General features: G+C 52.4%; 10 protein-coding genes and 1 long non-coding RNA gene across 35 annotated transcripts; 4 read left to right on the top strand and 7 right to left on the bottom strand.

Annotated features, from left to right (window-relative positions):
* Positions 1-12853: 12853 nt before the first annotated feature.
* C20H19orf47 (chromosome 20 C19orf47 homolog) lies at positions 12854-34752 on the bottom strand. 11 transcript variants are annotated; one of them, XM_070450866.1, is made up of 11 exons: positions 34596-34682; positions 32400-32580; positions 29356-29407; positions 25420-25507; positions 25204-25318; positions 23313-23394; positions 20371-20508; positions 18693-18845; positions 17281-17351; positions 15172-15523; positions 12854-14511 (listed from the first exon to the last, which is right to left on the bottom strand). In XM_070450866.1, the coding sequence occupies exons 3-11, from the start codon at positions 29372-29374 to the stop codon at positions 14414-14416; spliced, it is 1116 nt and encodes a 371-aa protein (XP_070306967.1). In that variant the 5' UTR covers positions 29375-29407; positions 32400-32580; positions 34596-34682; the 3' UTR covers positions 12854-14413. The 11 variants fall into 11 exon arrangements, with proteins under 11 accessions (XP_070306967.1, XP_070306968.1, XP_020768632.2 ...); XM_070450867.1 differs by having other exon boundaries at positions 18693-18842; XM_020912973.2 differs by adding an exon at positions 32205-32226 and having other exon boundaries at positions 14419-15523.
* A 146-nt stretch (positions 34753-34898) lies between these two features.
* On the top strand, positions 34899-53938 carry PLD3 (phospholipase D family member 3). 4 transcript variants are annotated; one of them, XM_020912876.2, is made up of 12 exons: positions 34899-34998; positions 45092-45224; positions 45325-45399; positions 45493-45635; positions 46075-46258; positions 47827-47947; positions 48028-48155; positions 49531-49731; positions 51408-51547; positions 52146-52311; positions 53209-53308; positions 53415-53938. In XM_020912876.2, the coding sequence occupies exons 2-12, from the start codon at positions 45198-45200 to the stop codon at positions 53600-53602; spliced, it is 1473 nt and encodes a 490-aa protein (XP_020768535.2). In that variant the 5' UTR covers positions 34899-34998; positions 45092-45197; the 3' UTR covers positions 53603-53938. The 4 variants fall into 4 exon arrangements, with proteins under 4 accessions (XP_020768535.2, XP_020768527.2, XP_070306962.1 ...); XM_020912868.2 differs by lacking the exon at positions 34899-34998 and adding an exon at positions 42138-42204; XM_070450861.1 differs by lacking the exon at positions 34899-34998 and adding an exon at positions 44346-44539.
* A 749-nt stretch (positions 53939-54687) lies between these two features.
* HIPK4 (homeodomain interacting protein kinase 4) lies at positions 54688-63757 on the bottom strand. The gene is made up of 4 exons (XM_070450869.1): positions 62028-63757; positions 57419-57775; positions 55744-56592; positions 54688-55161 (listed from the first exon to the last, which is right to left on the bottom strand). Exons 1-4 carry the CDS (start codon positions 62490-62492, stop codon positions 54982-54984), a joined length of 1851 nt encoding a protein of 616 aa, XP_070306970.1. The 5' UTR covers positions 62493-63757; the 3' UTR covers positions 54688-54981.
* A 2028-nt stretch (positions 63758-65785) lies between these two features.
* Positions 65786-81005, bottom strand: PRX (periaxin). Of its 2 annotated transcripts, XM_020869945.2 has the most exons (7): positions 80947-81005; positions 76681-76724; positions 76499-76597; positions 76234-76362; positions 73782-73938; positions 70361-70557; positions 65786-69755 (listed from the first exon to the last, which is right to left on the bottom strand). In XM_020869945.2, exons 4-7 carry the CDS (start codon positions 76258-76260, stop codon positions 65997-65999), a joined length of 4140 nt encoding a protein of 1379 aa, XP_020725604.2. In that variant the 5' UTR covers positions 76261-76362; positions 76499-76597; positions 76681-76724; positions 80947-81005; the 3' UTR covers positions 65786-65996. The 2 variants fall into 2 exon arrangements, with proteins under 2 accessions (XP_020725604.2, XP_070306960.1); XM_070450859.1 differs by lacking the exons at positions 76234-76362; positions 76499-76597; positions 76681-76724; positions 80947-81005 and adding an exon at positions 75796-76201.
* Positions 81006-85973: 4968 nt separating this feature from the next.
* On the bottom strand, positions 85974-88980 carry LOC139030037 (uncharacterized). The gene is made up of 3 exons (XR_011482359.1): positions 88689-88980; positions 86455-86604; positions 85974-86043 (listed from the first exon to the last, which is right to left on the bottom strand). It is a non-coding gene; the product is annotated as an uncharacterized lncRNA (long non-coding RNA).
* A 601-nt stretch (positions 88981-89581) lies between these two features.
* Positions 89582-92514, bottom strand: SERTAD1 (SERTA domain containing 1). The gene is made up of 2 exons (XM_020869939.2): positions 92365-92514; positions 89582-90640 (listed from the first exon to the last, which is right to left on the bottom strand). The coding sequence occupies exon 2, from the start codon at positions 90638-90640 to the stop codon at positions 89921-89923; it is 720 nt and encodes a 239-aa protein (XP_020725598.1). The 5' UTR covers positions 92365-92514; the 3' UTR covers positions 89582-89920.
* A 6953-nt stretch (positions 92515-99467) lies between these two features.
* Positions 99468-102838, bottom strand: SERTAD3 (SERTA domain containing 3). Its single transcript, XM_020869943.2, has 2 exons — positions 102698-102838; positions 99468-100723 (listed from the first exon to the last, which is right to left on the bottom strand). The coding sequence occupies exon 2, from the start codon at positions 100715-100717 to the stop codon at positions 100121-100123; it is 597 nt and encodes a 198-aa protein (XP_020725602.1). The 5' UTR covers positions 100718-100723; positions 102698-102838; the 3' UTR covers positions 99468-100120.
* A 2641-nt stretch (positions 102839-105479) lies between these two features.
* BLVRB (biliverdin reductase B) lies at positions 105480-120553 on the bottom strand. The gene is made up of 5 exons (XM_070450858.1): positions 120380-120553; positions 111526-111690; positions 111300-111389; positions 109912-110040; positions 105480-105745 (listed from the first exon to the last, which is right to left on the bottom strand). The coding sequence occupies exons 1-5, from the start codon at positions 120456-120458 to the stop codon at positions 105588-105590; spliced, it is 621 nt and encodes a 206-aa protein (XP_070306959.1). The 5' UTR covers positions 120459-120553; the 3' UTR covers positions 105480-105587.
* Positions 120554-121852: 1299 nt separating this feature from the next.
* SPTBN4 (spectrin beta, non-erythrocytic 4) lies at positions 121853-200309 on the top strand. 3 transcript variants are annotated; one of them, XM_070450855.1, is made up of 36 exons: positions 121874-122072; positions 124542-124722; positions 134857-135008; positions 136109-136282; positions 137416-137507; positions 138562-138642; positions 140156-140271; positions 142986-143098; positions 143197-143384; positions 143459-143576; positions 144025-144183; positions 144921-145223; positions 146008-146158; positions 149880-150819; positions 152329-152466; positions 155648-156398; positions 157619-157821; positions 161518-161608; positions 165348-165494; positions 167053-167316; positions 180971-181195; positions 182096-182185; positions 184273-184551; positions 184654-184784; positions 185642-185846; positions 186624-187004; positions 188289-188533; positions 192070-192208; positions 192301-192385; positions 192708-192904; positions 193486-194111; positions 195175-195244; positions 195871-196163; positions 197346-197519; positions 197674-197716; positions 199288-200309. In XM_070450855.1, the coding sequence occupies exons 1-36, from the start codon at positions 121935-121937 to the stop codon at positions 199444-199446; spliced, it is 7842 nt and encodes a 2613-aa protein (XP_070306956.1). In that variant the 5' UTR covers positions 121874-121934; the 3' UTR covers positions 199447-200309. The 3 variants fall into 3 exon arrangements, with proteins under 3 accessions (XP_070306957.1, XP_070306956.1, XP_070306958.1); XM_070450856.1 differs by lacking the exons at positions 195871-196163; positions 197674-197716; positions 199288-200309 and having other exon boundaries at positions 121853-122072; positions 197346-197501; XM_070450857.1 differs by lacking the exons at positions 121874-122072; positions 124542-124722; positions 134857-135008; ... (13 more) ...; positions 157619-157821; positions 161518-161608 and adding an exon at positions 162977-163106.
* A 380-nt stretch (positions 200310-200689) lies between these two features.
* Positions 200690-213353, top strand: SHKBP1 (SH3KBP1 binding protein 1). Of its 2 annotated transcripts, none has more exons than XM_020903841.2 (18): positions 200690-200817; positions 201063-201116; positions 201233-201278; positions 201385-201458; positions 201759-201817; positions 202046-202126; positions 203095-203256; positions 203335-203425; positions 203522-203712; positions 205064-205179; positions 206205-206292; positions 206411-206527; positions 208893-209063; positions 210223-210378; positions 210797-210893; positions 211946-212124; positions 212735-212846; positions 212949-213353. In XM_020903841.2, exons 1-18 carry the CDS (start codon positions 200732-200734, stop codon positions 213178-213180), a joined length of 2112 nt encoding a protein of 703 aa, XP_020759500.1. In that variant the 5' UTR covers positions 200690-200731; the 3' UTR covers positions 213181-213353. The 2 variants fall into 2 exon arrangements, with proteins under 2 accessions (XP_020759500.1, XP_020759499.1); XM_020903840.2 differs by having other exon boundaries at positions 212732-212846.
* A 2121-nt stretch (positions 213354-215474) lies between these two features.
* On the top strand, positions 215475-244391 carry LTBP4 (latent transforming growth factor beta binding protein 4). Of its 8 annotated transcripts, none has more exons than XM_070450850.1 (33): positions 215475-215557; positions 219776-219834; positions 219978-220135; positions 220635-220744; positions 225625-225816; positions 225971-226218; positions 226295-226397; positions 226752-226826; positions 226922-227044; positions 227573-227737; positions 228909-229058; positions 229184-229291; positions 229864-229995; positions 230081-230206; positions 230980-231105; positions 231610-231852; positions 232534-232659; positions 232748-232867; positions 233745-233873; positions 234094-234219; positions 234500-234622; positions 234851-234982; positions 236148-236279; positions 236359-236484; positions 237686-237832; positions 238621-238887; positions 239184-239255; positions 239504-239632; positions 239839-239985; positions 240954-241106; positions 242069-242449; positions 242822-242974; positions 243980-244391. In XM_070450850.1, the coding sequence occupies exons 1-33, from the start codon at positions 215500-215502 to the stop codon at positions 244132-244134; spliced, it is 4794 nt and encodes a 1597-aa protein (XP_070306951.1). In that variant the 5' UTR covers positions 215475-215499; the 3' UTR covers positions 244135-244391. The 8 variants fall into 8 exon arrangements, with proteins under 8 accessions (XP_070306951.1, XP_070306950.1, XP_070306949.1 ...); XM_070450849.1 differs by having other exon boundaries at positions 233730-233873; XM_070450848.1 differs by lacking the exon at positions 215475-215557 and adding an exon at positions 217807-217970 and having other exon boundaries at positions 219997-220135.
* The last annotated feature ends 2764 nt before the right edge of the window (positions 244392-247155 follow it).

The following is a 247155-nucleotide window of genomic DNA, read 5'->3' as shown; positions in this document are numbered from 1 at the left end:
GGATGTGCCTCGCGCAGGCGCCAAACGCAGAAAAAGAAAAAAAAAAAAAAAAAAAAAGAATTGCGCAGGCTCAGTAGGATTCTGACGCCTACTGTCCCTAGAGGCTGGCTGGCAGCTGTGATATTGCCCGGCATCCCCTGTCCTTATTTACATACGCTTTGATCTCGCTTTACTCCTTCCTCGTCTTTGGTCCAGGTTCCTAAGCTCTTAAAGAGCCCGGGAGCGGGCGTTAGGCAGGGTTTCCTTTCCAGTACATCTCCTCGTGGTTGAGCACAGGCTCTGAAGCCGCACAAACCCAGCTTTGCATTTCCTTGCTGGTGGCTGTGGGCAGAAGGCTTGACCGTTTTCTGTGCCTCAGTAGCCACAGATGCAAAATGGAAACAATCATAGTTGCGTCACTGGGCTACTGGACTGTTTTACGTAAACAGAACGGTTTATATCAATTAAGACTTGCTATGACTCCAAAATATTAATCCTGTCTGCCCATCATATACATCAATGAAATATGGGAATGTAACTTTTTTTACGGGGTAACTTGGGCCTCCAAAGGCGTTAAAATCGCCCTGTAAAAATAAAACTGCACAGATCCTGGCCCTCTATTAACTAGACTAGTAGACAGCCATGACACATCTGGCACCCGGGCCCCTGCTCTCTCATAGGTTGGGTGGGGCTTCCTACCTTCTGAGGTTGGGTTCCAGTAATGCCACATAGCTTCGCAAGTATGCATTGGTTAGTGCATACTTCTAGAAAGTCTGGCTGGGAGTTGAAAAATCCTGGGTCTACCTAAGTCTGTGAGAGTGTTTCAGGCAAAGTCCTGCTCGTGTGTGTGTGTGTGTGTATTCAGTCGTGTCTTTGTGGCCCCGGGTGTGTGTGTGTGTGCAGTCGTGTGTGACTCTTTGTGACCTCATGGACTGTAGCCCACCAGGCTCCTCTTGTCCATGGGATTTCCTAGGCAAGAATACTGGAGTGGATTGCCCTTCCCTACTCCAGGAATGGAACCTGCGTCTTCTGGGCCTCCAGCATTGGCAGGTGAATTATCACCATGCCTCCTGGGAAGCCCCGGCTTCCCCAGAGGTAAACCGAATGCTGGAACCAGCCCTTACTTATGGGTCTCCAGCTTGGAACTCGCTGCTCTGTGTTCCTCCTAATTCCTGGCCTTCCCCCATCACACCCTGACCAATGCTTCCCCCTAAACAGCCCTGACCATTTTAGTCTCTCACTGTGTGGTGACAGATCTGTCTCCTCCACTGCCCAGAAGGCCCCAGGAGGGAGAAGTCTAGGACTAACGTAGTCATCACTGTGTACCTAACACTGCCCACCAAAGGGCCTGGCACAGAATGGGCTCTTGAGGAGTATTTGTTTCAAGAAGTAGTCCTGGGATTTCCCTGGACAGGAAGTGGTTAAGAATCTACTTTCCAATGCAGGGGACTCAGGTTCAGTCTCCGGTCTGGGAACTAACATTCCACCGCCATGAAACACCTAAGCTCACGTGCCACAACTAGAGAGAGGCCCACAGGCCAAAATGAAGAGCCTGAGTGCCTGAAGGGAAGGTCCAAGATCCCATATGCCACAAGGAAGACCCAACAGGGCCAAATAAATACATAAATATTTTTAAAAAGAAAGAAAAAGCTAATACATTTAAAAATTTTTTTAAAAGTAGCTCTTCTGCTCTGCTCTAGACTCAAGGCTGCTGTGGCCTACCCTCTTTACTCCTCTCCATGATGAACAGCGCATAGCCCATTCCCCTACCTCTAAGTCTTCCTGGATTAACCCGAATCCTGTCCCTCCTGGGACACAGGGTGGATCACAATGCACAGAGACCTCCCTCAAAGCTCCCACGTGCTTGTGTCTGAACTTGTTCGGGCACTGGTAGTCAAGGGTGTGTGTGTGTGTGTGTGTGTGTGTGTGTCTAGTTAGCTGTGTCCAACTGTTTGGGACCCCATGGGCTGTACCCTGCCTCTGTCCTTGGAATTCTTCAGGCAAGAATACTGAAGTGGGTTACCATGCCCTCCTCCAGGGGATCTTCCCAACCAAGGAATCAAACCCAAGTCTCTTGTGTCTCTTGCATTGATAGGCTGGTTCTTTACCACTAGTGCCCCTTGGGATGCCCAGTAGTCGAGGGTAATGCGTTTCAAACTATTTTAATAGGAATTCCCTGGGGGTCCAGTGGTTAGGATTCAGTGCTTTCACCACTGAAGTGCAAGTTCAGTCCCTTTTTGGGGAACTAAGATCCTGCAAGTCATGGTACACCCAAAGAAACCCTAGTGGACAAAGGTGTATACCTATAATCTCATGAGACAAAAGTGTCACCAAATACTATTTACCCTTATGTATAATGCACTCTAGGGCTTCCCCAGTGGCTCAAGCGATAAACAATCTGCCTGCAGTGCAGGAGACACAGGGAACACGGGTTCAATCCCTTGGTGGGGAAGATCCCCTGGAGGAGGAAATGGCAACCCACTTCGGTATTCTTGCCTGGAAAATCCCATGAACTGAGGAGCCTGGTGGGTCACAGTCCATGAGGTCACAAAGAGTGGGACACGACTGAGCAAGCACGCATTTATGATGCACTGCTGCTGCTGCTGCTAAGTTGCTTCGGTCGTGTCCGACTCTGTGCGACCCCATAGACGGCAGCCCACCAGGCTCCCCCGTCCCTGGGATTCTCCAGGCAAGAACACTGGAGTGGGTTGCCATTTCCTTCTCCAATGCATGAAAGTGAAAAGTGAAAGTGAAGTTGCTCAATCGTGTCCAACTCTTAGCGTCCCCATGGACTACAGCCCACCAGGCTCCTCCATCCATGGGATTTTCCAGGCAAGAGTACTGGAGTGGGGTGCCATTGCCTTCTCTGTGATGATGCACTCTGGTATTTAATTTTTATTCTCAGTGCCATTTGAGCCCCTGCTGAACCGATTTTCTGACCCACTGTTGGCTTGTGCCTTGCAGTTTGAAACAAACTAGCCTGGGGGTGAACAATATGCATTGGCTTTGGAAATAGACAGGCCCTAGTTCCAATCATGCCTCTCCTGTGTCCTTGCCAGAATCCCTTCATTTCTCTGAGCCTGCCTTTCCTCATCGCAAAATAGTAGCAATAGAACTTACTCAGCAGTCATTACAGGCTAGGTTCTAGGGGCGGGAGTTGGGGGGGGTTGTCTTTTTAAACTTTTTAATTTATTCAGCTGCACTGGGTCTCAGTTGCGGCACTCAGATCTTCCATCTTCCTTGGGGCATGCAAACTCCTAGTTGCAGCATATGGGATCTAGTCCCTGACCAGGGATGGAACCCAGGCCCCCTGAATTGGGAGCATGGAGTCTTAGCCACTGGACCACCGGGGATGTCCCCTGGGTTTGGTTCTTGACACAACCCCCCCCAATGCTATCCTGTTGCTGTCAACACAGTCTTGGAGGTTTAAGTACCATGGGCTTGCTCAGGGTCCCAGGACAAGTTAGGGGTTAAGGTGGGATTTGAACCCAGGCAGTCTGATACAAGAGCCTGTGCTTTGAACTCATGAAAAATGGAAAGTAATGGCCCTACTTCTGTCCCTAGTGTATTCTTTGGCAAACCACTTAATTACTGTTTGAGGGCCTCAGTCTCTCAATTTCCACATCAAGGGTGATTGAGGAGAAAATTTCCTAAAACCCCAAATTGTTCTCTACCCTCTAATCTATTCTGTAAACTTCCCGCCTATGACTATAAATATGGGCTGCACAGGCAACTTTTCTGGGGAGAAGGGCCTGGAGCGTCTCATCTGAAGCCTGCTCAAAGGCCTGTTGATTCAGAAAAAACGATGAAGAACCTTGCCCTGAGGGATGAAGAAGGCATCTCCTCAAAATCCCCTCCTGTCCCCAGATAGTAGAACTCAGTCCCTCAAGTCCATTTCAACCCTTCTCAGAGACGGGGCTTCAGATGGTGATGGGGCAGGCTGCCTGGGCCAGCCATAAAGAACCTCCTGGTAAGGACTTCCCTGGTGGCCAGTGGTTAAAAATCTGCCTTCCAATGTAGGGGACGTGGGTTCAATCCCTGGTCCAGGAACTAAGATGCCATATGCTGTGGGGTAATGAGGCCCACCACATGCTGCAACACAGCCTGCACACCACAAGTAGAGAGTCCATGCACGGAAACAAAAGATCCTGCATGATACAGTGAACAGCCCAACAAATAAATATTTTTTAAAAAAACAACCTCCTGGTAGCCCCCAGTGGGGTGGCTTCCACTCCACCCCATAAGATCTGGGGGGGGGGGTGTCTATGCTTGGCAGTGGTGGAAATGACCACTGGCAGGTGTACCCTCCTTGCTACGTGAGTAATCAGGGGACACAGGCAGGAAGACTTAAGATTTCCCCCTTTCTTCATCCTAAGCAGAGCATTTTCAGAGAAGAAAGTCCATAGTATTGATCAAATTCTCAAAGAAGTCTGGAACTGTTAAAAAAAAAAAAGTTTTTTATTTAAAAGACTTTCCCATGTTATACAGAAATGTTGAAATAATATCTTTGACTCCTCAGCCAGAAGTTACCAAGCCCCACCCTAGGTGCTACTGTGTTGGAAAGATCCTTTTAGAGTCATTTTAAGTGTTTGGCAGTAGCACAGATAAGCCTCAGGGCTTCTGTAAATATTGGTTACAATTTCTTTTTTATAAAATGTTTTATCTTCAAAAACTCTAATGGAAGATACCATGAACCATGCACATTCAACTTTTGTTTTGTTTTGTTTTGACCGCACCGCACAGCATGTGGGATCTTAGTTTCCTGACCAGGGATCAAACCCGAGTCCCCAGCAATAGAAGTGCAGAGTCTTAATCACTAGACCTCCAGGGAAGTCCCGACATTCAATTTGTTAACGCATCAGAGATTTCCCAAACTTTTGAAGTGAGGCTGAATGTGCTTTTGTGCAGACCTTGGGATGAAACTTTCTCTACTTTCAGTAAGGCTGAACGCCTTATTGGTCTGCTCTGACACACACATGGCTTTTCATCCTGTGTGAAATAAAAGCTGAAGACCTCACCATTGTCTTCAGAGACCTGTGTGAGCTCCCCCTGGCTGTCTGCTTAACTTGATTTCAAGCTTCTCTTGCCCTTGACCACTATATCCTAGACACACTAACCTTTTCTCTGCCCCACCAGAAAGACAAGCGTGTTCCCACCTCAGGGCCTTTGCACTTGCTGTTCCTTTTACCTGGACTGGTCACCCTCCCTGATCCTGATCTTTGCAGAACTGACTTCTTTCTTTCAGAACTCAGTTCAAATCTCACCTCTTTAGAGAGGCTTTCCCTGGTCACTCTGAATTCAAAAGAGCTTTGCTGTCCCTTCTTTTCAGCATATTTGAATTCTCTACCTAGTGCTTAACACTAAAGAAAAAAAAATTTCTTTTAATTTTGTAACTAAATTTTATTTTGTAACTGTCTTCCCCCAACATAAACTTGCCCATGAGGGCAAAGGCTTTGTCTTGGGCTGTATTCCCAGAGTCTAGAACATTGCCTACCCACTGGTTGAGACCCAGGGAATCAATAAATATTTGTTGACTGAATGTGGTTTTGATTAGGAAGGTTAAAGCTCTGTACTGGGGTGAATTTTACTTCAGGTCTGAGCTTGTCCGCTCACAAAAACAATTTTGAACAAATAATAATAATCCATTAACCTTTATGGAAGAATTCTTATATATATCAGGCACATGCTGGAAACCATATCCATGACCTGAATATGTTCCTGTGGGTAGAACTCTCTGTAAGGCCTATTTTGCAGAAGTAAACATAGGCCCAGAGAGGGAAAGACTCTGGAAAAATACCACGTAGCCAGAATGTCGTGATGCCCAGATCCCTTCCCAAAGATGTCTCAGGCCGAGACCACACTTTTACCCATAGCACTGGACTTTACCTGCATGGGTCCAGATTTGAGAGATGGCAAAATCTCATTTTCAATGCTAATTAAAGTATGTGGATTTGAATTACATAAGTATTTAAAACAATTTCTCATATTATTAAGAAAAATTAAGATGATGTGAATATCACTGGATTTCCTTTTAGGTCATCAGGAAGGGACTCATCTCACAGCAGCCCAACAGCATGATTTATAAAACGCTATTCACACTGCTGCCACAAGATGGCACCACACGAGCCGGCCATCCCCGACGGATCCCAGCTGTCTGGCAGGCATCAGGCCTTCCAGGAGAAAGTTGGGCCTTCAGGCTGTTATGGAAACATTCACTGTTTGAAAGGAAACTGACATGACACCTAAACGCAACACGTGATTGGAACTAGATTCTGAGCCAGGGGAAAAACATGGCAATAACGAACATTACTGGGACGGCTGATGAAACTGGAATATGAACTAGGATTTAGATAAGAAGAGCATTGTATCCTTGTTAAATTTCTTGGTTTCGATAGTTGTACTGTGCTTATGAAAGAAAATGTTCTTGTTCTTAGGAAATACACACTGAAGTATTGTGAGGTAAAGGGACATGATGTTCAAGTGAACTCTCAAATTGTTCAGAACCACTGTGTGTGTGTGTGTGTGCATGTGTGTGTGTGTGTGTGTGTGTGAGTGACACGCTTATGGAGATGGGGAGGGGAGAAGAGAGAACGGAGCAAACAGTTGGCAAGTCTGGCTGAAGAGTATATAGGAAGCACTTGTTCTATTCCTGCTACTTTGTTATAAATTTATAATTAAAATAAAATAAAGAGTAATCCCTAAAGCTCTTTTTTGTAGTCAGTGAGAATGTCATTAAAGGGCTCTTTAGGTGGTGGTGCTAACGGCTCATGCTGAAAATCTTCCCTGAAAATCATCAATTTCAGAGACAGGTGAGAAAACCACACTGTGCCAGGCACTGTTTAAGCCCCGCACATGAACTGACTCATTTAGTCCTCACATTAAATGCTACTATTACTCTCAGCTTAGTGAAGAGGAAACTAAAGCTCAGAGAGGTTGAGTAACTTGCCCAAGATCACACAGTTGCTCTTAATCGAAACAGCTCAAGCTCTTAATCATAACAGACGGTAAAGAAGGCCAAACAAGGGGACTTCCCTGGTGGTCCACTGGCAAAGACTTTGGGCTTCCAATTCAGGGGGCTGCTGGTTCAATCCCTATTCGAGGAACTAAGATCCCACATGACTCGGTGCAGCTGATAAGTAAAAAGAAAACAAAAAAGAAGGCCACCCAACGACTGACAGGATATGCTATGCTGGTGATTTAGGAACAAGCACTGAATTAAATATGAGGGAGCAGAAAAGGCAGCTCTAGGGGAAAACCTTGGGACAACGAATTGTAGGTTTATGTGTTCATGGACCTCCGCCTCAACCTGACATTCAAATCTATGTAAAAGTCAGCCATGAATTACGCTAGGTTTAGCCAAAGTAAAACAGGGAAATAAAATGGCTGCTTGTTCTGATGTGCCTAAATCTGTTAGTTAGTAACACTGGAGGAGAAATTAAGAGTGTTCCTCAAACAAATCTGATTATATTTAATATTTACTTTTAAATACACAAATGGAATTTAGAAAGATGGTAACGATAACCCTATATGCAAAACAGAAAAAGAGACTCAGATGTATAGAACAGACTTGTGGACTCTGGGAGAAGGCGAGGGTGGGATGTTTCAAGAGAACAGCATTGAAACATGTATATTATCTAGGGTGAAACAGATCACCAGCCCAGGTTGGGTGCATGAGACAAGTGCTCGGGCCTGGTGCACTGGGAAGACCCAGAGGATCGGGTGGCGAGGGAGGTGGGAGGGGGGACCGGGATGGGGAATACATGTAAATCCATGGCTAATTCATTTCAATGTATGACAAAAACCACTGCAATGATGTAAAGTAATTAGCCTCCAACTAATAAAAATAAATGGAAAAAAAAAAGATTAAAAAAAAAAACTTTTTAAAAAGAAATCAAAAAAATAAATACACAAATGGCATAAATTCAAACTTATAAGACATAGGTGCATTCCGCTTGCCCTTGCAATTTAGCACCTAGATATTGATGCTCTGGATATGTTCACATATGAGCAAACTGTGGTGTGCATAAGAGCTACTGTCTGTGATAGAAAAAGACTCGGAAACCACCTAAACGTTCACGATAAGGGATTGGTTTCAAAGGTTCATCCACACAAGGGAATGCTATGCAGTTAGTTTAAAAGGAACCCTCTTTCCAATAAGGACATTAAAACATGTTTAAATCATTAGCCATCAGGGAAGTGCAAACCAAAAACCACAGTAATAAGATATCATTTGATACCCACTAGGATGGCAATGCAGGAGCCACAGGAGACATGAGTTGGATCCCTGAGTCAGAAGATCCCCTGGAGGAAGGCATGGCAACCCACCCCAGTATTCTTGCCTGGAGAATCCCAAGGACAGAAGAGCCTGGAGGGCTACAGTCCATGGGGTCGCAAAGAATCAGACACGACTGAAGCAACTTAGCATGCATACACACAGGATGGCAATAATCGAGAAGACAGATAATAAAGTGTTGGCAAGGATGCGGAAAAACTGGATCTCTCATACACAACTAGTAGAAAAGTAAAATGGTACAGCCACTTTAAACAGTCCAGCAGTTCCTAAAATGGTTAAAAATAGAATTAACTTATGATCCAACAATTCTATTCCTAGGTATATACCCAAAAGAATTGAAAACATACATCCACACAAAATCTCTACATAAATGCTCACAGCAGCATTATTCCTAATAGCCACAAGGTAGAAACAACCATCAACTGGACAAACAAAATGTGTTACATCCGTACAATGCAATATTATTCATCAATAAAAAGAAACAAAGTACTGCAACATGGATGACCCCTGAAAACACTCTAAGTGAGAGAAATTAGACACAAAAAGCTACATATTGTATGACCCCATTTCTATAAAATGCCCCCAAAAGGCAAATCTCTGTAGACAGCAAATTAGTAGTTGCCAAGGGCTTGGAGCAGTGGCAGGTGGGGCAGAGCATGGTAGGACTCGGGGATTGATGCTTAAGGAGTGTTGGTGTTTCTTTTCAGGATAATGAAAATACTCTAAAATTATGGTGTGTGCGTGCATGCTCAGTAACTTCAGTCTGATTCTTTGCGACCCTATGACTGTAGCACCCCAGGCTCCTCTGTTCATGGGATTCTCCAGGCAAGAATACTGGAGTGGGTGGCTGTTCCCTTCTCCAGGGGATACTCTCAACCCAGGGATGGAACCCACATCTCCTACATCTCTTGCACTGGCTGGCCAATTGTTTACCACTGAGTCACCCAGGAAACCCAAAATTATGGTGATGGACGCACAGTTCTGTGAATAAGAGTCACTGAAACATGAGCTTTAAATGGGTGAATTGTCTCATATGTAAATTATATCTCAATAAAATGTTTTTTTTAAGTTCGTTATGTACTGATATGCAATGATCTCCAGGATATAAAGTATTAATAATCATTTAAAAAAAACAAAATATAAAACTATCATATATGCTACCATCTGAGTGGGAAAAAAATATAGTTACATTTGTAAATGAAATGTTTCTGGAAGGACACATAAGACCCCAGTAATACTGATGGCTTCTGGAGAGGAAAACTCCATGGCTGAGGGATCTAGAGTAGGGGAGAGAATTGTTATTTTTAAATTGCTATCAGGTACCCAGAGAGTATTAACACAATGACCACCTGGGTGCCCACAGGTTTAAAACCACTACCATACTGTTGGACCCCATGTGCACCCCTCCAATCACATTCCATCCCACCGCAGGAGGGATCTACTATCCTTCACTTGGGATTTATCATCCCCATGCATTGGATACATTTACTACACTCTTAAGTATCTGTAACCAACACGCATTATTTTGCTTTTTTGGTTGTTGTTGGCTGTGCAGCCTGTGGGATCTCAGTTCCTTGACCAGAGACTGAACCCGGGCCACAGCAGTGAAAGCCCAGAAATCCTAACCACTAAGCCACCAGTGAACGCCCTATTCCGCGTATCTTTACACTGCACATATTCTTCTGTAGTTTGCTTTTACCACTCAGTGTTTTGCTTTATTCATATTGATATGCACAACTTTAGTTTTCATCTAATATCAACACTCAATACATCATACAACCAGGGTTGACGTCTAATTTTTCAAGATGATCTCTCATCCCTCTTACAACGAGAAACTGACTTTCCTTCCTTGAGAGCCACGGCTTGTGGTCCCTCTTGAATATGGGCAGGCTAGTGACTGTGGGAGAAATGAAGCAAGGTGACTTCCAATGCTGGGTTGGAAAAGGTGATATACTTTTCCCTGACTCTCTTGAGAAGAGCGCACTTTGAATCCAGCCACCACGTTGTAACGAAGCCCAGGTCACATGGAGGAGCCGTATGTAGGCATCCTGGCTAATAGCCCACGCTGAGGTTTTATCTCAGTACCAGTACTGGTTAACCACCAGACACCTGAGGAGGTTTTCAAGAGGACACCAGCCCCAGACAAGATCTTACACCAAGCACATGAGCGCCCCAAGTTACAACAGTCTAATTGAGCATAGTCAACCCCCCAGAACCACAGGAAATGATTACTGATTTAAGCCACTAAATTTTGAGGTGATCCACTATGCATTAGGTAACTAGAATATCTATGCTACAACCTGCCCACTCTCCAGCTGAATGGATATCTGGGTTGTTTCTAAGTTTATGCTATTACAACAGTGATCTTACAAACATTCTGATACCTGCCCTGGATGCATGTGTAAATTTCTCCAGAATGGTAACTGGTGGATTGGCGAATATGTCATCTTCAATTATGCTACAACATATCAAACTGTTTTCCAAACTGCTGATGCCAGCTTACATTCCAACAGCAGTCTACACACTACTACTATCCCACATCTTCCCCAACACTTGAGACTTTAATCTTTTCGCCAGTCCACTGGGCACAAAAGTCTTATTGTATACATCCTTTTGTACCTTTGAATTTTGTGTTGTTTGCATGAATTAATGCAAAATAATCAGATAAATGTATGCTAATAAATGACTGCTTTTCTCTTTTAAACATGTTTTATATATTGGGGTTCCATACGAAGATTACTTTGTTTTTTGGCCACGCCACATATCTCTCATGCAGCTCCCTAGCCCAGGCTCATTTCCACAGTGGTGGATGCAGGGTTCCCAGAAGCAGCATAAACAGGCAGGCTCCACATGTGCAAAGACCTCTTAAGTCTAATTAACTTAGTAAAGCACATACTTTGTACTTCCTGGCACCTGGGTGGCGGTCCGCATTATTTCTGCACATCCCCTGATCCTCTTCCTGCAGTGGCCTCCAATTAGACAGGTCTAACTGCTCTTAATTCCTCTCTGGAATGGGGTGATACATGTATAAGTAAATCAACTGAAGAATGCCAAGACTTTTGGGGGAGAACCTCATTGGGATGTGCTGTTGACCCAACATCAGTGTTTGCACTGAAGTGGTGTCACTGAAGTTCTTCTAATTCACCCCTGAACCAAACCCACCTTTCCCCACAGCAGCACTACCTGTAATAACAAGGAACTGGAAACAACGTGAATTCCCTTTCCTAAAGGACTGGTTGAGTAAGCCAGGTCATTAACATGCGTGTGCACATCTGTGTGTATTGTGTTCCTCTGGCTATATGTATGCATGCACATATGTGTGTGTGTGTGTATACACACACACACACACACACAGACACATCTCTGGAAGGGTGATCCAAGACACTCGCAACACTGGTGGCCTCTGAGGAGGGGGCTGGGAAGCTAGGAGACTTGGGAAGAACTTTTCACTGTGAAGCCTTTGTATCTTGGCATTTTGTACTGGGTGTACGTAGTCTTTGGGGTGACCAAAAATTTCGTTCAGGTTTTTCTGTGAGATGTTTATGGAAAAGCCAAATGAACTTTTTGGCCAACCCAATACTTACTCTCGAAAATGTTTCAGAGAACCAGAGGAAGAAATAATACACCCCTGTGGGCCACAGCTGTTGGGGCTGGCTTGGGAGAATTGCCGAATCAAATGGGTGGGATGCTGGGGCGGCTGGGAGGCTGAGGGGTCCGGCTCCACTCTGTCAGGCAGGCGGTGGCAGGGTGGGCACGGCCCTCAAGGCCCATGGCCTTCCAGAGCTCCAAGTGCTCCCTGGGGTAGGTGACGGGGTAGCGTGTACACTCAACTCGAGGACACCCAAAACCACTCTCCCAGGACCCTGCCCTCCCCTTTACAAAAAGGGGCCCTGTTTCCGATCTGCAGGTGAGGCAGCACAGGGCCGGGGCTGAGGGGCGAGGCGCCTGCTCACCTCCCAACGTCACACCCAGTGCCGCCACCCGCCGGCTGTCTGCCCCCTCCGAGCCTCTGTAAGGAGCAACAGTGCCTCGACTTACCTCACGGCAGGTAAGCTTGTCGTGATAAGTGAGCTACACATTTTTATGTCATTTTAGTTCCTATTATGCATTAAGAAATTACCCTGTGCTCTTAAATTTAGTAACTGGAACCCTTCCAGGCAACCCTGGCAGTTGATGAAATTATCTATGAAGTGGAACTCAAGGAAGTCACTAGGAGGGTTTTTAAAGAAAAAAAAGAAGAGGTGAAGAACCACATGGAAAGTGCCTCTGTGTGTGAGCGCCTCCCTGTGGCCCTGACACAAACGGGCGGCCTCTGGGATCTTGACATCACCATCCTTTGCTGTCCTTCTGAGGTCAGCAACCTCAACCAGCCCCACGATGGTCTGGCCTGGACCCTCACCAGGAGAAGGGGACTACGGCTGCTCTATCACTGCCCCTCATACTGAAGTCCGGCCCCTCACACCACAGGCCCAGTGCGTGGGACTCTGCCTGACGAGCAGTAGCCTCCCAGTATGACGTCGCCGACAAACTAAAAATAGGTGGATGATTATTTATGGAGACAAAAACAGGTCTGGAGATGGATGACGGTTATACAACAGTATGAATATACTTAGTGCCACTGAAGAGGACACGTAAGAACGGTTCAAATGGTCGGTGTTGTGTTGAAATGGAAAATGGAAAAAAAAAAGGATGCAGTCTAACCTCACCTTCACCTGCTCTCAGTTCTCCTCCTAACTCCCTGACCACTCCTTGGTAATCTCCTTGTCAGAGACTATTCTCCAGGTGAGAACAGCACCCCCACTCCCTTCTGGGTCCCCTCCTCTCTCTGTGCTCTCCTGTAGCTGGTATCACCAGGCCCGCCGCTGCAAACATGGCTGGGCCCTGAGCATTCCCCACAGACTGCTCACCTCTCAGTCAACCCGGTGAAACCTGAGCGCCCTCCCGCCCCATCCAGGGCTACGAAACAGCATGTTTCTCTGGATGCTCAAGTGCCCCATCCAGGCGTGATCCAGCCCCTTTTCTTTTCCCAAATTCCAACCATCCGCAGGGAGAATCCTGCTGCCCCTCTCGAGGCACCCCAAAGTCCACCTCTGCCTCTCCTCCCCAGCCCACCACTCCCCCTCCAGGCTGCCTCCCTGCCTCCATCCCACCCTCCCGACAACTTCTCCTCCTCACAGTGGCCCCAGCAACCTTCACACAAGGCAACTCAGATCACCACTTGTTTGCCTCAAACCCTGCCAAACTCAACGCTCTCGGGAAGAGGTTCAAATTCCTTAGGCCCGTCACTCACTCACTCGGTCACCAGCCACGCTGGTCTCCTCCGTGTCCCCCCGGCCCCACCTCAGGGCCTGGCCTTGCCTGTTTACCCTGCCTGAGCACTCTGCTCCTGAACTTCACGTAAACCACCCTACAGGTCACCTCCTCTGAAAGGCTTTCTTACCCCAAACATCTAGAGACCCTGATCACGGGCGCTCATCCTTCCTTCCGACTCTGAGTAGCGTCATCACTTTACCGCTTGTCTCTCTGGCTGGCAAGGTCAGCCACGCAGACAGGGACAGGTCTGTCTGGCTCATGGATGGAGCCCCAGCCCCTAGAGTGGGCCTGGCAGACAGCAGATACCATACAGCAGGGAGCGGGTGAACAACCCAGTCCACAGGCACCCACAGCCTCACCGTGGAGCTGTGATCTGGAAAACCATTCACAGGCAGATTGGCAGAAATGGGGGAAACCTATGAAGAGGAGGGCAGACGGACAGAACCCCTGCGGGTTGCCCAGAGGAGGAGGAGGTGGCCCAAGTGGATGTTGACCATGACTGTTACTCCCTTCACCCCAGAGCTGGCAGCAAAATCACGGCCTACAGGTGTGAGGGAGCTGGCCCAACTCTCCATGGGCGCCAAGCCTACCCTGTGCCTCGTGTAAAAAACAATCCTGCAACTCACCCTGAAGGAGGGGAGGGAAACAGTCTGAAAGTCACAAAAATATATTAAAATAGCTGTTTTCTTCTCTCGGTGTTGGCTTCCCATCTCAGTGCCCCTTACCCGCCACCCGCCACAGACTTTCAGGGAGAAAAGAGGCCCAGACGGGTGCCCTGGCCGCAGCCCGGGGTCTGGGGAGGTCCCTCCAGCCTGGGAGTGAGGGCGGCTAACAGTCTCTACTGGCTCGACGCCACCGCCGACGAGGGCGCCGCTGGGAGGCCGGAGGTGCAGGAGGGTCAGGCAGGACGCAGCGGACAGTCGGGCCTTGCCACGGGGACAGAAAACAGAAAAGAAACGAACAGAGTGAAGATCGGGAGAGAGCGGGGGAGGGCAAAGCAGTGGGGGGTGGGCAGAGGCAGGCGGGCAAGGAAGTCACGGGTGGGGGACACAGAGGCCTCTCGGGGTGCACCCACTCTGGGGGACAGGGAGGCCGCAGAACGGGGATTTGAGGCAGCAGATGCTGCTGGGAGAGAGGAAGGGCATGGAGGGAGGAGAAGGGTCCTTGGCACTGGGAGAGGTAAAAGGGGGGGGTCCTGCCAAGGCCACAGTCAAGAGGAGAGAACAGAGGACGGGAGAGAAGGGAAGTCCCAGAGCGGCAAGGCCGGCCACGGCGACCCTTTCGGACTCAGAACACCCAGGTGGCTCCCCGGAAAGCTCAGGCCGGCAGAACACCTGAGGGCGACTAGTCGTCCCAAAGCCGGCGGGGAGGGGTAACACGCCCTCGCTGAAGACTGACGGAGCCGGGAGTCAGGAGAGGGGCCTGCGCCCCGCCCTTGGGCTAGAAGGTCCTCCGGCCCAGTCTTTTGAATACGCTCACGGTGCCCGCGTGGTCCATCTGGGCACCCAGGCCCTCGCTGGAGCTGCTCCCCCGGGGCCCCACCAGAGTCCTCTTAATGGTGACCTTGACCTCAGCGGAGGACTTACTCTTGGTGCTGGTGACCTGGCTGTCCTGGGCCTCGGGCACGAGGGCGGGCTTGCCCAGTCTCTGGATGATGCTGACTTTGGACAGGGCCTCCGGCTTCCTCTCGGGCGCCGGGCGCGAGGAGAGGGCCAGGCGCCGCAGCGTGGGGGTGGCAGCGGCTGGCGCCGAGCTCGTTGCCTTGGCTTTGACAGGCAGTGCGGGTTGCGGGCTGGCCTTGGCGGGGGCATGGCCCAGCTTCTTCAGGACCCCGGCGTACTGTAGGACAGAGCTGCTGCTGCTGTCGTTGTCACTGTCCCAGGCCAGGTCATCGTCTGTCTCGGGGGTGGCCCCCAGGCGGCTGAAGACTCCGGTGGGCTGTGGGGGTCACAGACAGGGCAGGTGAGCCACTGAGCCACTCAAACTGTAACCGCGGAGCTGCCTCACCCGTGCCGGGCCTCCTGGGGCTCGCAATTGGGAAGCGCACCCCTCACTGACATACTCGATAGTGATGAGAGCCAGGAGAGACCCAGTCCAGGGAACGGGGGGAGCCCAGAGGAGACCCCTCCCTGCCGAAGTTAGGGGAAGGCACCCTGGGGAAGGGAAACCTAGGATGAGATCTGAGAGCTGAGTGGACGTGAGTCAAATAAAGAGCAGGAGGGAGAGGGGAGGTGAAAGGGAAACCTGTCTGCGAAGGTCTACAGAGGACGACAGAGAAAAGGCGAATTTGGTCAATCACCCCACAAATAATCTCTGAGTCCCAACTCAACATCTGGCCCTGTATTGGGCACTGCTGGTGACTCAGTGCTGACCAAGACGGGCCCTGCCCCGCTCACAGGGGGCTTACAGTCCAGCGGGGAAGACAGAGCCGGCATCGGATCTCACACAAGTAATTCTCCAGTGACGATAGGACTGTGTGCTTGGGAGGGTGGGGGGCAGTGGAGAGCTGCAGACAGGGAAGCCTCGTCTCCTCGCTGAGTTCAGGGATGCTTTCTCTGAGGCTTCAGTGTTTAAGCAGAGTAAAGCGTGCCATCAAAGTCCCCCAGGCATGAGTAAGAATCATATTTATGGGGTACTTGCTATGTGCTCAGCTCTTTCCATGGCGGCATCTTTATGCCAGGTGATCCTGAGCATTACAATCACGCTCACGATAAGATTTAGGAAATGAGAAAAAAGCCAGAGTGGGTGAGCCCTGGTGAGCAGGAAGGAAAGGCAGCTGGCAAACTTGACCAGCGTGAATCTTAGGTGCCATTTCAAGACACTCACCAGGGACTTCCCCGGCGGTCCAGCAGTTAAGACTGTGCTTCCACTGCCGAGGGTGTTGGTTCGAGCCCTGGTAGGGAAAGTTCCATGTGCCGCTCAGTGTGGCCAAAAAAAAAATAGATGCCGACCAGACAGACAGACCCCGCCACACAGGTACACCTCATGAGTCCTCACGACCACCCTGTGAGGCAGGAACTATACAGAGGAGGAAACTGAGGTGAAATGGTCAAGGCCACGAAGCCAGACAATGGCAGAGCAGGATTCAGGCCAGGCGACGGGCTCAGGCTGCGTCTCCTAACTGCATGCCGAGCCTGGAGCCTGCGGGACTGCAAGTGGAGGCGAGAAAATCGGGCTGCATCCTGGGCTGGTGAAAAGCCTCTGAAGGGTTTACAGTGGGCGAGGAGGGCAGAAGGGGCCTGTCCTGTGGGTTGTAGGCGCTGCTGCTGTGGGAGGGGCTGGAGGGCTTTCTCTGGAGCTGCACAGACACCAGCTAAGAGGCCGCTGCCCATCCCGACGGGACGAGGCAGCAGACAGGAGGAGACAGATGGTGCCCTCAGACTCGAGACTGCCTGGAAGGGGGGCATGGAGCCCCCGAGACAAGAGGAGGATGTACTTTGGAGCAAGATTTGACGCTAGTTAGGGGACACGGTGGTGGGAGGGGTCCCAGGGCACTGTCCAGGGGTCCGCCGGAGCCCTGGAGCTAGAAATCGGGAGAGAGATCGGGGTAGCAGACAGACAGGGAGTACAGACGAGGGCACCGGCCTGGAAAGGTACATGAGACAGGGTGAGGTGTATGCAGGAAGTGCCAGGAATGACACTCAGGGAAGACAAAGCTTTGAGAGTCCCCAGGGGCTCCCCCACTTCCCACTCACTTTATTCCCCATTGTGGTGTCTGCCTTGGTCTCAGCGCCGAGGCGGTCAAACACAGATGTCCTGTGGAGACCTGGGAGGGAAGTAAGGTCATTAGCCAATGCCTGGGGGGTGGCCCCTGCAGGCCTACGCCCGGCTGAGCACCAAGCAGACGGGCAGGAGTCATCACGGCCAGCCTAGACCCCAGGCAGCTCTGGTCCAAGCAGGCACACGCTGGACCGAGTCAGGTTTTATGTCTATGTTGTCCGCTAACACTGACCTTAACCCCCACACTTCTGGTGAATGTCAAATGTGAGAAGGATCAATTAAAAGGGACACTTCCGGTCCTTACCCCTTGGTACCAATTCTTGAACTGTATGTGCGGGTAGAGTTCTAAAGCCCTACTGCTTCTGTCCCCTCTTTTGCGGGCCTTGGGCCTCTGAGAGAATCTGATGAATGGTAATACCCTCCCTAGATAACAGTTTGAAGAGCCATCAACAGAATGTTTACTAGATTACAATACAGAAGTACTATGGAAACACTGAACAGCCATTAGAAAGAATGAAGCAGATCCACATGCATTAATGTGAAAAGAGCTCAATAAAACCTTATACAACAATACATACAGGATGAGACTATTTGTGCTTAAAAAGAAAAAAAAAGCCAAAATGTATGTAAACACACAAACAGATGCACTTAAGTTCACAGATGCTGTTCTGGAAAGGTTCACAGTACGTGTGGGATACAGGAGCCAGAGTTTGTTTTTACTGCCTCTGCATCCACTGAATGTTTTCCCATGAGAACATGCACAATGTTCTCAAAGAACGCAGGGCTTCAGCAGGAATAAAAATCCACCTGCTGATACAGGAGACATAAGACACGAGGGTTCAATCCCTGGGTTGGGAAGATCCCCAGAGAAGGAAATGACAATCAGCTCCAGTATTCTTGCCTGGACAATTTCATGGACAGAGGAGCCTGGTGGGCCACAGTCCGTGGGGTTGCAAGGAGTAGCCACAACTGAGCACAAAAGGATGGCTGTAAAGAAGAGCATCTTCATACCACCAGATAAACTCCAGCTCTGGATGGAATCTCAACCTGACCCCTCTGGCTCATCACGATGGTTCCTACTGTTTGGAGCACTGTCAGCCAGGCACGGTCACTCACTTAGCAGGCAGGCCAGCACTGGATCCGTGCCACTGTCCCCCAGGGAAGAGACGCCAGCTGAGGCACTGAGGAGCTCTGCTATGCTAACTGCAGGACAAGAGGGCAGAGGTAGATAGATCCTATCTACTATGGTCACCATTGCTGTCTCCTTGGTCCAAGGCCCCCTGGATCCCCATCAGAGCCTGCTTCTGGGCCAACATCTGTAGAACGTGACCAACCCTGCAAGACGCAGCACAAGGGAAACAGTCTCTGCCCCTCCCCAGGCGGGTACCTTTCGCTGCCTGCTGCTGCTCCAGGATCTTCCGGGTCCGGGGGGTGGTGCCTTTGGGCATGTTGATAATGTACTTCCCCTCCATCTCGGCCGTGACCCGGCGCCGCTTGGTGGGAACACTCAGGCTCTCCTCCTCTCGGCGTGCCAGGGCTGCTGGGGGAGGGGGTGGTGGTGAGCATCATCTGGGAGGGAATGTCCACTCGGGGTGGGGGGCTGGACGCCCTGCAAAGGGCACACACGTGGCCTTTAGCTCCATGTGTTCCCATGACCAGACTCCCCTCTCTTCCCAACCTCCCCCATGGTCACTGACTGAACCATTGACAAAGTCAGGGGGTCTGGGCCCAGTGGAGTTGCAGAAGGCTGTGGCTGGCCTCCTGGGCTCTCTGTGGCTCTGACCCTGCCCCAGAAGGCTCGCCTCCCAGGCCAGCCAGAATACACTCAGATGGGAAACTGCTGGGTGGTGGACAGGCCATCAAGGTAATGGCTTCACAGGTATGATCACTTGTTAAAAATCATTCAAGCTATGTACTTACAACATGTGCATTGTGCAAAAGTAAATTATACCTCAACTTACAAAAATAAACTGAATCTCCTCCACTGTGCTGAGGGGTAGAGAACCATCCATCCCAGGCCCCTCATCTTTTCACTACTTTAGGAATGAATCTTAACTTTCTCGCTCATGGCCCACAAACCGAATGAGGAGGAGGCGCTTCCAGACACATGTGGCCGAAAGGGAGCACCTGTGATGGAGGTGGATGGGGTGCGATGGGGCTGGGCACCAGAATAGCCACACTGCCTCCCTGGGCCTTGCTTTCCACGTGGGCCAAGATCCCTGGGCTGTGGGGATGGACTCAACAAAGGCAGAAGCGCATGACAGACAGAAGGCGGGCTTGGAAGCCCAAAGGCCAGTGCCCCATTCCCAGGTCACAAGCTGAGACCTGGAAGAGCAGCGGCCAAGCATAAAAGAGTCCATGGAGGAAGAGCGCCCTGGGAGAAGGGGATGTTGGGGCCAAGGCCCCACGATGGGAAGGAGCCTGGAGGGGAACGGAGGCAGCAGGCAAGACCTGAACCCACAGGGCCCAGTAAGGCCATGTGGGAAGATGACTTTACTAATGCAACAATGGGAAGCCCTGGAGAGTTCTAGACAAGGGTGGGAAAGGATCAGATGAAAAGTTTTAAAGGATCCCTCTGGTGGCTAAGAGGAAAGATAGCTTCTTTACCTTTGACCCCAGGCATCAAGCACAGGGCCGGGCACCAGTGCGGGGCTCAGTGACCATCTGTTAAAAAAAGACTGAACCACCCATAGTCAACAACACTGTACTGTACACTTAAAGTTTCACGAAGTAGGTAGATCTCATGTTAAGTGTTCTTACCACAATAAAATAAAAATGACACAGACTGAACTGGCCCCTGCGTGAGGACTGCAATGGGAGCATGATGCTCACAGACACCATCTCAAGTGCTTCCAACCGTCTGCAGAGGAGGGTGGCACCAGCCCCCTTTGACAGACGTGAAGGCGAGGCCCCCAGCGGGGCCGTGACCTGACCGAGTCTGAACACTGTGGACACCCCATGGCCTGCACAGCACTTTGCAGCGTCAAGGAACACATCCCCCTGATGCCGTCTGCCAACCCGCAGTGGCCTCCAGTTCCTGCCACCCCCTGCCCGCGTCTCCTCACCGGCAGCCTTGGCACTCTTTGCTGCCATCTTGTTGGACACGGTGACAGAGATCTTGGAGGTGCTGGTGTCTGGCCGCCTGGGGGGAGTGCCGGGTGGAGAGTCTCGGTTCAGGCTGTTGGTGATCATTCGGGAGGCAGCTGGCAGGAGGAGGAAAGAGGAGAGTCCAGTGAGATGGGGTCCCGGGAAGGGGGGGCAGGATGGGGAAGGCCACCTCGGGACTGAATGGGCTGTACTGTCAAGACGGGGAGGCCTGGGGAGGGCCTGTCTTCCAGGGACTAGTCCAGCCCAAGGGGGTGCCTTTCTTGAAGCCCAGACCAGATGAGTTCCAAGCAACCTTCACCCATCAGTCACCCAGCCCTGTGCTGAGTTCTTCCCTCCCCCTCCCCCAAAGCCTTGCTTTCCTCCAGGACCTTCCTCCTCCAGAAAGCACACACCTTCTCAGGGTGCCTGCTATCTGTCTGGCTGCTGTCTGGCTGGCTCACAGCTCCCCCAGTACCAATGGTACTCTGTCCATTCATTGTCCCTTCATTCATATCTCCTCTCAGACTCAGTCTCCTCAGAGAAAACTTCCCTGACGGCTCTCTCAACCGCTACCACTTGTAGCCTACACTATTCTTTCTTCATAGTCCGTATTATTGCTGGATGTGCGTGCATGCTCAGTCACTTCAGCTGTGTCTGACTCTATGCGACGCTATGGACTATAGCCTGCCAGGCTCCTCAGTCCATGGGATTCTCCAGGCAAGAATACTGGAGTGGGAAGCCATGTCCTCCTCCAGGGGATCTTCCCAACCCAGGGATTGAACCCACATCTCCTGCGAGTCCTGCATTATAGGTGGGTTCTTTACCCGCTGAGCCACCAAGGAAGCCCATTACAGCTGGACATTCAAATACATTTATCTGTCTACTGGCAGACTCTCCCATGAGCCTGCAAGCCTCGGGAGGAGACACTGTTTGTTGCTGTGTCCCCAGTGCTTCACGGTCTTCAATAATAAATATCTACTGAAAAGATGAACAGGGTCACTGAACCTCCCATCAACCCTAGCAGGCAGGCTCTGCTGCAAACCAACTTTAAGGATGAGGAAACTGGGGGGACCCTGGGAGGAGGGTCACTCAGCAGGGGCCCTGGGCAATGAGTGTGGCTCCAGTTGGGCTGGGACAAGAAAAAAGGTGACCTCCCTCTGAGGTGGGGAGCAGTCTCGGGCACCCCCTGTCTCCTGTGGAGCAGGAGAAGGGGTGTTCCAGGTTGCGAGATGGGCTACAGAGAGCAGACTGGAGGGCCAGCTCTAGCCTGGGAAGGAAAGGGGTCGTGTCTCCAGGAGCAGCTGCTGCTAGCTTCAGGGGTGGGTTTCCTGAGCTCCTAGGGGAGCCCTGCAGGGGAGGGGGCGGGGGGGTGTCTTCATGCTACCACTGCTTGCTCAGTAGGCCTAGGAATACCCCCCACAATGGCTTTCAGACTTTCCTACTTTGTCCTACCTAACCCCCTCAAAAGTTCTCTCTTCCTGCAATGTGCTACCTCTCAAAGCCTCCTGAACTCCTCCATGATGACCCTCAACACAAGATTATAATTTCCTATTGCTTGGTTGTTTTTAACTATAACTACAGTATACAGAAAAATACACCAAAGTTATATAGTCCATTTAACATCAATTCCCCTAAACCAGGACTTTCCTAGTGGTCCAGTGGTTAAGAATGGCTTCCACTGTAGGGGTCATGGGTTTGATCCCTTGTCAGGGAACTAAGGGTGGGTGGGTGAGTGTGTGCGTGCGCGTGTGTGTGTAACTTAAATGAATTACTTTGCTGCATACCTGAAACTAACACAACAGTGTAAATCAAGTATATTTCAACAAAAATTCTTTAAAAACCTTGGGTCAGAAGATCAATTCCTCATTATCAATAAGTGCACAAGTATGATTTGAAGTACTAAAATGCAAAAGTGTTAAAAATAAAATAAATTTTGCAAAAGGTGACGTCTTACTCTGAAAAGAAATCAACTACTTTGAAATAAATTTTTTTTTTTAAATGCATGTTTATATCAGTTTGGGGGAAGCCTGTAAAGCAGCAAAGGCTAATCAATATGTATGTATGTATGTCAAATTTTTCAAGTGTCACACTGCTAAAAAATCAGAAGTATAAATACAGTTGATTCTTACCATTCAGATTCTGTATTTATAAATTGGCAGATTTACAAATTTATTCAACCTCAAAACCAATACTTGTGGGGCTCTGTGGTCATTTATAGACAGGCACAGGGAGACAAAAAACCTGAGTTGTCTAACGCACGTTCCCAACTGAGGTCAAACAAGGTGATGTTCTGCCTTCCTGCCATAGCTCTCACATAGTAAACAAGTTTATTTAGTGGTACCATCTGCCATCTGTTTACAGTCTCCTCAGTGTTATTTTCATATCTTTATGTTTTTGTTAGTGATTCTGCTGTTTAAAATGGTCCCCAAGCCTGGCGATAAGATGCTGTCTAGTGTCCTAAGTTCAAGAAGGCTGGGATGTGCTTTATGGAAAAAATATGTGCGTTGGATAAGCTTCATTCAGGCATGAGTTTTAGTGCTGTGGGCTGTGAGTTCACTGTCAATGAATCAACAATATATATTAAAGAAGGTGTTTTAAAACAGAAACACACATAAAATAAGGTTGTACATTGGTCAGATGATGAAGATGTTGTGACCAGAAGCTTACAGGAACCTGACCCCACATTTCTCTGGGAGCAGTGACTCAGTAGTCACTGACTCAATGCTCCCAGTGGCTTTGCAGAGTGGAACGACCATGAACGAAAATCGATCGTGTGCACAGTCACTCACTACCCCATTTACTTCCCCTGAGAGAAGAGAGCCCCGGATGGCTTTGCTTCTGCCTCTGCAAAGTCCAGGTGTGTCCCCTTCACTACAGAGTGTAGGAATGAAGGAGAGAGGCCTGAACAGACAGGACTCACCGCTAGAGGCACCTCGACGAATCTCGCCTGGGAGGGGGCTGGGACTGCAGGGCACCGACTCAGTGGCAGCTTTACACATGTCCTGTAAAGAAAACAGGTGCCTGGGGTTACCATGGGGGTGGGACGTGAGGTGGAGGAAAAGGGGACCCAGATATCTGAGTAAAACTTGGGGGGATCAGAGCCTGAGCTGTTAGAGAAGAGATTTCAAAACATTTCACTCTTACTTACAAGTTTTAAGTCGCTTTAGTCATGTCTGACTCTTTGTGACCCTATGGACTGTAGCCCACTAGGGTCCTAATTTCATGGGAATTCTCCAGGCAAGAATACTGGAATGAGTTGCCATGCCCTTGTCCAGGGGATCTTCCTGACCCAGGGATTGAATCCATGTCTCTTTCATCTCCTGCATTGGCAGGCAGGTTCTCTACCACTAGCACCACCTGGGAAGCCCAACTTATAACAAAGTACCAGACAAACCCAAACTGAGGGACATGCTACTGGACACCTGAGCAGTACTCTACAAAACTGTGAAGGTCATCTAAAACTTGGGAAGATTAGGAACCTGTCCCAAATCAAAAGAGACTAAGGAGACATAAGAAGTAAATGCCATGTGGTATCCCAGAGGAGAAAAAGGACATTAGTGGAAAAACGGATGAAACCCAGGTAGTCCGTAGCTTAGTTAATAACAGCATGTGCATATGCTGTCACTCAGTCATGTCTGACTCTCTGCGACCCCATGGACTGTAGCCTGACAGGCTCCTCTGTCCTTGGAATCTTCCAGGCAAGAACAATGGAGTGGGTTGCTATTTCCTTCTCCAGGGGATCTTCCTGACCCAGAGATCGAATTCACGTCTCCTGCACTGGCAGGTGGGTTCTTTGTCAACTGTACCATCCGGGAAGCCCAATAATAGCATGGTAAAGTTTCTTTCTCAGTTTTGACAAATATTAGGGGAAGCTGGGTGAAAGAAATACAGTGTACTACTGTTGCAACTTTTCTACAAATCCAAAATCAGTCTCAAATTTAAAAGTTTAAAGAAAAGAACACATTTTGCTCTATGACCTCTGGGATAACTCAGACAGCATCGCTGGCTTGAGAAAGCCCTCGCTGCAGGGTCCTGTGCAGGATGATGGGCAGATGAAAGCCTGGCCCTGGAATGCAGAAAGCCTCTAAAAATTAATGAGAATGAGCACTTGAGAGAACAGCTCTGCAGCAAGCCTCTCTCTCGGTCAAGTGGAGGGAGGAGTCAATAAGCTGGTAACATGCGTAAGGGATGAAGACAGGGACCGGCAGGCCATGGCAAGAGCCTGGGAAGTGCTAATGATCATAGCTAAAGCAGCTCTTCACTCCAGGCCTGGCCCTTGGTGCCATTTACACTATCTGGGGGACGGCCACAGAGACCCCATTCAGAAAGGCTGAGTGAAAGGCCTGTTTCAGGGACTGGGGGAGGTGAAATCACTAGTCCAAGGTCACTGTTAACAGAAGGCCCAAGAATGGAACCACCATGTCCTGGGCCAAGTCATCAACTGTGTCCCACCTCGGAAGCGCCTGTTTTTCGGACAGAGAAGAGTCACAGTCAGAATAACTATGATGAGGAAAGGAAAAACGAGTAGTAATAATGATAATAATACTTACGAGAGCCCTTAACGAGGCTCTGCTGTGTACACTGTGCTAGGGCTTTATGTAATTTAATACTTACAATCCCCCTGCAAAATAGGTTTGCTTATGTGTATTCTACAAGTGGAGAAAGTAAGGTTCAGAGGGGTTAGGCAATGTGCCCACGTCACACAGCAAGCAGTGGAACCAACCGTGGAATCCAAGCCTCCAGTCGATTCTACCACTGCCCCTTCATCCCACCCTAAACTCAGAAACAGAGGCATCGAGCAGAGCACCCACCTGGCGGTGCACCACCTTGGCATGCTTGAGGATGGCAATGATGTCGCCCACCACGGTCACGCCCAGCTCGTTCATGATCTCCTTGTTGAGGTCTAGCAGCATGCTCTTCTGGATTCTGCAGGGAAGGGCCACAAGTGAGTCGGGGATGGTGGGCCGGCCTGCTCTCTAACTCCCCTCCTTTCCCCAAGGTCAGCCCTGTCCCCTCAACAGCCTTACCTATTATCCACAAACATCACGGCATAATTGACAGCAGGTCCTGGAGGAATGCCAGCTTCCTTAAAGAACTGGATCCACTCAGAAGTGGCTGGGGGCGTGGAGGTGTAGACAGGGCTCATTATTTACATGATTCTCCTTAGAGAACAGCAGCAGTAAAACCACAACAGCAGCAGCTCCCACAAATTAAATGCTTATCAAATGCCAGGCCCTGAGCACTCCACACAGATGACGGAACTAAGCCGGGCCAGCTCTGTGAATTAGCAGCACTGACACCTCCACTTGGCCGACGAGGAAACTGAGGCAGGGAGAGGCTGGCCACACTGCTAACAAGCAGACTCCGCGAGCTCCTGTGCTCCTGGACTGCCCTTCTCCTCACAACTCTGCCCTGCCTGGAGCATGACCACCAGTGACCACTGTCCCCCAGGCTTGGCCAATGACTGGGGGCGGGGTGGGGGGGTGGGCAGTCGGGACTCTGGATTCTCCACCCAGGTCTCCATCAGCAGGTGCAAGCCCAGAGGGTGACAGGATCCACAGGTGGGTGGAAAAAAGGTTTGCACAGCTGGCCTCTGGGTGTCAGCAAGCATCTCTGCTACAACACACACACAGGAGCAGCCTGGCCTCAGAAAGGAGGTCATGAGCACAGGCTTTGGAGTGTGGGTTTGAATCCTGGCTTGGCCATCTCCTAGAAGAAGGACTCAGAGGACGGTAGCGCTTGGTGCTCAGTCTCCTCTGGGGTCAGACATTCCACAAGCGTGTACTGAGCAGTTGGTGCACACTGGATCCGCTCTCGGCGCTGGGGATACTACAGGGCCCAGAGTCCCTTCCCTCAGGGCGTGGACACTCCAGTAGTAAGAGCACTGGCGTCCTGGGTCATCATGCAGACTAAAGAGAAAGGGCACCGAAAGGGCTCGAAATGGCATAAGGCCCAGAGGATGTCCTCCCCTACGGCAGCAGTGATGGTGACGGTGATGGTGATGATGCCACCACTGCGCATGGAGCCTAGACCAGGCAGACTCCATCCATGCAACTTCACTGTTTCCGAAGTTCTTTCTTGGCCTCTTGGGTGGCCTCTTCAAAATGATGCTGACCACTCAGGCCAGGTGTCAGAGAAGATCATTGGTTCCAAGTAGAATTTTTTTCTCACATTTTAGTATCTCAGAAACTAGGATTTACCTCACAATTGATGATGTGCCACAACTTAATTAGCAACATTTTTTTTTAAGTCTTTCTCATGGTATATAATGGTATATCCAAAACTCCCCGCTATTTTTTAAACAGGAGAAATTTGGTGTTACTATGCCCATTTTGCTGATAAGACAACTGAGGCTCAGAGCAGGGCAAGTGACACAGTCTGGATGAGATGCTGTGTGGGGGGCGGTGGGGATCTCAGGCACATCCTCCCCTGAGGAGGCCCCCACCCACCCAGCACAGGCCACTCTCTCCAGGCTGGCGGCAAGTGAGGCGCTCACAGCCTTCTTCTACCAGGACTTCTACCAGCCTTGAGGAAAGGATGGACTTTTTTCTTCTTTGCACAAGCACTTTCCATCTGTCAAGACATGGGGGGGCCTGGGTTCCTTTAGCCAAAAGCAGGCAGCTTTGTCTAAGTATCAAAAACTACCACATAATAGTTCCATTTATGTGAAATGTCCAGAAGTGGTAAATCTATGGCGATCTATAGGGACAGAAAATAGAAGAGCAGCTGCCAGGGACTGGAGCGGGAGAGCAGGGGGGAGGGGAGAGTGACTGCTAATGGGTGTTTGGGAACTGGGGGGAGTGAGGAAAATATTTTGAAATTGCTTGTGGTGATGGATGCACAACTCTACAAACACAGAATTTAAAAACCACTGGACTTCCCTAGTGGTCCAGTGGTTAAGAATCCGCCTGTCAATGCAGGGGACACCTATTCGATCCCTGGCCTGGGAAGATTCCACATGCCATGGAGAACCGAAGCCCGTGGACCCCAACTACTGAGCCTGTGAACCGCAACTACTGAAGGTGTGTGCCCTGGAGCCTGTTCTCCGCAACAAGAGAGCAGCCCCCACTCGCAGCAACTGGAGAAAACCCACAAGACCCAGCACAGCCAAAAAGGGGAAAAAAAACAAATCAATGAGTTGTATGAAATGTGAACCGTATCACAACTAAGCTGTTATTGGCGGAAAGGAAACACCACACAGGTTGGAGGTAGCCAGCTGCCTGACGCAAAGTCCAGGAACTGTGAGAGCCCCTGCATCCAGCATTCATCATCATGTTGTGTCCTATGAAGGAGGAAGACCTGCTGCCAGTTAAATGGTCATCAGCACCAGCTGTAAGATGCACCCCCATTTCAGAAATGTTAATACAGGCCACAATGCATGTCTGGGACTCAAATGGGTGGCTTGCTGTTCACACCAGAAGACAGGCACTAGAATATTCCTAGCAGCGAGTCTCACAATCTAGAAACAGAATCCACTAACAGCAGCACTGACAAAGAAATGACAGTCGATCACTCACACGGTCAATACTACAGAGCAGTGTAAAGCAAGAACTACAGGGAATGCCCCGGCAGTCCAGGAATTGAGACTTCCCCCTTCCACTGCAGGGGATGTAAGACCTACCCCTGATCAGGGAGCTAGGTTCCCACCAGTCTCCTGGCCAAAAAAAGAAAACATTAAAACAGAAGCAATATTGTAACAAATTCAATAAGAACTTAAAAAAAAAAAAGGCAAGAACTACAGCTACACACAGCACCAGAGATGAGGCTCCAGCATTGTGCAGAGCCAACAGTAGCCAGATACCAAAGAACACAAGGCTGGCAGGATTTCCTTCATGTAAATCCAAAACCAAGTCTGTAGGAACATTTTCATTAGTGGTACAACTACAAAGAAAGGTAAGAAGAGATGATCACAAAGAGAAGATTGTGGTAGATTCCATCTGAAGGAGGGAGGTGGTGTGACTGGGGTGGAGCCTCAAGGTAGGCAGGCAATATTCTAGTTCTCGACCTGGATGGTTAGATGCGTGCAGGCTTTTTTAAAACCTTTCTTACTAAACTATAACATACACTCACAAAAGTGCACACAAGTCGATAGAGTTTCATAAACCAACACACCCATGTAACCAGTACCCAGATCAAGAAGTAAAACATTTCCAACATTCTATAAGCATTCCCCTGGCCCCCCATTCCCTAGGGAGTCACTTCTCTCTGCCTCCCAAGGGCAATCAACACCTTCTAGCAGCATAGACTGATTGTGCCTGCTTCTTCATTTTATTACTTTATTTTGACCATGTTGTGCAGCATGTGGGAATTTTAGTTCCCTGAACAGGGATCAAACCCATGCTCCCTGAATTGAAAGTGCAGTCTTAACCACTGGACCACCAGGGAAGTTCCCTCCTGTGCTTTATGTCAATGGAATCAAAAAGGACGTACTCAGACGTTTTCTTTCTAATTGCTCTCATGATCACACAAATATGTTTTACATACTTCTCTATAAGTTCAAATGTCCAAAAATTTAAAAGCGACTGGCTAATAATCTCTGTGTTTTGGCAATCCCCAAGTACAAAGTTTAAAGAGAATGTTGATAAAGCTCATGAGAATAGTAACAGCTAACATTTGCTGAGAACTAGGCCCAAGGCTTTACACGTAATCACCTCCTTAATACTTAACGTCCCAGGATGTTATGGTCTCCGTTTTGCAGGTGAGAAAATCAAGGCTCTGAGGGGTCATGTGGGTGACCTGCTGGACTCCAGAACCCAAGTTCTTTACGGCCATAGTACGTTGTCAGGAGGCCAGGATATCAGAGAGGAGGCAGTCAGCCCTGAGCAGGCCTGGCCCTGCCTCCAGGTTCCTCAGAGCACAGCTGCTCCTGCCAGTGACCGGCCCTCCCTCCCCCAACCGCGCCCCCCCAAGGTCTCACCTCAAAAAGGGGGAGCGGGGAGGGGGGCCCTTGAGAGAAGACTCACCCATAGTCACTGAGACCATTGTCTCGCAGGCCTTCACGCCGCTCCCTGGAGCCTGAAAGAGAGGACAAGGGGAGAGTGCTCAGGAGACGCCGGCAGCTAAGTGTCTGTCCGTCTCTTGCCGCCTGTCTGTCTGCCTGCCAGAAGAGAGTTCCTGGGCTGGGGGCTCACAGCCCAGGAATAGCCCGGACAGCTGGCAGGAAGTCAGCCTGGGGCAGAGCTGTCACTGCACAGATCACTCCTGCCTGGGACAAGGCCCAGGGACAGCAAATGTCCACAGCTCCGTCCCCACACGCCTCCCAAGTTTCTGGCTGGAAAAGAGAGGGACGGAAAAAAGACCCTCCCTGGCCCAAGACCTTAACCATAAATACCCATTCATTCATTCGAAACTCTCTCCTGAAAACCTACTGGGTATGAGGTACTGTTCTAGGGGTCGGGAATACAGAGGTGAACAAAAACCAGGAGCCTGGCCTCTACATGGTGACACGATTAAGAGACAGAAAATAACAAGCAAACCAGCTGACAGTGTCGTGTGTCAGAAAGCCTTCGGTATCATGGAGAAAACAGGGAGGGCCCAGGAAGGGATGGCTTACAATTCTAAATAGGTGGTCAGGGAAGGGCTCTGTTTTTTTTTTTTTTTTTTTTTTAGTTTCTTAAAAAAACTTTTTGGCCCCACCACGCAGCATGCGAGATCTTAGTTTCCGGACCAGGGATCAAACCCATGCCCCCCGAAGTGGAAGCGCAAAGTCTTATCCACTGGACTGCTAGGGAAGTCCCCAGGAGGAGCTCTCCAAAGTGACATTTACGAGACTGAAGGAGGTGGAGAAGTGAGCCATGCAGTTTTAGAGAGGAAGAGTGTTCCAGGAGAAGGTACAGCAAGTTCAGTGCCCTGAGCCAGAAGCCCATCGGGCATGTCCGTGGGGCAGCCAGGAGCCCGCAGGGACCATAGAGGGAGCGAGGAGGTGAGTGACAGCAGCCAGGGACTAGGAGGCGGGGCTCCACTCAGGAGGGGCCCCAGGGCAGAAACGCAAAACCAGTTTTCTCTTGGATAAGGTCAGCGGGTGCCAGAAAGACACATGACATATGAGCACCAATGGAGACCTTCTCCTGCACGTGAACGGCAGTGCTGAAACAGAACTAAAAGAAATAATCTCCTCACCTGATCTGCCACTACCTGACTCCAGGACCCCCCGTGTCCCACGCTGCCCTGCCCTGGCCGTCCTCCTTTCTGTCCCTGCCCTCTCCCCCTACACTGCTCCCCTGCACTCATGCCAACCCCCAGTTCTGACTCGTGTCCCCCACCCCTCCACTACCTACAGGGTGCAGAAGGCCCACTGTCCAGCTCCTTTCAGTGGACCATCACCTACCACCTGCCTCTTCCCACCCACTATTTTGATGGTATCACAGTGACGGTACTCTTGGGGACTTCCCTAAGTCCCCAAGATCTAGTGGGGAGCCCACATCCCCACCTTCCAAAGCAGGGGATGTGGGCTCAATCCCTGGTCGAGGAACAAAGATCTCACATGCTGCAGGGCAACTAAACCCAAGTGCCAGGAGCAACTAACCCGGAGCACCACAACTAGAGGCCTACACAGCATAAGGAAGAGCCCGCGCAGCCAAAAAAAAGGTGGGGGAGAGGGTGCTTCCCTGGTAGCTCAGTAGTAAAGAATCCGCCTGCCAATGCAGGAGACATGGGTTTGATCCCTGATCCAGGAAGATCCCACATGCCACGGAACAACTAATGCCATGCACCACAACTATTCAGCCTGTGCTCTGGAGCCCAGAAACCACAGCTACAGCGCCCACGCGCCCTAGACCCTGTGCTCCGCAACAAGAGAAGGCACTACAAAGAGAAGCCAGTGTGCCACAGCTAAAGTTGCTCATCGCAGCTAGAAAAAGCCTTGTGCAGCAGCAAAGACCCAGCATGGCCGAAACCCAAAATACATAAATAAATAAAATTATTTTAAAAAGTAAGGACTCTGGAACCAGACTTGCAGGGTTCAAATCTGGCTCTACCACTTACTAGCTGTGTGACCTTGCCAAGCAACTTCACCAGTCGGGCCTCAGTGTCCCCAGCTGTACACCAGGATGGTACACACATGACTTACCCCAGAGGACTGCTGTGGGGCCAGATGAGTTTCTATGCATAAAGCACCTAAGAGTGCCTGGTGCATGCTAAGTACTCTAGAAGTGCTGGCTCTTCTTGTCCCCCAGGCCTCCCACTCCAGCCTTCCCGCCAACACCCAAGGGCTTTGCCGGCCACCCATTCTTCACACAGAATGTCACCTGTGCCTTGCATGCTTGCTTCACCTGTCCTCCTAGCAAGCTCTCCATCACTCTGCATGGCTGCCACCTGCTTTGTGATGTCTTCCCAAAGTCTCCAGGGTGATGCTCTCTCCTCCACCCTCAACTAGGATGAGCAACATGACCACAGGCATCACTTGATCCCGTACTTGGCTCCTAAAATGCCCTTTTCCTTCGGGATATTACCACTGGACAAGGACACCACAACCAGCATCTCTCGAAGGGCAAGGCCTGAAGGAGGCTTCAGTTAGCCAGACAGAACAACAACACTGCACATACCAAGCACTAACTATGCACCAGGAATGGTGCCAGGTATCACGCTGACGCCTCACAACCTCCTCATGAGTAAGGACTATCATTAGCCACATTTTAATCAATGGAAAAAAAAAAACAAAACTGACTCATTGTGGTGCAGTCATTTGCCAAATGCCACATCAAGCCAGAGCTTTACTGGGATTCAAAAACAAAAACAAGTTCTCCCTGATTCCAGTGCCCATGCAGCAGCTCCTGATGAGCGTTCATGTGCCTGGCATTGCTTATGAACACACCTCAGTGCCTCGTCACCACCACCTGCGGGAGAAAGTAAAAACAATCTCTAAGTTACAGGGGACAGTGGCAGGCCTGAGGTCACACAGCAAGCAACTGAGGGGCCAGGATGTGAACCCAAGTCAGTCCACTGGTCAAGGGATTACTATGAGCTGGACACTGAGGTCTGTCTCAGCAAAGTTTCAGTTAATACTTACTAGAAGCCTTTAGGTACTGGTATCCTCCCTGGGGGCTCAGTGGTAAAGACTCTGCCTGCAGTGCAGGAGATTCGGGTTCGATCCCTGGGTCTGGAAGAGCCTCTGGAGGAGGAAATGGCAACCCACTCTAGTATTCTTGCTTGGGAAATCCCATGGACAGAGGAGCTTGGCAGGCTACAGTCTGTGGGGTCACAAAAGAGTCAGACACGACTGAGCAACTGAACAATAGCGACATCCTCCCACTACAGCTGCAGAATTCCTGCTAGACTCAATTTTCTCTCTCCACCATTAAAAACCCATCTCCCACGCTGACTTTCTGAACAGGGAAAATTATATAACATTAACAATAATAGAAAAATGACAGCTCTCCAAAATTCAAGTAATTACCATGCACCAGACTCCCTATGTTCAACCCTTAGAAGGCTTGCCTCCAAAGCTTGATCTTACCACTTCCTAACCCTGACTCTAAGGCAAGTGGTTTAACCTCTCTGGATCGCAATTCCTTCAACTGCAAAATAAGAATGATAGGAGTTATTGTACATCAACTATACTCAAATTAAAAAAAAAAAAAGGATAGGCATATCTATTTTTAAAGTGCTTAGTGGGGTTAAGAGTTCCTAAATGCCAAGCTGTTAGAACGATGCTCAGTAGATTTTGTATATGTGCATAAAATAAAAGGGTAGGACAATCACTAAGCCAAGTGATTGTCATCATATGCCAAGTGTGAGCTGAATACAGAGTATAACTTGACAGGATCCATGAGACCTGACAGCATGGAATCACAAAAATAGAAGTAATTCCTTTTTCAATTCTTTCCTTTTCTATCTACAATGTAATAAACCATTCTGTTTCCACTGGAGTTCAGGCTAAGTTCTCCTTTCCACAGCCAAGCAATGCTAGTTTTCCATTAGAAAAGCAATACAAATTTTCCTTCTCAAATGAACTGACCGGAGAAAAATGAACCAGTGGTTTCAAAGAAAAAGGAAAGCCTAATACTACGGGACTCAGCAAAATAAGACAAAATAGGTGGCAGGATGTCGATTTGCCTAGCTGCAGATTCAAAGTCTTTCCTATCACGAAGGAAAAGTGAAGGAAAGCTGAAGTCTCTGAGTTTCTTCCTCTTCTCTACTTGCTAGTCTCATCTACACCGATGACTCCTGGAATCATTATGTAGTTATTGTTTAGTCACTAAGCCATGTCCAACTCTCTGCAACCCCACAGACATCAGTGCACCAGGCTTCCCTGTTCTTCACTATCACCTGTAGTTTGCTCAGATTCATGTGCATTGAGTTGGTGATGCTATCAAACTACCTCATCTTCTGCCGCCCTCTCTTCCTTTTGCCTTCAATCTTTCCCAGCATCAGAGTCTTTTTCAATGAATTGGCTCTTCACATCAGGTGGCCAAAGTATTGGAGCTTCAGCTTTAGCATCAGTCCTTCCAATGAATAATCAGGGCTGATTTCCTTGCAGTCCAAGGGACTCTCAAGAGTTTTCTCCAGCACCACAACTGGAAGGTATCATTCTTCAGCGCTCAGCCTCCTTTATGATCCAACACTCACATCCATATATATGGCTACTGAAAAAACCATAGCTTTGACTATAGGGACCTAAACACCTAATGGGTGTCTGCTATGACCAGTATTAGTATTATAGTCCGGATCTATTTATTGAGCTCCTGCTCTACAACCGTCAGGCCCTATGCTGAGGACTTTACACGCACATTTCATCAGCATGCTCACAATAACTCTATGATATGATGAAGGGATTATTAGCCTTCATGCTACAGACGAGGAAAACGAGGTTCAGATAAGGGAAGGCACAAGTCCGCTACCACAAAGTGTAGCTTAGGACTTGAATTGAAATCTATTGGCTCCCAGTTTCACGCTCCCACACCCTGATCTTCCGTATCAAACACAAACATCATCAACAATAGAAACAATAATAGCATGGCAAAGAAGTGTGCAGTGTGGAGCTAGGGCTCCGACAAGCACGAGCTGACTTCTCACTCCAACCTAGAAAGAGGATGCTATAGTCACATTGTGACCCCCATTCTACAGAGCAGGAAACTGAGATCCAGAGAAAGAAATCGCTTGTCCAGAGTCGCACGGCGGCGCCAGGACTGACTCCGGAATCCCGGGGCGCCATTCGTATCCTCCGCATCCAACCCAGATCAACCACCCCTGGCCCGCGCCTCACCTGGCCCTCTGGGCCCGCGCCCACTCGCGCCGCCCGCCCTCCCGGCGGCGCCAACTGTCAGACCCACCTCCCTCGGCCCGGCTGCCCGCCCCGGAAGCACCGTTCTCGCCGCCGGAAGTCGGACTTACCCGCCCGCGGCCGCTCTAGCCCACGGGAGAGCCACCAGCGAGAGCGCAGGAGCAATTGTCACGTGACCACCTGCAGTCTCCCAGGCGCTTCCCCCGCCCGGCGCTAGCGAGGAGCACGGCCAATGAGAAAAGCAGTTGCTTGGCCCCCGCGGGTCCGCAGTCCAGCCGGAGTGCGCCTGCGCGCGGCGGGGTTTGGGTCGGGGGGGGGCGCTCGGGGTTCCAGCCTAGAAGGTACGAGCGGGGCTGGGTCCCGGAGTGGGAAACGTGGAGTGCAGGTAATGTGCGATCTGGGGGCGCGGCGCCTCGGCTGCCTTCATGTTGTCCTTCCTTTATCATGCATTTCTCCTCTCATATCGTCCTCTGTGTCTTTATGTCTCCGTTCCTCCCGTTATGTTGCATCCTGCTTAAATCGTTATCACTCCCTTGTGTTTCCACCACTCTCCTAATGTCGCCATCAGTCCCCTTAACAAGATTTCGTTCTTTTTAAGTTCCATGGCCACCAAATGTCTCTCCTGTCATGTCGCCTTCTCCTGTCGCCTACACATCTCTTTTGTTGCTGCTACTCCTTTACAATGTCCTTCTCATAAATCGTCATCATACCCCCTTGTCACCTTCGCACGCCTCCTGTCCCCTTCGTAAACCACACTTACGTTTCCCTTCTGTCTTTCTCATCCTTTATGTCTCCGTCAATCCCCTGTCACCTTTACTTCTCTGACAGCCACTGTCCGTGCCTAATGCTTCTAGTGTTTCCCCATTAGGAGTTTTTGTTTGTTTTTTTTTTTTCTTCTCTTCATGTCTCTGTCATTTTCCCCATGTCACCTCTCACATACCAGGTACTAGAGCCCATTATTCTGGCTCCATCGCTAAACCTCTGGGTAACCTTGACCATCTCATCACACCTTTGCAACTTAGCTTCCTCATTTGTAAAATCCACACAGGGACGCCTATGTCAGGGATGAGAGTGAGGGTCCTGCGAGTTTATTCTGGTGACATGCCCAGCTCGATGTGGCTAACACAGTTAATCATCTCACCCTTGCCCTCATCCAGTCACCTTCATCCCCTCCTCATTGTCACTCTCCCCCACCCCCCAGCTACCCTCATCATTCCCGAGGTGTCACACTCTCTATATCCTGACAAGTTCTGCTGCAGCAGCCAACCCCTGCTGTCCCACGTCACAGTCTCCAAGCTGTCCTCCCCTCTGCCACGTCACCACACCTGGGAGGGTGGCCCATCAGCCATTAAGAGCCTTGCTCATGTCAATATTAATCCCTCCCTCTTTACCTTGGTGGACAGACTGATTTCCCACCCTCAAATTGAGAGCACTTAGCCCATAGCAGGGGTCGGGCAGGGCTTGGTGGGGGGAAGACTCTAGGTAGCTTAGACCCAACCCTCCCTTGACTCATAAAATCAGGGGTACAGAGAGATGAGGCAGGTCTCACCACACCATCAAACCTCAGCAACCCTAAATCCCCAGGTGAAGAGGCAAATATCTTAGTCACTCAGCTTGCCTTAGCATGGCTGAGGAGGACAGTCATTACAGTGTGTGCCGGGGACTGGAACCCCTCAGGTGCCAATCTTGGTTTTAGCATTTAGTACTTAAATAGCTACATGAACTTGGGCGGGTGGCTTAGGGTCCCAGTGCCTCAGTTACTACATCTGTAATATGGGAATGCAAATACAAGTTATTCATTCAATCGATATTTGTTAAGCATGTTCTACATGCCCAAGATTGTGCTAGGCATGGGGACACATGAGTGAACAAAACAGATTCCCTGGCCTCATGGAGTTTACATTCTGTTAATAGCAATGGCAAGAGATAATACACAAATGGGTAAGTAGATGATATGATATATTGGGGGGTGGGTAGGGAATGCAGAGATTGTAGTTTTAAGTAGGGTGACCTAGTGACATTTGAACAAAGACTTGAAGAGGGGGAGAGAGTGACATGGCTCTCTGGGGGAAGAGCAGCATTCTAGGCAGAAAGTAAAAGTGTTAGTCGCTCAGCTGTGTCCCACTCTGTGACCCCATGGACTGTAGCCGGCCAGGCGCCTCTGTCCATGGAATTCTCCAAGGAAGAATACTGGAGTGGGTAGCCATGCCCTTCTCCAGGGGATCTTCCCAACCCAAGGATTGAACCCAGGTCTCCCACCTTGCAGGCAGATTCTTTACCGCCTGAAACACCAGGGTAGCCCCATTCTAGGCAGAGGGAATGGCACGTGCAAAGGCCCTGAGGTAGGAGCCTGCATGGCTTCCCTAAGGGGTAGCGAGGAGGCCAGTGAGGGAGGAGAGGGATGAGGGATGAAGTCAGCGAGGTGATGGGGGAAGGTCCCCTGGGGTCTCACGTGCCGTGGAAGAGACTGGCTTTACCCTGAGTGAGGCTGGTTTGGAAGAGAGGAGGGATGTGATCTGATGTGACATGAAGCCACAGCAGCAGCTGAGAACTTCTACCAAGGATGGACTGGCAAGAGCAGCCTGGCTGGAAGAACAACTGAAGTCCTCTTTTAAAGCTGCACTCATATCCTTTATGCTTGGAGAGTTTCCAATGTCCTTCTCAAAGATTGAAGGGAGGGAGAAGGGGATGTCGGTAGAGGTTTTGAGAGGCTATTCAGGAGGGAGGGAGGAAACCACAGGTCTACAGATATTAGATAGCAGGAGAGGGGGCTGTCTATACCCAGCACCCTAGGGAGCTTGGGCTCGAATCCTGGCTTCCTGGTTTTGTCCCTTTATGCCAATGGCTTAACCACCCTAGGTCTTTAGTTCCCTTATCTGTTTGTTGTTGTTGAGCCCCTCAGTTGTATCTGACTCTTTGCAACCCCATGGACTGTAGCCCACCAGGCTCCTCTGTCCATGGGATCTCCCAGGCAAGAATATTGGAGTGGGTTCCCATTTCCTATTCCAGGGCATCTTTCCAACCCAGGGATGGAACCTGCATCTCCTGTGTCTCCTGCATTGGTAGGTGGATTCTTTACCAGAGAGTCACCTGGGGGAAGTTAGGCTAAAACAAAATAAAAACACTGTTGTGAGAATTGAATATATAAAGTGTTTTGAGCAGTGCCTGGTTCAATAAACATAAGGATCCCCACTGTCTCTCCCATATCCTACCCTTGCACAGCCACAGACCTCCTGGAGGGTAGCAAGGAAAAGACACTCCACCTTATTTTGTGTTTGTGAGTTGGTTTGACAATATAGTGTCTTGGAACAGAACTGAGTTCTGGGATCAGATTCCCAGCCGACAGACCAACCCTGTGTGACATGGGCAGTGATTTCCCTGAGCCCTGTCTCATCTGAAAAACAGGGATAATAATGCTTTTTCCCCCAGATGTGGTGGTTTTTTTTTTCATTTGTTTGATTTGAGGGGAGGGTTTTGGGGCCACAGCCTGTGGGATATTCGTTCCCCGACCAAGGATTGAACCTGTGCCCCTGTGTTGGAAGTATGGCATCTCAACCATGGGAAGTCCCTGTTGTTATTTTTGAATGGCGACATCAACCACTTTCACTGTGATGCCACAGCACCCCTCCCTTGTCCCTTTTTCTCCCAGGTACACGGTGTACGATTCACTCATTGATCTATTGTCTCACTCCCTCAAAAGAATTTCTTCCTTCCTAGGGATTTTTTTTTTTTTCTGTTTTTCTGTGCTGCATCTCCAATTTCTAGATAGGGCTTGTCAGCAGTAGTTGAATAAATACTAGTTGAATGAATAGATGGATGAACTGGCCACTAAGCATCTGCAATGAACTGTCCCTGTGCTGGGTGACATGGGGGATACAGCAGTGACAGCCAGCCCGGCCCTCCCCTCATGGATTCCGGACCCATCATCAGGTAGTGACAGTCCAGTGGTCAGAGCCAGGTTGGGAGAGGCATAGGCAGAGGGGTCCGGGCTAGGATTGATAAGTCCAGGGGACTGCCAATCCCATGGAGGATGTCTGGACCAGCCAAGGAGTCAGGGATGGCTTCCTAGAGGAGGTGGTACATAAGCTGATAGAAGTGAGCAACATGAAGAGAGAAAGGTATGCCAGGCAGGAGGAGCAGCTGTGGGCAGGTTTGGTGGTAAATGTGTGGTTTCAGTTCGAGGAACTGAAAGATATTAAATATGACTAGGCCATGGAGAATGGTACGAGCATAAGCCCAAAAGGTTATTAAGGAAAGGGCTCTGGGAGCCACAGTGAGAAGCTGAGACCTTTTCCTATGCACACTGAGGGCCACAGAGTATTTGAGCAGGGGAGGGGCAAGCCAGACTCAGATGGGAATTAGAAGTGTTTGCGTGGAGGCTGGGAGCCACAGGAGGCAGGTGGAATGGGGACCCAGGTGAGGGAGGCCAGTTCATGGCCTTGGAGGAGAGGGGAAAGGGGTGGGTGGGAGACACTCTTGCGAGGCCAAGTGGATAAGTTGTGGGGGACCCAGGACTCTGGGGGCATCAGGGCTTTCTGGGGAAGGTAGAACACAGGCTGAGACCTGAAGGGTGGGTAGGACAGCTGTCCTGGGAATGGGGACCCAGGGGAGGGGCAGGTTTAGGAGAGATGCTAAGGACAATTGGAGACATGGGTATAAGGGGCTTAGGGACACCTGGGTGGAGGTATCTAGAAGGCCATGGGACTTGCAGAGCTGAAGTTCAGAGAGGAGATATGAGTCAGAAACAGCTTTGGAGTCAGAGGAACCAAAACTGTCAGATGGGGAAGGTCCACAGGCGCTGTCCATGGAGAGCCCAGGAGGGCATCATAAGACAGTTGCACTTTGTCCCAAAGGCAGTGGGCAGCCACAGAGGGGGTTTGAGTAGGGATGGGACAGCTTTTGAGTTCCAGTTCCCAAGTATGCACCATTCATGACGGGATGGGGGGATTCGTGTGCGCCTTTTTTGCTCTTTTTTTTTTTACTTGTTTTTCAGACCAAGCATCTTCTGTCCCTAGAAGGGGCACCTTCTGGGGTCCTTTGAAATAAAAGATCTGCTGCTAAAAACAAAACAAAAACATTTACAAAACCAGTGCTCTGTACTGTTTTCTGTAGACTTGACCACAGATGATTGTGCAGTCAGTCCAAAGGGGTCTGCATAATCAAATGAAAATTGGCCCCTTTAAACCCAAGAGCAGGTCTGTTTTGAAGGTCCCTAGGTTTGTAAATGTTTCCTAAGGTATGGCCTGTCCAGTGCTTCATATATGCTTCAGCAGCTAAGTGGCCCACCCTGAATTTTACCATCCGGCTGAAGCGCCACTATCTACACTATTGCCCCAGGCTCAGAACTCAAGGTGCTGAACCAGTGTCACTGAATCTTAAGTGACATCTAAGAAAGTCTTTTCTCCCTTCTACTGCTCTTTTCTTCTGTTTTCAGAAGGAAAACAAACATTTATTGAGTGGTTACAACGTGCTAGGCACTCGGTGGGTAGGAATAAATCAGACATAGACTTAGCTTTTCAAGGGACACATATATAAGTTTATCTGTGATAAACAGTGTGTTCAGGGTACTAGGGGACACAACTCACCAGCCAGCTTGTATCTGTGTGAACTGACTGCTGTGGATGATCATTGACTCTGCCCAGCAAATGTCATGTTGGTATATTAGTCTCCTCGCTGTTCTGAGAATGCAAGTGAGGCTCAGAAAAGGTGGCCTCTTCTCCAGGTAAAGCACAGAGCTGAGATATGAACCAAGGGCACTTTTTTTTTTTTTTTTTTTTACCATGCCACATGGTATACGGGACCTTAGTTTCCCAACTGGGGATCAAACCTGCACACCATACAGTGGAAGCAGAGTCTTTACTGAATCACCAAGGAAGTCCCAATCCTCTTTTTATGAATGAGGCCAGCAGGGCTCAGAGAAATAAAGCCCTGTGCCCAATGTCACTGAATATGAAAGTGACAGAGGGCTTCTGGCTGTTCAGTGGCTAAGATTCCACGCTCCCAAAGCAGGGAGGACCCGATTCAAGCCCTGATCAGGGAACTAGATCCCACATGCCACGGCTACAGATACCACGTGCTGCAGCTAAGACCGGGTGCAGCCACATATGTATTAGAAAATTTCTTAAAAAGTGACAGAGGTGGGATTTGAACCCTAGATTCATCAATCCAAAGCACTGCTATGGAAGGGGGATCAAGTCTCCCACCCTCACCGGGGGTGGGGGTGTTCAGGGAACTGTGACCCAACACAGGTGGGTTTTGCTTCCTTCTTGTCCCTGGGCTATGGTGTCACACCCAGGGTCAGGCAAGGCACATGCCAAGGGGACAGGGAGTTATTCAATGGGCTGGTGAAATTACAATTCAGTCCTACAGGCTGGGACTCAAAACACAGCCAAAATCCAAACTGGGACTGAAACCCACTTTCTTTTCATCTAAATCACACACCTGGTCTCAGGATTTAATGAAGCTTAGGTTCTTTATGTCTCAGCACAGAAAGAATTCAGTGAGGGACAAAGTGATAGATGAAAAGTGGACTTATTTAGAGAGAGACACATTCCATAGACAGGATGTGGTTCATCTCAAGAAGCAAGAACTGGCCCTGGGAGAAACACATTCCACAGAGTGTGGGCCATCTCAGAAGGCAAGAGTCCCCGAAATAGGGAGTGGTTGGTTTTTATGGGCTGAGTAATTTCTTTCCTTTTCTTTTTTTGGCTGCACTGGGCAGCATGAAGAATCTTAGTTCCCCCATCAGGGATCAAACCCATGCTCCCTGCAGTGGAAGTGCTGAGTCTAATTGATTACTGGACCAGCAGGGAAGTCCCTGGGCTGTGTAATTTCATAGGCTAATGAGTAGGAGGATTGTTCTAACTCTCTTGGAGAAAGGGTGGGGAGATTTCCAGGAACTGGGCCACCATCCACTTTTGGCCCTTTAATGGCCAGCCTTGGAATTGTCATGGCGCCTCTGAGTGTGTCATATGCTAATGTATGTAATGAGACTCCAGGTCCATTGAATAAGGTCACATTCACAAGTTCCAAGAGTGATGACCACATCCAACTTATCAATTTTGAGGCCACCATTCAACTCACTACAACCCCCAAAGGAGATCATATTTCCTCTGCCCAGAACCTACCCTTGGCCCCATTCTTGCCACAGTCCAGCTAGCTCTACATAATCTGGTCCTGTGACCTCTGATTCACCTCCCCTCCCTCCCCTCACTGCCATTCCCCTACCAGATACATGCCTCTTCTCTATCCCCACAGGCACACTGCTGCCTCAGGGCCTTTGCATTGGCCGTTCTCTGTGCTTAGAATACTGTTCTGTAGCTCTCTTCCTTTCCTCCTTGAAGTTTTTTCCTCAGGTATCCCTTTCCCTGTGCGGCCTTCCCTGTCCTCCTTATTTTCAAATGCAAGTAACCCCACCCCCACCCCAACCCCATCCCTCTTCCCTGAGTCTCTATAGCATATAATTTACTTTTTTTTTTTTTTTGTCTGTCTTTATTCAAGTCTGTTTTGTTCACAGTGATGTCCCCGGTGCTTAAAACAATGCCTGGTGCACAATAAAGCTGTGCAAAATTAACGAACAGCCTTGTGAAAAGTAGGTGGTATTTTTACTTTGCCCATTTTGCAGATGGGGACACTAAGGCACAGATGCGTTGTCAGTTCTCTGAAATCAAATAATCGCATACATACTGAGGTTCATATTAAGATCAGGCATCTGGCTCTGGATGCCACAAGTGTTAACTGCCTCACCAATCTAACTCAACCTACACCACCTCTCCAGTACTGGTTTTCTTTGTAAGTATGTTAGGTGCGTTTGCTTTGATAAAAATATAGCAAGTCAAAACTCAACCCATCAGTAAAGATTTGTCATCACGGCACAATTTGAAAGCCAAAAGATTGCTAACAAACTGAATAAAATGCATCTTCAGTTGAGTTGCTCAGTCACATCAAACTCTTTGCGACCCCACCGACTGCAGCATGCCAGGCTTCCCTGTCCATCACCAACTCCCAGAGCTTGCTCAAACTCATGTCCATTGAGTTTAGTTTCTTCCTATTTTTGATTTATCAGCGGCCACCCTAGTTCCCCTGCCTCACTGTGCTGTGCGCCATCCCTCACATCTTCCAGCCCTACCTTTCCCCAGTTTTGTTTCTGTTGATCTTAGCTTCCCTCCTGGAGAAGGGAATGGCAACCCACTCCAGTATTCTTGCCTGGAGAATCCCATGAACAGAGAAGCCTGGAGGGCTACAGTCCGTGGGGTCGCAAAGAGTCGGACCCAAATGAGCAACTAATACTACTACTAGCGTCCCTAATTTCATCTCACCTTCTGTTCCAACCACATAGTCTCAAATAAAGCATTTCTCACCAAGGGCTTTGCAAATAAATAAAAGGCAAACTTGTTTCCTGCGCCATGCCTCCCCTCCCCCACCCTTCCAGCCTGCGGTCAGCCTTATCGAAAACTGTTACCTTCTGCTTCTCCTGGTGACCTACCCGGAGATCAGATAAGCTTGTGTTGCCATCCCTCGCTGGATCCATCCCCTCTTTGGCTGGCTGCCTGTGATGGGGTGGGGGTGGGGGAATACTTAACTTGTGCTCTTCTGCGTTTAACCAAACTGGGATCAGACGTTGAAGGGGAAGGGGTTTTCAAATTATCCTTTCAGATCTAGGCTGGTTCTTGTGGTGAGGGGCGAACCGAACTCCCTTTCAAATTTACTTTTTTTTTTAATCACATTAGTGCGTGGAATGAATTTTTTAAAACGTGAGAAAACCTGGGACGCGGCAACACCTGTGTTCGCTTTATAATTATTTTTTTAACCCGCACAGATATTTTTCTTTTCTGTAAGTCGCTCATATGTCACGATTTTAGAAAAGAAAATAGGCGTAGGATAAAAAGCAATCCTGACGCACCCCCAAATCCTGTTGTCAAGGCAACCACTTCTGACGCTGTTGCTTCTTTCAATAATAACCCTTCTCTACTTTTGTGCACTTCCTGCCTGGGTAGGGGAAAGGGGGTCCTGCCCCTCTTTCATTGAGAAAGGTGGGTGGGAAAGGGGGAATCCCTTCAATTTATTTCTCCAGCTGTGGCCTTAAATTCTGCTTTGGAGATATGAGATGGTAAATGGGAAACCCTCCTTGTCCCTTCAGCTGGAGCCTGGATTTTTTTTTTTTTTTTAAACACCAAAAACATTTTGTATTGGGATATAGCCAATTAACCATGTTGTGGTAGTTTTAGGTGAACAGGGAAGGGACTGGGTCACACGTATACATGTATCCATTCCCCCCCAACCTCCGCCCCCAAACTGGTAAGAAACGTTTAAAAAATCCCTATCAAAATATCAGTTGGCCTTTTTTTTTTTTAATCAAATACAGACTGCAATACAGATTACAACAGAAACCCACCATCCCCTTATATCCCACACCGCGTGCTCTTCCCCTCCCATAGCGTGGGCTGTGTCTTGATTTTATGGCTACATCCCTAAATCATGTTGTTCAGCCTTGATCATTCCATTTTATTTTATAATTTTAAAAATCATTAGTCTTATTTACGTATTTATTTTTGACTAGGTAATACATTCCCGCGGTACAAATATTCACAGGTTTTATAGCCGAGAAAAGATGGGGGGGGGGGCTCTTTTTTCTCTTCACCTGAGTCCTCCCTAACCCATACTGGGGGGGCTCCAGGATGGAGCGTAGCGAAGCCAGCGCTCAGACCGGTGCTCTTTCTCCACCCCCGCCAGGTTGGCTAGACCGTATCTGGGGGGCCGGCCCCCCCTCTCCCTGCGGTGAGCCCGGACCGGCGAGCTCACTGCGCAGACTCCCCGCTGCAGTGGGCGGAGCCCCTTGGGCCCCGCCCCCTCCTTCCTCCCGCCCCTGCTCAGCCTGTTGGGGCAGAAGCTGGGGCCCCGTGGAGGTAGCAGCAGCTGTCTGCCGAGTAAGGCCGAGGCTCCTCTGGGGTACGGTAGGGGAGGATGATTGGGGGGATGGGATGGGAGCTGACAGGGAGGCCCCGATGGTCTTGGGCTCTTGGCCTGAGCTGTCTAGTGGTTACCTGAGTGTGAGGTTAAAGGAGCTACCTGGAAAATGACTTCAGGGTAAATCCCAGGGCTGGGAAAAGCCAGGCACAAAAATATTTAGGGCTCTGCTGACCCAATCCGGAGCTGTCATTTTGGGAGTGTGTAGGATAGGGCTCAGAGAAGGGAAGGTGCTAAATGGGGAGCAGTGCAAGTGCTGATGACAGGCAGGGTGGGCGCTCAGGGGGGCATGGTGGGCACTAAAGCGAGGCAGGGAGGGCACTCCAGAGGGATAGGAGGAAGGCAGAGGGGTTGGACTTTGAGGGATTTCGAAATCCCTACTGACCAGCAGTCAGCTTCCTCCTTTAGGGGTGGCGGGCGCAGTGCCAGTAGCCCCCGTGATCACAGGCAAGGCTACCCAGTGAGTCCCGTGAGCCCGAGGCTGATCCGTTTTCTGTAATGTCCCCCCAAAGCCTAGAACACCCCACACAGTGCCAGCTTCTGGTCCCCGCAGTTTGGAGACCCTGACACACCCACTTTGGCACCTGGGATCTGCATAACCCCTGACTGCCGGGCACGATGAAGCCTAAACTGATGTACCAGGAGGTAGGTGGATGGGGGACCCAGGGAGGAGGGGCCGGATCAGGAGAGGGTGGGGGCCTTGCTGAGCTGACCTGTCACCACCATCCCCATCCGTGTGCCCCAGCTGAAGGTGCCTGCAGAGGAACCTGCCAATGAACTGCCCATGAATGAGATCGAGGCATGGAAAGCTGCAGAAAAGGTAGGTGCCCCTCGCCACCCTCAGACTGTCTCTGGAGGCTGTGAGCTGGGCTGCTCTCCTTGGGCTGACTGCTCGCCTCCTCCTCCCCCGCAGAAAGCCCGTTGGGTCCTTCTAGTCCTTATCCTGGCGGTTGTGGGCTTCGGTGCCCTGATGACTCAGCTGTTTCTATGGGAATACGGCGACTTGCATCTCTTTGGGCCCAATCAGCGCCCAGCCCCCTGCTATGACCCTTGCGAGTAAGTGGAGGGGGGCGTGGGTGCCTGGGACGGTGGGGGGGAAGGGCCCTGCCAGGCCAGGGACACTTCAACACGCACTATGCAGGGCCTGCACCTAGTGGTCAAGACAGAATAAGGGGGTTGCAGAGACTCCCAAGTGGACCGTCACATTTCTTCCTTCTGTACCCACCCGCTTCACCCACACTGTTGCCATGGCAACCACAGCGTCATCTTCTATGCCTCTGAGAACAGACGGGCACACATAGACACACATGGCATCTTCCATCCACATCCATGGACAGACACACACACACACAACCTTCCACAAATCTAGAGAGACAAATGCAGACACACACGAATACATATAGTCTTCCATCCTCCGTGGGCAGACAAGTGAGCACTCACAGTCTAGCCCACCATAGCTGATTCTGCCTCCCTCCCTCCCTGCCTCCCCACCCAGAGCAGTGCTGGTAGAGAGCATTCCCGAGGGCCTGGACTTTCCCAATGCCTCCACGAGCAACCCGTCCACCAGCCAGGCCTGGCTGGGCCTGCTCGCTGGTGCCCACAGCAGCCTGGACATTGCCTCCTTCTACTGGACTCTCACCAACAATGACACCCACACTCAGGAACCCTCTGCTCAGCAGGTACCTGGCAACCTGGGCCCTGGCTGGCAGCAGGGGTGGTGGGAGGCATCAGAGACAGGGAGATGAAAGGGGTTTCCCTCCAGCCCAGGAGACAGACTGGCATGTCTCATGTAGTGGGTTGGACAAAAGTGTTTGGAAGCAACTGTCTTCACATGGCCCGCTGGACTGGGGGCGTTTTGTCATGGTCATCTGGAGGCCTCTGAATGTCAGGGCATGGGTTTCATTACGAGGGATTAGGCTAGCAGATACAGCTTATCCACAAGCTGCCCTGAGCCTGTCACACAAAGAAATGGAAACATGGAATGAGTACCAGCCCAGCCTCAAGCCAGGCTTCTGCTTCCCAGCTCTGTGACCTCAGGCAGGTCACCTCATCTCGCAGTCTTCCGTTTCTTCATCTGTAGAATGGGGCCATTATCTAGAGTTCACCTGTTATGAAGATGAAACGGGCTGATCCCAGCCAATGACAGCAGTGCCTGACAAGAGTCAGCCCTTTTTAAGCATTTACTATGATAGCCTTGTTAGGGTCTTCAGACAAACTTAAAAAGCATAAAACTTCAAGATTTGAAAAGGAACAGCCTAGGTGGCTAAGCCCTTCTTTGAAAGACGTAGTGAATTTGTCCCTCTTCTTTTCCCTGCTGCACTTTAAATGTATTAAAGTTGTGGGGATCATTAAACAGTGCCTGGAAAAAATGCACAACAGTTAAAAATTATATGAGCTGGAAATTCCCTGGTCGTCCAGTGGTTAGGACTCCAAGCGTTCACTGCCAAGGTGCGGGTTCGATCCCTGATCAAGGAACTAAGATCCTTCAACCTTAAAAAAAAAGGTACGAGCTTCCATGCCCTGCTGGTTCCTACTGGAGTGATTCAAAGCACAAAGCACAGACATAGAAGGCAGACGGTCTGAGTTCAAATCCTGCTTTCCTGTTGATTTCTAAAACACTCAGTTTCTTCATCTGCACTTGGGGATAAACTCAGACTTGCCTTATCAATAACAGCTGTGAGAATTCAGAGTTTGGGTGTAAAGGGGCTTAGAAGGGGCCTGGCTCACAGTAGAAACAAGGGAATCACTGGCTGTTACTCTTACTGTTATTGGCATCATCAAGCTTTACTCCGGTCTTCCCAGACTCCCAAGTCTGTGCTGTGCCTTCAACATCCTGCAAGGTGCCTAGAGACCCCTGCTGTGTCAGACAGGTCAGGGTCTTGGGAAGGACCTGTGAAGAGCAGGAGTGGCAGGGAGACCCTAACAGGGCTCAGAGCAGCGAAGTATTAAAATACATAAAGAGACTTCCCTGTTGGTCCAGTGGTTAAGACTCCATGTTCTGAATATAGGGGGCATGGGTTTGATCCCTGGTTGGGGAACTAAGCTCCCTCATGCCCCACAGCACAGCCAAAAAAATAAAACAGATAAATTAAGGTTTTAACTTCTTAACCTGTAAAGCCTTTCCTAACTGTATTAATGTAAAGCCTGATCAGATCTAGAAGCCTAATCTCAAAACAATTCCCTGGGGTGCTCCGTGGGGCTCAAGAACCAGCTGATCCATCCCCTCAAAGCTGTCTCCTCCCTCCAGGGTGAGGAGGTCCTCCGGCAGCTGCAGACTCTGGCACCCCGAGGTGTGAAGGTCCGCATTGCTGTGAGCAAGCCCAATGGGCCCCAGCCCCAGGCAGACCTGCAGGCCCTGCTGCAAAGTGGTGAGCTAGGGGGCCACTGGGGGTGGGCTGGGTCTGGGGCTCCCCAAGCCAGCTCCTGACCTCCACCTCTGTCGGTACAGGTGCCCAGGTCCGCATGGTGGACATGCAGAAGCTGACCCATGGTGTCCTGCACACCAAGTTCTGGGTGGTGGACCAGACTCACTTCTACCTTGGCAGTGCCAACATGGATTGGCGCTCCCTGACCCAGGTCTGCCTGCGCCCTGCCCACTGCCCTTCTAGGTCACTCCCTGCCTCACGGGGCACCCAGCCTCCAACCGTACCCCCACCTCCTGCTACCAGACCTCCAGAAGCATCCCCCAATCCAGCCCTCCATCACCCTCCCCTTGCTCATGGAAGCCCCTTTATACGGCATCCAAGGCCCTGTCCACCCACTTGACCTTCACTACTCACTTCCTGAGAGCCTGCTCTAAGCCCAGCCCTGTTCTGATGCTGAGAACGTGATGGCAACAGGTAGACCTCTTGGAACTCGTGGTCCAGGGCGGAGATGGGCCTGTCACCAGGCAGTGTCAACCCAAAAGGGTCAAGGCTGAGATGGGAGATGGGGAGAAACACAAGTAGATGGTCAGGATGGGGGACCCAACCTGGGGTATCAAGGAAAATCTCCCAAAGGAGGTGACAGTTAATCTGCTACCTGGAGGAGCTGCAGGAATGAGCAAGAGATGGGAAAGGGGTACAGCTGAGGCAGTGATCATGTCTTCAACAAATAGATATTGTGCAAGCCCCTAATTGGGCTTCACTGGTAACTCAGCTGCTAAAGAATCTGCCTGCAATGCAGGAGACCCCGGTTCGATTCCTGAGTTGGAAAGATCCCCTGGAGAAGGGAGAGGCTCCAAACACCAGTATTCTTGGGCTTCCCTGGTGGCTAAGTCAGTAAAGAATCTTCCTGCAATGCAGGAGACCGAGGTTTAATTCCTGTGTTGGGAAGATCCCCTGGAGGAGGACATGGCAACCCACTTGCCTGTAGAGTCCCCATGGACAGAGGAGCCTGGTGGGCTACAGTCCATGGGGTTGCAAAGAGTTGGACACAACTGAGTGACTAGGCTGAAGCCCCTAATCCCACCGACTCTGTGGAAAAACACAGACATCCCTCGTGCAAGTCCTCCCAGTCCAATGGGGAGACAGGTTTGTCACCAGGGAAAGTGATGAGGGAGGCCCAAGGGACCTTGAGAGCCTAAGGAATGCTTGACACAGGCTGGGCAGTCAAGGCAGGATTCCTGGAGGAGGAAACCCTCAGTGGAGACCTAAGACTGAGCAGGAGCTCAGTAGAAGGTAGAAGCCGCAAAGGTTCAGGAAACCGGAGCTTTGGAGTAACTGACTTTCGCCAAAACTTCAGATTTTAGTCTTGAGTCAAGATCATGTCCATCTCAGGGCTTTAGCTGGGGGAAGGAGGACTGGGGCTAAGGGGCAGAAAGAGGGGGGAGGTAGGGGCAGAAAGAGAGGGAGACAGAAGGGCAAAGGGCAGGAAGGAGGACTTGTTGGAGGCAGGAGGAGGGGCTGCAGGGGTCCATGTCACCTGCCGGCACCAGGCCACCACCCTGGGGCTCAGCACTGTGCTCCCGCAGGTCAAGGAGCTGGGCGTGGTCATGTACAACTGCAGCTGCCTAGCTCGAGACCTGACCAAGATCTTCGAAGCCTACTGGTTCCTGGGCCAGGCGGGCAGCTCCATCCCGTCAACCTGGCCCCGGCCTTATGACACCCGCTACAATCAAGAGACTCCAATGGAAATCTGCCTCAATGGAACCCCTGCTCTGGCCTACCTGGCGGTGAGTCCAAGGAAAGAGGGGCCTGCCACATGCCCTCCCTGGGCCTCCTCCATGCACCCCTGCCCAGTGATTTGATGGGGATGAGGGAATCCTGACCACTAGCTGTCACTTCTGCTCACTCAGGGGCCTGGGCCATGTCCCAACCTCCCTAGGCTTTGGTTTCATCTAGAAATCTTATGATTGCATCATAATATTTGCAATCTCTTAGGGCTAATGCATTGGAGAAGGAAATGGCAATCCACTCCAGTATTCTTGCCTGGAGAATCCCAGGGATGGGGAAGCCTGGTGGGTCCCCGTCTATGGGGTCGCACAGAGTCAGACACGACTGAAGCAACTTAGCGGCAGCTGCAGCAGGGCTAATGAGGCGGCACGGCTGGGTTCATTGAGGCCAGTCCCTGGTTGAACTGTCCACTATGGCCGAGTGTCACATTTTTAATCAATTAAGATGAAATGCAGTTAAAAAGTCAGTTCTTCAGTCACACTAGCCCCCTTTCAAGGGCTCAGCAGCCACACCTAGCAAGTGGTTGCCATATTGAACAGTGTAGATACAGAACATTTTCATCTCTGTGGAATGTTCTGTTGGACTGTACCCACTCCCGACAAGGCACTGCTGTTTTCAGCTGTTGATGTTTTCACTAGTTGGGGTGGCCAACCTGGGACCCCCCAAGCAAGTCACCTGGCCAGGCCCAGCGTCATCATGAAGTGCCACACTAAGGCATGGATGAAGGGACATAACTCACTGGGGTCCTTTGCTCCAGTGACCTCCCACTGGGGAGTAAAGTTTCCCTCATCACCGCTTCCCCTTTCAGAACTTAAGTTTGCTCACCTGTTGGGAGGGTGGAGGGAGCTGGGTGGTGAAGCTCCTGGGGTGGGTGGGAACATGAGGAATGCCATGGAGGTGGGCTGTGAGCCAGTCAGGGACAAAAGTGATTAGAGGGCTTCACTGGTGGTTCAGCTGGTAAAGAATCTACCTGCCAATGCAGGAGATGCAGTTTCCATCCCTGGGTTGGGAAGATCTCCTGGAGGAGGGCATGGCAACCCACTCCAGTCCTCTTGCCTGGAGAATCTCCATGGACAGAAGAGCCTGGCGGGCTACAGTCCATGGGATCACAAAAAGAGTCGGACACGACTTAGCAACTAAACAGCCGCGGCAGCAGCAGCAGAAGAAACTGGTACAACAGTGTAAAGCAACTATACGCTAATAAAAAAAAATTTTAAGCGATTAAAGCAGAGGTCCTCAAGCCTGAGCATGCACTAGAATTACCAGAAGGGCTTGTTAAAACCAGATCCCTGGGCTCCATCCTAACAGCTTGATGCTGTGTGCCCTGTGCTGTGAGGCCCAGGAATTTGCATTTCTACCAAGTTGCCAGGTGATGCTGCTGCTGCGTGACCAGGCACCTCATGTGAAGAACCACAGGGTTAGAGCTTAAGTTCTAGAACCACACTGCCTAGGTTCAAACCCTGGCTCTGTTCCTCAGCTCTGTGGCCTTAGGCAAATCACTTATCCTCTCTGAGCATCTATTTGCTCACCTGTGAGCTGGGATGTGGTCATTCTCTCTCCCCTTCACGGAGGCTGAGCATTCAGTGAGATACACAGGGACCTGACTCCTGACGGGCTGTCCGCAGCTGGGGGCCACTGTGAAGGATGTGTCTTGACTGTCCCCTTCTCCCCCCAGAGTGCACCCCCACCGCTGTGTCCAAGTGGCCGCACCCCAGACTTGAAGGCCCTGCTCAACGTGGTGGACAACGCCCGGAGTTTCATCTACATCGCGGTCATGAACTACCTGCCCACCATGGAGTTCTCCCACCCACGCCGGTACTGCTGGGCACGTGGACAGGGCTCAGGGCCGGAAGCCACTCGAGTAAAAGAGGAGACGGGAGAGGGAGTGATGGGGCCCAGAAAGCAGGCAGGGGGCCAAGGCCAGGGGACAGAGAGAGGGGATGCCACCGGGCGAGACAGAGGTGACAGGGAGAGTGGTCTGGATGCTCGAGACAAGGGAAGGGGGACAGAGAAAAGGAAGTGAATATTGGGAAAGGAGTATGGAGATGGGGGGACTGGAGGCTTGAGGCAGAGGATGTGGGGTTTCTGGAGGTAGGAAGCAGGGAGTGTGGGCGGGATATGGGGTGAGGGGCTTGAGAGGTGGAACTGAGCATATTCAGGTTTGGGGTGGCACAGTTGGGGTTTGAGATCTTGGATAGGAAGGGGGGATGATTGGATCTGGGCGCTCAGAGCAGGTAGTCTGGGGGCCGCAGACAAGACAATGTGTGGATTGGGTGGGGGTGGGCAGGAGCGGGAGCCAGAGATGTGGTGATCTTGGGAAATGGGGGCTCTCTGAAACTGCAGCGGGACCCAGGCCTGGCGCCCTAAAGGTGAGGGGAGGCCTCCCTCCATACCCTGCACCCCCCACCCCCAGGTTCTGGCCTGCCATTGACGACGGGCTGCGGCGGGCTGCCTATGAGCGGGGCGTCAAGGTACGCCTGCTGATCAGCTGCTGGGGACACTCTGACCCCTCGATGCGGGCCTTCCTGCTCTCCCTGGCTGCCCTGCGTGACAATCATACCCACTCCGACATCCAGGTGGTAAGCACCTGCCGAGACCCGCCCCTCAACTCCTGTGCAGGGCAGTGCGGGGACACAGCTCCTGTGGTGCTCACCTGTCATCTGATGGATGACCCAGAGCGGGCTGTGCCCTGATTGGGGCGGAGGAGGGGTGACCACAGGTCAGGGTTGGAATCAAGGGCGTGGGCAGAGGGGTCAGGGCCAGGATGAGGGAGCCCTGAGGAAGCTCCTGCTACAGCCTGAAGGGTCACAGAAGACTTTCAGGAAAGGGGGACATCTGAGGTAAGACCTCAGGGATGATGGTGAATAATCTGCCTGGAGTGCAAGAGACCCAATTCGATCCCTGGGTCAGAAAGATTCCCCTGGAGGAGGAAATGGCAACCCACTCCAGTATCTTTTTTTTTTCACTCCAGTATTCTTGCCTGGAATATTCCATGGACAGAGGAGCCTGGTGGGCAACAGTTCATGGGGTTGCAAAGAGTCACACACAACTGAGTGACTAACACTTTTAACACTAGAGGGAACAGGTGGCGTGTTTAGAGGACCAGTCTTTAGAGGACCCACTCCTCTGAAGGGCTTCGCATACTGTGCTAGTGGTAAAGAACCCACCTGCCAATGCAGGAGACATAAGAGACATGGGTTCGATCTCTGGGTTGGGAAGATGCCCTGGAGGAGGGCATGGCAACCTACTCTAGTATTCTTGCCTAGAGAATCCCAAGGACAGAGGAGCCTGGTGGTCTATGGTCCATAGGGTTGCAAAGAGTTGGACACGACTGAAACGACTTTGCACGCACACGTGCACTTCTCTGGGCCCTGTTCTGATCCCCAGGGTCCCCAATCTCAAAGACCTGGTTCCACTCCCCACCCCCAATCCAGGGGCTTCTCTGTCCTCACCCTGCATCTCCCCACCCCTCTCAGAAACTCTTTGTGGTCCCTGCGGACGATGCCCAGGCCCGAATCCCTTATGCCCGCGTCAACCACAACAAGTACATGGTGACCGAACGGGCCACCTACATCGGTGAGTGTTCCAGGAGCACCATCATCAGGGGGCAGGGCGAAGGGGTCGGAAGGGGGTCCAGGTGCTGCCCTGGGCCCTGACTCTCTGGACCCCCCACCCCCCATAGGAACCTCCAACTGGTCTGGTAGCTACTTCACCGAGACGGCGGGCACCTCGCTGCTGGTGACGCAGAACGGGCGGGGTGGCCTGCGGAGCCAGCTGGAGGCCGTGTTCCTGAGGGACTGGGACTCCCCTTACAGCCATGACCTTGACGCTGCCGCCGACAGTGTGGGCAACGCCTGTCGCCTGCTCTGAGGCCCGGTCCGATGGCCAGGCCAGGCCTGCAAGGCCCCTGCAGGCTCAGGTGTTCCGGGTCTCCATCCCCTGTCCCCGTGCCCCCCCGCTTCTGTCTGACCCACTGTGGCTCCAACAGGCTCCCCTTTGCAACCACCCCGACCCCGGCCTCCCATCTCTACCTCCGCCCCCACTGGCCTGATGCTGTGGCCCCAGAGGACCCAGCTGAGCTGCAGGAGGGCTCAGCCCCCAAAGGAGAAGTGGGGGTGCATGCTGGGCCCAGCCCCCCTGGCCCACCCCACTTCCCAGGGCAAAGAGGGCCCAAGGTCATAATAAGAAGTAAATAACTTGTCTGTACAGCCTGTGCCTGACTGAGTGGTGTGAGGTGGGGTGTCGGGTAGGGGCAGCTGGCATGAGCCTCTGGGGGGACATCTTTGTGGGTCCTGGGCCCTCGGCATGTGGCCAGTGTGGTTTGGTGTGCACTGGATGCTCAGCACGTGTCTGGGGTGTGCTGAGCCCTCAGTGGGTGACCAGCATGGGCCAGCGTGTGCTGAACGCTCGGCGTATGATGCACGCGAGCTGGTGTGTGCTGAGCATGGGTGTGTGACCTCGTGGGCAGGCATGAACAGAGCCTCCTGGAGCCAGCATGGGGCCACGTGTGCTGCACACTCAGCGTGACCCGAGCCCCATGAGCACGTGCCAAGCCACTGCCCTGTCCGTGAGGGTGGACTCGCACGTCTGGACACTGGCCTGGATACCGAGCGTGAACTTAATACTTCGCATGTCCCGAGCATGGATACGTGCATGCCAAGCCTGTCACCTGTGGCAAGGACAGGTCAACAGGCAATGAGAACTGAGCATCTGGCCAGCTCAGATCGGCACCTACTGAACGCTGAGCATGTTCTGATGGTGAATTCTTGCATGCCAGGTGCCGAGCGTGTTTAAGGGAGGGGGCAGTGTGCCGAGCACAGGCTGCAGTCTGAGCCTGCAGCTCGGGTGGTGTGGGTGGACTGGGTGCAGCACTGGAGAGCAGAGCCTGGGTCCCCTGCACCTTGCCGCCCGTGCCAGTTCAGGCCTCAGGCAAGGAGCACAGGCATGGGGCGGTACTGCTGAACAGTTCTTTATTGAAATAAACAGAGGCAGCAGGGCCAAGGGCATGCTCAGGGCCAGTGGGGTGCAGCCCCCCCTTCTTGCATCCCTCTGGCCCAGGAGGCCACAAACCCTTCTGTTTGGGGTGTGTATGCAGACATGCACCGTGGGCAGAGGGGGAGGGAATGGGGAATTTCTGGATAACTATCTTTCTATAAGAATAATCTGTCGGTTCAGGGGATGGCTCTGAGGAGGGGGTTGCCAGCCCCATCAGCGCAGCCCCCAGCGATGGGCAGGGGTGGGGTCACCCATCAGTGGTGCCCGCCAACGTGCTGCAGAAAGCTGGTGGCCCGGGGTGGACCATGTGGGTGGGTGTGGCGTGGGGGGAGCCCCTGAGCCCGCGGCCCCCTGAGGCCCTCCAGGGTCCAGTCTGGCTCACTCAGCCATTCCCCAGGACAGCTGTTGGGGTCGAAGAGCTCAGGGCCTGGACTCTGTCGGGGAGGAGCAGAGATGGGCATCACCCAGGAAGCCCCCTCCCATGTCCCACCTCCGCCCTGGAAACAGCCAGCCTGCCCGCTCGTGGACTCCTTTGGTCCCAACTGCTTCCTTGTGACTTCCTGAGGACAATTTTGTACATTCTGAACCCTCTCGACATTTTGGAGGCTTAAATGGTGTGTGCTGAGACCTTAATGTGTCCTGAAGGAGTGTTTGCTGAGACCTTAATGTGTCCTGAAGGAGTGTTTGCTGAGCCTCTGTTCCATCTTTCTGCGGGTGGGTGAGCTGCACTACGGTCTTGTTCAGGGTCCTGGGCCTTTATCAGTTCCCACATGTGGATTATGATGTTCTGAGTCTTTACACGGCCTGAATATGGGTTCGTGTTTGCTGAACCTTGTCACATGAGTGTCTTAGTGTTTGCTGAGCCTCATCACATCCCGAGGATGGGCTAGTAGTGTGTGCTGGATCCTGAGCCAACTACAGGCCACTCAGATGTGTGGGAGGCCAGGCTGGTTCCCTGTGCCCCAACCCCAGGACCACCTGCACCCTGGCCGCCCCCCACCCACCCCCCAGCTCACCTCAGCATCCATGGTCATGTCTTTGATGTCTGGCCCATCCCCGTCGCGCTGCGGGATGACAGGCGGCTCGGCAGAGGCCCCAAGGCGCTCTCCTTCCGCCCAGCCACTGGCCCTGTGTGGGGTGTCATCCTCAGGTGAGGTCTGGCTCAGCCGGATCAGGTTGCTGAAGTTGGAGTCAGACTTGGAGCCTGCAGGTGGTTTGCGGATCTTGTGGCGGCCCACCAGGCGGCTGCCGTAGAAGGCCAGAATGGGCTCGGGGCTGGACTCGGGCAGCCGGCGGCCCATGGCGGCAGCCTTGAGCGGGGCCAGCGCGTCGGGGATCACGTCGGCCCGGGTCTCGCCCCAGAGCCCACGCCCCGCCTCCTGCAGGCTCAGGTCGTCCAGCTGATCGATGGCCCTCTGCATGCCGGGGGCCTTCTCCTCTCGGAAGAAGGGCCCACTGCCCCCTGTGCTGCCCAGGCCCATGGCCGCCTCCTCCTCGGCCAGACGGTAGTAGGGGGGCCCGTCTTCCACGGCGGCCAAGACCGACATGGGTGCCTTTCCCTCCACCTGCAGGGACAAGCGGCAGCTGCGCAGAGAGAGCTGGTAATAGCGGGTGGTCTCGTGGGCACTGCGCAGCTGCTGCATGGACACAAAGGGGTGGCACAGGGCGGCGCTGGGGCTGATCCGTTCATGCGACTCCCAGGTCAGCATGCGCTTGATCAGCTCCACCATGCTCTTGAGATCGGTGTGCTCCGCCAGCACCTCTCGGTCCGGGAAGGTCAGCCGACTGGCCACCCCGACACCGTTCACCGTCTCAATCTGGTCCAGCGACTTAAGCATGTACTTACGGCGCTCCAGTGGGCGCACCTGGTGGACACAGGGTGGGGCAGGGTGGGCATGGAGTTCCGGCCCCAGCCACTCCTGCTGCGGGGCCCACATCGGACCCCCCACCCTAGTTTCCAGTCAGCCCTCCAGTCTGGCCCAGAGCTCCCTCGTGGCTATGAAGTCTGCACACGGGAACCCTGACTTCCAGTCCTGCCCAGGATTTGACCTGGTGCTCTTTACTGCTGGGAAGGTCACACCTGCTCCCTACCATGAGGCCCCTTCGAATCTCATCCAGATCCCGCCTGCTGACCATGACCTCTGGTCCTCCTGTTTAACCCAGGACTCTCACTGACCCGAGCTGGCTCTCACCCCAGCCCTCCAGTCCTTCCCTGAGTCATGGGTGCAGCTCCTGCCAGCAGCGAGCAGAAGGGCTGCCTCCTTTGGAATCAAATGCTGACCCCTCTGGCTGCCACAGCAGATCTCCACGTCTGATCCCAGCCCTCAGGCCTCCAACGAGTCAAGCCCAGACCATTCTCCCAGGGGTTATTAAGGTCTGCCGGGTACTTCAGTCCCACCTTTGGTCTCACCCAGGCCCCTCTCTTGCTGTGACAGCTCCCACGCCTGGCCCAGACTTCCAGTCCTCTCTGCTGTCTCATCCAGACTGTTGCCTCACAACTCTGAAGAGCCTAGCTGCAGAGGTGGCTGCCCTGACTTCCAGTCCCACCCGGGGTCTCACTCAGATCCATCTTGCTGTAACAACTCCCAAGCTTCCAGTCCTCTCTGAGATCTAATCTAGATTTTTTTTCCTTCTGGGTGCAGCAGCCCCCCCTCCACACTGACTGCCCTCGTCCCCACCTGCCCCCCCTACCTTGGTCTCAGCCAGGTAGTCAGCTGAGGATTTCAACTGCCAGGGGTTGGCGGCGTCGGGGTGTGGGTTGCGCTTGAAGAAGTGGTGGGCCTTGCGGGCGGCATGCAGCAGGTGGGGCTTGGGCAGGCCCTGCGTCTCACAGATGTAACGCACCTGGTCATACTCGTTGTTGCCTGGGTAGAGGGGCCAGCCCAGGTGCAGCTCAGCCATGATGCAGCCCAGGGACCACATGTCCACCTTCTCGCAGAAGGGCAGCCCCAGCAGAATCTCGGGGGCCCGGTAGAAGCGGGACTGGATGTAGGGTTCCTTGACGTAACGCACCTCGCTGAATATGCTGGCCGAGCCAAAGTCGATCACCTGGCGGGAGGAGGCAGGTGGGCAGGGGCAGCCCGTATGAGCCTCCCCTGGCGTCTCTCGGTGGGGTCCTTCTGCATCTGCCATGTGACTGCCTGCTGCTGCAGCTCTGAATCTATGTCCCTGTCTCCTCCAGCCCGTGTTTCTGGCTTGTGTGCTGGTCTCGATCTCGTTTCTCTCCACTAGAGAAGAGAACCCCCACTGCCCCTGGGGGTTCACCTCTGTCTCTTTCTCTCTCCCCCATGCCTTGTCCATTAGCAAATCTTCCTGACCCCACCCACTTTCTGTTCTGCTCACTCTGCGTCCCATTCTCAGCCCCCACCCTGGTCCTGTCTTCCTTCATCCCCCACCTAGGCTACTGTAGAAGAAAATGGAGAAGGAAGTGGCAACCTACTCCAGTATTGCATGGAGAATTCCATGGACAGAGGAACCTGACGGGTGACAGCCCGTGGGGTCGCAAAAAAATCGGACACAACTGAGCGACTAACACAGGAGACTAACATTAGGACCTCCTTGCTGGCCTCCCTGTTCCTCCCCTGCCCACCCCCGCCCTGCCCCGCCAGCCCTCCAACCTGATTCTCCCAGGCAGCCGCAAGGATCCTGTGACCACCTGAGTCAGATCACATCACTCTCCTACTCAGAATCTTCCTGGCGGCTTTACCACATCCTGTGGTAAGAGCCGAAGCCTTCACCCCTTGCCCTCAAGACTCCAACAATCTGCCTCGTCCCCTCCCCGTGGTCGCGCAGCACCAGCCACACCAGCCTCTTGCAATCCTTGCACAACTCAGATGCACTCACGGCTCAGGGCCTTTACACTGGCTGTTCCCTCGGCCTGGATCGCTCTTCCTCTGGATGTCCGCGTGGCTGCCTCCCTCACCTCAAGTCTTTATTTAAATGTCACCTTCTCAGGGAGCCCTCTGCTGACCATCCTATCAAAAACAGCACACCGCACCCTTCTCACCCACCTCCCTGTGTGTGTGCTAAGTCGCTCAGTCATGTCTGACTCTCTGCGACTCCCATGGTCTGTAGCGTGCCAGGCTCCTCTGTCCGTGGGATTCTCCAGGCAAGAATGCTGGAGTGGGCTGCCATGCCCTCCTCCAGGGGATCTTCCCAACCTAAGAAATGAACTCTAATCTCATGTCTCCTGCATTGGCAGGAGAGTTCTTTACCACTAGCCCCACCTTGGAAGCCACAATCACCTCCCTAACCCTCTGTTTTTCTCCATAACCCTTTTTTGGGGGGATGCTGAATCAGGTCTTAGTTGCAGCACAGGAAGTCTTTTAGTTGTGGCATGTGAGATCTAGTTCCCTGACCAGGAGTCTTAGCCACTGGACCACCAGGGAAGTCCCTCTCCAGTAGCTCTTAACACCATTTCACATACCATGTATTTTACTTTTGTATGGAGTTCATTGCTTTTCTATCCAACGAGGACATCAGTCCTGCGAGGGCAAGGATTTTATCTATTCACTGCCACATCCCTAGATGGCTGGAACAGTGCCTGACACACGGTAGGGGCTCGGGAGAGACTGAATGAATGTATGAATTGACTTTTTTATCCCTGTCATTCTTTCTGTCTCTTGTTGGGTTGGTGTCTCTCTCTTTTCTTTGCCTCCTAATTGCTTGTCTGTATCTCTCATCTCTGTCTCTCTCTGGCCTACTAGAAGGATACCACCTTGAAACCCAGGTCCCTTCTGTCACCATCAAGCATTGCTGACACCCCACACCGGCCCTTGGTTCATACAGGTGCTCAATGAACACCTGTCTAAGTCACGTTATGAATGACTGAAAATGCTCGTGTCTTGCCATGCCTCTGGGGGAGCCGTCTGCCATTTTTACTCTGAATCTCTGAGACTGTATCTCAGTTTCTCCCTCAGTTTCCCTCCCTGAGTTACTCTGCTTTTCATTCAGCCATCCCTTACCTTCTATCTGCAGAAGGCACTGTTACCAAATGGTTATTGATCTGGACTCTGAACACAGACTGCTAAGGCCTGAATCCCAGAAAGTCTGGATGACCCCGATCATTCAGTCAGCCTTCATGGAGTTCATTCATTCATTCACTCATTCCACAAATGAGGCAGGGGCGCCAACACAGACCAGGTGTTGTGGCTCTGTCCTGTTTGTCTCCTGCTGAATCTGTGGGAATCTCTCCTCCTTTGGGTCTCTCTCCCTCCATCTGTTGGGGCAGAACGATCTCCCTTTTCCTGTCTCTATATCTCCCTGTGTCTCTGACGTTCATTTAGCACTGACTCCACAAAGGTGCTATGCTGTAGATGCTGAAGACACAGAAGTGACCAAAATGCCCCTGGCCCTGCCCTCACAAGGCTCTTAGTTCAGACCCATCATCAGAGAGTAACAAACCTGTAATCAGACAGAAGAGTCAGAATGGGGATGGGGGAGTCCAAGGACCTGTGACAGTTCAGAGGAGGTACCTGTGTGCCCAGCACAGGGTCAGGCCCAGAGCAGGCACTCAGAAAATGTTTGCTGATGAACAAAGTCACGATGAAGGATCCTGCCACTGTCCTTCCAGTCACTCAGGCCAACAGGCTTTCAGCCTTCCTCACTTCCTCTCTCACACATCGCATCAGATTTACCAGCAAGTCCTGTTCTAAAATCTTTTTTTTAATAATGTTTTTAATTGGTGGAAAACTGCTTTACAATGTTGTGTTGGTTTCTGTCATACAATAACCTGTTCTAAAATCTACCCAGAGGAAAAAATAAAATAAAATGTACCCAGAGGGACTTCCCTAGTGGTCCAGTGGTTAGGACTCTCTGCTTTCAGGGCCGAGCCCAAGTTCAATCCCTGGTCAGGGAACTAAGATTCCTGCCAGCTGAGCCCAAAGAAACAAAATCGACCCGGAACTCCACCCCCCCACCCCCCTCCCCGCACACAGCTCTTCCTCCCACGAGCCCACCCACCTGGACCGGGGGGCAGTCACACCCTCTCTCTTTCTGCTCCAGCACCTCAGTCAGTTCCCCTCCTGCAGCCAGAGGGAGCTGGTGAGCACCTGCGGTAGACTACACCCCTCCTCAGCCCCCAGGATCCTCTGGTGCTTCCACCTAAGCCTTAATCGGAATAAAACCCGAGTCCTCCTTGAGGCCCACAAGGCCCTGTATGCCCCTGCCCCATCCCCTCCCTGGTTTTGTTTCCTCTGTCTTCCCCTCAGTCACTCTGCTCCAGCCACGCTGGCCTCCCCACTGCTCCTCAAACACACATACTTTTGTACATGTGCATTTATATATAAGATGGTAAATCATCTGCCTGCAATGCAAGAGACCTGGGTTCAATCCCTGGGTTGGGAAGATCCCCTGGAGAAGGGTATGGCAACCCACTCCAGTATTCTTGCCCGAAAATATCCCATGGACAAGGGAGATTGGCAGGCCACGGTCCATGGGGTCACAAAGAGTCAGACATGACTGAGCGACTAACACTTTGACACTTGATCTTAGCCAAAAGGCTGAGAAGCGATAAACACCTTCAGTTTCACACTTTCATATACTTACTCCTGCCTCAAGGCCTTTGCACTGGCTGCTCCTTCTACCCAGATGCTTTCCCCCAGATGTCAACACAGCTCCCTCCTTCTTTCAAAACATCCCTCAAATGTCACCTACTCAGGGAGGCCTCCCTAACCACAGAACCTAGAGTTTCACTCATCACCACCCCACATCCTCCTCCTCCCAATTTCATCTTGTCTCCTTCTCATTCACATATCTTATTCTGCTCATTTGTCTTGGAGACTCTATCTCCCCCGGTAGAATTCAGATGGGAAAGAATCTGCCTGCAATGCAGGAGACCCAGATTCAATCCCTGGGTTGGGAAGATCCTCTGGAGAAGGAAATGGCAACCCACTCCAGTATTCTTGCCTGGAAAACCCTATGGACAGAGGAGCCTGGCAGGCTACAGTCCATGGGGTCGCAAAGAGTCGGACATGACTGAGTGACTAAAACTTTCACTTTCACTGTCTCCCTCACTAGAACATCGCAGGGATGGGACCAGGCCAGAGGAGCTGAGCTAAGAATGGAGCAAGGATGGGGAGACCTCAGGACTGTCAGGGAGACAGTGTCAGGACTGGGATGGGGGAGAGAGGAATTTCAGAGCCAGGAGGCGGGGAGAACCATCGTGGACAAGGAGGGAGAGACCTCAGGGTGGGAGGTGGGACCCAGGGAGAACTCAAGAGTCAAGCAGAGACCCAGGGCTGGGGGAAGCCAGGTGAGAACCGGAGCAGGGGGCCTGCTGCCCAGGGATGGCCACACTCACCTTGACCCTGAAGGGACAGCGGGTCTGGTCCACCAGCATGATGTTCTCGGGCTTGAGATCAGCGTGGATGATGGCGAGTTCCTTGAGCCTGGCCAGGGCCCGGAGTACCTGCAGGGTGACCGTGCGGATGTGGCGGGCAGGGAGGGGCGCGAAGTTGTTCTCCTTCTGGAATTCGAAAAGGTTTTGCTCCAGCAGCTCGAAGACCAGGTAGAACTTGAGGGCGTCGTGGAAGAACTCGAGGAAGCGGATGACGTGGGCCTCCTCGGGGTCCAGGCCCCGCATGCAGCGCAGCAGCTTCAGCTCATTCTTGATGATCCGGTTGCGGTAGGCGTCGTTCTTCAGGATCTTGATGGCCACCATCTCGCCCGTGCTTCGCCGCCAGCCCTTGGCCACCTCCCCGAAGGTGCCCTTGCCCAGCACCTCGATGATGTCGTAGCAGTCAGTCTCCGACTGGATGGTGGCCATGGTGCTCCTGCCTCCGGATGCCACGCTGCTGCCACCCCCGTTCTGCGGGCTCTGCCTCTAAGGCCTCCTGCCCCCACACTGGCCCTGAGGCCCCCCCAGTGGGGGAAAGAGGACCGCACTCGTGCCTTGCCCTGCAAGGTTCTCCCCCACCTCCCTGGCAACCCCCAGACCCCTGGGCCACACGACGAGTCTACCAGGGGCTGCACCCCTCCCCCAAAGCCCTCCCGGCTTGGGACGAGGGGCCCCAGGCCCTCCCGAATGGGTTCCAGCGTTGCTGAGTGGCTCCGGTTCTGTTGTTGGAGACCTGAGCCCTGGCTGGAATGGGGGGGTGGGGTGGCAGGTAGGGCCCCCCTCCCCCGCCCAGGGGCGGAACCCTGGAGCGGCTGGAGAGGTGAAGGGTCGACGGAGATGGGAGCCTGAACGTGGGCCTTGGGTAGAGAGCGATGGGACGTTCCTAAACAGAGGACCTGCAGGCTTCCCAACCTGGGGGATGTGTGTGTCTGTGCTCAGAAAAATCTGCTCCTGCCTGTGGCTGCCCCAGGGAGGGGGCAGCGTGAATAAACGAGGCCAGGTTGCAAAGGATCTTGAGTACCAGGCTAAGGAGTCTGGACCTTGTTCTGAGAGCACTGCGCTTCCCCGGTGGCTCTGGTAAATAATCCACCTGCCAATGCAAGAGAAGTGGGTTCAACCCCTGGGTTGGGAAGATCCCCTGGACAAAGGAATGGCAACCCACTCTAGCATTCTTGCCTGGGAAATCCCATGAACAGAGGAGCCTGGTGGGCTACAGTCCATGTGATCACAGAAGAGTCAGACATGACTTGGCGACTAGATAACAACAACTGAAGACCCTGGGGAGCCACATAAGGACTTTGAATGAGGAAGGCAGGTTGAAAATTTTATTTATTTAGTTACTTATTTTTAAATTTTGGCCTCGCAGCTTGTAGGATCTCAGTTCCCCGACCAGGGATCAGACCCAGGCCACAGCAGTGACAGACAAATCCTAACCACTAGGCCATCAGGGAACTCCCCAGGGTCAGATTTTGAGTGTCAGAAAGCTACTGTGTGAAGAAGAGTGGATTGGAGGGGGCAAGAGTGGAAGCCCCCAGCCTGCAGCAGAGTCCAGGTGGCAGAGGAGGGGGAGGCAGGTGGATGGGACACTCAGGAGGCCGGGAGGACAGGCCATGGGACTGGGCGGTTATGGGCAAAGGAGGGAGCCATGCGGGACAGGGCCTAGGGCTGTGGGGGGGATAACAATGGGACAGAAACATGGACTGGCAGTCTGGGGGGAGCGGACATTAGGAAATTTAACACTGAAACATTAAAACACATGCTGAATGCTTTAGAAGCCTTATCTGATCCTTACACTATATATATATGTATATATATATTTATATATATATACATATATATGTGTGTGTGTGTTTTGTCATGCTGCCTGGCTTATGGGATCTCAACTCCCTAACCAGAGACTGAACTCGGGGCACAGCAATGAAAGCCCAGAACCCTCATCTCTAGGCCACCATGGAATTTCCCACAATATGCATCTTTTTTAAAATTTATTTGGCTACACTGAATCTTAGCTGTGACATGCAGGAGCTTGTTCCTTGAGCAGGGATCGAACCCAGGCCCCTGCATTGGGAGTGCAGAGTCTTAACCACTGGACTACCAGGGAAGTCCCTCCAGTATGCAACTTAATACCTCCATTTTGTAGAAGAAAAAATAGAGGCCAAAAGAAGTTTAAAAAACACCCAAGGTCACCCAGGTGGATGCCAGTGGCAGGCTTTGACCTTGAGCAGTCTGCTCTAGAGCCAAGCTCCGAACCACCAGACACTGCCTCCTAATGTCCAAGAGACGCCCAGGAAGGTGTGCAGAGATGCAGACAGGCACCGAAGGCCCATGTGGACCCAGGAGAGACTTTGGGAACTGTCAGCAAAGAGGTGAGGAGTGGAAGCCGGGGGAAGGGTAACGGGGCCCAGGGAGGGTGAGGAGGTGGATGAGCGCCTGGGAGGAGCCCTGAGGACCCAAGGGGCCTGAGGGAGACAGAGGAGGTAGGAGGGAGAAGAGAGCATTCAGGAAGGAGGAAGGAATCCTGAGAAGTCAGGACACAGAAGACAGAGGAAGCCCCGCAAGTGGCCATGGACTGAGGACACTGACAGTCGACAGTGGCGGGAGGAGAGCCCCCAGATGCTAGGGGGCTGGGCAAGGGGTGTGCACCAGGAACAGAGCTATCTCCTGCCACGTTTGGTGGGAATGAAGAGGAAGCATGTGATGGGGTGTCAGCTTGAAGGAAGTAGGTGATGGCTTACGTGAAGAGACTGGGACAGCCCAGGGTTTCCCAGGTGGCACTAGCAGTTAAGAATCCACTTGCCAATGCAGGAGACACTGGTTTGACCCCTGGGTCGGGAAGATCCCCTGGAGGAGGAAATGGCAACTTGCTCCAGTATACTTGCCTGGAGAATCCCACGGACAGAGGAGCGTGGTGGGCTACAGTCCATGGGTTTGCAAAGGGTCGGACACGACCGAGTGACAGCAGGCACGCACGCACCCTCACTGGGACAACTCAAAGGCACAGCCCTTCTTCCTCTAGAATGGGAGGGTGGAGATGTGACAAGAGTGGGATGGCGGTTATAGCGGCATCATCAGCAGAGTTGCACCTGGACGGCTTACCTGGGGCATCCCAGTGAAATGGGGACCCTGGTTGGGGGCTTAGATCCTGAGTGGGGAGGGGTCCCTAGGAGCCGAGGCCCAGCCCCACTAGGGGCTGATAGTCCTGGGACTTAGTCCTAAGGTGTCTTGGGGTGGAGGCTCTGAACCCGGGAGCTTGGAGAGGGGACAGGGAGAGGCCTTCCTGGGTAGGGCAGGGGTGGACCAGGTAGTCAAACCAGCCGGACCGGAAAGGGAGAGCAAGGGTGCAGGAGTGCTCTTGGAGGCGGGGAGGCTGCCCGCAGAGGGCAGGGGGTAGCAAGCGTTTTCTGCCCTTAGGGCTCCTGGGGTTGTCCTGGCAGGAGTGGCCCCCGCAGGACACGCGGAGTCTCCAGCACAGGGGTCCCTGGGCTCTGCTGGGGCACCTTCCCAGCTCAGAGGCCCCTGGGAATTTTGAAGGACTAGGACAGCCCCCCTCCCACCAGGCCCACACCAAGGCCTTCCGGACTCTGGGCTGTCTCCTTGCACGCAGGACCCCTTCAGGCCAGACCTCAAGGGACTCCTTTCTCTGTACCACACCACCCCACCCCACCCCACCCCCGCACTCCGCCCCCGCAACGCAAGCACACAGAGGAGACCGCACACAGAGCCACCTCTGGATTATTTTATTCACATGGCTTGGCAAGGCATGGGCACTCCTGCCAAAGGGCCGGGCACGGCCACCCCGGCCCTGCCCTGGTCAGCCGCCCACCTCCCAGCCTTCTGAGGGTTAGTGCTAGTCATCTCACACACAGAACAGGGGTGGGGGATGGGAAAGATGAGATGGGGCGGGGGCGGGGGTCTCCCTCTGCTCAGGGGCTTTCAGATGACAGCAGCCTGAGCCCCCTCCATCCTCGTGGGGCCTGGAGGGCCCGTCTCGGAAAACCCCACACTGGGCAGCCGCACCCGGAATCCACCCTCATCCTGGTCCCCGCTCCCGCCCCGAGCCTTGGGGCTTAGGGACACCCGGGGGAAGCGGAACTTGGGTGACTTCTCCCCACTGGGAGACTTGGGCGCCGCCTCACCCTCCTGCCCCCGGGAGGCCTTGGAAGGGGCAGCCAGGCCCACACGGGGCAAGCGGACTCGGACACGACCTCGGCGCCCGGAGGCCCCTTCCCCGCCGCCTTCCGCGTCCTCCTCCTCGGGGCTGGGGGAGCCTTCTCCACTGACCGCCTCGCTCTGGCTGAAGCCCACGCGGGGCAGCTTGAGTTTTGGGCTCTTGGCCTTCTCACCTTCCTCAGCCCCCTCCTTGGCCCGTGCCAGGCCAAACCGGGGCAGCCGCACCTTGAGCTTGTGTCCGGCATCTCCCTCACCCTCTGCCACCTGGTACTCAGCGTGGGTGCCCACGGCGGGCGGGGAGAGCTCCACGTCGGGCAGGGAGAGGTGGAAGGTGCGCTCTGCCCCTGCAGACTGGTCGCTTGGCCCCTCAGCCCCGGCCCCAGCTCTAGCCCCCAGTGTAGGCACCTTCAGCTTCAGCCCACCCTCACCGGTGGTGGCCTCCCCGTCCTGCACCTCTCGGCTCAGCCCCACGTCCAGCTCAAGCTGGGGCACTGTCACAGCGGGCATCTTGAAGACACCTTCGCCCACGAACAGCTCGCCACCCGCCGCCTGGGCTCCAGGTAGAGCCAAGGTCACTTGAGGCATGTGGACCCTGTAGCCTGCTGTGCCCTCTGCTGGAGGGGCCGAACTCTCAGCCTGCTGGCCCGGGGTGGCCTCCCTAAAGCCGGTGAGCTCCACCTGGGGCAGGGAGATGCCCAGTGGCATCCTCAGCCCCCCGTCCTGGGCCTCAGTGCCCACCTGCTTGGCTGGGGACACTTGCAGGCCTGTGAGCCGTCCTCGGCCGCCGGCTGCCTCCTCCTCTACCCGCCCCTCCTCCTGGGCCCCCAGAGCAACCAATTCCACCTCGGGGATCTTAAGCTGCACAGCTGTGGACTCTGACTTTTCCCCGGGGCTGACTCGCCCACCCGAGATGTCTGCTTCCTTCCCTCGAGCCAGCCCAAAGGAGGGCATCTTCAGCTTGGGCATCTTCACCTTCCCATCCCAGCCCTTGTTCTTGCCCTCCAGCTCAGCCATCCCTGGCACTAGTTCTCCCGCCTCAGTGTCCCGGCCCCTGACCCCAAACTTGGGCAGGCCAAACCTGGGCCCCTTGAGCTTGATATCGGCCCCAGCAACCTCTGCCTTGCCTGTGGGCAGATGGGAATCCAGGCTTAGCTGCGGGATGGACAGGTCGAGGGCGGGCAGCAGACCTGCCTCCTCCATACCCTTGGCCTCCACCTCGGTCCCCACCCGAGCCCTGGGGAGTGAGATGGCGAACTTGGACACCTTCAGCTTGGCAGCTCGTCCGGCCCCCTCAGCCTCTGCCTTGGTCACCTTTGGCCCCGAGAGTCCAAACTTGGGCAGGGAGAACTTGGAGGAGGGCTTGACTTTCGCCTCTGTCACCTCTGCCTGCCCTTCCTCCAGTGTGGGAAGCTGTGGGGTGACGATCTCCACGGAAGGCAACCGGAAGGCCACTTCCCCGACCCCAGCTGCTTCTGCCTGCTCCCCTTTGCCCACTTTGGCAGCAGCCTGCCCCTCAAGGCCGAGAGCCCCTGGCAGGTCTAGCTCCACCGAGGGCAGTGTGAGAGAGGGGACACCCACACGAGCCTCACTGCCCACCTCTGGCTGCAGACAGGGAAGTGTCACCAGCTTCCCCGAGACCTCAGCGCCTGCCTCACCCGGCTTGCCCCGAGCTGGGGACTCCGCCCTCCCTAGCTTGGGCAAGGTCATCTTGGGCATCTTGAAGCCAAAGTCCATGCCCTCTGCCTCCTCTACCCTGGCAGCTTTTAGCTGTACCTCCGGAGCCTTGGGCAGCTTCACCTCTGGTGCCTTCGGCAGATGCACCTCCGGGACCTTGGGAGCCTGCACTTCTGGCAGCCGCATCTCCGACACTTTTGGCAGATGTACTTCCGGGAGGTGGACGTCGGGCACGACCATTTCCGGCACCTTGGGGAGTTTTATCTCCGGGAGCTTCACCTCAGGGAGTTTGACGTCAGGGACCTTCATCTCCGAGACTTTCGGCAGCTGCACCTCTGGGAGACGCACTTCCGGCACGGCCATCTCAGGCACCTTCGGGAGCTTCACCTCAGGGAGTTTCACCTCAGGGAGTTTCACCTCGGGGACTTTCGGCAGCTGCACCTCTGGGAGTCGCACTTCCGGCACGGCCATCTCTGGCACCTTCGGGAGTTTCATTTCCGGGCATATCACCTCGGGCACCTTCGGCAGCTTCATCTCCGGGCATATCACCTCGGGCACCTTCGGCAGCTTCATCTCCGGGACTTTCGGCAGCTGCACTTCTGGGAGACGCACTTCCGGCACGGCCATCTCTGGCACCTTCGGGAGCTTCACCTCGGGGAGTTTCATCTCCGGGACTTTCGGCAGCTGCACTTCTGGGAGACGCACTTCGGGCACGGCCATCTCCGGCACCTTTGGCAGCTTCATCTCTGGGACTTTTGGCAGCTGCACCTCTGGAAGTCTCACCTCGGGCACGGCCACCTCTGGCACCTTCGGAAGCTTCATCTCTGACACCTTCGGGAGCTCCACCTCTGGGAGTCGCACCTCTGGAAGCACTGGCTCGGGCATTTTGGGGAGCTTGACCTCTGGGACCTTGGGGAGCTTCACCTCAGGCCCCTTGGGCACCTTGACCTCCGGCGGCGAGACCCCGATGCCAAAGGAGGGCATCTTGATGGTGGGCAGCTTCAGCTTGCTCTCGGGGGCTTCGGGGGCAGCAGGCCGGGGCTCCAGGATAGAGAGCCCGAAAGTGGGCATTCGAAGCTTGGGCCCCTTCACCTTGACTTCAGCAGCTTCCTTTGCTCGGGCCCCAAAGCGGGGGAAACTGAGGCGGGGCATCTTCAGGGCCACCTCGGGCACCTCGCCTCGGGGTTCCACCTCTGCACCGGGCAAGGCCAGGTCCACCCCCACTGTAGGCGCTGCTACGTCCAGGGTGGGCACCGTCACTGCCACAGCCCCTTCCCGGGTCTCCAGGCAGGGAAGTGTGGGCAGAGCAGGTAGCGAGGGCAAGGAGGGCAGCTCCACTTGGGGGATCTGGATCCCTACAGCCGCAGGCTCCACGGCAGGGGCAGCTGGGGCTCCCAGCCCAAGGGTTGGCAGGTGGAGGGCAAAGCCGCTGACGGCCTCTGCTGCAGGGGCTGCCTCCCCCTTGGGGGCTGGGACTTGGGGGACACCCACCTCGGCACCTGGCAGCCGGGGCCCAACCAGCTCCACCTGGGGAGCCGTGAAACGGGGTCCTGCTGCCACCTCGGCCTCTGCTTTGGCCTTCCGGGGGGGAGGAGCGGCGGCGGCCAGCCTGGCTACTTGGGCCTCTTCGGCCACTTCTCGGACCCGCAGCCGAGGCAGCTGGAGGCGCCGGCGGGTGGGGGCAGCTGGGACAGGACCCTCAACAGCCTCGGCTTTGAGGCCTCGACGCAGACGGGAGAACTTGGGAAAGGAGAATTCGACGTCAACAGGGGCCAAGTCTGCAGGGGCCCCCAGGGCCCCAGGCATCACCATCTTCTTCTTCTTCACAGGGGACAGACTCTGGATGTTCTGGGGAGAGAGGAGAGAGGCAGGAGGCGGTGGGACAGTGGGAGGCCTGGGGTGGACAGGGGGAAGCCCCATGCAGTCATTTTACCAGGATGGGTACGTGTTGGATGGAGCATCTTGTCTCCAAAGCACCATCCCCACTTCTGCCTATCGTGTCACCATGACTGCCCAGGAGGGCAAAAACTTTAATTTGGACTCTTACAGTGCATCACCAGGAGTGTATAAACTGTGACCCAAGACTTCTGGCTCCTCATCTACCATCTTCCCCAATACCCTCACTTTAGAGATGGGGAAACTGAGGCCCAAGGAGGTAAAGAAGTTCCTCCAGGGTCACCCAGCAGTAAGCAAACCACCCTTAGGCTTGACTGAACCTGGCCTCTCTGGTTCAGGACCCCTGGTGGGTGAGGATCCTGGTTTGGGTGGGTGGGTCCCCCTCCCCAGGGAGAAGTTTAGGGGCAGAGAACAGGAGGCAGTGGATGGGATTAGCACTGGGTTAGTGACGAGACAGAGGGCAAGTCTGGCCCATGGGTGTAGGGCAGTGGGGCTCACGGCGCAGAGACAGGATCGCTGGGGCAGTCCAGGGCCGGGGCCGGGCTAAGCACGCGTACCAGCTTGGCCACCTTGGCCCGCGGGCCCTTGATCTCGTAGCCGGCCACGGTCCCGGGCCGTAGCGCCAGGTCCCCGGTGGGTACAGTGCGCTTCAGGCAGAAGGAGACCTTGTAAGGCTCGGCGCATTGCAGCAGACGGAGCGCGTCCTCGTACTTGAAGTTCTCGAAGAACACTCTGGCACTCAGCAGCTGGTCCCCTGTAGGCCAGGTGGAGGTGGGCAGGGCGTGGGCATCTTCCCGCCCCGCCCAGGCCTGGTCCCGCCCACTTCCCTGGAGCCGGGCGCCGCCCAAACTTTTAGCCCCGCCTATACCCGCGTGCAGTGCATGCTAGATCACTTCAGTTGTGTCTGACTCTCTACGACGCTACAGACTGTAGCCCGCCAGGCTCCTCTGTCCATGGGATTCTCCAGGCAAGAATGCTGGAGTGGGTTGCCATGCCCTTCTCCAAGAGCACAGGATACTGAAATGCAAAGTTCCTCCGTGTTTGAGGCTCTGACACTTAGAGAAAGCCATGGCCTAGGCTTTAGCCCTGCCTCCCTCAGAGCAAATCCAAGCCCATTTGCAGCACCTCTCCCCTTTCTACGCCCCTCCCCGAACCTCACACTTCAAACACTGATTTTGCTTTCTTTTACTGAGAAACAGAGTCAGAAGAAAACGTTCAGAAGCCCGCACCCAATTACTCACCCCCCTCCCTGGTCCTGTGGCGATTTTCTCTACTCTCCATCTGTCCTAGGGATAAACCAACCCCACTCCTAGCTCGGGTCAATCTCTCCACCACCTTTTCAGGGACACACTCCAGCAATTCTCCCCTTGCTCCCTATGTCATCATCAATTTGTCCTTCTACATTATTGTCATCAGCAAAGAACATATCACTCTTTCTCCCATAAGAAAGGTTGTCTTGGACTTCCCTGGTGGCTCAGTGGGTAAGGATTGGTCTGCCAATGCAGGGGACACGGGTTCGATCCCTGGTCCAGGAAGATTCCACAAGGCTCGGAACAACTAAGCCCCTGTGCCACAACTACTGAGTCCATGTGCTGCAACTACTGAAGTCCTTGAGCCTACGTCCTGTGCTTTGCAACAGAAGCCACTGCAACTAGAGGCCCACATACCACAATGAAGAGTAGCCCACAGTTGCCACAACTATAAAGAAAGCCCTCAAAAAGCAACGAAGACTCAGCACAGCCAAAAATAATTTTTTTTTTTTTTTAAGGAATGTTGTCTTGACCTCACTCTTTCTGGAACTTCTGTCCCACTTAGCTGTTCACTTTAACGGCACAATTCATGGAGTTGTCTGACTGCGTTATTTTCACTTCTCCAATCACACTTTTGACACCCCCCTCCCAGAGCCTCAAACTGGTCTCTCAAGGTCTCACACAGTGACCTCTGTGTAGCTAAGTCCAGCAGTAAAGTCCCAGACTTCATCCACTTAAACCCCTGCTTGAGATCCAGCTTCACTCTCTCTCTTTCATCCACTTGCCTGACTTGGCTTCCAGGGTGCCCAACCCTCTGGAACCTCGCTGAGGGCTTCTTCTCAGCCTCCAGGGATGATTCCTCCCATCTCCCAGATCTCTTAAAAATACAGAGTCCCAGAGAGCCAGCTCAGGCCTTGGACCTCTCCTCTTCTCCATACTACTTATCCCTTAGGGAAGCTCACCCAGATTCAGGAGTTTAAAGGTCATAAATATACTGACAACTCCCAACTGTGTCTCTCCAGCCCAACACTTCCCACATCCATCCTAGATTCACATATCCCTTCACATCTCCGCCTTGGTGTCCAGCTCTCATTTGACAGGTCCAAACTGTACTGCCGGTCTTTCTCCAAACGAGCTCCAGCCCCAGGGTTTCCCATTTGTGGGACTACCAACTCCATTCTCAGGTCAAGAATTCCTAGACACATCCTTGACCCCTCTCTTTCCAACAACCCCATATTCAGTCCGGAAGACTCTTCCTTCAGATTATATCCAGAATCCAAACCCTGTCTTCACCTCCAATATCACTGTTTTGGCCCCAAGTATCACCAATCCCTGTCCTCCACTAACTCCCAGAGTTTGCTTGAATCCATGTCCATTGAGTTAGTGATGCTGTCTAACCATCTCATCCTCTGCTGTCCCCTTCTCCTTTTACCTTCAATCTTCCCCAGCATCAGGGTCTTTTCCAATGAGTCGGCTCTCACATCCATGGGGTCACAAAGAGTCAGTTCCCTGTACTATAAAGTCGGTCCTTTTTTGTTATCTATTAATATTTTAAGTATAGCACTGTGTACATGTTGATTCCAAACTCCCTGTTTATCCCTTCCCCTGGCAACTGAACAACAAATCACCAATCTCTTACCTGGATAATCACGGGAGCCTTTTTTCCTGCTCCCCATCTTGCCCCCTACAGTCTACTGCTAATACAGCATTTCAGTTTTGTCAATTCATGTTCTTTCTTCACTCACAACTTATGATTAAAAATCAACATCCTCCCCATGGTCCCTAAAGCCCTAAAAAAACTACCCCTTCTTTTACCTCTCTGGCCTCATCTCTTACTCTACTCTTCACTAACTCTGCTCCATTCACACTGGCTTCCTTACTGTTCCTCCAACTAACCAGGCACTCTCCCATCTTGGGGCAGTTGCACTGGTTCTCTCTGCCTGGAATGCTTTTCCAGATGGCCACAGAGCTCATGCCCTCACCTCCTTCAGGGCTTTCTGCCCTTCCTGGTTCATCCTATTTAAAAATGTATCTTCCTTCCTAGCTTCCATAAGCATGCACGGCCTTCTAAGGTACCATGTATTTTACATTATGTTTCCATAAATTATTTATACATAATGTACTATGTATTTTACAGATTTTGCTTAAACATGTCTCTCCTCACTAGAATGTAAGCTTCATAGGTGCAGAGAGTGTTGTCTGTTTTGTTCACAGCAGTAGCCCAAGCACCCAGAATAACATTTGGAAACAAGGCACTCAGTAAATAGTTGTTGCATGAATAAATCATCAGCTTCATCCATGTTACTTAAAATATCCCTTACTAAGCTCTCTTTGACACTCCCTCCAAGTTGTTAACTCCGCCTCTTTTCTTCAGCCCCAACAACCAAACTATAACTAGCACTTATATACTGTTTACCATGTGCCACTTAGTTACATGCTGTGTTTTCAAATACTGACTCATTTAATCCACATAATTACCCTATGAGGTATGTACTAGAGTAAGTCCCATTTTAGAGGTGAGAAAACCGAGGCACAGAAAGATCACACAGTAGTTAACTGCAGATTTGGGAGACAATGAACCTCCAGAGCCGGTATCTGAGCAACCGCAAAACCGACAGGACACACAAAGCCCGGCCCCTAGCCCTTAAGCCCGCCTCCCGGCCCCGGGGCCTAGGGCAGATTCCCGCCCCCGCAGAAAGGCCCCGCCCCATGCCCGCGCCCCGCCCACCTTCCTGCAGGCTGAGGTTCCTGGCCGCTGGCGAGTCCTCACGCAGCTCGCGGACGAAGATTCCCTCCTTGCCGCCTCCTGCTACGTTGATGCCGCTGACCCCGGTCTGCGCCTCTGTCTCCACGATGATCTCCACCAACTCCGCCCGCCTCAGCTCCTGTGGAGAGCGGCAAGGGGTCTCCATGGGGCGCTGGGGCCGGACCTCGCCCAGAGCCCGCCATCGCGCTTAAAAGCAGCTCTTAACCGGGTCCTCAGGGCACAGGCGCCCAGGCGGGGCTCAAGCCGGTCGTGTGGGCCCACTCTCGCCGGCATCTCCCCTTTAAGTGAGCGCGAGGGCGGCTCGCTGAGACCCACGGAAGAATTCAGTGGGTCTCCCGATTCACTGGCCTGAGGGAGCCCCGAAGGCCGCAGTCGGGAGAGGCGGGGCGAGGGGCGGTATCAGAGAGGAGGGACGGGATGGGGAGGCCAGAGGGAACCTGAGTTGCAACTGAGAGGCGGGCCTGATGGTGAGGGCGGGGCTGTTTGTCAAGGGGGCGTGGTCAGCCCGGAGGCGGGGTTAGGGGTTGGAGCGCGACCAGATAGAGGACAGCGGCAGGAGAGGAGCGGCCACGGAGAGGAAAGGGGTGTGGCTAGAGTGTATCCGTGGAAGCGCGGAAGGGACATGTAGTCTTATGGACGGGCTTGAATTATGGGGAGGGGCTTTAACAACGGCAGAAGAGGGGTGGAATTGAGGATGGGGTCCCGAAGAAAGGGTGCTGTGTGAAGGGGTGGGGGTGGGCCTAGCCTCCTTGAAGGCTTGATAATGTGTGTTGTGTACTCTGTGACCCCTAAGCCCTGCATAACGCCCATTGGAGAGGGAATCTAGTGAAGAGCGGCAGTGCGTGGGTAATGAGGGGTGGACTGGCAGACGTGGTATGCCTGGTATTTACTGTAAATGGTGCTGACCTGGCCCTGGCCCAGCAGTGCACTGTGGGATCCACATCCAGGCTTCCCAGAAGAGACAGTGAAAGACCTCAATTTCACAACCCATCCAGGAATGCACTCTGCTGTGTGTCTCTAAGGGAGAACTGTGCCCTTTCTGGGCCCATTTCCCTACTGTAAAGTTGGGTAACATGGGTATATGGAAGGAATCTCTGATTGTGAACTGAGACCTGAAGCAACAGAGATGTGAGGGAATGCTGCAATGGGCAGTGTCTTGAGGCTGGTACAGACTGGCGTTGAGCCCAGGACTTAGAGAAGGGAAAGCAAACTTGCCCAGATGCTCCACAGCCGCGGCCCCAGGACTAAAGCGCTGGGCAGAACATGGTGAGAAGGGGTAGGAAGAGTTGTGGTAGGGGCAACAGGGAAAAGCATGACCATCACCACCATCCTTAGGCCCTGGGCCAAGTGTTTTATGTGTGGTGTCTCATTTCATCCTCCACACAGCTTGGGCAGTGACAGAATAGGACACAAAGGTCCAGAGAAGTGAAGGGACTGCCTAATGCTACACAGCCAGTTCAGTGATGGGCCCTCGGCCTTGGGGGTGTCACCTCAGAGCCCATAAGCTGTCCTGTAGGCAGTGACCTCTATCCATGTTACCCCATGCCTGCCACCTCTCAGCCTCAGCTTGGCTGCTATAAAAGGAGACCCACTGTGTGCTTGGCATCCAGTAGGATGCAGTCAGTGCTACTGCTCTATGACAGTGAAAGCCACTCACATTCAAGGAGGCTAGGTACCAGGCCCTGGGCAAATGACACAAGTGTGAGCCCTCAGCAGCCTCAGAGATGGAGACTATTGCCCCATTTCACCGATGGTGAAACTGAGGGTTTGAAAGTTCAGGTCGTCTGTTCAAGGTTGTACAGCTGAAGTGGTAGGACTGGGATGTAAGCCCATAGGTCCAAAGCCCATGTCTTTAACCCCTACACCATTCTGCCTCTTCTGATGAAGAGGCTTTCTACTCTATTTCCTTTAGCTTAGTATTAATAGAATTCCAGAATGATCCTATCCCTTGTAGCTCAGTCGGTAAAGAATTCACCTGCAATGTAGGAGACATGGGTTCAATTCCTGGGTCGGAAAGATCCCCTGGAGAAGGGAATTGCAATCCACTCCAGTATTCTTTTTTTTTTTTTCTTTTTTTTTCATTCCAGTATTCTTGACTAGGAAATCCCATGAACAGAGGAGTCTGGTGGTTATAGTCCATGAGGCTGCAAGAGTCGGACACGACATAGTGACTAAAGCACCACCATGCTCAATGAATTAGCTTCTTAGAATCTTAGTCTGTGTCAGGTACTGCGTTAAGCGCATCACGAATGTTAATTTCTCTTTCCCTCACAGTGACCTATAACAGTCTCTGTTGCTGTCTCCATTTCACAGATGGGAAGACTGAGGCAGAGAAGCCAAGAAGTGCCTCAGTGCCACCCTAGTCAGTGCCCCCCACCAGGGCCCTTGCAGGTCCCCTTTGAAGGGTGCTCACCTCGGCACTCCGGCTCCTGGCCTCCATGGCGCTGCTGGGAGTCCCCTGGGCCCCCGGCTCCTCTGGTTTCCTCTCTCCCTTCTGCTTCAGGACCAGCTTCAGTTCTGCATGGAGCAACTGCCTCTGAGCCTGCGGGGTCAGGGATGCAGCCTTGAGGCCATCCAGGGGAAGATGTGGGGAGAAGGCCGGGCTTAAAGGGAGAGGTCAGGGTGGGTATGAGACAGGGAGAAGGGTCCCCCCGCCCCAATCCGAGATGTCCTCTCACCGCTGCCTGTGCACAAGCACCCCCTCCTAACAGGAGCCCAGCCCGGGGTGGCACACAGTCGTCTGCAGGGCTCGCGCCTTTCCTCTGGGGTCTTGCTGCCTGCCAGGGAGAGACCAGGTCAGGAGGCTCCAGGCAGGCCAGGAAAGGGCAGGGAGGGGCATGTGGCATCAGCCAGTGCTCACCTCAGGGTCACCTCCAACTCCTTGAGCCTTCTGGGTCCGGGGCTCTAAGAAGAATAACGTGAGCATTACTGTCGGCTGACCCTACTGATGATTCCTGAGTGTCGGACCCTTCCTGCACTCTGTCATTATTCTATCTCCACAGGTTCCCCAGTGGTCCAGTGGTTAGGGCTCCATGCTTCCATTGCAGGGGGCAAGGGTTTCGTCCCTGCTTGGGAAACTAAGATTTCACACCCTACTGCATGGCTTGGGGAAAAGAAAGGGTGCTCTGTCCCCAAAGTGCAGGTGGAGAACCTGAGGCTCCAAAAACCTTTATCCAAGGTGATGCGGCTGGACAAGAAGCAGTAGTATACCCAGGAATGACTCCTAGGCCTTTCTGACAGCACCACCCCGATGTCAACCACCTCGGCTGACCAAGGGGGCCAAATTCACTGTAAAACTATCACCTCTACTGCAATGTACTCCCCGTAGGCAAATCGCCTCACCTCTCTGTGCCTCAGTTTTCCTACCTGTAAAATGGGGAGAAAGAGCACCTACCTCCCAGGGCTAGTTAGAGGGTCACGTGTATTTGTAAATATACAGTGCTGGGCACCTGGGAGATACTTCATAAGCACTTGCCATGATTATCACTAAGAACTTCCTGTGGTCCTGATCTTATTTCGAATATCCCATGGGGGTCAAAGTATGTGGACTTCACAACACCCTGGTGAGAGCAATACAGTTATTGGGCATGGGCATGGTAGTTTGGTGGACTTCCAGTGCACTTCCAATGCAGGGGGCACAGGTTCGATCTCTGGCCAGAGAACTACGGTCCCACATGCTGAAGAGTATGACCAAAAAATAAAATTATTGAGCTTGTTACAGAGAAGACGTCTGAGACTAGGAGAAGGAAAGTCACTCACCTGAGTCACAAATGGCCTAGCCGGGACTTTAACTTGTCTGAAAGCTCCAGCTGCTTCTACAGATGCCAGTAACTAATGGGCACTGTGTGGTTTCTCTTCGCCAGGCCTAGGCTAAGACCTTCACTTCCCACCTCACTGCAGAAAACCCTAACCCCAAGAGAGGCCAAGAACCTTATTCAAAGTCACCCGGCCCAGCGAGAAAGAGGCAGAGCTGGGGTCTCTGCCGACAGGCCCTTCTGGAGGAAAGGGAGATGGATCCTGTCCCACTCCTCCAAGCCGCCAACCCTGGCCTTGTCCTCCTGGCCCCCACCTGGCATGCCAACCCACCAACCCCCACTCCACAGGGAAAGGTCAGGCCTCACGAGGCACATTCCCTCAAACAATGGCCCATCTGCTGTGCCCAGTCACATTCCACCCCTGCCCACCCACCCCCAGCCACACAAAGGCCCTTCATAGCCCACCACTGGCCGAGAGAGAGGACACAGAGACCCCCCCCTCATGCTCCAGCTGTATCCACTCCACTGGTTGCCTCCCCACCCTCTGCCCTGGTGTCAGAAGGCTCTTCTCCGGCTCTCCTAGGGGTCCTGGTCTCCATGTCCTTCTCTGGCCTCCCCTGTGAACCCCCAGCCCCTCCCAGTAGGCTCGACTCCCACATCCAGGTTATTTTCCTCTGGACTGGGCCTTATGCTGGCCCCCTTAGGCCTTGGAATCACTCTGGGTGTAGAGGCTATTTTAGGGTCGGAAACAGGCTCAGAGAGGGAAAGTGACCTGCCTGGGGTCATACAGCTAGGACCTGTGCCCTTGACCCCCAACTCTGCACCTTAACTTGCACTGGTGACTGAGCACTGGAGGAGGCCTAGGCAGCAAAACAGTTGAGACAGAAGCTGGGCTGGCAGAGGGGATCAAGGGTGCCAGAAACAGGCATTTTTAGAGTGACTCAGTGCCAGCAGTAGGCCAGGCAGACACTTTATGGCTGTGGCCTCATGGTACCCCACTTTACTGATGAGTAAATGAGGGTTAAGAGATTGGCTATAGCCCCCCCCCCCCCCCCCCCCCCCGCCCCACTCCCGCAGGCCGGTGGTGGGGGGTGGCTGAAAAAAAAAAGAGATGGACTATCACAGGGAGTTCCCTGGCCGTCCAGTGGTTAGGACTTGGCACTTTCAGTGCCAGGGCCCAGATTTAATCCCTGGTCAGGGAACAAAGATCCCACAAGCCACATTGTTGTTTAGTCGCTAAGACATAGCCAACTTTGCAATCCCATGGATGGTAGCTCGCCAGGCTCCTCTGTCCATGGGATTCTCCAGGCAAGAATACTGGAGTGGGTTGCCATTTCTTCCTCCAGGGGATCTTCCTGACTCAGGGGTCGAACCTGTGTCTCCTGCAGTTCCTCTATTGATGGACAGATTCTTTACCACTGAGCCATCAGGGAATCCCATTCACAAGCCAAGGGGCACGGCCAAAAAAAAAGAGAGACAGAGATGGGTGGGATATCACAGTGATGGAGTTGGGACTTGAACCCCGATCTGAAAAGCTAACTCTGAGTCCCTGATACAAGGTGGTGTCCTGAGCTGTGGGTGAGAGAAGCCTGGTACTTTCAGGAGATGGTGGAGATGGAGGAGAGGATCTCCAGGGCCACAAACGCCCTGTCCAGGACAAGCCAGAGAAGGTCACACCCAGAAGCTGGCACCGGAAACTCAGCCAGGGTGGGGGCAAGAGAGAGAGTGCCCAGCTTCTCCATCCCTGCCCGGGACTGCTGCCCAGGCCAGGTTATATTTAGCCCAACTGTGCCCTTCCTGAGCCACGTACCCAGCTCCTGGGGTGGGATGGGGTGGGAGCAGCCTCGGAAGGAAGCCCCCCCCCCCGCCACCCCACAACCCCGGGCACTCTCTGTTCCCAGCTCTGGCTGTCCCACTAGGCAGGGGAAGGAGGGGTAGAGTGGTGCCTGGAGGCGGGCCTGACCTGTGTTAGGGGAAGCTCTAATGGGGCTTCCCTGGGGAATCAAGGCTAGGCAGGACTCTCCAGAGGCTAATGGCCTATTTCTTGAGTAGTTCCTGTGGCACTGACCTGATCCATTCCTGAGCTTCCAGAATTCTGAGAATCCCCTTTCTTAAGCATTCACTATGTGCAAAGATTCTTCCCTGCCTGGGCTCATTAAATCCTAACAACACCTCCCTGGGGAAGTCACAACTCAGATGCTCATTTAAGATGTCACTCCTGCCCTTCAGGGTGTCATTTGTACCCTGAGCCCTTCAGCTGAGCTTTGGGCCTGCTGAGGAAGCCCCCAGCTTTGTCTCACTGTACCTTCTTCCCCCCCTCCCCATGCCTGGCACCAATGTCACTTAAGAATTCTCCCCACTCAGAGCCTCAGCCACCCCAAAGACCAGAGTGACCTGGAACCCTTGCAGTGGGAGTGGGGGGTTGACCTGACTCATCCAGGCCCCCAGATATCGTCTGAGGCCATATAGTGATGCGGAGGGGGAGGCTTTCTGGCAGCGTCCGCCGGGTGCCTCGTTTAGGCTCAGCTGCAGCACTCCTCGGGTTTGAATACTGGGGCAAAGTTTGAATTTCACCTCTCAGGGCCTCAGTTTCTTCCTCTGTGAAATGGAGCCAGTAATAGTGGCTTTGAGGAATTATGAGATAATAGCAGGTGCTTAGAATATTCGGAGTATACAGTATAAGAGCTCAAGTAATAGAAACTAGTCTCTGAAGGCAATTGTGTGTGGGAGGCAGGGGGCTGAGTATCTTAAAGTGTCTCATATCCAGCCTTTGCCCACAGTGGCTCTACTTTCTTCCATACCGAAGAGGGACTTTGGGTGAGGGACAAGATCTAGCTTGGGTACCAGCCTCCAACCAATAAGATCAGCACTGCCTCCCCAGCACTCTATTCCAGGGACCAAAAAGCCTGTCCCACCCTCAGCATCCAGCCCCAGCTCTTTATAAGCAGCAACTCATTTACTCTCCTGTCAGCCCTATGAGGTGGCCTCCATCAGCTGCACCCCTCCCCTCCGGCTTTTTCTTGGCTGTGCTTTGAGATAGGTGGAACTTCCCCAGCGAGGATGAAACCTGTGCCCCTGCAGTGGAAGCACGGAAAGACTGGACCACCGGGGAAGTCCCATCAGCCCACTTTAGAGATGAGAAAGCAGAGGCCCAATGAATGCAGTATCTTGCCCAAAGCGACACAGCCAGAAAGAAGAGAGAACATTGGGATTTGAACCCAGGGTCTGGTTTCAAAGTCTGTACCTTTAACTCCTACACCTTGCAGCTTCCTGAGCTCCAGGCACCCTCTCAGCCCCTCCCAGGATCCTGGGTCTCATTCCCACAGCTTCTTAGCTTGGCCAGTATGGGAACTGGCTGGCTGATCTCTTACCACTAGGCCTCCAGACACCTCGAGAGCTCCCAGGTCCGGTCAGTCTGCTCAGCCCCGGTCCCAGGCTGGGGGGGAAAAGGAATGGGGAGGGGGAGGAGGGGGAGACCCCAGCCATTGGCTGCCGAGGCATGACATCACCAGGGGGTGGGTGGTGGGGAAACAAACATCCCCTTTTCCCAGTTACATCCACCCGCCAGGGGGTGGGAGCCACAGAGGAGAAGCCTAGACAGCTGCTCTTCCTCGCCTGGGCTGAGACCTCCACTGTGAGCCCTGATCCTGGGGTTGACAGGTTCCTAGTACTGTGGGAGACTAGCCCCCTACCAACACTATTCCCTGGCTTCCAGACCCAGGCATGGCCCTGCTGGTTCCTGGGACCCCTGAAAATAAACCCTTTCCACTCTCTCTCCCAGTCAATGGGGGTTCAAATCCCAGCTCAGCTGTGTCCTGGCTGTGTGACCTTCGGCAAGTCACAGCATCTTCCTGCACCTCCGTTTCTCCATTTCTAAAACAAGGATCACAGAAGTGCCCGCCTTATGGGTTTGTTGTGAATATAAAATGAGTGAAAAGAGACGAAAAACTTTCAAAAGCTCCTGGCACAGAGTGACTGCTACTTTTACGCATTTTGTATTATTCAAACAAATTAGGGGACCAGCTAGACTTGTCAGGGGATTTTTGGCTTGAGTGAGACTGGACCCAGGGAGCCCTACTTCTCTATTTAATGGAGTTGCCACTTGGGGGGACATCTATCATGTACTGTGCTGGGCACCCAAAGCTTGGCCCCTGGAATCAGGGATGCAAGCAGGCAGATGAAGTCCCAGTTTTTAGTTAAAAATCCAGAAAGTGCTGGAGCTGGGATCCAACCATAGTTCTGCAGGACCACCAAGACCCTGCAATATGCTCTGTCCCCTTCATATAACAGACAAGGAGGCTCTGAGAGGGGAGTGACACCCCAGGTCACCCACTTCAGGTAATAGGTAGCACCGGGATTTGAACCCAGATCTGCCCGACTCCCAAACCAAGGCCACCAGGCCTCACCCTGATCCCCCGGCCCCCGGCCCCCAGCCGGCCCTGACTCACCAGACCCCGGGGGGCGGCACAGAGAGCATAGGTATTCCCACATGCCCCTCACACCCACCCGGCCGCTGCCTCGGATGCTCCTGGCTCTCTGAGCCGGAGCCTGGCACCAGGGCTGGGCTGAGGCTGGGGATTACCCCCAAAATGCACATCAGCAGCTTCCGGCCTATTGTCCACCCGGGTGCGGCCTCCAGGCCCTCAGCAGAGGGGGCACCCTCACCATTCACATGGACCAGCTTAGCTGGTCCCTCAGCAGCCCCTTCCCGACCCTGAGCAGTTGGGGTCCACTCCCGAGGGGCTCGGGGGACCAGAGACCGGCTGGCAGGATCCCAGAATGCCAGGGGCCTCCTCCCTTCTCTCCGAAATGCCCCCTGCCCACTCTCAGCCACCAGGGAAGTCAGGAATGTGCTGAGCTCTGGGAAATGCCTTCCAGGCCTGGCAGCCACCAAGGGTTGGGGTGTGGTGGAACCCAGTTAGAACCCTCCTCCCGGGAAGGGTGGAAGACATGGTGTGGTCAGGGCTACTGATGGGCTCAAGGAGACCTACCCCCACTGCAGGCACACACACTCTCTCTCTCTCTCTCTCTCATTCATTGATGCATTCAGACATTCATGGGTTCATTCACTGATTCATTCAAACATTCATGGATTCATTCATTCATTCAATAAATCTTCACAAGTTCTTGGTGGCTTGTCCTTTGCTGGGCATTGGAGACACTGTCAGACCTAAACTCACCACAGAGGGCAGGCTCAGGACACAACTTCTGGGGTCAAACTGGAGGGTTGAGGAGGAAGAAGCCAGGTAAAAGTTTAGGGAAGAAGCTTCCAGGAGGGAGGAGGAACATGGGCAAAGCACCAGCAAGGAGAGAGGGAGCAGTCCTTTAGTCAAAGTCAGCAAACAGTCAATGAGCACCTGGTCTTGTGCCCAGCCCCAGGCTGGATAGTGCTGGGGACACAGTGTGACCAAGATAGCCTGGGCCTGCTTTCACAGAGTTCACAGTCCAACAGGGAGACCGACCCAGAGTGGCCAGGGTGGGGAGGGGGGAATCACAGACAGAGAGATCAGAACCTTGCTGGGGGAGCCCAGGCAATGTACCTGCTGCAACCCAGGAAGGGACGTCAGGGAAGGCTCCCTGGAGGAGGGGACATGTGAACTGAGACTTGACTGACCCATAGGATCTAGGCAAGAGAAGAGGTGGTATGAGACTTCCCTGGTGGTCCAGTGGTTAGGACTCTGAGCTTCCACTGCAGGGGGCACAGGTTCAATCCCTGGTTCAGAGAACTAGGATCCCTCAGGCTATGCAGTGGGGTTAATTAAAAAAACAAAACAATAGAGAGGGAGAGAGAGAGAAGAGGGAGTGGAAAAGTTTTATGGGCAGTGGGAACAGCCTGTGTAAAGGATCTGAATCCAAACAGAGGTTCGCACATAGGAAATTTTCTGGAACCAAGAACCATGTCCTTGTTCATGGCTGTGTCTCTGTGGTCACATATGCCCTGTCATTTGCATCTCCTTCTCATTTACACATTTATTCACCAGCTATTTGCAGACGCTTCTTCTGAATCAATCCATCTCTGGGCTGGGTGATGCTGGGGACACAGCAGTGACTGTGCCCTCATGGGGCTCTCAATCCAAGGACGGCAGACACTAAAGAAGTGAGAAACTGAATGAGTGTATAATTGAAACGAGTGTATAATTACACACTAAGCTAAGTGCTCTGAAAAAAGGATCCAGGTCTGTAAGAGGGGTCTGACACTCTGATACTATCAGAAAGGGCAGGGAGGGCTTCTTGGAGGAGGCAACATTTGAGCTGGCACCTGAAGGATACATAGGAGTTCATGCCAAGCTGCGGGTGGTGGATACATGAAAGTGGGTTTCAGGTAGAGGGAACATCCCATGCAAACGGCCCCTTTGAGAAACCGGTGCATGTGAGAGTACAGCGAAGCTGAGGGAAGGGTCAGAGTCAGCAGGGCCATGAGGAGGGCCTCAGACTTTGTCCCGAGGGCCCTGGGCACCTACTGGAGGGACAAGGCCAGAGCTGAGTTTTAATAACTAAGTGTGGAAAGAATCTACCAACAGGCCAGGCTAGAACCAGAAAGAAAACTCACTACTTTCTACTCTAGCAGACAAGAAGGCTGGTACTCTATAGACAGACAGACAGTGGCTATCTGGTCCCTCTTCATGTCTTGGAGGGCAGATAACCTTCCTCATCCCCAATTTTATGGGACAAGCAAAGTCCTCTGTCATGAAATATAATATTAGCTGTATTTTTTTTGTAGCTGCCCTTTAGCAGGTAAAGAAAGCTTTCTTTCCTAGTTTGCTGGAGGCTTTTTTTGTTTTTTTTTCCTGATATTCCTCTATTTATTTGGCTGCATCTGATCTTAGTTGAGGCACATGAGATTTTTTTTCCCTTGTATCTTTTTTTTTTTAATTATGAAAATATGATAACACATTTACAGGAGACTTAGAAAATACAGAACAAAGTTACATATATTCCACTAAATATTACAGTTGTTTAAGTAAATAAGTTAAGATTCTTAGTTGGAGTTTCAGTATCAAACTCTGAAGCACGTGGGATCTTCATCTTAGCTGTGGCATGCGGGATCTTTTGATGCGGCACATGGGCACCAAAGCGTGTTGGCTCAGCAGTCGGGGTGCACGGGCTTAGTTGCTCTGTGGCGTGTGGGATCTTAATTCCCCCAGCAGGGATCGAACCCGCGTCCCCTGCACTGCAAAGCAGATGCTTACACTGGACCACCAGTGAAGTCCCTGCTGTGAGTTTTCTGTGGTGAGTGATAGGTCTCTGTGTGTGTGTTTCTGCCTCTCTGTGTCTCCCTCTGTCTCTGTCCTCATTCCTTGTCTCTCTCTGTGCCTCTCTTCTCACTCTCTCTGTGTCTCTCTTTCTCTGTCTCTTGCCTTTTCTTCCCCCTGGGGGGTGGGGTGGCCATAGGAAGTTGAGTTCAGGGGGTGGCACCAGTGTCCCAGTTCCGGCCAAGGCCACCTCCGTAAACACAGGACATCCTGCAGGGGTGGGGAAGGACGTGGAAGGCGCTACTCAGGGACCACCCTCTCCCCACCCATCTAAGCCAGGCAGGTCCCACCCAGTGCAGCCCAGGGAAGCTCCCTCCCTCACCCCCATCCTTTACGCCTGCTCCGTCCCCTGCCCTCTCTACTGAGCTCCAGTCCCCAGGGTTTGGTGGGGGCAGCTGCCTGGATACCTGCCTCTGAGTGTCCCCCTAGTCCCTTGCACCCACAAGGTGTCCCTCTCTGGCCTCAGTGTCAACCCCAGACCTGGTCACCATTGTAGAGTAGCCCCAAGTTCCCAGGCTAGAGCCCTGGATCTCATCTTAGGCCCCTCCTCCACTGAAGCTCATCACTCCTACAGGCTGTCCTCTCTTGCAACTCTCCCTCCCCCCCCCTCCCCTCTCCAAGGCTGATCTGTCCCTCTCTGGCCTCCCCTCTCAACTCCTGGCCTCCTGTATCACCTCCCACCACCAGATACACATGGCAGCCAGACAGATCCATTTATTTCTAGATTCCTTTACCCTAGTGCCTTCAGAGTAAAGTCTCCCATCCAGGGCCTCTGTGCCCTGGTCCCTACCAACCCCTCCAGCTCCATCACTTACCTTACTGCTTTCCCCTTCTTCCCAATCAAACTCAGCAGCTTACAGATCCCTGAAAAGGTTGTAGGGTCCCTCCTTCCCTTACCCTAGCACATCCTTCTGCCTAGAACACTCTCCCCTCAGAACAATAGCCCTTCGAGGTGGCTACGCTTACTGTCCCAGCTTACAGATGAGGACTCTGAGGCCCACAGAAGTTGAGTACCTTGCCTAGGGTCACATAGCCACAGAATGGCAAAATATAGGTGGCCGGGCTTTTAACACAATCCAATTTTTTTTTTTTTTAATGCTGCACCTCACAGCATGTGGGATCTTTGTTCCCATCCAGGGCACAAACCTGTGCTCCCTGCGTTGGAAGTGTTGCAGTGAAAAGGAAAACAGGGGGAATGAGTGCTTCTCTTCTTTCCTGAGAACAAAGATAAAGAGAACAATAAGCAGGGCTGATCACTCCTAGTTTTCACTGTAACTGTTCTAATCTGTATTCTGTAACTAAGTTTGCTTTTCTGCCCCCTAACTCCACAAGAGCTACATTTTGCAACTATTATCCTTTGACTCTGGGCTAATTACATTCTGTATCTGGTGCTCACCTTTACAGCACTTTCTTCACAGACCACCCCTCATAGTTTTTTCTCTTTTTGCATTATATAAAGAATGCCACACATAAAAGACAGTGGACCTGACTACCGGTCTGCCAGACCCAATTACTGGGCTACCTGATGCCAGCCTATGACTGTTTCTGAAACAATGTAAGAGGAAGAAGAACACAAGTTCCTTATACCTTTGTTCTCATCACCGACCCCTGACTGTGAGCCCTCACGTTATATAACTCCCCAGATTCTTCCTGGAAGAGGAATCTGGACTTCAAGGACACAGTTCTCGAAGCATGAGTTCTCCCCTCTGCCGGCTGAGGATTAAAGATATTTTTCCATTTCCTCCAGACTCTGTCTCCGTATCTTTTATTCGGCTTCTGTGGGTAAAGAAAGCCAAGACTTTGGCCGCAACAGAAGCATGGAGTCTTAACCCCTGGACCACCAGGGAAGACCCCCAGTACAGCTTATTGGGTCAATAATCATTGATTAAGTACCATTAGGGTCTTTCCCCGTGGCTCGGATGGTAAAGAACCTGTCTGCAATGTGGGAGACCTGGGTTCAATCCCTGGGTTGGGAAGATTCCCTGGAGGAGGGCATGGCAGCCCACTCCAGGAGCCTTGCCTGGAGAAACCCCATGAACAGAGGAGCCGGGCAGGCTGCAGTCCACGGGGTCGCAAAGAGTCGGACACGACTGAGCGACTTCACTTCACCCTACCAGGTGCCGGGCTGTATGTAAAAGGCAAATCTGACAGCATCTCTCCCACCCTCTGGGCCTCTCAGAATGTATCCCTCTCCTTGGGGATGTGAACCCTGCCCTTTCCAAGACTCACCTTCCACCCAGTCCCACTCATTCATTCAACGAACATTTACTGGTCCCAGTGCAGAAGTCTAACGATGCTTCTGCTGTGCTGTGCTTAGTCACTCAGTCAGGTCCAACTCTTTGCAACCCCGTGGACTGCAGCCTGCCAGGCTCCTCTGTCCATGGGGTTTTTCCAGGCAAGACTCCTGGAGTGGGTTGCCATACCCTCCTCCAGGGAATCTTCCCAACCCAGAGATTGAACCTGGTGGGGTAGGGAGCAGTAAATCTTTGCTGAATAAGGGAAGGAGGGGGCGGGGAAAGAAGGAGACCAAGGACAGTTCTCCCAGGTGCTGGAGGAGAGAAGGTTGTGTGTGTGTGTGATGGGTAGGGGTCCCTGTGAATGCCCAAGGAGGGGAGCGGGCCTGGGGAGGGTCGTGGTGGGAATACACAGAGGCTCTGTGAAAAGCGGCCACAGCGGCAGGGCTGGCAGCTCCATGAGGAATGGTGTGGGCCCTGGAATCTGCTGGCTGAGGTAGCCCAGCTTCCTGGGGTTGAGTCTGAGGGCGGAGGAGCACACCAGAGCCAGGAGCTGCACAATCCTTCTTCAGGGGTCAGACACAGGGAGTGCAGCACGGGCCCTCAGCCACGAGCTGTCATAAACCTGAAGGCAGCAGGGGGATGGAACCGGAACTGATCTAGTCCACATGCTGCTTTTGTGCAAAAGGCACGCCCCCTTCCCCAAGGCACTTGATCTCCATCTACTGAGAAACTGTCCTCATAACTGTGTAAACACATGGTGCTGGAGACATTTGTGGTAGCCCCTTCAAAACGGAGCCTGTGTGCAGTGCACAACCTGAACAACTGTACACGGAGACTGGGGAGAGGGGAGCACCCCTCACCAAACAGGCACAGGGGTAGATGGGACCATCGTTGACAGACTGCCTGCGTCAATAGGTATCACAGATTATCCCCCGATTTGGCACTCAGAGACATCATCAGAAATAGGTCCTCACCGTGTTGTAAACAGAAGGCATTGCTGACCCCACTCGGGGGACTCCTTGACCACCGGTCAGGTCACAAGGGAATCTTAAGGTAGTGACAGGACAGACCCCCCCCCCCCAAGACTGGGCACCAGGGGGCATTGCTGAGCTCAGCCTACGCCCAGGGTCTGGGTCTGGGTCAAAATCGAATCTGAGTCCCACTGCCCAGGGGCTGGAGCCCCCAGGTATTGGAGTCAGGCACCCGGAAGACCCTGAACTGGGGCACCAGCTCCCTTTGGGGCATTGCCACTCCCCTCCCGGGGCCACCCCATCCACTTCCAGAAATGGGCACGACTTCCTCCGCTCCTCCAGGAAGCTCCCCTGTGCCCGCCCCTTCCAGGCCCGCAGGCCGGGCCGAAGCTGCCCGCCTCTCCCCCTCCCTCTCCCCCTCTCCCCACCCTCCTCCCTTCCTCCGTTTCCACCCCAGCTTCAGCCTCCCCGAAGCTTCCGGCCAGAGTGGAGGCACCCGGGCCCCACGATTTTAAGTGTCCTTTTGCCGGGGTTTCCCGCATCCGAGGCCCGGCCGGTCAGCTCAGGTCGTCCTCCGCCCCTCCCCCCGCCCGCCTCTGCCCTCCCCCCTCCCCCGCTGCCGCGTTCACCGTGCCCCTCCCCCCTCCGGTACCCCGGGCGCGGCCCTGCCCCCACGGCCGCCAGGAAGGACGCCGCCTGGGTCCCGTGCCAGGCCTCTGAGTGTGCGGCCCCTCCCAGCCGGGCCAGGAATGCGGCTGGACGGCGGGGGCGGCGCAGACACCCGGCGCTCAGGCCGGCCCTATAGCACAGGCCTGTCAGGCAGGTGGCCCCAGCCCGCCGGGGCTCAGAGTTTCTTCTAGAAAGAAAGCAGGATCCCTTGCCGGTCAAGCCACCACACTTGGTGGCTTTATTTCGGAATCGGCTTCCGAGCTGCCTTATCCCTAGCCCAAAGAGAGATTTGAGACCCGGAGTGGATTTTGTTTAAAACTTGCTGGAGTCTTTCTTTCATCATTTTCCCGGAGAACTGGCTCTCTGTGCTCAGAGGAGAGGCTCCATCCAGCCTTTAGCTTTGTGCTTTTATTTCTGGTTCATTCTGAAAGCTCCTTCTCCCCCCCCCCCCCCGCCCAAGACACACAGGTAGACTCCAGGCAAGGTCTAGATTTCACTTTTAAACACTGGCCCCTGGTTCCTCCTCCTCCACGACCACCCACCACCACCATTAGGTACACACACAGGCACATGGGGAGACCTGACTGAGTATATTCCAGAAGTTTTCTAGAGAGCCAGTTTCCAGACCTAATTGGTCTGCTTCTCAGACCAAAAAGCAGTAAAGTTTGAAACTTATCTCCCTAAGAGTTGACTTCTTGGAGCCTCAGTTTTCTTAACTGTAAAATAACATGCCCATCTTGTTATGAGGATTAAATCAGTTAGCACATGTCAAGTGCTTAGAACTGTGCTGCGTGCACAGTCCTCGCTTGATAAATGTTAGAGGTTTTCTACCACCCTCACCCTTGCCTTGGCCCAGAAACAAAGCAGTACACACACTTCAGACTTTCCAGGACTGGCTTTAATTTCAAAAAACAGGTTGGGGTCTCTTCCCACATCGACGCAAATGTATCCCAGGCTGTGCCTCTGGGGATTCAGCACAGGACCTAGTCCAATCACATTCCAGCCACCAAGGCCCTGTCATTTCATCACAAGGGCCAATCCCAGACTCCCCTCCCCATCAGTCAGAGACAAGAGGATGGAGGTGAAGTTGCCCAGGACTGGATTCTTTCTCTCCAAAGGCCCTCTCGAGGGAAGCCAGCTGTGTCTTTCCAAGGAGAGTTGGTCCAGCCAGCAGGCTCAGTTTGGACATTAGATCAACATCTCAGCCCAGAGGGGTCAACGCCCCGGCCCCGGGGGTCGCTCCAGTGCCTGTGTGCCCACCAGCACGTCCATGAGGTAGTCCAGCTCGGCCTCGTCCAGATCTGGACCTACCTCCTTGCCTGGTCCATCTTCAGGGCTGGATTTGTGGCTCTCAGAGACTGGTGTCCAGAGTTCACTGTCATACATGGATGTGTCAATGTCCTCAAACAGGCCCTCAAGCCCATCGTCCAGCAGACAGCCAGTGGCTGGGCCCAGCAGGTCCAAGGCGCCCAGGCTGGGTGAGGCTCCCCCGGCGGGGCGGCCTAGTGGCCCCTCATCTACCAGGGGCTGTGGGGCCTGGCTCAGGCCCTCAATATGGCTGAGGTCCTCCAGGAGGCTGGCCATGGAGGCTGAGAGGGCAGCATCAGAGCTGGCCAGCAGGTTGTCAGCCACGCTGGGGGCTGTAGGCGGGGTGGGCACAGGTGGCAGGGCAGCTGCGGGTGCCATGGATGCCTGGATTCGCCGCAGCGTGTTCACTACCAGCACCAGGTGCCGCAGGTCCGGCTCACTCTGCCGCAGGCTGTGGTGGAGCTTGAGCACCGAGAGGTCAAAGAGAGAGCTGGAGGCCACGGCCGGGGGCGCCTGAGCTACTGCCGAGTGGCTGGGATCCAGCCACCAGGCGTCCACCGCCAGGGTTTCCTTCTCCTCCTCCTCCTCCTCCTCCCGCTTTCGCTTCAGGCCCTTGCTCAGCATCATCTGTGGGGAGGGAAGAGGCATTCAGTTATGGAAAGCCAGTGTGAAGTTCCGACCATTGCTGTGTGATCTTGGGCAAAGCACTTAACCTTTCTGAGCCTACGTTTTCTTGGGGAAGCTTTAAGACATGAATGATAATTGTATCTACTTCCTGGAGTTGTTTTAAGGAACAAATGAGATTTAAAAAAGCACTTTGGACAGTGTTTGTTACATAGCAATTACTCCTGTAAATAAGTACTATTGATAATAACTATTATTATCTATTTCTTCAATGAACTATGTGAAATGGCTAATGTGAAGTGTCCAGTGTGAAAATGTCCAGTGTGAAATGTCCAATATTCAACTTTTTTTAACCTACAAAAGCAGTTGTTTCACATGGTTTAATCTAATATTTATTGAGTGTCTACTAACAGCATCAGACAATAAACAAACACAAGAAATGTACCGATGGTGCTAGGAAGATGCTAAAAGTTTCTGGAGAGTGGTCAGGGAAGGCTCCCCTGAGGAGGTGACATTTGAAATGAGCCCTCAAGTATGAGAAAAAATCAGCCATGGAAGAACCAGGGGGAAGGCATTCTGGGAGTAAAAAACAGCAAGGGCAAAGAAAACCCTAGAGACTGGATGAGTTTGAGCTGAAAAAAGGACTCTGTAGTCAGTGCGAGGGGTGGGGGTTGAGGATGGAGTAGGGAGGATGTGGGGGGTTTGAGAGTAGGCAGAGGCAAGGAGCTTGGATTTTATTGGGGGGTGTGGTGGGAAGTCATTGAAGCGGTTTGAGCAGAGAGGACAGTGGTGTTGTGGACTGATTAGGTTTCCAGAAGATCCCCTTGGCTGCTAAGAGGCAGGGGGAGCGAGGAGGGGCGGGGAGAGTGGCCCCGAGATCTTTTCGGAGGCTACTGCAGTCTTTGGGGGTGGGCGAAGATGGTGACTTAGAAGTATAAGGTGGCAGTGGACGCGGAAGGAAGATGGTCGATTCAGGATTTATTTGAGAGGCAGCGTGGACAGAGCTTGCCGGAAAATCCTCATGGGCACGGGGGTCACGGAAAAAAGTTTGAAGACCCACACTTTCCCCGGGGTGGGTGCCCCTGACCCAACCTGCTTTTTTAAGCCAGGCAGCCTGCAGGGTACAGTACCCTAATCCTTGCCCAGGAGGACTTCAACAGTGACCCCCTCACACTACTCAAAACTGGGTCCTCGCCTCCTTCCCAGCAGATCCGAGAGTCCGGAACCGCAGGAATTCAGCCGCCACCCCCGACTCCGCCCCCCCGGTCCCGGCGCCCCCTGGCGGCGCCAGGCCGGCTTCCCCCGGGGATTCCGACTCCCCAGACCCCGGGACTCTTAACAGTGCCCCGCGGGACGCGGTCATTTCTGCTTGCCACCAGGGACCGTGCGGCCCGGGATCCCCGGAGGGCCGTTCTGCCCTCTCGGCCTCCGCTCGCTTCCGGAAGGCAGTGGAGGCTACTCCTCCCGAAGCGGTGGCGGCGGCGGCGGCGGCGGCGGCGGGGGCGGGTGAGTCACGCAGCCGGAGCCAGAGAGCCGGCGCCTCCGCCCCCTTCCAGGGCTGCGGTGTGATTCACCCGCCAGGCCGGGGCGGGCGGCACGGAGAGGCCCGTGCGCCTCGATCCCGGGCAGTCCTGGCGCGCACCTGCCGAACCGGGGGATCGAACCTGCCAAAGGACCCCGCGGCCAGTACCCCTCTTTCCCCAGGCCTCTTCCCTTCATTTACATACCTAGTTCACCAGCTGCCAATCAGAAAGAAGAGGGAGCCACCCGCAGCCAATCAGGAAGGGGTGGCGGCAGCATTGCTCGCCCGCTCTCCTTCAGCAACCGGCGCCTGGGTTGAGAGACGCAGTTCTGACTCCAGCTCACGACTCCCGGCTCCTGACTCCCCTTAGTTACCGCCCACTCCCGTGGCAGCCCCGCCCTTCGCCCAGGGATTGGTCCTAGACAGTGATGGGCGGAGCCTGTAGAAGGCAGGCTAGAAAGAGGGGCGAGTTGTCTTTAGGGCGCATGTCCGGGAGACTGCTTGAAGGGAGGAGGAAGATAGGGTGGCTCCTGGCCCTGTAGGACTGTAACGCGGTGGGGTTTTTGTCTCTCAAGCTGTGGGCCCCCTCACATCTGCCCAAGCACTTGTCAAACCCAATAATTGAGCTTACGCAAGCAGCCCCAACAGGGGTCTACACTCTAGGCCAGCTTAGTCCTGGGTTCAAATTCTGGTTTCTGAGCCCACAGAGTCTGTTAAAGGGGGATCTTTTTGCTTACCTCTTGAGAGTTGGGAAACTTACAGTAAGGTATTATCTGCAAGAGCACTATATAAGCAAATTCTGGGTAGTTGAACTCAATCGTGGTTACAGACGGGAGTTAGGGTAGGGAGTGGAATGGACCTGGACTCCCTTCCTGGGCTCCATTCCGTGAGTACAATAGCTGTGTGACCTTGACCAAGTGTTTTAATTCTTTAGGTTTTCTCCCTTATTTTTTTAAAATGAGAGAAATGGCCTCTGGCTCAGAGGATTGTTTTGAGGATTAAACAATTCCTGCACAATGCTGAGTGGTGTCTTAGGTGTCCTTTTTTTCAGTAGTAGTGTTGTAGTGATAGCACAGGTGCTCAGTTCAAGGGGAGACATTCAGGGTGGGGTGCAGGTGGACAGAAGTTTAATACATGTCAGATAAACTGACAGTGGGACTTACCTTCTTCAAATACCTCATTTGCTAAGGGGAAAAACAAACTGTGAATAAATCTTCTGACCAAAGTAAGTTATCAAAAATGCTAACTCAACTACTTGATTCAGGCAACCATTTTCAATGGATGCTCACTCTTTAGGGTGAAAAGTTAATGGGGAACAGGATCTCGAGAGTTTCCAAAGCATCATCCCACAGATTCCTTGCTAACTGCAAAGGGGGAAATATCCTTTTATGATGGGAAGAGGAGGTGCTCAGCACCTTAGCTATATAATGAAACTTTGCATCCACAGCAGTGGGATGCCCGGACACTGGGTGGTACCTGATGTGATGCATTAGGCAGTACACAACATTCGTTGTGGAGTTTCCCTGTTACATTTCATAAAGTGAGTCTCAAGCATCTAGGCCCAAACTTCAGCTTACAGGGAACAGACAGTGACAATATTAAACACAAAAACAATCAGACAAATACACAGTGTGAGAAGTCTACAGCACAACTGGGTTGTTCTTCCAAAAATTCAATTTCAAGAAACCACAGAAAGGGATTAGTGAGGTTAGGGGGAGGATGTTTCAGAATAAAAGATGCTGTATAATTTCTTTGTTACAACCAAATAGGCATGTGAACCTCCCTTAGACTCTAGTTTGCTGGTAAATTCTATAAAGGATGTTCTTGAGAAAATTGGGCAAATTCGAATATAGGCTGGATACTAGGTGATATTATGAAATTCTTAATTCTGTCACATGTGCAATAGGACCGTGGTTTGTAGTTGAACGTCCTTAACCTTAATCTTAAAATATGCCTGCTGAGCTATTAGGGGTACAATGTTCAGATGTCTGCAATATACTCTCCAGTGGTTCAGCAAAAGAAAAAAACATACATCTATACATACACATATTCAAATAAAGGAAACAGAATGTTATCAACTAAATCTAGGTGAGAGGGTATTTAAATGCTCAGAAGACATACTTTTTTTTTTCATCTTTTTTCTGTGCTTGAAAATTTTCAAAATGAATAAAGGGTAAAATGCAAATTAGAACCAGGCCCCTGTTAGGTAAATTCACATAATTATCTTTTTAGCCTGGAAAAAGGCGACTCAATCTCCAAGTGGCTCTTTCCAGGTCATAAAGAGAAGAGCTCATAGGCATCTGATTAGGGTGGGTTTATTGAGCACCTGGAGAAGGCAACGGCAACCCACTCCAGTACTCTTGCCTGGAAAATCCCATGGACGGAGGAGCCTGGTGGGCTGCAGTCCATGGGGTCGCAGAGAGTCAGATACACTGAGTGACTTCACTTTCACTTTTCACTTTCATGCATTGGAGAAGGAAATGGCAACCCACTCCAGTGTTCTTGCCTGGAGAATCCCAGGGACGGGGGAGCCTGGTGGGCTACCGTTTATGGGGTCGCACAGAGTCGGACACGACTGAAGCGACATCAGCAGCAACAGCATTGAGCACCTAGTATGTGGTGGGCAGTTGTAGACAATGGGGGCACAGCACTTGATACGCCTCACAGGGTCTGTCTTCTCGTGGAATAGGAGATGGATGGAGTGGAAACAGAAAAGAAATAGGTAAACGAATTGAGCACTTTCTGTGTGCCAGGCACTGAAGATATAGCCGGAACATTATGAACAGAAATCCCTGATATGAGGAGGTGAACAACAAGCTGAATAAAGCAATGATTTAGTATCTTAGAGGGTGATAAGTGAAAAGGAAAAGCAGAGCAGAAGAGTAATGAAAGAGGGTGCAGTTTGGACAAACAGCTGGTGGTGGAGGGTTTCTCTGAAGAGGTGACATCCATTGAGTAGAGACTTGATGAAGTGGGAGAGGTGGTAAAGCTCTGGAAGAAGCCTTCCAATCAGAGCAAAGGGCCAGTGCAAAGGCCCTGAGCTGGGGAGATACCGTCTCTGCGGCCAGGGAGGAAGTTAGAGAAGTTTTCAGGCCCTTCAGAGCACTCTGCGGACCTTTGTTTTTTACTGAGTGGGATGAGAAGACCCTGGAAAATGACTAAATGAGGAAGATACTTTCTGCTTCTGTTCAGTGACTTAAAAAAAAAACAAAACACAAACAAATAGGACGGGATAATACAGAGGCTAGGGGAGAGCTACCTGCAGCCGGAGTGGTCCGGGAGAGCCTCCCTGAGGAGGTGACTTAAGAGCTGAAATCAGAAAGTGGAGAAGAAATTCAAAGGGCTAGGCAGAGGGAAAGAGAGTCCGGGCCTTGAGAAATGAAACCAGAAGCGGAGCCACCGTCCCGGCAGGCCTGGGGAGGAGCCTCCGCCAGCAGCGGAGGGAGCGGGGCGGGGGCGTTCGGGGGATCGCCCCGCCTCCAGCCGACCGCCCCACCCCGCCCCTGGGGAGAGGGGAGGCACCGGCCCGGCTCACGGGCCGAGTGGGCAGGTGGGAGGGACCAAGGTGGCCGAGGCCCTTCCCCCAACGCGGGACCAAGGCGAGAGGGCAGATTGCGGAAGGCGGACTCTGCCCTCGGGGGCCCGATTCCCTCTGAGGGGCCAGCCCTTCCACTTCTCTCGCCAGTTTTCTGACGGCTGTGGCTGGGCCTCTCTGAGCCTCAGTTTGGTCATCTGTAAAGTGGACGTGCTCCTCATACTGGCCTCATCGTGGTCCTAACAAACTCCATGATGCCTCATCACTCCTGTATTTTTGGGCTTCCCTGGTGGCTCAGAGGATAAACAATCCGCCCGCAATGCGGGAGACCTGGGATCGATCCCTGGTTTGGGAAGATCCTCTGGAGGAGGGTATAGCAACCCACTCCAGTATTCTTGCCGGGAGAATCTCATGGACAGAGGAGCCTGGCGGGCAACAGTCCATGGGGTCGCAGAGTCAGACACGACTGAGCGACTAAGCGTACACCTGTATGTTCAGGGCAAACAGAGTCCATGTAAAAGTGAGTCAGGGGACTTCCTGGTGGTTCCTAGCTAAGACATCCTGCTCGCAATGCAGGTGGGCAGGGTTCGAACTCTGGTCAGGGAATTAGATCCAAAATGCCAGAAGCAAGAATTCCCATGCTGCAGCTAAAAGATCTGGTGTGTCAAAACTAAAGATTCTACATGCACAGCCAAATAAATAAAATAAATATTGGGAGGTTGGGGGAGTGAGTCAGGTCTCCTTCCTGCACAGCCCCACACCCTGCCATGCCTTCCATCTCACTCAGGGTAAAGCTCTAGCCCTCTCTATGGGACTCCACAACACCCTACAGGACTTGCCCCCTCAAACTCTATCATCTCATCTCCTAATACTCTCCTCCTTGCTGTCTCTACTCCAGCCACATGGATGCTTGCAAAGTTATTCAGTCGTGTCTGACTCTTTGCTAGCCCATGCACTGTAGCCCACCAGGCTACTCTGTCCATGGGATTCTCCAGGCAAGAATACTGGAGTGGGTTGCCATGCCCTTCTCCAGGGGATCTTCCCAACCCAGGGATTGAATCTGAGTCTCTTACATCTTGCATTGGCAGATGGGTTCTTTACCACTAGCTCCACCTGGGAAGCTCCACTGACCTTCAAATGGTCCTTCAAACACTCAACTATTGCTCTGACCACAGGGCCTTTGCACTGGCTGTTCCTGTTATTGGGATTGTATCCCCACAGATTCATAAAGAAATTTCATCTTGTCAGTGAGGCCTTCTTTGGTCTCCCATCAAAATAGCAACAGCCCCATCACTTTCTTGCTTTGTCTTTGTAACATTTGCCACCACTTGACAGACTACATTTTTTTTTTTTACAGACTACATTTTACTGTTTATTTCAGTGTATATTTCAGCCTCTCCCACGATGATGTTTTATGAGAGCAGGAACTCTATTTTGTTCATGTTTTTGGAAGAGTGCCAGGTCCACATAGGCACTCAGTAAATTTGAGCAATTAGTGGAATCTTTGGTGTGCAGCAAGCGCCCTCTTACACACTTTGCATGATCGCTCAGTGAGGCAGATACTACTCATGGTGTTGAGGGTGGGACATGGTGTGTTTGAAGAGCATCAGAAAATGGAGTGGGGGAGGTGAGTTGAGAGAGGTGGCAGGGACGTATGGCTATCTCAAGATTGGGAGTTCATCTTCTCAACAACAGCAAAAGAAAAAAAAAAGAAAAAATTTGACTGCCCACCTGTGCCAAGGGTAGTTCTGTGCAGTATCCAACCCCTTCCTCTGAGAGATTTCTCCAACAGACCAGGAGCCTAACCATAAAGAGGTCATAAATAACTTGAGCTTGGATAGGTACTACTAGGGGTTCCTTGATGGCTCAGTGGTAAAGAATCTGTCTGCAATGCAGGAAGAGCAAAAGGCTCTGGTTCCATCCCTGGGTTGGGAAGATCCCCTTGAGGAGAAAATGGCAACCCAATCTAATAACCTTGCCTGGAAAGAGGCAGGATCATGGACAGAGGAGCCTGGCAGGCTACAGTCCAAAGGGTCACAAAGAGTCGGACAGGACTGAGTGACTGAGCGCAAGGTACTACTAATAAAGTCAAACAATGTGAAGTGGGGTTGGGGTGGGGGGAGCACCTGGACATGTTGAGCTAGGAAGTGTGGGGAAGACCTTTCTGAGAAGGAGACATTTGAATGAGTGAACTTATGCAGGAAGTGTCCTCTGGGCAGTTAACAGCAGGTGCAAAAGCCCTGGGGTCAACTGGAGTTGTGTGAGGAGGGGAGAATCAGAGCTAAAACTGGGGAAGCTAGGTGCAAGATTGTCAGGCCTTGCATAGGTTGGGGTTTTATTTCAAGCGTGGGTTTGCCGATGGCTTAGTGATAAAGAACCTGGCTGCCAATGTGGGAGACGCAGAGTTGTGTTTGATCCCTGGGTCGGGAAGATCCCCTGGAAGAGGAAATGGCAACCCACTCCAGTATTCTTGCTGGGATAATCCCATGGATAGAGCAGCCTGAAGGACTGCGTCCATGGGGTGGCAGTCAGACACGACTGAGTGAGCAAGAAGTCACCTAGAGATTTAAGTAGGAGTTAGACATGGGCATCCACATTAAGATGTGGGCCTCGTGTGCCTTCTGGAGATCCCCTTGACCACCTCCTTTCTTTCTCCGGATTGGCACCCACCTGTCAGTTACCCAGCTGTTTTCAGAGTTAGATGCAATGCCTCTCTCAGGGTGGAAATCTGGCTTTGAGCCAGAAAGCAAAAGCAAAATCCCCTTCCTTTCCCTGCATGTTATACCCACAAGTGGTTCCTCCTTGTATCCTTTTCAGAAAAGTCCCTATATGCAACATAAACTTACCTGTTGCCATGTTTTCAAAGGTCTCTGTGGAAGCCTAGCCAGTGCAGCAGTATACATCAGATCTTCCCTGGCCTCCCTTCTTTTCCCCTACTCTTGCCAGCCTGGACTTGCACCTCCTAAATAAATCATTGGAACCATTAACTTTAGCCTGGACTGTACTTCCTAGCCAAGTTTTATAGAAAGATCTGCTGTTAGTGCTGGGGATCTCTGAGCATTTTCTTTCTCCTCTGGGCCTCTGTAGCACATTTCCTACAATAAAAGGGCTGATTTTTATTATTTTTTTTGTTTAAAAATATTTATCTATCTGGCTGTGCCAAGTGTTAGTTGTAGCATGCAGGATCTGTAGTTACAGCATTGAACTCTTAGTTGTGGTATGTGGGATCTAGTTCTCTGACTCAGGCTTGAACCTGAGTCCCCTGCCTTTCGAGCACAGAGTTTTAGCCACTGGACAGCCAGGGAAATCTCAAAGGGTTGACTTTCAAGTGCCAGACAGCCCTATCCTTTGACATGTAATTCATGTGACCTACTTTCTCCTTCCTGTGTCCACCATGTGTCTGGGGAGTCTAAATCTACAAAGAAGCAATGAATATAATAGTTAAGAAGGCTCTGGAGGTAGCCTGAATTTGAGTTCTAGCTCCTTGGTCTTTACTCTTCCTGAGCAAGAGACTTGGCCTCTCTGAACCTTAGGCTCTTCTTATGTAAAATGCGGTAACAGTATCTATTTCAGTATAATCATGAGGATGAGATGACTTAATTCAAATAAAGTAGGTAGAACAGCGCTCTTAGCATTCAATGTTAGTGGTCTTAACATTCAATAAATATTGTATCCAATAATATACCTGCCCCAACTTTGACTGGGAAGGGGTACATGCCCCTAAGGGATATGAGGTCCCTCCCACTGACCTACTGAAGAAGCTTTAGGCATCACCCCTTCCAAAATACTTTTATTTAAAAAAAAAAAATCATTACAAACAATCAAAACAAACAAACAAACAAAAACACCACAAAACCCGCTTTTCTTTTAAATAATGCGGCATGGAGCAGTTTGGTTTCCACCCTATTGCACGTGGTCCGGCCTGGTCATGAATCAGGAGGCTGCTGGGACTGGGGTCCTGCGAAGGAGGTGGGGTTCAGCCTGGGGGAGGAGGCCAGCCTCTCCCACTACCTGGAGGTGCCACCAGGCAGAGGCTGGGTTTCCATAGCAACCAGGTAGTACATCCCTGTCATCCTTTGACAGGCCCAGCTTATCTTCCCTGAGGCCCCAGTGGACACAAGAGGAGTCGGAACTAGAGGGAAAGGCAGAAGAAATGTGGAAGTGGGAAATCAGACTCCTGGAAACAGAGTCTCATTAAGGCATTTGGAACAGATAAATTAATTCAGGAAGACCCACCTTCACAGAAGGCTTCGATAACCAGACACACACACATGCAAGACAATTTGTGGAACCCTGAAGTGGGAGGAGAGGAGGCCGCTGCTCAGAGGCCCCATCAACACACATACACACACAGAATTGCATCCAGGGAGTCAGCCCACCAAGGCTGGGATGAGGAAGGAGCCCTCCCCCGCCCGCCATCAAAGTTTTAGGATCCCAGAATGATTTCCATGATGTGATCTAGTTCATTCCATTCCCAGGACCCTGGGGCACAGAAAAGGTTGTGAGGAGGTTCTGGTGGGGCCATTGCAGGCTCCTTTTCCACTGTGGATGTGTCGATGTCCAGGAAGAAGTCATCCAGGCCTGAATCCCCCAGGTACCGGGAGCTCAGAGCTTCTAAAAAGACTGGATCGGGCTGGGGAAGCACCTCATTCTGGGGGCTTGGGGGAGCTGCTGGATTCTGAGGTGGCTCAGTCTCATCCATGGAGGTCTCCAGCTCCCGGAGAATAGAGCCAATGGTTGCCGACAGCGAGAAGTCCTCCTCGCCCAGGAAGAGGGGCTCTGGGGGCAGGGCAGGTGCAGGAGTCAGGCAAAGTGCTGCTTGGAGCTGCTGGAGGGTGTTGTGGATGAGGACGTGCCTGCGAAGGCTGGGTGCTCGGGGGCCCAGGCTTCGCTGGACTTTGTCTAGGGAGATGCGGAGCAGGGCTTGCTGGTAGCTCCGCAGGCCTGCCGGACTCCAATCCCACTTCTCATCCTCTTCTTCTTCCTCCAGATCTGAGTGCTTCCTCTTCAAGCCTCCTACCATGATGCCCTAGGGAGAGAAGAGGGGCAAATAAGACATAGCAGGGCTAATTCAAATCCCGAATCTCTAGTATGACTGTTGTTGATTTGTAATGATCCAAACTTCAGTTTCTGCATCTAAAAATGAAGTTGGTATGAGTCCCACAAGGCTAAGAAGAGTCAATGTATGTGATTAAGAAAATTAGATCCCCCCCCAAAAAAAAGAAAATTCGATCCCAGGACTTCCCTGGTGGTCCAGTGGCTAAGACTTCACATTCCCAATATAGGGGGCCCAGGTTTGATCCCTGGTCAGGCAACTACATCCCAATGCCACAACTAAAAGTTTGCAAGCCGCAAGGAAGACAGAAGATCCACATGCTTCAACCAAGACCCAGTGCAGCCAAATAAACAGATAAAAAAACACAAAAAAACAAACCCCGCCAAAATCTGGACTTAAATACAGCTGGGTTTGAATCCTACTTACTTGCCCATGTTGCCTCAGTGAGTTTAACTCCTTGAGACTCAAATTTCCTCATCTGCAAGATGAGGATCCTAACTCAAGTCCCCCTAAATCTTAAAGCTGTTCTTTCCACAATACTCTTTTCTTCAAGTGTGACAGATACAAGACAGGTGCTGAGCACAAAGATATTGCCTTGAAGCAGAGAATCCTGGGTTTGAATTCTGCTTTTTCACACTGCTCAGTTGTGTGATCTTGGGAAGTAATGTGACATCACGCACTTTAAGGCACCTGTGAAGACACTTCTTTCACATGGAAGATATTTCTGTCCATGCCCTCATCCTAACTGACTGGGAGCGCGCCCAACGACAAGGTACGGGGCCTCCCTCATTCCCTCTGTTGAGGCCTTCAGGTTCCCCCTGGGCGAGCCTCAGGAAAACTTGCTAAAACTGACTCACGCCAAGCCCCGCCCCCACCAGCCCATCCAACCAGATCTCGGCCCTCTACAGGCCCCGCCCCCTTCACGGTTCCCCTTTCAGCCTTCAGACACGCCCCAATTTGGCCCAGGGGCTTCTGGGAAATGTGGGCCAATAGCCACCAGGTACACGAACTGACGTAGAGCAAGCACTACAACCCCCGGAGGGCTCCGCAAGCGGCAGGGACTAGCCTTCCCCGCCTACCCCCCCGGGGCATGCGCGCAGGGGCCCAGGGTACGTGGGGGAAGGGAACCCGGACGTCCAGCTGCCTGGCGATTGCCAAGCCCCGCCCTCCGCTGCCTCCTGGGCTGCGGGTCTGAGCTCCACGCCCTGAACACCCCTCCCCCACTCCAGACTTTGGCTCTAAAACTGCTTTCTCCCGGCCCTTAGGAACCGCAGAAGGTCCTGAATTCTTCGCTCAGGCTGCTCTCGGGCCCAGAGACCCAGGTCCCCAGCACGACGCTCAAAGACTTATAAATGCGCTCCGATTCACTCCGTTCGGGACACTAAGTATCTCAGTTACTAGACCGTCTCCCGTCAACGTTCCTCTATTCTCCCGTCTTTTCGACTTCACCTCCAGTCTCCCACTGTGACTTCCAAGACCCGTCAGGGAACTCTCCCCAGAGCCCGCTCTCCTACACTGCGTCTGGGAGATCCAGAGTCCTTGCCCCTACTTTTCTCGCTTCTCCAAATGTCCAGGATCCCAGCCCAACCCATCACACCTTTCCCTAAACACTAGAGTCCCGAATTCAACCTGTCCCAGAGACCCGAACTGTCCTAATTTTTAGTTTCCTATCCCAAATTTCCTTCTCTAGTTTTCTCGCTTCTCCAAACACCCTATGTCCCAGCTTCAAACTTCCTACACTTGAAGATTTTGCCCCCCACCCCCAAAACTCTGTCTTCCGTGCAAAGATCTCGAAACCCCAGTCCCTAAACCCTCTCTCCAACCCCTATTATCACCCTGAATCTGCGCCCCCTACTCTCGCTCATACCCCGCCTCCACAACTCTCGAGGGAGCGCCTCCACCTCCCTCAACTCAAGGCAGATCCCAGGCTAGGTAGCCACACCTCACCTCAGCTGCCAGGTTCGCAACAACCACCTCCGGGAACGCCCGCGGCTTAGCGACCCTCCAGCGTTGGGTAGGGGCCCCGTTCACCTCCCCCGGGCCTCTCACCCTGGTCTCAGGCCCACCCAGCTCCGCCCGGGAGCCGAGCCGCGAGTCACGATTGGCTGGAGTCCTGCCGGCCGCGGGGCGCGGATTGGCTGGGCGGGGCCACCCGCTTGTCGCCAGGAGACGCCCCACCCGCCCTCCCCTCCCTTGCTTCGCGGACCAATTAAAGGATTTCGACTAGCCTGCCGGGGCCACGTCTCTACAGAGTGGAGGGCACATCAACGCTCTTTCCTTTAACTTAGTTACTATCTTCACTCCAAGATTGTCATCTTTGCTCTCTGCGATCCTTTTATACTAGGCCAGGACCGCGTTGCAAAGCAAGAACTGGCTGGCACTCTTCACTCCACCCCGCTTTCGGGGCGGGAGGGGCTGAACCTCTCGCTGAGGCCGCGCCCATTGGATTCAGAGGGCGGACGCAGCGGGGAGGATGACGCATTGAAGATCAGCCAATAGTTTGGCGCGACCTATGTTGCCAGGGCGACCGCAGCCCCGCCGCTCGCCTCCCCTGTCCTGCCCCTCACACTTTAACCGAAGCCTTCTTCTTATAAGGACTTCTCCGGCCTGTCTTCTGGTGCTTCCTCGTGCGTCTTCCTAATGCCCCGTCTTTCCGCTCTCAGGGTGGCACGTCTGCTGCTGGAGACTGGTTTATGGCTTCCCACTGTCATGGGGACAAAGTTCAATCTCATTTTTGTCTCAAAGCTCTTCAGGTCTGGCCAGATACAATCTCCTGCTTGCTCGCTAAAATCCTGCCACACCCTTTGACTTTCTGTATTTCTAAAATGGCTTCAAGTGCACTCCACCACCAAGAACACAGAAATTCTGTTTTCTTCCCTGCTCTATCCTCAGCGCCTACAACAATCCCAGATACATAGCAAGTACTCAAAATTGGAAGGGGGAAGAAAAGGCCTCTGGATCTTTAAACTTGCATCCCTATCCTGAAAACACACCCTCATTCCCCAGAACCCAAAATTCTCATTGGAAACTCATTCCAAAGGATTCCTTCTCTCGGAAGCCCCCCTTGAAGCTCCAGGATGAGTTGGGGCCCTTTCTGGGCTCCCATGGTGTCCTGTGTTTTCCCCATCCCGGCTCCGAGTCTTCTGCCCCTGCCACTGCATCTTGGCCCTGGGCTGTCACTATCTAGACTGTGGACCCTCTGACGACATATACCAAGGTTATCTCAGGCTCCCACTGCTTGGGCCACAGCATCACCTCCCACAAGGCTGGACACAAAGCAGGTACCCAGTGAAAGTTTGTAAAATGCCCAAACAATGTGATTGAAAGAAATAAGAGGGCAGAAATATAACAGTGGTAGTGCCGGGAAAGCCTGAACCAGCCTTGTCCCACCCCTACACGCTCTCACCAAGGGAAGAAGGCAATTTTCTCCAGGCCACCCCTGGGAAGGAAGGTGTAAGTTTCCTCAGGCTAGTTCTCACCGGCTGGAATTTGTTAACCAAGTTGTTCACCTGTTTGCAGAAGTGCAGGATTGGAATGGATTGAGGGTGGGGTATGGACGGGAGAGAGATTTGGGAGTTAGGTGGGAAGAGGCTGGAGGTAGGGAGAGAGGAATGTCTTGCTCAGGCTTGGGAGAGGTGTCTCTGGGGAACAAAGGCTGGGGAGAGTAGATTCCAAAGAGGGACATGTTTAGGAAAGGGGGGCAATTCTTCCCCTTCCTCCTCCCAAACTTGCCCCTCCAGGGTTCCCTTCACAGGGTGACACTAGAACCCCATCTCCAGGATATAGCCCCAGGCTTCTTCCTAGATGCCTCCTTCCCCTCACCAGAGAACTGTCCACTCAAGACTCTCTCCCACCCACTCTCCCTTCTCTACCTCTGGGCACCTGGGTTCCCAGCCTCTGCTCTTTCATCCTCTGATCCATCGTCACATAGTTGCCAAGGGAAGCTTTATAAAATACAAATCTGACTGTGCCCCCTCCCTGTGTCTCCCCTGCTCCACTCCTTGCACAACACCTTAGACTGAAGTTTAGACTTTTTACAATGATTCCGAACAGTTTCGTGTCCTTTGAACAGGCTCTCTTGGGGCTGATTGCTCTTCTCCTCCAAGCGAAAGTGAAAGTGTCTGTCACTCAGTGGTGTCCAATTCTTTGCAACCCCATGGACTGTAGCTCACCAGGCTCCTCTGTCCATGGGATTCTCCAGGCAATATCGGAGCGGGTTTCCCTTCTCCAGGGGATCTTCCCAACCCAGGGATGGAACCTGCATTGCAGGTGAATTTTTTATCGTCTGAGCCACCAGGGAAGCCCTCTCCTCCAAGCAAAGTGTTATTAACTGTAGGGGATAGATTTGAGTTCTTCAAAGGTGCCAGTCACCTGGCTCAAGTGGTATCTTCTGCCTAGAATGTCATAATGTCTTAGAACCCTCTCCCGGCTCATTCTCACTAAATCAGGTTTCAGGTGGGACATCTGCTCTTCCACAGAACCCTGTCTGCACCTCAAGCTGGGTCCCTCAGCCCTCTGTGCTTCCTCCATCAGAGTTCTGGCCACTGTGTTGTCACTGGCAGGGGCAGGACTGTCTTCCCCCCTGGACTGTGAGATCTATGAGGGCAGTGTCACTGCTAGGTCCACACAGTCACCCCTGGGTCCCTGGCACAGAACCAAGAGAGGAAGTGAATGAATGAATACCCAGAAAAGTCTCACAGAGGCAGACAGAGACACTGGGACACTCAGATAGATGTGGATCCTCTAGAGTAATTTGAAGCTCTTGGCTCTAGATTTATTGCCCCCTTCCTTTTTCTCTGTTTCACGGGATGCTGTCCTCCCGGACAGGGCCAGAGCCCTATTCATACACATGGGAGGGGTAGGTGCTGTGCCCATCGTACTCATCGGTGGTGAGGCAGCGCAGCATGAAGTGACCCAGGTCGTGTTTGGAGATGACCCTCGAGGGCCCTCGTCCATCCAGGGTCACTGTGTAGGCCCCAGTCAACGGGTGGTCTCCTGCAAGGTAAAGACAGAGGGGCCGGTTAAAGCAGATGACCTTTCCTCTCCCCCAACTTGTGATCATGCCAGTGATATCCCAGGGTGTCTACAGAGTGCCTAGTCCAGATGGTAGAAGATGGTATAAGAGCTGGGTTTCTCTGGTTGTCCGGTGGTTCAGAATCTGCTTGTCAATGCAGGGGACTCGGGTTCAATCCCTGGTCCAGGAAGATCCCACACATCTCAGAGCTACTAAGCCTGTGGGAACAACTACAGAGCCCAAAAGCCTAGAGCCCATGCTCCACAACAATAGAAGCCACTGCAATGAGAAGCAGAAGCACTGAAGAGTACCTCCCGCTTGCTGCAACTAGAGAAAGCCAGGTCACAGAAAGGAAAACCCAGAGCAACCAAATAAATAAATTGGAAAAAAAAAGAAAAAGAGGAAAGAAACATGCACTGTCACCCATGTGGCATTCCTGGCAAAAATATTTAATCTGAGCCTGTAAGACAGGAATTTCTGTAATGACAGAAATCCAGAATGTGGAATATTTTAAAAGATATCTGGGACAACAAAATCCTACTATTTAGCACAGGGAACTATATTCAATGTCCTGGGATAAGCCATAATAGAAAATAATATTAAAAAGAATGGATTCAAGAGGGAGGGGACATATTCACACCTATGGCTAATTCATGTTGATGTACGGCAGAAGTCAAACCAATATTGTGAAGCAATTATCCTTCAATTAAAAATAAATTTAAAAATAAAAGAATGGATATATATGTAAAAAGAAAAGACACCTTGCCCGTTATGTTTCATGTTAAAAAATAATTATAAAAAAATGATATGGAGGATTGTTCTAGATTGAAGGTGACATGCCAGCTAAACACAACACATGATCCTGGATTGGATCCTGATTCTGAGGGGAGGGGAAGGTTGGGAGATATTTTTTGGCAGTTGGGTATGTCTGAGTACGGAGTGGATACTAAATGATGTGATAGAGTAAATGTCAATTCCCTTAGTGCAATAACCATACTGGGGTTTGTTTCCAAATACTTCTTCTTGGAAGATGCCTACCAAGAGGTTCTAGGAGTAGAGTGTGCCAAAGTAGACACACACATTTTTAAAAATGTATGTATATACACTACATATATATTCACATAATCACACATGTACATTGTGTGCTAAGTCGTTTAAGTCGTGTCCAATTCTTTGCAGCCCCATGGATTGTAGCCCAGACTCCTCTGCCCATGGGATTCTCCAGGCAAGAATGCTGGAGTGTGTTGCCATACCCTCTTTCAGGGGAATCTTCCCAACCCAGCGGTCAAACTCATGTCTCTACATCTGCCTGCATTGGCAGGTGGATTCTTTATGACTGGCGCCACCTGGGAAGCCCCTACACATGTATTCACACAAATACACATACACATTAGCTGCACGCATAAATGATAAATAGATAGATGGGGAAAAGAAACAAGCCAAAATGTTAACAAGTGAACCCAGATGAAGGGTTTATAGGTAATTCTTAAACCTTGAATTTTTTTAACTTTTCTGGAGGTTTCAAAGTTTTCATACTCACACAAAAAAAGAACTAAAAAAAATCCCCACAACTTCATGTTAAATAATTTTTAGGCTTAATCTCTCTGAATATTCACTTTAAACCTGGGAGGTCAAGAAGTAATACGAGCCCTGTTTCGAGATGAGGAAACTGAGGCTCAGAGGTCACAGGCCTGAAGTCTACACAGCGCTGGGGCTGGAGCTTTCCTTGGCTTCTCCACCATGCAGCCTCACCGCTGATTCACAGCTCAGGATTCTCATCCCAACAGGGTCCCTGAACTGAACCTCAGCATCGAAGCTTACCTGAACCTCTGGAGGGTGGTATACAAGCCACCTCCTCCTCCAGGCAGAAGGCACAGGGCACAGAACTGCTCCTCCAGCAGGCAGGCACAGAGGAAGGAGATAACAGCTCCCGACTCAGGCCTGGGCACTGCTGTTCCCTCATCCCAGAATGTCCTCCCTTCCCCCAGACACTCACCTGGTTCCCTCCCTCAGGGCACGAAGCCGTGTCCTTAGAAAGCCTCTGCTCTAAGCAGCACCCCATCACTCTCTTCCTGAACTATTAACGTATGTTTCTTCATTCAGCATAGCACCACCCATCTATCGTTTGGGCTTCCCTGGTGGCTCAGATGGTAAAGAATCTGCTTGCAATGCAGGAGACCTGGGTTCAGTCCTGGGGTTGAGAAGATCCCCTGAAGAAGGGAAGGGCTACCCACTCCAGTATTCTTGCCTGGAGAATTCAATGGACAGAGAAGCCTGGTGGGCTACAGTCCATGGGTTCCAAAGACTTGGACATGACTGAGCGACTATTAACTTGCTCTTTCACATCTTTCTTTTGTCTCTCCCACTAGAAATGTAAGCCTTGTGAGATCAGAGACTATGTCAGTGATACTTGTTTTATTTTTTTGGCCTCATCACGCAGCTTGTGGGATCTCTGTTTCCCAACCAGGGATCAAACTCTGGGCCCTGGGTAGTCAAAGCCAGTGAAAGCTTGGAGTCCTAACCACTGAACTCCCCGAGAATTCCCATTGGTACTTGTAATGGTGGCCAGGTGCACACCTCCTTTGCAAGAGACATTTGTAAGTGAACAAATCTCTCCCTCTGACTTCGGGTCTCTCAATGTGAATAACAGACCAGGGAGGGGTAAAGAGGGTGTGGTTCCCTTCACAGCACCACCTGGAGGCAAGGCATCTTCCCTGGTATTAGTTCATTTGACAGATATTTACTGAGCACTTATTACAAACCAATGGCTCAGCGGAAAAGAATCCGCCTGCAATGCCAGAAACGCAGGAGATGTGGGTTCAACCCCTGGGTTGGAAAGATCCCCTGGAGGAGAGCATGGCAACCCACTCCAGTATTCTTGACTGGAGAATCTCATGGACAGAGGAGACTGGCGGGCTACAGTCCATGGGGTCTGAGCCAAGAGTAGGACAGGACTGAGCCAAGAGTAGGACAGGACTGAGCGACTGAGCATGCACATTGTTTTACAATGTGTGTGCCAAGCCCTTTCTAGGCCCTAGGAGCACAGCAGTAATCAAAACAAGACAAAATCCGTGCCTTCAAACAAAGCTTCATACTTCACAATTCTAGTGAGGGAGACACACACTAAATAAGATTAAAAAACAAGGGAATTCCCTGGTGGTCCAGGGTGACTACTTCGCACTTCCACTGCAGAGGGCAGAGGTTTGATATCTGGTAGAGGCTCAAACAGTAAAGAATCTGCCTGCAATGCAGGAGACCTGGTTTTGATCCCTGGATCAGGAAGACCCCCTGGAGAAGGGAATGACAACCCACTCCAGCATTCCTGCCTGGAGAATTCCACAGACAGGAGAGCCTGGCAGGCTACAGTCCATGGGGTCACAGAGTCGGACATGACTGAGCATTAATAATTTCTTTCACTTTCAGAGTAACTAAGATCCCACAAGACGTGCAGCAGAGCCAAATTAATACATGGGTTTTAAGAAGAAAGAATGGATGTGAAGCATAACTTCCCGTCTCTTGAATGTGGGGCAGCCTCAGTATAACTTCCTTCTAATAAAGAGAGTACAGTGGAAGAAGTCCTGAGAGATTGCAATTTCAACAAACCTAGACAGCGTATTAAAAAGCAGAGACATCAGTTTGTCTACAAAGCTGTATAGTCAAATCTATGGTTTTATCAGTAGTCATGTACAGATGTGAGAGTTGGACCTTAAAGAAGGCTGAGCGCCAAAGAATTGATTGATGCTTTTGAACTCTGGTGTTGGAGAAGACTCTTGAGAGTCTCTTGGACTGCAAGGAGATCAAACTAGTCAATTCTAAAGGAAATCAGCCCTGAATATTCACTAGAAGGACTGAGGCTGAAGCTGAAGCTCCAATACTTTGGCCACCTGATGTGAAGAGCCGACTCACGGAAAAGACCCTGATGCTGGGAAAGATTGCAGGCTGGAGGAGAAGGGATGAGGATGAGATGGTTGGATAACATCACATGAGCTTGAGCAAATGAGTTTGAAGGACAGGGAAGCCTGGTGTGCTGCAGTACATGGGGTCACAACTGAGCGCCTGAACAACAGGGAAGGCCCAGCGAATGTCCCCAGAGGACTGGAGGGGGCAGGCTGGTGTTGACCCTGCAGTTGGCTCTCTGTCCACTCACCTATATGTGGTGGCATCACGGCCACGTACTTCAGGCCCGACTGCTGCAGTACCTTGTGCATCCGGACATGGTCATCAGTCACATCCTGCAGTCTTGGGGGCACCTTGGAAGGGTCCCACAGTAGGAAGGCTGCGGGGACACAGGGCAAGATCAGACAAGACTTGAGGACAGCCTAGCCAGGCCCATACCCTGCAGGTCTCCTGCCAGAACATCTCCCTGCAGGAACTCATTACTGCCCTTCAGTTGTTACAGGCTTCTCACCCCACCTGCTCCTGTCCGCTGTTACCTCCTGCCTAGACCATGGCAGAGCCTCCTCCCTGTTCTCCTGACCCTACCCCTGCACATCTGGGACCCTACCCCGACCCCACCTCACTCAGAGAGAGAGCAGAGGCCCCATCAGGGCCCCAGGGCCCCACTTGATCTGATAGCATCAGCCCCCTGGCCTCACCGCCCAACACTCTCCCCTTCACTCGCTCTTTTGCAGCCATGCCCTGCCTCACAGTCCCTTCCTCTCCTCACTCCCGCCTCCTGCCGTCTCCCTTCCCTGGGAGACAACAGGTATGATGCGATAGAGGTGAGGAGTGTGGGCGATAGAGACAGACAGCCTGGCTCCACACCCCAGCTCTGCCAGCTACAGGCTGTGTGATCTCGGGTAAGATGATGGGCCTCTCTGGGCCTCCACTTCCTTGACTATAGACGGGAGGCGGTAAGAACAGCTGCAATTCACTGAGCACCTACGATGTGCCGCCATGAATGGAAGCACTATCAAAGGAATTCTGAGAGGATTAAGTGGCATTTGTCTGTAAGGTGCTCAGATGGTGCCAAGCACAGAGTAAGTGCTCAACAAACACTGCTAGCATTAACTGCTCCTGTTACACACCCTGCAGCATTCTTTTCAGATTATTCAGGAAGGGCATCTCTTCGTAAATTGGGAGCTCTTTGAGAGTAAAGACCTGGCCCATGTATCCAAGGCTCTGTCACTTCCTCTTCCATGCTCTCCCTGACCCCTTCTTAGGCTGGTCAGACACCTCCTCTGAACCCCCAGCGTCCTCTAGGCTTCCCCCATCCCAGCTCTGATCCCTTTCCCCATGCTCCCCCCAGGTCCTGGCCTTGACCCCTCTGCCTGTGCCCCGCCCCCCATCCTGGCCCTGACTATTCTGTCCTGTTGCAGTTTGATGATCACACTGTTACCACTTCCCTTCTATTCATGAGACCCATGAGTGCAGGGCCCAGGTACCATTCAGCAAGGTTCAGATGCAGAATTGGTGCTCAATAAATGCACAGCAACTTGCAGTAGCTCCAATGCCACCTTGTAGAAACCCCGGGGCTGCCTGTGCAGTACCCAGCTCCCACTCCTCAGCCCCAACCCCTACAATCCTGCCACCCACCCGAGGTGCAGGCCACGACCTTGTCCACGCCATGGGCCTTCATGGCCGCCACAATGTTCTGGGCACCCTCGGACATCATTGTGGTAGGACCTTAGAGGAGACAGAGAGTGGCTGTCACTGGTGGGGGGCGGCGGTGGCAGGGGTGGCAGGGGAGGGGCTGGGGGCGGGGGCGGCGCTGGGGGCCGAGGTGCAGGGGTGGGCCGCGGGCAGAGCGGGGGCTCAGTACTGAGGTCATTGCGAGTGCCCAGCAGCACGACGACAGCATCCTGCCCAGCCACAGTCTTGTCCACATCAGCTGGCTGTCGGACGTCACCCACCACCACGTGGGCTGGCTGGGGCCCTTCTGAGGGCAGCCTGGAGGGGTCCCGCACCAGCACCGTCACCTCATAGCCTGAAAAGAAGGGCAGAGAGGCAGGTCAGTTGGCTTGCAGGCTGGCACTCCTAGGCTCCAGGGGCTGGTCCTGGAGGGTGCCATGAACCCCCAAATCCATCCCCCAAGTCCCCTGTTCTGAGACCATGATCTTCAAACATTTTTGCTGGCATACTCACAGTTGATATACATACAGTTGATTGTTAAAATAGGGTGATACCTCCCTGCCAGTTCATAAATAATCTGCCCTGATGCCTTTTTCTGCCTCTCATCTCCTTGACTTCTCCACTCCCTTCTCCCCCCAACAACTAAAGGGTTAATGCTCATCATGACACTGGTCTATGTCTCCCTAACCCTAACCCTAACCCGTCCATGGTCCTGGAGGAAGCTGAGGTACCTCCAAGTATGTTCATCATTGGGTTTGGTCCTCCGGGCCTTACTTCTGAAGGGCTGGGTCCTGTCTTGCATGCACGTGTGCGTGCTAAGTCGTTAAGTCGTGTCCGACTCTTTGTGACCCCATGGACTGTAGCCCACCAGGCTCCTCTGTCCATGGGGTTCTTCAGGCAATAATACTGGAGTGGGTTGCCATGCCCTCCTCCAGGGGATCTTCCCGACCTAGGGATCGAACCCGCATCTCTTAAATCTCCTGCATTGGCAGGTAAGTTCTTTACAACTAGTGCCATCTGAGAAGCCCTGAGTCCTGTCTTAGTGGTCATTTATTTTGAATATTGTTTTGGCATGTGACCTCCCAAAGGAATTTTGGATAACTCCGTGTTCCTTGGCCCCACCATCACACAAACAAATACTCCTTTTTTAAAGTTTATAACCAACAGGAACTTGCCTAGTGGTCCAGTGGCTAAGACTCTGTGCTCCCACTGCAGGCACCTGGGTTCAGTTCCTGGTCAAGGAACTAGATCCCACATGAGGCAGCTAAGAGTTCACATGCCCCAACTAAGACCTGGTACAATCAAATAAATAAATACGTTTTTTAAAAAATCAAGTTTACCAGCAACATATTTCTTTATTTGCTTTAGACAATGGCAAAATATATTAATGTTTATGCATACTGAAAACAAACAGTAGTTGTAGTCTCTGTCATGGGCTGAATGCTTGTGTCATATGCTGAAACCCTAACTCCCAGTGGAATGGTGTTTGGAGATGCAGCCTTTGGGAGGTAATTAGGTTTAGATGAGGTCATCAAGGTAGATAGAGAGTAGGGTCCCCATAATGAGATTAGTGTCCTAAGAAGAGGAAGGGGCTTCCGTGGTGGCTCGGTGGTAAAGAATCTGCCTGCAATGCAGGAGCGACAGATTCCATCCCTGAGTCAGGAAGATCTCCTGGAGGAGGGCATGGCAACCGCCTCCAGTATTCTCGCCTGGAGAATCCCATGGACAGAGGAGCCTGGCAAGCTGCAGTCCATGGGGTCGCACAGAGTCAGAGATGACTGAAGCAACTTAGCATGCTTGCACGCAAGAAGAGGAAGACCAAGGTACTCTCTCTCTACAGTGTGAGGACACAGCATGAAGGCAGCCATCTGCAAGCCAGGAAGCAGGCCCTCACTAGAAACCAGACCAGTTGGTACCTTGATCTTGACCTTCCCAGTCTCTGGAACTCTGAGAAATGAGTGTTGATTAAGCCACTTGGTCTCTGGTATTTTTGTTATAGCAGCCTGAGCTGATTAACACAGCCTCTAAATAGCATTCTCGTGAAAAATGAACCAGAGCTCCTTGAAGAAATGGCTGCTTGCTGGGCCCGGGCAGGGAGAAGACAAGACGAGCCTGGAACATCTTGTACCACCAGCTATGTGAGGTTTAAAGAATGGTGAAGTGAGGTCAAGAGGACACAGAAGCCACTTGAAGGGGTTCTCAGGACCAATCAGGGGCAATTTGATTTGTCCCAAAGAATACAGATGGCAAAGAATGGAAGCACATCAAATATATAAAAATATGTGAATTCATAATGATAACTAAGAAAGTTCATTGGTCATCACTGGTAGCTATCAGAGGATTAATCTATTGTTCTGAAAATGATAAAGGAAAAGCAAAACCACAAAATTGTCCCAGTTTCCTTGATACTTGTCATCATATATTTAAAAAACAAATAATTAAAAATCTGTATACTCTGGGGCAACGATGATAATAGTGATAATTAGTGGCTTTCCTGGTGGCTCAGTGGTAAAGAATCCGCCTGCCAATGCAGGAGACATGGGTTTCCCTGATCTGGGAAGATCCCACATGCTCTGAAGCAAGCAAGTCCATGTGCCACAACTACTGAGCCTGTGCTCTAGAGCTAGGGAGCCACGACTGCTGAGCCCCGGCGCCGCAATGACTGAAGCCTGCACGCTCTGGAGCTGGTGCTCTGCGACAAGAGAAGCCGCCTCAATGAGAAGCCCACTCACAGCAACTAGAGAGTAGCGCCCTCTTGCCACAACGAGAGGGGAAAAAAAAGTCATTGCAGCAACGGAGATCCAGTGCAGTCAAAAATAAACAAAATTTAAAAATAAAGATACATAATATTTATAGAGCACTCACTATATGCCAGGTGCCAAGTACTTTATATTTATTAGCTTACCTAATTGTCAAAGCAACCCGGATTTTGAATTCTATCTGTCCCTACCACTAGCTAGCTGCATGACAATGGGCAGGCCACTTAACCTGTCCAGCCTTAGAGCTTTCATTTGTAAAATGACACCAATAATAGTCTCTGCCTTATAGGGTTGATGTAGGTTTAAATAGTATTCCTAAAAGTTTAAAGTGGTTGGTTGATTTTTGACAAGGGTGCCAAGACAATTAATTCAATGGGAAATGAAGAGTCTTTTCAACAAATGGTGCGGGGACAACTGGATATCCATATGTAAAAGAAAAAAGTTGGATCCCTACCTCACATCATATATGAAAATTAGCTCAAAATTAAAGATCTAAAGGTAGGAGCTAAAACTGCAGTCCATGGGGTCGCAAAGAGTCGGACACGACTGAGTGACTGAACTGAACTGAAAACTATAAAAATCCTAGAAGGAAAGTGAAGTTGCTCAGTCATGTCGGACTCTTTGCGACCCCATGGACTGTAGCCCATCAGGCTCCTCTATCCATGGAATTTTGTAGGCAAGAGTACTGGAGTGGGTTGCCATTTCCTTTTCCTTTTCCTAGAAGGAAACACAAGCATAAATCTCTGTGCCATTTGATTAGGCAGTGGTTTCCTAGCAGTGACACGAAAACCACAAGTGACAAAAGGGAAAACAGATTCACTGGACATCATCAAAATGAAAAATAAAAACTGGTGAAAAAATGAAAAATGAAATGGAAAAAAAAAAGCTTCCAAGGACACTATCAAGAAAGTGAAAAGACAACCCACAGAATGGGAGAAAACTTTTGCAAATCATATATCTGATGAGAGACTTGTATTTAGAATACATAAAGAACTCTTACAACTTGATAGTAAAAGATGAATATTAAAAACTGAGCAAAAGATCTGAATAGACATTTCTCCAAAGAAGATAGACAAATGGCCAATAAACGTATGAAAAGATACTCAATATCATACAAATCAAAACCATAGTGAGATACTATTTCATACCCACCAGGAGGACTATAATCAAAAACACACAATGACTGTCGGCGTGCCTGTAGGGAAATTGAAACCTTCATACACTGCTGATGATGTTGAATGATGCAGTTGCTTTGGAAGACAATCTGGCAGTTCCTCAGGTTAAACGTATTGTTACCCCTGTGATCAGTTGTGTCCAACTCTTTGTGACCCCATGGGCTGTAGCCCACCAGGCTCCTCTGTCCATGGGGTTTTCCAAGTAAGAATAGTGAAGTAGGTTGCCATTCCCTTTCCCAAGGGATCTTCCCAACCCAGGGACAGAACCCACATCCCCTGCGTGTCTCATGCACTGGCAGACGGATTGTTTACTAGTACACCACCTGGGAAGCCATCGTTACCCCAACGACCCAGCAATTCGACTCCTAGGTATATGCCAAGAGAAATGAAAACATATGTTCACACAAAACCTGTACATGAATGTTTATAGAGGCATTAGTCATCATAGCCCCAAAGTGGAAACAACCCAAGTTCCCATCAACGGAATGGATAAATAAAAGTGGTATAGGGAGGAACCTCTCTGCTGCTCCAGTGGCTAAGACTCTGCGATCCCAGTGCAAGGGGCCTGGCTTTGATTCTAGTCAGGGAATTAGATCCCACATGCCTCAGCTAAGACCCAGCACAGCCAAATAAATAAATAAAAAAAATTTTTTTTAAGTGGTATAGGGACTTCTTGGCAGTCCAGTGGTTAAGACTTCACACTTCCAGCACAGAGGGTGCAGGTTTGATCCCTGGTCAGGGAACTAGGATCCCATATGCTACACAGCACAGCCAAAAAGTAAAAAAGAAAGAAAGAAAAGTGGTGTAGGCAAATAATGTAATGGTGGTGTTCTGTGCTTAGTCGCTTAGTCGAGTCCAACTCTTTGCAACCCCATGGCCCACCAGGATCTTTTGTCCATGGGGATTCTCCAGGCAAGAAAACTTGAGTGGGTTTCCATGCATGCCCTCCTCCAGAGGATCTTCCCAGGGATCGAGCCCAGATCTCCTGCATTGCAGGCAAATTCTTTACCATCTGAGCCACCAAGGAAGTCCATGAACACTGGTGTGGGTGGCCTATCCCTTCTCCAGGAGATCTTCCCAACCCAGGAATCGAACCGGGGTCTCCTGCATTGCAGGCAGATTCTTTACCATCTAAGCTACCAGAGAAGCCCAACGCAATGGTATTCAACAATAAAAAGAAATGACACATATGCTACAATATAGATGAACTTTGAAAAAATTCTTTTTGCTAAGTGAAAGAAGTCAGTCATAAAGAGTCACATGATGTATGTTTCCATTTATAAGAAAGGTCTGGAACAGGCAAATCCATATAAACAAAAAGTAGATGAATGATTGCTTAGGGCTGGGGAAGTGGTTGAGCAGGAAAATGGGGAGTGACTTCTAGGGGTTTCTTTTTGCAGTGATGAAATGTTCTAAATTGATTGTGATGATGTTTGCATGAGTCTGTGAATATACTAAAACCCATTGAATTACATTCTTTAAATGGGTGAATGGTATGGTATGTGAATGATAACTTAAAGTAGCTATTGAAAAGATGCAAAATGAAAACAAATGAAAAGCTTAGAGGAGTGTCTGGCACAGAAAAAAAGGCTCTATGAGTGTTGGCTGTGACCAGGCCTTTCCATCATCTCACAATTGTATTTTCTGCCCTGGTCTAGTCCTGCCTGGGCTCCTGGCCTGTCTCAACCCCTCCAACCCACACTGCACATGGTAGCCAGATAGAGCTTTCCACAGTTATATCAAAGTGCCCTACGACTTCCCTGGGGGTCCAGTAGCTAAGACTCCATACTTCCAGGGCAAGGGGCCCAGGTTTGATCCCTGTTCAGGGAATTAAATCCCACACGCTGTACCACAAGATCCTGCCTGTTGCAATTAAGACCCGGTTCAGCCAACCGGGTTGTTGGAGCCCCAACAACTGAGCCCAAGTGTCGCAGCTACTGAAGCTGGAGGGCCCTAGAGCCTGTGCTCCACAAGAGAAGCTACCTCAATGAGAAGCGCATGCCCTGAAACTAGAGAGTAGCCCCTGCTGGCCGCAATTAGAGAAAGCAGCGATGAAGACCCAGTGCAGTCAAAAATAAATAAATAATTTTTAAAAAACTAAAAAAAAAAAACCAAACTAAAATGAAGATGATAGCCTCTAGCATGCCCATTCTTTTCATATGGAATGCTGGTCTCAGACACATTGGGGAGCAATGGGGGCTTTCAGGGTGTCAATGTAGTCACTGGTTAACTACCACCGTATTAGTAAACTGTGGGCATTTTGGAGAAGAAATGTTCTCACCAACATGAGAGCTCTGACACAGGCTCAGCACGAGAGTGCCCATCAGTGGGACATTATTGGTAATTGCGCTGGTGCCAAGTCGCTTCAGTCGTATCCAACTCTCTGTGACCCTATAGATGGTACTCTGCCAGGCTCCTCTGTCCACGGATTCTCTAGGCAAGAATACTGAAGTGGGTTGCCATGCCCTCCCTCCAGTGGATCTTCCCAACCCAGGGATCGACCGGGTGTCTCTTATGTTTCCTGCATTGGCAAGTGGGTTCTTTATCACTAGACCCACCTGGGAAGCCTTACTGGTGATTAGAGACATTTACTGAGAGCCTCCTAGAGAATTCCCTGGCGGTCCAGTGGTTCGGACTGCATGCTCTCACTGCTGAAGGCACAGATTCAACCCCTGGTTGGGGAACTAAGATCCCACAAGCTGCAAGGCCCAGCCAAAAAAAAAAAAAAAAAGCTTCGTATGTGCCAAGGGCTCTGCTAAGCTCCTTCCACTGAAGAGTGACTTAAAAAAAATTTTTTTTAACACAACTCACATTTAAATTTAAATAGCCACAAGTGGCTAATAGCTACTATGTCAAACTATAGTTTTAGAATTTACAGATTTTGCCCTTTACAAAGAACACAAGCATTTGTAAGGTTATTTCCAAACTTAAAAAAATTTTTTTTCTTTCTTCCTTTTTTATTTAAAACAAATCTCTTTATCTTTTTCCATTACATTTTATTTTGAAATAAATTCAGACCTATAGGAAAGCTGCAAGATCTAGATTCTCATATTTGCTTTATCTTTCTCTCTGCATGTATACACAACACATACATGTAACATGTATAATTATATGTATATGTATAAAGTTTTTTCCTAACTATGTGAGAGTAAGTTGTAGAAATCATGCCCCTTTTTAAGCTTTTTTGATCTCAGCCCTCCATTCAAAGTAGATTTCACTAACCCCGTATACACAAACTTGTACATGTATAACTGAGACAATGGTTTCATAAAACCAGTATTTAACATGTGAACCATTCCGACACTGTTATGATCCATTAAATATATTTCAGAACTCTCTATGATCCGCAGTTTGAAAACAGCCCTCAGATTCCAAAAACCTCACAAAGTAGGTTGTATCATATGCCCATTTTGAGGCTGGGGAAAGTAAGGCAAGTTTAGGTAACTGGGCCAGGATCACACAGCTATAATCTATATTCACTCAGCCAAGGAGTGTCTACTGAGCACCAGCTATATGCTGGTTGGGCTTCCCAGGTGGCTCAGGGATAAAGAATCTGCCTGCTAATTCAGGAGATGCGGGTTCAATCCCTGGGTAGGGAAGATCCCTGGAGAAGGAAATAGCAACCCACTCCAGTATTCTCGTCTGGGAAATCCTATGGTCAGAGGACCCCGACGGACTACAGTCCATGGGGTCGCAAAGCGTCAGACACTACTGAGCGACTAAGCACCGCACACTACATGGACACCAGAGTCTGTGCCTTCAGGACTCAGTCCTATGGAACCACTGAGGTCAGTAAAAGCCTAGTTCATTCAAGCCCTTCCTTTTTCTGATGGGGACAGGGAGGCTCAGGCTCACTGTGGCTCTGAAGAGACCTCTCAGAGCCACTGTAAGAAGGCAAGGGCTCCCCTAGGCCTCAGGTACAGCCCATACTTCCAGGTGCAGTCCCAGTGGTAACCAGCAGGGAGGCTAAGTGAAATTTTACAGAATCCAAGATAAAGAGAAAGGTAGTAGTAATCTGGGAATCCAAAACTCACAGTGACTCAGCATCTCTCAAATTCTCCCTCTTACTTCCTCCCTGAGAAATGTTTATCAGCAAATTTGTTTCTCCTGTTCCCACAAGTCAACATCCTCACTAGGTTTTCCCTGAGGAGGTGGAGAGAAGTGTGGCTAATGGGGAACTTTTGAGTCACAATCCCTCCCAGGGAAAGTGGGGCTAGGAGGCAGCTGAGAGTGGGATCCTGGAGGCCTCCACCCTTTGGGGGCACCCAGATAGTCAGTATCTTCAGAGTCACTCAGGCCAGCAAGGGTGGGGCTGTATATCTGGACAGGCCAGACTCTGCTGGGGGTTGGTGAAGTTGGGATTGTGGGGGCTGGGTCCTGCTGCATGATACTTATCCCCTTTCCTGGGAGGCAACTCTAAATTTTCAGCCCTCATTGACTTTCCTGGGGCCCGTTTCCCCAAGTCTTCACCCTTGTCTCCATGATCTTCTTTCCATTAGGTACTCATAACAACCTACTCCTCAGTTTTTCAATTTTGAAATCCTTGGTACTCAAACCAAGTGCTGGAGGGCTCTCAGCGGTTAAGAGCAAGTGTCAGGTAACAAATTCCAGCACTGCCCCTTTCCAGTTATGTGACACTGGGCAAGTCACTCAGGGAGACTCGGTTTTCTCTCATTTGTCAGGTGAGGTGATACTAGTTCCCACCTCACTTGAGTGCTATGAGGATTCGACACATATGGCGAGAGGACAGTGCAGGGAAGATGCCTCATGCCTGGCTTAGCGACGCCCTTGCTGGGTGCGCAACCACTCACCACCATCACCACCACCACTACCACCAGCACACCAAACTGTCTTTTATAAGAGCAATGGATGTAAACCTGTCACTGTAAAACAGTCCCCCAGCCTCCCAGGGCCATTTCGTTTCCCTTGAGACTCAAGAGAAAACTGGACATCATAGCGTCCCCCATTTCTGCCCCCGTGGCCACCAGCTTTGCCCTCTAGGTCCTCGCACACCAAGGCACGATGGCTCCAACCTCCCTGGGCCCAGTCCCACGATGCCTAAAGTTCAGCTGTGCACCCCGCGACATTCCCTGCCCGTCCCAGCTCATGCCTGCTTGCACCGCCTGCGCCAGCGTGGTGAGCCCGGTGTTGCCGGTGGCGCCGAAAAGGGCAATCTTCTTGACGACCATGCTGCGGGATCGTGGGGGCGCGAGGCCGCGGAGTCGCAGGACACGCGGGAACCGACTGGCTGCTGGTTCCCCTCGCGTCCTTTCCTGGAGGGAGGGACGGGGCGGGGCCGCCTAGAGGACCAACCCTCAGCCCGCCTCCAGCCCCACAGTGCGGTCGAGGGGAGGGGCCAAAGGCCACGCCTCCCGCTGAGGACAGAGAGGGCGGAGCTGGAGACCGCTCTCCCGAGGCCCAGCACCGCCCCGTCCGCCCGCCACTTAGCCCGGAAGGCGTATCCGGCTGTCCGCGAAGGTGGACGCAGAGCACCGCCTCCGCTCTCTAGCCTCCCGGGGTGGGGCGGGGCGAGCGCTGGCCTCGCCCACAGTTCTCCTCGTTCACGCCTCCTTTCTCACGGCCGCGAGTCTGATCTGGGGCTCACATAACACCCCACGGCCTTCCCAAGGCGACAAGGGGAGAAAGTGAGGCAGGACAATGTGGGTGCGTGAGGGTGACACTGTAGCTGCGTGTCTATGTTCCCGTGTTGACCCCGTGTGACTCTGCGAATAACCCCAAGGGAGAGCATGATCGTGGAAGACACTTGTGCCCTCTGTGTAAAACACCGTGTTACGGTGTGAGACTGTGTGTGACACCACGTGTGGAAGGCACTGATGCTCTTCCTCTTTGACCTTGTGGTGACACCGGTGGATAGTGTGACCGTTTGTGATACTACATGCATCCATGACGCTGGGGCATATGGTGTGAGTGTGGGACATGTGTGAGTTGTGATATACGGGAGTGTGTGACTCTTCGTGTGTGACTCTGTGACATCATTTGAGTGTGGCTGTGGGTGTTACTGTTGTGATGTTATTTGTGACCTGTGCTGTGTAACGTGTGTGTGACAGTGCAGGATGTGTGTCTCCCATGTGAGTGTGTAACAAGTTTGAGTGTGTCAAAGTGTGTGAGCTGTGTGATGGGGAAGCCGTGTGTGATATGTGAGTCGATGACACTCTGTGATCCCACAGAAGTGTGCAGCAGTGTGTGGCACATGTGTGCTCGTATATGACTCCACGTGAATGGTGGTGACACAATTTGAGTGTTTTACGGTGTGTGACGCTGTCGGGCACGGTTTCAGCGCGGGACCTCGTGCAGGCTTGTGACTGCGGGACACACTTTGAATATCTGACCCTGTGTGACCCCGTATGAGGGGGCGACAGTGTGAGCGTGTGGATGTGGATAGTCCTTGTGACGCCGTATGCGACCCCGCGTGTGTGTGGCAGTGCGGGAGTGTGTGACCCCGTGGGAGTGTGCACTGTGTGTGACGCTGTCTCCGGCCCCTGCAGCTGTGTATCGCACGCTTTGGCCGGGTGTGTGGCCGCGCGTGGGCAGGCGCTGCAGGCGGCCGGGGTTGGCGGGGGACCCGCGGGCGGGAGAGGGTCCCGGGGGCGCGCCGAGCGCGGCGGCCGCGCGAGCGGGAGGAGGCGCGCCGGCGGCAGCGGCGCATGCGGATCTGGCCGAGCGGCGGGGCCGGTGGGGCCGAGCCGAGCCGGCTGGGCCGGGCCGGGCCGAGGACACCGACAGGGAGGGCGGTCGGCCACGGCGAGCAGCGGGGACAACGGCACCGGCGGCCGCGGGCCCAGGTGAGCGGCGTGGGGGCGGATAGCCCCTCCCTCCAGCATCTTCCCACCTGCCTGAGCATCCCTCCCCCGCGCCCCGTGGGCATGGCCTGAGCCCCGAGGGTCTCCCCGGCTGGGGGAGGCAGAGGGTCGAGGGCAGAATAAGTCCCCAGTCCCTCATCAGTCCAACCTCGGCGCCATACGTGAGACTTCCACCCAAGCCTTGTCCTTCCCAGGCCCCCCTCCTTGGGAACGGTGACTAGACTGTAGGGAGAGAGAGGCGCGGCCTTGGAAGGGTTAAAGCATCGGCTCTCAGCTCGTATCCCCAGCCTCGCCCGACCAACCTTTCCTGGGGCCCTCAAGACACCCCTTTTCACCTCCCCCACCGCCTTCTCCCTTCCCCGTTGAATCACGTAATAGACAGGGCTGTTCCACCTCTAGCCTGACCGAGAGCTCACCAAGTGCTAAGTGCCTTTCCATCTCCAAGTATCCTCCATTGAGGAAACAGCTGTGTTCATCGTTTAACAGAGAGGGACACTGAGGCAGGAGAAGCCAAGTTAAAGGTAATCGTGTTTAAAGATAGAGCACGAATCGAGCAGGACTTGAACTCATTTTTGTCTGACTTCAGCACAGGCACTTTGATTTTCTAAGATATGTGACTGGAGGGTGAATAGTAATAGCAAGGCCCGTGTATTGAGGGCTTACGGTGTACTAGATACCATGTTCCCCACATCATTAATTCTCTCATCTTCAAACACCCCTAGGAAATGGGCACTATTATTATTGTTACCATTTTACAGATGAACAAACTGAGCCCTAGAAAAGGTGACTTGGCCAAGGTCACACAGGTGCCCACTTAAAGCTTTCCATGGAAGAAGGGAAAGATAATCACGGATTTTTGAGTGTCTATGGAAAGGGACAGTCTCTACTACATTGACCAAGACCTAGACCCTGCCTTTCTAAAATCTGATTTGTGGGCTACTGTCTGAATATTTTGAGAATGGGGACATTGAGCTCCTCGCAGCTCTCTCTTTTCTTAGTCTTAGAACCAGGCCTGGGGTTCTAGAGAATGGAGGAGATGTATCTAATATCTCCCACACCCTTAAATTTCATATTTACAATCTGGCAGTGTTCTAGAACATCACTCTAGAGTCAGACAATATGTCAGTCAGCTAGTGCCACAAAAATGCTACATAAGAAACCACCTCCAGACTCAGTGTCTTAAAACACTAGGCATTTATTTAGCCTTGAGTTAATCTGAGGTCAGTGACTTGGGCTCATCTGAGCTTATTTCCCAGTTAGGATGGGTAGGGGGATGTTGACTGTTGGTTGCTGAGGCTGGCCTTGGCTGTGATGAGGGCCTTGGACTTGGACTAGCCCAGCAATGTTTTTCTCATGGCCACAGTCAAACACAAGCAAAAACATGCAAGATCTCCTGAGTCCTGGGCTCAGAACTCACTAGTGCTTCTACCTAATTCTGTTGGTCACAGCAAGTCGTGTGGCCAAGCCCAGAATCAGGGGGTAGGGCTTCCCCCCACTCAACCCCACTCTTTCATTCCTCCCGTCCCCAGAGTGGGAGAACACTGAGGAGCTATGTGGCAGAGGACGTGGCTATACGGATGAAGAATTGAGACTGTTAATGCAGTTATTCAATCACAGTGACTAAGTTTCAATCCTGGTTACTCACTAGCTATGTGACTTTGGGCAAGTGAATTAACCCCTCTGTGCCTCAGCTTCCTCCTCTGTAAAACAGGCCTAATAATACCTTTCTTTAGAGTGTTAAATTTGTGGGAATTAAATAAGATATAATGCATATAAAGTACTGAGCACAGTGCAAGTGCTCAATAAATATTAATTATTGTTTTTAGTGCCTTATAGAGTTCTATTGATAACAATGCTATAATTCTAACAATAACAGTGACAGTTTTTTAGGGAGGAGGCCATGTGGCATGCAGGATCTTATAGGTTCAATCTCTAGTTCCCCAACTAGAAATTGAACCACCTATGACCCCTGCAGTGGAAGTGCTGAGTCTTAACCACTGGACCACCATGGAGTCCTAACAGTGACAATTTGCTGAGCCCTTACCCTCTGCTAGGTGTTAAGGTGGGTGTTTGACCGCATCCCTGTGATGCGGTTAGGGTGAAAATTATTGTCATTATTAGCATGTCCCTCCCTTCTAAAGACAGAGAAACTGAAAGTGAGAGAGGGGACAGAACTCACAGTCCGTCCCTGTTAGAAGTGGGATCTCTAGACTTTATTGGTGGTCCGGTGGCTAAGACTCCATGCTCCCGATGCAGGGGGCCTGGGTTCGATCCCTGGTCAGGGAAACAGAGCTCCTGTGCCACAGTAAATATCCTGCTTGCCACAGTGAAGATTGAAGATCCTGCATGCTGCATCTAAGACCTGGCACAGCCAAATAAATAAATTTTTTAAAAAGAAGTGGGACTTCTGAACTCAGCCCCTGTCCCTAACCTGCCTCTCCTCATCCCCAGGCCTCATCTCCCCCAATGGCGCAGGTACCAGGGGAAGTGGACAACATGGAGGGGCTGCCAGCCCCCAATAACAACAACCCTGCAGCCCGCTGGGACAGTCCCGATCGGGGCTGGGAGCGGGAGCAACCAACCACTGCAGCAGCCTCACTCTTTGAGTGCTCCCGGATCAAGGCCTTGGCAGGTACCTGGAAGAGGGCTGGGGTTGGGGGTGGGAGAGAAGGAAGGGAAGGCACTGCCGGGGTGGTGTCTGTATACCTTGATGACCTGGAGGATGGGAAGAGGGTTACAGACACTTGGAACTGGAGTCTTTAGACCAGCACTCTCCGGTTTTAGACCAGCACTCTCCAGTAGAACTTTCCACGATAATGGGAAATTGTTCTCTATCTGTGATGTCCAGTATTGTTATTTAGTTGCTAAGCATGTCCAACTCCTTTGTGACCCCATGGACTATTAGCCCACCAGGCTCCTCTGTCCATGGGATTCTTCAGGCAAAAATACTAGAGTGGGCTGCCATTCCTTCTCCAGGGGATCTTCCTGACCCAGGGATCGAACCCATGTCTCCTGCATTGGCAGGCAGATTCTTAACCACTGAGCCACCTGGGAAACCTCTCATAGAACCTTAGAAATGTACAATCCCAGAAACATGGGACTTTCTAAGTGTGCTTCCTTAGAATCCCAAAATGCTGACATCTAGCATCTTAGGACCATGGAGTGTCATACTCAGAGATTCTTTGAATCAAAGACCTTTAGAAATGGCGACTCTTGTAAACAGAACTTTGTAATCACCCATCTTAGACATTTTAATTGTTGGGTCTTACAATCTTAAAGCCTCAGAAATCTAGACTCTAATACACATAGGTCCTTAGGGCTTTATAATCCTAAAGCTTTAGGATTTCAGATTAGAAAAATGGATACTGAGCACTTTGAGAAAGAATGACCACACCTTCATGTTTTTTTGCATTGAAACCCTCAGTCTTGGGACAACTAGAATGGTTAGTCACACTACTTTGATGTTTTAGGACAATATAAGCAAAAACCAGAGAACTGTATAGAATCTTAGGACTTTAGACCTTTGGAACTTTAAGCTCTTGAACCTTTGGCCTTTGTATTTATGGAGTTTTAGAACCTCAGAAGTGTTTAATCCTCAATACTAAAGTTTTATGAGCAAAGACCCTTCTCAGACACACAATTCCATAATTGTAGCCTTTAAAAGATTAGACCCTTAGCATGTTGACCCTTGGAACGTTAATATCTCAGAAGTGTGGCATGTTATACACATAAAATATATATTGTCAGAGTCATAAAATCTTAAAATCCCAAAGTCAATATCAGTTCCCTCAGAATCTCAGAATGTTAGTAATTCAGCATTTGACAATCGTGGGATCTTCAATACTCAGATTCTTGGAACTTTATAATATGTTAAGCATCTCGTTAAACTCATGGGCCTCTGGGGAAGCAGGTGACATATACAAATGAGTGGCCTGGGGGCTGTGGTCAACTGGTCACCAGCTCTAAACCCTAGGAAATATGGGCCCAGAGCTGCTAGCTCTGATGTTTATCTGCTGTTTCCCAATTAAAAAAAGAAACTGTAAGTAAGTGCACAAAGTCTGAACCAGATTCAACCCATGGATTGCTGGCTTCCTCTGGTTTCGACACCTAGAAGGATATAAACATATACTCATGAAAACTTAAAACTGTACTCTATTTTTTCATTATTTTGGTCGTACCACACAGCATGTAGGATCTTAGGTCTCCAATCAGGGATCGAACCCACACCCCCCGTATTGGAAGTGCAGAGTCTTAACCACAGGACCACCAGGGACGTCCCAAAAATGTATTTTTAGACTCAGATTTAAAACCTTAGGCATGTATCCTCTTAGAATTCTAGAATTTATTAGTTCATCCACAAAATATTTAGGCAGTGCCTGCTCTGTGCTTGGCCTGCTCTGTGCTTGGACAATAGGAGGGATGTAGTGGTGACTGAGGCAGCCCAGGTCCTGCTTCTCCAGGGCTCCCAGTCCAGTGGGAAAGTTAGATCCAGCCTGGCTGTGATGAGCCACAGGGATCAGAGCTGAGATGGGGGAGGCATGGGCAGAGGCCAGATGGGGAAACTCAGAGCTGTAGGAGCCCAGATGAGGGGCCTGATTCAGGAGAGAGGATCAGAGTGCTTCATGGAGGAGAAGATGGCTAAGCTGAACTCCAAAGGACGAACAGGAGTGAATCCTGGGGAAGAGAGTGGAAGAATTTTCCAGAGGGAGGGAACAGCATAGGCAAGACCACCAGAAGTTGAGAGTGGCTGGAGCGAGTGGTGAGTAAATGATGTTGGGAGAGGAGGCAGTGGCAGCCAGATCTTGAGGAGCCTTATTGGCCATTCTGAAGAGTCTGAGGGCACCTGGACTATGGGGAGATTTTATGCAGAGGTGGGATGTGTCTATGTGTGGATCAAGGACTCTACAACTTTAAGAACCACTGATTTGAAAACACCAGCCCCAGACACTTCAGATAGCATCCAGTCCAGAGAAATGTAGGGACCTCCTTTAAGGAAAAAAGCTTTCTCATACACTCCCTGTGTCTACTTAAATTATTACAACTGTGGTTTTCTGTTGTCTTTTTTCTTTTCCATCATGGTTTATTATAGGATATTGAATATATCTCCTTGTGCTATACAGGAGGACCTTGTTGTTTATCCATTCTATACATTTATAATAGTTGGCATCTGCTAATCCCAAACTCCCAATCCATCCCTCTCCCACCCCCACATTTTCTGTGTCTGTGAGTCTGTTTCTGCTTCATTTGTGTGATATTTTAGATTCCACATATAACTATTATCATTGAACTATGGTTTTCTTAAATATACAAAAACACACAGCTCTGTTTATATCTCTTATGCTTGTTCTGAAACTAAAACACATAAGTTGGATTGAGACTCAAACCACAAAACCAGTAACTTCAGCTTAACAATGACGTCCAGATGCTGCTATCCTACTGCGCAAAATGCTGTTATGACATAGACAGCTACTGTGCATTTTCTTTTGCATCTCTTTTCCCACTTCTCTCATGGTTTTCTTTATTCAAAATAAAGCTAAATCTTTGAGCAGAGTCCTCTGTAAATGTTTTTGCATGAATTTATTTAAAAAATTGTCTGGAAAAAAAAATTGTCTGGATCCCATGCTCAGAGAATTTGTGGTTCACTGGTCTCATGTGTCTGTCTGAGGCCCCATTCTCCCTCTCTTAAAAAAAAAATTATGTATTTATTTTTCTGCTTCGGGTCTTAGTTGCAGCATGCAGGGTGTTTTAGTTGCAGCATTTGAACTCCTAGTTGCAATGTGTGGGATCTAGTTCCCTAACCAAGGATGGAACCGGGGCCCCCTGCATTGGGAGCTCAGAGTCTGAGCCACTGGATTGCCAGGGAAGGCCCAGAGGCCCCTATTCTCTTGATCTACTCTTTTATTCTCTTTTATTCCCAAATCTCACATCAATGCCTTCTCTCTTATAGGCAATCATTCTGGTTGTTTTAATGCAAATCTTTTTCTCTGCATGTGGATAACTTTGCAACATGCATTGCTAATTCCTGTGCATGCATCCATATTTTTTAACTCTTTATTAAAATATCACATGCACAGAGAAAGGCAGATATATTGTGTGGCGAGCATTTCCACAATGAGTACCCCCTTATAACTAGATTGGGAAACAGACTCTGACAGCCCCAGAGAAGCCCCCCTCAGGCTGCCTCTATATCATCCTGAGAGTAAACACTGTCTTAACTTCTAATGGTGTACATTCAGGTTGCTGGCACTTGAACTTTATATAAATAGGATCATGTAGTGGGTACCCTTCTGTGTTTGGTTTGATTCACTCAGCACTCGGCTCATGAGATTCATCCATGTCTACCTATACTTGTAGGCTGTTCCTTTCATTGTTGTATAGTATTCCACAATGTGATTATGGCATAGTTTGTCGGTTCATCTGTTGATGAGCATTTGAGTTGCTTCTACTTTGGGACTATCACAAACCAGATAATTACAAACTAGAAACTAGTGGTATCACAAGCGATTACAGATTATTGTTGCTCTAAACTGTGTAGGATATAGGCACTCATGTCTGACAGCTTATACCCACTCAGGAGTGAAATTGTTGTGCCATTTGGTATGTGTATATCTAAACTTTATTTATTTATTTATTTATTTATTTATTTTTATATATCTAAACTTTAGAAGAAACTTATGCTTTGGATCATTTTACATTCCCACCAGCAGTGTATGAATGATTCAGTTGCTGTACATCCAACCCTTGGTGTGGTCAGTCTTTGTAATTTTAACCATTCTGATGGATGTGCATTCTATTGTGGTTTTAATTTGCATTTCCCTGATGACTAAAAGCAACTAATGAAGTGGAGCGCCTCTTCAAAGATTTACTCTGTGGATATGCTCCTGTGAAGTGCCCATTCAAGTCTTTTGTCTACTTTCTTATTAATTTTCTTGCCTTTTTTTTTGGCTGCACTGCAGGCTGTGTATGAAAGCTTAATTCCCCAACCAGGGATCAAACCCACACCCCCTCCATTCAAAGCACAGAGTCCGAACCACTTGATGGCCACAGAAACCCCTTCCTGCCTTTTTTCTGCTTCGTGGGTGTTCTTATATACTTTGGGTACAAATCCTTTGTCTGATAAATGTGTTCTGAATATTTTCTCCCACTATGTGGCTTGTCTTTTCATTCTTTTAATGTTGCCTTAAAAAAATAATTTTATTTATTGCTTTTGGCTGTGCTGCGTCTTCGTTGCTTCGAGGGCTTTCTCTAGTTGTGGCGAACGGGGGCTTCTCTTCCTTGCGGCACTTGGGCTTCTCACTGTGACGGCTTCTCTTATCGTGGAGCCTGGACTCCAGCGCGTGGGCTCAGTAGTTGTGGCGCTTCTTTGCTCCACAGCTCTGGGATCTCCCCAGATCAGGGGTCAAGCCCGTGTCTTCTATATTGGCAGGTGGATTCTTTACCACTGAGCCACCAGGGAAGCCCGTAATATTGCCTTTTGGTGAACAGTGTTTCTTAATTTAAAGGTAGTTTAATTTGATAATTATTTAATCATGATTTCCTATATGGCTCACACTCTGTGTCTTGTGTAAGAAACCTTTGCCTGCACCAAGGTCATGGAGATATTCTTTGATGTTTTCCCCTGAAAGTATTATTGCATTTATTTCACATTTAGATTTCTAAGCCAAATGGTATTTAGTATATTTATTATTGTATACAGTGTGGGTCAAAGTTCTTTTCTCCACCCCCTGCCACGAATGTCCAGTTGACTCAGCTCCACTTATTGAAGAGACTTTCCTTTCCCTACTGAACTGCCATTTCACTCTGTTGTAAATCTGGGAGCCCTATATGTGTGGGTTTGTACATACAGGTATGGCTAATCAATGCATGTTTTATCATGGTCTTGATTGCATTTTTGGCATTATGTTCTCATTCAGCGCTATGCCGTAGAGCCTCAAGACTCATCCATGTGGCTCTGTGTGCCTCTAGTCTGACTGCTGCCTGGAGTTGATGGTGTGTATCCACCATGCTCCACGTTCCCAGTGATGGACAACCAGGCTGTCTCCTGCCCTCAACCTGTCCCTGTCCCCTCCCGCCAAACAGCACTGCTGAGGCATCATCATGTGTGCTCCTTATAAACCAGTGTGGAGGGACTTCCCTGGTGGTCCAGTGGCTGAGACCGTGCCCTCCCAATGCAGGGATCTGGGTTCAGTCCCTGGTCAGGAAACTAGATCCCACATGCTGCAACTAAGACCTGGTGAAGCCAAATAAATAAATAATAAACATTAAAAAAAAACCATGTGGGAAAGATTACAGGACATATACGTAGGGAAAGAATTATTGGTCCACAGAGGGAACACACTAATTTGATTTGACTCAGATTGTCTTCAGAGTGGGCTTCCCTGGTGGCTGAGATGGTAAAGAATCTGCCTGCAATGCAGGAGACCTAGGTTTGATTCCTGGGTCTGGAAGATTCCCCTGGAGAAGGGAATGGCTACCCACTCTAGTATTCTTGCCTGGAGAATTCCATGCACAGAGGAGCCTGTTGGTTAAAAGCCCTGGGGTCCCAAAGAGTCAGACACGACTGAGTGACTAACACAATGGCTGCCCCACCAGCTGGCATGAGGATTATGATATTCCCACATTTCCATCAATACCTGGTATTTCCGACTTCCTCACTTTTCCCAGACTAATATCCAATATATCGTTTACATATTGTCTCTATCCTTTCTTGGAAACCAGTATAGTTAAGGGAGTAGTTAGTCCCTGCTCTATGAAAGTCTTGATGTATTAAATATGTGAAAAAATTAAACTCTTATTCTAAGGACATGCATTTCACTTAAAAAAATTTTTTTTTGGTCACACTGCACAGCATGTGGGACCTAGTTCCCTGACCAGGGTCGGAACCCTCACCCCCTGCACTGGAAATGCAGAGTTTTAACCACGAGACTGTCAGGGAAGTCCCAGGCTTGCATTTCACTTGAAATTGGTGACTACCACAGTGGGGAAGAATATATAAATGGCAAAATAGTATGAACACAATGGCAGACAAAGAACAATTGTAATCTGACTTAGAGTCTTGACAATCCAAAGATGTGTGTGGCAGCTAGAGGACCAGGAGGAAGCAGATGGGCCCCTCAAAAGGGTAAAATTGAGGAGAATTCAATGAAGGGACTATTTACAGATGTGTGGAGATCCCGGGGACTGGGAGAGATCCCGGGGAGTGCTGAGAGGGCAGAGAGGCACCCCCAGCAGGAGCGGGGGCTGTAGGAAGCCACCAGGCCCCGGGGGAAGCCTAGTCAAGCAAAGAAAGTGAAAGTATTAGTCATTGTTCAGTCACGTCCAACTCTTTGCAGCTCCATGGACTGTAGCCCACCAGGCTCCTCTGTCCATGGGATTTCCCAGGCAAGAATACTGGAGTGGGTTGCCATTTCCTTCTCCAGGGGATCTTCTTGACCTGGGGATCGAACCCAGGTCTCCTGCATTGCAGGCAGATTCCTTACCCTCTGAGCTACCAGGGAAGCCATGCCCTCCTCCAGGGGATCTTCCTGATCCAGGGATCGAACCTGTGTGTCTTACGTCTCCTGCATTGGCAGGCGGGTTCTTTAGCACTAGGAAACCCTAGGGAGGAAACGAATCCCTCAGCCCGTTCTCTCTCCTCTCATCTCCTGCTAGCCAAACCCAACCAAAAGTCTGCGGCCTCTAATGACCGGAGAGCCCATTCCCGTGGTCCACCCTGGCCAGCCTCCCTGGGCTCAGAGCAGGTGCACCGGAGAGGAGGTGGCACCAGAGGGGCAGGTGGAAGGCACCCGGCGAGGTAGCTGCACGTGCTCACCGGCACAGTCAACGTTCAACGTCAACTCGGGCCAGAACTGGCACTCTAGGACACATTTGGTTTCAACCCCACTGTGTTTTGTAAAAACGTAAATCAGTTGCCAGCATTTAAAAATAGGGAGCTTCTTGTCTCCAGATTTCTGGCACCTCGTGGGCTATCCCGGGCCTTCCCTCCCGTGAGGCTCCAGTCGTGCAGGGCTGTGTGGCTGCTGCTCCCTTTTACCAGGGCCTCTTTCTCCCTTGTGGAGCCCGCCTGGCCGCGGTGGGCATTTCAGTTCTGGACCCCAGCTCCATGCTAACGAGACTGTAATCACAAACTCCCAAATCTCACTGCATAGTTCTCTATAAAGTCACCATCATAGACAGTCCAGGATGTGTTTCTTCTCCCTCTTTTTTAAAAGAGTATTTATTTATTGGCTGCGCTGCTGTGTCTTCGTTGCTGAGCTCAGGCTTTCTCTAGTTGCGGTGAGCGGAGGCTACTTTGGTGCACAGGCTTCTCACTGCAGTGGCCTCTCGTTGCGCAGCACAGGCTCTAGGAGAGGGGACTTCCCTAGTGGCGGCTTGTGGGCTTAGGTGCCCTGCAGCATGTGGAAACTTCTTGGACCAAGGATCGAACCCGTGTCACCTCTGTTGGACTACCAGGGAAGTCCATCCAGGATGTGTTACTATTAATTTTCTTTGCAGATCACGGAAATGAAGTTACAAAATTAAAAACTATTCTCCCGAGTCCTTGTTTTCCAAGCATGCATTCCCAAACACCCAGGGTCCCCCAGAGCCCACTGAAGTAACCCTGACCTAGTCTAAACCCCTCATTTTGGAAATGGGAAAACGGAGGCTCAAAGAGGAGGGAGGGGCTTTGGGCTTTTCCCAACATAGCCTGTCGTTAGTAAAGGCAGAGTTGAATCCAGTTGCCCTCATTTTGTCCCTCTCAGGGGATGCACTCAAGTTCCACTCGGGCCTCAGCATGAACTGCAGTCTGCTATGGGCATTGGCTGTCAGAAAGCAGGATAAGCAAACACCCCATTTACATATCTTCCATCATCACTTCCTTACGTGTGATCAGTGATCATGTGTTCACACAGGTCCCCCATCCCATCCAAAAGCACACAACCCACATTTAAACAAACAAGGTATGCCATTTGGATTCACTGGGTTGTTTCTGTATATTCAGAAAACATTTATTTTTAAATTTTATCTCTTATTTATTTGGCTGAGCTTGGCCTTAGTTATGTGGGACCTAGTTCCCTGACCAGGTAGGATATGGCATATCCATACAATGGACTACTGGGGCTTCCCAGGTGGTGCTAATGGTAAAGAACCCACCTGCCAATGCAGGAGGCATAAGAGACATGGGTTTGATCCCTGGGTCAGGAAGATCAGCTGGAGGAAGGCAAGGCAACCCACTCCAGGATTCTTGCCTGGACAATCTCCATGAACAGAGGATCCTGGGGAGCTACAATCCGTAGGGTCACACAGAATGGGACACAGCTGAGTGACTTAGCACCCACGCATGCACAATGGAATATCACTTAGCTGTAAAAAGGAATAAAAAACTGCTACATTCCACAACATGGATGAACCTTGAAAATGTTATGCTGAGTGAAAGAAGTCAGACACAAAAGGCCACATGTTGTACGATCCCATTTATGTGAAGTGTCCAGAGTAGGAAGATCCTTGGAGACAGAAAATGGATGAATGGTTGCCTAGAGTTAGGAAAAGGTGGAATGAGGAGTGACTGTTAACCAGTATGGGGTTTCTTTTCTGGGGGTGTTAAAAGTGTTCTGATATTAGATAGAGGTGATGGTCGTATAACTGTGTGAATATGCTAAAAACTACTGAATTTACAATTAAAGGGACAAATTCTATAGTATGGGAATTATAGCTCATACTAAGTCTGTTATTTAAAAAAGAAATGACTGGAAGAGAGGTCCCAAACAATTTCTTTGTAAGCACCAAGGAGAAGTTGCACACATCCTCCCCACCTTGCACCTCCCCCTTACGTCATCCCAAGCCTTACTCCTTGCCCCAGGGATGGGGGAAACCTGACATTCTAGCGACAACAGAGGGGAAGATGTGGTTCCTGTGCTCAGGGAGCATGCAGTCTAGCACAGTCCTTCCTCTTCTTTCCCCCACAGCCTGTCAGTGGCTAGCCCTTACTTTTTCATCTCTAAATAACTCCAAGATGCCCCCGCTCCCATCCCCTCAGTGTCGGCTCTGGTCCAACCTCTTCCTGTCTCTCCTGAGTCCTTTCCCCAGTCTCCTCCCTGGGCTCCAGGCTGCCATTCTTGCCCTCTCGGATGTACCCTCCCCGCTGCAGCCAGGGATAGTCCTAAGACCCAACTCTCATCCTCTCCTCCCTCCTTAACCCTCAGTGACTCCCTAGACGATTATCTGTGTGCTTAGGCACTCAGTTGTGTCCGACTCTTTGCAACCCTAGGACTGTAGCCCACCAGGCGCCTCTATTCATGGGATTTTCCCAGGCAAGAATACTCAAGTGGGTTGCCATTTCCTCCTCCACGGGATCTTCTTGACCCAGGGATCGAACATGCGTCTCCTGCATTGGCAGGCGGATTCTCTACAGCGGAACCACCGGGGAAGCCCCAGCTTATTATCTGTGCCCCCACTAAACTGAGCTCTGCCAGGAAAGGGCTCTGGCTGAATTCAGAGCCTAGAACAGTGCCAGGCGCATAGTGGGCGCTCGAATACTTACTGAACGAATGAACAGAGATGACTAGGGTAAGATACAGGACAGCTTTCCTGTGGAACTGATAGCTCAGGAAAATTTTAAAGGACAGGGGGGTGAGGGCGTCCCAGATAGGAGGAAGCACCTGCACAGACTTGATAGTTGCAGAGAGCTGGGCCTGGGCAAGAACTGCCTGAGCCTTGGAGGGCTGGGGTGAAACTGGAAGGCGGAGTTCCTGGAGGAGTTGGGGGCTCATCAGGACCTGTCCTTCAGATGAGCGGGAGGCCGTGCAGAAGAAAACCTTCACCAAGTGGGTGAACTCGCACCTCGCCCGCGTTGGCTGCCACATCGGGGACCTCTATACGGACCTCAGGGACGGCTTCGTGCTCACGCGGCTGTTGGAAGTGCTGTCCGGGGAGCAGCTGGTGAGGAGGCCAGAAGGGCTGGGGGAAGGGGGCCGCCCTGGGGTCTCGGGCTGGGCTACTACAGGGCCAGGCTAATGGATGGATGGAGCTTACTAGAAAGGCTGAGTGGGTTAAAGACGCCTCATTCGGGTGGGCGGGGCAATGGCACAGGCTGGAGCTTAGCTGGGGAGAGCCTGGGGGTCTGGCTTGGAATAGAGGTGGGATTCTGTCTAAGGAGCAGGCTGTCCTTAGGGGAGGGACTTACTCTGTTGGAAGTGGAGCGGGGGCTAATGGAGAAGGATGGAGCTTTATTAGAAGGGCTTGGCTTGGTTATGCAGTAGCAGGAGGCATGGCTATAAAATTGGGGCGGAACTCTGTTTCAGGGGTCTATGGTAGAGGGTGTGGTTGTCATCCGAAAAGTGAGGCCGAGGTCGCGGGAGTCTGGGGATTAAATGGGACTCGTATGTATATGGCATATTGTATGGTTTGCAGTTGTATTTCTGGGCTTGGATGGGACTTCGTTGCAAAGGGTAGGGTTCTGATGGAGCCAGAGATTGATGAAAGGACCAGAGCTCTGGAAGTCGTGAAGGGCACACGGTATAGAACAGGAGCACCCTTGGAAGGAATAAAGCAACTGAACAGCAACATAAACAAGAGGAGAATCCTGGAGTGGGGCGGGGCTTGAAAGGAGTGGGCGTGGCTCTAGGCAGCAATCTTAAGAGGAGGAAGTAAGGGGTGTGGTCATGGGACTAGTGGCAAAACAGTGGTGGCCTGGAACAGAGATCCAATGGAAGGGGCGGGAGTAAGACTGTGGGCAGGGGGCAGGGCTTCATGATAAAAGGTGTGGCTATCAGTTTAGAGGTGGAGCTTAACTTGAAGGGGCGGGGCCAGGAACTAGAATAAGCCCTGAAAGGACAAGGCTTACAAAGGGTCTGGCTATGAGTGGGGCAGATCTTCTTTAGAAGGATTGCATCCTGGGTCTTTGATAAGGCTGAGGGGGCCGTGGCCTGGGCCAGGGGTAGAGGGGCATATTTATGCAGATGACCTCCTTTGGAAGAGATGGGATCGAGGGCAGTGCTCTTGGCCAGGCCCTGGCTCTCCTAATGCCCCTGCCGCCCTAGCCGAGGCCCACGCGTGGTCGCATGAGGATCCACTCACTGGAAAACGTGGACAAGGCCCTGCAGTTCCTGAAGGAGCAGCGTGTGCACCTGGAGAACGTGGGCTCACATGACATTGTGGATGGGAACCACCGACTGACCTTGGGGCTAGTCTGGACCATCATCCTGCGCTTCCAGGTGATCCCAAGTGACCCCAGCCCAGCCCAGCCCCCACCCCCACCCCCACCCCCGAGGGAGGCCTTAAGAGGCTGTCGCTCACCCACTCATCCAGTCATTCCAGAAATATTCCTAACAGGCTCCAGGAAACAACACCATCATTACAATCATCATGCATATAGATTTTACTCTGTTCTAAGCACTTGGCATTTAATATGCACAATAACCCCATAAATTCGATATTATCCATTATCCCATTTTACCAACGAGGAAACTGAAGCCCTGAGAGGTGAAGTAATATGCTGAAGGTCACATAGCTGAGTAGTGGAGCTGGAATGGGCATCCAGGCAGTCTTTCTCCAGTTCAGAAACAAAATAGACAAATTTTCTGTCTTTATGCAGCAAGACAGTAGACAGATAATAAATAAACCCATCAGTATGCAATCAAGACGTGTGGGGAAAGGACCAGTTCTAAGCAGAGAAGAAAAAAAAGAGCTATGCAGAAAAGGATAGATTATGATAAAGCAGTAATAGGGATATAAAATATCTAGTTGATCATATGGACCAGAGAAGGACTCTGAGAGAGGCTGATGGCTGAATGATTATGAAGATGAAAGGGAAGAGCGTTCCAGGCAGAGGGCACAGCAGATGCAAAGTCCCTGGGGTGGGAATGAACTTGGCAGGTTGCAGGAACAGAAAGACCATTATGATTAGAGACTAGGAAGCAAGGGGTAGACAGGGAGGAGATGAGTCAGAAGTGTCAGCTGGGCCTAGGTGATCTGTGATTAACAATTTAATCTTATTCTGTCTGAGATGGGGAGAAATGAGAGTTTTATCAAGAGAAAAGGCCTCATCAGACTTAGAACTGTCCCTCTGGATTGGGGGTCATCAGCAAGATTGGGAGCTGGAAGCCCAAGGAAGAGGCTGGAGCTGGACCGGGGTGGGGCATAGGCAGGTGAAGAAGGGACCAGGTAGGAAAGACTCGGTAGGGGGGAGTGGACATGCCATAGGGGAAGGGGAGGGGGAGAGAGTTGGTGCCCCCACCCCGAGCCTGAAGCTGCTCTCCATCTCCTCTGTCCCCCCAGGGTGTGTGTGTGGGGTGTCTCCCAGCCTCAAGCCCTCCAGACCCCAGCAGCCATGTTTTGTCCCTCACAGATTCAAGTCATCAAAATTGAGACTGAGGACAACAGAGAGACACGCTCAGCCAAGGACGCGCTGCTCTTGTGGTGTCAGATGAAGACAGCTGGGTAAGTCCTCCGTCCTCGGGGGAGCCAGGCCCTCACCTCCGGGCTTGCCCCCGGGACAGGGGTGCAAGGGGCAGCTCAAGTCCTCAGTGTCAGAAGTTACCAAACTCTCCCAACCTTGGTGTATCACAATCCCGTATCACAGCGTAACCCGTATCACAGTCTGGAAGAACTCAGACTCCTCGGGGGAACAGTGCCAGGAGGTGGGGGGCTGTCCCCGGCCTGCTCCCTTCTTTCCTTCCGCCTGGTCCTGCGCCTCTAGAGGCCTCAGGTGCACCTGTGTGGACCCCTGGGCCCTATTCCTGATCTCTCCCCCACCCCACACCCTTGAGAGTAACCCGCTCAGCCTAGGAGGGCACACCCAGGGCTCAGGCAGCTGGGCTGGGAAGTTCAGGGTCCCGGTATCTTCAGTGGGTTTGAGAAGAGGGGCACACAGACACCGCTGGGCATGCCCCCTGGTCCCCCAGCCGTCTGCTCTGCTGGGAAGGGCCTGGCCTGAAACTCAAGTGCCCTTTGGAGAGCAGCCTGGGGAGGAAGGAGGCAGGGGCAGGCATGGATGGAGACAGGACGTTCTCTGTCTCTTGTCCTCCTGGGGCTGCCTGTCTGTCTTGCAGTGCTATCTGTTCTTCCATGTATCTGTTTTTACCTCTATATCTGCTTTTCCTTGTTCTGATCTCTGCCTCCCCCCTCCCTTCTCTCTTCTCCCTTCTTCCTTTCCCCACCTCTGCCTGTATCTCTCTCTCTCTGTCCCTCGCTTTTCCTTCTCCCCTCTGTTTCTCTCTCTCTCTTGCTCATCTCCCATCCCTCTCAATCTCTCTTCCTCCTTCTCCCCATGCTCTCTCCATCTCTCTGTTCCCTCCTTCCTTCCTTTCTTCCCTCATATATCTATGTATCATCTGTGTCTATCTACCCATCTGTCTACCTACCTACTTTTCTATCATCTATCTTTTATCATCTATCTATCCATCCATCAATCCATCTCTGTTTCTCTTCCTCCCTCCCTCTTTCTCTGGACTTTCTCCATCTCTGCCTCTGTCTCTCCTTTCCACGCTGCCAGTTACCCTGAAGTAAACATCCAGAATTTCACCACCAGCTGGCGTGACGGCTTGGCCTTCAATGCCCTCATTCACCGACACAGGTACCACCTGGCCTCCTGGGGCAGCTCTGCCCTGCACCCTACCCCCACCCTGTCCCTCAGGTACTCACCTATACACGGATGTGTATAGATGCCACTCAAGACACAGGTCCCACTCCCTTCACCTCTCTGCTTACATACACATTTCCAGTCACACACATGCTCTTACACATTTACACAGAGGTGCACACACACACAGACCCTGTGCACTCATAGAGACCCGTGTGCCCACCCATAGATGTGTGCACACCTGCATACACTCATGCACATACACAACTTCTACATGGACCTGCTGCTTGGATGCTGCCAGGACGGGCAGCTCACTCGCTATGGATGGTCCACTCTGGTGTGTGCAAGCACCCCCTCCTATTAGAAAGTTCTTCCTCACAGTGAGCCCCCAAGTCCTCCTTCTGGCTCCCTGCTCACCCACCTATTCCTGCTTTAGGGTCTGGTGCTGAGATGACTGAGGAAGGGTTCCCAGATAAATTACACCCACATCATGATCGATAACCTGGAGGAGGGCATGGCAACCCACTCCAGTATTTTTGCCTGGAGAATCTCCATGGACAGAGAAGCCTGGCCAGCTACAGTCCATGGGGTTGCAAAGAGTCAGACATGACTAAAACAACTGAGCACACACACGCACGTGATCCATAATAACGGGTCTGTTCATATGACAAATGGGGGAAACTGAGGCCTGAGACTGGAAGGGACTTGCTTCCGGTGTGAAGGAAGCCAGACCCACTCATGTATTTTGGGACAAAGCCCCACCTATGTGCCCATCAACCCACAAGCTCTAACTGGAGTCCTGCTAACAAGGGGAACATCACTGAGTGTCCCCGGCATGTTCTAAGTGCTTTCCAGTGAGTCATTTAATATTCAGTGAGCCTATAGGCAGAGCCTGTTATTCTCCGCTTTTTACAAACGAGGAAATGGAGGCACAGAGCAAGACAGTAGCTCACTCGGAGTGACAGCCAGGAGAAGGCTGGGCTAGTGTTTGAGTCAGGAGGGCAGGCTCTGAACCTCACATTTCCAAGTGCTACACAATACAGTACAGAACCCACCCACATAGACACATGTGCGTCCCATAAAGTCAGACGTCCACGTGGGCTTCCTGGTGGCTCAGAAGGGAAAACGTCTGCCTGCAATGTGGGAGACCCAGGTTCGATCCCTGGGTCGGGAGGACCCCTGGAGAAGGAAATGGCAACCCACTCCAGTACTCTTGCCTGGAAAATTCCATGGACAAAGGAGCCTGGTAGGCTACAGTCTATGGGGTCGCAAAGATTCGGACACGACTGAGCGAATTCGCTTTTCTTTACACGTGCCCTCACGCAGCGCTCGCCCCACAGCTACATGGTGCACAGACACGCACCAGCGCACACGGCTTTCCCCTTGGCCGGGTTGTGCTCCTCCTGCCCTCGCCCTGGGTGGGACTCAGACAAGGATGTCTTTTCACCCGTTTGCCCACCGGCTTTGGAGCCTGCCTGCTGCCTGCCCGCTCTGTACCCCTGCCCAGGCCCGATCTCGTGGACTTCAGCAAGCTCACCAAGTCCAACGCCAACTACAACCTGCAGAGAGCCTTCCGCACGGCTGAGCAGCACTTGGGGCTGGCACGTCTCCTGGACCCTGAGGGTGAGCCCTGCACGGCCCCAGCCTGGGTTTCCTCCTGGGGGACTCCCAAATCCAGTGCTGCCCCAAACTCAACGGCAGCACCCGCCCAAAGCCCAAGATAATTTCTAACTCAACTCCCTCCCAGTCCCCACCTCTTCCTCATCACCAATCCTACCCCCTTCCGGGCCCCATATCTTCTACTTTCTCCATCTCTACCTGTTTGTTTTTTTTGGCCATGCTGTGGGCCTGGCTGGATCTTAGTTCCCCAGTCAGGGATTGAACCTGTGCCCTTGGCAGTGAAAGCCTGTAGTCCTAACCACTGGACTGCCAAGGAATTGCTGTTCATCTCTGTCTCAAACCCAACCCTATCTCCATTCCTATGTTCAACTTACCCCTCCTTCCCCAACTCCATCCTTTTTTTTTTTTTTAACTTTTTACTTTTGTATTGGGTTATAGGCGATTAACAATGTTGTGATAGCAAGAGTTTCAGGTGAACAGAAAGGGACTCAGCCATACAAATACACGTATCCCTTCTCCCCCAAACTCCTCTCCCATCCTCCCCTCCCATCCAGGCTGCCACAAACATTGAGTGGAGTCCCATGTGCTATACAGTAGGTCTTTGTTGGTTATCTATTTTATTTTATTTTATTTTTTGATTATCTATTTAAAATATAGCAGTCCCAACCCCATCCTTGGGTTTCCCTTGTGGCTCAGCTGGTAAAGAATCCACCTGCAATGTGGGAGACCTGGGTTTGATCTCTGAGCTGGGAAGATACCCTGGAGAAGGGAAAGGCTCTCCACTTCAGTATTCTGGCCTGGAGAATTCCATGGACTGTATAGTCCATGGGATCCCAAAAAGTTGGACTTGACTGGACATGACTGAGCAGCTTTCACTTTCAACCCCATCCTTAATCACCTCCCTGCCAAACCCAACACCCCCAACCCCAGCCCTATCCCTAAAGCCAACACCACCCCCAACCCAATCTCCAACACCATCTTCATTCCCATCCCCAGCCCATCCATATTTCTGCTCGCATGCACAGCTCTGCCCTCATTCCCAACCCCTTCCCATTTTCAGTCTGTCCCCAACCCCACCCCTGACTTCAACCTCATTCCAAATTCATGGTCACACCCAATACCAGCCCCCCATCTCTAGGGTAATGGCCATGATCATACCCCACCAATTCTCTGTATCTGGAATAATGGTTGCTTCCTTTTTCTGAACACCTATGGTGCAGGCACATGGCTGGAAATTGTGTCAACACTGTTCCCTTTCATGCTCACACTGATTCAGTTGGAAAGAAGTCATCAATCCTGTCTTAAACTGATGGAAAGGAAGGCTCAGAGATGTGGAGTCACTCATCTAGCATCACACCGAAAACCCAGTAAACAGTACTTTCTGATTCCAGAATTAATGGACTTAATCATTCCTCTGCCCTGCCTCTTACAGTGCCTGGCACATAGTGGGTGTTTATTGGATGTCAGTTTTATGAGGTGAAGAAGAATAAGGGCCAAGTATGATGCTATGCATTCAGTGGGTAAATTGAAATGATAATCAGGATTTATTGAGTTTCTCCTTTATGCCACTCTGAGTATTCTCCACTATGAGTATTCTCTCTCATACTCATAGTGTTCTTAGGTGGCAGGCACTGTGACTATCCTTACTGTAACAATGCGGAAACTGAACTCAGAGCAGTTCGATCTATTTTATTAGAATATTGAGTGAGTAAGTGGTTGATTTAGGATTCAAGCTCAGGCTGCCTTCAAAGCCCATGTCTTTGACCTCAAACTTCATATATCATTCATATACTTAGTTTATGTATTTATTGAGCTTCTGCTGTGTGCTGGGCATGGCAGGGACAGTGGTAAAAGACAGGCATAGCCCTTGTCCTCATGGAGCTCAAACTCGATAAAGACACAATCACATAAGGCAATGTGTAATTAGAAATTGGGTTTGCCTCGTGGTTCAGATGGTAAAGAATCTGCCTGCAATGCGGGAGACCTGGGTTCAATCCTCTAAGGAAGGGAACTCACTCCAGTATTCTTGCCTGGAGAATTTCATGGACAGAGGAGCTTAGTGGGTTGCAAAGAGTCAGACACAACTGAGCTACTAACACACACACACACACACAATTATAAATTGTGATATATTCTAGGAGGAAATGATAAGAGGCCATGAGGAAGAATAACAGGAGGAGATCAGGTCTAGACAGTATGAACAGGAAGGCTTATTTGAGGAAACTTGAGGGGAGCCCTGATGGGTGAGTGGGAGTTTGGCACATGGAAAAGGGAACAGTGTTCCAGACAGTGAGAACAGCATGTGCAAAGGTCCTGAGGTGGATAGTAGAATGAATGGTGTGTCCAAGAAATCACTATATATAATTCCTCCATGGTGGTATATATGTGTCAGGCACTATTTAATCCATGAAATGGATCCTCACTGGGCAGATTAAAAAACTGAGGAACAACAGCAGACTTCCCTGGTGGTCCAGTGGTTAGGACTCCACACTTCTGCTGCAGGATTATAGGTTTGATCCCTGGTCAGGGAACTAAGATCCCACATGCTGCTTGGTGTGGTCCAAAAAAAATAAAAGACAAACTAAGGAACAGAGAAGTTAGTTATCTTGTCCAAGGTCACACAGCTAGGAAGACTGAGTTCTCCCAGCCTCTCCCTGGTATGTTTGATCTCTGTCAGAGTGCTCATCGTCATGCTCTCTCTCTCCTTTACCCCTCAGATGTGAACATGGAGGCTCCAGATGAGAAGTCCATCATCACCTATGTGGTCTCTTTCTATCATTATTTCTCCAAGATGAAGGCTCTGGCTGTGGAGGGGAAACGGATTGGAAAGGTACAGGAGCCCAGGAATGGGGTGGGTGGGAGCCTGGGAACCATACGGGGGTGTATCTGGGATAAGACTGACCCCTCTCCCTTCCTCTGCCGGGTCAGGTCCTGGACCAGGTGCTGGAAGTGGGGAAGATCATTGAGCGCTACGAGGAGCTGGCGACCGAGCTGCTGGCCTGGATCCACCGCACCGTGGGCCTCATCAGCAACCAGAAGTTTGCCAACTCATTAAGTGGGGTGCAGCAGCAGCTTCAGGCTTTCACGGCCTACTGCACGCTGGAGAAGCCTGTCAAGTGAGGCCTGGTTCAACAGGGAGGGTGGCAGATGGAGGTGTGGAGGCAGGGTTCCTGAGCTCAGGCCCCTTCAGGTTTCAGGAGAAGGGAAACCTGGAGGTGCTGCTCTTCAGCATCCAGAGCAAACTGCGGGCCTGCAACCGTCGTCTCTACGTGCCCCGGGAGGGCTGTGGCATCTGGGATATTGACAAGGTGAGGCTGAGGATGTAGGGCAGAGGAAGGGTTGCCCTGTGAGGTTGTATAGGTTGTGCACTGCTCAAGGGAGCCCTTCACATTGTAGATGTCATGGATCTGACATCCATTCTAATGGTTTTTCCAGCAGTAAAGGGTCACAAGGAAGCAAGATTTTTTTTCCAGTGTGTGCAAAGGTGCCACAAGTGCTGAGCATGACCTCAGACAGAGAAGCCAAGGCCATTAAACTGTGGGGAATTATTGGAATCTTATTTATTTATTTGGCTGCCCCCGGTCTTCATGGCAGCATGTGGGATCTTACCTGTGGCATGTGAACTCAGTTTCTGTATGTGGGATCTGGTTGCCTGACCAGGGATGGAACCCAGGGTCCCTGCATTGGGAGGACACAGTCTCAGTCACTGGACTACCAGGGAAGTTCTGAGTTGTTGGAATCTGACTGCTTCTCTAGGCGTGGGGACAACTGGAGAAGGCAGAACATGAGCGAGAGGCTGCCCTCCGGGCCGAGCTGATCCGGCAGGAGAAGCTGGAACTGCTGGCCCAGAGGTTTGACCACAAGGTGGCCATGCGGGAGAGCTGGCTGAATGAGAACCAGCGCCTGGTCTCCCAGGTACGGGGCGAAGGGCTTGGCTCCGGGGGGGAAAGGGAGAATGGGTGGGGCTCACGGCCCTGGGACCAGAAAGGGAGACTTCTTGATTTCCTAAGCAACAGAGAAGTGTTGGATTAGTCTCCTAGGTGACAAATGAAGGTGGGATGGGAGAATTGGCTTCCTAAGTGACTGGTGGGGGAGGGATGTGGGCCTGCTCTCCAGGGTAATAGGAGAGTGAGGCAGGTCTCCAGAGTAACTAGAAAGGACAGAATTAGTCTCTTCAGAAATAGGGAGAGTAGTTAATTATCTCTTAAGTGACAAAGGAGGTTGTTATCAGGTGTCCAGTGTAACTCAGAAGGCTACAATTGGTCTCCTAAGCAACAGGATAGGGTAGGTCTGGTCCCCAGTCTCTAAGGAAATGGAAGGATGGGGCTTGTTTCCTGGGTAACAAATTTAGGGTTAGAGATGTAACAGGGAATGGTGGGGCTGGTCTCCAGGGTAACTGGGGGATGATGAGACTGGTCTCTAGGGTAACTGGGGATGGTAGGGCTGGTCTCTAGGGTGACAGGGAAGATTGGAGATGGTCTGCAGGGTAACTTGGGGTGATGGGGTTGATCTCCAGGGTAACAGGGAAGGATGGGACTGGTCTCCAGGGTAACAAGAGCAGGTAGGGGAGTTTCCAGGGTCACACAGGGTCAAGGTAACAGGTTAACTGCTGAGTCATTATGGATGAGCATCTGTGGCCTGCCCTGCCCCAGGACAACTTTGGGTATGAGCTGCCGGCGGTGGAGGCAGCCATGAAGAAGCACGAAGCCATCGAGGCAGACATAGCAGCCTATGAGGAGCGGGTGCAGGGCGTGGCAGAGCTGGCCCAGGCCTTGGCAACTGAAGGCTACTATGATGCCCGCCGGGTGGCAGCCCAGCGTGACAGTGTCCTGCGCCAGTGGGCCCTGCTGACTGGGCTGGTAGGTGCCCGGCGGACACGACTCGAGCAGAACCTGGCTCTGCAGAAGGTCTTCCAGGAGATGGTGTACATGGTGGACTGGATGGAGGAGATGCAGGTAGGGGCCAGATCGGGGGGCCAGTGCTGGGGGTGGCATACCTGGAGAGGAGGGAGGGATCTTTACCCTGAAAGAGTTGTCAAAGATGGAGAGAGAAGAGAGAGACAGAAAGAGATAAAGAGAAAGGGAGACAAAAAGAGTGAAAGAGACAGAGAGAGACACAGAGGCAGAGGAAGAATGTATGAGAGACAGAAAAATATCTGGAGAAATAGAGAGATAAAAGATACAGTTGTACAGAGACAAGCAGGGACAGACAGAGATGGAGGTTAAGTCAGAGGAAGATTCAGACGGTTTCAGAGGAAGAAATCAGAGAAAGAGCTGGAGAAGCAGACCCAAAGGTATCGCCAGAAATCTATTAAAAAATGGCTACAGAGAAGGATACACAGGAAGATGGAATCCATTTGTGAAAAAGAGAGAGACCTACGAGAGAGAGAGAGATGGATACAGAGTGAGATGCAGATAAGATGATGGAAGCAGAGAGAGAGATACAGACACAAGACATGGGGAGAAAGAGATAGGAATCGAGATGGAGGCAGAGAAATATAAACAAGAAAGGGATGAAGGCAGAGAGAGAGATGGAGCCCAGAACTATGGAGACGATGAGAGACTGAACATCCAGAGAGAGAGATGGAGAGAGGTGATGACAGAGACAAGGAGTCTGAGACAGAGATCAGAGTTCAAGTGATGGAGTAGAGGAGCGAAGGCTGGCGTGGGTGGTGGGTGGAAGGGAGAGTGGCCTGCGGGCTGATGCCAAAGCTACACTCAGGGCAGCTCTCACTTGTAGGCTCAGCTGCTGTCCCGGGAGTGTGGGCAGCACCTGGTGGAGGCGGAGGACCTGTTGCAGAAGCATGGACTGCTGGAGGGGGACATCGCGGCCCAGAGTGAGCGGGTGGAGGCCCTCAATGCCGCTGCCCTGCGTTTCTCACAGCTGCAGGGTGAGTCTGGGGTTGAGGACTGGGGTGGAGACTTTCAGGGCTTGTGCTAATAGAAGCAGAATGTCAAAAAAATAAAAGAAGCAGAATGTCTCCTGAGATACAGATGAAGAAGTGAGCTCCCCATCTTTGGAGGCATCCAAACACCAACTAGGATCACACTCCATCAGGGACATCACATGGGAAATTAGTGCCTTGGGTGCAAGGCTGGCCCACATGACTTCTTCCTGCTTCAAGATTCTGCAATAATAGTTCACATTTTTTGAGCATTTGTTATGTGCTAAGCCTTTCACAGCGGGGTCTCAGTGAATGCCATAAAAAGACTGGGTAAGGCAGTTATTGTCAAGGCCTGTTCGCATTAAGTGATAGAAACTCAATTTCAATTAACTTAAGGAGAACAAGGGAAGGTATTGGCTGATGCAACTAAATGTGTAAGAAGGGTTGAGTTTTGCTTCAGGTATGGCTGGATCCAGGAATAGTTCAATGATGCTTTTAAGACTCCACCTCTCTCCAACTCTAGTGTTTATGTTTGTGTCACTATTGGACAGTCCCTCCCCTCGTGGTGTAAATCTGGGATCATCTAGCCCACATTACATCCCAGCAGCTTCATAGATCCAGCAAGAGACAGGCCCCTTTCTCCCAATATTCTGGCAAAAAGCCCAAGGAAAACTTTCATTAGCCCATGGTGGGTTCCATTCCCACCACTCAGCCAAGCATTATGGCCCAGCGCTATGTACATGATCTAATTGGCCACATCTATGTGACATGCTCACCCAAGGCCAAGAGTGGGATCAGCTCCCTCCAAAGACATGAACTGAGAAGGGGGCAGGGATGGGATGCCATTAGCAGAAGCAGGGGCATGGATGCCAATAGGCAAAAACTTAGACTGACTCTAAAAATGTTCTCATTTTAGTAATGTCAACACCCTCCAGCTAAAGACCACTAGGAACCCTGCTGTAGTCAAATCAAGCTTAATTTGCATGCATGGGAGTGTGGGGACCATGGGGCATCTTAGTAAGAGGATGTTAAGAGGGGCTTATTGTAGGACGTGGGCTTGTGTTAGGTGATTTGGGATGATTTAACGTAGTGTATTTTGCTGCAGGTTGGATGCTGTCAGGAAGTGGGGTAATTAGATGATTGTGCATCTTAATCATTTTTAACCAGGTGGTGGGAGGAACATGATTGGCAGGAGTGGTTCACCTTGGCCAGGAGTGGGTGGGCAGGCAGGTGACTGTTTTGTGGTTTGCACAGTGACCTTGTTTTGTGTGCACTCAGACATGATTGTGGAATGGTCTTGTCTCCATCATGATTGTGGAGTGGTCTTTTTTTTAAAAAAAATGATTTTATCTATTTATTTTTTGGTTGTATGGGGTTGCTGTGCGGGCTTTTCTTTAGTTGTGGCGAATGGGGGCAACTCTCTCATTGTGGTGCGTGGGCTTCTCATTGTGGTGGCTTCTCTTGTTGCTGAGCATGGGCTCTAGGGTGCATGGGCTTCATTAGTTGTAGTTCCCTGGCTCTGGAGCATAGGCTTAATGTGGCCCATGGACTTAGCTGTTTTGTGGCATGTGGGATCTTCCCGGAGCAGGGATCGAACCCATGTCTCCTGGATTGGCAGGTGGATTCTTTACCACTGAGCCACCAAGGAAGCCCTGCTGAGTGGTCTTATCTGATGTTTTGTCTTGTGCAGCTGTGTATGAGCGCTGACAGCATCAATACTGTTTTTTTCTTTCTCACTGATGAGGAAACTGAGGTTCAGAGGTGCAGAACTGATAAGAGGGTTTGGAGGCTGATCTATCTCATTCCTTTATCAGGAGCTAAGGCCCTTGGGAATCCTGGTGCATTGTTAGAATATTGAAGAGGCTCTCCAGCTTTCAGGGGCTACCCAGGTGGTATAGTGGTTAGGAATCCTCCTGCCACTGCAGGAGATGTGGGTTCAATCCCTGGGTTGGGAAGATCCCCTGGAGGAGGAAATGGCAACCCACTCCAATATTCTTGCTTGGAAATTTCCACAGACAGAGGAGCCCAGCGTGCACACACACTCCAGCTTGCAGGATGGTCGGGGGAGTTTCTCACTCTCATGGGCTGGGTCATGTCCTAAGAGCAAATGTTAAGGTCTCCTTCCAAGCCCCAGCACAGGCATCCCTATCCTAGCTCAGTCCATCACCAACCTCACAACCCCAAGAGACATCATTCATTCGTCATCCTTCATGCTTCATTCTTATGGATGTTTGTCCAGGAGGCTCCCCCTGTCTTTTCCTTGTGAGATCTCAGCGCCCAGTGATAATGCGCCAGCAGTGCCGTGGAAACAGCAAAGAGTATGGGGTGTGTGTTGTCATGGTGATGGGAGGCAGTAGTGTGTGTGTTGTCATGGTGATGGGAGGCAGCTCTGCCTGCGAAGTGGTCCAGAGTTGGCCTCCTGATGTACCACTTCTTAGCTGATCCTGAGCAAGCAGCTTTCCTCCCTGAGTGTGAGTTTCTTCATCGGCAAGATGGAGCTAAGGAGGATACTGGCCTCATAGGATGGTTGTGAGAACTCAGTGACATTGGGTCAGAGTAAGGGCTGGATACATGGACGCCATTGATGTTTATCAGTTGGGTGCCTTGGAATTTGGGTCAATTTCAGTGAATGTCCAGCAATGCATAAACCCCACATGCCATCTAGGGCAGTGTCTCTCCCACTGTTTTGACCCCGTAAGAAATACATTTACCTCATGACCCACAGTTCACAGGCACATGTGCAGACACACAGAGAAACACACAGAGACACAAAGCCTTTGGAAAACAATGCTTCCCCTTACTTCTCATATTTTCTATTCATTCTACTCTGTTCCATTAAAGAAATGCTGACTGCCACCCATTAAGTTAATCTCACAGTTCTCAAACTAGAGATCCAGGTGTGTGCATGTGTGCTAAGTTACTTCAGTCATGTTCGACTCTTTACAACCCCATGGACTGTAGCCTGCCAGGCTCCTCTGTCCGTGGGATTCTCCAGGTAAGAATACTGGAGTGGGTTTCTATTTCCTCCTCCAGCAGATCTTCCCAACCCAGGGATTGAAACCACGTCTCCTGCTGCTCCTCCATTGCAGGCAGGTTCTTTAAGAGGTCCAGGAGGAAATATTTGACGATAAAGAGAAGTTTAGATCATCACTGGGTTAAGAGATAAGATGACAAAGGATGAGAGAGGGGAGTCAAATACATAGGTTAAGAATAGAGAGGCTTCATTTTGTCAATTTCTGAAGGAAAGACACTGTGCACTTACACTAAAATATAAAGATTCTAGGATTCTCTGAGTCTCCATTTGCAACCTTCCTTAAGTCAGTAAGTCACCATTTTCACTAAGCTACTGCTCTGGGCTCCACCATGTGCTGGGCAGTGGTGGAAACACAGTCTGATGGAGACAGCACCAGGTCTTGTCCTTATGGGGCTCCCACTCCAATGGGAGAGACAGACTGTTTGCCACAGCCCAGAGGGGTCAGAGGTAGGATGAGGGAGTCACAGGCAGAGTGGTCCGCGCTGGGATAGGGGAAACAAAGAAGCCTGGGCGAGCCTGGTAAGGTGCCTGCTCCAGATTTGAGGTGTTGGGGAAAGCTGCCAGGAGGAGGGGACGCATAACCTGACATCTGATGAAGTCGGGCCAAGGACTCGGCAGATAGTCTGTACCACCCTCTCTTGGGCGGCTCCTGGTCCGTGCCCAACCTGGGATCTTCCCCTTTCCGTGGCCCAGGTTACCAGCCCTGCGATCCGCAGGTCATCTGCAACCGCGTGAACCACGTGCACGGCTGTCTGGCGGAGCTGCAGGAGCAGGCGGCCAGGCGGCGCGCGGAGCTGGAGGCCTCGCGAAGCCTGTGGGCGCTGCTGCAGGAGCTGGAGGAAGCCGAGAGCTGGGCCCGCGACAAGGAGCGCCTCCTGGAGGCGGCGGGCGGCGGCGGCGCGGCGGGCTCAGCGGGCGCGGCGGGCGGCGCACACGACCTGTCCAGCACTGCGCGCCTCTTGGCGCAGCACAAGATCCTGCAAGGCGAGCTGGGCGGGCGCAGGGCGCTGCTGCAGCAGGCCCTGAGGCGGGGCGAGGAGCTGGTCGCGGCCGGTGGCGCCGTGGGTCCGGGCGCCGAGACGGTGCACCTGGCGGGCCTGGCGGAGCGCGCGGCAAGCGCGCGGCGGCGCTGGCAGCGGCTGGAGGAGGCGGCGGCGAGGCGCGAGCGGCGGCTGCAGGAGGCGCGGGCGCTGCACCAGTTCGGCGCGGACCTAGACGGGCTCCTGGACTGGCTTCGCGACGCCTACCGCCTGGCAGCCGCCGGCGACTTCGGCCACGACGAAGCGTCCAGCCGCCGCCTGGCCCGCCAGCACCGCGCGCTCACTGGGGAGGTGGAGGCGCATCGCGGGCCGGTGGGCGGCCTGCGGCGTCAGCTGGCGACACTGGGGGGCGCCAGCGGCGCCGGGCCCCTGGTGGTGGCACTGCAGGTGCGCGTGGTGGAGGCCGAGCAGCTGTTCGCCGAGGTGACCGAGGTGGCTGCGCTGCGGCGCCAGTGGCTGCGCGATGCCCTCGCTGTCTACCGCATGTTCGGCGAGGTGCACGCGTGCGAGCTGTGGATCGGGGAGAAGGAGCAGTGGCTGCTGGCCATGCGCGTGCCCGACTCATTGGACGACGTCGAGGTGGTGCAGCACCGGTGAGCGCGCACCGGTGGGACTCCCAGTCCCCTTCGTCCCACACGCAGTCTCGATTTCCTTGATTCGACAGTTTTCCCATGTTCACTCACTTGGAACCAGTGTGTGTGCGCTTAGTCGCTCAGTCGGGTCCGACTCTTTGCGACCCCCTTGGACTGTACAGCCCACCAGGCTCCTCTGTCCGTGGGGTTTCCCATGCAGGAATACTGGACTGGGGTTGCAATTCTGTTCTCTAGGGCATCTTCCCAGCAAAATGGGAATTATACTTACTGGTCCCAACCTCATGGGCTCCTGGAGAACAGTAAATGAGTTAATACGTGCAAAGTAGTTAGCAAATGCCTGGGTTCAGGGAGCGTTCCAGGGGCGTTTCCTGCTATTCTTGTGAGACTTATAGTCACCTGGCTATATTAACCTCCAGAAATTAACCTCCAGAGATGGCCCAGCATGATGCCTCCCCTGGGACTCCCATCCCTAGATTGGAAGGATGTTACCCCTTGCATAGATGTTACCTTCCCAACTAATAAAACCATTCTGACCCTTGTCACTTTCTCTTCCCTCACCCCACTTTACATTTTTTCATAGCAGTTACCACACTGGGTCATACTAGATACTGATTTATCTGTTGGCAGACTTAGAGATGGGTCATTAAGTTAGTGGATGGACCCTCTGCACCTCTCTCTCTGATCATGTTCATCCATCCGCTCATTCAGCGGATACTTATTGAGCCCCTGCTCTGTTCCAAGCCTTGGGCTGGGCATTGCTGGAAACACAGGCCTGGTCCCTGCTGTTGCTGTGCCCACAGTTACCCAAGCCATAGCCTTGGGCATTGTTTTAAACAAGGGGAGACCATAGCCAGCTTAAAACGGTTCTCCCTGGCTGCCATGTAGAGGGTGGGCTGAAGGGGGTGAGAAGAGAGGCAGCTAGGGTGGGGGCTCAGGTAGGAGATGACAGGACTGGACCAGGGCAGGAACCCAAGTGGACAGGCCGTGGGGGGCAGACAGGCTTGGGGGGAGTATTTGTCCAAAACAGAGCCCAGGGCTCTGGCCTAGGGATTGGCCGGGGTTGTGGGGAGAGGGAAGGGAGGGGAGCTGTCCCTGGGATGGAGACCCAGAGGAAGAACAAACTGCGGGAGATGTTGAAGCGTGTGTCAGTCACAGCGAAGAGCCCAGAGAAAGAGCACAGTGGGCTTTAAGGTGGGGGACAGGCTCGAAAGGGATAATGTTGAGGCTGGAGACAGATGTGGGACTGACGGGCTCGGGGGCAAGGGCGGAAGCTGTGGGGCTGGGTGAGATGGATGAGGCAGGATGTGAGGCAAAGCTGAGAGGGCCCAGGGCAGAGCCCTGAGGGACCTAACGCTTAAGTGGCAGGCAGAAGAACAGAAGCCAGCAGAGGAGCCTGAGGAGATGAGGTTGAGAGTTCAGAGGAGAACCAGGAGAAGGCAGTTTCACAGAAGCCAGTGAACAAGTCCCCAGGGGCCAGGCCCGACTGATTGTGTCCATCTTCTTCCGCAGATTTGAGAGTCTGGACCAGGAGATGAACAGTCTGATGGGCCGTGTCCTGGATGTGAACCACACAGTTCAGGAACTGGTGGAAGGAGGTCACCCCAGCTCAGATGAGGTGCGCTCCTGCCAGGACCATCTCAACAGCAGGTAGGTGAAGCCTGGGGCTGGAAGTCCTTCTGGGTCCCAGACCAGTGCCTCCTATCATCCTTTTCCTCAGTCACTCAACTCTAGAGGTCAAGAATGTGTCCATTCAAATTCCTGAGATGATAAGGTTGTTATTGTTATTCAGTCACTAAGTTGTGTCCAGCTCTTTGCGACCCCTGGACCGCAGCACACCAGGCTTCCCTGTCCTTCACTATCTCCCAGAGTTTGCTCACACTTATGTCCATTGAGTTGGTGATGCCATCCAACCATCTCATCCTCTGTTGCCCCCTTCCTTTCCTGCCCTCCATCTTTCCCAGTATCAGAGTCTTTCCCCAGTGAGTCAGCTCTTTGAATCAGGTGGCCAAAGTGTTGGAACTTCGGCTTCAGCATCAGTCCTTCTAGTGAATAAAGGCTTCAGGCTGCCTAGTCAATTCGCAAAATCTTGGGAAAAAAAGATAATACCCAGTGTTAGTTATGATGTGGTAAAATGAGAACAGAGTACATTTCAATGGGCTCTTAATTTACTTGTTCAGAAATGATTTATTGAGAATCCAATAGCTGCCAGGAATTTTTCAAGCACTTTAAAAAATCTCCCAATATCCCAATTGCTATAGTAAAGTTTCCAGCATTCAGAACTCTTTAAGAATAGTAACCAATTAAATCTTTCCCCCTGGAACACTACAAGTAGTTCTTGCAAGGTAGGAGTCATAGATGAACACACAGATCTAGAGAGGTGAATTCCTTATCCAGGATTACTCAATCGAGTAAGCAGGAGTCAAACTCAGTTCTGTCTGAATCCAGAGCTGAGGCCCTTGACCACATATATGCAGTCTTCCCAGCAACTCTGTGGGGGTGTAAATACCCATATAAGAAAGGAGGAAACAGGAGCTCAGAGAGGTAAAGGTGGTCTAAGGTCCCATGGGAAATTAGGTGGGGCTCAAGCCTGAATTTAAAGTCGAATTTGTGCCCTTAACTGCTGTGCTGTGAGATCCCAATATCCAGTGATTTCCAAGCCTCTGTATCCTCAACAATCCCAGGGCACCAGGTCCTAAAAAGATAATGACAGCTAGTGATTTATGGCAGTTAGTGAGATGATGCACCAAGTACTTTAGCCACAAGACTCATTAAACACCCAGTGAAATGGACATAATTATCTGCCTTTTTTCAAATGAGAAAACAGAGATGAAAATGATTTGCCCAAGTTCACATGGTGAATCTAGCCAGAGCAGAATTTGAACTTGAACCCTTCTGATTTCAGAGTCCTAATCTCTGCCCTTATGCTGTGTCCATTCTAGAGGGGTCAGAGAGAGAGAGTAAAGAAATAAACAATAAAAGAACAAGATATTTGGAGAATTGTAGTAAAGATTCATGAAAGGAAACCAAACCAGTCAAACCTAAAGGAAGTCAACCTTGAATATTCACTGGAAGGACTGCTGCTGAAGCTGAAGCTCCAATGCTTTGGCCACCTGATGCAAAGAGCCGACTCACTGGAAAAGACCCTGATGCTGGGAAAGATTGAGGGCAGGAGAAGGGGATGACAGAGGATGAGATGGTTGGATGGCATCACCGACCCAACGAACATGAGTTTGAGCAAACTCTGGGAGATAGTGAAGGACAGGGAAGCCTAGTGTGTTGCAGTCCAGGGGGTCACAAAGAGTCCGACACAACTTAGCGACTGAACAACAAAACAACGCAGGAAATAGAGTGATCTGATAGGGCATAACTGGGGCTTGGGGGTGATTTTAGATCTGGTCATGGGCTGGTGTGCACCATGACATTTTGAACTGGGCCCTCAAAGGGGATGAAAAAGATTTAACCAAGAGTATATATGGGGGAGGGGAGGGAGGGTACAAAGCATTCCCTGCCACGAGCACAGCCAAGGCAAAGGCCCTGAGGCATATAGGGGCTTGATGTGGTCCTGAAGTGTATCCCCACTCCTCGCTAGCAGGTACTGTTTGAAGTGCTTCATGAATCATATTAATAACTCATTTGACTCTCACTGCACCCTTGTGAGGTTGGTACTGTGCTATGATTGTGTGCATTTTGCTGGTGGGGAAATGAGGCACAGAGAATGTTGCCAACCAAAGGGTACATAGCTCAGACCTTACTCTGAGCTTGACAGTGTCAGGCAGTATCATCACTTGCTTGAGGGCACAGAACAAATTTTTAAAAAAAGGAATCTTTTGATGGTGCCTACAGATCTTAGTTCCCTGACCAGGGATCAAACCTGTGCCCACTGCATTGGCAGTGTGGAGTCTTAACTACTGGACCACCAGGGAAATCCCATAAATTTATTTTAGGATAAATTAGGTTTGACTCAGCACCTGGCTTATAGTACATGCTCAACTACTATTTATTGCATCCAACATATTTTCTGACATCATAAGCCAACAGGTTTCACACTCTTTGGTTCCAGAACCCTTTGCACGCTTAAAAGCAATTAAGGACCCCCAAAGAGCTTGTTTTAATGGGTTATGTCTGTCAGCATTTACTATATTAGAAATTAATACTGAGTAATGTAAAATAGCAAGTCGTTAAAATAATAATAAACTTACTATGGTAACATAACTTTTTAAATGAAAAAGTGACTATTTTTCAAAACAAAAAATGTAGCAAGAAGAATGGTGTTGTTTTGCCTTAAAAAAAATTATTTACTTTGGCTCTGCTGAGTCTTTGTTGAGGTGAGAGCTTCTCTAGTTGCCTATGTGGGATCTTAGTTCCCCCACCAGGGATGGAACCCGGCCCCGTGCATTGGGGGCTGGGAGTCTTATCCATTGAACCAGCAGGGAAGCCCCTGTTTTGCATTTTTGCACACCTCTTTAATGTCTGGTTTAAGAGAAGGCAGCTGAGTACTTAGGTCTGCTTCTGCAATCAGTCTTTTTCCTGTAGCTTCTGGAAATCTCCACAGTACACTCGGCACAGAATGAAAGTGAAAAGGCAAATAGCGTCTTAGCATTTTGATGAAGATAGCTTTGCCCTCGCTCAGGTTACATTTTGAGAACCGCTGTTCTAAGCAAATGTGCCTGGCAGAGTCCATTTTACACAGGCAGGAACTGGGGCTCAGGGAGATAAGGATGACATTCCAAGGTCACACAGTGGCTGGGTTCCACCCAGGGTCGATGGGCCCTCCGCACCCAAGGGAGTGTTTCTGTCTTCCTTACGCTGCCCTGCTTCTCCTGGGCAGGTGGAACCGCATTGTGGAGCTGGTGGAACAGCGCAAAGAAGAGGTGAGCGCGGTGCTGCTGGTGGAGAACCACGTGCTGGAGGTGGCGGAGGTGCGCGCTCAGGTGCGCGAGAAGCGGAGGGCAGTGGAGAGCGCGCCCCGCGCGGGCGGCGCCCTGCAGTGGCGCCTAAGCGGCCTGGAGGCGGCTCTGCAAGCGCTAGAGCCGCGCCAGGCGGCCCTCCTGGAGGAGGCGGCCCTGCTGGCTGTGCGCTTCCCGGCTCAGGCTGCGCGGCTGCACCAGGGTGCGGAGGAACTGGGCGCCGAGTGGGGCGCGCTGGCCAGCGCGGCTCAGGCCTGCGGCGAGGCGGTGGCGGCGGCCGGACGCCTGCAGCGCTTCCTGCACGACCTAGACGCCTTCCTGGACTGGCTGGTGCGCGCCCAGGAGACAGCGGGCGGCGGCGAGGGGCCCCTGCCCCGCAGCCTGGAAGAGGCAGACGCGCTGTTGGCGCGCCACGCGGCGCTCAAGGAGGAAGTGGACCAGCGAGAGGAGGACTACGCGCGCATCGTGGCCGCCAGCGAGGCGCTGCTGGCGGGCGACGGCGCGGAGCTGGGCCCGGGCCTGGCCCTCGACGAGTGGCTGCCACACCTCGAACTTGGTTGGCACAAGCTGCTCGGCTTGTGGGAGGCGCGCAGGGAGGCGCTAGTCCAGGCGCACGTCTACCAGCTCTTTCTGCGCGACCTACGCCAGGCGCGTGCGGTGCTACGCAACCAGGTGCCCGCCTAGGGGGTTGGCACGGGTGGGGGTCTGAGGCCGCAGGGGATTTCGGGAACAGAAAACTGTATGGAGGAGTGTGTTTGCGGGGACCACTGGGTTCCTGGCGTATCTCATGCTGCGGGGGTGGGTGGGGGGCACGGGTATCTGGTATGAATAACTGGGTTTGTGAATAATCCGGTGTGAACAAGTGTGGGTGTGTGTGTAACAGAATTTGAGTATTACGATGGGGGAGGTGTCTTAGTCTCTTAGAGGTGACTAAGAGTTTGTGGACTGTTCTGAGTGAGTAATGCACTTGGAGGTTCTTTGGAGAGACTTCCTGGGTTTGTGGGTTATCTGGAAGGCAGTAAGAGTATGAGTTTGATTGGTGATGGTTAATGGGGTTTAAAGAAGCTCTTGGGGTGGATAACAGAGGATGAAGTTTATGGCAGGAGGTAGTTCAGGCCGAGGAATTCTTGTGGTCAGTAAATGATTGTGGATTATGTGGCTGTAGGGGACTAAATTAGCAGACTATCTTCTTCTTGGGAATGGTAGATTGTCTGCAGAGGGTCACTGCATTTATTATGGCTTGAGGAATCAAGTGCCATGGTTATCCAGGAACAGCTGATCCAATTCAAGGATCTTTCTGAGATGGGGACCAAGTCTGAGGATTTGGACAAGATAAAACACCTGGTTTTCAGATAGTCCAAGAGTAGATACCAGCTTTTAGGAATCGTTTTAGATAACAGGGGCTTCCCAGGCGGTGCTACTGGTGCAGAATCTGCCTGCCAACGCAGGAGATTCGAGACACAAGTTCGATCCCTGGGTTGGGAAGATCTCCTGGAGGAGGAAATGGCAACCCACTCCAGTATTCTTGTCTGGGAAATCCCATGGACAGAGGAGCCTGGTGGGCTACAGTCCATGGGGTCACAAAGAGTCAGACACAATTTAGGGATTAAAGAACAACAACAAATATGCTGTGAAAAATAATAAGGCAGGGTAAAGGGATACCTAGGGGGGTGGAGAGGTCAGAGACCCAAGGAAAGTGAAAGAGCCAGCCATGGGGATATCCGGAGGGAACAGCATGGGACAAGGACCTGATGTGGGGCCATGCCTGGCACGTTCAATGCTAGAACCTAGTGAGCAGGCAAGAGCAAAGTGGTAGCTGGGCAGGCTGGTAGGCCCCCCAGGTCCTGGATGGAGCAGGGCCGACCAGAGCCTCCCCTGTCCTCCATCCCCAGGAGATGGCATTGTCAGGTCAGGAGCTGCCGGGCACCGTGCAGTCGGTGGAGGAGGCGCTGAAACGGCACCGCGATTTCCTCACCACGATGGAGCTGAACCAGCAGAAGATGCAGCTGGCCGTGCAGGCTGCCGAGGGCCTGCTGAGACAGGGCAACGCCTACGGGGAGCAGGCCCAGGAGGCTGTGACTCGGCTGCTGGAGAAGTAGGTCCCTCAGACCCCAGGGGCCCAGGGGCTGGGATTCAGCACAGAGGAGGGGTGACAAGGCCAGGATTCCCTTTCCTTCCATCACATTTCTGCTTCTTTGGGTTTTTTTGGCTGAGCCATGAGGCTTGTGGGATCTTGGTTCCCTGACCAGGGATCAAACCCATGCTCCCTGCAATGGAAGAACTGAGTCCTAACCACTGGACCTCCAGGGAATTCTCTCTGTGTCTCTCTCCGATTTCTACTTAATTCCATATTGCCTTAGATTTTATTTAAATTGACATTGGTGAAAAGGTAACTTGAGGTTGATAACACCAAAGCTTCAAAATATATACAATGAAAAGTTTCTCTCCCAAGCCTGCCCTCAGCCTGGAATAGCAGGACTGGTTGTTACAATGTTAACATCTACTGTGTGTTAAGCACTGTTCTAGGACCTGGGCAAAACAGCTACCCCTCCCTTTCCCAAGAAATATTCCATCCCGCAAGCAGTGACAGGGAAGCCTGGCCGTGCTGCAGTCCGTGGGGTCGAAGAGTCACCATGGGGTCGCAAAGAATGGGACACCCCTTAGCAACCGAACAACAGCAGCACCAAGCAGAGTCCTTTATAGGATTTCCTTCAGGCCTGCTTGCTTCTGTCTGTCCTCACTGTTTCTACTCGTCCTCATGATCCCGGCTTTCTCCTCTCTGGCATGAGTGAGGCAGGAGAAGAGCCTAATACTGCCCTGTCTTCTGTCTCCTGATGGAAATCATAACCCGTCCCTCCACCACCATCCAGAGTCCTGAGACCCCCGCCCCTCATCTCTCTGGCTCTGGCATCCTTTTCCCCTAAATCCCTTTGGGAAATGGATGGTGGAGTTTCCTAAAGGAAACTTGTATGGGGATTCTCATCCTGAGGAAGCGAATTCATGATCTAGTGTCCCCAACTCCAGGCCTGGCACCTTCTTTCTTTTATTCCATGTTTCCTTTAAAAAAAAAATTGTATTGGCTTTATTTATTTATTTGGCTGTATCAGGTCTTAGTTGCCACACACAGGATCTTCGCTGCGTGGCATGGACTCTAGTTGTGGCACACAGGCTTAGCTGCTCCAAGGCATGTGGGAATCTTAGTTCCCTAACCACGGATCAAACTCAAATCCCCTGCATTGCAGGGCAGACTCTTAACTGCTGGGCCACCAGGGAAGTCCTTCACATTTCTTGAGTATCTACTCCACCAGGCTCTGCAGAATCAGGAGGAGGAGGAACCTGGAGGGCTGTTCTTTTGAGTCACGCCTTTCTTCCTTTGCAGTCATTACTTGTTCCTTTCGTTCTATTGTTTATTCATTTATTCTTCAGCCAATTAAACAGGGACTGAGTCCATGCTGTGTTCCTGGCTCCATGTGGGGCAGTGCTGGGCATGCCCTGGTAACCGGGTCAGAACACAATTCCATCCCTCACAGAGCTCTCATGCCAACTGGCAAGGATGGCCAAGAATAGTCAGGGCCGGGCTGGGGGAAGCATGGGCAGAATGGGCAGGTCTGGGACGGAAGAGGTGCAGGGATCTGAGGGAGCCCTGGGGTCAGACAGGGCTGGGTCCCAGTCCCAGCTCTGCCTCTCAACCTGTGAGATTCAGGGCAAGTCACTTCTCTGTCCCCACGGGGCTCACCTCACCTGGAACCTGGCCCTGCCCTGCGTGAAAAGATGTTCTCCCATTTTGTCTGCATTTGGCACATGAAGGTTCAGAGAGGGGAACAGACTGGCTAGAGGTCACAGCTGTTTTCTCACCCTCCAGGAGACAAAGGGTTTCTCTCATCCCTGGGACAAGTTGGCTGGTGAAGACCTGGAGGGACTGAATTCAGTTTCATTTCAGAGGCATTTCCTGTTTCCTGAGCTGAATCTGGGCAGGAGGGAGTCCATATTCTGCTTGTCTCTGGCCCTTCATGTTCCTCCATTCAGCTCTGTGCTTGATTCTCTTTGTAACTTCCTCACACTCTCCATCTCTTCGCCTCCATCTCTCTGTACGTCTATGTATCTCTGTTGCCGTCTCTCTCCCTGTTTTTTCTTCTTACATCTACATCTGTCTTTTCTGCTGCCTCTCTTTTTCTCAGACATCTTACTTCTGTTTCTGCCCTCTCTCTTTCTCTCTGCCTGTCTCTCTTTCTCTGTCTTTTAAAATTAATTAATTTTTGGCTGTGCCGGGTCTTCATTGCTGCTCATGGGCTTCTCTTGTTGCAGAGCACGAGTTCTAGATAGACGGCTCAGTAGTTTCGGCGCATGGGCTTAGCTGCTCCGTGGTATGTGGGATCTTTCCAGCCCAGGGATCAAAGCTGTGTCCCCTGCTAATTCTTAACCACTGGGCCACCAGAGAAGTCCCCTCTATGTCTCTCTTGCTTTCTTTCACTCATCAAATATGTATTGAGCACCTACTGTGTGCCAGGCCCCTTTTTTAGGTATTGGGGAATACAGGGGTGAGCAAAACAGATGAAAATTCCTGCCCTCGTGGAAGGACGTCCTATGGGGGAGACACACAAGATAAACAGGGGATATATACAGTGCGTTGGATAGTGCTAAGTGCAAAGGAGAATGTTAAAGAAGAAAAGAAAGCCAGAAAGTGTTGGGCAGCGGTCAGGAGGGGTCTTGCTAAAAAGGTGACATTTAAGTACACTTTGAGGGGAAGAGCATTCCAGGCAGAGGAAACAGCCAATGCCAGCCAACGCTCTGAGCTGGGAGTTGTTTGTTCAAGGCACAGCAAAGTGGGACCCTTTCAGCCCTCTCTGCCAGGCCTCTTGGGCGCTTTGCCTGCAGTGCAGGCAGGAGGCCAGGATGCCTGGGGCTGTGATGCCTGCTGGCTCCGGGTTGGCGGGGCCTGGGTCCAGCCTGGCCAGTTCACTTAGACCAAGGGCCTGCCTCTCTTTGCCTCCCTATGGCTGCAGCCCTGTTCTATCCAGGCTCTGCTTTCATCCCTCTTTCCAACTCCGTTGCAGCCTTCTGCCTGGCTGGCTGTACCTTACTGGTGGCATCTTGCCACTTCTCTACCTGTCCCTTTCTGGGCCCTCCCTCCCAAGACTCCCTCAGCCATTTTCTTTCCCTCTGCTTCCTTGTCTATGGTGTTCTCTTCCTCTCTGTCTCTCTGGCACTACCCCTGCTTCATTTGTTTCCTTTTTCTCTATCTTTTCCTATTTTCTCTATCTCTGGGCCTCTTTCTCATTTTTTCCTGAGTCTCTGTCAATCACTCTTTCTCGAGAAATCACTCTATGTCTCTGGTCTTGCGTGTGTTTCTGTTTATCTCTCTAGGTCCTTGCATTCTTCTCTGCCTCTCTGAGTCAATCTACCGCTTCCTCTTGATATGTCTTTCTCTCTAGGTGTCTCTTGTTCTCTAAGTTTTTGTCTCCCTCGGTGTTTCCTACTCTGTCTGTAGATCTCTGTTCTCTCTCTCTATGGGGTTGCGTCTGTGTCTCTCTAAGTGTCTCTATTTCTTTCTTTTCAGATATTTACCTGTCTATGTCCCTCTCTCCCTGCCCTCTGTCCTCTCTAGCTGTCTCTGGCTTTGCCCCCACTGATGTTTCTTTGCCTTTCCTCACATCTCCACTTTGCTCTCTCCTCTTCCTCGCTCGTACATATGCCCCAAGTTCCTAGCCCTGCCAAGTTCGATGCCCTCACAGCCCTGCTGCTAGCGCCCCCAAACTCAGGCTTCCCCCAACTCTTATCTCCTCATCCCCAGGAGCCAAGAAAATCAACTACGGGCCCAGCAATGGATGCAGAAGCTACACGACCAGCTTGGGCTGCAGCATTTCCTCCGAGACTGCCACGAGGTAGGAACTCTAGCTGAACTCCAAGCTGTGCTGGGCACGGGGACTTCTTCGCTAGGGAGGGAATTCCGCTCCAGGGCAGAGGCGCGGTGGGGGCAGGGACGCCCCGTCTAAGTGGGTCGCGGAGCGATGTTCACCTGGCACCGCCAGGAGGCGTGCGCATCCTGGCCTCAGTGCGCATGCTCCTCAGCTCCCTCCGCCCACGCGGGCGCGGTGGGGAGGGTGGTGGAGGGAGGGGCCTTGGGCGCCCCTGGCAACGACGCGCGTCCGCGCCTAAGGGTCCCACGGGGACGCGCGCTGATCTCACCTTTCCTGCAGGAGATTCGTGAGAAGTGCTTTGCTGGGGAGAGGGACCAGAGACAAGGAGGGGTATCCGGGGAGGCGCAGGTGGATCAGAAATCCAGAAAGCAGCTTCGGTCAGAGATGGTCCAGGACCAAGACTTCACCCCTTTAAAGTGTCCAGGAATCAAACTCTGCCCCTTTGGAGATGATCTGCACACCCGTTAGGATCTCCCCAAAACAGAGGTGGTCTAGATCCCCTTCTTCATTAGAGACAACTCAGGAGATAATGTTGCTTTTCTCTCCTTCCCTTGCATTCCATAGAAACTATGCTGGACTCTGACCCCATAAGAGATGGCCCCATGAGAGATGGCCCAGTAAACATTTTACTAATCCCAAACAGAAATGATCCTGGCTTCACCTATCTACCTGACCCGGGATAATTAGTAACCCCTCCACGAAGACACAGAACAAGTTTCCTGCAACCAAAGATGGTTCAGAAACCAGGTCCCAGTCCCCCCAGTTAAAGATGATTTGATTCCCCCATGGTGAACCCCCGTGGAACTCCCCACTCCCACCCCCCATAAAATGGTTAAGGGCTTCCATCCTCTCCTCCCAGCTCAAGTTCATTAGAGATGGGTCTGGGACTCGAACCTACTAGAGATAGGTTCAGGAACCCCCTGTCCCCTGCCTTTTTCCCACAGAGAGATTATTCTGGACTGAAGAGTCCAGGCCCCCTCCCACATTTTCCACTCCTGTATAGCTGAGATAGCCAGGAATCTGAGCCCCTTCCCATCAGAGATGATTGAGAAGCCCACGACCTCACCCCCCTCACATCGCTGGGGTAGGCCAGGCTTCAGCCTAGCCCCCAGCCTCTCTCCGCCGCTATTTGGTCCTGGAGCCCCTTCCCCCTCTCGTTAGATTGTTCTGGACCAAGCCCAATCATCTGAGATGGCGCAGAACCCCCGCCCCCCACCCCACACTTTAGGTAGGGTGATGATTTCTTCTCCACCCGCATCTGGGGCCCGGCAGGGACGCTGGCACCGAGGCAGGCAGGGGGCGCGCGCGCGCGGGCGCGCTGCCGCGGCGCGGGGGCGGGGGAGGGGGCGCGCGTCCGCTGGAGACTCAGCCGTCACCACCGCTGCCGCCGCCGTCGCAGTGGAGGGGCGAGAACCCGCCCGCCCGCCGCAGGGACGCCCCATCAACGCCTCCGCCACTTCAGGTCTCGGGGGCGCCCAGGGGAGGGGGCTGATGCGCGCCCCCGCTGAGGCGGGCAGGGGGGAGGGGGCTTGGGCGCGTGCTCGCCCGCCCGCCGCGGGAGGGAGGGAGGGGCGTCGGCGGCGCGGGGGTGGGTCGGCTGGGCTCTGGGACCCCAGCCCCGGGGAGGGGCCCAGATGCCGGGAGCTGTCCGCGGTGCTGCTGCGGGTGGGACTGAGGGGACGGGTCCCAAGGGATAGTATCGGAGACAGGGGACTTCTAAGGCTACTCCTGGGGTAGTGTGGGTTTGCCCTGGGGATTAAGGGGGTCCCAACCTCTCTAGGGGCCTCTTCTCTGGGTAGTGGGGCATCTGAGATTTGCGCTGAGGTTGGGGGACTCTCAACCTTTGAAGGGATTCTTCCCTGGTTCTTGCGGAATCTGAATTAGCCTTAGATGATGGGGGCGAGTCACTTTTGCCGGGATCTGCCTTGGGCGATGAGGGTCTTGGACTTGCTCTGGGTTTGGAGTGCTCTGACTTTGGGGGCTTTTCCCCCAGGTTATTTGGGACTCTGGCTTTGCCTTCAGTGATGAGGGGGTCAGTCACTTTGGGGGGGCTTTACTTTGATGACGGATTACCTCTCCTTCAGGGTCTTTGCTTCCCCTGTGAGCTGTGACTGCCATTGGCAAACTCTTCCCTGCTTATGTCGGGAATCTGTGAATAGCGTTGGAGGATTCAGCATTTGACTTGGCTTGTGTGTGTGTGTGTGTGTGTGTGTGTGTGTGTGTGTGTGTGTGTGTGTGAAAGAGTCTGAAACTGTCCTGGACCCCTGGGAAGCACATGCCCAGGGGACAGAGTGGTTTTGGCCGACTGGGAATTTGTCCTTGGCTATGACTGCGAGCTAGAGTCCATGGGTTGTTTTTTTCTTTTTTTCCAAGAGGGAGGAGGAGGATCTTGTGACTGAGGGGGGAGGAGAAAGGGGAGGAGCAAACTGTCCAGGTGCCAGGTTTGGTCATGAGTGGGGAGGTTCCTGCTTGAGGGACAAGTCTTATTGGAAGGGAAGGGTGGCTCAGAAAGCAGCCTCGTGATTGGTCCTGCTGAGGGTAGTGAGAAGGGCCCACTCCTGGTGCTTGCGTTTGGATGACTGATTTTGTTGGGGAGTGGGGGCACTAGAACTGGCTTTGGTTTGGGATGGGGGTTGGCTACAGAAGTTCTCTCTGGTCCCTGTTGGAGAGTCTGATCCTAGATTTGGAGTATCTCCTTTGGGGCAGACTCATTTCGGGAGCCAGAAGATAGCCCTGATGCTTGCATTTGGGGGGTTGGCTTTGGTTGGGGGCTAGAACTCATCATGGTCTTGGGAAACTGTAGTCTTGGCCTGAATCCTCAAGGCTGGATCTGGGGAGTCCTGTGGGCTCATTAGTGAGGCTGGATCTGGGTTGCAGGGCACAGGTCTACCCCAGATGGGAGGGATGGTTTGGAGGGAAATAGACTTGGCACTGGGGCTGCCCAGGTGGTGCTACTGGTAAAGAATCCGCCTGCCAATGCAGGAGATGCAAGAGATGCAGGTTCCATCTCTGAGTTGGGAAGATCCCCTGGAGCAGGAAGTGGCAACTCCAGTATTTTCGCCTGGGAAATCCCATGGGCAGAGGAACCTGGCGGCCTACAGTCTGGGGGCCATAAAGAGTCAGACACGACTGAACACAAGCACGCAGACTTGGCACTAGTTGGAAGTTTTTTTAGGGGTTCATCTAGCCATATCGGGGGTCTGGGTTTAGATATGGGGGCTTCACTTGATACCTTTGGGAATGATTTGCATATCTTGAATTGGTCCTTATTAGAGGTGGTGAGAGGAATCGAAGGATCTAAGTGGGGGGTGCAAGGATGAATTGGGAATGAACTGAATTAGGTTGGAGGGCTTGTTCGGAGGTTTGATTTGGCTATGGGTAGGAAGACTGGTCCAGGAACCCTGCCTTGGAGCTTAAGGCTTATGGGGAGTTGAGAAGGGCTGTCCTGAGGACAGGGGCTAAGGGATGAGACATTCTGGAGAGCCTTTGATCCATCCTCTACTTCCTAGAAGAGGGCTTAAGCTGCCCTCCCCACCGCCTCCCCACCCATGAAGGCCTTACTTGCAAAGTTTCTTCCATCCCACTGGTTTCTCCCTCCCCAGTCCTGGAAGCCTAGGCCCCAAACTGGGGACATCATGGAGGGGATGGGGGGCTATGCTAGGTTGTGGAGAATTGGCTGAGCTCCTCCCCCTGTCCCACACAGCTGGATGGCTGGATCCATGAGAAGATGCTGATGGCGCGGGACGGCACACGGGAGGACGGCCACAAGCTGCATAAGAGATGGCTCCGGCACCAGGCATTCATGGCCGAGCTGGCTCAGAATAAGGAGTGGCTGGAGAAGATTGAGAGGGTGAGGATGCAGAAAGCCCCTCTGCCCTCACCCAGGGTTAGGGGCCTCCAGGGAACTCACGTCTCATCTCCTTCACACTCCACTGCCAGCCTGCATTTCTCATACCTGTGAACTGCTTCAGATCATTTCCATGCCCATTCCTAGCTCTGTGGCCTTGAGTAATTCATGTAACCTCTTTGAGCCTTAGTTTGCCCGTCTGTAAAATGGCCAGCATCTCTTCTGAATGACTGTTAAATATTTCACCCCTTCCTATAATCTCTTCTCCAGGCTTCCTTCCACACCATTTGGAGCATTTGCAATAAGAAGTCAGGTAGTTGGGGTGAGGCAGCCCCAGGAAGCTAGGGTTAAAGTGAACATTGGACTTCCAGGGACAACCTAGGGTTCTCATTCTGTCTATGCCTGTTACCAGCTCTGGCCTTGAGGGAATTGTGTTAACATCTTTGAGCCTCAGTTTGTTCTGCTGTATTTTAATTTTTTATTATTTTTTACTTTTAATTTTTTACTGAAGTATGATTGATTTACAGTAGTGTCTTAGTTTCTGGTATACAGCAAGGTGATTCAGCTATGTATATGTATATACATATATAGATGTATATATATTTTTTCTTATGGTTTATTATGGGATATTGAATATAGTACCCTGTCCTATCCAATAGACCTTGCTCTACTTTATTTTTTTAATCTTATTTTTTTTAACACCAAAAACATTTTATATTGGGGTGTAGCTAATTAACAATATTGTGATAGTTTCAGATGAACAGTGACGGGGCTCAGCCATAAATATTATGCTCTACTTTAAAATTAAGGACATAATAACTGTAACTACTTCCCTGGGCTCTTGTATACGTAAAGTACTTAACACAAGGCCAGGCACCTAAGAGCTGTCATTGCTATGGTGTTACTTTTTTTTCTTTTGGTGTTACTATTTTTAATATGTAATATGATATATGTGGCTCTAGGCCAACATATATGAGAGCTTGACTTCAGTCTTGGGGGGACCCAGGAAGATTTTTGCTGTAAACATCAACCCCCAAAACTGCCCCTAGACCTGCAGCCCTGTGTCCCCCCACCATTCTAACTCAAACACCCAAGAGGGTCTTAAACCCTTAAATGGTCACTGGTACCCCATAAATGGTGGCACGAGGCAAAGCCACGCTCCTTGACTTTGAATTTAACAGAGGTTTGTTCTCTCTGCCTCTCTCCCCCTCTCTTTCTTCCTTCTGCCTCTTTCTGTCTTGTGGTCCTCTTGCCATGTTTGTAACTTGGTACATATCTCTGTGTCCATCACTTTATTTTCTCCCTGTCTCCTTCCCATGCCTCTGTGTGTCTGTCTTGTCTCCTCCCCACACCTCTGTCTGTCTGTCCGTCTCTCTTCATACACGCTTGGTGCTTTCTCTGCATCTACCCCCATGTCTTTGTCTCTCTATGTGCCCTCAACTCCTTGCTTCCGTCTCTCTCTCCATATCTCTCCCTGTGATCTGCTGCCCTCGTATTTCTCTGTCCCTCCCCACCATCCACTCCCTCACTCTGACTTCCTACCTCCCATCGTCTGGGGCAGGAGGGCCAGCAACTGATGCAGGAGAAACCAGAGCTGGCGGCCTCGGTGCGGAAGAAGCTGGGCGAGATCCGGCAGTGCTGGGCGGAGCTGGAGAGCACCACTCAGGCCAAGGCGAGGCAGCTCTTTGAGGCCAGCAAGGCCGACCAACTGGTGCAGAGCTTCGCGGAGCTGGACAAGAAGCTACTTCACATGGAAAGCCAGCTGCAAGACGTGGACCCTGGTGGGGACCTGGCCACTGTCAACAGCCAGCTGAAGAAGCTGCAGGTATGGCCTGGCTGATGCGGATGGGGGCTTTCTAAACACAGTAGGGCCCCAGTCAGAGTCAGATCCCACTGGAGGTATTTCAGACAGAGGCTAAGATAGGGGTTATGTGTTAGAAGGGCTGGAAGCAGAAAGGGAATATGAGGCAGTCCAGCTAGTTAGTTACAGGAAGCAGCCGCCGCCCCTAGGGAAGGAGAGGAAAGGGAGAGGAAAGATTGAGGGCCAAGGAGGTAGGTTACAGGCACACCTGAGGGTTTCCCAGAACCCTGACATCTGTTTCCCTGGATAGAGAAACCAAGGCCCAGGGGTAGGGGGATGGCTTTACACAGAATAATAACAGCACTCCTGGGACTTGCCTGGTGATCCAGTGGTTACAGCTCCGTGCTCCCAGTGCAGAGGGCATGGGTTTGATCCCTGGTCATGGAACTAAGGTCCTTCATGCCATGCCATGTGGCAAATGAACAGCAACAAGAACAAACGGCGTTCATGGAGTGCTTCCTCTTACTGAGGAAGCCTCCTTGCTGAGCTCTCACTGACTCCCGCCAGCAATCCTGAAAGATCCGTACTACTGTTATCTCCCATTTGACCAACAAGGAGACAGACACAGGAGGTAGAGCGCCTGGCCCGGGGACACACAGCCAGTCAGCGTCTCCATCGCAAAGCAGGGGCTCTTAGAAGACAGGCCACGTCTGCGTTATCTCTGCTTCTAGCCTGGCAGCCAGTAGATGCTCAGTATCTGACTGATGTGCTGACTGAAGGTGCAAATATAGGTCTCACCTCCCAAGGTGTGACAACTCCTGCCCATATATCTTAGGAACAATGCCTGAGGCTCTGGGGGGTGAACTTATGGCCCAGGGTAGCAAGTTGCCGAGTCTGGATCCAAATCCAGGTCACTCAACTCTTCACTGCTCCTGCATAATTATGCTTCTAGAGTGCTTGACATGGTGTCTGGCAAAAAAAAGTCGACTGATAATAAAAGCCCATGACACTGGTTAGTATTTATTCGGTTATCTCTGCAGCAAATCTTTATGGAGCACTTATGTCAGCACACCAGGCACTTTTCTAGAATATAGCAATAAGCAAAACAGATTGTGGGGCTCCCATTCTGCTGGAGAGATGGGCAAAGGAACAAAGAGAAACACAGATCTACATGAGATGCCAGGGTCGTCATCGCTTTCTCCACCCCAGTGGTTCTCAACTGCCTTGTCTCCAGTATCCCTATACCTCTTACAAATCCCTGAGAATCCCAAAGAACTGGTTTGTGTGGATTATATCTGCTGATGATTACTATATTAAAAATTAAAACTGAGACATATTTTTAAAATATATTTTTATTTATTTGGCTGTACAGGTGTTAGTTGCAGCACGCAGCATCTCTAGTTGTGGCATGCAGGCTCTTAGTTACAACATATGGGATCCAGTTCCCTGAACAGGGATCGAACCTGGGCCCCCTGCATTGGGAGCACAGAATCTTAGCTACTGGACCACCAGTGAAAGTGAAAGTTGCTCAGTCATGTCCAACTCTTTGTGACCCCTGGTGGGACTGTAGCCCGCCAGGCTCCTCTGTCCTTGGAATTCTTCAGGCCAGAATACTGGAGTGGGTAACTCTTCCCTTCTCCAGGAGATCTTCCTGACCCAGGAATCAAATCAGGGTCTCCTGCATTGGAGGCAGGTTCTTTACCAGCTGAGCTAAGTCCCTAAAACTGAGACATATTTAAATGATCGGTTGGTTTTAAAACAACAGTAAGGAATCAGTCAATCACATGTTATCCCCAAAGCATTCTTTTTCGAAGAATAGCTATAATTTCCAAAACGATGGAGGCAGAAGGGTGGCTTCATTCTCAGTGTTTCATGCCTGGCTTAAAAGAGCACTGAAGGGACTTCTCTGGTGGTCCAGTGGCTCTGTGCTTCCACTGCAGGGGGCATGGGTTTGATCCCTGGATGGAGAACTAAGATCTTGCATGCCATGAAAAAGGCACTGGATTCCCACTGCTTCTGCATTCCATCTCTTCCAATAGCACAGGTCCTATAGTCCCTGCAGAACCCTGCTGTGCCCCTGGGAGAGAATGAGAGTGAGGAAGGCAAATAACACCTTAGTATTTTTTAAAAAATAGTAGTTGTAACCTAGGGATGTCCCTGGTGGTCCAGTGGCTAAGACATCATGCTCCTAATGTAGGGGGACTGGGTTCCATCCCTGGTCAGGGAACTAGATCCCACATGCTGCAACTAAGAGTTTGCTTGCCACAGTTAGAGATTCTGCATGCCGTAATGAAGACTGAAGATCACACGTGCCACGACTAAGACCTGGCACAGCCAAATAAACAAATAAATATTTTTTAAAAATAGTCGAAACCTTGCAGATGCCTTGAAAAGATCTTGGGAATCCCCGAGAGTCCCCAGACCACACTTTGAGAACCACCGATCTGTGCTCTGTGCCCGCCACAGATAGCCCAGCCCTCCTCTCTAGCAGCCCTACCAGGAGGGGCCCTGGTCATCGTCACTGGACATGTGAGGAGCCCACAGCACGGACAGGGTCTGTGACTCTCCCGAAGCCACACAGCCACCCCATGGCCATTCAGGGCCACGTTTAGTTCCCAGTCGCCTTCCTCCCTGATACTCCCAGACCGCAGTGGGGGAAGGTGACCCCCTCACTGGTCTCTGAAAAATCCATCACTGCCTGAGGTCCACACTGCGTTGGCTGGGCAGGCAGTGGGCAGGTGGCGATAGCCTGGCCCCAGGTCTGCTCTGAGTGATCGCCCAGAGTACTGGCAGAGACAAGTGGTGGCCTGGATGGTTAGACCGAAGAGAGAGCAAGATGAAATCTTGGGCAGGGGAGGCAGATAGACCTGGGTTCAAATCCCAGCCAGGGCCTAAGTGTAGTCCTGCTCTGAGCTTCTGTCATCCCATCCCTGCCTCAACACAGGCCCCCTAGGGCCCCAAGTGAAAGTCGTGCACCAGGGTGTGGTGAGTTCCCAACAAATGGGGATCTGCGACTGTTGGGGTCCCAACCGAAAACAGAAGACATCCTCTATTGAGGACAGTTTGAAGAGGGCTTACTGAGAGTATTGTCCAAGGTGTGAGCAGGAGATGGGGAAGCCTTGAGGCCAGCAGCAGGGAGCCTTCACTTCCGGGGGGGAGGGTGAGGGGAGGCATGGAGTCTCCAGACAAGAGCAGGAACCCTTAGTCAAGAATGGCTACAGGGGCTTTCCAGGTGACCCAGGTTCGATCCCTGATCCGGGAGGCTTCCATGTGCCGAGGAGCAACTCAGCCTGTGTGCCACAACTGTTGAGCCTGTGCTCTGGAGCCCGGGAGCTGCAACTGCTGGAGCCCGTGCACCCAGCTAGAGAATAAACCCTGCTCACCACAACTATAGAAAAGCCCATATAGCAATGAAAACCTGGCACAGCCAAAAATAAAAATCAATAAATAAAATATACATATGTGCATATATATATTTCTAAGAATGACTACAAAAAAGAAAATCAAAAACACACACAAAATGGCTGCTACTGCAGGGAGGAGCTGGGAAATAATACATCTACCCCCCACCTTAGTTTTGAAATTAATTTTTTTTGGTCATGTTTCAGGGCATGTCAGATCTTAGTTCCCCGACCAGGGATCAAACCCTCGCCCCTTGCAGTGGAAGCACAGAATCTTAACCTCTACTGATTTTGAAATTCTTAACATTTGAGTCAAAGGACCTGCATTTTAATTTTGCACTGGGCCCTGCAAATTACGTATCTGGTCCTAAGCCCAGGCCAGCCGGAAGCCAGAAGGCAGGGGAACCAATTGCTGTGGTCCTTACAGGGCACCTCACCCACCCAGGGCACAGAGCAGGATGGAGAAGCTTAGACTGTGGTCAGGAGGGGCAAACCAAGACCTCCAGCTCAGTAACAACTACAGCTAGGATTATTCATTGTCTTACAATGTTGGCTAACTCTTTCCTGGCAGCTTACTGCAGTGGATAGAAGCAGACTCGGCTGTCAGTGGTATGGGTTTGAATCAGAGCTCTGCCACTTACTAGGTGTGTGATGTTAGATGCATGGCTTTCCCTCTGGTGCCTCTTCTGTCCAACGAAGAGGACCCTAATACTAAGCCACTCGGTGGCAACAGGGCTATGAGAGGCAGTACATGCCAAGGTCGAGGCCGTGTATGCTGCAGTCTGGCTGCCTGGGGTCAAGCCCAGCTCTGTGATTTATTAAGTGCATCATCTGGAATTATTTCTCTTTTTGTGCATCAGTTTCTTCTTCAGTAAAATGGACATAATAATATTAGCAACTTCATGTGAACAATGTAAAGATTAAAAAATGATGCATAATGTAGTTTCAGAATTGCTGACCCAGAAAATCTAAGAGACAACACTTGTTTACAGGTTTTAAATTTTTAATTGTCTTCAACCAAAGGGTACATCATCACTCTACTGTGTTAGAAAGTTGGGTTATTTCTCTGTCTTCCATAGATGATGTTGACTATGTGAAATAGTTGTTTCATTTGTTTCTGATTATAGTCCATTTTGGCATTTCCCCTCTCCCCCATCCATGTAGCTTTTTAAAAATGTATTTGGCAGGGGTTGGGTGGGGGTTACTTCCTGGTGGTCCAGTAGCTAGGATTCCAGGCTCTCATTTTTGAGAGCCTGGGTTCAATCCCTGGTTGGGGAACTAAGACCTCACAAGCCGGGCAGTGCATCCAAAAAAGAAAATTCAGTTAGAAAAACAATGTCGTTGGATGGGGACGTACTATATGAACCATTGATATAGTGTGAGAAGTTAGAGGCATTTGCAGTTCACCCGGTTGTGACAGATAGCTTGCCTAAGTCCTGATGCCGTTTGATGCATTAAATGAGAGCTCCTTTTTCCAGCCATACTTGCCAGCACTTGGTGTTATCAGACGTTCAGATTTTTCCCCAGTCTGGGGGATGGGAAGCATTTCTCACTGTTGGATTTGCATTTGCAATCAGAAGGGGGAACTGGTGACCTTGAGCACCCCTGTCTCCCTTTCTGGCCATTTAGGTTTCAGAGGGAGGGTTTGGGGCCCCCTGCCCTGGACAGGTGAGGACTTGGCTTGACCCTCCACAGGGTGGCGGGTTCACAGGGCAGCGGGTTCAGCCCCCCACACCCTGGAGAGCATGATGTAGGGTCCCCGTTGTTTAAGGGAGAGACTGAGACCTGGCAGGGATGAGGGCCTGGCTGGGGGGGGGGGGGGGGGAGGGGTGGGGGCGGTCACATGGCAATGAGCAGGCTCCAGTGTGGGACTCCTGGGCCCTTTCTTCAGCAGAGGGCGCCCGAGGCGGGGAGTGACTCAGTGGGCCGAGGCCCCCAAATGGAATCCAGCTGGGCCTCAGGAGCTGCCCCTGGGGGAGGGAACTCCCGAGGCCCCCGCTGACCCCTGGGGCCTGCCTGAGATCCCAGACACTGGGCTTGTGCAGCAGAGAAGGGGCGGTCCAATGGGGCACATTTCCCAGCTGCCCCACCCCTCAGGGCACCCGAGCCAGGCTGGCTGGGGAAGGTGGGGCCCCGGGTCTGAGGGGTGTGGATATGCGAGTTCCCCGTCTCCCCTCTCTGCATCGCTCTGGGCCTGTCTCCCAGTCCTGCTCCCCCAGTTCCTCTGTGTCTCTGATTCTCTTAGTTTTTCCCTCTCTCATCTGTCTCTCTCACCTGTCTTTCTCCGCATCTCCACCTTGCTCTCTCTCTCTCTTCACTTCCGTTCTCCCTCTCTGCCTCTCTCCGTTGACCTCTCCTCATCCCTGCGTCCTCGCGTCCTTCCCCTTGTCCCTCCATCCCAGCCTCTGCAGCAGCGTTTCTGGAACCCCAGCGCCCAGGTCAAGGCCACATGGCACCCTCCCCCCAGTCCTCCTTTGGGGCCTCCTCCAACTGTCCTTCCCAACTGAGGGGCCATATGTTGGAGTCCCAAACCCCTGCTTTCCCAGTCCCCAGGGGCTGGGCCAGCTGGTCTGGCTCAGCCTCGGGCTCTCGCTCCAGGAGGGAAGGGGGGAGCTGGTCTCCTGCCATCTGAGGGGGACCAGACAGGGCAAAAGGCACTGGAGGCTTTGCAGCTGCTGGGCTGAGTCCCCAGAGACTCCTTACCCACCCCACCCTGAGCCAGAAAACACTGTGGCCAAGGAAACACCCTCTTTAACCGAGAGGGATAGGGTGGGGAGGGAGGTGGGGGGGGGTTTAGGATGGGGGGCACCAGACATATGTATACCTGTGGCTAATTCATGTTGATGTCTGGCAAAAAAAATCACAATATTGTAAAGTAATTATCCTCCAATTAAATTAATTAATTGAAAAAAGAAAGAAAACACCCTCTTTGCCCCTTTTCAGTCTTTGTCCCCCATTTCTTCATCTAGCTCAGCATGGCCCGGAGTCGGGAGCCACACCATCCAGGGTTTGAACCCCCATTCTACTGCTGTCTACTGTGTGACTGGGGGTGACTAGTCCTCCTTTCTGGACCTCATCATCCTGGATTGCAGAGAAGCAGAGTGGCTCAGGGCTACGAGGGTTTTGTGGTCACATGATCCTGGCTTCAAACTCTGGTCCTGGCAGTTTTCACTCTAGACCAGGCACTAATCTTCTCTGAGCCTCAGTTTCCCCATTTGGAGTATGGGAAGGTGGCAGGTAGGGCTTCCCTGATAGCTCTGTTGGTAAAGAATCCGCCTTCAATGCAGGAGATTCAGGTTCGATTCCTGGGTCAGAAAGATCCACTGGAGAAAGGATCAGCTACCCACTCCAGTATTCTTGGGCTTCCCTTGTGGCTCAGCTGGTAAAGAATCTGCCTGCAATGCGGGAAACCTGGGTTCAATCCCTGGGTTGAGAAGATCCCCTGGAGAAGGGAGAGACTACCCACTCCAGTATTCTGGCCTGGACAATCCCATGGACTGTGTAGTCCATGTGGTCACAAAGAGTTAGACATGACTGTCACTTTCACTTTCAAGGCAGCAGGCAGGTCTGAGTAGGAATCAGGTTGATATAGGGGATCTGGGTTTGCATGTCACCAGGTGGCAAAGCACCTGCGGTTCTTTTGGAAATAGGTGCCTCTGTGTTTTGTTGATTTGGTTTGGTTTTTGCCTTGAATTTGAGTGTCTTTTTAAAAATGAGATATGATTCCATACCACAAAATATACTTTTTTCAAGTGTATAGTTCAGTGGTTTTTAGTGTATTTGCAAAGTCGAGCAACTCTCACCACTAATTCCTGCACAGTTTCATCACCCTGAAGAGAAACCCTGCGGGGCTTCCCAGGTGGCTCAGTGGTATAAATCTGCCTGCCAGTGCAGGAGACTCAAGAGATGCGGGATGGATCCTTGGATTGGGAAGATCCCCTGGAGGAGGAAATGGCGACCCACTCCAGTATTCTTGCTTGGGAAATCCCAGGGACAGAGGAGCCTGGTGAGCTACAGGCCATGGGGTCACAAAAGAGTTGGACATGACCAGGCACGCAAAGAGAAACCCATACTTACTCACTCTCTCTACTAGTCTGCTTTCTGTCTCTACAGATTTGCCCATTTTAGACATTTCATATAAATGGAATCATACAATATATGACTCTGTTTCCTGGCTTCTTTCACTTAAAGTTTTCAAGAGTCATCCATGTCGTTCCTTTGGTTGTAACATTTCAAGCTGGTTCAATTTTTATTTTAATGTTAACCTTTAATACCAAGAGAAGCAGAAGAACATGGCGACCAATCCAACAAGCAAAAGCAACACACATTTATGGAGATTTACCCTGTGCCAGGCATGGAGCCAGGAGCTGGGCTCCAGTTGTGAGCAATATGAACATCCCCATCTTCCCTGACCTCATGGGCTGTTGTGAGGATTAACTTAATTCATTCTTGTCAAGTGCTAAGAGCAAACATGGGTGTGTTACCCATTATTGCTGTCATGGTAAGAAGTTCAAACAGAAGGGTATGATGTGAAAAGTAAAAAACCTTTCTCCTCCACATGCAAGTCCCATTCCCCAGGGGTGTAAGTGCTCTCAACTGTTTCTTCTCTATTCTTCTAGAAATATTCTATGCATACTCCCACATGTACACATGACATACAGACCACAGTGAAGCTTGCCTTTTCCCTTGGCCGAACACCCTAGGCATCCCTCCTTGTAAGACATACCCTGTCCTTTTAAACTGTTGCGTGATATTCCAGGGGATAGTTTGACAATGTCATTGATCAGTCTTCTGTTGCGAAACCTTTAAGGCCGTTTCTGAACTTCTGCTAGTATAAATAATGTCACAACAGACATCCCTGTCTGTGTGTATTTAAGCCTGTGTACAAATATTTGAGAAATAATCCTCAGGACTTCCCTGGTGGTCCAGTGGCTAAGACTCCATGCTCCCAGTGCAGGGCGCCTGGGTTGAGTCCCTGCTCAGGGTGCTAGATCCTGCATGCCACAACTAAAGATCCTACATGCCAAAAAGTAAAGCTCTCACATGCTGCAAGTAAGACACGGCACAGCCAGATAAAGGTATATATGTTTACCACTGAACCACCTGGGCAGCCCCCCTTCAGTGTTTAGGAAAATGCAAATTAAAATAACTACAAAACAGTATCTCTCACTTCTCAGATTAGCGGAGATAAAAAGCTTGCAAATATCTAATGATGGTGGCCATGTGAGGAGATGGATGGTTTTATATATACATATTTATATTATATATGTATATAATATATAGAGAATATATATTTTCTTATATATGTATATGTATATGTGTATTATAAGAAATATATATTGGAAAAGAAGTATCAAAGTAAAATTTTGGTACCAGAAGATTTATGCATTAAACTTTTCCCCTCATTTCTTTGTTTCTTTCCCTTTTTTTTGGCCATGCAGCTTACGAAATCTTAGTTCCCCAACCTGTGCCCTCTACAGTGAAAATGAAGAGTCCTAACCATTGGACCTCCAGAGAATTCTCTAAACTTTTTGATAAATATTACCAAATATCCTCCTGAAAAGGCAGTGGACACACTTGCAGAATGACAGCCATCCATCTCCTCACAGGGCCACCTTCATCAGCTGTTAGCAACCCTTTTATCTCTGCTAACCTGAGAAGTGAAAGATAATTGGTTTGTGCTATGCTAATTTGCGTTTTCCTAGACATTGAAGAGGGGACTTGCCAGGCGGCTCAGTGGTAAAGGGTCCTCCTGCCAGTGCAGGAGACACAAGTTCAATTCCTGCGTTGGGAAGAGCCCCTGGAGAAGGAAATGGCAACCCACTCCAGTATTCTTGCCTGGAAAATTCCATGGTCAGAGGAGCCTGGTGGGCTACAGTCCTTGGGGTGGCAAAGAGTCAGACACGACTGAGCGACTAAACGACAAGACGACACTGAAGGAGACCGAACACCTTTTCTCGTGTTTAATGACCAGGTACTTCTGTATCCTTTGCCCATGTTTGCAAGAAAGGTTGCATATTAAATAGGTGTTTGAAATACTTGGCATTTTTCTAGAAGTAGAAACATGGCCGTCCCTGGAATAATTCCATCTCAGGCTACATGGCCACTTGCTGCAGAGGGATGAAGGGGTTTTCATTTCATGGGGAACTGGAACTTATAACCTTAATATTTCAGACTATATTCAAAAGTTTCCTCAATTCTAATGTATTTTTATTTTCTACATATCACTACAATGATTTTCTTAATAAAAAAAGTTTTGGGGAATGACTATTTCATTTTTCTTTGATTTCTGCCACTTATGTGTCTTTAAAAAATGTCCATTGGACATGACTTTGATTTGTCATAAGGTTTGATTTTTTACCCATTTTTCTGACTCCTACAGATTGTGAACTGTATCAGCTGGGACTCTTTGAGGTGCGGTTCCTAGGACTTAGGCTAAAAGGAGCTGAAAGTTGTTGGCTCATATAGCTGGAAGAACCAGGGGTAGGGGCCTGGAGTAGGAGCTTGGGGCATGGTTGGATCAGTCCCACAAATTCTGTCCTTTGGAGTTTCTCTTTGTTTCTGCACCCTGCTTTCCTCTGTGTTGGTCTCATCATTGGGGAACCTGTTCTCTCTTGGTGGCAAAATTGTCCCTATTATCTCAGGCCTGCGTTCTTCCAGCTTTAGAAATAGGTTGAGGAGGAGACCACCCCTTTTCAGCTCACACGCTTTTCCAGAAAAAGTGTGAAGAGTTTTCATTGGCTGATCTTAGGTCACATGGCATCTCCTACCCCATCCTTGTGGCCAGGGTGATTCAGTGTTCTTATTGGCCAGGCCTGAGTCACATGGCCGTTCTTGGACTGATGGGTTTCATCATCCCCTCAGGAAGCTGAAAGAGTTTTCATCCCCCCAGCTTAGGTAATAAGGCCGTCCTTGATCAGTCCTCGTGGCCACAGTGGTTTCAGTATTTTGATTGACCAGGTTTGGATCACGTGGCTCCCTTAGGCCCTCTAGGTTTTAGTAGAAGACCGCTCAAGAAGCTCTCTGGTGGTTCAGCAGTAAAGAATCTGCCTACCAATGCCAGAGACATAAGAGATGCAGGTTTGATCCCTGGATAGGGAAGATGCCCTGGAGAAGGAAATGGCAACCCATTCCAGTATTCTTGCCTGGGAAATTCCATGGACAGAGAAGCCTGGAGGGCTACATTCCTTGGGGTCACAAAGAGTTGGACTGGACTTAGCTACTACACAACAAGAAGTTGAGGATCTGAGAGTGGGATTTGAGCTGCTAGGAAAGCAAGGACCAGTTTTGGGCAGGCAAAAGCAACAACTCTGCACTACAGAACCTTGCAACAAGAGTCTTGACTTTGTTCTTAAGATTCCAGCTTTGGGTTGCAGTCTTTTGCTTTAATCTGTTACCACTTAATTTCATTCCTGTTATTTTGTTTTCTATATTTCCCCCATCTGTTTAGAATCACACAAGTAATGCATAAATATATTCTTTTGTTAAAAGCTACTGCTATCTTAGGAATCTTCAGTAAAACATAAAGTCTCCCTTCAACATGCCTCCGGATCCCACAGTCCAGAGAGAACTTCAATTATTATTTGGTATGCATCCTTCTAGACCTCTCTTTATGTGTTAATAGAGGTACCTATATAGATTATTAATGGTTTTATTTTATTCATGCTTCAACTCTTTTTAAATTAATTTATTGGCGGCACTGGATCTTCATTACTATGAGAGGGGGGCTATTCTCTAGTTGTGGTGCATGGGCTTCTCATTCTGTTGTTGCAGAGCATGGGTTCTAAGGGGCTCCGGCTTCAGTAGTTGCAGCACATGGCTCAGCAGTTGTGACACATGGGCTTAATTGCCCCCAGCATGTGGACTCAAACCCATGTCCCCTGCATTGGCAGGCAGATTCTTAACCACTGGACCACCAGGGAAGTCCTAATTGAGATTCTTGAATAAATAAATATAATGATTCAGACATCAAAAACTGTATAAAAAATATGTGAAAAGTCTCGCCTTCATCCCTGTCCCCATTCACTAAATTCTCATGCCCCCAGTAGGTAACATCTGTGATTAATTTCTTCTTTATTCCAGGGAAGTTTTTTGCATTTGCAATTCACCGCAAATATCTATTCATAGTATTCATATAGTATTCATAAGTACAAATATCTATTCATAAGTATGTTCTAATTTTTTTTCCCTCTTAACAGTAAGTCTTGGGTATTATTCCATATTGATGAGGATTTGTTTAATCATTTCACTCTTGATGGACATGGAGGTTAGTTTTTCCATTTTTTCCCATTATAAGCTCTGCTATGATGAGATCTTTTATTTATTTATTTAGCTGTGTTCAGTCTTAATTGTGGCACATGGGATCTTTGTTACACCATGTGGGATCTTTTCTTGTGGCTCAAGGGCTCTCTAGTAGTGGCATGAGGGCTTAGTTGCACTTGGGATCTTAGTTCCCCGATCAGGGATTGAACCATGTCTGCTGCCTTGCAAGATTGATTCTTAACCACTGGACCACCAGGGAAGTCCCCATGATTAGATCTCTGGACAAACATCTCTGCTAGGATGAAAATCCTTGTACAAACATCTTTGTGCATACATGCCACTATTTCTTTAAATACGTTCCTGGAAGTGCAAGTGCTGGGTCAAAGCATTTTGACACATACTGCATTTTGATAGTACCTGCCAAACTGCCTTCCAAAAAGGCCCTTACTAATTTACACCACCACTGACAGAGGCTGAGTGTGCCCATCTCCCTGTATCTTTGCCAACACTAGATGTTATCCATCTTTCACAATTTTGCCAGTGTGATGAATAGAAAAGAATACCTTGTTTTAATCTGTATTATCCCAATGATTAATTAGATTGGGATCATTTCCTGTGCTCATTTTTTCTTCTTTGTGTTGTCTGTTCACATCTGTTGCCCATTTCTCTTTTGGGCAGTCTCTCTTTGCTGATGTCATTCATTTGTGCATTGGGCAAGCCACAGTAGAAGGCCTGTTACTTGCCAGACATGGTTCTAGGCACAGGGGAATATATAGGTGAAGAGGGATACAGCCTCTGCCCTCATGAAGCTTATAGTCTAGAAGCAGACCAAAATCAAAAGCCTCATGAGTAAAGACAGTTATCCGATGGTGTTTAAGTGCTGAGGAGACAAAGGGAGCTGGATAAAAGGGAATTCTTTTACTGTTAAAAGAATTCTTTTACTGTTAAAGAAACTAGTTCCTTGCTCTAACACATTTTAAATGTTTTTCCAGTTTGTCATTTGCCTTCAAATCTAGAAACTTTGGTTGACACAAAACTATTCTTTGTGGCCAAGTTTATAAATCTTTCCCTTTACGGTTTATATGCTTGGAAACATTTTCTCCATCCCAAGATTGTAAAAACATTTGCCCAGATTTTCTTGGTGTGCCTTATGGATTTACTTATTCTACTTAAGCCTTTAATCCATCTGGAATTGTTTTCAGCATAAAGAGTGAGGAAGGGATCCAGTGAAATTGGTCAGCAACTTGGCCCATGACCATTCATTGAATAATCCATCTCCTTGGAGATTGGAAATGGCATCTATAAACTATATAAATTCTCCTGTGTATTTGGGTCTGCTTTTCTGTCCCTGTGGACCATCAACCATTTAAATCACTATAGCTGTATTTATTTAAAATTATTTAAATTATTTATTTATTTGGCTTCTCCAGGTCTTAGTTGTACATGTGGGATCTTTATTTGTGGCATGCCAACTCTTGAGTTGCGGCATGTGGGATTTAGTTCCCTGACCAGGGATTGAACCCCGGCCCCCTGCATTGGACGCTTGGTCTTAGCCACTGGACCACCAGGAAAGTCCCTGTATATATTTTTGATATTTGAAAAGATTGACTCTCTGGGTAAATTACCTAACTTTTCTGGGTGTCAGTTTGCTCCTCTATAAAACAGGGATACCACCAACCTTGAAGGGTTTTTGTGAGAAGTGATGGGCTGCTTTAGTCCAGGGACTCAGGCAAGCCTCATTGAAAAGGTAATAAGTAGTTGAACTGAAATCTGATTGACGGGGAAGAGCATGTCTGGCAGAGGAAATAGCAACAGCAGAGGCCCTGAGGCGGGAGCTAGCTTAGTGGGTTGCAGGGATCAGAGAGGAGGACAGCGCTTCTGGAAGGAATTGAGTAAGGGGAGAGTGAATAGTGGGCCTCGACCAGGGGGTTGGCTGTCATCATAAAGGTACTGGGGAGCCACAGCGGGATCGGGAGGGAGGCCGGGGCCTGCTGACCCTGCCCGTCTCTCTTCAGTCGATGGAGTCGCAGGTGGAAGAGTGGTACCGCGAGGTGGGGGAGTTGCAGGCGCAGACGGCAGCGCTGCCCCTGGAGCCGGCGAGCAAGGAGCTGGTGGGCGAGCGGCAGAACGCGGTGGGCGAGCGCCTGGTGCGCCTGCTCGAGCCGCTGCAGGAGCGCCGCCGCCTGCTGCTCGCCTCCAAGGAGCTGCACCAGGTGGCGCACGACCTCGAGGACGAGCTGGTGAGGATCCGCGCGGAAATCTGGGGCGGGGCCCGGATGAGAGGAGGGGCAAGAGAAGGTGGGGCGGGGCCAGCGGGCAAAGGGGGTGGAGACTGGGGTGGGGGCGGGGCCATGGGTCTTAGGAGGGTTCAAAGGTGGAGATGGCGGAGGGACCTATTCACTAATACGCTGATAGACTCGGTCATTCGATCCTTAAGTTTTTCATTTACTCGCTTGCTTATCCACTCATTCATTCATTCACTCGCACATTTCATTAACACTTTGACTTGTTGATTTATTCATGAAGTCATTGATTTATTCATCCCCTCATCCTTTATTCCTTCCTTCATGCATTTATTTTTCATTTATCACTCATCCATTCAGTTCCTCATTCAGTCATTCACTAATTTGCTCATTCACTTGATTGTTCTGGGCCTGGCCCTTTCTTACATGACGCTAGGGTCGCAGGAGTGACCACAGCAAATCCCGTTTCTCCAAAGGGTAAAACAGACTTATCCTAAGTCAAGATGGTTAGGAATGTGATGGGGGAAGCTAGGGGACTGTGGGAGCCCAGAGGAGGCAACTGGCCAAGTTTCGAAGTCAGAGAGACTTCCCTGGAGGAGGGAATGTCTAAGCTGAGACGTCAAACAAGAGCTGAGCCTGCTGACGGGTTGGGAGGGGAATTCCAGGAAGCACTACCTGCCTGTGCAAAAGGCCAGAGGTAAGCAGGAGCCTGACTCAAGTGCAGAGAGCCAGTTAGAGCGCGTCTAGGGAGGAGGTGGAAGACAGGAGCAGGCGTTTAGTTGAGGGAGGCCCTTGGTTGCTATGGAGGCTTGGATGCTTGCAGTTTAGTTGAGATGGAGGGGTCCTTGCCCTGCTCACTGTGTCCTTCCCTTGACCTGTTCCCTGATTCCTTTCCAGGCATGGGTCCAGGAGAGACTGCCACTGGCCATGCAGACAGAGCGAGGCAGTGGTTTGCAGGCCGTCCAGCAGTACATCAAAAAGAACCAGGTGAGCAGAGCCAGGGCAAGGGAGTGGGTCTGGACACATTTGGATACAAATGACAGAAAATGCTCAAGGTGGTTAAAGCTGAAGAGGGGAATTTATAGGCTCTTGTAATTGAGGAGACTGTGAACAGCAGATACAGAGGTGTCCAGGTGCTTCCAAGAGGTCATGAATCTCTCATTTCCATTTTTTCCCTTCCTATTAGCTTTGTTCGCAGGCCAGCTCTTCTCTCCTGCTGGTAAAAGAACTCACAACAGATTCAAGTTTACATCCCACCAGGAAAACTAAAGAGACTCGCTCTCAGTAATTTCAGTAGTCGTCCCAGGAATAACTCTTTTTGGCTCAACTTGAGTCTCATGTCCACTCTGAACTAATCATGATGGCCAGGGATTTATACTGCTCTGAATGGCCTGGTCTGGGCTGAGGACTCAGCCTTGGAACCTGCGGTGAGATCAGCCTTAATTATCTGGGCTGAGATGGAGGCAAGGCGATTCCCCAAAAGAAAATCAGGGTCCTGTGACTGGAACTAAGGAAAATGGCTATTGGGCCATGAAAAAAGAAAACAACAGACAAACAAGAACTCCAGGGACTTCCCTGGTGGTCTGATGGTTAAGGCTCCACACTTCCACTGCAGGGGTCATGGATTTGATTCCTGGTCAGGGAACTAAGATACTGCATGCAGTGCAGCTGGAAAATAATATTATAATAGTAATAATAATACATTGATTAAAGATTTACTATGTATCAAATACTGTCCTGGGGGTTATGTCAGATATTTAATCTCTGCAATAACTCTATGATGTAGATATTGTCATTACCTCCTTTTATAAAAATATAAGTATAGTTTGGGAGAATAGAGCACTGAAGAATGGTAGGGAGGTGGGCACACAAATTATTTCAGAAAGATTCGTGATCATGCACTACTAGGTGAAGTTCTTTAAGAGGCTGGGGGTTTTCTTCAGTTTTGTTTTTCTATCTTGATGAAAATACTGCTGGTGGTGGACCATGCTAGGAACAAACAAAACTGGCCCATCATTTTCACAGTTGAGGAAATCAGTCAAGCGCATTTAATATTTAAAATTGGAGATGCTTGAGCTGTGTGTGTGAGAGATTGCTAGATACACAGGGGCTGGGAAACAAATAATAGCGGCTAATGTTGATTGAGCACCTACTGCATGCCAGGCACAGTTGTCAGTGCTCCACGGTACAGCAACCCCACAAGGTAAATATTCGGGGGCCACCACTAGCCATGTGCCTTTGGCAGGTTCTTCAACCCCCCCCCCATGCCTCAGTTTCCCCATCTGTAAAATGAGAGTGATGCTTGGCTCCTGGAGTTGGAGTGAGGACTAAATGAGTGGCTACAGGGACTTCCCTGGCGGTCCAGTGGTTAGGACACTGCCCTTCCACTGCAGGGGGCACAAGTTCCATCCCTGGTTGGGGAACTAAGGTCCCACATGCCACACAGTGTGGCAAAAAGAAAAAGAAAGTGGCTACATTATGCAAAGCCCTTACTTAGCAAAGTGCCTGGCAGGCACTGGGTGTTGACTGTTGTTATTTTGTTATTAGTTAATATCTCCATTTACCAGTTGGGAAAACAGAGGCAAAGGAGAGGTTAGCTAAAGAACTCAGCAAGTACAGAGCTGGTTGAGAGAACCTTCGGGGGGTTGATGGAAGTATTCTGTATCCCGATCTGGGTACACAGGCATAATAATGTGTAAAACGTGTCCAGCTGTATTCCTAAGATGTGTGCACTGTTGGGGTAAATTATACCCCAACCTCTGTTTAGGCCTTTGTTGGGATCATTAGGCAGGTATCGTGAATCACCAGGGATCTTGTTTGAAAGCAGAGTCTCTGGATCCAGCTTCTTGTGTTCAAATCCTGTCAGCCCTTACTAGCTGCTTGTTCTCCCAACGTACTTCGCCTCTGCTGCCTATTTTCCCACCTGCGACAGGGGAGGATGAATGAGGAGGAATTGCGAAATGTGGTATCCGGCCTGTGGCCAGCGATCAGCGGCTGTTTGTCACTCTCTCCTGGGCGGTGCCAGTCGTGCAGGCACCAGGCCTCTGAACGCCCCTCTCCTCTCCCACCCGCAGGGCCTGCGGCGGGAGATCCAGGCTCACGGGCCACGCCTGGAGGAGGTGCTGGAGCGCGCGGGCGCCCTGGCGTCGCTGCGCAGCCCCGAGGCTGAGGCCGTGCGTCGCGGCCAGGAGCAGCTGCAGGGCGCCTGGGCCGGGCTGCGGGAGGCGGCCGAGCGGCGGCAGCAGGTGCTCGACGCCGCCTTCCAGGTGGAACAGTACTACTTCGACGTGGCCGAGGTGGAGGCGTGGCTGGGCGAGCAGGAGCTGCTCATGATGAGTGAGGACAAGGGCAAGGTGCGCCCGGGATGGCGGTGCGGGGGGTCAGGGGTGGGGGGGCGGTGCGCTGGAGCCCGGGTCGGCCCCTGCTGCCTCATCGCGGGCGCCGTGTTTTCCCAGGACGAACAGAGCACCCTGCAGCTGCTCAAGAAGCACCTGCAGCTGGAGCAGGGCGTGGAGAACTACGAGGAAAGCATCGCGCAGCTGTCGCGCCAGTGCCGGGCGCTGCTGGAGATGGGGCACCCGGACAGGTGGGCGGGGCCAGTTCTTAGGGAATGGTCCGGCAGGATCTGGAGCTTCGCGGTTGGAAATTGGGGCAGGGTCAGGACTGGACGTTGGGGTGGGAGGGGTGGGTCCCTTTTGGCCCCGTGCTGGTGCTTTAGGATTTTGGCAAGTGGTTGGGGTCCCCACATGGAGGAGCGCTGTGCAAGGATGTTTGAAGGTGTGGGGCCAGGAGCACTAGGATTTGAGTGTGTACGGGGAGTTGTCTAGGACTGCGGGGAGAAGTAAGAGCTCAGGGCAGGAAGGGTTCTGTTCCTATCCAGTGTCTGGGAGGACAGAAAAGCCTGGAGCACAGTGAGTGGGTGTGGCCTGAGACCTCCTGGACTGCGGGTCATGTGGCCTCTCTGAGATTAAGTGTAGGGGCCACATCTAGGAGCCTTGGCCCAGGGGTGAAATCTGAGACAGAGGCGCAAGGCTGGACCTCTGTCCTCCTGAGCCTGGAGATCCTGACTGGAGGTGAGGTGGGTTGGCTGGGGAACCAAGTAAGGGGTCTGGAGTCCCCCCGAAGTCGCTAGAAGGGCCAGGTGTTGGACCGCAGCCTGGAAGGCTGGGCACACACGAGGGGATGAGAGAGAGTGATGAGCTTATCAAGCTTAGGGAAGCAGAATTTTCCTTGAGCCCTGAGATGCAAGTGCTGAGTTGGCTGCATCCAAGACTTGCAGAAAAGAGAGTCCTGCATGAAGGAGTCTGGGGGTGGGGGGGGACTCAGTTCTGCCTGAAGGTTCAGAGGAAACACAGCCCTGCCCTGAGGGGAGGGGGTCGCAGGGGCTCAGAGCTCGGTCCTGGAAGTCTCTGCCCTTCCCTGTCCCCTCCCTGTCGCCTTCAGCGAGCAGATCAGCCGGCGGCAGTCTCAGGTGGACCGCCTGTATGTGGCACTCAAGGAGCTGGGCGAGGAGCGCCGGGTGGGCCTGGAGCAGCAATACTGGCTGTACCAGCTCAGCCGCCAGGTGGACGAGCTCGAGCACTGGATCGCCGAGAAGGAGGTGGTGGCCGGCTCCCCTGAGCTCGGCCAGGATTTTGAGCATGTCACGGTGAGCAGCATTAGGAATAAACAGCAATCCAGGGGCCACTGTGTCTGCTACTAAGGTTCTCCGGGCCTCAGTTTCCCCATCCATAATAGGGCGATTGTAATAACACCACCTCATGGCTCTGCTGAGTCACTGATGGATTAATATAACCTGAAGCCATGGTCCTCACCCTTTTTGGCACCAGGGTTCAGTTGCATGAGAGACGATTTTCCCACGGATGGGGACGAGGGGATGGTTTCAGGATGTTTCAAGCACATTACATTTATCGTGTACTTTATTTTTATTGCATCAGATACACCTCAGATCATAGTTAGATTCCAGAGGTTGGGGACCCCAAAAAAGCGCTTAGGACAGTACTGAACACCCACAGAGTCTAACACAGTGTTAGTTACTATCCTTAGGGTCTTGTTAGTTGCTCAGTCAGGTCCCACTTTTTACAACCCCATGGACTGTAGCCTGCCAGGTTTCTCCATCCATGGGATTTCCCAGGCAAGAATACTGGAGTGGATTGCCATTTCCTTCTCCAAGGAGTCTGCCTAACTCAGGGACTGAACCTGGATCTCCTGCATTGCAGGCAGATTCTTTACCATCTGAGCTACCTCATTTTATTATTGTTAATATTATTGCTACAGAGTGAGTTCTCAGTAAGTGTGGGGTGTTATATTTTGTTCTGATGGTCACCATTAGTGTTGTTATTCTGCCACAAGATGGTGGGTTGGAGGGGGCTCATGTCTACGGCACTTTGCCCATGCTGGCAACCCCCCCACTCCCTGGTGGCAGGTGCTGCAGGAGAAATTCTCAGAGTTTGCCAGCGAGACTGGCACGGCAGGGCGGGAGCGGCTGGCAGCCGTGAACCAAATGGTGGATGAGCTGATCGAGTGTGGCCACACGGCGGCGGCCACCATGGCCGAGTGGAAGGACGGGCTGAACGAGGCCTGGGCCGAGCTGCTGGAGCTTATGGGCACGCGGGCCCAACTGCTGGCTGCCTCTCGGGAGCTGCATAAGTTCTTCAGTGATGCCCGAGAACTCCAAGGACAGATTGAGGAGAAGCGGAGGCGACTGCCTCGACTGACCGCCCCGCCGGAGCCGAGACCCAGTGCCAGCTCCATGCAGCGGACCCTGCGCGCCTTTGAACATGACCTGCAGCTCCTTGTGTCCCAGGTCGGGGGCTGGTGGCCAGGAGGGGCTGGTGGGAGGACCTGGCAGCATGGCCAAAGGATGGGGGCAGCAGTGCTGGCAAAAATTGGGCTGTGGACCACGTTGAAATTAGACGGTGGACTAGACAGAAAACAGACCACAGAACAGGGAGAAGTTATATGATGGGGCAGGTGGAAAATGGACTGATTGCATGGGGTGCAGAATCAAACAATGACAAGAAAGAAGTGGTATAGTATGCCTGATAGAAATCAGACAGTGTTTCCAAGGGAGGTTGGGCAGGGGTTCTTGTGAAAACTGTGGAGTGAATCTTACCCAAAGTCCAATGGAGAATCTAAAAAGAATTGCAAGGAAGTTGAGAGAAATTTGGCTGCAAAGCAAATAAAATTAGACCACAGGTCTCTGATAGAAATCACATGATTTTCCCTGAAGAAATTTGATGGGGTTGGATCTCATGAATGGAAATCAGGGCTAATAGGAATCAGGGAGTGGGTTTGATAGGAATTAGGAGGTAGATCTGAGAAACTGGATGAAAATGAAGCTGTGGGCCTCACAGGATGCAAGCCACAGAACTGAAGGAAATAGGGTTGTAGGTCTAGTGGAAGGTAGAAATTGAACAATTGTTTTATATATATGATATGAAAGACCATTAGAAGTCAAGCAGAGATTGATAGTGATTATGTGGTGGATCTGACACAAATATGATGGTCCTCTGAAAGAAGTCAAGTGGCTGAAACCATGAAGAGTGAGCAGTGACTAACTCACACTGCAGAGCTAGTGGAAATTGGATGGGAGACCTGCTAGCAATTGAATAGAGATCCTGAAGGAAATTGGGTGATAGGGAGTGGTCTGAAAAAATTGGACAGCACATCTAATAGATGTCAGGGTGAGGAAGGGCTTCCTGAAAGAAATTGCATGGGTCTGAAACAAGGCGGGGGGCGGGTGCTGAAAAAGCGAGGTGGCAGACCCAATAGAAATAGAGCTCTCAGACTAGAAGTCAGACAGTGGGCTGAAAGAAACCTGACGGTAGGTGTAAAAGAAGTCAGAATGCAGGTCAGTCACAGAAACCTTAGGCAGCAGACATGAGAGAAATAAGGTAGTGGGTCAAAAAGAAGTCAGAGAGTGTGAAGGTCAAAAAGAAAGCGGGCAGTGGCTAGGAATGGAACCCACTGGAATCTCAAGGGTGCAGGCTCCTTACTTCTTCAGGCTCTGCACCCAGTCCGCAGATGAGGGGTGGGGGCGAGGGTGGAGCCTGGATCCCCATGGAGGTCTGGTCCGTGTGCTCCTCAGGTACGGCAGCTGCAGGAGGGAGCAGCCCAGCTGCGGACGGTGTACGCGGGCGAGCACGCGGAGGCCATCGCCAGCCGGGAGCAGGAGGTGCTGCAAGGCTGGAAGGAGCTGCTGGCAGCCTGCGAGGATGCCCGCCTGCACGTGAGCTCCACGGCTGACACCCTGCGATTCCACAGCCAGGCCCGAGACCTGCTCTCCTGGATGGATGGCATCGCCGGCCAGATTGGGGCAGCTGACAAGCCCAGGTGCCCCTCTTCCCACCTCGGGTTTCCTCCCTGCCACCGGGCAGCCACCCTCAGCCCCTCCACAGTCCCCTTCCCATAAAAAAAAAAAAAAATCACCATAGCCAATACCTGCGTGGCTCCTCTGCCTGCCATGCATTGTTCTACAGGCTCCTCATGTGTGAAGACCCCTTGTCACGCCTGCCATCGAGCTCAGAGCACAGGGCCTCCTCTGCCTCTGTAGGGGTGTCACAGCATGGGATGGATTAAAGCCAGGATAGGGATGGGGAGGTGTATGTGGGGCTTGACCTAGTAGGCACTGACTTACTGCTCACATCATGGCTTGATGTGAGTATGCAGCAGAAGCCTCTCCCACAGTGGCTGGGAACCAGTGTCCTTCTGTCATCAGCCCTGACATGAGTTGCTGGGCCTTCTGCATCCAGCTACAGATGAGGAAAAGAGAGCTGAGGATACAACTGGAGGTTTTAGAGACTAAACCTGTACTTGCATCTCTGGCTCAGTGGTCCAAACCTGTCTGCTAGGGGCTCTGAGAAATGTAGTCCAGCAGTGCGTCCAGGAAAACAAGGACGTGGAGAGTAGTGGATACATAGCATTGTTTCTGTGACTGTGAGGACTGGAGTCTGCATTCATTTACTCAGCAAATATTTACTGATGCCTACCATATGCCAGAGGCCTTCCCAGGTGGTGCTAGTGGTGAAAGAGCCCGCCTGCCAACTCTGGAGACGTAAGAGATGTGGGTTTGATCCCTGGGCTAGGAAGATCCCCTGGAGGAGGGCATGGCAACCCACTCCAGTATTCTTGCCTGGAGAATCTCACAGACAGAGGAGCCAGGTGGGCTACAGTCCATAGGGTTGCTGAGTCAGACATGATAGAAGCAACTTAGCACACATGCACACACACACTGTATGCATGCAAGGTCAAGCCCCTGACCAGTGCAGCTTACATTCTGAGGGAGGAATCAGGCAACAGATAAGTCAATAAACAAACACTTAATATTATTCCAGATAGTAATAAAAGAAAAATAAAGCAAAGTAAGGGGACCTGAGTGCAGTGATGGTGAGTTGGGTAAAGTTTTGGGGGAAGGGTCTTCCAGGTGAAAGGATCAGCAAGTGCAAAGGCCCTGAGGTAGGTTGTAGTTAGATATGTTTGCGGAAAAGCTAGATGATCATTGTGGCTGGACAGAGTGAGTAAGCGGGAGAGTGGAAGGTGGTAGGAAGTGAGCTTAGAGGGACAACAGCCTGATGAGGGCTTCCCATATGGTGGTTAAAGAATCCACCTGCCAGTGCAGGAGATGCAGGAGACATGGGCTGGATCCCTGGGTCAGGAAGATCCCCAGAATAGGAGCTGGCACCCCATTCCAGTATTCTGGCCTGGAAAATTCCGTGGGCAGAGGAGCCTGGAAGACTGCAGTCCATGGGTCCTCAAAGAGTCAGACACGACTGAGTGCTGGGCGTGGGGAGGAGTTTGCCTTTTTTTTGGAGTGAAATGGGAGCCACCAGAGAGTTTGGAGCAGGAGGAGAGGGTGATGTGATATGGTGTATATTTAAGAAAGAGCAATCCAGGTGCTTGTGGGAAGTGAGAGTGTGGAGGGCCAGGGTAGAAGCAGGCAGGCTGCTCAGGAGGCTCCTGCCATCATCCAGGGCACAAGGTGACGTTGGCTTGACCCAGGGTGGCGGCTGAAGAAATGGGAAGAAGTGATCGATTTTAGGAAAAAATGAAAAAACTTTTTATTATGAGAAATTTCAACTCTCCCCTGAAGTAGCAGTAACAGAGGGAACCCATGGGTGTACAGTGAATACCCAGCCAGTCTTCGTCTAGGTACTCCCCTCCGCCCCCTCCACCCTAAGCTATTTTAAAACAAATACCAGATTTCGTATCATTTCACAGAGTATATTTTAAAACATTTTTAAAAGATTTTTTAGAAAATTTTTTTATGGCTGCACTGGGTCTTCATTACTGCAGGCTTTCTCTAATTGTAGCGAGCAGGGGCTACTCTCTAGCTGCAGTGTGCAGGCTTCTCATTGCAGGGGCTTCTCTTGTTGCAGAGCATGGGCTCTAGGCACATGGTTCAGTAGCTGCAGCTCATGGGCTCTAGAAATCTAGCTCAGTAGTTGTGGCACACAGGCTTATTTGCCCAAAGGCACGTGAGATCTTCCTGGACTGAGGATCGAACCTGCATCCCCTGCATTGGCAGGCGGATTCTTCACCACTGGACCATCAGGGAAGCCCGTTTCACAGAGTATGTTTTAAAGTTATAAATGTCCAGTCTTGACTGATGGATTAGGTTCTGGAGCTGAGGGGGAAAAAGGGAGTTATAGATGAATAATGGGTGAATTTATTGAAGTAGAGAATTTCAGGGAGGATATGTTCAGGAGATGGGAGAATCAGGGAGACTGTTCTAGGCATACTAAGTCTTAGGTAGGAATTGTAACAATGTGGATGATCAGAAATAAATTTGAACATATTCAACATTAAATCTTTTTTTTTTTTTGGTCACACTGCATGGCTTCTGGGATCCTAGTTCCCTTACCAGGGATTGAACACAGGTCCTCAGCAGTGAGAGTGTGGAATCCTAACCACTGGGCTGCCAGGAAAGTCCCTGGACATATTAAGTCTTATAGGGCTATACTTGTTGACTGATGGAACCTTCAGAAATTTGGAATTTGTTTTGGCCATATAACAGTTTAGAATGGCCAATAATTATACAACACACACCACAAATGTGATCCATATATATAATTTAAGATTTTCTTGTAACCACATTAGAAAAAGTAAAAAGAAGCAAGTGAAAATTCATTTTAGTAATTCATTTTATTTAACCTGTTCATGCGTGCATGTGTGCTAAATTGCTTCAGTCATGTCCGACTCTTTGCGATCCTGTGGACTATAGCCTGCCAGCCTCCTCTGTCCGTGGGATTCTCCAGGCAAGAATACTGGAGTGGGTTGCCATGACCTCCTCCAGGGGATCTTCCCAACTCAGGGATCCCCCGTGTTTCTTAAGTTTCCTGAATTAACAGGCAGATTCTTTACCACTAGCGCCACCTGGGAAGCCCTTTACTCAACAAAGGATACTCTAAATATGATTACTTGAGCATGAAGTGAATATTAAAATTATTGAGATATTTTTCCTTCTTTTTTTATACTAAATCTTCAAAGTATGGTGTCTGCTTGACCCTTGAACACATCTCAAGTCAGAGTAGCCCCATTTCAAGTGCTTGACTGCCACATGTCTAGTGGTTACCCTCTGGGACAGCACAGACTTAGAATCACGGGTTAGTGGAAGCTTCAGAAGTATAGCGTTAGAGGATTAGAAAAATTGGATCTTGAAATTCTCAGAATCACCAAAGTGGGACATTTTAGCACTCTGGGAGAAGTTGGAATCATTGAATCAGTGAAGGGTGGCCCCTCAGAACCTGGTTGTGGGAGGTGGGCGGGGGGAACGCCAGCCTGAGGGATCTGGGCTCATCACAAGAAGTGTATGTGGGGTGGGTTGAGGGAGGCGGCCCGAGGCTCAGATCCCTACCCGCCACCCACTGTAGGGACGTGTCGTCGGTGGAGGTGCTCATGAACTACCACCAGGGCCTGAAGACTGAACTGGAGGCCCGGATGCCAGAGCTGACAGCATGCCAGGAGCTGGGGCGCTCTCTGCTGCTCAACAAGAGTGCCGTGGCTGACGAGGTGGGAGGGGCTGGGGCTTCCCCTTTGTCCTCTGTGCCCATCAGCGTGGTGGGCCAGCCCTGATGCCTGTCCCAACCACCTGCCACTCCCAGATCCAGGCGCAGCTGGACAAGCTGGCCACCAGGAAGGAGGAAGTGTCGGATAAGTGGGACCGCCACTGGGAGTGGCTGCAGCAGAGTGAGTGTGGGCCCAGACACACGCGGCTCAAGGGCACAAGGACAGCATGCCCCAGCGTGTCAGGAAATGCCCATGGGTCCCCAGCGGCAAACACGAAGGCCTGGGCGAGTGGACAAGGGGGCTGCCCTGGCACTGACTCCCAACACCTAGGGGAGCAGCTGGTGTCCTCAGAAATAGCTCAGCCCTTCACCTTCCTGCAAAGCCGAAAGTCGCCAGGGCTGGGATGGAGGAAGCCAGAGCGGGTGTGGAAGGGCAGAGAAAACAGCCCCCAGGTAGGGCCCCGGGTGCCCCCAGCACCCTTCCCCTGAATGTCTCTCCTCAGTGCTGGAAGTGCACCAGTTTGCCCAAGAGGCAGTGGTGGCCGATGCCTGGCTGACGGCCCAGGAGCCGCTTTTGCAGAGCCGGGAGCTGGGCAGCAGCGTGGACGAAGTGGAACAGCTTATCCGGCGACACGAGGCCTTCCGCAAAGCAGCTGCAGCTTGGGAAGAAAGGTTCAGCTCTCTGCGGCGCCTGACCACGGTCAGCACCCCATTTCCTGCCCCAGACCCCACCCCCCACGGCCCCACATCCATCTGTCTATATGAGACAAACACACGGCCGATACACATCCTCCACACTGTGTTGAATGAGGGCTGAGACAGATCATCACTGTGTTTCCAGTCCTGGGGGCGAGAATTGAATGGAGAGGGGACAGAGTGTCGCCTGTCACCAGTGACAGTCCGGGGCTAGGATGAGGGAAGCACAGGGGAACGTGAGAACCCAGAACCTAGAAGCACTTGTCCTGGCCTGGGAGGAGTCTGATCTGATACTTGAAGAATGAGGAGATCATTGTAATAAAAAGTCTCAAGATCCTGAAGGAAGGAGGCAGTGGGTGGGAGCGGAAAGGCATCTACGATGCCTTTAAAAGCAATGATTTAACCAGTTATTAAATGAGTGCTAGGTGCTTGCTGGAGAAAATAGGAATTAAGCTTCTAGCCAACCCTGCTTTTTCACTGATAAGAACCAATAAACTGGGCGGTGAGGCAGACGACCCAGAGCCACCTTCCCAGCCCCCACCTCCACCCTGTCCCTCCACTGGAGCCTGGCCCCTCTGTCCCCAGATTGAGAAACTCAAGGCAGAACAGAGCAAGCAGCCGCCCACCCCGCTCCTGGGGCGCAAGTTCTTTGGAGACCCTACGGAACTGGCGGCCAAGGCCGCGCCCCTGCTGCGGCCAGGGGGCTATGAGAGGGGCTTGGAGCCCCTGGCCCGCCGGGCCTCGGACACGCTCTCGGCCGAGGTGCGGACCCGGGTGGGGTACGTGCGGCAGGAGCTCAAGCCGGAGCGCCTCCAGCCGCGCATCGACAGGCTGCCCGAGGTCACGGGGAGGGTGGAGCCTACGGCCCAGCCGGCGGCACCAGAGGACGCCGCTGAAACCCCCGGGACCCCTGCAGTAGTCGCAGCGGAGCAGGTCCGGCCGCGGCCCGAGCGACAGGAGTCAGCTGATCGCGCAGAGGAGCTGCCCAGGAGGCGGCGGCCCGAGCGGCAGGAATCGGCCGATCAATCTGAGGAGGCTGCGCGGAGGCGGCGGCCAGAGCGGCAGGAGTCAACGGAGCACGAGGTGGCACACAGCCTTACCCTGGGCCGCTACGAGCAGATGGAGAGGCGGCGGGAGCGGCGGGAGCGGCGGCTGGAGCGGCAGGAGTCCAGCGAACAGGAGATGCCCAGCAGAGGAGACCTGGCCAAGGGGTGAGGCCTAGGAGGTGAAGGAAGGGGAACAAGGAGAGCTCCTGGAGTTGCGCAGGCCCAGAGGCGAGGGTTTCCAGGTTCAGAATTGCCTAGCTCCCGGGATACATTTGTGGTACCCACTGTACAGAGATGTAAACTGAAAGAGGCTGAAAGAGGGTAGGAGTCCTGCCCAATAACCCACAGTAGCAGCGGCTTCCTTCAGGTGCAGGTTGTCAGGTACCGGTCCTGACCCCTGCATCAAATCCCCTGGGTGACCCTGAGCAAGGGTTTCACCCTCTCTGCATCTCAGTTTCTCCACGAGGGCTAACGGTGGAACCATCACCTCTCTGATTGGAGTTAAGATCCTTCATCACCATCTCCACTTTATAAACTGGGGGATTTTATGGACAGAGCAACTGAGGCTCAGAGAGGGCAATTCACTCAGTTTGGGTGAAACAGGACTGGAACCCAGACCTTTCAGAATCCAGAATTAATGAGAATGTGTCATGTGGATCACTTCAATCAGCCGTGTGCCCAGAAAGAGGCCTTTGGTCAAAGACGTTTCAGTGACAGTGATTTCCAGACCCCTTTTAAATTTTGTATTTCACGAACACTGGCCGAGCGCCCACTCTGTGTGTGGTATGTGCTAGGGAGAGCAATGACCCAACCAGCTCCAGCCCTGCTTTCATGTGGCTCACAGTCCAGTGGGAGAAACAGATTTGTCACCAGAGAGTATGATGCAGAGTGATCAGGGGCTGGGAGGGGGCAAATCCAGGGAGCCTGAAAGCTTAGGGGATGGGTGGAAAAAGGCAGCGGTGTGTTCAAAGGCTTGAAGGCACCGGTTTGCATTTTGGTCTTTGTGTTGCTTAAAACTCAAGAGGGCAGAGAGGTTCCTTCGTCCACTTCGCAGACGCAGTGCTGAGCACCCATGGTGTATAAGGCAGACAGCCAAGACAGGCAGCTGCGGAAGTGGACAGGGACCTGGCCTCTCAGGCTAAGATGTGGAGGCTCCTCCAGCCAGCCAGGCTGGTCTCTGGGAGAAGGCATCCCAGTCCCAGTGAATCTTTCTGCACCCTGCCCCCAGGAAGGCCACCCTGGCTGACATTGTGGAGCAACTGCAGGAGAAAGAGGCAGGCCCAGGGCTCCCTGTTGGGGTAAGTTGAGCCTTGGCATGGGTGGGGGTATGGGGGCCCCTCTCAGAGCAGGAATTAGGATTCCAGAAACACAGGAGCCTAGCCCTGCCCCCTATCTGAACTGTGCAGAGAAACTCTTGGGATGGACAGCGGCCCTGAGACACCTACCACAATCTGAAATTTTCTCCCTTAGAAAGATGAGGCCACCGACCTAAGAAATTCCTACCACCCTACACACACACACACACACAGATTCCAGACTTTCCACATTTGTCCTAGACCCTTTCCTCTAAGCACAGCAGGGGTCTCAGTATTCCTTACTGACAACGATACACAAAGAAGGCCCCGGATTCCTCCTACAGATAGATAGGACACCCACCTGCCCGCATCCCCACCTCCATAGGACCAGAGCCCTTACCCCCAAGATCTAGAGGGATTCCAAACATAAGAGTCCTGACAGGCCCACTCCCAAGATCCGGGGAGCCCTTAAGCGTTGGGACTCCAACCCTGAGGTCCTCCCAGACTCGCCTCCAAGACAGATGGCCCTGCAGACAGATGGGACCCCCCAGGCCCGTGAGTTCCCCCAGACAGATGGCCCCCCACGCCCCACTATGGACAGCACCCCTCTTCCCCCTCCCTTCACACAGCCTTCGCTGCCTCAGCCTCGCGAACTTCCCCCCGGCCGCCTTCCCAACGGGCTTGAGCCGCCCGAGCGGACACCTCGGCCGGACCGGCCGCGGGCGCGGGACCGGCCCAAGCCGAGACGGCGGCCGCGGCCCCGAGAGGGTGGTGAGGGCGGGGGAAGCCGGCGCTCGCGCTCCGCCCCGGCCCAGGGCGGCTCCGCCCCCGCGCCTCCACCACCGCCCACTCATACAGTGCAGCACGAGGGCTTCCTGCTGCGCAAGCGCGAGCTCGACGCTAACCGCAAGTCGTCCAACCGGTGAGCGTGTGGGCGGGGCTCTGGAAGGCGGGTCCCAAGCTCAGTGCCCAATGAATGAATAGGTGGGCCTGGAGAGGGGGTGGGGCCAAACTCTAGGGCGCCCAACCCGTGGTGGGGTAGGCGGGGCCTGAGAAGGGGGCCTTAACTTCAAAGAATCAAGCAATGTGAACGAGAGAAGCGGGGCTTAAGGTTAGTGTGAAAAAAAAAAAAAAAATAAGGTTAGTGTGACCAATGGGTGAGCCGGCGGAGCTTAGATGGGACGGGATCTGAAGAAGACGTTATTGCTACTCAAGTCTCAGATCAACCAACCCAGGAGTTAACTAGAGCTAACAGCAAACTATATGTGGGGTCTGGTCAAGAGGGTTCTCAAGATCTGTGAGGTGGAGCCTGGAGAGGTCCTTCAGCTAATGAGTAGGGTGGGTTAATTATTTCAGTTTCAGACTGCGGAAGGATCTGATAAGGGACTGATCCCAAACTGAGGAGTGGGGGCACCTCGTATAGGTTTCCTTCCGGATGGGGGGCCTGACAGTGATGTGTCTACTCTTGGGAGTCCAGCTGTCCAACCCTTTTTTGTCCAACTGGGAGTCAGAATCTAGGGAGAGGTGGAGCCCAAAAGGGAAGAGTTGAACAAGCAGAATGAGTTGGGCGGAACAGATTGAGGTTTTGTCTGTAGGGTCTGGAGTTAGTCTTTCCTCCTTGTGCTGAGACCAAGGGGCACCTTGGGGGTATTTTGCTTGTGGGAGACTTCCTCCTCGGCTGGGGCTTTGGTTGAATGGGGAGATAAGAATTCCTCTTTTCAGACATAGGCTAGTAGATCAGCCCTTCAGGGGATTTTTGGACGAGGGTGAACAGGGGTGGAGGAGTAGCAAGGAACATGCCCAAGCAAAGGCTTGTGGAGGAGACAGCCTAAGTGTTGCCTTCAGGAACTTCAGTGTGGGAGGGGATGAGGAAGAGCAGTTCCAGCAGGGGCCAGTCTGGGCAAAGGCTTGGTTCCCAGAGACTGGGACACTCCTCTCAGCTTCACAACTGCCATAAGGAAGCGTACTCCCGGCGTGTGGCTCAACTAGGGCAAAGGCCCGGAGGGAGGAAGACTCAGGCATATTCAGCCCCCAAAGGGCATCAATGAACAATACCCAGGCAGAGTGCTTCGACTCTGCCTTGAGCCCCATCTCATTGCCCCAGGTCATGGGTGAGCCTGTACTGCGTGCTCAGCAAGGGGGAGCTGGGTTTCTACAAGGACGCCAAGGGCCCGGCATCCGGGGGCACACACGGCGGGGAGCCACTGCTCAGCCTGCACAAGGCCACCAGCGAGGTGGCTAGTGACTACAAGAAAAAGAAGCACGTCTTCAAGCTCCAGTGAGCCCCCTCAATGAGCGAGCGGGAGGGTCCCAGACCCAGCTTCCCCCTCCCAACAATACCCTGCTCCCCTGGAGGACAGTCAGTAGATGGGTGGATGGGTGGGCTGTGCCCCTGGTCCTGGAGTCCCCAAGTCTTGTGTCCTCTCCCACAGGACCCAGGACGGCAGCGAGTTTTTGCTCCAGGCTAAAGATGAGGTGAGATCTGATCGTTTCTCTCCCTATTCCAACCTCAGGAACCAGCTGGCTGGCTGGCTGGCTCCTGGCCCTGAGTGATGGGGCTATGAAGAGGGAAAGTGCCAGCCAGAGTTACCTGGGCTGAATGGGCAAACCCATGGCAACGAGATTTCAGAAGTTCCTAGCCTAACTGTGGGAGATGGAGAATCAGAAGCGCTGCCTAGAGGCCCTAGGATAAAGTCCAACCTCCTTGCTTTGGCTTCTGAGATGAGACTGAAAAGTTAGGAGGGCATTAAGTTTAAAAAAAAAAAAGATGAACTGCAAGTACAAGGAAACAGAGGTACAGAATTGCAAAAGTTTAGGTGTGCTGAAGGACAGTTCAAGGAAGAAAGTTCTTAGAAAGGTTCCCTGAGGCTGGATCTCTAAGGACACTGCGGGTCATTCAGGGGAGGCTGGCATTTATTCTAAGTACCCTAGGGAGGGACTTCCCTGGCAATCAAGTGGTTAGAACTCTGCTTTCACTGCTGAGGGCTGGGGTTCAATCCCTGGTCAGGGAACTAAGATCCCACAAGCTGTGCAGCACAGCAAAAACAGAACAACAAACAAAACAATTCTAAGGGCATGAGGAGGCCGTGGCAGAGTTTTGAGCAAGGGAAGGTTGCAGTGCTGCATAAGAAAGATCCCTTTGGCTGCCAGTGTGCAGGGTAGATTGGAGAGGGTGAATGGAGGAGTGAGGCACAGGCGGTGGGCAGGGCAGGGACCTGGGCGGGAGAGCACAAGGCTGGACCAGGACAGGCCTGTGGGGAGGGGTCGAGGAGGCAGGTGAGAGAGAGGAATTCGAGTGGGCCTTGGGACTGGGGCTAAGGGGAAAGGCAAGGGGAGGAGGAACAGGCAGAGAGGTGGTTTGAAGACATGTTGAAAATAGTAACACTTGCTACCCATTCATCTTCCCAAGAGGCTATGAAGTAGGCCTTCGTTCTCCTTTACTTATCTTTAAAATGGAAGTAAAAATAGTTTTCCATCATAGGGCTATTGTGAGAACTAAATAAATTGATACAAGTAGAATACTTACTAAGCTGGGAAATTTAGTGTCTGCTGATATTATTGCTTCTTGTTGTTTATCTCTATAGTGGGAGTTAGATATAATCCAATTGCATTGGATTAAGTGAGTTGATCCACAGAAGTGCTTAGAACAGTATGTGTGTGTGTTAGTCACTCAGTTGTCCGACTCTTTTGTGACCCCATGGACTGACTGTCCCCTGCTAGGCTGCTTTGTCCATGAAATTCTCCAGGCAAGAATATTGGAGTGGGTTGCCATTCCCTTCTCCAGGGGATCTTCCCAACCCAAGGGATCGAACCCAGGTCTCCTGCACTGCAGAGGGATTCTTTACTGTCTGAGCCACTAAGGAAAAGCTAGGCACAAAATAAGTACTGAGTAACTATTTACTTCATCATCGTTGTTATTTTTATTATTACCCCGTTTAATAGATGAGGAAGCTGAGGTTCAGAGTGGGCAGTCAGATTCCAGACTCATCTATTACTCAGTCTCCTTTCTTCCAAATATAGTCTATATGCCCTATTTCTCTCTCCAGGAGGAGATGAACGGCTGGCTGGAGGCTGTGGCTGCCTCGGTTGGGGAACACGCCGAGATCGCCCGCTGGGGCCAGACACAACCCACCACGTCGTCCACAGACGAGGGCAACCCCAAGCGGGAGGCAGGGGAGCGCAGGGCCAGCGGGCGCCGGAAGTGACTTCCCACCTCCTCGACCCTCCTCCCCGCAACGTGGGCACAAAGACACTTTCTCTTCCGTAGGGGCGGGAGCCCCTAGTCCCACCAACACTGAGGATGCGCCATGACCGGCACTGGAAAGGAGGGGACTTCTCCTGCACCCCCAAGAAATGGTGGGGGGATTGCTGCCCCTATAGCCATATCTCGGCCCCTTCCCGCTCGCCACCCCCACCCCAGGTGCTGGGGCTCTATTATTTTTATGCAATAACTGAGCTTGCGGGGGCGGGGGGCGGGTAAGGGGCCAGCTGAGCCAAGCACCCTGCCCCACGAAGCTGGGGTGGTAGGGGCGATAATTCCCGTCCCCACCCTCCGCCCTAGGGACGGGCATGGGGGCGCTGGTGAGGTCCCCTGGACCATCCAGGGTGCTAGGGGGTGGGGAGGGGACGCCCCCTCCCCGCCTTTACCTCACTTCCAATGCTGCCTTGATCTCTGTCTGGGAAGGGGGCGTGAAAGGGGCCCTAGCCTCCGCACTCCGCTGTCTCAGAGCCATGCGGTAATTCCTTAGTTTATTTTTGCAAAACGTCGACCTCCTCCTCCCCCGCCCCGCATCCGCGAAGGCTTTTAATGGGAGGGGCGTCAAAGCTCAAAACTGTCTTCCTCTCTCCTCCCCCCTCCAGTTGTAAATATGACATGGTGAGGGAAGGGGCGAGAGGAAGCCCTCCCCCCCTGCATGCTTCTGGCTGGAGCACCTCCCTGGGGAGTGGGGGAACTGGGTTGTGGGCAGCCCCCATGGCCACTTGGAGAAGCCGCTGGTCCAGGGGTGAGGAGAGGTGTGGCAGGCGCACACTCTATGTACCTATAATAAATCTTTTGGCTTTGACGGTCTATGCGGGTTTGTTCGCGTTTCATGGCCTGCACCCAGGAGGATTGGGTGGAGCGACAGGAAGAAACTGTCTTACAGCGGACATTTAGATGTCCCTCTTGGTGTGGACTAGTTTCGAGGTCTAAACTCGTGTTCCCGATTAAGCACCTAGATGCCACTCCTAAACTGGGAACCCCAGAGGAATGGAGGAACGGTCTGTTATCCGTGGTAACTAAACTTCCCCAAAGGAGCCGCTCGGTCCGCCCCGTCCAGGACAGGAAAGGCGGGACCCTTTAAGGAGGCGGAGAAATGAACCGCGATGGGCGAGCGTTTTGTCCAATCGCTAGCTGCTCTGGGAGTCTGCAGCCCAATGAGCACGCGGTGGGGGCGGGGGCGGGATGCACACCCGGAAGCGGGTGCAAGCCGGCCGGCTAGCCCGGGGGCCATGGCGGCCGCGGCCCCTGCAGTCGACGGGGTCCCAGGTCGAGGGCCTCCCGGAGAGGTGATTCATTTGAATGTGGGAGGCAAGAGGTGAGTGTAAGAGTTTCTTGAGTCACTACGCTAGGGGCCGGGGACCGGACTGGGAGTACCCGCCTCTCCCGGGGTGGGGGGGGGGGGGGATTCTGTCCATCAAGGATTGCTCCGCCCCCTGCTGGAGGAGCGGGAGCCTGGCGGGATGTTGGGGGAGGGAGGGAAACTTACCGGGTCCTGAGATTGGGGGCCGCATTCTTCATCTTCCCTCCGTCATCTCGCGTCCGCTCACCGTTCCCGCACAGATTCAGCACCTCTCGCCAGACTCTCACCTGGATCCCAGACTCCTTCTTCTCCAGGTGATTGGGGAAGCGAGTTTAGCGTGGGGGACGGGAGGGTTGGGTATGGGGAGACCTCATCTCCCCGTTACACACACTCCGGCCCGTGACGCCTGCTCTGCGTCCCCTCCCTGCAGTCTTCTGAGCGGACGCATCTCGACACTGAAAGATGAGACCGGAGCCGTGAGTAGAGCGAGAGCTGAAACGGGGCGGCTGGTAGGAGGAGGGACAGGAGCCCCACTCAGCCCCGCTCTTTGCCCCATCTATTCTCTGCCTCCCTTCCCCGCAGATCTTCATCGACAGGGACCCCACCGTCTTCGCTCCCATCCTCAACTTCCTGCGCACCAAAGAGTTGGACCCTAGGTGGGCATGGAAGATAATGGGGAGTCCCCCACGTCTTTACCCCTTGAGGAGTCTCTTCTTCCTCTCAGAATGTTCACTTAAGTCCTTTAGAATATCCCTCCCCAACACACACACACACACACACACACACACACACACACACATTTTCACCACCCAGATCATTTCTTCTTTAGAATCTTGATACCATCAACATTTGCTACCTCTTGAGATTCTCTCTGCAGTTTCAAAAACTTGGTCCCCAGAATTCTCTGCCCACTCCCACTCCCCAGATCCTGACACCTAGTCAATTCTACTACCCAGGGGTGTCCACGGTTCCAGTCTCCTCCACGAAGCCCAGTTCTATGGGCTGACTCCTCTGGGTAAGTGGCCCCACCCCCTTAGCATCCTCATAGAAAGCCAGCCCTCTAACGATGCTCCCTCTTTCTCCTCACTTCTGAAAGAAGGTGGGGTTAGAGCTGAGAGCACTGGATTTGGTGGTCCTGAGTCTCAGGGGACGGGCGGTATTCTGTGAAGAAAGAGATGGGGGAGGGGGAAAGGTTCTGCCTCAGCCTTCTCCAAGTCCCAGCCTGTGAGTCCTTCTGCCTCAGTTCGTCGTCTACAGCTTCTTGAAGAGTTGGATCGATCTTCTTGTGGAAACGTCCTCTTTAATGGTTACCTGCCTCCACCAGGTGGGAACTACTAAGGAATATAGGGTGGGAATGGAGGGTGGGGGATTAAAGACTACATTTCCCATAAGGCTGCAGCCCTTGCATGCCTCAGCTGTGAGCCCTGAAACACTATGGGAATTGTAGTTCTATATCAGATGCTTTGACTAATGCTTGGAAAGGAAGTAGGAAACTGCGTTTCCAACGAGGCAGTGGGCCAATCTAGTCCCCTTGAGGCTCAGGTTTGCCTTGGAGCCCAATGGAAGTTGTAGTCCAGTTTTGATTTCCTTGTAGAGAGCCTGAGGGAGAACTGGTGTCCTTTGCATGGAGGGGAGAAATAGTAAAGGAGAGTTATTGACTGTAATCCCCATGAAGCAGCCAGCCCACTGGTCATGGAAAATATGCCCCAGTGGTTATTGGGAACTGTAGTCTACTATGCTTTGCTGATTGGTAGGAGGAACAGAGTTGGGGAGTTCAATTTATGACTTATTTTCCTAACTTCAGTCAGTACCTGTCACCTTCATGAAGTTTGCCAAATATGAAGACCTACTGTTCTCTTAACCTAGTTTGATCCTATATTTTTTTATTATTATTTTAAATAGAAGCTTTATATCACTGTCTTTTATGCCATAAATAAGTGGATGTGAAACATAAGAGTGTAACTAAACTCTGGTTAGATGCTGTTGTCTGCCAAGGGAACAGGCTTCCATTCCTTAAAAGGAAAGATTAGCAAATACTGAAGAGGTATCATTATCATCGCATCCCCAAACTGATTCTTTGTGATGGGCTCAAAGGAACTGATAAGGGAGCAGCTCACTATGTGATTCAGTGTCACCTAATGCCATGTCCCTGCACCACCAAAAATCCTTTCTCTAGGAGATGATGCTACCTGTGTGAGAAAATCAATATCTGGCACATTTTAAGTTCTTGCTCTGTGACAGTTTTTACAGTTATTACAATGATTGTTGCTCTGCCCCTTCTTTCTGCAATAGTGTTCCCGGTGAAGCGGCGGAACCGGCACAGCCTGGTGGGGCCCCAGCAAGCAGGGGGTCGCCCAGCCCCTGTCAGACGGAGCAACACGATGCCCCCCAACCTGGGCAATGCAGGGCTGCTGGGCCGAATGCTGGATGAGAAATCCCCTCCCTCCCCGTCGGGTACATTTCTGCCTCATGGGAGATCGGGGTGGCCAGTGGGCCCTGTGACCCTTCCCTGATCCCTGCCTTTCCCCCAAGGGCTACCTGAGGAGCCGGGGATGGTGCGCCTGGTGTGTGGACACCACAGCTGGATCGCCGTGGCCTATTCCCAGTTTCTTGTCTGCTATAGGTGCTCAGGGAGGGTGGTGGGAGGAGGCCCTGAGCCCCGTTGATGCGGGTAGGGGATACTCAGGGTGAAGGTTGATGATGTCCCCCAATCCTCCAGGCTGAAGGAAGCCTCCGGCTGGCAGCTGGTGTTCTCCAGTCCCCGCCTGGACTGGCCCATTGAGCGCCTGGCACTCACAGCCCGGGTGCTTGGTGGGGCCTTGGGAGAGCATGACAAGATGGTGGCAGCGGCCACGGGCAGCGAGATCCTGCTGTGGGCTCTGCAGCCGGAGGGCGGTGGCTCTGAGATAGGTACGAGAGGGAGCCTGGTGGCTCAGTGGTAAAGAATCTGCCTGCAGTGGAGGAGACCCGGATTCGATCCTTGGGTTGGAAGATCCCCCAGAGAAGGGGGAACCCACTCCAGTATTCTTGCCTGGAGAATTTCATGAACAGAAGAGCCTGGTGGGCTGCAGTCCATGGGGTCCCAAAGAGTCGGGCGCAACTGAGCGACTAACACTTTCACTTTCTTTCTGAGATAGGTATGGCCCCAGGCTTTTTCTAGAACCCTTTCACTCTTTATAATCCTGCTCCAACCTGTGGCTTGTTAAAACAGCCACCCTACACAATTCTCATACCTGTAAGACTTTGTGTTGTTACAATGTGCCAACCCTTTGAAATTCTGTATCCCATTAGCATTCCTTGGTCTGGTAGAAAAATCCACCCACATACAGTTCTCTCCTCTGTCAGAATTCACGGTCCTGTTCGATCTCTTTGCTTTGGTAGAATTCTCCATGCCAGTAGAATCCCTGAACCTGTTAGTGCCGGAGCCTGCCGGCAAACGAACCGGTCACGGGCGCAATCGCCGAAATACCTGAGAAATAAAAGAAAGGACTAGGAAAGAAAAGACTAGAAAAGAATGGGGTTGAGAGGGACAGAGTCAGCTTGCGTCTGACTCTGCCAACTTTATTGAAGAATACCACACCTATATATATGCTAACAGGAGTTGCTAATAGATCAAAGGTTTGCACATGTGCAGAGCTACAGGCACAGGTGTTTTAAATTCCTCCACTTAAGATCAGTAAAGCATCACCCTAGCACCCAACTGAAATCAATAGAACATTAACTGGATAGAAAACAGGCTTCAATCATGACGAGTTTATCAGCAACAGGTGAACAGGTGAAAGATCACTACAGCAATTTCCTTGATGGAGGTGAGAAAGGCCAACCTGTGCTTTAATAAATCAGGGGTGGCGGGACAGAGAGGGATCTCTTGATCTCTCTCAGAGCTAAGAAGGAGCCTGAGCAGTCAGGCTGGCTCCCCGCATGTTAGAATCTGTTCCTGTTAGAAATCTGACTCTTTAGACTAATCTGTTCCCTGACCAATCTTAATCCTCGTGAGAATCCTCTGCCACCCATAGGGTTTTTTGCCTTTGTTGAAAATCTCAGCTGAATTCCACACTCTGTTAGAGTCCCACACCCTAGCAGGAATCCAGCCCATCGTAATCCTCTCTAATTCCTGCTGGAATCCTCTAGTCTGTAAAGACTCTATGACTGAATTGAATCCTCTGGCCCTCGGAGTTCTCAAGTTCTCGAGTTCTCGCTGCCACCCCACTTCTCCCACCGTGAGAGAGGGTCCTGGCTGAGCCCTTCTCACCCTCTGCAGGAGTCTTCCACCTAGGGGTGCCTGTGGAGGCCTTGTTCTTCGTTGGGAACCAGCTCATCGCCACAAGCCACACAGGGCGCATCGGCGTGTGGAATGCTGTCACCAAGCACTGGCAGGTCAGGGGGCTGGCCAGCCTGGCCGCCTCTTTCCCAGGGGTCCAGACCAGTCAGACCCAAGGAGGGGCTCTTTTCTGGCCCATCTGACCCAAAGAACCAAAGGATCTAGTAGTGGGCCAGATGCAGTGTCACAGTGAGGTGGAGTATGGTAAAGGCCTAATGAGGATCTGGGAGGCCTTCCTGGAAGAGGGGCTGCTGAGCTGACATGAAGGATGGGTGGGTTTGGAAAGGAAGAGAGGGATCTCCAGGTACTGGGGTAGCCAAGCGGGTAAGGGGAGATAGTGTAGGAGGCTGAGACCCAGAGACAGATGTGCAAGCGTTTGTCATTCTTTTTGCACTCACCCCAAGCTCTGTCCAGCGTGTAAAATGTGTGTGTGTGTATGTGTGTTGTTGTATGTGTGTATGTGTGTAAAATGTGTGTTGTTTTCTAAAGTGTGAGTTGGATGAGAGAGATGGACAAGCAAAGAAATGAGAGAAAGAAACAGAAATGGAGAGAAATAAATAGAAACAGGAAGTCAGAGGCAAGAGAGAGAGCGAGAAAGAGGGTGGATGGAGAGACACCAGGACTGAATGATTGTGGTAGATGAAGGGACCACAGAGAGATGGAGATGAATAAAGAAATGCCAGGGGTAATAAATAAAAGAAAAAACAACTAAACAGAAAAAGAAATGTCAGGGAATACCCTGGCAGTCCAGGGGTTAGGACTGTGAGCTTTCAGTGCTGTGGTCCAAGTTCGATCCCTGGTTGGGGAACTACGATCCTGCAAGATGCACAGCCTGGCCAAAAAAAAAAAAAAGAAATGTTGGGATGTCAGAAGTACAAAGTCAAGGAGAGGCTAAGAGATAGTGCCCAGCAAGAGCCGTTCAGAGACAGACGTCAGGGATGCAGACGTGGATCTGGCAAGGCTAGGGGAGAGTGGACCTAGAAACCCTGCCTGGGGGTGGTGCTGGAGCGGAGAGGCGAAGGCCTACCGGGAGGGGCGCCACAGGGAGGGCCACCCTGGCCACAGCCCTCCCCGCCCCCAGGTCCAGGAGGTGCAACCCATCACCAGTTACGATGCTGCAGGCTCCTTCCTCCTCCTGGGCTGCAGCAACGGCTCCATCTACTACGTGGGTGAGCAGCGGCCAGCACCCCAGCTACCCGAGAGCCTCCCCTCGGAGTGGGGAGAGGAGGGGAAAGGTTGGGCTGCCTTGAACCGACCTGTTTATCCTCCGTGCCCCACCGCCCACAGATGTGCAGAAATTCCCCCTGCGCATGAAGGACAACGACCTCCTGGTCAGCGAGCTCTACCGGGACCCGGCGGAGGACGGGGTCACAGCCTTGAGCGTCTACCTCACCCCCAAGACCAGTAAGCTATGGCTTAGCCCCGCCCCTCTGCCACGAGCAACCAGCCCCGGCCCCAGACCACGCAGTCTCCCCACCACTTGATACTTGTGTAGCATGGGCCAGTGAGATTTATTGAGAGGGAGACAGATTCAGCTCATTCAGTCATTCCATAGTTACTGAGCACCATTTATATGTAAGCACAGTGCTAGGTGCTAGCCATGGCAGGCTTCTCCACCAAGGGCAAAGCTGACCTCTTGTAGTTCTTTGTGTTTCTTTCCCATCTCTGTGATTAGGGCATGATGCTTGCACGCTTCTAAAACAGAGGATGTGTCACTTGGGAATTCCGTAGCCGTCCAGTTGTTAGGACTCCGTGCTCTCAGTGCGGAGGGTCTGGGTTCGATTCCTGGTCAGGGAACTAAAATCCCATTAGCCTCAGGGTGTGGCCAAACTGTACTCTGCCCCCTCAAAAAAAAAATCCAAAATAAAAACAAACAAAAAGAGGATATGTGTCTTACATGGGGTGAAGCTCAGTTCTCTCACTTGGAACAGTCTTTGTGTTTTGTTTTCTTGATCGCAAATGCAGAGAAATAGATTAATTTCTTATTTGTTTTTATTGAGATATAATCTCCATCCCATAAAGTCCACAATTCAGTAATTTTTAGTAGATTCACAAAGTTGTGCCGCCATCACCACTATGTAATTCCAGAATGTTTTTAGCACCGAAAGAGAAGCCCCCTGCTCGTTAGCAGTCACACCCCAGTTCTCCCTCCTGACTACCTGCTAACCCACTTTCTGTCTCTATGGATTTGCCTGTTCTAGATATTTCATGTAAAGGAAATCATACAGTATGTGGCTTTTTGTGTCTGACTTTTTTCACTTTGCATAATGATTAATCTTATTTTATGGTTAGTGCTTTCTGGAGCTTAAGATGTCTTTCCCTCCCCACAGGCTGCAAAGATTTTTTTCCTATATTTTCTTCTAGAAGCTTTGCATATTTTGCTTTTACACATAGGTCTCTGTTCCATTTCAGATTAACTTTTATGTGCGGTGTGAGGTAGAGGTCATAGTACATTTTTTCTAGCAGGAGTAAACTATTAATACACTTAACTTCACAGCCTGTCATCACATAAATCCCCTTTCTTTCTTTCTTTTTAAACTTTATTTATTTTTGGCCATGCCTCACAACTTGTGGGATCTTAATTCCCCACCAGGGATCAAACCCAGGTCCTTGGCAGTGAGCATGCAGAGCCCCAACCACTGGACTGCCAGGAAATTCCCAAGGGCCCTTTTCTTATTTCATTGACTCACTCCTTTTCTCCTCACCACATGCCACTATTCTGTCATGCATGTTTAACATTTATCTTTTCATTTGTATGTGCCCTTTAAACATGCATATTATGGACATGTTCTTGAATTTGCATGAACAGTATTGAGTATATATCTCAGTTTATATATTTTACTTTGATCCATCCTGCCTTAGCTTCCTTTATGGCTCAGCTGGTAAAGAATCCGCCTGCAATGCGGGAGACCTGGGTTTGATCCCTGAGTTGGGAAGATCCCCTAGAGGAGGGCATGGCAACCCACTCCAGTATTCTGGCCTGGAGAATTCCATGGACTGTATAGTCCATGGAGTTGCAAAGAGTTGGACACAACTGAGTGATTTTCACTTCACTTATCCTGCCTTAAATTAAATGTCTATCCATGTTGCTGCGCATCACCTGAAGTCATTGCTTTTAACTCTTGCACAAAATATTAAAACCAGCTTTTACCCACATTCCTTAAGATGGCCCATTAAGTTTGTGGCATTACAACATACCTTTTCCCCTGTGGAAAGTTGGCGATGGGGGAGGAGTCCCTTAGGCACACTGGGTTGCATTTTCTTGTCTTGCTGTCTTTTTTTCTTTTTTCCCCACTGTGCAGCTTATAGGATCCTAGTTCCCTGACCAAGGATGGAAACCTGGCCACGGTAGTGAAAGTGCTGAGTCCTAACCACTGCATTGCCAGGGAATTCTCACTGCTATCTGTCTGTTTGTATGTCCCTTGCCACGTTTCTCTGTTTTTCTCAAATTCCGTCTTTCTCTCTGCCAGTCTCTGTCTCTATAACCCTCCCTGTTTCTGTTTGTCTACCTCTTTCTCTGTTTTTCTCTCTCTCTCCTGACTCCTCTTAGCTCTGTCTCTGTCTTCATTTCCGTCTCTGTTTCTCTTTGTCTGCTCCTTCCCTCTCTCTTCCCTTCCTGTTCCTCCGTTTCCCGTGTCTTGCTGCCTTGTTCTCTCCCCTCCTCTTTACTTTCTGACTCCGTGTCTCTTTCTTGCTGACTCTTTCTCTCTGTCCCAGTTTCTGTCTGTCTGTGACCCCGTCCCTCTCTTCCTCCCCGGCTCCTCACCAGGCGACAGTGGAAACTGGATTGAGATCGCCTACGGCACCAGCTCAGGGGGCGTGAGGGTCATCGTGCAGCACCCCGAGACGGTGGGCTCAGGACCTCAGCTCTTCCAGACCTTCACCGTGCACCGCAGCCCTGTCACCAAGATCATGCTCTCAGAGAAGCACCTCATCTCAGGTGAGTCTCACCCAGCTGCCCTGGGCATCTTTGTCCCTGCAAGACGGATGGCTCCGCTGGGAGCATGAGGCCAGGCAGATGAGGGTCTCCACTGGGGAGGGACATGGTGTGGGGAGTGGCCTTCAGAAAAGGGGGGCAGTCTGGGGGAGAGTGAATTGCCAGGAGAGGGGAGAATTCATCAATTTCACTATTGCCAGGCATGGGATACCATGATAAGCAAGACAGGCCAAGTCCCTACCCTGTGGAGCTGACAGGCAAGAGAAGAGTACTGGAGTGGGTTGCCATTTCCTTCTCCAGGGGATCTTCCCGACCCAGGGATCGAACCTGGGTCTCCCGCATTGCAGGCAGATGCTTTACCCTCTAAGCCACCAGGGAAGCCCCTTAGTTGGGGCAGTAGATGATAAATCAATACAAATATACATCACTATCTGACAATGATGGGGGCCACGAATAAAAACAAGGCTGTGTGAGAGACTAGAGAGCACCAGGGTCATGAGAGGGCATGGTTCGGGAATGCCTTCCTGATGAAGGCGCTTTGAACAGAAATGAGCAGTGCAGATCAGTGGGGACAAGCATTCCTGGCAGAGGGAACAGGCACTGCAAAGGCTCTCAGACGGGAGGACAATCGACATACCTAAGGAAGCCCAGAGTAGAGTGGGCGAGGAAGAGGGTGGAGGTGATGGGGTAGATCAGGGGGACCTTGTAATCCCTGGAGAAGACTTGGTCCTTAAGCCTGAGTGAGATGGCCCTGCAGGAGGGCTCCCAGGAGAGGAGGGCTGTGACCCAATGCAGATGTTCTCAGGGTCCCTCTGACTACACATGGGGACAGACTGGGGGGCAGGAGGGCCAGGGAGGAGACTGTTGCGATGGTCCAGGCAGAAGATGAGGCAGACATGACCAGGAAAGGGGGGGGTTGGGGTCAGTGGGCAGAGAAAGGTAAGATCAGCCTCTGGAATGACTTGGAGGCAGAGCCAACAGGATTGGTAACTCTTTAGAATTCTGGGGAAGAGAGGATGAAGAAGGGGAAGAATTCAGAGGGGCCGGAATCCTGACACCTTGGAAAGGAAAGGAGGTCATCTCGGGGCTCAGGAAAGTCAAAGGTCGGGCAGTGGCCATTCCCCTGCCAGGCCTGACCAGCTCCTGCCCTCTGGCTCTCCAGTTTGTGCCGACAGCAACCATGTGCGGACATGGTCTGTGACTCGCTTCCGCGGCATGATTTCCACCCAGCCTGGTTCCACCCCACTCGCTTCCTTCAAGATCCTGGCGTTGGAGTCGGCCGACGGGCATGGCGGCTGCAGTGCTGGCAATGACATCGGTGCCTCCTAGCCCCTGGCCCTCCACTCCCACAGACCCTGCCTGACCTCCACCTGCCTCCACTGATCCCTTTCCTCACCCCTGGAGACCTCTCTTGACCCACCCAACTGATGGAGTTGACCTCCACCGACCACCACCTGACCCCTACTGACTGCCACTTACTCCCAGCCACCCCACAGTTGGATTCTGTTACCCCCACTGATCCCTGCTGACCCAGGATGCTCCCCCCGATGTGCCTGAACTCCACTGACTCTTGCTGACCCTCGACCCTCTCTGACCTGGCCCAGCTCCAGCATCCTGGGGATGGAGACCTAGTCCTGGGTTGGGAGATTCAGCTGTGGGGAAAGGGGCAGAGTCTTAGGGTCTGGAGGTCCCAGAGACCCCAACTGACCCTGACAGCCCCCGTCTACCTGACCCAGGCCCCTACGGCGAGCGAGATGACCAACAAGTGTTCATTCAGAAGGTGGTGCCGAGTGCCAGCCAGCTGTTCGTGCGTCTTTCATCCACTGGTCAGCGGTGAGGACCATCCCGTCAAACAGGGAGGGTGGTCAGAGCCAAAGGCGGGATGCACAGAAGTCAGAAGGGCATCTCAGCCAAGGGGGCACAGCAGGAGCTGAGGCTGGGAAGGAGCGCAAGCCTGGCCCTAGGTGTGGAACCTGGGGGTATCAAAAGTGTGACAGGTGTGAATGGGAGTGAAGCTGGAACAACCCCAGGTACCTCTGTAGTTGTGGCCTGGATGGGGGCCAGGGGCAGTGAGGGCTGGGATGGGGGAAGGGTGGGAAACCATGGGATCCCAGAGGCGGTGCTTGCGTCAGCCTGGGAACGGGGGTCTCTTGAAGAGGGGCCTCTGAACAAAGACCTTGAAGATAAATAGGAGCAAAGAGAAGAAAGGAGGGAGGGAACAGGTGTGCCTGGCTGAATGGGCAGCATGTGCCAAGGCTGGAATGGCCAGAGAGGGTAACCAGAGACGTGCTCGCGGTCTCTGGGGGCCTGGAGCACAGAACTGGAGGTGAGCATTGAGGCTGCAGCGGGACGGAGCCTTGCTAATCATAGGGAAGAGACAAGACTGTCCTGCATGGTCTGGGAGCCAAGGCTGCGCTCCAGGGGATGGACTGGAGGTTGGAAGAGAGGAGGCCAAGAGCCCAGGGAGGAGGCTGGGACAGATGGCTGGCTGGAGAGGGCAGGGCTTGACCAGGGCCCGCTGGGGAGGGGAGGCAGGGCCAAGCAAGAGAGGCAGGAGGCCAAGTGGGCCGACCGTGGTTGATGCTGGCAAGTGAGGGAGCACCATTCTCCTGGATCAGGAACAGGGAGGGCAGCAGGTCTGGGGGAGAATCCCATTTAGGCCCCATGATGGGTGTGTGGGGCTGGGGACATCCACGAGGCCACTGGACCCGCAGGGCTGGAACCCAAGACCTGGGAGCGATGGAGAAACTTGGGTGCTCGTCGGAGAGGCAGGAGGGGAAGTCACAATGGTGGGGACTGAGGCCTGGGGAGGGAATAAGGATGAGAGGAGGGAGCAGGCCAGGCTCTGGTGTGACCGAGGCAACCCCTGCGCCCCCCCCTTTCAGGGTGTGTTCCGTGCGCTCCGTGGACGGCTCACCCACCACCGCCTTCACAGTGCTGGAGTGTGAGGGCTCCCGGAGGCTTGGCTCCCGGCCCCGGCGCTACCTGCTCACCGGCCAGGCCAACGGCAGCCTGGCCATGTGGGACCTGACCACCGCCATGGACGGCCTCGGCCAGGCCCCTGGTACTCCCACCGCACAGACTCACCCTGAACCCCTCTCCACAATCTCCTTCGCCATGATTGCCCTCCCCAAGCCCTGACCCTCTGACCCCTTACCCTCAACCCCTCCTTACCCTTGCTTTTAATATATACTTTTCTTTAGTTGGTTAGTTTTGGCTGTGCTGGGTCTTCGGTGCTTCGAGCAGGATTTCTCCAGTCTCGATGAGCAGGGGCTGCCCTCCAGTTGCGGTGCTCGGGCTTCTCCCTGCAGTGGCTTCTCTCTGTCGCAGAGCACAGGCTCTAGGGTGTACTGCTTTCAGCTGTTGAGCCTCTTGGGCTCTAGAGCTCAGGCTGAATAGTTGTGGCGCAGGGGCTTACTTGCTTCGTGGCATGTGGGATCTTGCCGGATCAGGGATCGAACCTGTGTCTCCTGCGTTGGAGGCGGATTCTTTATCACTGAGCCACCAGGGAAGCCCCCTTGCCCTTGCTTTCTAACCTGTCTTAGCTTCTGACCCTTGTTCCTTGACCTCTGCATCTTTTTTCCTATCCCGACCTCAGTCTTTGCACATGACCTTTGTCCCTTGGCCTGTGACCCCTGTCTTGCCCCTGACCCTGCTTCCTTGCCCCCCAGCAGGGGGCCTGACAGAGGAAGAGCTGATGGAACAGCTGGAACAGTGTGACCTAGCCCCGCTGGCTTCCTCCAGGGGCTCTCTCCCCAGCCCTTCACCCCGGACCTCTCTCACCAGGTAAGCATGACCAGTGGGGGAGAGGGCAGAACATGGTGGCCTAAGGGGAGGGGGAGCCAGCTCCACCCTGACACCCTTCATTGACCCTCATCACCCCCTCAGTCTCCACTCAGCCTTCAGCAACACCTCCCTGTCCAGCCGTCGGGGGAGCCCAAGCCCCCCACAGGCTGAGGCCCGGCGCCGCGGGGGAGGCAGCTTTGTGGAACGCTGCCAGGAACTGGTGCGGAGCGGACCGGAGCCCCGGCGGCCACCAACACCAGCCCCCCGGCCCTCCTCGGGTCTCGGAGCTCCCCTCGCACCCCCCAAGATGAAGCTCAATGAAACTTCCTTCTGAACACAGCTGCCATGGTGCCTTGGGACATCCAGGTCCTGGGGACTCGAGTGCCTCCCTCACTTCCTGTCAGAGCCCTGGGTTGAGGGCCAGGGCCTCCTGCTGTTACAAGATCCCCACCATCTCCCTTGTCTGGAGCCAAAGTCACCCTTCCTTAATAAAGTTCTCACTGCCAATGCTTTGCTTACATTCTTAGAGGGTTTGGGGACCTCTAGGGAAGGGGCAAGAGAGATGCAATACCCCATCAGGTCCCTGGCTGTAGATTCAGGGACATCTGTCTCTCAGTTTAAGTGAAGAAGGGGAATTGGTTTACACTCTGGCTTCAGGCATGGCTGGATCCAGGGCTCAAATACTCATCCGGAATGTCTTTCCATCCTTTGACTTTGTTCTCCTCTGAGATCATTCTCAGTCAGGTTTTCCCCGCTCTGTGCCAAGATGACTCCACATAGCTCCTTAGCAACTTTTTGTCTCTGTTGTTGTTGTTGAGTCTCCAAGTCGTGTCCAGCTCTTCATGACCCCATGACTGCAGCACGCCAGGCTTCCCTATCCCTCACCATCTCCCAGAATTTGCCCAAACTCATGTCCATTGAATCGGTGATGCTATCCAACCATCTCATCCTCTGTCACCCTCTTCTTCTGTCTTCAATCTTTCCCAGCGTCAGGGTCTTTTCCAATGAGTCAGCTGTTCACATCAAGTGGCCAAAGTATTGGAGTTTCAGCTTCAGCATCAGTCCTTCCAATGAGTATTCAGGGTTGATTTCCTTTAAGGTTGATTGGTTTGATCTCCTTGCTGTCTAAGGGACTCTCAAGAGTCTTCTCCAGCACCACAGTGCAAAAGCCTCAATTCTGCAGCAACCTTCATTATGATCCAGCTCTCATATCCGTACATGATGACTGTCATGTCTCTTTGTAGCAGCAAAATCACAGGATTGATTCTTACTGGCTTAAACTGAATCAGCCGGCCATTCCTGAAGCAATCATTATGTCCTTCCAGGGATCATGTATCCTCACAAGCCAGGCAGTGAGGTCAGCCCCATGCTGACAGAGTGAAGGAAGAGTTCCTTAAAGGTGAATCAGGATACTATTACCACAAACGGGGATGAATAGGTACAGGCTGGCAGAAACATAAGCTGTCAGCTAGGTGACATTTGTACCCCAAACCTCACCGCTGCAAACACCTTGCCCATCCATATCCTTGGCTGCCCAGTTTTTCACCCCTCTCTTGCTCACAACAGAGAGGGTGTGATGGCATCAGCTCGCCCCAGCCTGACATCCTTGAGGTTTTCCTCCAGATAATACCTATTCCTCTGGCAGCTCCTCAGGAAACTTTTCTGCATCTTTTCCTTGGGTCAATGAAAAAAAGAGAAAGTGAGTCAACTAAGAACAAGGGATTTTAGAGTGTGCTAGTTCTAGAATTCCAGAGTTTCTGGGATGCCAGAACTTATGTAACTTGGCAGAATGTTAGAGGATCTAGAAGACAGGAATATTCTATAGTGTTAGTGGATGAACAATATTAGGCTTTTCCCCTGCCTATCAAAGAATCCAGACTGCAGAAGTTTCTGAAAAAAAGACCAGGAAATTTGATGATTCTAGATCAGAAGTGTGTTCTAGAATGCCTATCCCACTAGGAATGTCTTACAAGCCAGAGATTCTAGAATGCTGAGAATTGTAGGACACAGAAAAGAATCTGGATTACTAGGAAATCTAGAGCATAGGGGTATTCTGGAATGTCAACTCTTCTAGATCACTAGAGGATTGGTTTGCATTCTAAGAAATCCATAATGTCAATGGGCTCTGGATTTCCAGAGAATCTAGAACATGAAGAGGAGCCCTAAAAGATGAGTGAGTCTAAAACTTGAGTGTTCTGGAATGTCTGTGCTCTAGAATATGCGGGTATTTTGTGATGCTCGTAGAGCTAGAATATTGAGATAGTTTTTTCCATGCCAGGGAACCCAGAACACTGCTTTGGGATACTAGTGATCCTAGAATTGAGGGTGAGAATGTCAGAAAATCTAGAATACGAAAGAGATTTGTTCGTTTTTGTTTTTAATACCAAGGTAAAACCCTGTGTGTGAGCACATACAATGGAGGAAGCTTCTGGAATGCCAGGACTCTAGAACTCTGAGAGATTCTGAGGATTGAGATCAGATCAGGATCCATGAGTGACATAGAAACAACCCTGGGGGATAGTAGCAGTGATAGGGAGGGACTGGGAGCTGGGAACTCCAAATTCTGGGGGGAGGGGAAGCCAAAGCCATCCCCGGAAGTTGCAGTGGTGAGCCAGAGGCTGTTGCCTAGCAACGAGCATTGAAGATGCCCTGAATGCCAAGCAGAAGGGAGAAATTTCGGCAGCGCCCCCAGCAAATGCTCCAGCTACAGGGTAGGAGATGGGGAGGGGGGCAACGGGAGCAGGGCCACATCGTCCTGCAGGGCCATGTTAGCAGGGATCACGGGAGCCACACGAAGACAGGGACACAGCACATTCAGTGGGCAGAGCCGGGCACTCCATCATTGAGCAGGGACAGCCCACGGATGTCCCTGAGTGGGGCCTGAGTGCCATCATTACTGCTACAAGAGGCTGTGTGTCCTGGACAGTGTGTGTGAGTCCAGACTTCTGGGTGGCAGTGTTGGGTGGAGACTGTGGGTGGCGGTGATTGTGTGTGCGTGTGGCTGTGTGAGTCAGCCCGTATGCCTCAAGGTAAGGAGGGAGGGTGAAGAGACCCTCTGTCCCCCTTGCACACCCCTTGGAAGAAGGAGTTGGGGATGAGGTCGAAGCTGGATTGATTGCTGTTCTTAGTCTGAGGTCAGCCCTTTGCTCAGGCCTGGTACCCTGTGTGGGTGGAGCCTAGGATCTACTCAGGGTGGGGCTAAGGCTACAGAACTGGAAACCTTAGGGTTTGGAACCCCTGGAGGGGGAACAAGAAGGGGGTAGGGTTTGGCACCCTAAGTGTGGAGCCTCAGCCTAATTCTTGTGTGAAAGGATTTGGTCTGAAACTCAGAGGAGAAGGGATGGGGAACTGGGGTTCAGGCTCTAAAGTGCTGATGCCTTTGGAAGAAGAGAGACAGGGTTTTTAATTCCAAGTAAAGTGGAGCCTTGAATTTATAATGAAAAGGACTGGGCTGGGCTTGACACCCTCTGAGTTGCAGTGTTGTGAGCAAGGCTTGGCGCCCTAAACCCACTAAAGTGGGAGCAGGTGGGGACTAAGGCCCCTTGTGGCTTGGTGCTCCCAGTGGTAGAGGTCCCTAGAAAGGGAGGGGACTGGCATTCTTTTTTTTCTCTCCTTTCAATTATATTTAGTTTTGACTGTGCTGGGTCTCCATTGCTGCGTGGGCTTTTCTCTAGAGAGGCACAGGGTCTATAGCACGCGACCTTCAGTAGTTGCAGGATGTGAACTCAATAGCTGCAGCTCCTGAACTCTAGAGCACAGGCTCAATAGTTGTGGTGCACAGGCTTCGTTGCTCCGAGGCATGTGGGATTTTCCTGGATCGGGGATCAAATCCGTGTCTCCTGCTTTGGCAGGCGAATTCTTTACCACTGAGCCACCAGAGAAGGCCCGGGACTAGAATCCTTTAAGGAGAAAAAGTCTGCAATTCTGGGAGTGTGCTCTCAGCTTTTAAAAATTCAATCAGGGAAGCAGGTGTGGTACCCTCTGGGGGGGAGTGGAGAGGGGTGCAAATAGGGGAGCAGAGCCAGGGGGAGCCCTCTGGAAGGGAAGTGGAGTCTGTGAATTAGGGGCCCAGCCATGGTCCTGTGAGAGGCAGAGGCTACAACCTTCCTAGGAACAAGCTATTGCTTGTTAAGTCTGGAACCCCTGAAATACAGGGCCTTGAGAAAGGGCCAATCCCGTGGGAGGATGTAGAGTCGGGGTACCGTCCGGGGAGCGGGACCTGGAGCTCAGTGCAGCATTAGAATTAGCCCCCAGAATCCTGAGTCTCTCGCGTGAAAAGTGGGCACCCGTGGGGTCTTCCGGAATCTACCCCCGTCGGTGAGCAAATTCTGATGGATTTCTCCCAGGACTGTGAGCCAAGAGATGAGGTCTTCCAGAGGGAGTCTAGTTTAAGGGAATCCGGCTTCCCAGGTGGCTCAATGGTAAAGAATCTGCCTGCAAACCAGGAAATGCAGGAGACGCAGGTTCTATCCCTGGGTGGGGAAGATCCCCTGGAGGAGGGCATGGCAACCCACTTCAGTATTGTTGCCTGGAGAATCCCATGGACAGAGGAGCCTGGCGGGCTACAGTCCATAAAGTCTCACAGAGTCGGACACGACTGAAGCGACTTAGCAAGCTTTCACGCCTGCCACCTACGCATCGACTAAGAGGAGCCCCAGCAGCTCCACACTTGGGGCCTCTCCTTTAAGGCAGGATTTACTGAGCCAGTACCCGCCTCGGCCCCGAAAATTCCGGGCCCCAACGCACCCCGCCCGGCACCTGTCCACGTAGCCCCTCCCCTGTCGTCTCCTGATTGGCCGTGTAGGCAGCGCCCCCTAGCGGCACCGGGCTCTGATTGGCGGGAAGTTCGCAGCCCGCGACTGGGGGATTGTGGAGAAAATGAGTCGGCCTCCGGCGGGGGCGGGAGGCGGGACTGCGCCGAGCCGGACCCGCTGGACAAACGGGCCGCCTGGAGCGCGACTCCACGCCGGACACGATGCGGCTGCCTGGCCCCAGCGGCCGCCGCCCCCTCCTGCTGGTGCTGCTGCTGTCGCTCCTTGCAGCCGCCGCCACCGCCGCCTCCGCCGCCGGCCCCAGCCCCAGCCGGGCCGTCGAGGTCGCGGCGATCCCGGGCCGTCCGGCCGGGTAAGCCCCGCTGCGGCCCCTTCGTCCTTGTGCCCCCTCCACCTAATAAGTCTGGCGGTCCAGGACGATCAGGACTTTCGGATTTAGGGGAACCTGTACCCACTGCTTCGTGATAGGGATGAAGAACCAGAGCTCTTGGATTTATTAGGGCCCTCTATTTTGTAGGGGTTAGAATCCGAGGTGTATTGAGGTTCTGAGCGGAGGGACTCCCCTCCGGTGCGGTAGAGACGGATGTGGCTCCAGGGAATTCTAGAGTTTATTTGGAGCAGGGTCCCAGTTTGTATGGGGATGGGGCTTTGGGTTCTCCTAGGATGATAGATGGGTGGGGCCGAGCTGGGATGGGGTCCCCAGGTTTCTGGGATGCTTAAGAAGGAAGACTATGGGAGGTTATCGTGGCGCTTTAAGCAGGAGTTGAGACGTCCTGGTTTTCTGGGGTTTGGGAATGCTTGAATTAATTAATAGAGACCTTTTCCTATAAGACTTGGAGTTTGGTGTTGATGGCGGAGGGGCTTGTGGGAAATTGTGCGGAGGTGGGGTGGGGGGGGTGCTCATATTTCATGAGGGTTAAGGATGCTTTAGTTTCCTAGAATTAGAGGATTCTGGGCTTAAATGAGGTACCAGTGATTTCGCGGCAAGAGATCCAGAATTTCGTATAGATTTGGGAGTTATAGCCACTCTTCCTGTCTACGGGTGACGAGATCGGAGGAAACAGTCTGCCCAGTACCCCCACCCCCCGCCCTGCGGCCGAGCGCTCCGTTACAAAGGCCCCGGGCTCCGCTCCCGCCTCGGTCTCTGCGAATACGTTTAGTAACCCGAGCCGCGCCGGGGGCGGGGCTGGGAAGGGGTTAACCCGGAGAAAAGGCGGGAGGGAATGACGGCAGGATCGGGGGTCAGGGAGGCTCCCACCCGGGCCGCCCCCTTCTCTACCGGGCCCCACCCGTCTAAAAAGAGTCCATACGGCCGACGTCCCCTTCGCAGCATCCTCCGCTGCTCCTCTCTCCTGCCCTGCGCGCGCGCCCACGGCCCTCGTCCCCCTTAGCCTGGGAATAATGGATTTGTCTGGGGGGCCCCTGGGTTGCGACGCACTTGCGCCCAAGCTGAGGGCTCCGCCGGCCAGAATCGGAGACCTTCCCGGCGCGGAGATTCCTCCGAAGAACGACTCCTTCCTCGTGGTCAGGCAGGAAACTGAGGCCCAGGGACCAGGAGACTCTGGCTCCAGAACACACAGCGTGGAAGGGCAGGAACGGGCTAGAACTCAGACCTCGGGATTCTCAGTGCTGGGCTGTGGCTCCTGTATCCCTGTCCACCTCTGCACCCCGCTGGACCCACAGTCAAAAGAGAACTTCCCTCCCCTGCCGTTGAGGCCTGTGGACGTGGCGCCATCTGCCGGCAAACTGCGGGATGACGGCTGAGTCCAGGACAGGGACGTGCGGGGAGGGCGGGGTTCTAGATTCCCAGAGCCGGCTTGGAAGTGCATTTAGAAATCTTCTCTGAGTCTCTCTCTCTTTTTAAAAAAGTCAGTTTTAAAAAAGACTTTAAAATGTCTTTTCCAATAATTCCTTACCCACAAACATTTCAGAGGAAAAATAAACATGAGGTTGCTGTGACCTTACCTAAACCAATTTGCCTCCCATTGTACAGATGGGGAAACTGAGGCATCGAGCGATGTGCCTCAAATTGGTCACATAACAACCCCCAGCACCCTCCAGCCTTATCTTGGCTTCCCCTGCCCCATCCCTCGTCGCCGTCCTTTGGGGAGTTCTATAGCGCTAGCGGCTGGGTGACTTCCATCCCTCTATTTATAGTGTTTCTGCTTGTCGCTGCTGCCCAAGCCGAGCGCCCAGGAGGAGCCGCTGCTTTAGAGGTGGGTTCTTGTAGGTGGGGTTAGGTTGGAGGGGAAAGATGGTAGAAGCAGAGGAGCTGGGGGGGGGGGGTCCCTTCCTCATCCCTCACCCCAGCTGGAGAGCTGGATGGAAGAAGAACTCGGTTGCCTCCTTTTCCACTTAGTCCCTGGCTGTCTCTGAAGCCTCCTGCAGGATCCGGAGCTGCCGGCCCGAAAAGTGTGCAGGCCCTCAGCGGTGCCTGGCTCCAGGGCCCCCAGAGCTGCCGAGCCCCAGCCCCAGCGTGAGGAAGAGACAGGTGTCCCTTAACTGGCAGCCACTGACGTGAGTGTGTGACCCTCTCCTGCTAGATGCTCCCAACCCCGCCATTTCCAGCACATATCCCTCTGCTCCCTGGGTCTCCTTTTTCTTGCTCTTTCTACCAACTTATGTCTCTGTTTCTATTTCTCCTTTTCTTGCCTATTGCTGTCTCTAGGCCTTCCGTTTCTCTCTCTCTGTCTCTGTCTCCGTGTCCTTATTGGTTCCTTGCATCTGTCTCTCTCTATTGGTTCTTTGCGTCTGTCTCTTTCTCTCATAGTTACCTGCCTCTTTCCTCTGTCTTCTCTCTCTCTCCCTCCCTCATCCCGGTTTATCCCACTGACTTTGTTCTTCCTAGCCTCTAAAGAATGTTCCAGGCCTGATCCCCAGAAAGAGATGGAAGGGGGATGCAGAGCCTCCACTGGAAGACCTCCTGATGTAGGAGGTCCCTTCCAGCTGCGGGAGCTGGGGGGAGGGGGTCAGCCTAACCGCTGTGACCACTCCTTATCTGCCCCCTCCCACCCAGGCTGCAAGAGGCCCGAGCCCTGCTGAGGCGACGGCGGCCCCGCGGGCCGGGGGCCCGGGCATTGCTGAGAAGGAGGCCCCCACAGCGCGCCCCTGCCGGCCAGTCCCGGGGTAAGAACATCCGCCCTTCCCCCGCCGGGTTGGGGGGGGCGGTGAGGGGGGATGGGGGGGTTCCGGGCCAGATAAAGCCGTCTGGTTCCCACGGTGCAGCCGCCGCCTAGCCGCCCCCCACTGTAGCTCAGCACCCCTCCCCAGGACTCAGCCTCCTCTAGGGACCCCGGCGTCCGGCTGCGAGAGGTGAGTCCGGGACAGGACCAGACGCGGGCCAGAGGCGCTGACCCGCGGGGGTGGGGCCAGGAAGCCAAGCGTCCGGGCTCCCCGCGGCCGAAGAGGGGGGCGCTGTCCCGGCCGAGAACGCCCGAACTAGCCCAGACAACAAAAGCGATTGTGCGGGTTGGCGCCTGCCCGGTCACCGAATGCCCCAAATTGCGGGGCGGCTAGGGGCCAAAGGCCTCCCACTGCTCTTCCGACCCTCCTCCCGCCCTCCTCCTGCTCCAGCTCTCAGCCCCTGGGCTAGCACATCCCCTAGTCTCCCTCAAAAGTCTACCCTCAAAAGTCTCCCTCCTGCTGTGGCCTTCAGCCCAGATGTGTCCCCTCCTCCCTAAAGTCTTCCAGATGTGGGCCTTCCGCCAGATGTGAGGACCCCCGCCCACCATCTCCCTCCACCATTTCCCCTAACCCATTCTGACTTCTCCCAGGTGTGAGGGTCGCGGTCAGATGTGACTGCGTCCTCAAGTGGGCCCCTCCAGCGTCCTGCCCGCCAGGCAGACCCCCAATCCCTTCGTGTGCCCAGGTGCACCGACCCTTCTCCTCCCCCCCAAGATGAGCCACCTGGCTGCCCAGATGTGCCATGACAATCGCCTACCCAGATGAAGCCCCTGTCTCTGTGACTGAGGCGGAGACAGCCTTCAATCTTCTCCCCAAATGCGGCCCCCACTCCTCTTTCCTCTTTAAGGACTCAGCCTGGTCTGGGGTGGGGTGTGGGGGGGACCGGCCCGCCCCCACCTGTTCCCTTCCCCGCCGCTCCCCTGCGGGCCCCATTCACTTGTTGGTGCGGGGCGGGAGCAGAGGGGGCGCCCCCCTCCCCGCTCCGAGTCTAGCGCCCAGCCTGCGCGCCTCTGGCTGCGCGCCCAGCCCCACGCGCCCCCGCGCGGCCGCCGGGGAGGGAGTGGTGGGGAGGGGGGGCCTGAGCGGGGGCGCGGCCGCCCTCCCCCGCGGGCGGGCGGGCGCGGCCGGGCCCCTCGGGCGGGCTGGGGCGGCGGCGCGGCGGAGCGCGGCGCTGCAGCCATGGCGGGCGGCGCGCGGCTGCTCTGGGTGTCGCTATTGGTGCTGCTGGCGCTGCTCCGGCCGCAGCCCGGGCTAGGTCGACCCCGAGAGCGCCTCCGCGTGCGCTTCACCCCGGCCGTGTGCGGCCTGAGCTGCGTCCATGGGCCCACCGGCCCCCGCTGCACCCCGACCTGCGCGCCCCGCAACACCACCAGCGTGGACAGCGGCGCGCCCGGCGGGGCGGCCCCGGGGGGACCCGGCTTCCGCGCCTGTGAGTGCGAGGTGGTGGTCCCGAGGGAGGGGTTCCCAGGGGGAGGAGGAGGATCCCTGGGGATGAGGGAGACAGTCCCCAGGAAGAGGGATCCCAGATTCCTTGTGCCAGAGTGCTGGGGAGTCCCCGGCTTATTTAAGGAAGAGAACCTCAAATTCCTGCCTTTGGGGGTTGGATCCTGAGAGTCCTGATTCTGCAAGCAGTGAAGGTTCTCAGGGACCTGTGGTGTCCCATGTGAGGCGACCGGGGCTGACTTTCCTGCCTTTGAGTCAAAGTGGGGAATCTCAGAATTGAGGGGCTCTGGAGCTTGGGGGAAAGGGGTTTGAAAGCTGTGACTGTGAGCAGGGGTCCCCAGAGTCCAAGGGAGAGTTCCAGGGCCTTCAGAAGTGGTTTCCCGTTTCTGCTTCTTTGGGTGGGAGGCATTAGGAAAGTCTAGGATGGGAGTGCCTGTGAGGAGGGGTATTGGGGTGTGGAAAGTCGATCCTGAGAGCTGAGAGGAAAGGTGTTCATAGGAGGGTCTCTGCCAGACCCCGAGTTGCAAGGGTCGCACGTGGACGAGCAATCCAATAGGCGGTCTGGGGGGAAAGGCGCCCCCTGGGGGCAGAGGGGACAGGAGGGTCTGCGCACCAGGCTCCTCTAAGAGATGGAGAGCCCTGGCGGGGGCGGGGGAAGTCAGGTGAGGTAGGGGTGGTGAGCCACCTGTTGGCTCCAGGGCCTGGTGGCGGGTGGGCTCTCAGGGTCTGGGCCTACCTGCCCCCAGTCCCGGAGGCCCTCTGGAGTGGGGAGTGGGGGCCCCTGGCGCGGAGAACTCGCCCAGCCTGGCCCCCGGCCAACCCAGCCCTGGCCGGCGTGAGCTCATCTCTCGCAGGAGCCCCCGCCCGCTGCCACTCCCTCTCTCCACCCCTTCCTCCCTCTTTCCCTCACTCCCTCTCGGCCCAGCCTCAACGGGCCTGTGCCAGGCGCCGTGCCCAGGCGGGTGCCAAGCCCCTGGAGGCGCAAGGAGGGGACTGCGAGGGGCGGGGGGGGGGGGCTGACCTCGGGAGGACCTCGATGTCCTCAGCTCCTCACCCCTCCAGGGGTGTGGGACATGGAGTTGCCTGTGCCCATCTAGCGGCCCGCCCTGGGTGTGAGAGCCAGCTGGGCCGGGGGCCTACATTCAGGACGAGAGAAGACAAAGCAGTGTCTTTGATGGCTCGGAAATGCCCCCTCTCGCGACTGCTGCCCCCCAACAGAGACTCTTCCTATTTTGGAACCTTGATTCCTAGTTAAGCCTCTCCTAAGCCTGCCACTTAGTTAAGGACCCCTCTTAGAGCACCCTAGAGTCCTGGTCTGAGCCCCCTAACTAGGGGAGCTAAGAATCTCTGCCCTCAGTCCCCACGGCCCTCGCACTGCTATCAACAGACTCCAGAGACCAGCCCCTTCAGTGAAGTTCCCGCCCACTCTTCTGATGTAATCGCCCCAAACTGCACCCCTCACCAGAGAAATCTAGTTTTGTCCCTCAGCTACTCCTCCCCACTTCCAGGGGAAACCCCAGATTACAAAGGCTGTACAGTGATTACTCTCTAGCCTAATTCCCTTTCTGAAAAAGTTTCCCATTTTCTTCTATTTCCAACTGAATCCCGTCAGAGATCCCCGATTGCTGGGTATCCAAGTCCTCCTCTCCCAGCTGACACCCTCCCCCAGAAACTTCTGATCCCTCTATTTTCAGAGAAACCCAAAGTTGGTCTTGATCAGCTGATTCTCCCAAGAGGACTCCAGATACGGTGCTCCCCTCAACCAGCCATTAATCTAAAGACGTGGGTACCTTATCCCTTAGCTGAGAGGGAAGGGGGTATTCCACAGTATCTTAGAACTTTCCCAGACAGCTGAGGCTCTCATGTGCTGGGGACTCCCAAGAATCCCACTACTCCATCTCCACCTTTCTCTCAGCACTGTCAAATTGGCCGTTCCTTCGAAGTCACTAGAGTTCCGTTAGTAGGTAACTCTCCCCAAAGGGACTAAAGAGGTTCCTTCTGCCTCCGTTTCCTCTGGGATCGGCTCTGTTTCTGTTCCAGAAACCTCCTGAGGTCTTCAAACGGCGGAGTGCTGCCTTCTAACTGATCTCCTCCCAGGAGTCCAGTCTCCGTACCCGTATAAGCTGAGGGGGCTCCCTCTGTTTTCCTGTCTCCAGTGTGTGGCTCAGAATCCCACACACGCCTTTCAGGACGGCCCCGGCCGCCTGCCCCATCCTCCCCTCCTCACAGCTGTCTCCAGCTGTTCTCGGCAGCCCCAGGGGAGAAAGGGAGGGGGTGCCCTCGCAGGATGTGTCCGGCCTTCTTTGGCTCGGCGGGCCCGGGGCTCCCCCAAGGGTCCAAAACGAGGAGCCGCCGCCCTGCCCCCGCCGCGCCCCTCTCTTTGTTTACCCCGCCGCACAGCTGGCAGCGCCCCGCCCCAAGGTGGCCCGAGGCCCAGCGAGGACGCGCACAGGGGAGAGCAGGCGCGTTCCCGCTGGCCCCGCCCCGGGGCTACCGGAGGCGGGAAGTCAGAGCTGGAACCCGGGAGCCGGAGCCAGAGGGGAGGTGGGCGGGGACAAAGCTCGGGGATGTGGGGCTAGGACGCGCAGATAGCGGGGAGGTGGGATGAGAGGAGCGCGGGCGAGCGAGCCAGGGCAAACTAACGTGAGGAAGGGAAGGTGGGTGGGGCTAAACGCAGCAGGTTAGACGCTTCGATGGGAGAGGCTTGCAATCCCTAGGGTAGAAGAACGCGATGTGGGCGGGGCGCATAGAAGCGGGGGGCGGGGAGAAACGCACAGCCTGTGGGCGGAGCTTGAACCGGCCGCAAGGGGTGCGAATGTGCCTAGAACAGTAAGGAGACAGAGTTGCGAGCACGGGATGGTGCCAAGGAGTGACTGACGTGTAGTTTTAGTCAATGGAAGTGACAAGCGCTGGGTCTGACGGGGCTGGAACAGCAGAAGATGGGCAGGACTAAATGCGAAGGCACGAGTTAGAGCGGGCGTGACTGAGCCTATAGGCGGGGCCAAAGCTATCTGGGCGGGGCTAGTAAGCCTTGGACTCCGCCGGAAAGTGGGACTTGAGAGGGAGGGCGGGGCGATGTGAAAGTGAAGGAGGAGCTTGGGGGCTCGGCGAGTGGACTCAGGGGGCGGAGCTACACCTCCAGGGGCTGGACCCAGCCAATGCCAGTGGCCAGGGTTAGTGGGGAGATGACACAAGACGGCTCAAGGCTGAATGACATAGAACTGAGTGATACCTTTGAGGCTGTAGTTATAACGTTACGGGTTGAGCTACTGAGGGGTTGTAGTTATAACGTTAGGGGCTGAGCTAAGTGAGGGTGCTCTCGTCCCAAGGGAAGCTGCAAGCAGGGTTGCCGACCCTGAGTGTCCTCGCTCTCTCCCCAGTCCTGTGTCCCTTGATCTGTCACAATGGAGGAGTGTGCGTGAAGCCTGATCGCTGCCTCTGTCCCCCGGACTTCGCTGGCAAGTTCTGCCAGTTGCATTCATCGGGCGCCCGACCCCCGGCCCCGGCCATGCCAGGCTTCACCCGGTCTGTGTACACCATGCCGCTGGCCAACCACCGCGATGATGAACATGGTGAGGAGAGTGCGGCCGGAGTTCCCTCCGTACCCTCCACCACCTCGTCGTCCCTCTGACTCCCGTGTTTCCTTCCTTCTCTTGAGTACCCTTCTCCATCGCGCCCTTTCCCCTCATTCCTACTCGCGCTTTGCCCCGCGGTGCCTCTCTGCAGGCGTGGCGTCTATGGTGAGCGTCCACGTGGAGCACCCGCAGGAGGCGTCGGTGGTGGTGCACCAGGTGGAGCGTGTGTCCGGCCCTTGGGAGGAGGCGGACGCCGAGGCAGTGGCGCGAGCGGAGGCGGCGGCACGGTCGGAGGCGGCAGCGCCCTACACAGTGCTGGCACAGAGCGCGCCGCGCGAGGACGGCTATTCGGACGCTTCGGGCTTCGGTTACTGCTTTCGGGAGCTGCGCGGAGGCGAAGTGAGAAGAGGCCGGTGGGGTGGGGCCCGGAGCGTGCCACCGCGCGGGGGCGCGCTCACCCTACACTTCCCCACAGTGTGCGTCCCCGCTGCCCGGGCTCCGGACGCAGGAGGTGTGCTGCCGAGGGGCCGGCTTGGCCTGGGGCGTTCACGACTGTCAGTCGTGCTCGGAGCTCCTGGGTAAGCCCCAGGATGTCCCCAAGGTGCTCGGAGCTGGGGAGGACTGAGAACCCTGCCGCTCCCTGTACTCTGCCCGTACATGTACCCTTACACGAATTCTAGCCACGCCTATCCCACTGTGGGCATCGTTTCCAGTCTAGACCCACCCATACCAGCTGGGACCATCCATCCCACTTTCTGACTTTGGCTAGCTACGCTGTTCTTACCCGACCTTCACGCCATTCGCCAACCTAAGGCTGACCTTGCGCTCAAACCACACTCAACACCTTTTAGTTCCTGCCACCCCATTTTCGCCCCCGCCCACTTCATTCTCGCTCCTGCCGCCCCTGGCCCACCCTTCTCCTCTCTCCACAGGTAACACCCGCCAGGGGGGCGCCCCAGATGGGCCGTGTCCAGCTGGCTTTGAAAGGGTTAATGGGTCCTGCGAAGGTGAGCTGGGGCAGGGGTGGGAAGAGCTCGGGTCTAGGGAAGGGGCTGGCGGGGAGCTGGCCCTGACGCCTCTGGGATCACCCCATTCTTCGTAGATGTGGATGAGTGCGCGACTGGGGGGCGCTGCCAGCACGGACAGTGTGCGAACACGCATGGCGGGTACACTTGCGTTTGCCCCGACGGCTTTCTGCTTGACTCGTCCCGCAGCAGCTGCATCTGTGAGCCGCCGGGGTCTGAGGCTGGTCCCGTGTCCACCCTGTCCTCATGGCCGAGCATCCCTGGGTCTAATTCCCTTAGACCACACCCTCCCAGATCCTCCCAGATTCCCTGGTCCCGCCCCACCCCCCACCCCGCCTAGTCACTGGTGCCTCCCCTTCCGCACATCTCAGACGACTCTCTGGAGCCTCTTCGGCTCCTCTAAGAACCCCTCAAACCTTTTGAACTCAGATCTCCAGACTTTCATCAGCTCCTCTTAAGCCCCTATGTTTCCTCATCTCTCGCGATACTTCAGATACTGAGCTCCTTCCCAGACCCCCTTTCACCCCCTCAGACTCTCCCCAAGCCCAGAACCCTTCTCAGACCTCCAGGCCCCCCGCCCCAGCTCTTCTTCAGACTCTCTCAGAGATTTCCCAGAGGCCCTTCACACCCACCGAGCCCTCCTTTGGACCATTCCCCTACCTTCCAGATCCCCTAGTCCACTACACTGCTAACCCTTCCCTGAAGAATTTCCTCCCCGACCTCCCCAGCCCAACACGTGATCTCAGAGGCTAAGGGGCCCTGCTTCCGCGTGCTTCGAGACGGCGGCTGCTCTCTGCCCATTCTACGCAACATCACCAAACAGATCTGCTGCTGCAGCCGTGTAGGCAAAGCCTGGGGCCGGGGTTGCCAGCTCTGCCCACCCTTCGGCTCAGGTGAGTGCCTCCTGCCTACCTTTCTCTCTCTTTTTTGCGTGCGTGCTCTCTGTTCGACTCTTTGCATCCCCTTGGATTGTAGCCCACCAGGCTTCCCTGTCCTTTGAATTTCCCAGGCAAGAATACTGGAGTAGATTGCCATTTCCTACTCCAGGGGCTCTTCCCGACCCATGGACGAGCCCACGTCTCTTGCATCTCCTTCATTGGTAAAGTGGATTCTTTACCACTTGGGCCACCTTGGAAGCCCGGCTTTCTTTCAGTTCAGTTCAGTTCAGTTGCTCAGTCGTGTCCGACTCTTTGCGACCCCATGGACTGCAGCACACCAGGCCTCCCTGTCCATCCCCAACTCCTGGAGTTTACTCAAACTCATGTCCATTGAGTCGGTGATGCCATCCAACCATCTCATCCTCTGTCGTCCCCTTCTCCTCCCGCCTTCAATCTTTACCGCCTTTCTTCAGAGTTGACGCTAACAGGCCTTCTAGGCTCCGCCCCCAGACTCTCCATTCAGGTTGGACCCTACTCATAGCCACACCCCCGGCCTTTGAGACAATCTATCATCAGAGTGGACTCCGCCTGGGCCCCCACCCCATCTTGGGCCACACCCACACCTGTGGCCCAAGACCTTGAAGTTAGGCTGTGTCCTAGGAGCGTCACCCCCAGTCTCAACCTCTCATAGCCCTTGAGATATACTGCTTACCCAACCTTGTCTCGATGCTTGGTCAAGTCCCCAGCTCCTGAGACACTGACTCCTATCTAAGTTCAGTTTTGGGCCGCGCCCAAGACACCCCGCTCCAAGACACCTCCCAGGCAATCTTTTTCTGCATAAAACCAGACCCCACAATGGACCTGATTGTTTCCTGGCCTTCAACCCTGTCCCTGTATACCCCAAACTAGACCCCGCCTTCAACTCCTGTCCCTGCCATCATCCCAAAGAGGGAAAAACATCCTTGGTCCCACCCTTAGCCTCTGAGATGTCCCATTCTTTGGCCAGGGTACCACCCCATCTCAGCATCCAAACCAAACCCCTAACACAACCCCAGGCCAAGCCTTCCCCACGATCAAGTCCAGACCCTCAACTCCCTCTTCTCTTTCTCCTTCACCGCCCTTCCATCTCATTCCCCCTACTCTCTTGCCCTTTCTCTGCCTATCTTTCTCCCTTTCCTGTTACCAGAGGGTTTTCGGGAGATCTGCCCAGCCGGCCCTGGCTACCATTACTCGGCCTCCGACCTCCGCTACAACACCAGACCCCTGGGCCAGGAACCACCCCGAGTGTCCCTCAGCCAACCCCGTGCCCCACCCTCCACCTCTCGACCACTCTCAGGTGAGCTGGTTTCTGGAGGAGGGGGTGTTGTCTCCAAGGGGCTGCCTCAGGCTCACCAAGAAAAGGGGGAATGATCAGGGACACCCAAATCCAGGTCTCCATTGCTGACACCCCTTCTTTACCAGGCTTTCTGCCCACTCATCGCCCAGAACCTCGGCCTGAGCCCCGTCCAGGCCCTGAGCTTCCTCTGCCCAGTATCCCTGCCTGGACTGGTCCTGAGATCCCTGAATCAGGTGTGGTAGAAGAAAGTGAGGGCACTGATGGGGGGTATTACGGGCAAGAGTTCCACGGAGGGAGGCTCCACTGTGAAGATTCTAGAATAGAACAAATAAGGACGTGACAGCCAGAGGAGTTAAGAAATGGGTGGGAAAAGATCAAGGTTTGCTGGGTGGGGTGGTGTTTACATCAGGGGCTGGAGTCAGACAGGCCTGGGTGCAAGTTCTCTGTCATTACTGTGAGGATTAAACAACCTGTCTGTGAAGTATCTAGGAGATAGTAAGTGCTCAGTTAATGTGAGACAAATAAGTGATTTTCGTGGAGGACACTAAGAACATATTTCAGGCAGAGGACTGGAGAGTAAAATATTTTAAAAAATGGAGACTTTGGGGGTGGCAGTATGGGAGGATTCAGGCAGAAGATCTGATGAGAACATCGCATGATAGAGAAGGGCATCAGAGGGAGAAGACTGGGTTTGAGGAGGGACACCCAGGAGGGTGTTTTAGGTAGAGGATCTGAGGGAATTTTACTGGGATGAAAGGGACGGGATTCATACATGGGGGAACACTGGCTCACTGGACCCCCGCAGGTCCCTCTGCAGGCGAGTGTCAGCGCAATCCCCAGGTCTGCGGCCGCGGACGGTGCATCCCCCGGCCCAGTGGCTACACCTGCGTGTGCGACTCCGGTTTCCGACTCAGTCCGCAGGGCACACACTGCATCGGTGAGCCAGGCTGAGAGGGGAGGATGGAGGCGGGGCGGGAGGCTGTACGCTGTCACCTCCTGACCAGGCTCTTCTGTACTCTCAGACGTGGACGAATGTCGCCGCGTTCCCACGCCTTGTGCTCCCGGGCGCTGCGAAAACACGCCAGGCAGCTTCCGTTGCGTGTGCGGGCCGGGCTTCCGAGCCGGCCCGCGGGGTACGGAGTGTTTGGGTGAGAAATCTAGGCCCCACCCCAGCCGGGGTCTCCCTCCAGCTCTCCCCCTGGAGCAGTCCCCGCCCTCGCACGCTTTCCCACGTCCCTTCAGCCCAACTACTGCCTTGGCCTGGCCCCCGGCCCTGTCTCCAATCTCCAGACCGATTCCAGCCCCACCACTGCCTCTTTCGCGACCTGCCCGCCCTTCCGGTCGGGGCGGGTCCCTGCCTTCTACAGCCTGGCCTTCTCTATGGTGCTGGGCCCTGGCCCCGCCCTTTCGCTGGCCCCGCCCTCATATAGCCCCGCCCCTTCTATGTTCCAGACTAGTGCCTGCCCTCTCCAAGGCCCCTCCCCTGACCCTCGACTGCTGTAACCCGCCTCCTCACCATGACTCCTGATTTCCGCCCTGTCACACCACTGCCCCATCCCCAATTCACCCCTTGCCCCGCTCCTGCCTTCCCTTTTCTGGGTCTGCAAAGCTGCCCTTCTAGCCCTTCCCCAGTCCTTACCCTCCCCCAAATTGTCCCCCTCACGATTCCCCTCTCTGCCTCTTCCCAAGCTGGGTCCCTAACTCAGGTCCTGTCCTCCCCGCTGAAGCTCCGCTGCAGCCTTAAACCTACGCACTCCGAGCCCCTCTACCGCCCCTGGCTCCCGCTTCAGCCTGGCCCCTGCCCCAGCCTGACTCCGCCCCTGCCGTCCCCACACCGCCCCCCCCACACACCAAGCCTTCTGGGGGAGGGGAGGAGGCTGAGTGTCTGCCCCAGGCCCGGCCACCCTGTTTGTGCCCGCAGATGTGGACGAGTGCCACCGCGTGCCGCCACCGTGTGACCGTGGGCGCTGCGAGAACACGCCTGGCAGCTTCCTGTGCGTGTGCCCCGCGGGGTACCAGGCTGCGCCCCATGGAGCCAGCTGCCAGGGTGAGGGACTGGGCATGTAGAGGGGAAGGGAAGAGCAGCAGCGGTGCAGGATGCTGAGACCGAGCCAGGAGGCTGATTGATTTGAGACAGAGGCCAGGCTCTGAGAACCAGACAGGCAGCTTGGTTGGGGACGAAGAGGCCAAGTGATGGAAAACAGAAAGGCTGAGTCATGGAGGTTGGAGAAACAGAGGGAGGTGGGTGGAGATGAAAGGGTAGAGTTATGAAGGACAGAGTTTAAGGAGGCCGGCCGATACGGACTAGAAAGACAGAGTTCCAGGAAGCAGACAAGCAGCTTCATAGGAATTGAAAAAATGGATAGAAGATGGAGGTAGGATGATGAGGAATAGGATGGCAGCGTGACGAGGATGGAGAGCAGGGGCATTGGGACAGGGTGGCAGGATGGTGCAGGGTGAAAGGTCAGAGCAATGGAGGTCAGGGAGGCAGAATAGAGTATGGGGGGAGGGGCATAAAGGAGGTATGACCTGGGTCCCTTGTTCTGAGCAGATGTAGATGAATGTATCCAGAGCCCGGGCCTGTGTGGCCGAGGGGTCTGTGAGAACCTGCCTGGCTCTTTCCGGTGTGTGTGCCCGGCTGGCTTCCGAGGCTCGGCATGTGAAGAAGACGTGGATGAGTGTGCCCAGGAGCCACCGCCCTGTGGGCCGGGCCGCTGTGACAACACAGTGGGCTCTTTTCACTGTGCCTGCCCTGCTGGCTTCCGCTCCCGAGGGCCTGGGGCCCCCTGCCAAGGTGAGGGGGGCAAGTCTAAAGTCACTCCACCTTTCCCCTTTGCTGTGGGGGCCGGAGAGAGACAGGTTTGGGAGGGGGTAGCAGAGAGGCAAAGGGATGAGACGCAGTGGAGGAGGACAGGGACAGAGGCCTGGGGAAAATGAGGGTGTGGGGAGGGTCTGGCTCCAGAGTCTTTCCCCCTTTCTCCAAATATGGATGAGGATGGTCTCCACTCCCCCCCCCCCCCCCCCTTTCTGGATGATGCTCTTGTGCTTGTGGGCCTTTCCACTGGCTCAGCAGTAAAGCATCCATCTGCAATGCAGGAGATCATGTACAATGCAGAAGATATGGGTTAGATCCTGGGGTCAGGAAGATCCCCTGGAGAAGGAAATGGCAATCCAGTCCTGAGTATTCTTGCTACCCCATGAAAAGAGGAGTCCGGCGGGTTACAGCTGTGGGAACTCTGAGGAAGGGACAGGGTTGAGGCACAGAAGGCATCATGCAGGAGGTGGTATCCTGGCTACTTCGTGGCAGTTGGAGAGACCGTTAATGGGGAAGCAATGAAAGGATCTGTCCTTCTGGCAGGAGGGGGCAGCCTGAGCAAGATCCAGGACACTGCCTCCAGAATGGAATGTTGGGGTGGGTGGTGATGGTAGGGGGTCCAGGCCCCTTCTTCAGCCCCACTGGCCTCCTCTGCCCCAGATGTGGATGAGTGTGCCCGTAGTCCCCCGCCCTGCGCCTATGGCCGGTGTGAGAACACGGAAGGTGGCTTCCAGTGCGTCTGCCCCACAGGCTTCCAGCCCAATGCTGCCGGCTCTGAGTGCGAGGGTGAGGCTGGGGAGGGAGGGAGGAATATGGATGGATGAGGGGGGCACTGGGCCACTTCTTCAAAGCCGCACTCTTGTCTGCTCTCCAGATGTGGATGAGTGTGAGAACCACCTGGCGTGTCCTGGGCAGGAGTGTGTGAACTCACCGGGATCCTTCCAGTGCAGGCCCTGTCCTACTGGTCACCACCTGCACCATGGCCGATGTACTGGTAAGATCAGGCCCTGGGTGTGACCTTTGACCTGCCTCATGACTCCTGACCGAGATCGTGACCCCTGACCTGACCATGCAACCTTCTAACCTGGATCTGAGTCTCCTTACCTGGACTGCAACCCCCATAGCATGACTGCGATTCTTGACCTAGATTTGACCTCCGATCAGAGTGCAGTTTCTGATCTGGACAATGACCCTTGGCCCTGAATGTGATTTCTGCCTCTGTGATCAATGACCTTCAACTTGACTGTGACATTTGACTTTAGCTATGAATCCTGCTGATAACCCTGGGACCCCAGCCCTGGTAGCAGTTGTGCTGCTCCTGTCCTCTGGCCCTGTATTCGACCTGTGACCCCTAAACTTGACTGTGACATCTGATCTAACCATAACTACCAACCGTAACCCTGACCAAAACCCCTGACTCTGTGTGATACTTGACCCTGTCTTTTTTTTTTTTTTTTTTTTTTTGACCCTGTCTTTTTCACTTCCCCTGCCCTTTCTCAGGGTCTCTTCTCTGGAACCTGATTGGGTTCATGATTCTGGATCCCAACCCCTGACCAGAAACTCAGACCCCTGACTCATCAGAATGGCATCCAATTATCCTGCTTACCTGACCCCTTACCCTAACTAATGTCTGACCCCTGTCCCAGTCCCTTCCCCTGCCCCTGGGATCCTGGCACAGGGAGTTCCCAGAAACCCAGACACAGGATCCCCCGATGATGGTCCCCAGGATTAGGGAGCCCTGGTCTCCCTTACCCAGTTCTGCTGTTGACTCTTCACCTCACATCCAACCCAAGACACTTCCCATCATTTCTTTCTGACCCTCATCCATCTGTCCCTAAGCAGAACCTCTTCTGAAGTCTCCATTCCCGCAGATGTGGACGAATGCAGTTCGGGCGCCTCCTGCGGCCCCCATGGACACTGCACTAACACCGAAGGCTCCTTCCACTGCAGCTGCGAGCCAGGCTACCGGGCGCCAGCTGGTCGGCCCGGGCCCTGCGCAGGTGGGCTGGGTGGGGAAAGGACTGGACAGCCTTGGGGTGGGCCCTGGCCTCCTAGGCAAAGCCTGGTGGGGAGGTGGGAGTTGGACTAAGGGACTGTATAGGTGGAATTTAGAAACTGGCCGTCTGGGGCATGCCTTGCGAGCAGGGTTGCGGCTTTGTAGGCGGGGCTTGGGTACCGGGGGCGGGTCTGGTGACCCAGTCCGAACTCTGGGTACCCTAGACGTGAACGAGTGCCTGGAGGGCGACTTTTGCTTCCCCCACGGCGAATGCCTCAACACCGACGGCTCCTTCGCCTGTACTTGTGCCCCCGGCTACCGGCCCGGACCCCGCGGAGCCTCTTGCCTCGGTCGGTACCTAGGCTGGTCCTGGACCGGGAAAGGGAGGGGCGGAGTTGGAGAGGAAAGGGGGAAAGGGCGGAGTCTGGATAAATTGGGCAGTGAATGGAAAGGCTCGAGCCAAGCTCGTCGGGAAGGTGGGGCTTGCAGGAAAGGGAGGAGCCTAAGGCAGGTGGGGGAAGGCGTTAGAGTCTCGGAGCCATGGGGCGGGGAAAAGGCGGTGGAGGGGCGTGGTCTGGAATGTCAGGCAGGGAAGGAGAGTGGCTTGCGGTTGCCGACACTGTCCCGCAGACGTGGACGAATGCAGCGAGGAAGACCTCTGCCAGAGCGGCATCTGTACCAACACCGACGGCTCTTTCGAGTGCATCTGCCCTCCGGGACACCGCGCCGGCCCAGACCTCGCCTCCTGTCTCGGTGCGAGGACCCCCCCACCCCAAGCCGGACAGATCCCTCTCCTCTGTTTGTCTCCCTATCTGCCTCCCCTCTGCTGCTTCCTGCTGTCCCCTTTCCTGCGTCTCCCGCCTCCCCCTTCTGACTCTACTCTGCCCTCCTTGCCTCCCCCACCCGCTCTCCTTTCCCTCCTTGCCACCCCTCTTCCCCCGCGCCGCCTCACCCATCTGACTGCCCCCCCTCCTCACTCAGATATTGACGAATGTCGGGAGCGGGGCCCGGCCTTGTGCGGGTCCCAGCGTTGTGAAAATTCCCCGGGCTCCTACCGCTGTGTCCGAGACTGCGACCCCGGCTACCATGCAGGCCCCGAGGGCACCTGTGACGGTGAGACCACTGCCCCCGCCCCCACGAAGAGCTTTCTTGATGACCAAGGAGGGGCGCCAGGCTTCACTTACCTCTCTCCCCAACGGTGCAAACAAGCTACTAGTGCGTCCTTACATTGTCTGTAGTGGGGAGACAGGAGGCTGAGGGAAGATGCTTCTATCAGGAAACAGACCAAACCTCGCTTCCAGAAGCAGCACAGATTTGGGGGTGGGGGGGGGGGTGGTGGTGTGCAGGTCAACATTTTGTGGAACAGATGAAGTGACTGTGGACTGCCTTGGGTTCTTGGGTTGCCAGACCCCTGATTCATGGAAACCTAGTTTCATGGACCTCATTCACTAATTTCACAAGAATTCATTAAGCCCTACTGTGTGGGACACTGGTGGCAGAACAGGCAATAATTCCAACAATAAATCCCTGTCCATGGGACTTCCCTGGTGGTCCAGTGGGTTAGACTCTGCAGTCCCAATGCAGGAGGCCCAGGTTCGATCTGTGGTCAGGGAACTAGATCCCACATGCTGCAACTTAAGATCCCACATGCCACAATGAAGACCCAGCACAGCCAAAAGAAAACAAACAAACAAATCTCTGTCCTCATGGAGCCGATATTTTAGGGAGGAGAGACAGATAATAAATATGTAAATAACTTTGATTCATTCAGCAAATGATTTAGGGGCACCTACACCTGAGGATACAGTGAGGAACAGGACAGACACAAACCCCTGCCAACCTGGAGCTTGGATTCTAGGGAGGTGACAATTAGCATGCTAATAAATACATGGATATAAGAAGTTTAAGAAGGAAAATAAGGCAGGATAAATGGACACAGAGGACAGGTTAGATAAGGGGGGGGCTGGTTTAGGGGGGCTTGACTTAGACTGTGGAGTGAAGCAAGAGTGGGAGCCATGCAGATAGTTGAGGGGAGAGTGTTCCTGACAAAGGGAAGAGCAAGTGCGAAGGTCCTGAAGTGGGGCCACGTTTAGGCTATTTGAGAAATGGTAATGAGGCCTTGCCTGCCTTAAGATGTATCAGTGCTTGTTGGTCAGACTCGTAGAATACCAGATTAGAGACCTCTCAGGCATAGGAACTGGAAGCAGCACCAAGAGCCTGTGAATCCGGGCCTGCAACCCCCCTCTCTTTCCCCTCTGCCCTCCCCACGCTTTTGCAGACATAGATGAGTGCCAGGAATATGGCCCAGCGATCTGTGGAGCCCAGCGCTGTGAGAATACCCCTGGCTCCTACCGCTGCACGCCAGCCTGTGACCCTGGCTACCAGCCCACGCCAGGGGGCGGATGCCAGGGTGCGTGTCCCTGGGGCCATGGGTGAGATGTGGAGGGGACAGAAGTTCCAGCCGCGGCCTGACTGTCTGGTGGTTGCAGATGTGGACGAATGCCGGAACCGGTCCTTCTGTGGGGCCCACGCCGTGTGCCAGAACCTGCCTGGCTCCTTCCAGTGCCTCTGTGACCAGGGCTACGAGGGGGCGCGGGACGGGCGTCACTGCGTGGGTACGGGGCTCCTGGGGGAGGGTGGGGCCAGAGGGTGGGGAAGAGGCTGGTCAAGCCCTGCTCCTCTCCATAGATCTGAGTGCATGTAACCTTTAGGGGTATGGAATTTAGACCTTGGAATATAAGATCATCTTCATGTCAGTCAGGAGCCCCTATTAACTCGGATTTTATTTGGGGTATGCTTAAAAAATTCATGAATAAGGGAGTAGAAGTGCAGTAACCTTAAGTGTATGTAAACATTTTTTTCCTCCAACATTTACAAAAAAATGTTTGGCAGCACATGGGACCTTAGTTCCCCAACCAGGGATTGAAACCCTGTCCCCCGCATTGGAAGGCAGAGTCTTAACCACTGGATGCCAGGGAAGTCTGCCAACATTTTATGAGAAAATTTTCCAAACATATGGCAAGTTAAAAGGCCTGTAGAGTGAATCTCTGCACAGCCATGACCTGCATTCTGTTATCATTATACTTGCTTCCTCACATGTCTCTCCACTCATCCACCTAATTTTTTGGAGAGATTTAAAATTAAATTGCAGGCATCACTATATGCCTCCCCCGTATGTTTCGTGCATAATGCATGTCATTAACCAGAGATCAGTATGTGTTCACAGATATTTTTGAGGTTCAACTTACAAACAGTGCAATGCATGAGTCTTAATTATACATTCTCTTAGTTTTGACAAATATGAACACATCAGGCTTCATTTCTTTAAAGGGAATCAAAACTGTGAAGTTCAGGGAAATATTTGAACTTCGGGGATATGTGATTATAGGAATTGTTAACGAGGCTTGCTGTCTCCCAGCTCTGCTATCCTCTATTGCATTTATCTTCAGGCAGATTCTCTTTTCACAATAACGAAAGGGGCCCTCGCACCTCTGGCTGACATCCTCAACTTGCCAGCCCTAGCTACAGAGGGAGGCTCTGCATATTTCTAGAACAAGTCCCAGGACTTGCTTTGATTGGCCCAGCCAGGCCTGTCTCTGAACCAGAGAAACGCATCAAGCTGCTTGACCTGCTCAAAACACATGGGTTGAAAAATGGAGGAGCAGAGGGCTCCCGTTGGGACATCAGGGTTTGTCACTGGTACATAAGTAGAGGATGGGATCTGAGCCATTAAAATACTTGAAAGCGCAGGCTTTTATGGAATTCCAGAAGTTTACCACCGTTGACTCCCTCTTCCCTGTTGTCTCCTGCTCACAGATGTGAATGAATGTGAGACACTACAGGGCGTGTGTGGAGCTGCCTTGTGTGAGAATGTGGAAGGCTCCTTCCTCTGTGTCTGCCCCAACAGCCCTGAGGAGTTTGACCCTATGACTGGGCGCTGTGTTCCCCCTCGGACCTCTGCTGGTGAGACTGAGATGAAAGTCTACTTAACTGATGCCTGCTGGCCCCGCAGAAAAGTCATGAGCTCTAACCATTCCTGATGTGGACAGCTGCCATCAGTTAGATGCTGTTGTTTTAAACAAGAAAAAACTGCAAAATACAGGAGTTAACCTAGGTGTGGGACTCAGTGTCAGGAGAAGCAGATCATGGCTCTGACTTGACCAGATTCCTCCATTCAACAAATGTTCACTGTGTTTAGCCTTTTTCTGGGCACTGAGAATACAATAGTGACCAGAAAAGACCACCCTGTCTTCAAGGGGCTCACAATCCAGTGGGGACAGATAGCAATGTAGCCTGACAGTAATCATCTCGAGAAATCAGGACTGTAATGGAGGCAAGGGCCATGGGGTAGGTGGGGAGGAGAGGGCAGGTGAGAGAGGGGCTCTAGCAGCTCCACGTGGACAGGTTGTGGGGCTGCGTAGGTCAGGGAGCAGCGTCTAGGCCTAGGTCTGGGTTTGAGTATGAAGATTCCCAGGCCAGTTTGGGATGTGTTGATTAGGAGGCCTTAGGGAGGCCTCTAAGAGGCCAGGGAAATGCTCTCTTCTCCTACCTGAACTGCAGGTGGGATGAGGGGCCAGATGCTTGGGAGAGGGAGGTAGGGAGGCAAGAGGTAAAGAAATGAGGCAAGAATGGAAGAGACCGTGGCCGATGGTGAGGGGTGTGGAGCCAGGTTCTGCCACACGGGGGCCTCAGTTTCCCCGTCCATAATGGAGGGGCTGGAGGCTCAGCCCACACTGGGCTTGTCTCCCCAGGTACTTTCCCAGGCGCACAGCCCCATGCACCTGCCAGCCCCAGTCTGCCGGCCAGGCCCCCACCCCCGCCCCCGCCTCGCCGGCCCAGCCCACCTAGGCCGGGCCCTGTGAGCAGCGGGCGAAGGGAGTGCTACTTTGACACGGCGGCTCCGGATGCCTGTGACAACATTCTGGCTCGGAACGTGACGTGGCAGGAGTGCTGCTGCACTGTGGGTGAGGGCTGGGGCAGCGGCTGCCGCATCCAGCAGTGCCCGAGCCCCGAGACAGGTGGGCATGGGCCTCGGGGTGCACGCAGGGCTGAGGGTTTGGGTAGAAATAGGTGGACAGGAAACGGGGACAAGGGGACACACTTGGACAGGGGGCAGAGGTGCTGGTATCGCATGGGCAAGGGTGACTTGCCAGCCAGATGGGCATCAGGCTGAGAGGTGGATACAAATAGGCGCAGGGGCTGAAGTCTTGGGCGGTGAAGGGCAGACATGGGGCAAGAGTACGCACTGAGGCAACTGGGCCAAGGCAGGGGCCAGGGCCAGGGTGTGGAGGCTCAGCGTTGTCTCTGTGTGCAGCTGAGTACCAGTCATTGTGCCCCCATGGCCGGGGCTACCTGGCGCCCAGCGGAGATCTGAGCCTCAGGAGAGGTAAGGCTCACCCGCCCTCAGTCTCCAGCCCAGCTCTGTCTCACCGTGTCTGTTTTCTTCATCTCTCTCCTATCTTTCCCCTTCCCACCCCATCTTCTGTCTCTGGGTCTTTGTCACCATCTCTTCCTCCTCTCTTTCCTGATCCTGCCTTGCAGCCACACACTCCCCTCCCCCGATCCAGCCCATCCCACCACCTGGCCCTCCCCCATCTCTGGTGAGGCGCGTGCCTCTGATCATCTTTCCCACAGACGTGGACGAGTGCCAGCTCTTCCGAGATCAGGTGTGCAAGAGCGGCGTGTGCGTGAACACAGCCCCAGGCTACTCATGTTATTGCAGCAATGGCTACTACTATCACACCCAGCGACTGGAGTGCATCGGTAAGAGCCCCCCACCTCCACCATCACCCCCACCCTCGCCTGGGACTCTTTCCAACCCTTGGTCACGCCAGCGCCTCTCTGGAATGTGACCACCACCAGCAGGAAGTCGTTCCTGGAGTCTAGACTCCATTTATCAGATTGTCAATGCACTGGGGAAAGGGCAAAGGGGAGGAGGCTGCTTAATCACTCCCTCCCTGCCTCCCTAGATAACGACGAGTGCGCGGACGAGGAGCCAGCCTGTGAGGGCGGCCGCTGCGTCAACACTATCGGCTCTTATCACTGCACGTGCGAACCCCCACTTGTGCTGGATGGCTCGCGGCGCCGCTGCGTCTCCAACGAGAGCCAGAGCCTGGGTAGTCTTCCCGAGCCCCGCCCCGTCAACTACCACGCCCCAGTCCCGCCCACGCCGTCCAGCCCCTCAACCTCCGCTCAGCCTCAGGCCTACTCCCGGGCCACGCCCCTCGCGCGTGGCTCGGTCACGCCCCTTAACGCCCCATTTAGCCTCTGGTCTTGGCATTTGCCTCTCAGAACTAGAGGCCAGCTGGCGTGGTTAAAGACGAAGGTTTCAGAGGAACCTCCCTGCCACTTGCTGGCCCCGTGTACACAAGCATGTTTGCTTATTCCCTCTTGGACCCCCAGCACATTGGGTAGATTGGTAGTAGCCCCTACCTTAAGAGGGTGGTTCTAAAGAATTCTGTTTTCAAGAACAGAAGGAGGACCTGGTCTCACTAAGTGCTAAAAGCATGCTTTCTGTTATTTCCCTGTATGTCTCTGTCTCTTTGCACCTCTCTATGAGTTTTTGTCTTTAGGCTTTTCTCTTAATTTCTGACCCTCTCTGCATCTGTCTTCGCTTTTAGGTCTTTCTCCCTGCACCTTTGCTTTCCTGTGTTTCATTGAATCTCTTTTGATGTGTTTGTCTTTATTTCTTTGGGTCCTTTCTCTCTTTTTGCCCATTGACCCAAACTTTCTTCTTTTGCTTCCTGTTCCTACAACATCCTCCCACACTCTATCTAAGACATCATTCAAACAACAATGCTCAGAGAGGGAAAACAACTGCCCTGGGGTCACAGAGCCTTCCAGAGGCCAGGCTTGGATAGATTCCTCCTCAACAGACCCTATCTCCCTCCTATTTGATGACTTCGTGGCAGGCCAAGCCCTGTACTCACCTGGAGCTACTTTAGAGGACTTCCCAAAGCCACATCACAGCTGATGAGAAGGACCGAATGATAGGGAGGGGCTGGCTGGGCTGAAGGAGATTGAGCAATTTGGGAAGACTTGAGTGTCTTCTTCCTGCCTTGATGCATGCTGTCTCTGCCCTCAGATGACAATCTGGGAGTGTGCTGGCAGGAAGTGGGGGCTGACCTCGTGTGCAGTCGCCCTCGACTGGACCGCCAGGCCACCTACACAGAATGCTGCTGCCTCTATGGCGAAGCCTGGGGCATGGACTGTGCCCTCTGCCCCGCACAGGACTCAGGTACCGTCACCTGCCTGGGCTGTACGCAGAGACTCTGCCCCTCAGGCTCCAAATCCAGTCCTCAGACTCCCAGTGTCAGACTCCAAGACACCCCCAGACTCAGCCCCTCAGACCCCTATGTCCCAGCCCATTCCTAAATCTTGGTTTCTTAGGCCCCAAGTCACAACCCAAAGACCTCCAAGCCTCAACCACAGAAAACCCAAGGCCTGACTCAGCAGGTGTCATAGTTCTAGTCCCATAGGACCCTGAGGTCTGGGCTCTCAGACCCTCAACCCCTGGTCTCTGGAACCCCAAGACAACCCATGAGAACCCTCCCCCAAAGCCTGGACCTTTAGAACTCAAATGCCAGTTGCTCAGATCCTGCCATCCTGGCCCCCAGACTCTGGTCATAGCTCACAAACCTCCAAGTTCCACTGGCTTGGATATTCACATCCAAGTGCCTAAGAGGCCAACCCACAGCAACAGAGATTCTGCTTGCCTTGTCTCTTAAAACCCAAGAGTCCCCCATTTCTCAGCCCTTGGGAAACCAGTGCCAGCCCCTGGTCCTTGGTCCTCTGACTTCCAGGTCCCATGGCTCAGATCCACTCCCATGCATCCTGACCCCTCAGGTCCCTGATTCTTACCAGTCCTAAAACACCTCCATCCCACCTTCATAGGCCCCTGGCCCCAGATCTCATGGTCCCCAAATTCCATCACTTGGATCCTGACTTCTAGCTGTAGTCCTCAGTACTCCTGACCTCAGTGCCTTGGAATCCCAGTCTCAGTCCTCAGACCTTCAGTCCTGGCTCCAGAACCCCTGATCCCAACCCTGCAACCCCAACCTGCTCCTTTGACACCCATCTAATGTCTCAGCCCAAGCCCCTCCCACCCTCTCCTCCAGGCTCCTCTTCCCTGAGGGGGGACATAAATAGCTGGTTCTGGGGAAGCCCGAGCTGATTGTTAGGCTTGGCTCCTATTCGCAGATGACTTTGAGGCCCTGTGCAACGTGCTGCGCCCCCCTGCATATGGACCCCCGGGGCCAGGTGGCTTTGGACTCCCCTATGAGTATGGCCCAGACCTAGGTCCACCTTACCAGGGCCTTCCCTATGGGCCTGAGTTGTACCCACCACCCGTCCTACCGTATGACCCCTACCCACCGCCACCTGGGCCCTTCGCCCGACGGGAGGCCCCTTACGGGACACCACCCTTCGACATGCCGGACTTTGAGGACGATGGTGGCCCCTACGGTGAATCCGAGGCTCCTGCTCCATCCGGCCCGGGCACCCGCTGGCGCTACCGGTCCCGTGACACCCGTGGCTCCTTCCCAGAGCCTGAGGAGTCGCCTGAAGGTGGAAGCTATGCTGGTGAGTACTGAGGCCCAAGTGATGAGCACCAAGTGTACAGAGATGGCGATAGGAGAAGGGAAGGAGGGAGGGACAGGGAGAGACAGAAACAAAGAGAAGTCGGGGCAGACACAGGCTCAGAGAGACAGGAAAACAGATATTGTTGGAGAGAGCTGCAGAGAGCAGAGATGAAGAGGAACAGAGCCGTCTCAATAGATGAACCGAGAAAACGATGAGGACAGAGGGAAAAGCTAGAGAGAACAGAGCAACGTAAACATCCCAGCCCCACAGCGCCGCCCACAGCCCTAGTACGGGATGGACAGTTTAGAAGGGGACCTCGGGAATCAGGGGCAGGGCCCCACTTGAACCCCCGAATCCCCACACTCTCCGCAGGCGCCCAGGCTGGGCGCTACGAGGGCCTGGAGGCAGAGGAGTGCGGGATCCTGGACGGCTGCGCCCACGGCCGCTGCGTGCGCGTCCCCGAGGGCTTCACCTGCGACTGCTTCGACGGTTACCGCCTGGACATGACTCGCATGTCCTGCGTTGGTGAGGGCGTGGGCCAGGGCCAGCATCGAGGGTTTGGAGATAGGGTGGAAAACCTTACTAGCGGTGGGTAATCAGGGTGGTCAGGAAGACTGGCCAAACGGTTAGGCAGAGGAACAGGGATGGGGCATGCCTTAAGATCAGGTTGTGAGGAAAGCCAGGCTGTGACCACAGGACCAGGGCTGGGCTTGAAGCTGGATAGAGAGAATAGAATCCTGCAGGCATGATTGCTAAGGACTCCCAGGGCTACTTTGAGCGATTTGCTTGACTTCTTTGAAGAACCTTCAGTCTTCACATCTGTAAAATGGGAATATGAATCATGTCTGCCTAGTTTAGACAGCAGGAAAGCAGAATGGTTACAAGCCAGGACTCTGGGCAGTTGGATAGACCTCAGGCTCTGTCCAGCAGCATGATATGTGATCCCAGACAGGTCACTGTCTCTTGCTCAGTTTTTCTCATCTGAAAAATGAGCATATCTTACATAAGCCATTTCACAGAGCCGAGAACATAGATTTGCAATGACAGTGTAAACCAAAGCTCAGTGAAGGGAACTGACTTTCTCAAAGAGCTAAAAAACAGCAGGTGGCTGGGCACTCGAGAGTCTTTTCGAGCTGGTCTGAGAATTTCCTGGGCTTTGTGTGACAGAGGGCGAGAGGCTTCCCCATATTGAGCCTCAGTTTGCCCAGTACCTACCTCATAGGGTTATTAGGAGGATAGTTAATACAGGTAATATGCTCAAAACAGTGTCTGGCACAACAGGCATTTGTGGTTGTTGATATCATCGTCAGTACTGATTTCCTAACAAAACCCCAGTGTCCTAGGCGCTACCATACCCATCTCACAGAACACAGAGCTGAAGCGCAGAGAGGTTAAGTCACCTGTCCAGACTCACATAGCCAACAGTCTCCACTCCAACAGGAGACTCAGCATCACAACCCTCAGGGGCCAGCGAGGCGGGCTCCTGGGTCCCCAGCCCTGAATAGCACTCCTGGTATCCCCTCTCCCCAGACATCAACGAATGTGACGAGGCCCAGGCGGCTGCCCCGCGCTGTGTCAACGCGCGCTGCGTCAACACCGATGGCTCGTTCCGCTGTATCTGCCGCCCAGGATTCGCACCCTCACACGAGCCGCATCACTGCACGCCCGCCAGACCCCGGGCCTGAGTCCCCAGCAGCCCTGGGCCGCAAACTCCGCGCTTGCGCACGCGGGGTCCCTGCCGCGCAACCTTGCCACCCGCCCGCTTGCGCGCTTGCGCACAGGGATGCCGGACCCGGCGGAGAGGCGGGTCGGTGGGACAGATGGACAGAAGGAGCAGCCTTCCTACCGACGCCACGGGCCCAGGCTTAGCCCACGGTCCCCTTCACATTCCTGCTCCTTTTTATAAAAATGTTCAATTAAAAAACACCTATTTTGTACCTTCCGCCTCTGTCTGCCTGATGTTTCTCAAAGTTTGGCTCCAGTTTGTTCTTTGAGCCACTAAATTACATCCTCTCCCCTTTCCTGCGCCTCTGTCGCTTGCTCTGTCTCTGCCTCCTTTGGTCCCTGCTTTTCTCCTGTGTCTGTTTGTCTCTGCCTTCGGGCTCTTGCCTTTCTGCTGCTTTGCCTAATTCTCTGTGTCTCTCTTTGTTTCTGTGTTTTTCTGTTTCCCTCTCTGTTTCATTCTCTCTCTAACCTCGAGGTCATACCTCTGGATTTTTAACACGCCTGCCCTTCCCGATAATCCTGTCCATAGCCTCAACTTCCCCCTGCCTTAGGCCTCAAGAAGGGGTGGGAGAGGGTAGCTCAACCTCTGATCAGAGTGGTCCCTCCTTACTCAGCTAGAGGGAACCCCAGATTTCCTCTACTTCCCAAAGAAGTTTCAAGCTTCTCTGGTGCAAGTGGGCCATGGGGAGGAGGTGGGAGCAGGAGCCTGGAGGGGCACGTCCAGACCCGGGCCTCCAGCTGGAATTTGGCTGTGGTAGGCAGGAGGGGCACGCTTAGTGGGTGGTCTGTGCAAGGACATGTGGAAGCCGGGATGAACTCTGTGTGTGGTGGCAAAGAGCCTAGCATAGACACCCCCTCCCCGTCGGTCCCTGCCTGCTTCCTGGACATGTGAGGAATCCAAAGTTCTCTCTGAAAGAACAAAAAAACCACTGAATGGGAGTAAGCTCAGTGGATCGGGGACAGTTGGGAGTGGGGGAGCTCTTTGACACTGAAAAAAAATACAGCGAAAGATTGTATCTGGACTTCCTTGGTGGTACAGTGAATAAGAATTCCCCTGCCAGTGCGGGAGACACGGGTTCAGTCCCTGGTCCAGGAAGATCCCACATCCCACAGAGCAACAAAAGCCCTGTGCCACAACTACTGAGCCCGTGCTCTAGAGCCTGGGAGCTGCAACTACTGAAGCCTCCACACATCCTAGAGCCCATGCTTCACACCAAGAGAAGCACCCTAATGAGAACCCCATGCACAAATGCACCACAACTAGAGAAAGCCCATGAAGCAACGAAGGCCCAGCACAATCAAAATAAATAGATAGATTAAAAAGAAAAAAAGATTGTACCTGAGTCATTCTTCACCCACCTGTTAGTGTGAGGGTCTCAAACTCAAATGCCTCAGGGACCAGGTGAAATGGAAGCTGTTGCAGGATAATAAAGTCAAAGTACAAGGGTAAGGACACCCAACCAGGGACACTCTACATAAGGGTTGGATGGAACAGAGAGGGAAATCTCCCCATTAAAAAAAAAAAAAATATTTTTTTGGCCATGCTCTACAGCTTGCTAGATCTTAGTTCCCCGACTAAGGATTGAACCTGGGCCCTCAGCAGTGAAAGCACAGAGTTCTAACCACTGGACCACCAAGGAATTCCCTCCTTATTTTAAATAAAAATATTTGTTATAACCACTCTGTGGATCTGCTCCATGAGAGACCAATTTCGATCTTTCAGGTTCAGCTCAAGTTATGTAAATGGGGAACAGGGGCAGCTTCTTGACCTGACCCCGCATGAGCTTCAGGAAGGGTCACTTTCTCCCTGGTGCCACATAGAGGGTCATACAGATAGCGCCTGATCTACAGGAGTGCTGGTGGCAGTTACGTGAGCCATCTGTCAAGTGCTTCCCACTGCACCTGGCACCTGGCACGTGCTCAGTGATTGTTATCATAACCCTGATCAGATGGTGAGCGCAGGTGGCCAGATCTTGTTCTTCACTCAGTCTCCCTCTCCTGAGGCCAGACTCTTTCCCCTCCAGTGGGACAGTGAGAAACTCCTGGGACAGTGAGAAACCTAGCAGAGGGACCTTAGCTGGGAGGGGCTCAAAGCTCCAACAAAGGCAGTGATGGCCGCACAATTTTGTACTGAAATCCACTGAACTATACACTTTATTTCTTTTATAATTTTATTTATTTTTGGCTGTGCTGAGTTTTCACCATTGAGCGGGTTTTTCTCTAGTGGCTGTGAGTGGAGGCTACTCTTCCTTGCAGTGTGCGGGCTTCTCATTGCAGCGGCTTTTCTTGTTGCCAAGCATGGGCTCTAGGCAAGAGGGCTTCGGGGCTCAGTAGTTGTGGCACATGGGCTTAGTTGCTCTGAGGCATGCGGGATCTTCCCAGACCAGGGATCGAACCTGTGTCTCCTGCATTGGCACACAGATTCTTTACCACTGAGCCCCCAGGGAAGCCCTGAATTGTACACTTTAAATGGGTGAGTTGCATGGGATGCAGTTCAATAAAGCAGTTAAAGAGAAAACTCCACGGAGGGAGTCAAGAAGTGACCTGTCAGTTGACACAGGGAACCTAGCCCAGACACTGACCTGTCATTCATTCATTCAACAAATATGTTCTATATAATACCTACTTTGTAAAAAGCGAGTGTTGAGAACACAAACTTTAGCCCAGCCCTAGGAGGTAGGAGCTAGGGAGGTTCCTTGGAGAAGTCGTCTGAGCTAAGACCTGAACAATATCGGGAAATGAGCCAGACCAAGCAGTGCAGGGGGGTGTTCCAGGTGGAGGGAACAGCTTCTGCAAAGGCCTACAGGTCAGGAAGGCAATGGCTTTTAAATGCCCTCTCCTTTCTTTAAAAAAAAAAAATATTATTTATTTATTGGCTGTGTTGGGTCTTCGCTGCTGCTCGCAGGCCTTCTTTAGTTGCAGCGAGACTGGGCTTCTCACTGAGGTGGCTTCTCTTGTTTCGGAGCACAGGCTGTAGGCAC

Source organism: Odocoileus virginianus, chromosome 20, assembly GCF_023699985.2.
Source record: "Odocoileus virginianus isolate 20LAN1187 ecotype Illinois chromosome 20, Ovbor_1.2, whole genome shotgun sequence".
In the NCBI taxonomy this organism is placed as follows: Eukaryota; Metazoa; Chordata; class Mammalia; order Artiodactyla; family Cervidae; genus Odocoileus; species Odocoileus virginianus.
This window is presented reverse-complemented; position numbering and strand designations above follow the sequence as displayed.

What these genes read in the sequence shown, in the direction of transcription:
- SERTAD1 (XM_020869939.2), bottom strand. Translation starts at nt 90,640, where the DNA reads ATGATGCTGAGCAAGGGCCTGAAGCGAAAGCGGGAGGAGGAGGAGGAG.
- PRX (XM_070450859.1), bottom strand. Translation starts at nt 75,960, where the DNA reads ATGGACTATAACCACCAGACTCCTCTGTTCATGGGATTTCCTAGTCAA. An exon ending in CCATGTCTCCTACATTGCAG is followed by an intron (nt 73,939 to 75,795) that starts GTGAATTCTTTA and finishes CGCTCTCCACAG; the next exon opens with GAGCTGAGGCGGGCGGAGTT. An exon ending in GGGCCAAGGTGGCCAAGCTG is followed by an intron (nt 69,756 to 70,360) that starts GTACGCGTGCTT and finishes CTCTCTCCCCAG; the next exon opens with AACATCCAGAGTCTGTCCCC.
- BLVRB (XM_070450858.1), bottom strand. Translation starts at nt 120,458, where the DNA reads ATGGTCGTCAAGAAGATTGCCCTTTTCGGCGCCACCGGCAACACCGGG. An exon ending in GGGCACTCGCAATGACCTCA is followed by an intron (nt 111,390 to 111,525) that starts GTACTGAGCCCC and finishes GTCTCCTCTAAG; the next exon opens with GTCCTACCACAATGATGTCC. An exon ending in CGTGATGCCACCACATATAG is followed by an intron (nt 105,746 to 109,911) that starts GTGAGTGGACAG and finishes TTTACCTTGCAG; the next exon opens with GAGACCACCCGTTGACTGGG.
- SPTBN4 (XM_070450855.1), top strand. Translation starts at nt 121,935, where the DNA reads ATGCGGATCTGGCCGAGCGGCGGGGCCGGTGGGGCCGAGCCGAGCCGG. An exon ending in TCCTCCGAGACTGCCACGAG is followed by an intron (nt 161,609 to 165,347) that starts GTAGGAACTCTA and finishes TGTCCCACACAG; the next exon opens with CTGGATGGCTGGATCCATGA. An exon ending in ACGACCTCGAGGACGAGCTG is followed by an intron (nt 181,196 to 182,095) that starts GTGAGGATCCGC and finishes ATTCCTTTCCAG; the next exon opens with GCATGGGTCCAGGAGAGACT.
- C20H19orf47 (XM_020913009.2), bottom strand. An exon ending in GTGATGTTTGTGGATAATAG is followed by an intron (nt 25,319 to 25,419) that starts GTAAGGCTGTTG and finishes CCTTCCCTGCAG; the next exon opens with AATCCAGAAGAGCATGCTGC. An exon ending in CCAAGGTGGTGCACCGCCAG is followed by an intron (nt 23,395 to 25,203) that starts GTGGGTGCTCTG and finishes TTTTCTTTACAG; the next exon opens with GACATGTGTAAAGCTGCCAC.
- HIPK4 (XM_070450869.1), bottom strand. Translation starts at nt 62,492, where the DNA reads ATGGCCACCATCCAGTCGGAGACTGACTGCTACGACATCATCGAGGTG. An exon ending in ACTACCTGGCTGAGACCAAG is followed by an intron (nt 56,593 to 57,418) that starts GTAGGGGGGGCA and finishes TGTGTCCACCAG; the next exon opens with GTGCGCCCACTGGAGCGCCG. An exon ending in ACATGACCATGGATGCTGAG is followed by an intron (nt 55,162 to 55,743) that starts GTGAGCTGGGGG and finishes CCTCCCCGACAG; the next exon opens with AGTCCAGGCCCTGAGCTCTT.
- LTBP4 (XM_070450847.1), top strand. Translation starts at nt 217,822, where the DNA reads ATGCGGCTGCCTGGCCCCAGCGGCCGCCGCCCCCTCCTGCTGGTGCTG. An exon ending in CACCTCTCGACCACTCTCAG is followed by an intron (nt 229,059 to 229,183) that starts GTGAGCTGGTTT and finishes CTTCTTTACCAG; the next exon opens with GCTTTCTGCCCACTCATCGC. An exon ending in TCCCCCTCGGACCTCTGCTG is followed by an intron (nt 237,833 to 238,620) that starts GTGAGACTGAGA and finishes TTGTCTCCCCAG; the next exon opens with GTACTTTCCCAGGCGCACAG.
- PLD3 (XM_020912876.2), top strand. Translation starts at nt 45,198, where the DNA reads ATGAAGCCTAAACTGATGTACCAGGAG. An exon ending in CTAAACTGATGTACCAGGAG is followed by an intron (nt 45,225 to 45,324) that starts GTAGGTGGATGG and finishes CGTGTGCCCCAG; the next exon opens with CTGAAGGTGCCTGCAGAGGA. An exon ending in CGAACGGGCCACCTACATCG is followed by an intron (nt 53,309 to 53,414) that starts GTGAGTGTTCCA and finishes CACCCCCCATAG; the next exon opens with GAACCTCCAACTGGTCTGGT.
- SHKBP1 (XM_020903840.2), top strand. Translation starts at nt 200,732, where the DNA reads ATGGCGGCCGCGGCCCCTGCAGTCGACGGGGTCCCAGGTCGAGGGCCT. An exon ending in CTGTCACCAAGCACTGGCAG is followed by an intron (nt 205,180 to 206,204) that starts GTCAGGGGGCTG and finishes CCCCGCCCCCAG; the next exon opens with GTCCAGGAGGTGCAACCCAT. An exon ending in CTTTCATCCACTGGTCAGCG is followed by an intron (nt 210,894 to 211,945) that starts GTGAGGACCATC and finishes CCCCCCTTTCAG; the next exon opens with GGTGTGTTCCGTGCGCTCCG.
- SERTAD3 (XM_020869943.2), bottom strand. Translation starts at nt 100,717, where the DNA reads ATGGTAGGAGGCTTGAAGAGGAAGCACTCAGATCTGGAGGAAGAAGAA.